This window comes from Mus caroli, unplaced genomic scaffold, assembly GCF_978045245.1.
Source record: "Mus caroli unplaced genomic scaffold, Mus_caroli_1 scaffold_5, whole genome shotgun sequence".
NCBI classification, from domain to species: Eukaryota; Metazoa; Chordata; class Mammalia; order Rodentia; family Muridae; genus Mus; species Mus caroli.
The window spans coordinates 67,798,563-68,053,775 of record NW_028227260.1 but is presented as its reverse complement, the minus strand read 5'-3'; the positions used below and the strand labels follow the sequence as shown (position 1 = coordinate 68,053,775).

The 255,213-nt window shown below is 39.0% G+C and overlaps 2 protein-coding genes, 2 non-coding genes and 4 pseudogenes across 4 annotated transcripts; 3 read left to right on the top strand and 5 right to left on the bottom strand.

Moving 5' to 3' along the window:
• Positions 1-12,126: 12,126 nt before the first annotated feature.
• Tex11 (testis expressed 11) lies at positions 12,127-221,743 on the bottom strand. The gene is made up of 29 exons (XM_021153053.2): positions 221,704-221,743; positions 212,796-212,917; positions 205,246-205,330; positions 201,051-201,130; positions 194,485-194,565; positions 194,282-194,401; positions 184,162-184,242; positions 173,938-174,023; positions 153,288-153,342; positions 148,338-148,433; positions 145,883-145,964; positions 142,753-142,831; positions 124,955-125,106; positions 121,834-121,919; positions 116,495-116,632; positions 106,366-106,468; positions 91,355-91,479; positions 80,230-80,315; positions 77,895-77,951; positions 52,015-52,055; positions 50,670-50,756; positions 48,885-48,955; positions 46,621-46,737; positions 43,213-43,285; positions 25,681-25,830; positions 24,086-24,194; positions 22,918-23,038; positions 13,105-13,269; positions 12,127-12,407 (listed from the first exon to the last, which is right to left on the bottom strand). Exons 1-29 carry the CDS (start codon positions 221,741-221,743, stop codon positions 12,252-12,254), a joined length of 2,844 nt encoding a protein of 947 aa, XP_021008712.1. The 3' UTR covers positions 12,127-12,251.
• Positions 27,660-27,879, bottom strand: LOC110286594 (small integral membrane protein 15-like; annotated as a pseudogene).
• On the bottom strand, positions 132,794-142,671 carry LOC110287021 (beta-sarcoglycan-like; annotated as a pseudogene).
• On the top strand, positions 172,071-172,132 carry LOC115030147 (U7 small nuclear RNA). The gene has a single exon (XR_003835772.1). It is a non-coding gene; the product is annotated as a U7 small nuclear RNA (small nuclear RNA).
• LOC115030146 (U7 small nuclear RNA) lies at positions 172,145-172,208 on the top strand. Its single transcript, XR_003835771.1, has one exon. It is a non-coding gene; the product is annotated as a U7 small nuclear RNA (small nuclear RNA).
• Positions 221,362-221,678, top strand: LOC110287022 (large ribosomal subunit protein eL37-like; annotated as a pseudogene).
• Positions 221,744-229,121: 7,378 nt separating the features above from the next.
• Positions 229,122-229,973, bottom strand: LOC147004635 (large ribosomal subunit protein uL29-like; annotated as a pseudogene).
• An 11,972-nt stretch (positions 229,974-241,945) lies between these two features.
• Slc7a3 (solute carrier family 7 member 3) lies at positions 241,946-248,245 on the bottom strand. Its single transcript, XM_021153417.3, has 12 exons — positions 248,098-248,245; positions 246,708-247,111; positions 246,037-246,195; positions 245,684-245,861; positions 245,427-245,539; positions 245,084-245,306; positions 244,771-244,910; positions 244,575-244,677; positions 243,392-243,558; positions 242,787-242,953; positions 242,386-242,494; positions 241,946-242,278 (listed from the first exon to the last, which is right to left on the bottom strand). The coding sequence occupies exons 2-12, from the start codon at positions 247,075-247,077 to the stop codon at positions 242,148-242,150; spliced, it is 1,860 nt and encodes a 619-aa protein (XP_021009076.1). The 5' UTR covers positions 247,078-247,111; positions 248,098-248,245; the 3' UTR covers positions 241,946-242,147.
• Positions 248,246-255,213: the final 6,968 nt, after the last annotated feature.

Below are 255,213 nucleotides of genomic sequence, written 5' to 3'. Positions count from 1 at the left end.
ACTGGGCCATTTAAAGGCTTCAGTCTGCATGCCAAGTCATGGGTTTTCCCTTCTTCTGTAATAAATGTTGGATCTAAGGGCTAGCTTGTATCACGTGTACCATACACTCTTCCTTTTTGCTATACAATTCTTCCCATGGTTCCCAAGGTTTTAGGTCACAAGGGCTCTCTAGCATAGATATAACATGGTCTCCTTCCTTGCACCTTGCCAGCTTTAAGAAACAGCAAACCAAGGTTGGGCTGGGGCTGAATATAGCTTCAACTCAGCTGGTAGAGTACCTAGTATGCACAAAGCCATGGGTCTGATCCACATTACTGCATACCGGGCTCAGTGGCACATGCCTCTAAGTCCAGTACCAGGGATATGAAGACATGAAGAGCATAAATTCAAGGCTACCCTTGGCTACATAGGGAGTTCAAGGCCAGTCTGGGCCACATGAGACCCTGTCTCAAGCAAGCAAAGAATAAAGCACAATAAGCTAGCATCTCCATGCCCTCCTTCCCTCTCCCAGTTCACAAGTCAGGATTCTTCTTGAAATTCCCCCTTACATGGTCAAGGTTTTTGTTTTTGTTTTTTCTGTGATGATAGCCATATCTCAGTTGCATGTCTTGTCACCCACCCATGCAACTGACACCCCAGCTCCTTCTAGGGACTATTATATGTTCTCTAGTTCATCAATGATTTGGGGGACATTCCATTCATCAAGTAAGCATGACACCCCACACTAAAGAGAGAGGATGGTCCCCATAGGGTTCCGACCAAGGATGCCCACCTCTCAGGTTCTCTTTGGTCGCATGTCCTATCATCCACTGTAGAAGGCATGAAATTACCACCACAGCAAGGAAGGCACATCCCCCATACCATATGGAGAAATGTAGCCATATCAGGGTGCCCCAGCGGACTCTACACTGCTACAGGGATCAGTCTCAGTTATATATCTCAGCACCTGTTCTGTTGGTTCTGTCATGTCTCTGTTGTAGGTATCAAGTGTTTGGAGAGGTTTTTCTAAGGAGATAGGAACAAATGCCTACTTCCCCTAGATAAGACACCAATCACAAGCCAAAGTACAATTTTACCAAAGTCCAGTTTGGTGAACAAGTATATTTAACATACTTATTTAGAAGCATGGGTAAGGAGTAACTGTAATGGTCTGCAAACTAGCTTTTCTTCCTCTTCACTCTCCCTTCTACAATTTACCCACTGTCGTCTAGGTTAACATTCTTAGGGGTCATTTCTGACTCTACCAATTCCCAGCTTAAACTCCTTCAGTGCTTAAGTTGGTCCTGACTCAGAAAAGCACAGCGGTTCCTGACTCTTTCCTTTGGATGCCTCTTAAAACCTAAGTCTGTTTCTTCTGATACTTTGAGCTTCCTCAGTCTTCCTCAACAGGTCCCATATTAGTTATTTCTCTGTTGCTGTGATTCAACACCATGAGCAGAACAAGGGAGAACTGGTTTAGTTTGGCTCACGGTTTCAGAGGAAGAGTCCCCAATGGTGGGGGAGACAGCAGGTGACCAGAGCAGGACGCAGAAGAAGAACAGCTCCAACTGCAAACATGGAACAGAAAAGGCAAACTGAAAGTGGGGTGGGCTGTGAGCTCTTAAAACCTGCCCCCAGTAACACACTTCCTCCAGCAAAGCTCTACCTCCTAAGGGTTTTACAACTCAAACCAAGTGGGGGCAAGTGTTTCAAATACATAAGCCTATGGTGTGGGGCATCACATTCAAAGCACTCCATTCTCTTGCTCCCGTAGCCCTGTAGCCATATCATGATGCAAAAATGCATTTAGTCCAACTTCAAAAACCCTCAGAGTCTTTCACAGTCTTGATGGTGTTTCAAAGTTCAAAGTCTCCTTTGAGACTCAAGGTACACTTTTGATTGTAACTCCCTGTAAAATAAAATAAAATAATCACCCACTTCTAGCACCTAATGGTCCCAGAATATGCACTGCCATTCGAAAAGGAAGGAATGGAGTGACAGTGAGGACATACCGGACAAAAATAATGGAACCCGTCAGGCACACACAGATCCTGCCATTCCATCTGTGGTGCCTGGGACTTCACCTCTAGAGGGCTTACATGGCCCCACTTTCCTTCTTTGTTTCCTACAACACACAACTCTTTCCTGGCCTGGTTCTACTCTCTGTATGCAGCTTTTATTGACAGGTGTCTTACAGCTCTGGCATCTCCAACATCTTGCAGTCTTCACTACAACGCAGGTCTCACCTTCACAGCTCCACACTCTCTCAGGCTCCACTTCTTGCAGTGACTCCAGCACTGCCACACTTTGCCTGCCCTCAGTGGTTCTCTGAAAACTGTAGAGGAACAGCACATGGCCCCTTCACGCTTGCTCTTTTCATGCCTCCAAAGCCTGTGGACCTTGGGATGGACCCAAGTCCCTTAAGACGTATTTGCAGTAATGATTGCATGCTGTTTTCTGGGAGCAGAAAACTCACTAGGCCTTTTCATTTCACAAATTAGAAGCTTAGCTATGTGGGAATCCTTGACCTGAGGGCCCGTTCCCATTGTTCCACGGCTTGGTGGCACTAATCTCCTTGATAATCAGTCTCTCTCAGTACATGCTGTACATTAAGCTTCTCTGTACAAACTGTATCCTTTTGATTCTCTTCTACCCCACTTGCTCTTTACATTGTCCACTCAGTCATCACGTTTTTCTTAGGTGTCTGTTACTGTGATGAAACGCTATGACCCTAAGGAACTTAGGAGGACAGGGTTTCTTTTGCTTGTGCTTCCACATTATAGTCCAGCATCCCTGGAAGTCAAGGAAGGAACTCAAGGTAGAATTCTGGAGACAGGAGCTGAAGCAGAAGCATGGAGGAGTGCTGCTTACTGGCTTGTTCTTCGTGGCCCATTCAGCTTGACTTCATATAGCACTAAGGACTACCCAAAGGTGGGCGCATATCAACGAGTAATCAAAAATAATGCATCACAGGCTTGTCTACAAGCCAATATGGTGGGGGGCTTTTTCTCAGTTTAGGTTCTTTTTCCCAAAATGACTAGCTTGTGTCAAGGTGACATACAACTAGACAGAACAATTGTCAACTTGACACACAGACATAACACTATTCAACTAGAACCATTTCTTTCTCATTTATCCCCAAGATGGCATATTTAATATTAATACCATAATGCAACAGAAATAACTAACATTTCCCAGTCTGTAAAAGTTTAAAATATCCAAAGTTTCTTTCAAAGTTTCTCTACAATATCCAAACTTTCTCTAAAATATCCAAAGTCTCTCTAAAATGTTCAAAATCTCCGTAAAATTTCAAAGTCTCTTAACTGTGGGTCCTATAAAATGAAAAAAATAAGTCTCATAGTTATTTAACTCCAGGAAGAACCAGGGCACAGGGGCGATTTGAACAAAGTAAAACTGAACTCTAACACTGGCAAAGAACCCAGTGTCTAATATGTGAACTACACTCATAATCTTCTGGGCTCCAAAGGGCTTGTGGAAACATCCACACACGGCACACTTAGCTTGTTTTGCAGGATCAGGTCAGCACCACTTCCAGGGTTTCTGTTGTCCTAGTATACTGGCATCTTTACAATGCTGACTCTCCATTGCAACTGTGGCTGCAATAGCTTCGCCAGTACCTTCACCAATAGTGTCTACTTGGCTCTCTTTAGGGATTCTAAACCTGCCTCATAGTTCAAAGCCTCAGTTTCTCTCTAACCTCCTTCCACACACGCATTGGATCTCACCAATGACCTGTCCTTGCATATCATGGTGTTAAGCCTCAGTTGTTCTTCATGACTCTGTTAGACTTTCAAAACAATACCACCTGGAAGACTCTTTTTAAAAAAGATGTATTTATTTATTTTATAAATGTGAGTACACTGTAGCTGTACAGATGGTTGTGAGCCTTCATGTGGTTGTTGGGAATTGAATTTTTAGGACCTCTGCTCGCACGGGTTGGCCCCGCTCACTCTGGCCAACCCTGCTCGCTAAGGCCCAAAGATTTATTTATTATTATACATAAGTACACTGTAGCTAATTTCAGACACCCCAGACGAGGACATCAGATCTCATTATGGATGGTTGTGAGCCATGATGTGGCTGCTGGGATTTGAACTCAGGACCTTTGGAAGAGCAGTCAGTGCTCTTATCCGCTGAGCCATCTCGCCAACCCTGGAAGACTCTTAAAACACCAAATTCAGCTACCAGCATGAGATTCAGCCTCAGACCCCTCTGGATCATAGTTTGTTTCACTTTCCAGGAAACACTTCCCAGAAGATTTCTATTGTCCCAGCTTCCACTTTAGTGGCTCTGGTTGTTTGTTAATGACAGATGACTCTTCAGCCCCCCCCCCGCCCCCATGACCAGAACCACAAATTCTTTTATTATTTATTTATTTATTTATTTATTTCACTTTATACCTCACTGACTGACCCCTCCTGGTCACCCCCTCCCACAATCTTTCCCTTTTCCCACTCCCTTTCTCCTCTGAGCGGGTGGGGGTCCCCTGGGTATCCTCCCTCCACCCTGGCACATCAAGTCTCTGCAAAGCTACACACATCCTCTCCCACTGAGACCAGACAAGGCAGCCCAGCTAAGAGAACATATCTATCCCAAGCACAGGCAACAGCTTTTGGGATGGCCACTGCTCCAGTTTGGGACTCACATGAAGACCGAGCTGTACCACAAGTTCTTAGTAAAAATATATAGAATTGCCCTTATAGTCTTCATAAACCTCCATCATCTGCATGTCTCCCAACATTCTTATTCTCCATGCTCTCACAGAACAGCCCACTGAGCTCTGAGCATTCGATGTTGATTTTTTCCAACCCAGAGGTCAGATGCCACTAAAACATTCACCTAAACATATGGTCATATCTGTCCAAGCAATACCCCATAACCTTGTACCAATTTAGGTCTTAGAATTTCAATAGCTATGATAAAATATCATGACTATAAGCAATTTGAGGAAAGAGTTTCTTTTGCTTACACTCCCACATCATAATCCATTACTAAGGGAAGGAAGTCAAGGCAGGATCCTAGAGGCAGGAACTGAGGCAGAGGTCATGGAGGAGCTCTGCTTACTGGCTTGTTTCTCCTGGTTTGCTCAGCCTGATTATAGCACCCTTGATCACCAGCCCAGGGAAGACATTATCCACCATGAGCTGGTCCCTCCCACATCAGTCATGAATCAAGAAAATGCACCACAGGCTTGCCCACAGGCCAGTCTAGGAAGGACATTTTCTCAATTGAGGTTCCCCTTTCCAAAATGACTCTAGCTTATATCGGGTTGACATAAAACTAGCCAGCACACCATGCCACAGATAGTTAAGATATCATGCAGTCTTGAGATTTCCTTTGCCAAAGAAATTAGCCCATTACTTTCTATTTCACTTCAGGTAAGTTTCCAGAACATGGGCTTAGAAAGCAGAAGGTGCCACCCATATTTAGAGTGTGTTTCCCTGCTTTAAACAATATGATCAAGAATATCCCTCACAGGAGTCCCAGCAGCTAGTGCTTTAGTTGGTTCCAGAAGCAGTCAAGTTGACAACCAAGATATAGCCACCACAGCCCCATCGCTCTGCCACATAGCTGCCTACCACCACGTGGCATGTCCATGCTTATAACTCAAATGGTGTGGCTGGTTTTCCTTGACTCTTACAATCTTATCTAGGCAGATGCTAAGATTTACAACTTGTTTGCTGGTGTCTTTTCCTTTCAATCTCTAATAAAATTATTCTTGAGCATCATAAAAATAATCCTTCAGTGGATTGTATGATAAAGTCCAAAGTCCTTAGAAAGATAGTGGGAACTCTTCACTCAACCTTTCACTCTTCTTCACCCAGCATTCCCCATTGACTCCTCCGTACAGCAAGTACACAGAGCCATTCATGGTGCCTTGTACAGAAAGACTCCACCTTTGCTCTGCGGTTTGCTCACTCCGGGTACACCCTTCTCATTTCTTATGTTCAAATCTCATGTTCGCTTTTCTTTCTTTTTGTCTTGGTCTGGTGCCTAGGATGGCCTAGCCTCCAGAGTGCATACAGCACTATAGGCATGCCCCACCATGCCAAGTTCAAATCTTATCTTTAAAGCCTACTTCAATAGTCTCCACAAAACATGTCCTGGTCTTCTACTTTGGAATCCTTGTTCTTCCTCGACTAGACACTTCCACACAACCCTTGTATTTCTAATACTGTATTGGTTCTACTCTTAATAAAATGTAAGCCCACCCTTTTCTGCTATCAGAACATAAAACTCATAGAAGGGAAGACCTTGGTCTAAACCACAACCATTTACTGGCTAGAAGAACAGACGAATGAATGGATAAATGTATGGATTGCATGAATGGGTAATCACTGATGGCTTCTCAATTAGTAGCAGGGAAAGGGGCTGTAGGGATGTGGGCTGCTACATGACTGTTGTCACTGATCATGTATTCTCATCATCATTTTCCAGGGAGCTGTCTGACACTATCAAGTCAAACAAATGCTGTTCACATTCACCTCTTCCATCTCTTATTTTAACAAGTCGCCTTCCTGTAGAGATGAACGGCCTCACAAAAGGTGAGACTCTCTCAAGGACTATGAAGTTATGGGGGGTGGGGTGGGGCAGGGTTGAGGACTTGCAAAAACCAGTTGGTTTTGCTGTTGAGGCCTAGAGACAAGGGCTCACTACGTAGTCCAGGCTGGCTCAAACTAGAGATCTCCTTCCTTGGCTTCTTAATGGTTGAGATCATCATCAGGACATGCCACGATACCTGGCTTATTTTATTTTCTTATGAAAGGAAATCAGTACTTTGGAATAGAAGAAAATACATGAAAGATGAAATGGATGCCTTGCACATAGTCAAGTGCTATACCACTGAGTTACATTCTTAGATGGAGATAGCTGTATTTTGAGATAGAATTTTAGAATAAAATGGTGTAAAATACTAGATTATTGGGCTCTTAGCTAAGGACAGAGCTCTCTGTGATAACTTGCGAAAATATTTCTCCAAGAGCTTTGATTATATGATAAAGAAAACTTGAAATTGAAAGCAGAGAGGAAAAGAAAAAAGTACTCTGATATTAAAATCAATTGCCTATAGATAATCTTAGATATGACATCAAGAACAGCTCTCAGGGAGTCACTGGAGAAGCCTAAGAAAATCTAGAAAACAAATAGAACTTACAACTTCAGACGTTTCTGTTCTAATACGCAGCAAACACGTATTTTACTATATAAAATCACCAATATTCAACTATTCTTTACCTCATTTGGTTCTACCTAACAGTAGAAAATAAAGCTGAAATGTTAACTAAAGCATACAAGATTAGGTGCCATTAAGCTTTAAGAGGGATACAACTTATAAGAGGAATCTGGCATTAGAAGGAATATTAAGCAGACATCCTTTTGAATGGGAGGTGACATTGAACTATATAAATATAAGTCTACAAAGGTGAAGGCAGAGTCCTCTACAGGGTTATAACAGTTACAAGGAGAAAGGAAGAGAACTTACAGGGTACATTACAACATTACATAACCAGGAAAACAGGCAGAAATGGATGCTCTGTATTGCTGATGGATGCAGAGCACACAAGTTTTAACATGACTAAATACAGTAGAACTGGGAGACTTGAACCAGAGTTGCTGTGTTGGACACGGTGACACACAATAACCTAGCACGTGGATGCTGGAACCTGGAAACACCAGGTCACCCTCAGCTTTACTCGGAGTTGGAGGGTAGCCTATCTCAAAACCAAAGTTACTTTAAGATTCACTCGCAAAACATTTAAAGATTTTTTTCCTGACAATATTACCAATCAGAAAGAACAACAAAATCTACAAGAAGATTCTTTGATATCCATAACTTAATTACATACCCATAATGGATTGACCCATAATAATTGGTGAAGTAGAAATCTGAAGAGTGACCATATACATCGTCCTAGAATTTGTGAGAGTTTAAGACTAGACAGTACCAAAGTGTTTTGTCTTAAAATGTCAGAAGGCAGATTTGAGAAAGTTCCCAGGAAATAAAGGTGATGTGAAGGCAAGGGGAGTAGGGGGGGTCCTATATAACTTGGGGCCTTGTGCATTCTCAGCACAAGGGCTATACCACAGAGTATCTCCTAACCCTTTTGCTTTTTATTTTGAGATGTGTTCCCACTAAGTTATCTAGGTTGGCCTCGAACCTGTGATACTCTTACTGCAGCATCAAGAGTAGGTAGGATAACAATTATACCACTAAGAGCAGCTTAGATCTGACTTTAAATCACATCCGTGTCACTGACCAGCTGTCGTACTGTGGTTTGAATGTGCAATGTCCTCTGTAGACGTGGGTATTTGAACTCTTGGTCTTCACCTGATGATGCTATTTAGAAAGGTTTGAAACCTTGGAAGGTAAAACCTTCCTGTAGGAAGTGAGTGCTCTCTGTCTCACTCTTCATTCCCTGCTTTCTAAAAGAGTGGATTCAATGTAACTATTCAGTCTATTGCTTCTGCCATTACAGCCTTCCCTGCCTACTGCCAAGTCTTCCTTGCCACAGTGAACTGTCTCCATCTGGACCTGTAAGCCAAAACAAGGCCTTTCTCCCTTAAGTTGCTTATGTCAGGGTATTTTATCACAGCATCAGAAAAGTAACTAAGACAGTTCAACTAAGTTTCTTAAACTTTCCAAGCTTCATGTTCTATAGAAGGACAAGAGGGTGAAGGGGAGCCGAGAGAAGTCTGGAATCACTGAGCTGACAGTTGTTTTGACCATTAAATGAGAGCACGTTGTTAGATTCCTCTTTAAAGCTGGACATATAAGCAGATAACTTACTAATGTCAGTATATATAGAAAAACAAGCATAGACATTTCATTTCATTCATCCTTTCAATAATACTTATAGAAAGTGCCAGCTGCTGTGCTAGTCACTGGGCTGTACAGTTGTAAGGGAAACACATTGTAGTGTCTTCCTGGGGCTTTTAAGAGATACTGCAGGATGGTGCTGAGGGTGTAGCTAAGCTGGTAGAATGCTTCCTCTATCATGCCTGAATCCCTGGGTGCAGTTCCCAGCACCTTATAAAGTGAGGGTGGCAATGCACACTTGTTATCTCTGCACTTGGAAGGTGGACTCAGGAGGATCTGGAATGAGCTTTGCAGATGAGTGGGATGGTCAGAAAGCTGGGGAAAATGGAAACACTGGAAGGGTTAGAAATAGGTAAAGGAGGGAAGAGTACAACAAATCTGAGTACCGGATTGAAGATGGAGGCATCAGTACAACCCCGTGGCTTTATACTTGTGCGTATGCATGTTGGGAATAATGTATAAGTATGTGCATACATATTCCCACATGTTTGTTTCCTAGCTCTGCTCAATCTGAAGAGTGTCACCCCAGCTAACAATGAATGTTAACTCGGACCTAGATCTTGGGACCTGTCACCATTCTCTATCCAAAAGAAGCAGATCTCTTTGAACAAATCACTTATTCCAAGATCAGGGCAGGAAATGTATGAGATGAGCCTGGAGATCTATCTCAGTGTTCCACGGGTTAAGAAGTACTTATAGAAAATGGAGACATGCCAAAAGAGCACAGAGCAGATAATGATAATGGTGAGTTATTATCCACTGAACAAGTAAGACTCTGCTAATGTATAGTAAAATGCAGGTTAAAAGGAGGAGTGGAATAAGGGATAAATAAGTGGAGATAAGCTCTGTGGCAGAGCACTTACATGGACATGGCCCTGGAGAGAATAAAAAGTGGAGAGGCAGAACATGCCTTATCTTGTTAAAGCCAACTAGGAGAGGGAACAATGGAGACAGAAAATCCAACAATTGGCAAGCCACTGCAGTAAAATGGACCCAGGTAGGACTTATCAATTGGTGCAAAAACTTGCTTGTGAATACTAATGAGGAACAGGATATTTACTTAGCCTCAAATTACCTTCCCCCAAGGACGTCATAATTACTTACTAATTACTAAGTACAAAATGTTTATCAATTAACCTTACACTGGAGAAACCTGGCAGAGACCATCTTAACTTTCAGTCCATAATAGGGCAAATTGACACTGAGTGCTTGCTGGTGGGCAACGGAAAGCAACGTGACCAGGAACACTGCTTTTGTGGCTCTGCTTGTCCAAAGTGGGTAAACAGAACCTAATCAGCAGGAAAGATCTGACCTAAACTTCGGTTCATGCTCCAAAGCCATTAGTCTGTGCTCTGAAATGTTAAGGTCATTTGCAGGAGATGAAAAGAACAAGACAACTAAGCGCAGCTTCTGATCTTGACTTTCTCAAGGACTATTAGGACTTCTGCTGTCAATGGCCCTGTGGAACACATGGCAGAACCGAACCACTGCTGGGTTTCTGATTCTGATGTTTCCACTATTGTTCTGGGTCGATTGGATTGTTTTTTAATACACTCACTCTTGTGAGTATATTAAATGGTATGTTTTGTTTCTGGCTCCCTACTCTCCGTGTCTCACCATGCACTCCTTACAATGATGTTCTAGCCACGTGACCAGAGCCAACAAGAGTTGCCCAGCAGCCACGGACTGAAACCTCTGAAAGTATGAGCCAAAATGAATCTTTCTCCCTCTAAGTTAATTTTCTTAGATATTTGTCACAATGGAAAATTGACTAAATGGCTTGTACACAGTTCATTCTGTTTAAAAATATCAGCATGCAAAGTTTGAAGTGGAGACTTCAGAAGCCTATTAAGAATCTGAGAAAGTTATACTGGCAAAGACATCATGAATAAGAAGCATTTATACTTAAGACTAAACTCAGATATCAAGTCCTGACACATGCATAAGAAACTGTGAAATCTGTCTACTTTCAAATACATCACATCTCACAAAATTCACTTTAAATATTATTATTGAGAATGTGTATAACAAAATATTAAACATAATTTTAAATATCATTGAGAATATGTATAACAAAATCTCTCTCAGGTTTTAGAACTAGGAGCAGAGTGGCCAAAACATAGCAACTAAATAAAACTGAGTGATTGAATACCATAGTTAGAAGGTTCATGGTGGCGTGTCCTCATGTCACCTGTCCAGCATGTGACATTCTTCAATTCCAGAATTGCTAGATTGTTCCTCCAATCTTTCCTCTGTGTCAATTGCACCTTCAATGTTCTCCCAATAATGCTAGATGGTTGACACACGCATTTCGGTGGTTCATGGGTTAGAAAAAGTTGAGAGGTCACTATGAATGTAATGCAGAAGAGCACTTGTTCCTGAGAGTCTGCGAGACAATCTCAAGGGACTGAAACAGCAAGCAAACAGCAATGCAGCCACATCCATTGGATGAAGGGTGCAGGTGTTTGTGCGTACCCATGACTTTTAGTACATATGCAAGGATTCCAAAACCAGTGGTTGGAGATGTTAAAAAGAGAATAGAAATCGAGAGAGAGAGAGAGAGAGAGAGAGAGAGAGAGAGAGAGAGAGAGAGAGAGAGAGAGAGAGAGAGAGAGAGAGTGCAATGTGGTACTACTGAATGTTAGTACAGGCAGAATGAGCATACTGAACCCTCTCTGAAGTGTGAGAATTGCTTCTTGGAAGGGAAAGGAAGGTGACCGGCTCATAGGAGGAATGACCGAGAGGCCAAAGGATACTGAACCCAAAGAAGACAAGGCTGGATGATGGGGTGATGATGAGTGGGCCCCTGCAATGGAAAGAGCAGACTTACTACTGGGAAACAGATTTTTGTTGAGTATAAGGCAAGAAGAAGAGTCATAGGATAGGATTCATTCGCAGTGCCCCACTCCGACAGGTTCTGACTATGGAGCACAGGATGTGTTTTAATAGACTGCTCAAAGAAAGATCTCATGAATCTGATAAATTCAGAAGCCAGTGACCACTAGGCCCTCCCAACGATGCTTATGGCTCTGTTCTCTCTCAGCCTAGGGAGGTTCGGCAGGAGTGGACTTCCATTTTGTTCACATGGGGCGTCTTGCCCTAGCATGGACTGTTTCAATATAACTCTTAGCAGTTAGGAACATTCACTTTTCTTCTAGAAATCAGCTGATCACTGGGGTGAAAGTCAAAATGCTTTTATTTGAGAAAATTTCAGTCAACAAGGCTTAAGAAAACAAAAGTTCAAGGGAATATATGACACACACTGAAATAGTCAGCAGCTCATGAATATACACCTTCAAGTTGCTGTGAGCTAGTCTGCTTTCTACAACCTCCTTCAATCATTATGACTCTCCACTGAAAAGTAAAATCACTCTTTACTTTGATCACATGTACCCACAGTGACCGGAGGAGAGTATCAGATTCCCTGGAACTGGAATTACACATGGTTTTGAGCTGCCACGTTGGTAGTGGAAACTGAACCTGGATCCTCCGGAGGAACAATAAGTGCTCTTAATCGTTCAGTCATCTCTGTAGATCTTAAATCCATCTTTTTATCCAATATGTCCATGAGGTTGGCATACAGAAGATTCACCTGAGAAAGAAAACAGCAGACAGACTTTAAGAAAAAGAAAGAAAGAAAGAAAGAAAGAAAGAAAGAAAGAAAGAAACAAAGAAAGAAAGAAAAAAAAAAAAACCAACCAGTGTGGGAAAGCTTCCCAGATCCACAGTGATGGCACAGAAGTCTGGCCCTTGAGGTCTGAGATCTGAGTTGCTATTGGGAAAAGGAATCTCAGTACAGTAGGCCTGTTTAATTAGGAACAGGCAGCTCTAGTAAGGGAGGTAATCAAAACAGAAAAAAATTGTTGTTCTTATTTGGTAACAAGGCTGTTTCCTTACCAAACCTACCCTGGTTAGCTGGTCTAGATGCTTGAAACACAATAGTCCCTGGAGAAATGCCTGTTTGACCAGCCACTGTTTGCACAGAGGCCAGCCCTTACCCACACACATTGGCACTGACAGTGATTTATCTTTCCAGAGTGCACTTCTGGCAGTCCTCATAATTAGATTCCATTCAGTATCCTTGTTTCCTCTTCCCCACCCTTCTTGGTTTCACTCTAAGAAATGACTACACAACCTCTTACCACATGAATTGCTACAGAAGCTCTGAGCTCTTCAAAGATGAAGATCTTTACCTAGTCAAGCAAGGTAGGATGTGTCCTTATGGGAGCCTGGCATGCCTTCTGTGCCCTCTAAGTTATGCCACCCACTGCGGGGGTTCTCCCTCCTACCTTTGCTTCATAGCTTGTTTTGAGGGTGCTAAGGTGGCCAAGGAACTCCAATGCCATTGTAGCCCACCTTTCTGCAGCTATATACTTGTTCTTGCTAGACATCACTATTCCAATATTCCAAGACTTGATCATTAGCCATACAATCTCCTCTTCTGGGTATCCTTCCTGAAATCCAAGAAGAGTTGGTGTTTTCAGTTATCGTTGCCACTACTGATTGTAACACTCTATCACGTCCCATTACAGTTAAGCACCAAGGAAAGATTGCTCCTGGAGAACAGGAGAGTACATTGAAGGTATGGTAGTTGTAGAATGTTCCACAGTGAAGTCTTAGGAAGTGACACAAATATAGAAAAAAAAAAAAAAAAAAAAGCTCTGAGGCCCTCCTCTACCGAGAGAAAATGAACTCAGAAAACCAGGTTTTGGTCCCCCGGAAGCAAGAAAAGTATGTATCCTGCTTGGATCTTTCATTGCTGCCATCCTCAGCCAATTATCTTCACAATCCCAAGATGGTCAAGAGATTGTTTTACTGAGTCTCCTAATTTCCTTGACCAGAATGAATTTCTATTCTTGAAACAGTAATAATATTAATCGTTAGTGTTGAGAAAATCTACTAAAGTTATGAACAAAGGTCACATTTCTGAGATGGCCCCACAACCTTGTCAATGGTTTTTAACTCCCCTAATGACAAAATTACATTAATGTCTTCATAGTATTGTGCAATGGTGGAAAGGAGTGGTGTAAGAGCAACTGTCCCTGCCCTTGTCTAGGAGATGGGAAACAGAGCGTTCATGCTGAAGCCTTCATTCACCCAGTATGTCTCAGGCTCTGGAGGGCAAAGAGGCCATAGAAGACTTCAGAAAAGCTTCTTGAGTGGCAAGGATGTCATTGGCTTTTTTATTCATTATTGTTTTGCTTAAGATAGGGACCTTCCTATTTTGCCCAGTCTGCTCTGAAATTTTTGGGTTGCTGTGATCGTCCTATCTCAGCCTCCCGATACAGAGCCATACTGCCATACCCAGCTGTCTTTCAATTGGATCTATAAAAAATACTATGTATAAGATACTATGATAATGAGGGTGTTGGAAGAGATAAGACAAAGCTCACATCTTAAAAGACACGTGGCAACTTTTGGAAACAAGGCATCTGCATATTAAAAAGACTTCATGGAGCTGAGATTATATCTCAGTAACAGAGTGCTTGTCTAGTTTGTGGGACCCTGGATTCCACCCCTAGTACCACATGGGAAAATGAGTTCCCAAGGTATTATTATGGGTTTGTTAGAGTGCCATGGACATTAGGTGCCCCAGTACAGTGATCAAAAAGAACACTAGCAGAGCTTGGTCAGAGGCAGTCTCGTTTGCCTGAGATATTAACCTTATAAACATCTACTTTTATATTTTTGGTTGTGAGCCTAGCCTTTAATGGCTGAGCCATCTCTCTCCAGCCCAAAATATAAAAAACAAAACCAAAAACAAAATAGGACAAAACAAAATATAGCATTTGAATGAAGGATCCCTTAAATATTTGTTTCTTGAATGAATGGGTATCTATTTGGTCATCTTGAATGGCTTTTCCTAAATTTATTTGTGATGTATATGTTTATATACTAACCAGTATAAACATGATTGCAGGTCACTGTAGATGTAAGGTATTTCACTTTTCTATAACTACTAAAATGTGTACAATATTGTGATTAAAAGTTAAAGTGTATATTTTTAAAAAAAAATAAACATCTACTTTTCAAATTTAGTCATTTCTTTCTCTCCATTCCTATAGCCAGCTTTACATTTCTCTAAGTTATACCACAATTTTGAAATGTTATATATTTACTTCTTCCAGTCTATTGGAATTTTTGTGGTACAGGATTTTTTGTTTCATTTTTGCATCCTTGGAGTCCAACACTATGCCTGGCAAACAAAAAAGGCACAGGTTTGCTGAATGAATGAATGACTAAACAAACGATAAAATCCTCAATTAAACATTACCATCTCAGTGAAATTTACCTTGATTGTTTACAACTTCTTGCATAAACTTTTGTTCCCTGAAATTCTGTTCATAACCCTGTAAAGCACTTCTAATATGTCACTGTTTTTCTCCTTTACCCAGCAGGGGTGACGTGTCATTACAGCAAAAGGTCATTCACCTTTGTGTATTCAAAGCCTTGCACAGTATTTGGTACATAGTAAGAAGGTGGTTATCTTAACTACATGAATGAAGTAATATTCTATGATATGGAAATGCCACAATAAGACATTTTGGTTATTTGTCTTCTTGTTGTATGAATGAGTCTGCTCTGAGCATTTGTGTATGAGTTATTATTTGTATGCATTTCTCTTGGGATGGAATTTCTGGGTCATATTGTAACTATACTAACCTCCTGAGGTGCTGTCTGGCTATTCTTTTTTTCCTCTTTTTGCAGTACTAAGAATCAAATCCAGGACCTTACATATTCAAAGCCATGTATTCTACCACTGAGCTACACTTCCACACTTCAGCTGCTTTTCAAAGCACCACTTTATGATCACAGTCTCTGTTGAGAGTACCAATCATTTGTCAAGAGTGGTTTCTCTCTGTTTGAGTATAGTCATTTTATTGGATGTAAAGGTGGCAGATTGCCTTATTATTGCATATTTTTATTTACACATTTATGATAATTATGCTGAACATCTTTTCATATGCTTACTGGTCATATGAGTATCTTCTCTGGGAAAATGCCAACCTCTATACTTTGTTCACTGGAGGAGAATGTGGCTTTCTTTATGGAGTTGTAAGATTTCTTTATTCATCCCAAAGGTGAATCTCTTCTCTCCAACATTTATTACCAAGCTTTTAGTTATCCTTTTACTTCCATAATCGTGTCTTTTATAGAAAAATGATTAATTTTTTTCTCAAAACTAATTGTTTATTTTCATTTCATTGGATATTTTTTATAATAGGATATCTAAGAATCCATTTCCCCATACAAGATCACAAAAGATTTTCTGTTTTAGAAAAAATGAGCCAGATGTGCACAGTGTACAGCAGATGCAGGAGGATCAGTTGTCCAAGATTATCCTTAGCTATGTAATGATTTGAGGACAGGCTAGGCTACACAAAACCTTGTCTTAAAAAAAAATAATAAGGGCTGGAGAGATGGCTCAGTGGTTAAAAGCACTGACTGCTCTTCCAGAGGTCCTGAGTTCAAATCCCAGAAACCACATGGTAGCTCACAACCATCTGTAATGGGATTCAATGTCCTCTTCTTGTGCGTCTAACAGTGACAGTGTGTGTGTGTGTGTGTGTGTGTGTGTGCCTATCTTTAAAAACAAAAGAAAATCTTTGAGTTAGCAATGAATGTGAATCAATGGAATAGTGGGGTACTTGTATTTCCATATCTGTGAGGCTGAGCAACTGCTAAGATGGGTAAAATTGCATAGAATAATAAATAACAATGAAATTATCAAGAAAGGAAAAACTACCCATGGCAAGACTGGTGATTAAGAAATATAAGACATAGATTTGTTCCATTTTTTTTTTTTGAGATACTCTTTATGTATCTCAGGCTCTTCTTGAACTCACTATGTAGCCAGGCTCATCTCAAACTCACAGTCTTCTTGCCTCAGTCTCTTAAGTGCTAGGATTATAAATATGTTCCACTATGCCTGGCTCTTAGACATGGGTTTTAAGCAAAGACAAGTAGCAGGAAATAGTGTGCAAATTGTACACAGCAGGAAGAGAAGGAGGTGATGGTTGATAAACAAGGCAATGTTGATTACTGTATGGAAAAGGGAACATCTTGGCTTTGAGTTGGATAAGGTTCAGAGTAAGGATTTAGAAAATATAAGAGGTTCTAGAGACTTATGGGGAAGAAAATGATCTACAAACGTTTTATTTGGGGAAGATATACTTGATAGGGAAACACAAGAAAAACAAAATAAGAGCCAAAGAGAAACTAAGAATCAAACTGTAGAAACAGAAGAAAACAAGTTTCCAAGTCTAACTCCAAGATGCCTTTGCAGAAACCACAATTCCAACACCAGGGACATATGAGATTTAGATGAAGGGAAACCCAAATATCACCGTATTGTAATGAAAGAATTCTAGATTCACTTCTTAGCTTTTCCATTATATATATTTACATGCTTAGTATAAGATGTTTAACCTTTCAATATCTCAACTGACAAAACAATGAATTCAACTTAGTGTGGATGTGCGCACCTATAACCCCAGCACACAGGAGCTGAGACAGGAGGATCAGGGGTTTGCCACCGGTCTGAGATACATACTGAGACTCTATTTAAGCCATTGAATTTGTTAACCTCAAAGGCTATTTTCAGTTATCCTAGTCATAGAATGAAAATTTATAGTCTTTTAGATCCCAACAGTGTTACCTAAACTAAGGGACTATCAAAAGCGCGAAGAAACTATTGCTAAAGGAGTTTCTAAGGTGTTAGTGTGTGTATAAGTCACTTGGGAGTATTGTTAAAATTTGTATTTTTGCTCCTCAAAGTCCTCCTCCATCTCTTAGAGACTCAATATCTTGGTGAAGACCAAGAGTCCCCTAGTTCTTTTCTGCCATCCCTGTTAGCCTTTCCTTCTAGCCTACCTCTGTCCCTTTGTGACTCCTGCCAACATGCAAAAGAACCTTCTCTAACAGGGACCCACAATGACTATGCTAGACCTGGGACTAAGGGAGCCCACAGCTAGTATATTTGACTAAGATTCAGAGTGGGTCACAGCAACTAAAGTATGAAACACACACACAATGATAAAATGAAATATATACACTTGAAATATCATAACTCCTGGTGCTTAGATTCCAGCACAAAACCACAAGCATAAACAACTAAGAAAATACATGCCTCTTCTAGAAACTAACAACCCCATTGTAATAGGCTTCAAGAAAAGCAATTTAGCTGAAGCACAACACAAAGACTTCCAAAGAGCAATTATGAATATGTTCAAAAACCTTAAAGAAGATATGAATAAGTGAAGACCATCAAAACACACATAGTTGAATAAAATAATGAAAACAAATGAAGACATGAAAGCAAAAAATTAACAAAGAAATTGAATAAGTAACATAAACAAATGGAAACAAATCTGGAAATAAAAACCTCAGGATGCCCAACAAAAGCCTCAGAAATAAGCCTCAGCAACAGATTAAAATAAAAGGGGAAGAGAAAATTTCAGGTCTTGAAGACAGGGTAGAAAAAAATGGATAGTTCAGTCAAAGAAAACGTTAAATATAAAAAACCCAAGTCGTGGGAGACGAAGTGTTTAGCCTAGCAGAGACTTGAAGTGCCAGGGTTGGGGATACCCAGGGAGGCTCCACCCTCTCAGAGGAGAAGGGAAGGATTGTGGGATGGGGTGACGTGGCGTGGGGCAGTTAGTGGGATGTAAAGTGAATTTAAAAAGACCAAGCAGAAAGCTTCCAGGAAATCTGGGGCATTGTGAAAAGACCAAACTTCTTAAGGGAAAGAAACATAGGTGAGAGGCACAGAAAATATTTTTAACAAAATCATAGAAAAACATTTTCTAAACCTAAAGAAAGAGATGCATATCAAACGAACAAATAGATAAAACATCCCATGATACATAATAATCAAAATAGTAAATGCACAGAACAAAGAACAGATATTAAAAGCCACAAGGGAAAAAGACATATAAAAGGAGGTCCATTAGAATAACATCTGACTTTTTCAGTGCAGACTCTGAAAGCCAGAGGGCTAGGATGGATGTTCTATAAGCTCTGAGAGATCACATGTGCCAGCCCAGAATACTATGCCCAGCAAAACCATCAATCACATTTGACAGAGAAAGAAAAGCATCTCATGGCAAAACCAAATTTAAGCAGTTTCTGCCTAACAATCTAGCTCTACAGAATTCACTGGAAGGAAAACTTAAGTTTGAAGAGAAGGTTAACTACTGTTTAATGGATAGAAACACTACATCATATGAGACTTGCTCTTTTTATAAGGTCATATATTTTATACTCCATTAAACTAGAAAATCTGAAAAAGAGGAATTTCTTCGTTGTTGTTATTGTTCTTGAGATAGGATTTCACTATATATCCCTGGCTGTCCTGAAACTTACTATGTAGACCAAGCTGGTCTTGAACTCAGAGATCCACCCACCTCTGCCTCCTAAGTGCTGCAGTTAAATGAAGGGGCATTTCCTAAATTCTTTTTACAAAACTACTCTGATACCAAAACCACACAAAGCCCTCCACCCCCAATTTACAAATAAACCTCACTTATGAATATAGATGCAGAAATTCTTAATATTTTCAGCCTGAATCCAAGAACATATCAAATAGAACATACACCATGATCAAATAGGCTTCATTCTGAAGATAAAGGATTGGCTCAACACATGTCAATCAATAAACATAATTCACCATATAAACTGACTGAAAGAAAAAAAAAACCACATGATCACCATAATGCAGAAAAGATTTTTGGCAAAATTCAACATCTCTTCATGATAAAAGTCCTGGAGAGTCTAAGGTACAGGGAACATACTCAGTATAATAAAGGCAATTTATGATAAGCCCACAGCCAACATCATTCTAAATGGAGAGAAACTCAAAGCAATTCCACCAAAATTAGGAAGAAGACAAGGCTGTGCACACTGTATATATCTGTTCAATGTAGTACTTGATGTCTTAGCTCGAACAATAAGACAACTGCAGAAGATCAAAATAATACAAATTGGAAAAGAAGAATTCTAAGTATCAATATTTGCTGATGATATGATCGTATACAAAAGTGACCCCGAAAATTCTACCAGAGAACTCCTACAGCTGATAAACACCTTCAGCCAAGTGGCTGGATACAAAAGTAATTTATAAAAACTGGTAGTGTTCTTATATACAAATGACAAACAGATTGAAAAAGAATTCCGTGAAACAGTACTTTTAACAATAGCCTCAAAAATATCATGGGACGACTCTAAGCAAGTAAGTGAAAGAAGCCCTGAGGGCCAGCATAAAGAATGGAAACAGGTAACCTTGGGAGGTGGGGAACCCTCTAGAATAGACTAGAGACCTGGGAGGTGAAATGCCCAACAGTGGGGAGAGGGAATTGTAGGGTCCATCTCCAGTAGAAAGACAGGTATTAAGTGGAGGGATGGGGTTGCCATCCCACAGTCAAAAACTCTGACCCAGAATTGACCCTGTCTAAAAGAACTGCAGGGACAAAAATGGAGAAGAGACTGAGGGAAAGGAGGTCCAGTGACTGGCCCACATTGGGATCCATCTCAAGGGAAGGCTCCAAGACCTGACACTATTACTGATGCTATACAGGAGCTTAGCATGGCTGCCCTTCAGGAAGCCCAAGAAGCAGCTGACTGAGACAGAAGCAGATACTTACACTCAACCAATGGACTGAAGTTAGAAACCCCTGTGGTTGAATTAGGTAAAGGCTGGAAGAAGCTAAGGAGGAGGGTGACCCCATAGCAAGACCAGTAGTCTCAACTAACCTGGACCTCTAAGATCTCTCAAGACACTGAGCCACCAACCAGGCAGAGGACTGCCTGGTCTGGCCTCAATGAGAGAAAATGCACCTAACCCTCAAGAGACTTGTGGATGGTCACAGGGAGTGGAGAGGCCTGGCCTTGTGTGTGTGTGTGTGTGTGTGTGTGTGTGTGTGTGTGTGTGTATGTGGGTGTACATCCTCTTGGAGATAGGGGAGGAGGAATGGGATGAGGATCTGTCGGAGGGCAGAATGAGAAGGGTGTAACAACTGGACTGTAAAAAAAGATTAAAGATAATTTTTAAAAAACACAAAATTTTAAGACACTGAAGGAAAAAATTGAAAACAAAATCCACCAGAAGATGGAAAGATCTCCAATGCTTATGGCTTGATAGGAGTAATATTGTGAAAAACAGACATCATACCAAAGCATTAACAGATTAATGCAATCCCTGTCAAATCTCCAATATAATCCATCATGAAAACTGAGAACAAAACCCAAAAATCCAAAAATCAAAACCTCAATTTCATATGGAAACACAATAAGCCCAGAATAGCTAAGTCCTGAATAATAAAAGAACTTCTGGAGGTATCACCACCCCAGTTTTCATGTTGTTTTACAGAGGAATAATAATAAAAAACCATCATGGCACTGATATAAAACCAGGCACACTGATAAATGGAATAGAATTCAAGATCCAGACATAATTCCACCCAGCAACAGACATTTGGTTTTTTAAAAAGAAGCCTAAAATATATCTTGGAAAAAAGACAAGCATTATCAACCAAGAGCTGGTCAAACTAGTTGGCTACATGTAGAAAAATGAAAATAGATCCGTATCTATGACTCTGCACAAAATTCAACTCCAAAGTGATCCAGAGCTTCAACATCAGACCAAGTACACCAAGTCTGATAGAAGAGAACACAGGGAATAGGCTTGAACTCAGTGACACAGAAAAGGCCTTTCTGACTGGATCCAATAGCACAGGAATTAGATTAGGATCAACAATAAAGAAATGGGACCTCATAAACATTATCATTCAAGAAACTAGCAGCCTACACAATGGGAGAAAAAAAAACTTTATCAATTATATAACTGATAGGATGTATCTAGAATATATAAAGAACTAAAAAGAAAAAAAGACCCAATTAAAAAATGTGGTATAGGGGCTGGCGAGATGACTTAGTGGGTAAGAGCACTAATTATTTTCTGTATAGAAAGCTAAGCATATTATCATGTTTCAGGTAGGGGCAATACTGGACAGGAAACTCATCGGAAAATTAAAAATCAGGAGGCTCTCTAACAGAAGAGTGATAGGGATTAGAACTGTAGTGTGATTGATAAAAATGGCAAAACTAAGTTCCTCAGAGAAGCTGTGGCCTCACAGAGACTATAGAGATTAATCAGTGTGGAGTTACAGTAAGTCTAATTTTTAGTTTGCATATAGAATACAGTTGGAAGTTCCAGATGTAGCTTCTGGCTTAGAAATGGAATTTCCCCCTTTTCCTAAAAGGTTAAAGGTTGCAAAAGAAAAACCAAATTGTTCAGTGGTGAGGATTTTCATATTTAAATTCATATAGGCCAGAATTAAGTTGTTCCAGGAAAATTCTAGATTTCATTAGTCACTGAATCAGATTGGCATCCTACTTACTATCTTATATTGTGATTTACAAATCCTGTTATATAAAAACAGCCAAGATTCTTAGATTTTGTTGTTGGTTTTTTTTACCTGGCTTGGTTTTGAGACAGAGTTTCATGATCTCAATCACTATGTAGCCAAGGATGACCATGCATTTCTGATGCTTCCAGGTACTAGATTACAGGTGTGTGCCACCACATCTGGCTATGTGATGTTGGAGACAGAACCCTCAGCAAGCACTGTACAAACTGAGCTACATCCTAAACCTATACTTAGATATCATCATGAATGTAAGTAATGGCTTTTTGCATTCTTCTCAGCAAGCCATCTTACTCTCCTGTTCTATGGCTCTCATAAACAACAGTTAACATCTTACATATCTTATTCATGAATAAGTTTATAACACAGATACTATTTATATTGACCCACACATGTGCAATGTGGTAGGCTCCAAAAATACAAAACAATTCAAGATGAATAGTAGTCTTGTTATTCTGACCCAAACCTTATACTTATACTAGTAAACTTATACTAGAAAATTCCTACAATTGACTATTTACATTTTATAAACTCAGAGATACTTTTAAGGTGATATCTATATTGTAATGTGAATTTACCATAAAAATCCTATCAGAAAGTATCATTCTGTATGAATTCAAATATACAATTCCTTACAATTACTTTTACAATTACAATTACTATTGCTCTTTGACTTACGTTTTGGCGAATGATGCTTAGAGTATTTTTAAAATGGCTCCGAACTTCTTTTAGGGGATACAGCGATATATTCCATACTTCATCTGCCACCAGAAGTTTAATCAACTTGTGCATGCATACGCTGAGAAAATAAAAAGAGAAAAGTAAGAAAATAAAAAGTAAGGAAAGAAATCACTGGCCTGGCTAAGACAGTTAACTCTGAGTCTCAGCTCACACTGAGAGCTTTGTAGCACCTCTGCTCCTTCTTTCATTTTGATCTTGCTTCTAATCTTGGAAGACAGGGTTTTGGAAATGTAAAAGGGGTTCATTAGCCCTTCCTTTGATACTTGTTGTTGGTTGTCATTTTAGTCAACTTCACTTCTCTCATAAGATAATTGTTTAACTTATTTTAATGTGTGTGTGTGTGTGAGCCCAACGCACACAAGTGTGAGCAGAAGTCAGGGGAGCACTCTCCAGAGTTGGTTCTCTGAAGACTGCACTCAGGTCATCAGATATGGCAGCAGGTACCTTCATCTAACGAACCATTTTGCCAGTGCAATTACACCATTGCCATATTTTATGAGCTGATTTAATTGATGGGCATTTAAGCAATCATGCTACCTCCTCAAGGAGACAAAGATATTAAAATTGGGCTTAAATTGACAAAAAGTGAAGATCTTACTTCTCAGAACAGAAAGACTATAATGAATTTTTCCTGAAAAAACAAAACCACATAACATTATTGATACTTAAAAGTACTAAGGAAAAAAGACAGAAGAAAATTAAGGAAAAATGTTGAAGTTGAGTGGTGGCTACCAAATTATGATCATTTGGGATATTTAGTAAATGACATGAAAGAAGGAAGATACATAGTACTATTTTATTATATGACTAGAAAAATAAAGGAAACCAGGATATACCCTTCTTTTTCTCCCCTGAGAACAGTGGATTCCTTAATCTTGCTTAATATTTTCCAGTGTCTAATGCAATTTTCACTACCGAGAAGTTGACAGGATACTTTCCCTATGATCTTCCATTTCCATGTTGGCCCCACTGATTAGAGTCCGTGACTTAGGAGACATTGACTAGAGGTTTTTGTTTGTTTTGAGTTTTCTTTTTCTTTTTTTCTTTCTTTTTTTTTTTTGGCTTCCAAAAAACTTAATTTAGCTGTTAAACTATATTTACTAACCTGTATTTCAAAACATCAACTGGCTCCTGTTTTCTGTACATCAATAAAAGTCTTTTCATTGCCTTATGTGCAATAGTAGGATAGTATGCAGGTTTATCCATAGCTAGTACTATAAGAAAAAAAAAGGAAAGGGTCTGAATGCCACGTTATCTTATTTATTACAGTTTTCATGCAGGACTATAACATGCATGCTCTAACGGAAAAAAAGATTCTCTCTCTCTCTCTCTCTCTCTCTCTCACACACACACACACACACACACACACACCCCAAATTTTATAAAATGATGGCTCTACAGACGTTTTCAGAAAGAGTCTCTTATTTCCAGGCAGAGTACCACTATAGGACTTCCAGGTTACATTCATTCGATGAGTGACCGAAAAGCTGCCGTTTCGGTAACCATGCACATAGTCCTACAGGTGATACAACTACCTTATAAACCGCAATGAAGGAAAGGCAAGCTAAGAAAGAAATAGAAGCAGATCAATAAAAGGCTGCTAGTCAAAGCCAGACAACAATCTGCAATATACTGGTTTTGTTGTTGTTACTGCTGCTGCCAGATGCGAAAAATAGAAAGGCTTTGCCATTACTGCCTTATAGAGTCTTCGAAGTCTCTTAAGACTTTCAACTTTCAGATGTGGTCAAGAAGCCTGGAGAGCGGTCTGGTTAGATAAGGAGTGGTAGTCATAGAGTATGCCTCACTGGTCCACTGCTAGAAAACCCAAGGCAACTGTTGTGTACTGGGAGGAACCTAATACCTTTACTAATCATGCTCAAGCAATTGTGGAAAGTAACAGGTAAAGGGAAGATAATCAGGGCATTTCCGGCAGAATATTCCCCAAATGGCTTTGAGGCTCATAAATCCTATAGTATAGCTTAAAAAAATTTGAAAATGACACATTTTAAAGTATTTCCAAATCTCTAGGGGCTAGTGAGGTGGCTCAGTGTGTGAAAAGATGCTTGCTACCTAGGCTGGTGATCAGAAGTCAATCCCTGGGGCCTATATGCTGCCAACACAAATTGCCTCCTGCAAGTTCTCAGCTAACCTTCACACATGTAATCACACACACACACACACACACACACACACACACACACACACACATACAGAGAGAGAGAGAGAGAGAGAGAGAGAGAGAGAGAGAGAAAACTTTCAAAAAATTCCAGATTTCTCCATACATTTTAGTAAATTACTAAGGCTGAGTCATCTTTGATCATCAAAGTAGCTATTTATCATTTTTAGCTACCTACATAAAACTAACTTTCCAAAGTTTGCGCTTCCTCTATCATGTCATTACATAATTAAATTCTACATATAGACTGCATTTGAGCACCTATTATGAGCAATGCTCTTCACTAAGATTTATTAGTATAATACATGTATATATATAATTATTCTTCATGATCCTAATGAGATTACAATCTTACAGAGTGAAAAAGATAACTATATAAATGATTTTAATTCAAAATAGTTTAAGAATGCATCAGAAAGGGAGAAACAATATACCATGAGGGAAATCATCTCAAGGTCAAAAGACAGAAAACTGTAGGCTCTAAATGGGCACTGGTCTTACACAGGCCCAAATAGAGCACTTACATGCGATTGTTTCAAGTGTTCTGCATTCTAAATCAGGCATCTTCCAAATTGAATTCACAAAGCTGCTCAGTGATGGATCATTTGTTTTGGTTTTAACTTCAAATTCATAGAGCAGAAGCAATGCCCCACAGTCATCACCTGAGAAGTCTCCTAAAGAAAAGGTGAAGTTAAACATCTTCTGTTACTTCAACATTGATACTCTCTTCAATCCTATCCTAATCTGACACGTTTTCCCATAAGGGAAAATTAATTGCACTTACAGTTTGAAGGCCATCCCAGACTCTATTGGTAGACTTTCAGCATTTTAATATCTGTAACTACATCGTTAATTTTACTACCCTGTAACAGATTTACTAGCATTTCCTACCTATTCCGAAACTTCAGCTGTGATGCTTGTAACTGGCTTGAAAAGGTTCTGGTGCTATTGCTAAGACATGCCTGCATCCTTTGAGCTGACACTCACTGTCATGGCTCAAACAGAAAACATAATGCTGCATGAACTAACAATAGTTTTATGAGCAAAAGAGTTTCCAAATTTGTTTCATTTAGTCAGTCAATAATGTATCTTGGTTCTCATCATGAAAAGAATATTATTTCAGATGCTACACACCATACTTGAGTTTTATTTGCCATTCATTGAATGACTATTTGAAGGAGCTGGATGCAGTAGCATTACATGGTGGCTGGTGCATGCTACAGTGCTCGACACCTGTAATCTTGGAAGACTTGGTTGTTCTGAGCCTCTTCAAGGCAGCTTGCTGGTCTCTGCTTCTTCCAGGCAGCTCAGCTTGAGTGTCTCTAAACAGTTCTTACTGCTTATTTATGCACGGGGAAGAAGGACCTAGTACATTTGGTCAGTTTCAGGGACTTTCTGAAGCTACCGAGTTATTTACTTCCTGAGCATAAAGAGTTTTCCTGCCCCAGGCATGTTTTACTTTCCCTTAGAACATCCTGTTGTTTGACCTCCCTACATGCTTCTTAGTGAGCCACCCGCCCAGGATATCCTGTTGTTTACTTGCCTTTGAATACATAGCCTGTCTTCAATATCTAATTGTTGCATTTCCTTTAACATCCTGTGTCTTAATGAGCTTCCTTTCAAGTAGGAAAGTTTTAATCCTAGAGGAAACGGCTTCACAATAGTGCCCCCTTTCTGTCTAGGAGCAGAAATAATCCAGTTTTCTAGATTTCTGAATACTTACATTATCTACAATGAGATATATTGAGAATTAGACAAAAATCTAAAGACAAATTCATTTATGTTCTGTTATACATTTATGCAGAACACTAAGGTAGTTTTGTATATTAGCCTTTTCTATCCTTCCCCTCCCTTCTCCTTTCTTCCTTTCCCTTCTATTTATTTGTATGCATATGTATGTGCATAGGCACTTGTGCATATGGCATTCAGAGGACAACTTCCAGGAGCTTGTTCTCTCTACCCACGTCATGGGTCCTGGGGATCAAACTTTGGGTCATAGGGATGGGCAGCAAGCCCTTTTACCTATCAAGCCATTTTGCTGGATTTTCCCTCACTTTTATTTTAGATAGGTTGCCCTTGTACTCAGTTCTCCACTCCCCACCTCTCAAGTACTGGAATTAAATATATGTGTACCAATGTACCTGGCTTTTATAATATTTTCAGGACACTTTTATTTTGACTGTGACTGGTCATATGAAGTCAAATGTGGAATTTTCCACTTGTGGCATTATGCCTGTCTTAAAATATTTTGGATTTTAGGGAATTTTTGTAATTTGGATTTTCAGATTTCAACCTGTGAAATAAATAATATTTTATAATCACTGCCAGTAGATAATCAACAAACTTCTATACCTGTTATTATCAGTGTTGAAGTTAGAACATGATTCTCCCACAGTTCTATGTTACCTCCTAAATAATATTGTCATTAAACTTTAGTGGGTCCTTCCAATTCTACATAATTTTCCAAATGACGTTTCTCTGTTTGCAGAACATTTTCATTCCTTTAATCCTTTTTCAGTTGTTTTACTTTTGCAACATTTTCTGATGTTTTTCTTTTTATTTTCTTTTTCTCCTTCCTGCCCTTCAGCCACATTTTCTAGGACAATACTTGTTAGAAACAGTGGAGTGAAGGCCAGAGTAAGAAAAACTGTTATAAGGAAGCTGTGTGGGTCCTTTGCAGTGCATTCTACAACATACTCAATTCAAGCCTTTATAGCAAACATTTTTGGAGCAGTCCTAGGAAAACTTTGTCCCAATGGTGATCTCTAACTTGACTTAGGACTGGTAGTAAGTCAATGACAAAGTCAGATGATCTTTTGTTATCTTCTTTAGTTCTCATGTATACCTCTGAAAGTTTAAGTTCTTTTATATTGTTAAAATTAGTACTTTATTCTTAAAGTATATTTTTACTTTAAAGAGTAAATTAAAAGGCACAGGTATTCAAATTTGAGTATCTGACTAAACATTTTAGCCAAAATTAATAAGAGAAAATGGTTACTTTATGAACAATGGCATTATTTTTGCCAATGTTAAAAATTGAAATTTCAAGCAAAGGCTTGAATTTAATTTTTTAAATGACCATATTGAAAGGGGCATTATTTATTTATTTATTTATTTATTTGACTTTGATTGTTAATCAAAGTCAAAATAACAAAAATTTAATTTATTTTTATTTCAAGTTCCTGGGTGCTTTGCCTGGATGTATGTCTGTGGACTATATGTGTGCCTGGTAGCTGTGGAGGCCAGACAAAGGGTTGGATCCCCTGGGAATGGAGTTATGGATGGTGAGCCACCATGTGGATGCTAGGAATTGAATCCAGATCCTCTGAAGGAGCAGTCAGTGCTTTTAACTCCTGAGTTTCTCTCCAGTCCAAATGTCTGAATTTTAAAACACTGTCTTCATCACTATGAGATGACAATTTACCAAAGAACATTTGAAACTTTTTTCTGAGATTAATTATATTAACAAACACCAATATCACTTGCTAAAATTTTAATATGTAAGAAATATAAGTATTTTATTGGATACATTAATATGCCAATGTTTGAATAATTTTCATAATTAGGGAATTAACATTTTCAAAATGACAATTTTGATTATTGATAAATCATTAGTAAAAGATCCATTTTGAGTATCAGACACTGAATTTTAGTGTTACTGCATGAAAACTACATCATATTGTTTTAATTTCCATATCACAGGCGGTTAAAATAACTATCAACTGAATTTTAGTATTGTATGAAAAATGTATATTCATATCTAAAAAGTTCCTCTCAAATATAGTTAGATAAAAGTAGCAAGTTCTAGTGTTCTACGGCACAGTGAGATAACCATAAATCATACTATCCTATATATCAATCATATATTAATAACCAGAAGAGTAGAGCCTGAAATCTCTAATCAAAGTAATAGAGATGGAAATGTTAACTGTCCTGATTTTATCAGTGAATACTGTATTGCTATATCTTATACATAAATACGGTTGAAATAAAAATATAATGAAATGGGAAAATATTCCATGTTCATGAATTAGAAGATTTAACACTGTTAAGAAGCCAATACTTACAAAATTAAAAAAAAAAAAAACCATGAGGTGGTGACACATGCCTCTAATCTTAGCTTGGCAGAGGCAGAGGGGCAGAGGGGCAGAGAGGCAGAGAGGCAGAGAGGCAGAGGCAGGTGGATCTCTGAGTTTCAGACCAGCCTGGTCTATAGGACAGCCAAGGCTACACAAAGAAACCCTGTCTCAAAACATCCTCTCCCCAAAATTCCAAACTGATTCCAAAGTTTATATGGAAAGTCAACTGGCCTAGAATACTCAAAATAATCTTGAAAGAATATAAAAATTGAGTGGCTAAAACTTTGTGATTACAAAGCTTACTAAAGGAACAAGAAGATGGATATTATGGTACTGCCATTAGGACAGACCTATCATCAATGAAATCTAACCAATAATCCAGGAATGCAGACATGTATCTATGGCAAACTAGCTTTCCACACGTGAGATAAGACTATTCATAGGGAATGACTAGTCTTTGAAATAAAACTCTTCTGTGACAAGTAGATAATTACATGTTAAAGAATGAAATTGGATTTGTACTTGATGCCATATACAAAAATTAACTCAGAATGGATCAAGCCATTTTTCAGAGAAGTGAATGAATTCTCACCCTGAAGGCTCTAGATTAGTTACTGTGTTAGTAGATTCTTATAAAATGAGGCTAACCTTCCTCTTTTGTTTCTTATTTCATATTAGCTCACCCTTTCACCTTCTGCCATGTTATACGCTCATTACATGCCTTCATTGATTTTGAATCCCCAGCCTCTGGAACTATGAGACAAATTATATAGTAGAAAATAGCCATCTGAAAAAAATGCACAGTATATTTCATGGGAAAAATTACCAGAAAAATCAAAGCAATCATAAGTCACCATAAGTATACTCACTAGGACTACTGGAATAATGATAATATTGATAATGATGATGATGATGATGATAATAATAAAATATTATTATTAAATAATACTGATGATAGTAATAATAAAAACATTGCCAAAGAGGTAAAGAAATTTGAAGCTCTATGTACTGTCAATGGGAATGTAAAATTGTTCAAATGCTTTGAAATATAGTTTGGCAGTTTCTCAAATGATTAAGCATAGTTATCATATGACTAGCAATTCCACTTCTAGGTACATACCCAAGAAAAGTAAAAGGATGTACAGACAAAATCTTCTATGCAAATGTTTATAACACAGCATTACTCATAACTATCATAAGAGAAAAACAAGCTAAATGATCAATTGATCAAAAGATGAATAAAATAGTATATTTACAAGATGGAATATTTGATTATGAGAAGTAATGAAGTGTTGATAGTCCATACAACATGGGGGAACTTTGAAAATATGAAATAGTCTAAAGTAAAAGCCAGTCACCAACTATACATATTATATGATTCGATATATATGAAACATTCAGAATATGCAAATGTATTTGAACAGAACATAAATTAGTGGTTCAGAAAATACAGGGGCTGATAAAAGGTTTGAAGTTTCTTTACGAGGTAATGGAATGTGGCCTGACTGTGGTTTCACTTAGCTGAATACAGTAAAGTCTACTGAATTATACATTTTTATGGATGAATTGCATGACATTCATTTTTCAAAGATTTAAATAAAGTAGTTTCCTTGGATGTATGTGTGTGTCTGTGCAAGTGTATGCTACATGTATGTGGGCACCTGCAGAGTGGGAAGTGGGAAGTTGATCAAATTTTCTTTTCTTTTTATTATTATTATTATAATAATACAGATTATTATATATCCCTTGGTGCTGGCTTTATGGGTGGCTATGAATTGCCAATATGGGTGCCAAGAACTGAACTTAGATCCTCTTAAAATCATCAAGTATTCTTGACTCTTTATCCATCTCTCTAACCACCTCCTAACACATTCATTTTTTCAAATTGAATTCAGTATATCCTATTGTGCTTGAATTATTTTCCTCATGAAAATGCCTGTGATTTTCATTTAGATTTTTGCATGGACCAGAGACTATTTTCTTATCTTGCTTTGCAGTATTCTACTATACAAACATTATTCAATTTATTTAATTCATCCCTCTGTTGACATAGTTGTCTCAGATTTTTAGCTTTTATAAATAGAAATACTGTGAAGATTTTTGTGCATATTAGTAATAGATACATTTATTACACTTGAATATATGCTTATGGGTGAGACTGCAAAGTCCTTGCTAAGATGTGTGTGTGTGTGTGTGTGTGTGTGTGTGTGTGAGGTTTTAGGAGATGCCACTAAACAGTTTTCCAAAGTGTTTTAACAATGACATGGGTTCTGGCTCTTATATAATTATATAATATAATAATGTAATTAGAATCATGTTGCATGTAATAATAAAGTTAATGTAAATATTCTTGTAAAAAATAGAAATAAAACAATGCACATTTTTTAACCTCACTAGAAATAAATGGAAAAAAGTTTAAAAAACAAAAAAGAAACAAACAAACAAAAAAGCAAGACATGCTTCTAAGCTGTGCTCCCCATCCTTATAACAGCTGGTATTTAAAAAACATTTTAAAATGTATTATCACACGGGTGGGGTATGCATGCCTTGGTGTGCATGTGGAGGCGAGGAGACAAATCTGTGCCTTCAGCTATCTCTCCCTTCCCACAGTTCCTGGAGACTGAATCCAGCTCACTGAATCTGCATGGTTGTGGAGCAAGTGCTTTTACCCACTGAGCCATCTTGCTGGCCCAATAATTGTTATTTTGATCTTCAATTTCTATGCAGTATGTGGTGGTTTGGATAAGATATGTCTTCCATGGGCTCATGGATTTTAGCATTTAATCCCTAGTGGTACTCTTTGGAATAGTTTATGGAACCTTTAGGAGATACAGACTTGTGGAGAATGTATTTCACTGGGGACAGACTTTGGTTGCCCGAATTCCCGCGCTTTCTCTCTGCGCTCATGTCTCTAGCTGCATATGTAGCAGAAGATGGCCTAGTCGGCCATCACTGGGAAGAGAGGCCCTTGGTATTGCAAACTTTATATGCCCCAGTACAGGGGAATGCCAGGGCCAAGAAGTGGGAGTGGGTGGGTAGGGGAGTGAGGGGGAGGGTATGGGGAATTTTGGGATAGCATTTGAAATGTATATAAAGAAAATATCAAATAATAATAATAAAAAGAAAAGAAAAGAAAATTTGATCAACTTCCCACTTCGGCTGACAGGAAATGCCCTACCTGTTGCCATGCCTTCTCCACCATGATGCACAGTATCCCTTTGGCACTGTAATCCCAGATATAGCCTTTTCTCCTCTAAGTTTCTTGTGGCCATGTCAGTATTTTAACACAACAGAGGTTTATCAATACATAGTAGATCACGTTTTACTTCTAATTGGTATTTCCTCGATGAATAAAGATATAGCACATCTTTTCTGTTACTTACTGACTACTTGGATATTTTCTTTTGTGATGCTCCCATGTTCTTTTGCCTATTTTGTATTGAGCTATAGGAATTTTTTATATAGTCTGAAATATGTCAAATTCCTGTATTTTCTTCCTATTTGTGGTTTGTACTTTTTTCAGTGGTAGCTTTTGACAACCTGAAGTTCCCTTTTTTGTTGTTATTCTGTTTTTTTTTTTTTATTGAGACAGTTTCTCTGTTTAGCCCTGGCAGCCTTGGAACTTGCTCTGTTGGCCAGGCTGGCCTCAAACTCAGAGATCTCTCTGCCTCTGCCTCCCGAGTGTTGGAATGAAAGTTTTATGTCACCACAGCCAGGTTTGACAATCTGAAGTTCTTAATTGTATCTAATTGCATTTTATTGTTATTTTCTTATATGGTTGATAATTTGCATTCCCAAGGTCTTAACGATATTCCTCTACAGTTTTCCTTAGAAATGTTATTGTTTTACACTGTGATACTTCATCTTTTGAGATAGGATCTTACCATACCACCAAGGATGGCCTTGAATTCCTGATCTTAAGTGTTAAGTGGTCTTCCTGCCTCTGCCTCTTGAGTAGCCATGATTGCAGAATATGTCAATGTGCTCAGCCTATCTCAAGTCAATGTTTATATATACAGTGTGTGTGTGTGTATGATGTAAAGGGAGATCAAGGTTAATGTTTTTCCCATATTTATATAAAATTATCCCAACATTTTAACATAAAACAAGAGCAACACAACAGCCTGTTTCCCATTGTAAAGTATTAGTCACATTGTTGCAAATCAAATCACTATTTGTGGGTTTATTTCTAGATGGGATTTAAGTCCTAGGATTCTACCTATCTTTTTCACAATTGCCATTTGTATCTCCATAAAGATTTTCATATCATCCTTCCAGTTTATGCAATTGAATCAGCTGGGATTCAACTGAATCCCATTGATATCCATCTTGGTCCATTGACTGGGAGTCTATGGACCAAATTAGAGAAAACTTTATAATACTGACCTTTCTAGCTCATAAACATTATACATTATATGTACACACACACACACACACACACACTTCATTTATTTAGGTCTTTAAATTTTTCCAGTGTTTTAAGAATGTCCATATAGAGGTCTTCTACATCTTTCCTTGTTTTATTTTTATACATTTAATGGGCTTTGATATTACTTAAAGTGATATTTTAAAAGTTTTTTTCAATCACATATTGCTAGAATAGAGTAATAGAATTAATTTTGTATAATGGCTTGTATCTACTAACCATATCGAACCACTTACTTTTTCCAACATTAATGAAAATAAAACACAGATAATGAAAACCACATTATCAGTGTGCCTGTGTGCTTATGCATATGCACACAGACATATGTATAACATATTTGAAAGTTTCAATTTGCTCTAACATGATTGGTATATCAGGGAACATTTACACACATATAATGTAAATTAAGTGTTTGCTTACTTTCCGATTTCTATGTAAAGTACTACTACTTTATGTAGAATGCAAAGAACTACACCTAGCTGTGCTATGCTGTATAGGAATACATAACACACATGGAAGTGCACAACTCAAATTTTATCAGCTACCTCACTGCACTGCATGTGTTATGATCTATATCTGTCTTTGCCTATTGCTACAACTTCCCCTCAAATCAGACACTGCTCCTTCCATTACTTCATATTTCACAAGCTGCAATCCTTTTGATATTGTCTTCCACAAGCAGCCATCAGGTCTATTTCAACACAAAATGGCATATTTATTGTAGTATTGATGTATTTCAGTCATTTAACATAACATACACCAAACTATAATTTTATTTGGTTGCTATGTGTCTTTAAGTTCTCATGTATATTCCTAACCCAATTTCCCCCACAGCTACTTAGAATTTATCACACACATTTGCATTGTAGAATCATTTTTAGTAACACATGTGCCATGCTATAGTAGAAATGACTATACATGTAAAGAATGTATATCATTGCTAACCAGTATACCAATGAAAATAATCAAAGTTCTTAACTAGAGCACAGTATTGTGCATTCTATTTTTGTCCTTGACCTTATGTCCAAGTCAAAACAGTATTTTTCAAAGTTATTTAAGTCAGCTTTCTTTCCTAAGCTCCTTTGGTATGTTTGTGCAGTTGATTTTTTATATAGTCAGATTCATTTATCACAGTGTGAATTCTATCTGTAGTTCCCTCCACTATCTTATTTTTATATTGTATACAGTGAAATTACTCTTGATGGTATATAGTTATATGGGTTTTAATAATATATTCATATGTAAACATATGTGTATACTATCACAGCTCCTTACAAACATCCCTTTGTCCTATTTTACTTCTTATACTGCCCCTTATAGTGGAGTCATCTCATTTAAAACGTCTGGCCATCGCTAAAGTTATTTTTGGTTCCTATATTTTTATTTATTCCAGGATATATAATCAGAAATGTGATTATATCCATAGAATCCATATAGATATAGTCTGGCAATTTTTAACTTAGCAAAAAATATTTAACATCAGCTTACCACTGAATACTATTTCCTTTTCATAATTGAGAACGGCAGGCATCAGAACCAGCTACCAGCCAGGGTCTACCTGTCCTGGAACATGTAACATGACACCCCATTGAGAGGGCCATAAAAACCAATCAGGTAGCATAAAAACCTAGAGATCTCTTCATGCTAATGAGGTATCTAAATAGGCCCAGAGTGTTTAGCCAATGAGCTTTCCTTCCTGGGCAACCCTTCTTGCAAAAGGTATTTAATCCCTTGTTCACCCTGAGTAAGACACATGCAGTCGCATCCACCATAACAATAAAACAGTTTGGACAAGCAAGGACCCTCTCCTTCATCAAGGATCACCACGGGTTGGGGGTGGGGGACTTTGTCATAAAGAGCCGCTTCTAAATTTCCAGGAGAATGCCTCTCTTCCAGCCCCTCCAGTCAGACCTGAGGGCCCTTGTTCCCAACTCCTTGCTGCAGGAGCCTGAGAGTCACCATTCTCAACTCCTCGAGATCCCCAGTGGCATCTGGGGACATGGGAAATTGAAAACCACGGCATCTGTCCCAGCCCCTGCTGTTTCTCACTCAGGGAAACATGGGCTGAGACATCCTATCTTGGATTGTGTCCTGCCTTCCCTGAGCAACAGACATTGCTGGTGGCACTCCACATCCCAGCAGTGAGGCAGGCATGCAGCCCAACAAGTGGATATTAGCCATAAAGTGCAAGATAACTACGCTATAATCAACAGACCCGAAGAAGCCAAATATCAAGGAGACACAAGGGAAGATGGTTGAATCTTTCTCAAAAGTGGAAACAAAATAGATATCACAGGTCAATGGAAGGAAGGAACTGGCCCAACTTGAGACTCATCCCATGGACAAGCACCAATCCCTGACACTATTAATGATGCTCTGTTATACTTGCAGACAGGAGCCTAACATGGCTGTCCTCTGAGAGGCTTCACCCAGCAGCTGACTCAGACAGATGCAGACACACACAGCCAAACAGTGGATAGAGTTTAGGGACTCTTATGGAAGAATAGGAGGAAGAATTGTTGGTCCTTAAAGGGATAGGAACTTCACAGAAAGACCAACAGAATCAATTAACCTAGACCCTTGGGGATCTCAGAACCACTAACCAAAGAGCATACACAGGCTGGACCTAGGCCTCTCCGCACATATGTAGCAGATATGCAGCTTGGTCTTCATGTGGGTCCTGAACAATTGGAGCAGGGACTATCCCAAATCTGTTGCCTGTCTGTGGGATACTGCCTGGCTTCAGTGGGAGAGGGTGTGTCTAGCCTCACAGAGACTTGATGTGCCAGGCTGGGGATACCCTTGGGAGTTCTCAGAGGAGAAGGGGTGGGAGGATGGGGTAAGGATTGTGGGAGGAGGTGACAAGGAGGGAGAAGTGAGTGGGATGTAAAGTGAATACATTTAAAAAAATTAAATAACAACAACAACAAAAAGATCAGAAGTCTGAGGCCAGCAAAAGCTACAAAGTGAGAAAAGCACAGGGTAGGGGGCTTGCAAGGATACAAGGTGTGACACACATGTTCACAGTCTCTGCTTGTCAGGTATGTCTGCGTGTTTATGGAAACTGCAGTCTTCAAATTTTCATTTGCACTTGAATTTCGGAGTAAAGGTTAAATATAAACCAAATGGTTGTTAGTTTATGCCTGTAATTCCAGCACTCAGGAAGCAAGAAGATAACAAATTGAAAGGGCAGCCTTGGGTATATATTGAGTCTATTTCAAAGAAAAAAGCAAAACAAAATAAAACGAATTGTCTCTCGCAAAATAGCAATAAACAGTTAAAATCATATTATGTACAATAATGAAAAATAAGCTGCACTTCTCTTTCTCAAGGAAATGAAGTTTGCTCCTGAGCTGGTGTGTGTAGGGACAGCATGCTAGAAAGAGGCCTATGAGTGGGGAAAGGCATATATCTATGTGGGACTTTCTTTCCTTCTTTTCTTTCCATTTCTTTTCAACTCTCTCTGTCTCATAAAGAGTTAAGGAACTCCAAGCCTCTTGACAGGCCAGTGAGAGGCCTCAGCCAAAGAGAAAAGAACCCAAGTGACTAAGTTTCTTTTTGCCTGCTACAAGAGTTAACTGCCAGAAGCCAGTTGCTTTTGGCACCCTGGAATAGCAAGAAAGAGTTAAATCGTCAGAAGTCACCAGCTTCTGGCCCCAGAGATAGAAAGAGTTAAATTGCCCAAAGTAAAGTGGTCTGGGCCCTGATTGCCAATGCTACTCTTGCTGCCTGCCTCAGTTTACCCTGTGATGTAAAGCTAGCCCCTGACAGATAACTCTAACTCGCATCGAGTTGACAATAAACTAGCTAGGATAGTCTCCCTACTTTTCCTGACAGTATAGTTACTTGCATTGTTCCGTGAGAATTTGCCTTGTTTTTCCAACTAGGATATTAATGAAAAACCTGAGTGCACAGTTAAGGCCTTGCCTAGAGAATCATAATTAAAATGATATAGATGTAATCCTACAAGATGGTTATGATAGGTTCCATTTATGGAGTATGGTAGAATTTCTGGTAACTTCATTAAGCAAGTGTCTCAGGGAATTGAGCTGACTTACAGGCTCTTAAAGAGAGAGTAAGTTTACTTTCAGAATGCTTGGTAAGTTTGTATGTTCTCAAGAAAGAGGACTTCCCCCAAATTCGTAAGCATGACAAGTGACATCTGACAATATTTCTTGGAGTTCCTTACCTAGTTTTGTAATAGCTTATAAGAGGGTGTCAGGAATCTATCCTGAGATTCCCTATTGGCTCTTGTATTCAGAAGTGGCCTTGGTAGTTGTTTAATGCTGTGTAGCTTTAAAGAGACAATGTACATTTGAGGAGTTCTATTTGTTTGTTTGTTTGTTTGTTTTTGAAACAGTGTCTCACTTTATAGCCCTGAAACTCACAGGATCAACCTGTCTCTGCCTCCAGAGTGTTTGAACTAAAGGTATGTGTTATCATGTCCAGTAAATAGGTCTGTTTGGTTAATATGCCAATTTTGTTGTGTCTATGTAAGTAATCAGTACAAAACTAGTAAAATTAGCCTGGTTTGTGATCAAGAGTACAATTTCTCTTAGATTCTCAGGACTATAGATGAGAGTAGTGAATGGGACACTAGCCAAGAAAAAGTGTGAAAGACTGTGAAGGAGGATATGTGCCTTATCTAATGTACCCTTCAGAGATATCTCTACTTACATGGATTATGAGTTATTTTTAACTCAACAAGTCATAGAAAACTTAATAATGTGAGATAATATTGCCTAAAGAATGAGGAGTGTTCTGACATGGAGAGAAAAATTGAACACCGAATAGTTTTGCATTTATTCATAACTTTATTTAAAAATAATTCAATTAATTTTGTGTGTGTTTGTCTGCTACTTGGGTGACTGATGCTTGCAGAGGCCAGAAGACAGCATTAGATCTCCTGAGATTGGAATTCCTAAGGTTGTGAGTGGCCATGTGGGGGCTGGGAATAGAACCAGAACCCACGTCCTCTGGAAGAACAGTCAGTTCTCTTAACAATGGAGCCATTTATCCAGTCTCTACTTCAGAATTCTAAATTGTGTGTTTGTTTTTGTCTAAATTGTGTGCTTGTTTTTGAGCCACATGTGAAAACTTAACAGTTCCCTCATTAATGAGATAAATAAAGTTTTGACATCTGCTCTAAAATGCCAAACACAATTGGTAGACAAAGACTTGGTCAAAGAAACCTAAAATATATCAGTTGGCATAGAAGAAAATAAAAATAGTGGAATAAAAACACATATTTAAAAACAATTATGTAAAACATTTTAGAAACAGAGTGATACTTAAATTTACACAGTGAAAACATATCACATTTTAAGGAAAAATGACTCCGAATAGAATATCGTATACTTAAGCCATTTCCTAGCAGTTTTTCAATGAGTTTTTATTTATTCATTTTTATTAGATATTTTCTTTATTTACATTTCAAATGCTATCCTGAAAGTTCCCTATACCCTCCCCCTGCCCTGCTCCCCTACCCCCCCACTCCCACTTCTTGGCCCTGGCTTTCCCCTGTACTGAGGCATATAAAGTTTGCAAGACCAATGGGCCTCTCTTCCCAATGATGGCCGACTAGGCAATCTTTTGATACATATGCAGCTAGAGACACGAGCTCTGTAGGTACTGGTTAGTTCATATTGTTGTTCTTCCTATAGGGTTGCAGACCCCTTTAGCTCCTTGGTTACTTTCTTTAGCTCCCCCATTGGGGGCACTGTGTTCCATCAAATAGATGACTGTGAACATCCACTTCTATATATTTATTCATTTTTAAGCTTATTACAGTTTATTTGTGTGTGCCACCATGCATACGTGGAGGTTAAAGAATGGCTTACGGGAGTCCGTTCTCTCCTTGCACCATATAGGATCCCAGTGATTAAACTCAGGTCTTTAGGCTTGGCAGTTGGTGCCTTTATCTGCTGAACCATCTCACTGGCTCACAATTATTTTCAAAACATCTTTAGGTTCAAAATTTAGGTTTATCAAAACTGAGAGCAAAATACAGAGGGTTCCTTTAACTCCTCCCAGACTCTCTCCACTATATCTCCACCTGTTTGTATATTAGTTGCAAATGATGAACCAGCACTGGCACATAATTTTCAACCAAAGGCCATGGCTTGCTTTAGAGTTCCCCATGTGTTATATATCTTCTGGGCTCTGGTCAATGTATGGTGACATCTATCCATGACTGTCGGATCATACAGAACATTTTTCTTTCCAGGGAAATCTCTCTCACCCACATATTCACCCTGTTTCTTAAACGCATGGACAACCTCTGATTTTTTCCTCTCTCTCCACAATTTTGCCTTTCCCAGAATCCCATGGAGTTACAACATGATTTGTATGTAGTCTTTCCAACTGGCTTCACTTAGTAAAATGCATTTAAGATTTCTCTGTATCATTTTCTGGCTTGGTATTTATCTTTTTAGTGCTTAATAATGTTCTGTATATGAAATGTACCATATTTTGTTGATCAACTCACTTATATTGAAGGATACATTAGGTGCCTTTAAGTTTGGATAATTACAAACAAAGCTTCCATAAACATGAATACAAGTTCTTGTGTAGCCATAAGTTTTTACCTCATTGGGTAAACATAAAATAGTACAATTGCTGAGTCATACTGGTAATATTATGTTTAATTTTTATAAGAGCTCCAAATTTCCAAATGACTATACCACATTTCAATCTGTAATATGTGAGGGTTCTTTTGCATTGTACTGTCAGGGGATTTGTTTTTGCCAGTGTTTTGGATTTGGTCATTTAAATGTGTCTAGAAGTATCTTAGTATGGTATTCATTTGAAATTCCCTAGTGATTGTATATGTAAGCATACACACATACAAACACATAATCAAAGAGCCATAGACCACTTAATAATGGGGAGAAAGGCAATATACTTATACAAGAGAGTTATGTCACTAGGCAACATAAGTTTATGGGGAATCACTGTTGTATACACAATCTTTTTTTTTTAATTTCTGTGTAGCCCAGGATGTCCTAGAACTTGCTCTGTAAATCAGGCTGGCCTTGATACACACATAGAGGTCCACCTGCTTGTGTCCTGCATGCTGGGATTAAATGTGTAAGCTGCTGCCATCACTACTGCCTGGCTAATTAATCCATTTTTAACTGTTACATTATTAAGCTATGTATGATGCATGATTGTATACATAAATGTTTGTAGTGTTAGGGATCAAACCCAGGGCCTCACATGGTATGTACACTCTACCCTGAGCTCTATCTTCAGTCCTTGAGAGTGTGTGCAGTGTGCATGTGTGTATGTGTGTATGAATACACACACAGTTAAGACCATACATACTTGGATCGATCTATCTATCTATCTATCTATCTATCTATCTATCTATCTATCTATCTATCTATCTTTCTTTAATCATCTATTATCTAGTTGTACTCCTGGAGAGGAGACAGGATTTTGGAGGGACAGCTAGCATTCTGGCATACTTTTATTAATTAAAATCACTGAGACTATGTATTTTGCTCTAAGCAATGCTCATGCTGTTTAGATTCTAGTATGAAGTTTTTCTTTTTTTCCTTTTTTTTCCCTCAAAATAATTGGTATCTATGGAGACCTGACTCACACATCACAGCTATCTATTCTACAGCAAGAGTCTTTTAAAAACATCTTAAATGAAAACCTAACAGTACTCACAATTTTCTTGGGGTAAAGATCCCAAGCTAAGTCATAGATTACCCACAGGGACTCAAAGGTAGATGGAAGGTCACAGGAGCTATTCTTTGGCTCTTTGGGTGGGTTAAGTGTCCTGCTTGATTTTTAAAACAATTGCTGAGAAATCCCCCAAGTACTGAGCAGTTTTTGATCTCTCATGTATTGTGAGTCTTAATCATTTTCTCCAACATCTGTTTCTTGTTGCCTCTTTTCATTTCCCTACTTTCTTTACCCCCTTCTTCAACTCCTGCATGATGTCTAAATTCTTTTTCACTGTCACCTTCATAAATAGCCTCTTTTTTGTCTATATATTCATCTTTATCCTCTCCAGAAGTTCTTCCTTACCATCCTAGTATAAGATATTTTTCAGATACCTTTTAATATTGTTTTTAAAAATACTCAAGTTTTTTTTTTTTTGTTTGTTTTTTTCTTTCGAGACAGGGTTGCTCTGTATAGCCCAGGCTGTCCTGGAACTCACTTTGTAGACCAGGCTGGCCTCGAACTCAGAAATCCGCCTGTCTCTGCCTCCCAAGTGCTGGGATTAAAGGTGTGCGTCACTACACCCAGCTAATACTCAAGTTTTTTATTCAGTTACTAACTCCTACTTTTTGCTTAATTACCAGATAATTTTATTTTCCTTATGTGTCTTAGAATATATTCAGATTTGTCTTATAATTAGTAATGTAGCTATTGAAAGAAGCACACGTAAAACAAGACATGTTTTTGTTCTTAAAGATGTAGCATGTTGGGCTGGAGTGGTTGGCTCAGTGGTTAGGAGCACTGACTGCTCTTCCAAAGGTCCCGAGTTCAATTCCCAGCAACCACATGGTGGCTCATAACCATCTGTAATGGGATCTGATGCCCTCTTCTGGTGTGTCTGAAGACAGCTACAGTGTACTCACATATAATAAATAAATAAATCTTTAAAAAAAAGATGTAGCATGTTTTCATGTATTGTAGGTTTTTATAAGATTTTCTATAGTAGATATGTTATAGACCTTTTTATTTTGACTTTTGCTGTTCTTATTTATTTAAATGGCTGGTATAGATTGAAAAACTAATTAAATCTTAGAGTTTTATGTTCACCTCTAATTACTAAAAAATGTCAAAGATATCACACATGTACAAAAATGAAACAGCAGGCCAATAATCTCTAAATCCTAAGAACATAATTCATCCACATATTAAAATAACGAAAGACCATGACCAAATAGGTTTCATTCTAGAAAAGCTACTTTGATTTAATTCTAGGAAATCTATTATTATAATTCAGTATACTCATGGTTTAAAAGAAAAGCATGATTATTTCCTTAGAGCCTGACAAAGCATATCATTCGACTCAATATCCATTGCCTTAAAAGAATTCTAAAACATGAACAAAATCTAAAAGCCAAAAATCTACTAAGGAAACAGGAAGAAGCTATTCTATTGACTTATAACAATTTTGATAATCACAAAATTTAGCAGTATATAATATTTGATTTAAAGTCTACTGGTAAATTTGATTAAAGTGAAATCTAATGATGTTAGACAATAATGGCCTGTTTTTTAGTTTAATATTATACTTTCTTAGAAACCAAGTATTATTCTCACTACAGTATGAAGTAAAAAAATCTAACATACACTATGGAAAAATTCTAAAAGAATTATTTTACTGGTTATGAAGTACAGTGCCAATTTCTGGTATCCAAAATTTCTCGTGACTTTATTATTCAGATCATAAACTCACTTCTATTTGTAGTACTGGGGATTATACCTAGGACTTCATGAACACTAGGCAAACACTGTACTACTGACCTATAGCCTCAGTAGAATTCACTTTGTAAATGTGCTAGCAAATCCATTTCCCACTGTACCTGTTTTTTTCAGGAGATTCCAAACTTTTTTGCATTTCTTTATCTGCTCAAGTGCTGTTCTTAGTAACATGTTCTATATGGAAAAAAAGAGAGTTAGTCTAAGCTAAAATAACTTTAAGCAAATTAATAGAATTTTAAATTTCATTCATTAAAATAGTTAATTGAAAAAATAAAAAAATAGTAGTTTAGCCAAACATTTTGCAATTAGTATAGAAACACTAGCTTCCAAATGTTCTCTTCCTCATTGTACCAAGAGAGTGAGAATTAATTAAAAACCTTGACCATTACCAATTTCTTTACTAATATAGAAACATATTTCCCCTGGATAGGAGTATGAGGAGCTCCATAAACTCTTCCAAACAAAACAGAAATAACTGACAAAAATTATAAGATAAAATCCTGCAGGGCTCGGGGTAAAGTAGTATACGGGAAAGCTTGCTGATGTGAGGCACTGCTCCCACGCCCAGAAACTTTCTTCTCTCTCCTCCCAATAAAAGCAAACAATCACATAAAGTCATAGAAATGTATGTATGCCTTTGCTCTCAGAGACCTACTAAGTATCAGTAAGAGCAGTGAAAGCCTATCCACATAAGCTATGGCATATTTAAATTAACACTCATGTCACTGTGGTGGAAGCACTGCTTTTATCAGATGTGGCCACGTTTATACACTGGGATTCCTAGGAGGTCCATGACTGCTGGACTTCCCCACCACTAGATCTGGATTATAAATGTTCTAATATGAACAAGCACAAGTGAGAGGCCTGGTAGTCTCCTCTACTGAGACTGTATTTATAGGATAAGGGCCAGGCAAGTTCAAAGTACCTGGTCTCAATTGTTCTAATGTCAGTTTGCTTATGAGACAGTTTCCATGCCAAGAGACACAAGGCAAAATACCAAGGACCACAAGTCTTGTTCCATCTTCTCTACTCAGAGATGAATATCTGATATAAATCAATTACTGCTATCCTTGCCCTCAGATCTAAAACAGTGGTTAGGATGAAGCCTGGTCCCCTTGAACCACACTATGGAGTGAACATACAGCCATTATACTGTGGGGGAAAGTAGAGCTCAATGGACTAGGCTAGTCAATTTACTACACATTATAAAATGCAAACAAGACAGAACAGTAGTTAAGAACATTTGCTAGTTTTTCAGAGGACCTGGGTTTGATTCCCAGCACTCATAAAGCTGCTTAGAACTGTCTGTAATTTCAGTTCCTATTTCTGGTCTCCAGTATCACTAGGCAAGGATGTCAACAAACATCCTTGCAGGCAAACATATGCATAAAAATAGAAATGATTTTGTAAAGGCTCAGATGTTAAACTTAGCAGACATACATTTCAAAACAGCTATTTTATTATATAATTAAATAACTAAATGGAGCCACATTTAAAGAAGGAATGTATAAGAATGTTCATCAAATATATCTCTATTAATAAAGTCATACAAATAAAAATTCTAGAATTAAAAATACACTGCAAGAGAAAGGAAGCAATCAGTAATAAAAGACACAGATGTCTGAGCTGGAGTGAGGACCCAGTGGCTAAGAGCACTTGGTGTTCCTGCAGAGGACCCAGGTCTGGTTCTCAGCACACATATCAGGTAGCTCATTACCATCTGTAACTAATTCCAGAAGGTCCGATGCCCTCTTTTGCACTTTGTGGATACCTGCAAACATAGTGCACATACAGATAAGCACACACACACACACACACAAATTAAGGAAAAGATATGTGAGAGCTATAGAAGACAAAAAAATAAATGGCAGTTTAACTATGAAATAATAGCAACTGTCACTGTATTAAAAACTATGCATTAAGAGACAGGGTGTCACACTAGTTTAAATTCTGTCTATAGGAGATGAGCACTAATCTAAGGATACAGACTGAAAATAAAAGGATGAAAAGGGCTATGAGTAAGATATTTCAGTACCTCTATAAACAATAAAACTAGGAAGAACAAGACACGTTTAGTCATGGGAAAACCTTGTTTCCATTTCCACCACTAATCTAGACTACATCACTCTTCCATTGTTCACCTAGAGCATTGTGAGCCAGTTCTGTAGCTATGTCCTTCTTAGAGACAGTACAAAGTTTGTATCCATTGTCTACTTCAATGAGTTTCTGACAGTCAGTGGATTCATCTTGACAGGGGCAATGGCCTAGAAGGTGTCATGAAAAAGAGCTTTTATTTCTTTCTTGGTTTCCTCAATGACTCATTCGTCATTTAGTATTATGTTGCTTCATTTCTGTGAGTTCATGAATGCTCTATAGCTCTTTTGTTGCTGATATGTAGTTTTATTTCAGTAATGAGATTTAATAGGAGAAATTATTTTAGTGGTCCTCTATTTGTCAGGATCTGTTTTTTTGTTCTCGTAGGTGTTCTACTTTAGATAATGCTCCACGATCTGCAGAGAAGAGTGTATATTCTGCAGTGTTAGGATGAAATGTGCTGTCTATTTAGCTTCCTTGGGTCTGTGGACTGGAGCATGGCTATCCTGTACTTTAAAGCTACTATCCACTTATAAGTGAGTACATTCCAGTTTTGTCTTTCTGGGTTTGTGTTACCTCACTCAAGATGATGTTTTCTAGTTCCATCCATTTGCCTGCAAACTTGCCTACAAATCATGATGTCCTTGTTTTTAATAGCTGAATAATATTCTACCATTAATTCTTTAAAATCAAACAGAAAGTGATAATCATGTGACTAGGGACAACTTTCTTTGATTTGAAGAAGAAAGATAAAAGACTTGAAAGTGTATGAGAGGTGATGATGCTACCTCCCGAAGAGGTAGGTTTAAGAAAAATAAGAGTGGAGGGAGGTGTGATGGCTAACATCTACAATCTCAGGAAGGCTGAGGCAGAAGCACTCCTATGAGTTGGAGGCCAGTATGATCTACAATTTGAAACCTTATCTCAAAAAAGCCTTAAGAAAGGAACTGAGAATGGAATTCAGGCAAAGGTCTGTCTTGTTACACACATGAGATGCTAATGTATTAAAGCAAATGTAATTGAGTAAAGAAAGCAAGCTAAGTAAATCAGTTCACCTGGCTATTAGAACTCAAGAAACAGAGAAGCCTTTCCATACCAAATATGTTAAAGAAGACAAAATTGGAGGAAACATTTTGATGGACCATATATAACCACAGAGGGACAAGATAATGAAGATAAATATTAATAATATATTAAGAAATACTAGGCCATGGTGAGGTACATCTAAAATGAAGAGGCTAAGCCAAATATAACATTTGCTTAGGAAGGAATTAACCATTATAAACCTTTGAAATCAAGATTCTTCAGGATGGCGGAAAATATTTTCTAAGGGGAATAAAAATAATGTGTCAGGGAAAAGAAATATACCAAAGAGCACATTAAGCCTCATCTGTTCTTTGAAGATTGCACATTACCTGCTCACAAGTTGTTGGAGCTTTTCTTCCTCGATCCAGATCAACTGCAGCTGCTACAAGTAAACACGTTTTCTGTGCAATCAGTAGTCCTTGATCCAAAGGACAAAAATGGGACAGCTGATAAGAAATAACCAGAACATGAATGAATAGTGAGAATGCAGTCAGGTGAACACAATCAGAATGAAAATCAGCAACATCTTGTCGGAATGAGAGAGTGCTGCTGGGAAACTGCACGGTGCCATAAAAATGACATAGACCAGCACCCTGATTTACAGTTTGAATGTTATATTACTTTTCCCTGTTTTTAAGCACCTTACTAGAGATAAAAAGCGTCTCCTCTTCAGTTTTCTTTCTCAATGACAAGTACTGGCATTTGGCCCTGAATGCCTATCTAGCAATTTACTTCTTGGGCGATGCTGTCATTTATGGGTGATTTTCCCCCTGGGAAGTAGTTTTCCCTTTATACTGAACAGAGCCCAAATCAGTACTTAAATTGTTATGCTTGAAGGGGACAATGTCAAATCCTGACAGGCATTAAGCATCATTAACCTTGCCCTCTAGGTTTAGGAAATACTCCTAGCTTTTTACTATATTAAAACTCTAAGCCACTTTGATTCCTACACGTCAGTCTTATACAAGCATTATCACAAATGTCAAAACTAAAATGGAATTATCACATCTAATTAAAACTGCATTTATACATAAACTTGCAGACATCTTATTTAACTAGTACTGGTGATTGAGCCCAGGATCTTGTGCATGCTAGATAGGTATTCCATCATTGAGTTCCATCCCAGTCCTCCAAAGACTTTCTTAATCTCCGCGGACATTTATGGATAACAATCACGACCTTCATGGAATTAATAATATTTTAAGTTGCCCAATCTCTTTAGGTCTTGGGTTACTTAAGGTTAGGAAACTGTGATCTTTAGTTCATTTGAGCTTAAAAATTCTTAACATTTAATTGGTCTCAATTTGTCAGACTGCGATACTTCCAACTGCAGCTGAGGTATATTCTGTAACCCTCTGCTTCCATTTCTCCATTGGTACTTGAACCACTTTGTAACTTTTTAAATGACTTTGGAGGCTGTTATGGTTTGTATATGCTGGGCCCAGGGAGTGGTACTATTAGAGGGTGTGGCCCTATTGGGGTAGGCGTGGCCCTATTGAGTAGGTGTGTCACTGTGGATGTGGGCTTTAAGACCCTCATCCTAGCTGTCTGGAAGTCAGTATTCTGCTAGCAGATGAAGATGTAGAACTCTTAGCTCTTTCTGCACCATGCCTGCCTGGATGCTACCATGCTCCCTCCTTAATACTAATGGACTGAACCTCTGAACATGTAAGCCAGCCCCAATTAAATATTGTCCTTATAAGAGCTGCCTTGTTCATGGTATCTGTTCATAATAGTAAAACCCTAAGACAGGGGAAAATGACTATTTTTTAAATGCTTAAAGGTGAATAATTACAAATTCACAAATTTTTACATACAGGACTTGTTCTAGGAAACTTAATAAAGGAGGCTCAAACTTATTTCCCTTTTCAATCCTTGCTGCTCACAGGTACTTATTTGAGCATTTCTACATACTTATTTGTGTGACCTTTCCAATGTGTGGTAGCTTGTAACATTGGAGCATGCCCATTCTAAAGATACTTATGTTTTAATATGGGACTCTGGAACTCCAGATCCCTTCAAAAACAAAGGAATACTTCTGTACTGGTAGAACTCTATAATTTAATGGTAGGCTCTATAATGAACTTTTTTTTTCTTTTTTAAATTATTATTTATTCACTTTACATTCTGCTCACTTCACTACGCACCTCCTGGCCACCACCTCCCACAATCCTTCATCCTATCTTCCTTCCCCTTCTTCTCTGAGAGGGTGGGATCCCAGGGTATCCCCCAACCCTGGCGCATCAAGTCTCTGCCAGATATGGCTCATCCTTTCCCACCGAGGCAAGATAAGGCAACCCAGATAGAAGAACATATCCTATGTACAGGCAACAGCTTTTGGGATAGCCCCCACTTCATTGGTTCAGGACCCACATGAAGGTCAAGCTGAACATCTACTACATATGTTGGGGGCGCGGGGGGGGCTACATTCAGCTCATGTATGCTCTTTGGTTGGTGGTTCAGTCTCTGAGATCCCCAAGGGTCCAGGTTAGTTGGCTCTGTTCATCTTCCTGTGGACTTCCTTTACCCTTCAGGACCCATGATCCCCTATTCTTCCATAGAGTAGATAATGAATATTTGTGATGAGATTTACCTTATAAGAAACCATGAAAAAGTTTTTCATTGCCTCTAGATCCTTCTCAGATTGCAGAGCTAAGTTCCAAGCTGAAAGTTAACATGAAATGGTATAATTATGAAAACTCAGCTGTTTATTAGTCTGTACCACCATAATCTCTACTGTCAACATTTTCAATTCCAATATGCTGATAAGGGAGGGGGTTCTTGGGAGTAAGTATATTTTAACTTAAAAAATGTAAAATTAACTTAAAACATAATTAATCAGGTCAATAAATTATTTTGTTTTTGAAAAAAGAAATTGATTTTACAGTTGTGGGGAAATTTTTGACAAGACATTTAGTGATTCCTAGCACTTCTGATTATCCATTTTAAGTAGATGAGGCACATGAGGCACGGTTTAATTTTTTTTAAAGATTGAGATGTACAAAAAGAATTCTCAGTACTATTTATCTATTTATCTATCCAGATGTAATGATAACAATTAAAGAAAGTGGCCATAAATTTGAAAGGGCATGAGATGTTTGTGGGTCAAGGGATAGGAGGAGCTGGAGGGAGAAAAGAGAGGGGGAAATGATGTCATTATATTTTCATTTAAAAATACAGAAAAAAAGAGAGTCACCAAGTGGCAACTGAAAGTCACCAACTCATCAACTGAAAGTGGTAAAGGAAGATAAACTTTAGGAAAGATCAGAATATACTAACATCAATAGTTAGAGTATCTCTGGAACATTTTCTATCTTCCAAATGTTAGTAGAAGTCCCAGCTAGGTAAACCAATGTGAGTGAGAAAATACCTCCATCTTTCCAAACCTTCAAAAGGTCAGAGTCATTAGATCTTTCTATATTTAAAAATGTTTATTTTCCAAATTTCTTAGAATTCACATCATTTTTCCCTTTTGCCTAGATTAAAACATCAAAAAATAATTTTAGAAAACAGGAATAGGTTCATTTAGAACCAGTCCAAACCATGATAGTGTTAATTGATAGCTCTTAACTACCTCCATAATTTTATATCATTTTTATTAATTCAGTCTTAGAAAAAGAAAATTGCACAATTCATAATTGTGTCACTTGATGAATTTTAATAAAATAAACATTTCCACAACAAGAAAGACTTCGGCCATTATCAGAAAGCTGCAAATCTCTTTCCTATCCAGGCTTTCCTCTCATGGTAAACACTACCTTAACTTCTTTCCTTAAGGTTATCTTCACACCATTTAAATGCTAAAGTCACAGCAACTTCTCCACACTTGAATATAATGCACTTGGATCACACTTACCATATCTGTTTTTCTCTCTTTCCTCTTAAACACATCACTATATTGACTTCTAACACAAAATCAAGTTTGTGTTTTTTAACCAGTGTATAAATTGAACCATGCATTATATACTCTTTAATGTCTAGCTGTTTTTGTACAACAGTATGTTTCTGAGATGTATATATAAATTGTTATGTGTAGTTTATTTTTGGTGGATTACATCAAAGAATATATTCTGCTTTCTAGAGCAGTTTTATGAAAATAATTTGTGAAACTAAAGTTATAATTCATCATTTTGTTTTTTGACCACTCTCCATAGAAAAGAAAAAGATTAAGCATAGAATACTTTGTTATGTGTGAGATACATACACTGTTTCATGTGAAATCCTTAATAAATTATCCTACATAAGAAATGTATATATTCCTAGCTTACATACAAGGAAACCAAGATTAAGCAAATTATACATATATACCATAGCATCAAAAGAAAGAGACATAATCTATTATATCAGAAAAATTTCCATGCCCACATATTTTTTTTACCTATTTTCCTGAACCAATTGGCATCATTAATCATATAATCCGAAATTGAGGGAGCTTCATTAAAATATTCAGAAAATTTCAGGAGTGCTGTATCAAATAGAAAAATAGGGTAATTATTTTATATGCTAGCAAAGTTTTAAATTATCCTTTAAAAACGGTATGAATCTAGAAAGGTTATTTCTGTGCATATGCATATGGTAGCATATCAAAATAATCCAAATGAAGAAAAAGCACTACTAAGCTCCATAAAGGTATTAACTCAAACTTTGAGGGAACAAATATATTCTTAAAAGTATAAATGTAAATATTACAATTATTCACTACTTGAGGCACATGCAAGGAGATAAAGAATGGGAATAATAATTAAAACACTAAAATAATTCTTAATATGGTTGAATTCCCCAGGGTTCAATCTCTAGCACCAAACAAAACACCCCAAAATAATCATAGTACCAGTAGACTGGCATAATATTTACTTAGCTTCCACAGTATATATAATGTAGAACCAAAACATGCCATCATCATCAGAGAGCATTTATTACTTACCACATGTTCTTCTCAGAAAAAGAATACCAACCAGCAAAGTTTTCATTTGAAAAGCTTTTGCTTTAAGCCATTTTGCTGTTTATAATCTGCATTTGAGATATGAAATTCAACTATTGCCATAACTGGGTTAAAGTTTTTAAGGTCTGGACTTTTGGGTGTTCTAAGAAATGAGAATACCTTTTGGACAAATGGGATACCATCAAAGAAAGCACAGTGCTGGTAAAAAGAATGTAATGTTGCTAGACACTAGTTTAAGGAAGTCAACAGGAAAGATGACAAGTAGACAGAGAACAGGAGAAGGCACAGACTTTTATAAATAGGTAAAATAAAAGAACAAGCAATGCAAGCTAGATGAAGTGGTCACATAAAACCAGCAGGGTTTAGAGAATTTTGTTTGTCTTGAATTAATTTTTGCATATATAATCATAGGACAGAAAATTAAAAGGGAGGGAAAGATAAAAGAAAGAGAGAAAGGATGAAGGAAAAGAAAGAAAGAGAGAAAGAAAGGAAGAGGGAGGAAAGGAGGGAGGGAAAGAGCATTAGGAAGGCAAGTATCTTTGAAACAAATTAGGACAAAAATGGAGCTGAAATCACAATTAGAAGTAGATGCTGGTGATGTCAAACACTTCCCTTCTAGTGGATGAAGAAACTAAAATAGATCTCTGTGGTAAACATTAATAAAGTGTATGAAATTGAACTAAAATATTAGATTAGAGTCAGTATGTTCAATACATTTAGAGAATTCAAGAGAGGATAGAGCCAAGATAAAGACTAAAAATAAGCAAGAACACATAATTACCTGTATTCAAGTAGTTCCAAAGCCTACCCATTTCTTTCTTTCTAAAAAATTAAAGGAAAAGAAGTTTTTAAATTGTTCTAAACATTTACTGTAAAAAAAAAATCACTGAAAAAAGCCTGTATGTATCTGAGAACTGGGCTAAAAATGTAAAACTTACAATTTCTAGTTCAGTAAGAAGTACTTAAAGAAATATTCAACATCCTTAGTCATCATGGAAATGCAAATTAAGTAAAATCTATAGATGTCTAATGTCTAAGAAAAAGCAAGGTGTGGCTCCAGTGGTAGTGCCTCACATGAGATGCTTTAGAGTCTGTCTCCAGCTTTGAAAGACAGTGGAGGTGCTTCTCAGCCATTCCGTATTCCTCAGTTGAGAATTCTTTGTTTAGCTCAGTACCCCATTTTTAATAGGGTTATTTGGTTCTCTGGAGTCTAACTTCTTGAGTTCTGTGCATATATTGGATAGTAGAGGGCTCTCCATTGGATGTAGGATTGGTAAAGCTCTTTTCCCAATCTGTTGGTTGCCATTTTGTCCTATTGTCAGTCTCCTTTGCCTTACAGAAGCTTTGTAATTTTATGAGGTCCAATTTGTCAATTATTGATCTTAGAGCATAAGCCACTGGTGTTCTGTTCAGGAATTTTTCCCCTGTGCCCATGTGTTCGGGGCTCTTCACCACTTTCTTTTCTATTAGTTTCAGTGTATCTGGTTTTATGTGGAGGTCCTTGGTCCACTTGGACTTGAGCTTTGTACAAGGAGATAAGAATGGATCGATTTGCATTCTTCCACATGCTCACTGCCAGTTGAACCAGCACCATTTGTTGAAAATGCTGTCTTTTTTCCACTGGATGGTTTTAGCTCCCTTGTCAAAGATCAAGTGGCCATAGGTATGTGGGTTCATTTCTGGATCTTCAATTCTGTTCTATTGATTTACCTGCCTGGCATTGTACCAATACCATGCAATTTTTATCACTATTGCTCTGTAGTACAGCTTGAGGTCAGGGATGCTGATTCCTACACAAGTTCTTTTATTGTTGAGAATAGTTTTTGCTACCCTAGGTTTTTTTGTTATTCCAGATGAATTTGAGCATTGCTCTTTCAAACTCAGTGAAGAACTGAGTTGGAATTTTGATGGGGATTGCATTGAATCTGTAGATTGCTTCACAAAGATGGTCATTTTGACTATAGTAATCCTGCCAATCCATGAGTATGGGAGATCTTTCCATCTTCTGAGGTCTTCTTTGATTTCTTTCTTAAAGAAATGCTCAGCATCCTTAGTCATCAGGGAAATGCAAATCAAAAGAACCCTGAGAGTCCACCTCACACCAGTCAGAATGGCTAAGATCAAAAACTCAGGTGACAGCAGATCCTGGTGAGGATGTGGAGAAAGAGGAACACTCCCCCACTGCTGGTGGGATTGCAAGCTTGTCCAATCACTCTGGAAATCAGTTTGGTGGTTCCTCAGAAAATAGGACATACTACTACTGGAGGATCCAGCAATACCTGGACTTATACCCAGAAGATGCTCCAACAGCTCCAACATGTAATAAGGACACATGCTCTACTATTTTCATAGCAGCCTTATTTTATAATAGCCAGAAGCTGGAAAGAACACAGATGTCCCTCAACAGAAGAATTGATACAGAAAATGTGGTATATTTACACAATGGAGTAATGCTCAGCTTTTAAAAACAATGACTTGAAATTCACAGGGAAGTGGATTGAACTAGAAAATATCATCCTGAGTGAGGTAACCCAATCACAAAAGAACACACATGGTACATACTCATTGATAAGTGGATATTAGCCCAGAAACTCGGAATACCCAAGATACAATTCACAGACCACATGAAGCTCAAGAAGAAGGAAGACCATAGTATGGATACTCTGATCCTCCTTAGAAAGGGGAACAAAACACCCATGGGAGGAGATACAGAGACAAAGTGTGGAGCAGAGACTGAAGGAAAGACCATGCAGACACTGTTGTGGATGCCAACAAGTGCTTCCTGACAGGACCCTGATATAACTGTCTCCTGAGAGGCTCTGAAATCTACCTCACAAATACAGAGGTAGATGCTCTCAGCCAAGCATTGAACTGAGCACAAGGTCCCTAGTAGAGGAGCTGGAGAAAGGACCCAAGGAGCTGAAGGAGGTTGCAGTTCCATAGGAGGAACAACAATATGAACCAACCAGTACCCCCAGAGCTCCCAGGAACTAAACCACCAACCAAGGAGTACACATGGAGGGACCCACAGCTCCAGCTGCATATGTAGCAGCGGATGACTTTGTTGGACATCAATGAAAGGGGAGGCCCTTGGTCCTGTGAAGGCTCTACGCTCCATTGTAGGGGAATGCCAGGGTCAGGAAGTGGGAGTGGGTGGGTTGGTGACTGGGGGGGGGGAGGGGATGCCAGGAAAGGGGATAACATTAGAAATGTAAATAAAGAAAATACCTAAGTGGGGGAACTAGAGCTATTAAAAAAGAAAAAAGAAAAAAGAAAGAAAAACAGTAGAGGTGCTCCGAGTGAAGCAAGAGTAGATGGTGGCCTGGAATCTCACCTCTAAGGAAGTGCCACATAATTTCTAGCATTCTGAGGAACACCATCTTTAAAAACACATTTATCTAATACTAACTTCTTATTTTACACTTGAAGAAACACACCTCACAGCAGTGAATGGTTTCTACAAGGTAAAGCACTTAGTGACAAAGACTAGTCTACTCTCCTGATCTTTTAATTCTCAGTCAAGTTTGTTTAAGGGGTTAACAAATTTTTAGCAAAGCTTTTGCCTTCTCATTCTACTTTTAGGAGACTGGAAGTTGACATTTTTTATATAGAGAAGAAAGTTTATTTTGCTGTTAACTTTTTTATTAGATATTTTCTATATTTACATTTCAAATTTTATCCCCTTTCCTCATTTCTCCCCCGAAAACCCCTCATCCAGTCCCCCTCCCCCTGCTCACTAACCCACCCATTCCCAATTCCCTGTCCTGGCATTCAATAAATGGAAATACATCAACATAATCCACTATATAAATAAACTCAAAGAAAAAAACCACATGATCATCTCATTGGATGCCAAGAAAGCATTTGACAAAATCCAACACCTCTTCATGATAAAAGTCTTGGAAAGATCAGGAATTCAAGGCCCATACCTAAACATAGTAAAAGTTGGATACAGCAAACCAATAGCCAACATCAAACTAAATGGAGAGAAACTTGAAGCAATACCACTAAAATCAGGGACCAAACAAGGCTGCCCACTCTCTCTCCCTATCTATTCAATATAGTTCTTGAAGTCCTAGCCAGAGCAATCAGACAACAAAAGGAGATCAAAGAGATACAAATTGGAAAGGAAGAAGTAAAAATATCACTATTTGCAGATGATATGATAGTATATTTAAGTGACCCTAAAAATTCCACCAGAGAACTCCTAAACCTGATAAACAGCTTCAGCAAAGGGGCCAGATAGAAAATTAACTCAAACAAATCAGTTGCCTTCCTATACTCAAAGAATAAGCAGGCTGAAAAAGAAATTAGAGAAACAACACCTTTCACAATAGTCACAAATAATATAAAATATCTTGGAAGTTGACATTCAGACCTAACAAGTAAAAAATCTGAACAGACTGAAAAAAGTGAACAACTCTTCTTGAATTCATAACAGTAGTGAGGGAGAAGGCCAAGCTACTGCCAAAAAGAATGAATTTATGTAGGACAGGTAAACTGAGATGTGGAGCAGAGATCTTGAGAACCAATGCCTTAGTGAGCACCTAGACTATGGCTGACAAATCACTAGATGCTTATTCTGAAAGTCTTAGAGCTAAAAACTCCAAGGTGCTCCATTCATAAGGAGGCCTCAACACTTGTACAAAATTGAGCAAGGTAGCTTAGCTAGGTGATCACAGTAGGCACTGGAAAACAGGCAGGGATGGGGGAAAGAAATTGTTTTTGAAATATTCTGTAATACTAGGTCCTTTCAAATATTTATTTTTTATTTTGTGTGAATGAATATTATGCTTACATATATGCAAATGCATCATATGTTTGCCTAGTGCTCATGGAGGGAAGATGAGAATGTGTGATCCCCTGGAACTGGCATTATGGATGGTTGCAAACCACCATGTGGGCACTGGGAACCAAATTCAGGTCCTCTAAAAGTATACCATATCTCTTAACTGGTGAGCTATTGCTCCAGTCCCATGTTATTTTTTAAATTATTTTTTATTATTATGTCTGGATATGCATGCCACATTGAATGTCTGGAAATGAGATGACAGCATTGCGGACTTAGTTCTATACTTTCCCATTAATCCAAAAATCAAACTCAGGTTGCCAGGCTTGTTAGCAAGTGCTGTTACCAACTGAACCATCTTCCCAGCTCAATATTACGTTCCTTTAAAATAAGATCTGACCTCTTTAAACAAACTACTTTACCAGAGTTCAACTTCAATTCTCTGGCTTATTGCCAGAGCCTAATTCCATGGAAATATCTGAAACCAGTTCACATAAGCCACCTTGACTGTATAAAAGGGGAGAGAAGACTAGAGCAATTTCTCTCCCACATGACTCACCATCACACAACTAAAAAGCCTATTTGTAGCACTTCTTTTAACTTGGGAAACAGGAAAAAAATCATACTAAAAGGCAAAATATAATTGGAAGAGACAGAACTAACATTAGACAGACACAGCAGAGATGATATATGATTAGATTGTGTGTGTGTGTGTGTGTAATACAAAACGAGTCAAAATAATTCTAAGGAAGAACCAAAAAGAAATGCTGGGATTTCAAAACATTAGCAGAAACATAAATTCCTGTGATAGTCTTGTTAGCAGACCAGACACAGCTAAAAGAGTTTATACCAAGAAAAAATTTCAAATATCTCAAACCAAAGAGAATAATGGCAAAAAAAATCCAAGGACTGTAGAACAACTTTAAAAAGTAAAATGTGTAATGGTAACACTGGAAAAAGAGAGATCGGACAAGAAGAAATGTGCAAAATCCTAATGGCTGAAATACAAATTAACCTTACGGACCAAACCAAAGATCAACAAACAGAATTCTTACAATCTCCTTCAAGAATACACTCCCAGTGATCAAAAGACTTCCAACTAGGCCCTGCTTCTTTAAAGTGTCACAAAATTTCTCAATACTGCTTTCCTGTGATGTGAGCCAAGCCTTGAATCATAATGGACTCTTACAAGACCTCAGCCTATGTCCAAATAGCACGGAAAACCTCAAAAAAAAAAAAAAAAGAATACAACTTGAAAAACACATGAAACTCAAGAAGAAGGAAGATCAAAGTGTGGATACTTCATCCCTCCTTAGAATGGGGAACAAAATACCCATGTAAGGAGTTACAGAGACAACATTTGGAGATGAGACAGAAAGAAGGACCATGCAGAGACTGCCCCATTCAGGGATCCATCCCATATACAACCACAAAACACAGACACTATTGCATATGCCAGCAACATTTTGCCAACAGGACCCTGATATAGCTGACTCTAGTGAGGCTATGCCAGTGCCTGGCAAATACACAAGTGGATGCTCACAGTCATCTATTGGGTGGATCACAGGGCCCCCAATGGAGGAGCTAGAGAAAGTACCCAAGGATCTGACGGGGTCTGCAACCCTATAGGTGGAACAACAATATAAATTAACCAGTATGCCCAGAGCTCGTGTCTCTAGCTGAATATGTAGCAGAAGATGGCCTAGTTGGCCATCATTGGGAAGAGAGGCCCCTTGGTCTTGCAAACTTTATATGCCCCAGAAAAGGGGAACGCCAGGGCCAAGAAGTGGGAGTGGGTGGGTAGGGGAGCAGGGCGGGCAGAAGGTATAGGGGGCTTTCGGGATAGCATTTGAAATGTAAATGAAGAAAATAACTAATAAAATTTTTTTAGAAGACTCAAATAGAAGAAAAGTCAATTAAAAGTAGGTTGAAGGAACTTCTAGACTGGCGAACACACTGAGGTACTGGGATGATGGCTAGCCTGGGGTTTTAGCTAGCTCTTCCCAAACTAATCACTTATACTAAACTGTAAACTAAGTCATGAGTACTCCAAGTCAGTCTAGCAAAATACTGAATTTGAAAAGAGGACATAGGATTTCCCCTTTTGGGCTAATCAGAAATATATGAGGCCTAGACTTGTAGGCCTATAAGGTAGGGGCAGTTTTATAGGGTCGAGCCCTTTAACCTATACGTTTGGACATTAAAGGTGTGATTATTAACACTGGAATCATGACAGGTATTTGTTAGACTGGGCTTGTTCACAGGAATATGGTTGAATAGAGAAGAGATGAAAGGGCAAGAGGCAAAGATCATGTAATCCAAGTAAGAAAGACTTTTTCTTACTGTTAAAAAACAAAAGACATGGGGCTGGAGAGATGGCTCAGTAGTTAGGAACACTGGCTGCTCTTAAAGAGATCCTGAGTTCAATTCCCAGCAACCACATGGTGGCTCATAACCACCTGTAATGGGATCTGATGCCCTCTTCTGCTGTGTCTGAAGACAGCTACAGTGTACTCACATACATAAAATAAATAAATAAATCTTAAAAAAAGACATGTAAATCTACTAATAAAGTGTTGTTAATTGGATCAGCTAAATGGGCCCTATAAGAGTGTATACTAGCTTGATAATGGAAATTAACAGAAACTATCTCATAACTGAAATATGTAAAATCTTCAAAACTGAAATACAATGTCTCAGGTGATGTTGGAAAAACATTCTAAAGGGATGGGTAGTTCTAAAGAGTTCCATAATGGAAGTGTTTTATAAAACAACAGTAACAAAAAACAAAAAGAGAATCATGCTTCCTGGAGAATGCAAAGAGGATATGCACTTGAGCAAAAACTACTTTTGTCCTAAAGACTGACTTTGGAAGTGCATTAGGAAACCTTAGACATAGTGACTTATAAGCAGTTCTCAACTGACCAGAAATGAGTCTTTTAATGCAGGAGTGGCAGTTACAAGGTTTGGAAGGTTTTCAAATAAGAGGCAACAGTTGAAAATGGCTCTGAAAACAGCTAGGAATTGGACTGATGCTGATAGTGTGTGTGTGTGGGGGGGTCTCAATGGGAATAGATATTAACTCTCAACTAAGCTTCTCTTAGCCAGTGGTGTATAAAAATGTTCACCAAGGCATGAAATAACTGGAACAGAATGTATTATGGAAGAGTGAACTGCTGAGTCACATTTCTTTAGATTTAACGAGTTAGGGAAGCAGAAACCGGCCTGAGTAGGGCCACAGGCCTCACCCGGCCGGATCAGCGCCAGGGTAGCGGGAGCGCAGGGTTGCCTGACACCCGCCAGCTACCCACGACCCCCGCCGCAGGATTTTGATACTGCTGGTGAGTGGAACACAGCTTCTGCTCCAATCCAATTGCGCGGGACCTGAGACTGCATTAGTTAGGGAAGCAGAAACCGGCCTGAGTAGGGCCACAGGCCTCACCCGGCCGGATCAGCGCCAGGGTAGCAGGAGCGCAGGGTTGCCTGACACCCGCCAGCTACCCACGACCCCCGCCGCAGGATTTTGGGACTGCTGGTGAGTGGAACACAGCTTCTGCTCCAATCCAATTGCGCGGGACCTGAGACTGCATTAGTTAGGGAAGCAGAAACCAGCCTGAGTAGGGCCACAGGCCTCACCCGGCCGGATCAGCACCAGGGTAGCGGGAGCGCAGGGTTGCCTGACACCTGCCAGCTACCCAAGACCCCCGCCGCAGGATTTTGGGACTGCTGGTGAGTGGAACACAGCTTCTGCTCCAGTCCAATCACGCGGGACCTGAGACTGCTCTGGTTGGGGAGAGAGAAATCCGGCCTACATAGGGCCACAAGCCTCTTCCGGTCAGAAAAGCACCTGGGCAGCTGGGGCGCAGGGTCTGCTGACACTCGCCAGCTACCCACAACACCCGCCACAGGATCTTAAGACTTCTGGTGAGTGGAGCACAGCTTCTGCTCCAATCCAATTGCACGCGGGACCTGAGACTGCATTAGTTAGGGAAGCAGAAACCGGCCTGAGTAGGACCACAGGCCTCACCCGGCCGGATCAGCGCCAGGGTAGCGGGAGCGCAGGGTTGCCTGACACCCGCCAGCTACCCACGACCCCCGCCGCAGGATTTTGGGACTGCGGGTGAGTGGAACACAGCTTCTGCTCCAATCCAATTGCGCGAGACCTGAGACTGCATTAGTTAGGGAAGCAGAAACCGGCCTGAGTAGGGCCACAGGCCTCACCCGGCCGGATCAGCGCCAGGGTAGCGGGAGCGCAGGGTTGCCTGACACCCGCCAGCTACCCAAGACCCCCCGCCGCAGGATTTTGGGACTGCTGGTGAGTGGAACACAGCTTCTGCTCCAGTCCAATCACGCGGGACCTGAGACTGCTCTGGTTGGGGAGAGAGAAATCCGGCCTACATAGGGCCACAAGCCTCTTCCGGTCAGAAAAGCACCTGTGCAGCTGGGGCGCAGGGTCAGCTGACACTCACCAGCTACCCACAACACCCACCACAGGATCTTAAGACTTCTGGAGAGTGGAACACAGCTTCTGCTCCAATCCAATTGCACGCGGGACCAGAGACTGCATTAGTTAGGGAAGCAGAAAAACGGCCTGAGTAGGACCATAGGCCTCTTCCGGCTGGACCAGCACCGGGGTACCGTCAGCTACCCACGACCCCCGCCGCAGGATTTAGAGACTGCTGGTGAGTGGAACACAGCTTCTGCTCCAATCGTTAAATAGTGACAACGATAACAACTAACCCCAGAGATTACCAGATGGCGAAAGGTAAACGTAATAATCTTACTAACAGGAACCAAGACCACTCACCATCATCAGAACCCAGCACCCCCACTTCGCCCAGTCCAGGGCACCCCAACACACCGGAAAAGCTAGACACGGATTTAAAAGCATATCTCCTGATGATGATAGAGGACTTCAAGAAGGACTTTAATAACACACTTAAAGAAATGCAGGAGAACACTGATAAAAAGGCAGAAGACAATAAAGAGGAAGCACAAAAATCCCTTAAAGAATTGCAGGAGAACACTGCTAAAGAGTTACAAATCCTTAAAGAAAAACATGATAACATAATCAAACAGGTAGAAGTCCTTACAGAAAAACAGGAAAACACATCCAAACAGATGATGGAAATGAACAAAACCATACTAGACCTAAAAAGGGAAGTAGACACAATAAAGAAAACCCAAAATGAGGCAACACTGGAGATAGAAACCCTAGGAAAGAAATCTGGAACCACAGATACGAGCATCAGCAACAGAATACAAGAGATGGAAGAGAGAATCTCAGGTGCAGAAGATTCCATAGAGAACATCGGCACAACAATCAAGGAAAATGTAAAATGCAAAAAGATCCTAACTCAAAACATCCAAGAAATACAGGACATAATGAGAAGACCAAACCTACGGATAATAGGAGTGGATGAGAATGAAGATTTTCAACTCAAAGGACCAGCAAACATCTTCAACAAAATTATAGAAGAAAACTTCCCAAATCTAAAGAAAGAGATGCCCATGAACATACAAGAAGCCTACAGAACTCCAAATAGACTGGACCAGAAAAGAAATACCTCCCGACACATAATAATCAGAGCAACAAATGCTCTAAATAAAGATAGAATACTAAAAGCAGTAAGAGAAAAAGGCCAAGTAACATATAAAGGCAAGCCTATCAGAATTACACCAGACTTTTCACCAGAGACTATGAAAGCCAGAAGATCCTGGACGGATGTTATACAGACACTAAAAGAACACAAATTCCAGCCCAGGCTACTATACCCAGCCAAACTCTCAATTAACATAGATGGAGAAACCAAAGTATTCCACGACAAAACCAAATTCACACATTATCTCTCCACGAATCCAGCCCTTCAAAGGATAATAACAGAAAAAAACCAATACAAGGACAGGAACCACGCCCTAGAAACAACAAGAAGGTAATCCCTCAACAAACCTAAAAGAAGACAGCCACAAGAACAAAATGCCAACTTTAACAACAAAAATAACAGGAAACAACAATTACTTTTCCTTAATATCTCTTAATATCAATGGACTCAACTCCCCGATAAAAAGACATAGACTAACAAACTGGCTACACAAACAAGACCCAACATTTTGCTGCTTACAGGAAACTCATCTCAGAGAAAAGGATAGACACTACCTCAGAATGAAAGGCTGGAAAACAATTTTCCAAGCAAATGGCATGAAGAAACAAGCTGGAGTAGCCATTCTAATATCTGATAAGATTGACTTCCAACCCAAAGTCATTAAAAAAGACAGGGAGGGACACTTCATACTCATCAAAGGTAAAATCCTCCAAGAGGAACTATCAATCCTGAATATCTATGCTCCAAATACAAAGGCAGCCACATTCATTAAAGAAACTTTAGTAAAGCTCAAAGCACACATTGCACCTCATACAATAATAGTGGGAGACTTCAACACACCACTTTCACCAATGGACAGATCATGGAAACAGAAACTAAACAGGGACACAGTGAAACTAACAGAAATTATGAATCAAATGGATCTGGCAGATATCTACAGAACATTCTATCCTAAAACAAAAGGATATACCTTCTTCTCAGCACCTCATGGTACCTTCTCCAAAATTGACCACATAATTGGTCACAAAGCAGGCCTCAACAGATATAAAAATATTGAAATTGTCCCATGCATCCTATCAGATCACCATGGACTAAGGCTGATCTTCAATAACAAAATAAATAATAGAAAGCCAATCTTCACGTGGAAACTGAACAACACTCTTCTCAATGATACCTTGGTCAAGGAAGGAATAAAGAAAGAAATTAAGGACTTTTTAGAGTTCAATGAAAATGAAGCCACAACATACCCAAACTTATGGGACGCAATGAAAGCATTTTTAAGAGGAAAACTCATAGCTCTGAGTGCCTCCAAAAGGAAACTAGAGAGAGCACACATTAGCAGCTTGACAACACACCTAAAAGCACTAGAACAAAAGGAAGCAAATTCACCCAAGAGGAGTAGACGGCAGGAAATAATCAAACTCAGGGGTGAAATCAACCAAGTGGAAACAAGAAAAACTATTCAAAGAATCAACCAATCAAGGAGCTGGTTCTTTGAGAAAATCAACAAGATAGATAAACCCTTAGCCAGACTCACTAGAGGGCACAGGGAAAGCATCCTAATTAACAAAATCAGAAATGAAAAAGGAGACATAACAACAGATCCTGAAGACATCCAAAACACCATCAGATCCTTCTACCAAAGGCTATACTCAACAAAACTGGAGAACCTGGATGAAATGGACAAGTTCCTAGACAGATACCAGGTACCAAAGCTGAATCAAGATCAGGTTAATGATCTAAACAGCCCTATATCCCCCAAAGAAATAGAAGCAGTCATTAATAGTCTCCCAACTAAAAAAAGCCCAGGACCAGATGGGTTTAGTGCAGAGTTCTATCAGACCTTCAAAGAAGATCTAATCCCAGTTCTTCACAAACTATTCCACAAAATAGAAACAGAAGGTACTCTACCCAACTCATTCTATGAAGCCACAATTACTCTGATACCTAAACCACAAAAAGACCCAACAAAGATAGAAAACTTCAGACCAATATCCCTTATGAATATTGATGCAAAAATCCTCAATAAAGTTCTTGCTAACCGAATCCAAGAACACATCAAAACAATCATCCATCCTGACCAAGTAGGTTTCATCCCAGGGATGCAGGGATGGTTCAATATACGGAAATCCATCAACGTAATCCAGTATATAAACAAACTCAAAGACAAAAACCACATGGTCATCTCCTTAGATGCGGAAAAAGCATTTGACAAGATCCAACACCCATTCATGATAAAAGTCTTGGAAAGATCAGGAATTCAAGGCCCATACCTAAACATGATAAAAGCAATCTACAGCAAACCAGTAGCCAACATCAAAGTAAATGGTCAGAAGCTTGAAGCAATCCCTCTAAAATCAGGGACTAGACAAGGCTGTCCACTTTCTCCATACCTATTCAACATTGTACTTGAAGTCCTAGCCAGAGCAATTCGACAACAAAAGGAGATCAAAGGGATACAAATTGGAAAAGATGAAGTCAAAATATCACTTTTTGCAGATGATATGATAGTATATATAAGTGACCCTAAAAATTCCACCAGAGAACTCCTAAGCCTGATAAACAGCTTCGGTGAAGTAGCTGGATATAAAATTAACTCAAACAAATCAATGGCCTTTCTCTACACAAAGAATAAACAGGCTGAGAAAGAAATTAGGGAAACAACACCCTTCTCAATAGTCACAAATAATATAAAATATCTTGGCGTGACTCTAACTAAGGAAGTGAAAGATCTGTATAATAAAAACTTCAAGTCTCTGAAGAAAGAAATTATAGAAGATCTCAGAAGATGGAAAGATCTCCCATGCTCATGGATTGGCAGGATCAACATTGTAAAAATGGCTATCTTGCCAAAAGCAATCTACAGATTCAATGCAATCCCCATCAAAATTCCAAATCAATTCTTCAACGAATTAGAAAGTGCAATCTGCAAATTCATCTGGAATAACAAAAAACCTAGGATAGCAAAAACTCTCCTCAAGGATAAAAGAACCTCTGGTGGAATCACCATGCCGGACCTAAAGCTCTACTACAGAGCAATTGTGATAAAAACTGCATGGTACTGGTATAGTGACAGACAAATAGACCAATGGAATAGAATTGAAGACCCAGAAATGAATCCACACACCTATGGTCACTTGATCTTCGACAAGGGAGCTAAAAACATCCAGTGGAAGAAAGACAGCATTTTCAACAAATGGTGCTGGCACAACTGGTTGTTAACATGTAGAAGAATGCGAATCGATCCATTCCTATCTCCTTGTACTAAGGTCAAGTCTAAGTGGATCAAGGAACTTCACATAAAACCAGAGACACTGAAACTTATAGAGGAGAAAGTGGGGAAAAGCCTTGAAGATATGGGCACAGGGGAAAAATTCCTGAATCGAACAGTAATGGCTTGTGCTGTAAGATCGAGAATTGACAAGTGGGACCTCATGAAACTACAAAGCTTCTGCAAGGCTAAAGACACCATCAATAAGACAAAAAAACCACCAACAGATTGGGAAAGGATCTTCACCTATCCTAAATCAGATAAGGGACTAATATCCAATATATATAAAGAACTCAAGAAGGTGGACTCCAGAAAGTCAAATAACCCCATTAAAAAATGGGGCTCAGAACTGAACAAAGAATTCTCACCTGAGGAATACCGAATGGCAGAGAAGCACCTGAAAAAATGTTCAACATCCTTAATCATCAGGGAAATGCAAATCAAAACAACCCTGAGATTCCACCTCACACCAGTCAGAATGGCTAAGATCAAAAATTCAGGTGACAGCAGATGCTGGCGAGGATGTGGAGAAAGTGGAACACTCCTCCATTGTTGGTGGGATTGCAAGCTTGTACAACCACTCTGGAAATCAGTCTGGCGGTTCCTCAGAAAATTGGACATAGTACTACCGGAGGATCCAGCAATACCTCTCCTGGGCATATATCCAGAAGATGTCCCAACCGGTAAAAAGGACACATGCTCCACTATGTTCATAGCAGCCCTATTTATAATAGCCAGAAGCTGGAAAGAACCCAGATGTCCCTCAACAGAGGAATGGATACAGAAATTATGGTACATTTACACAATGGAGTACTACTCAGCTATTAAAAAGAATGAATTTATGAAATTCCTAGCCAAATGGATGGACCTGGAGGGCATCATCTTGAGTGAAGTAACACAATCACAAAAGATCTCACACAATATGTATTCATTGATAAGTGGATATTAGCCCAAAACTTAGGATACCCAAGATATAAGATACAATTTGATAAACGCATGAAACTCAAGAAGAATGAAGACCAAAGTGTGGACATTGTGCACCTTCTTAGAATTGGGAACAAAACACCCAGGGAAGGAGTTACAGAGACAAAGTTCGTAGCTGTGATGAAAGGATGGACCATTTAGAGACTGCTGTATCCAGGGATCCGTCCCATAATCAGCTTCTAAACGCTGACACCATTGCATACACTAGTAAGATCTTGCTGAAAGGACCCAAATATAGCTGTCTCTTGTGAGACGATGCCGGGGCCTAGCAAACACAGGAGTGGATGTTCACAGTCAGCTATTGGATGTATCACAGGGCTCCCAATGGAGAAGCTAGAGAAAGTACCTAAGGAGCTAAAGGGATCTGCAACCCTATTGTTGGAACAACATGATGTACTAACCAGAACCCTGGAGCTCTTGTCTCTAGCTGCATATGTATCGAAAGATGGCCTAGTCGGCCATCAATGGAAAGAGAGGCCCATTGGACTTGCAAACTTTATATGCCCCAATATAGGGGAATGCCAGGGCCAAAAGAATGGGAATGGGTGGGTAGGGAAGTGGGGGGCGCTATGGGGGACTTTTGGGATAGTATTGGAAATGTAATTGAGGAAAATATGTAATAAAAATATTAAAAAAAAAAAAAGATTTAACAAAAACCCCATATTTTACACTTCTTACCAACTAACAATGGCCAAAGAGATGATGTCCTCTGAGTAATAGAGAATCTGAACAGACCATTTAAACAATGGGCTTGCAGTATAGCATGGTGGTAGGGCACCTGCCTAAAATGTGAGGTTCAGACTTTATATAAACAAGTTGTGTATCTTTTATTTAAATGATTTGTAAGAATAGATATTGTCTAAGTGGGAATGTTCCCACTCCTACTACTAAAAACAAAACCTGTCAATGAAACCAAAGATTGTTAATGATGTACTCATGGAAGCTAGACTTTCAAAGAATTAATACAAAGAATAAATAAATAATAAAGGTTAAATAAATACTGAGTGGGTTCTAGGCTGGCTTCTTCACCTTGATGACTGTACAAGATCTAGGGGAGGAGACACTAAGGGAGCGTCCTCAATAGATAAACTCTTTGGCTTCTGAGTGAACTGAGGGAAAGAGGCTGGAAAAGGATGTTGGTATAAATGCAATTCTTCCCAAAGGGATAAAATACTAGTATTAAGACTATATATTTTTCTTCTTATCTCTTTCATATCACCTCAGTTTTCTGTTTATGGCTTATTTAAGTAGCTGCAGAATCATGTCTACTACAAGTGCTAACAACAGAATCATTTCTAAGCAGGAAACTATACCTGGATTTTTATAGTCTTTATAAATGCAGGGTCTCTCTCTCTTCATAGTCCTGGCTGTCCAGGAACTCATTCTGTAGTCTAGGTTGGCCTTGAATTTACAGAGATCTACCTACCTCTGCCCACTGAAGGTGGAAATAGGAGGATCATTGTGAGTTCAAGGCCAGACTGAGCTACACAGTGAGTCCACAGCCACTCTGGGCTACAGAGTGGGACCCTGTCTCAAAAATATGTGTTGGATAAAAGCAGCCTCTTAATAAATGGTAGTAAAGAAACTGGATATCCATACATAGAAGAGCAAAACTAGAGCACTGACTCACCGAGTATAAAAACTAACTCAAATGATCAAAAGCTTTAATGTGAAACTTGAAACTATTTCAAGAAAACAGGACAAACTCTTCAAAATATTGACACAGGCAATGATTTCTTTGATAGGACTTTAGTAGCTCATTAAAAAGCAAGAATTCATAAATGAGATGGTGTTCAGTTAAAAGGCTTCTGCATAACAAAAGAAACAATCTAGTCAAAAATAGCCTACAGATAGAAGAAAAATCCATTAGCTAATCCTATGGTAAGGGACTAATATCCAGAATGTATAAATAATTTTGAAGTGACACTGGAAGAATAAATACTAGAATCAATTAAATTGGCAAATGATCTCAAAAGACACTTTCCAAATGAGTAAGTACAAATGGCCAATAAATAGAAGAAAATACATAGTATTATCAAGCCATCAAGGAAATGCAAATTATAGCTACATCAAGGTTGCATGTCTCCCCCACTAGAATGGTTTTTATAGAAATGAAACTAAAAAGCAATAACAAGTACTGCCAAGAATGTGGAGAAAAATGAACACCTACACTGCATTGGTGGGAATAAAAATTAGCTCAGCCATCTCTAAAACAGTAGAGAGGTTCTTTTAAATATTAGAAATAAAACTGCTATATGATCAAGGTATGTCATTCCTGGGTATCTGAAAGAAATAAAATTAACACACAAGGAAATATCTGCACACTCATATTTATGGCTACACTAGTCACAATAACCAAGATATAGAACCAGCCTAGATGTTCATGAACAAATGAATGGATAAAAATTGTGTCTGTCTGTCTGTCTGTCTGTCTATCTATCTATACATACATACATACATATATACACACATATACAATATTACACAAACAAACACACTCCCTATATAATAGGAGTCGATGCATTTACTAGACTAATATTGCTGTCCGAATCTGGTTCAGCAGAGTGGCTAAATCTCATGCTCATTCTTAAAAATAGATTTTTTTTGGTTAAAAATGGAGAAAAGGAGAAATAGAACATTGAGAGAGAACCCTAATGAAAACTGGGCTTAATGTGACACTGTATCGGCTTAGGTCCCTTAGTTGTAATATCTGTATTTATCTGGTAAAGTATATTGATGATGGAGGCTGATGCATGTGCACTCTCATCTGTGGTTCCTAGCTCCCAATCCTCAGTGAGAGTATAAAACAGAGGGACCACAGAAATCAGGAAAGTATAAAGAATCAATAGGTGGGAGAGAGATGCTTGAAATGGAAATACGAAGATGCAGGTGATATGAAGTGGGAAACATAAAAAAAAAAGGAGGTGGCTCCAGATCTGGAGGAAGTCAGTTAATACAGACAGAGAAGGAGGGAGAAGGGACAAATAATATGAGAGCTATGTGATAAAGCCTCAAAGAATCATATTATTTTATATTTACCTAAAATTATATATAATACATATAAGTATGTTTTTATATGTACATGTATCTAGATAGATAGATACATGTACACAGAAAAACATATATGTTATATATACATGTATATATGTCCATATGTCCTAAAGGAAGTTAAGCCATGTGGGCTACCAATGTTCCCTAAAAGAAACATAGACTAACAAAAACTCTAGTACCAGGAACGAGAAACCTTCCTTTGAATGGTTGGTCAGCATAGTCCAGGTGACTCTCAAAACTAGGCTATCCATGTAGCCCTTGGTGGCCTCTCAGCTGGATCTATCCTGAAAGCCTCTTTTCTGCACTCTAGTTCCCATGGTGACAGAAAAATATACAAGCTGCCAATAGAGGGAAGCAATTAAACAGTCCTCCCCAGGTGCAATAGCTATGAACTATGACAAGGTATTACCAGCAGGGCAAGGTGTGTGCAAAACTGCAGTAAGTGGCACTCACACATTTGAGGTAACCTACAGTTACAGCTGTGTAATTGGACTTAGAGCTCATTTGATAGGAAGAAAATCTTGCCTGGAACTTGTTTCTGGGGCCAGTGTGGTCCTGAACCTTGGAAAGAAAAAGCTTCTACTGCCACTCTGCTTGGCCAGCATAATTCCTAACTACATTATAAATCTTATCCTGATACCCACAGATGAGTGTAGCTACCATCCCTCATCAAAGAAGCCTCTCTTTATAGAAGATGGAGACCATCACAGAAGACCACAACAGGGCACAAAGCAGAAATCAATAGATCATATGATACCAAGCCCAGTGAATACGTCTATATTATAGCTTCTACATCTTGCTTAGGGAACATCAGGGAAAAGCAGGAAGATAGATTGCAAAAGAGCCACATCACCAGGAAGTCTGTCATGAAACAATCTCTCCTAGAAATGGCTACATAAACAATGACAAATATCAATGGATAGAATGATGTAATGGGGGGGAATTTTTCAGGCTCTCACCTTTAGACCAAGAACCACAGGTTCCTAATTACTGCTGGGAGGAGGAGAATTAGCTTCTAAAGTGGAAACTTAGGGGTTCTTTGGAAAGTCAGTTGGATGGTGTTTTGCTGGGGCAAACACGTGATGGAACATTTCATTAAAGTGGGCACAGGTGTAAAAGGCTAAGGCAGAGTCATGAAGGAACGTTTCGCTGAAGCAGACACAGGAGAGGATGTTCTGCTAAGGCAAGCATGTGAAAGGACACGTGATGAAGGATTCTTCGCTAACAACATGCATGTACTGTTCTGCCTCATATAGCATAGTTGAGCTACATTTATTGGGACTCCATGGAGAGAAACACACCAAAAAACTTCTGGTGGTATGCTGCAGTTTGTTGCCACTTCAGTGGACTCAAGCTGATTAGATGCATGTGCTGAGGCAAGGCACATGGAGGACACATGATATTTGGAGGGTATAAATAGGACTCCACGGAATGACAGAGACAGAGCTTAGCTTGCTGGTACAGCTAGCTGGTACACTTCAACACTTGTGGGTCTCTACTCTTCACTGATCTTTGCTCCACTGAGAAGAGGCACAGTAGAGAACTTCTCCTGGTGCTCCTCTTGGTCCCTCCTGCTGCCACAAGCTGAGGCTGAGGCCTGGCTGTCTGTACTAGGTCATGTCACCGCTGTTGCTAACCTGACTCTACCGAATTGAACTGCTGGTGTATCCCTGAAGTGTTTGCAAGTGGATTGAGCGACTGCTGCCGGCTAACCTGTAAATTGATGAACTGCTTGCTCCAAAGAACCTTTCTAAACCTTTCCACTTCCCTGTAGCCTTTCTTTCCCACTACCTCTGGTGGTTGGTAGACTAGAAGGGAAGTTAAAGTTAAGAACCATCATTAAAAATAGGACTTGAGAAAATTAAAGTTACAAGCCTCTCCCAGACCCAAAGGACATGCATAAATTACAGGGATGAAAATAGAGAGGAGCCTGAGGAAAAGAAGGTCCAGCGACAGGCCCAAAGTGGGATCCAGCTCAAGGGGAGGTCCCAAGGCCTGACAATATTACTGAGGCTATGGAGTACTCACAAAAAGGTACCTATCATGACTGCCCTCCAAAAGACCCAAGAAGCAGCTTAAAAAGTCAGATGCAGTTATTTGTATCCAAACAATAGACAGAAGCAGCTGACCCCTGTTGTGGAATTAGGGAAAGGCTGAAAGAAGCTGAGGAGGAGGGCAACCCTGTAGGAGGACTAGCAGTCTCAATTAATCTGGACCCCTGAGATCTTTCAAACACTGGACCATCAAACAGAGAGCATACACAGCTGATATGAGGCCCCCAACACAATACAGTAAAGGATTTCCAGGCCTGTGTTCATTCAGAGATGATGCACCTAACCCTCAAGAGACTGGAGGCCCCAGGGAGTTTAGAGGTCAGGTGGGGTAGGGGGTGGGGAATCCATGTGGAGTTGGGGTGGGGTGGGGAGGAAGGTGGATGGGGAGGGGTGGGAATGGAATATGGAGTGAAAAAATGAATTACAAATAAAATGAAAATTAAAAAATAGGACTTGAGAAAATTAAAGTTACAAGCCTCCCCCAGAGATAAGCATCCTTATTGGTTATCAAATGGAGTGTGGTCAGCCCTGAAAACATATACACACAAAAAATACAAGCAGACTCAGCAGATTGTACTCATACATATTTGTGCATGCTCACATACATGCATGTATGTATGTGTGTACTCAGTATAATCAAAGAAAAGGAGACTATCAACTTAGAATGGGGGAGCACAGGAGAGTTGGAAGCAGGGTACCTGGGAGGGGGTGGATGAAAGAAAAGTATGGAAGAAAAGTGATGTAATCTATTTCAATTAAGAACATATTTAAGAAAATAATTAAAAATAAACATACATGGGAAAAATGCAGTAACTGATCAGATATAGTGGTGCATGTCTTTAATCCCAGCACTCCAGAGGCATAGGCATGCAGATCTCTTTTAAAGGCTGCCTGGACTACTCAGTGAGTTCCAGGCTAGTCATGCAAGGCTACATACTGAGAACTTGTTTCAAAACTAAACAAAAACAGTTAACTATTTTCAAAGATAAAAACCCGTGGGAGTGGTATTTTAGGAGAGGGTAACAGGAGATGAAGAAAATCAAAGTATGTGATATATATGCATCATAATGTCATAATGGAACTTATTGTTTTCTGATATATATATATATATATATATATATATATATATATATATATATTCTAATGAAAAATCAATTACATTGGTTCCAACACTGGGAGTAACTGGGACCAGTGAGACCCAGGCATGCAGGAACTCCACCAGACCAATGGCATGGGTTCCTTCTGGTCTGTATGGGCCGGTTCCCTGAGCAGACCTTGGGCTCAAACTCTGCAGCCAGTCACACAACACCCAGAGGAAGCTCCACTCCCAGGTGCTCCAACACTCCCAGGATCCCAGGAGCTCTGACACACCCAGGATCTCAGGATCACAGAAACAGTTTGACTCTGAGGAGTTGTGATACAACCAGGATCACAGTAAGGACAGTGATAGTGAGATAGTGAGGCAGGTAGCACTATAGATAATCAGATGTCAGGAGGCAATCGTAAGAACATAAGCAACAGAAATCAAGGTTACTTGGCATCATCAGACCCCAATTCTCCCACCATAGCATGTCTTGGATACACCATCACACCGGAAAAGCAAGATTAAGATCTAAAATCACTTTTCATGATGATGACAGAGGACTTTAAGAAGGATATAAATAACCCCTTTAGAGAAATACAGGAGAACGCAGGTAAACAGCTAGAAGCCCTTAAAGAGGAAACACAAAAGTCCTTTAAAGAATTACAGGAAAACACAACCAAACAGATGAAGGAATTGAACAAAACCATCCAAGATCTAAAAATGGAAATAGAAACAATAAAGAAATCACAAAGGGAGACAGCCCTGGAGATAGAAAACGTGGGAAAGAGATCAGGAGTCACAGATGCAAGCATCACCAACAGAATATAAGAGACAGAAGAGATGTAGAAGATACTATAGAAAATATAGAAAATATTGACATAACAGTCAAAGAAAGTGTAAAAAGCAAAAAGCCCCTAACCCAAACCATCCAGGAAATCCAGGACAGAATGAAAAGGCCAAACCTAAGGTAATAGGTATAGAAGAGAGCGAAGATTCCCAACTTAAAGGGCCAGTAAATATCTTCAACAAAATTATAGAAGAAAACTTCCCTAACCTAAAGAAAGAGATGCCCATGAACATACAAGAAGCCTATAGAACTCCAAAGAGACTGGACTAGAAAAGAAATTCCTCCTGTCACATAATAATCAAAATGCCAAATGCACTGAATAAATTAGAAAGAATATTAAAAGCAGTAAGGAAAAAAAGTCAAGTAACATATAAAGGCAGACCTATCAGAATTACAGCAGACCTCTCACCAGAGACTATGAAAGCTAGAAGATCCTGGGCAAATGTCATATAGACCCTAAGAGAACACAAATGCCAGCCCAGGCTACTATACCCAGCAAAACTATTAATTACCATAGACATAGAAAACAAGATATTTCATGACAAAACCAAATTTACACAGTATGTTTCCACAAATCCAGCCCTACAAAGGATAGATAATAGATGGAAAACACCAACACAAGGAGGGAAACTACACCCTAGAAAAAGCAAGAAAGTAATCTTTCAACAAACCCACACAAACATAATTCCACCTCTAACAAAAATGACAGGAAGGAACAATCACTTTTCCTTAATATCTCTTAATATGAAAATTAATATTACCACCATATCCTAATCAATTGAAATTCAAAGATGAGGAATTAGATTTTTTTTGGCTGTCATCCAGCTGTCTCACTAATTTGGTAACTGGAGAAATAGGTCCAATATTGTACAGTCCATATACACTTTCTGCTTGTTTGTACGTGACAGGGTCTTGCTGTGTGCCACATAATGGTCTTGAAATCATGCTTCTCCTGTCTCAGCCTCTCTATTAGTAGGATTGTTTATTTGATGTTTTTACACTATAGTATGGTTTTCAAAACAGCTTACATATTTCAAAATTATTTATACAGTCAAAAGAAATATAGACAATTAATTTGGCAGGTGGCTTGTAAGAGAATAAAGAGTAAGGCTGAATGTTTTGCTTGATATTTATAATTATTGTATCAATTTTGAAGAAGAGGACCTTATAAATTACTCTTATTCTGAGATGAATGCTTTTCAAAATCATCACAGCCAACGTACCAGAATCTTATCCTCGCCTAACGTCACCCTCCAAGCAGAACCATTGTTCATTGAAACAGTTAATGAATGACTTCATTGGGTAGAACATCTTAAAACACACACCATTTCTTAAATGAATGTAACCTGTTCCTTGTGGGCTGAGAATGATCACAATCACTCAAGTCAAATAGCTTTGACCATAGCAGGAAATCTGTATCCAAATAATCGTGCCTACAATTCATTCCTTGGTGCAGCAGAACTGTCAACTCTTAGCTTAGCTACTATGGAGGTAAAATCCTTTGGTGATGTGAGGGACATTCAAGTACAGCCTTACTCCAATATCTAAAAGTTGTTCTTTCTTTGGGTTTGTACCACAATAAGAGCCAAGATTTTAAAGCTCTACTAAAAACAAAACAAACAAACAAACAACAAAAAGACTTTATTTATTTTCATTTACTAACATGTGCATCATTTTTGATTGGTATAAAATATATATTGTACTGAATATAATAAAAAATTAGTTCAATTAAAGAAAAGATATAAAAAAGAAATATTTCCCCAAATTTGGCATGTAGCTTTCCATTTTATTTTAGGATATGTTTTATTATAGGAGCTGTTTTGCATATGCTTTACTTTTATCACATAAAAAGGTACTGATTTAAAAAATCAATTATGTTGTTATATCAAAAGTCTGTTTTAAGCCAATAAAAGTAAAAAATAAAAACTTCAAATACAAAAGAAAAACCTAAAATGAGCATTGAACAGAATAGACAACCATTTATCTCAAACAGAGGAACAAATATGGATGAGTTCAAGCCCAGCCTAAGCAACAGAACAAGACGTCATCACACACACACACACACAGGTACACACAAACCTACACCCAAACCAGGCAATTTCAAGAAGTAGCATTATTTAATACAGCCTGTGCTTTCTTGGGGACAAATCTTAAATGTCTTATATTATCTAAAATCAATTTTTAGAAAACTTTTACCAGTTTGAATTTAAACTAAGCTAAAGTTGACTTCACTAATTTAATTCAGTGGCTATATAGAACCCAAACTGTTTTAAATAACTAAGCACACAATTTACACAGATACTGTGTGCTGGACAGTTTTATTTTAACTTGACACAAGCTAGAGTTACCTGAAAGGAGGGAACCTCTATTGAGAAAACACCTCCACAAGATCTGGTTGTAACACTTTTCCTTAATTTGTAATTAATGGGAGAAGGCCCAGACCATTGTGGGTGGTGCCATCCCTGGGCCGGTGATTCTGAGTTCTATAAGAAAGCAGGCTGAGCAAATCATGAGAAGCAAGCATCCCCACTTGGGCCTCTGCATCAGTTCCTTCAGGTTCATGACCTGCTTAAGTTCCTGTCCTGACCCCCTTCAATGATGACCAATGATATGGAAGAGTAAGTGGAATCGACCCTATCCTCCCAAAGTTGCTTTTTAGCTATGGTGTTTCATCACAGCAAGAGAAACCAAACAGGATGCACTGTTAATCTAAAACAATAGAAATATTAAAACAGAAAATAATGGAAAGCTCTGGAGTCCAGTTTTTGTGGTTTACTGAGGAGAAATATAGCTTAGAAAAATTAACTATGTTCTCATTGTCCGAGGCAAAAATCAAAATTAAGTGGAAGAACACAGTAAAATCCAATTCTCAATTAAATTAAGTGCTTTAAATTTTCTTTACTAGTTTGTTGAATTTTATCAAATGCTGACCTCTACCAGAAAAATCCTAGGTGTTTTGAATTACTGTACATATTTGGAAGTAATAATATATGGCCTACTGTGTAACGATGTATTATTCATGCAATACCCTCTCCCTTTACTTGCTTCCAAATCAGAATTAACATATGGGGTTTGATTGTGCGCTAGACTTATATGGACTATGAAGAGTTTTTAAGTCCCATGTCGAAGAGCTTGTAAAACAGTAATTATAATAACTAGAATGAAATGTCTTCCCGAAGTCTTGGACATTTGAATACTTGGTCCCAGCTGGTGGCTGTCTGGAGAATTAGGTGGTGTGGTCTTTCAGAAGGAAGCATGCCAATGGGGAGAGCGCTGAGGTTTCAAACCACTCACACCATCGTGAGTGCACTCTGCTCTCTTTCTGTGGTTTGAGATGCGAGTTCTCCGCCGCTGCTCTCACTGTCTGTTGCCTCCACTCTGCCACAATATGGTGTTTTATCCCAGTAATAGAAAATGTAAGACACAAGATACTCAGTCTCTTAAATACACTGAGTGGCAATTAGGTCAGTTGCAAAGATAAATACAAATACTCCCAGCCTTCAAGGGACTCCTACAATATGGCAGCTATTAAAGTTTAGTTCTGAAATTCCTCACTCCCTACTCCTTAGAAATAATTTTATAGGGGCTGGAGAGATGGCTCAGTGGCTCCAAGAGCACTGACTGCTCTTCCAGAGGTCCTGAGTTCAATTCCCAGCAACCACATGGTGGTTCACAACCATCTGTAGTGGGATTCAATGCCCTCTTGTGTGTCTGAAGACAGCAAGTTTACTGACATATATAGATGAATAAATCTTTAAAAAATAAAATATATTTTTATTGCTGATAATTTCAAAGATGTCCCAATGTTAAAAGACAAGTTATGTTTAGTTCCCATATGCCTATAACCCAGCTTCAACAATTATTAACTCATCCATCACTGTAAATCTGCAACTACTTCTCCAGTATTATTTTGAAGAAGTTTCCAGATATCACACCATTACACCTATACGTATTTCAAGGATGCATCTCCTGGAGATAGAGAATATTTTTTTTAGAACAATATAACCATTACCACTATCGTGCTGTCTAAAATGAATGGCAAAATTCTAAGTGGCTCTTATTCTTTAGATTGAGTTCACTTCTATTTGATTGATAAAGCCTGTGAAGAAAAAAGTGAATTTTACAATGTATATTTGAGCAAATGGTGTTATACAAAAAAGTTAGAATTCCAAGTTATCTCAATGATCAGTATTTCTCCAAACTTTAGTCAATAACATAGTGCTACCAGCTGTAAAGACTGGAAACAAAACATGCAATAGATGCCGTCTATTACAGAGCTTCTAAGCAAGCATAGAATGCAGAGTTAGATGCCATTTTCTGAAAGCTAGATTTAATCAAGAACTTGAGCAGCGTTTTCTCTCAATTCATAAGGAAGTAGTGAATTTTATGAATGAAAACTTGGTGACAAAATCCTTCTGTGTATAGTTAAGTCCTTGATATCTTATACCATAGTAACTGTGAGAAGAAGTGTGTTCCTACAGTCCTAGCTAAGATAATAGAGAAGAAGCGTCAACAACAGTTCACTACATTTTTGTTCTTTGTGAGTTTCTATTCAGTTTACCGTTAACGGGGAATAGATATAATGAAATCAGGTAATATGTAAGATTTGAGGACTTATGTATGGACTGCTAAGACTCTTACTTGGTGTATATTCACTTACAGAATGATTTCCCAGAGGGTTGCATTTTTTTTTTTACCTTTTATACATATTAATTCACAGAGTAATTACAGAAACCCCATGAGGCGTACACTGGCATTTCATTTTACAGATGAAAAAACTGAAGAAAGAAATGATAAGAAAGTTATCTAATCTACATATCCCCTAGATAATTATACCGAATATGAATCAAGGAAGAGTGGTTCAAAATCTATATTAGTTTCATCCACTACACAATGTATCTTTAAATATAAGCTTTCTATTTAAAGCTACAATAATTTTTCTAATGGTAAATACATCATTTCTCTAGAAATAACTTACTTATATTCCGAGTCTGGCATATGAAAAACTTGTGGAAGAATAATCCGCATGAGACACCTGTGTAAAAAGCAATACAGAATATGATTCTTAGGGTTGAGAACGCAGCTTACCAGTAGAGTACCTGCCAATTTGACACAAAAACTGGATCTGAAAAGAGGAACCACAATTGAGAAGATGCCTAAGATCTGGCTATAAGGCATTTTCTTAATTAGTGATTGATGGGGGAGGGACCAACCCATTGCGCATGAGGCCACCCCTGGGCTGGTGGTCCTGGGTTATATAAGAAAGCAGGCTGAGTAGACCTTGGGGATCAAGTTAGTAAGCAGCATTCGTCCATGTTCTCTGCTCGAGTGCCTGCCTTCAGATCCTGCTTACTTCCTTCAGTGATGAAGTCTGATTGGGAAGCATAAACCAAATAATCCCTTTCTTCCTCAAGTTACTTTTGGCCATGATGTTTCATCACAGCAATAGAAAGTAATCTAGGATAGAGGCCCTGGTTTCCACCCCCAGCATTGTACACAAGGAATTAAGGGATGCAAAGAGACAGGGAAGGAGGGAAGGAGAGAAAGAGGGAGAAAAGGAAGCAGGAAGGGAGAGAATAAGAGTTAAAGCAAGAGCAAGCAAGTGAAAAGGACTCTTAAGAAGAAATATGTTGAACTTATTATTCCAATTTATTAACTATGATTATCCCAAGATGCAAAAATGAGAAAAAGAGGGGAAAATTAGTCTTACTTGTAGATCTTGGTATTGCTTTAAAATTTGCAATAAAAACATAAATTTTATGATTTTGGATGTAAAATTTAATAAAACAATTTTAAAACAAAATTATTATTTATAATAAGCTATTTAACAGTTCCAAGTTCATATCAGAAGAGAAGCATTAAATATGGTATACAACTCTTTATATTTTTTGCTGCAGGAAACCTATAACTGGTTTTTTAGTCTTAAAGAACCACAAATCTTTGAAAGGATTTGGAAGCATTACTACAAAATGATATGATAAAGTAATCGATAATTTCAAACCTGAATGCGCTTTTTAATGAAATACTATCTGAGTCTGCGACAGTCGTCCACTACTACCCTGTAATCTCAGTGCTTGCGAGTCTGAGGCAAGAGGGTTTTGAGGTTAAGGTTAGTCTGGGATAGAAAGTATGATCCTGTTCATAAAATAAAACTTAAGATAATAAAACGAAATGAAGGAGCCAGAAGCTCATGTGTGGCAGTGCATGACAGTATACAGGAGAGAAAAGCATCAAGTTCAAGAGCAGTTCCAGGCTAAGCATAATTGTACTATGAGTCCTGCAGTTGTTGCTTGTCTGGCATGGACGAAGTCTCAGGTTCTATTCCCAATGGTGGGGAAAAAAATCGATGATTTGAGAAAAAGAAATGCCATGTGTTCTGAATGATTTTAGATATTTGATTGAATGCATGCTGATACCTCAATTTCTGACAGAAATAAGTCTGTCAATTCTACATCCCATTAGAAGCACTGCCTGAAGTAGGTTAATTAGCAGTACAACAGATCTTTGGGCTTCTTATTTTTCACAGTCACAACTATAGTGTCACCATGTTCCAATTTGACTCTTAGTATTACATGTGAAAGAGTCCCTTCTAACAAATGATTTTCCTTTCTACAAAGAAAGAAGGGGGAGACAAGATTCAACCACTAACCTTTGCTTTTGCTTTTTCTTTTTAAATTGTTTTATTTATTTACATCCCAGCCATTTCTCCCTCGGTCCCCCTTCTCACAGCTCCTCATCCCATTCTTCCTCCCTCTTGCCTCCAAGTGGGTGCTCTTCTCACAGGACTTCCCCTTCCCTGGGGCCTCAAGTCTCTGGAGGATTAAGCACATTGTTTCCCACTGAGGTCAGACCAGGCAATCCTCTGCAATATATGTGCCAGGGGCCACGGATCAGCCTGTGTATGCTGCCTGGTTGGTGGCTTAGTCTCTGAGAGCTCCCAGGGGTCTGGGTTAGTTGAGACTGGTCCAATTTGGGATTCATCTCATGAGCAGGCACCAAATCCTGACACTATTACTGATGCTATGATGTGCTTACAGATAAGAGCCTAGCATGACTGTGCTAAGAGGCTCTACCAGCAGCTGACTGAGACACATGCAGATACTTACACCCAATCATTGGACTGAAGTTGGGGAGCCCTATGGTTGAATTAGGGGAAGGATTGAAGAAGCTGAAGGGGAGGCCGACCTGAGAATCTTTGTTACTGGTTCTTACTTAATGGCTTTGATATCATCAGCACTATCTTGGCAGTTTGCAAAATAAGAATAAGAAGAGCAGAGAAATCTTTACATGTCCACAAATTATGAATTTCTTACTTTAAACCTCCAAGTACTTCTTTTGGGTCTTTTGAAAGTTGACATAAATATTCCAAAGCTTTTTCTGCCACAAATTGCTGTCCATTCTAAAAGGAACAAACATAATATGTTAAATGACACAAATCTATAAAGAAAGTAATGCTCAGTACAGACAGTAATGCTCTATATCCCTGCCTATTACAAAGAAATATATTCGTTTTTTAGAACTATCTAATACTGTAGAATGAAGCTATAATTCATTGACATAAAGAAACAGGTTCATTTTATCCTCAGAAACTCAACTTCTGTTTTTCTTGTGTTCATTCTTTGGCTCTTTTTATTCTGTTTCTGTTGTCCTGTCTCAATTTGTTTATTTTTGTTTTATCTTATTGTACTGTATTTTTTATTATTTTTATATGTGTTTTCTTTTTCTTTTTTTAAACATAGCTCACTATTTTAAATTTATTTTTGTTCTTTCAGTAATCCTTCACACATCCCCATGTGTCTTCTAACCATGTTTTTTGTTTGCTAGAACAAACAGCTCATACATAGATTTGGGCTCCTATAGTACTCATTTCTTCCACCCAAAATAACTGCTTTTGTTCCTTAATAATTAAAAGCATCCTGAACACTTATGCATCTGCTTCATAAAGGTGCCTTTTAATAGTATTTATCACATTTTATTTCACAAAGGCATTCTGCATTGGTAATCTCTACTTTTGGTTCAGAGACTCCTCTCATCACACCTTCTGGAAGCCCCTGCCATGTCTACAGTAGCTCTCCTCTGAGTAGGTGGGGCCCCCTGAATATCAAGCCTCTGTGAGGCTAAGCACCACCTCTTCTACTGAGGTCAGACAAGGCAGCACAGCTAGAAGAACATACCCCACAGAAAGGAGATGCCTCTTTTCTAAGGAGAGTCAAAAAGGGTGTGGATCCAGATTCGAGGGGAGTAGGGAGGAACTGGGAGAACTAGGGGGAGGGAAAATGGTGATGAGAATGAACTGTATGCAAACAATCTCTGTTCAATGAAAAAAGAAAGAAAAGGAAACTCACAGCTTCCCAGCCACAAGCACAGCCCTGCTAAGTCTCCTTAGTCTTGCTTTTTTAACAGTAACCAAAAGGACCCCAGATTGTTGAATTCCCTGATTTCCAGTATGCCAATACCTTAAAGGGCTCTGTATATTCGCCCTTTATTTTCTTTACTCATTTCTCACAGCTCCTCCAACCCTTTCATTATACACATTTAAGTTTGGTACATTATCAAAAAGGTTTTATCTCTGAGATCTCTCTCTAAAAGTTCCCTCCATGTTATTTCTGCAATGGAAATGTAGGTTTCATCCATGGATACTGCTTACATGGGAAACTTCTCAAGTGCCAATTGATTTTGCTTTCATTACCTTCTTACCTTGGAGCCAGAGTATGTGTCTTCATTTTTCAGTTCTATTTTTGTATTATTCTCACCCTTTCTTCCCTAAAAGCCACCACTTTAAATTTCTTGTCATCAGACTATATCCATTATTATCTCCATGATCTCTATATTTCTTATTGCTGCCTTGGTCCCTATAACCTTTATTGTTGCCATGGTTCCTATATCCTTTATTGTTGCCATGGTCACTATTTCCCTTGTTTCTATGGTTCCTAGGTAATTTCTTCTCATTTATTGGTGTATTCACTACTGCTAAGTTATTTTATTCAACCCCCCTTCTCCCTCATCTCTCAGCATTTTCAATGTATAGATGGATGATCTTCCTAATATTCTAGCCTTTCAATGACTTAAATTCTATTCCATTACTAATAATTACAACAATTTCATGCTGGCATAAACTGCTCTAAAGGGTTTTAAAATTTTTAAACTACAAACTGGTGAAGTCACTATGGAAATCTGTGTGATAGTTCCTCAGAAACCTAGAAACAGATTTGTTCAGCTGCACAATTTCTCAGCATACTTCCAAAAACTCCTATAGCCTACTACAGAGATACTTGCACATCTATGGTTATTGAAGCTTTATTCACAATAGCCAGGAAATGGAAACAGCCTAGATGTTCATCAACTGATCAATCAGTAATGGAATATGAGACATATACACAATGGATTCCTATTCAGCTGTAAAGAGAAATGAAATTTTCAGGTAAATAGATATAGCTGGAAAATATACTAAGTGGGGTGACTCAGATTTAGAAATACAAATGCCATATGCTCTCTCTTATTTGGGGATCTTGGGTGTGAATCTTTAGGTTTGAATGTTTAACCTGAAATAATCATAAAAGAGTGGAAAGTAGAAAGAGACCATTTGGGAAGGTCATGGTGAGAAGATACTCTCAAAAGGTGGCCAGTTGATATAGGTGCTTTGAAGAGGGTAAATGAAAAGTTGGGGGAGACTCGACTGGAGGATTAATGTAGAGGGGGAGTAAAAGGATAAATGATGTTTGAAAGAAAAAAAACATAAGAAAAGTATTTTATAGGCTTACTTAAAATTACAATTTTAATGTAATTACCTCTACATGGCAAGATAATGCTCCCACAAGAGCCAACGATTAACAAATTCCCCTAGTGCTAAGTATGGGGTACTTCCCTTCAATTGTTGGTCAAGGGGTCTAAGAGACCCCATCAAACAATGTAGGCTATTGTCTACTGCAATTGGTCTCTTGTCAGAACAAGAACATAAAGACCCCACTGATGCAGACACCACACTTTGGACCACAGGAATAGAAGAAATCAAGCTGGTACTGACCTTGAAGCTAATTGACTCAGGGCTACCACCAATATTGTTGAAAGCTACTATGCAAACTGCCAAGGAAAAAATTACCAAGAGTCTTACATAGCTATGAAGCCTAAGAATCACAGTGGGATCAGCAAGACATCTACAATGGTGCAACAGTGATACTTGTATCTTGAGGCAACAAACAACTGTCTAATTGGACCTAAAGTCCACCTCAATAGAAGGGAACTCCTACTTAGTACTGTAAACCTAGCCAAGAACCCATAGCTGGAGAGGTTATAGGCCTTCTGGTGATTTGAATAAAAAGTCACCAACATCCTTAGGCATTTGAATACTTGGTTTCCCATTGGTGATGCTGTTTGGAGATGGTTAGAAGATGTGGCCTTCCTTGGTCCTTAGAAGAGGACCAGTATACAAGAATGCCAGGGACAAGAAGCAGAAGAAGGTGGGTTGGTGAGAGGGGGAGGGGATGGGGATTTTCAGAGGGGAAACCAGGAAAGGGAATAGCATTTGAAATATAAATAAAGCCAGGCGGTGGTGGCGCACGCCTTTAATCCCAGCACTTGGGAGGCAGAGGCAGGCGGATTTCTGGGTTCGAGGCCAGCCTGGTGTACAGAGTGAGTTCCAGGACAGCCAGGGCTATACAGAGAAACCTTGTCTCAAAAAGCCAAAAAAAAAAAAAAGTAAACAAAGAAAATATCTAATTTACCCCCTCTTAGAATTGGGAACAAAACACCCATGGAAAGAGTTACAGAGATAAAGTTTGGAGCTGTGACGAAAGGATGGACCATCTAAAGACTGCCATATCCAGGGATCCATGCCATAATCAGCTTCCAAAGGCTGATTTTGCTGAAAGGATCCAGATATAGCTGTCTCTTGTGAGACTATGCCAGGGCCTAGCAAACACAGAAGTGGATGCTCACAGTCAGCTATTGAATGGATCACAGGGCCCCCAATGGAGGAGCTAGAGAAAGTACCCAAGGAGCTAAAGGGAACTGCAATCCTATAGGTGGAACAACATTATGAACTAACCAGTACCCCGGAGCTCTTGACTCTAGCTGCATATGTATCAAAAGATGGCCTAGTCGGCCATCACTGGAAAGAGAGGCCCATAGGACTTGCAAACTTTATATGCCCCAGTACAGGGGAATGCCAGGGCCAAAATGTGGGAGTGGGTGGATAGGGGAGTGGGGGGGGAGTGTATTGGGGACTTTTTGGATAGCATTGGAAATGTAAATGAGGAAAATACCTAATAAAAAATTAATTCAAAAAAAAGAAAATATCTAATTAAAAAAAAAACAGCATTGAAAAATTTAAGAAGGTCATGCCCTATAAAATCACCAGAGAATGAATTTAATTAATAACAAATCTAATAAAAAGTAGCAGACTTGCTGTGCAAACTTTAACAAGAACAATAACAACAACAATAACAACAAGATGTGGCCTTGCTAGAGGAAGTACATCACCAGAGGCAGGCTCTGACGTTTCCAAAGCCACTTGCTGCTATTATAAATGTCTATTAGTCTTTTGCTGGATATACTTTCGTTTCCAATTTTCTGTTTTTGCAGTTTTTTTCTTGTTTGTTTATTTTTCAGTTTTTCTTTTTGTTACTTGGTTTTTAAAGAGAGAAAGAAGTAAAGCACATGGATTTGGGTGGGGATGGGGAGAGTAGGATCTGGGAATAGTTGAAAGCTGGGGAAAACATGATCAGACTATATTGTATGAAAATGGTTTCAATTTTAAAAGGCAAAAAAAAAAAATAATTGTGAGCCCTCAGCCTGTTGTTCCCCACAGCATGCCTGCTGCTAGCCTTCCCTTTCATGATGGAAAATGGACTCTCATCACTCTGGGAGCCATAAGCTCGAAATAAACCCTGCCTTCTACAACTTGCCTTAGTCAAGGTATTTTATCACAGGAACAGAAAAAGAACTAATACATGTCAAAAGGAGTACTTAGTACTACCATATTACTAGAGAAACCGAGTTTCCACTGCCTTCTAAATACTAATCCTTATGACCTAAGATGAGTGAAGCTCTCACATCTCATCCAAAAAGCTTCTCTTGTGTTTTTCAGTAGATGTAGACTATTAGATCTATAGTTGGTTAAAAGGCAGAGAGGAGGTGACTATGGGGTGTTCAGCCCTAAATGGGACATTAAACATCACAACCTCTAAACCTACGGCTTGGGAAAAATTGTGGAACAGTGGGCAGAAATATTTTAAGAATCTAAGGACTGGAATGACAGCTCTATGATAGCCCAGCCCCCCCAAGGATAGAAATGTAGCTCCCATAAACAATCAACAATATGGTTGCCTGTATAAAATCACAAAGACAACACCAATTCTCCTCTCTCTCTCTCTCTCTCTCTCTCTCTCTCTCTCTCTCTCTCTCTCTCTCTCTCTCTCTCTCTGACAAAGGACCCCAATCCTAAGGATTCATCTCCAAATACTTGCAAATAAGGGCAACAGGTTTTGTACATGCATACATAGACTATACACATGACTAAGAGGTCATGAATTTAACAGGGTGTGGCTGGAGATAAGGGAGGAGTTGAAAGCAGGAAGAGGGTGAAAAGTATGAAAATATAGTGTAATCATGTATGAAATCTTAAATAACAAAAAATAAATTTATAAAAAGAGCACATGGAGTTGGGAGGAAAAAGAGGGGGAAATGGAGGGGAAGAAAGGAAGATGGATTTGATGAAAGCACATATGTATATTTCAATTCTCAAACTAAAAAATTAATAAGAAAATTTAATAAAATAAAATCATTTTGCTTAAACAAAGTGGATATTGGAGTACTTGCAACCTCAACTACAGAAATTTGTGCTAAGCAGTCCAGAATAAGATTTCCCTTATTGGGAAGTAGTGGAATATTACTTAACAACTTTTATAAAAATGGAACATCTTTTCAGTAATAAATTATCTCTTCCTCTTCCACCTCCCTGTTCATTAAGGCTCCCCTTATGTTCTTCATCCTGGAGCGAACTCACTATGTAGCTCAGACTAGTTTCAACTTTGTGATTGATCTCTTTGCAGGGATGAACATTAAAGGAAATTACAAATTCATGTAGTGACTACTTGTCAACTTCTTTTAGTGTGAATTTCAACTGAGGTATAGTTGACTGTTTCACTATTTAATTTGGTGGCCAAATAGAACAACCCAAGTGTGGTGTCTTTAGCAATGATCTAGTTCTGGCAGGCAAAAAATGATGTTGGCACTAATCTGTATTGTTCTGGGGGATTCTATAGTCTTCTTTACCAACAGCTCATAGGGAGGTATCCCAAACCTGGTACTGAGACTTTCATTTAATTTGGCTTCTTGGAGGAGCATTAGCCACCCATGCGAGATGCCTGTAGTCATTTTCATTAACTTACAAAATGGTAGGGTTTCACAGGGCTTTCTCAGCCATCTTTAGTTTTGGTTAATTCTTTCCCTGATGTCCTGTGCCCTTTCCCTCCTCTGCCTTCATATCACATGTATCCTGCTAACCTCCTTCCTTAAGGTTTCTCTTTCCTCTTCACATCTAATAGCCTCTTTCTAGCATTTTACTCCCACAGACACTCCAGTTTAAACATACCAGTGGAAGAATTCTAAGGTATGGTCTGCATAGGAGGGAGACCATGTGATTATCTATTTGGGCCTAGATATCCTAACACAGTAAAATTGTTTTCAGTTTCACTTTCCTGAAATTTCATTTTCATTTATAGTTGAATAAAAATTCCATTGTATATATGTACTACAACTTCATTATCAGTTCATTTATCGATAGACACCTAGGCTGTTTACATTTTTAGAATAATGAGAATAATTCCATTTTCTGACCACTCTCTTAACTATCTATGCATTCTCTCTACTACTGAGTACAGCAATCCTGCAGTAAAACCTCCAACACATTGATGCTTCCAACTTTTCACTGCATCTCAGTCACTTTATGTCTTCTAATACACCCACTAAAAATTCTAGGATTCATTATAATTACTCTACTTTTACTGACAGTTTTCATTCATTGTATTCATTTTATAAAGTCTAGTTAAGTCCAATTTTGCACTGACTTACTTTTGCTCTTTCATTCATTAAACAGAATTCAGAGGCTGTATAAAATTATACAATTATTTGCTTTCTTTGTGAACACCATCAAATGAGTCTTAATGCTATTGGCAAGCACATGATGCTTCCTTAGTCATTCACTTCCTGCCTTCATGAATGATTAATTTATACTTGTACTGTCTTCAAAACTCATTCTCATGTATGTGTGTGTGTGTGTGTATATATATATATATATATATATATATATATATATATCCCCTAATGTCATCACTTGACAGAAAGTCTAACAGAAAGGAAAAGACAATCCATTAAAGGAGAATGAAAGACAGTGACTGAATAAAACAGAACTAAAACCTAATTACGGTTCAAAGAATATTCAACTGTATTGATTACTGATGATAGTAAAATATGATGAGGACTAAGATTTAACCATTGTAATATACAGAACCAGGTCACCATGACCTTAAGAGGAACAACTTGGTGTGGTCTCTGAACAAAGCTTGACAGGAGAGAAAGTTTAGGAGATATGGAAGAGTAAGTATAGACATTTCAGAGGAGTTTTGTTACCAAAACCCAGAAAATAAATTAGGTAGTAGTTGGTAAGAAAATGGTAAAGACAGGTTTTTTTTTTTTATAGTTTCTGATCATTTGAATAAGATGAGAGGATATTCACAAGCTATGGAATTAATTCAGTAAAGAAAACACAATGGTACCAGGTGATTTCAGAAGCAAGTGTCTAAATTGAGAGGTTGGCTTTAGTTGAAAAGATAAAATATATACAGTGTGATCCCTGTACAGAGAGGTAGTAGTAGGAATTCATGGAAGTTCTCTTCAATAGTTCTTTGGGTTTTAGAAACTAGAATATGTACGTATTCACTGTGGAGGGTAAATTTTATGAATGGCTATAGTTGTGGTTTAAAGGTAAAATACCTCCCATAGGTTCATATGTTTGAATACTTAGTTCCCATTTGGTAGCTGTGTGGAAAAGTTAAGGAAACTCTAGAGGGTAAAGCCTTGAGAGAGGAAGCATGTCAATGGGGGCAGGCCTCCAGGCTTTTAGTCCAGCCCCAGTTCATGCTATGTCATTTCTGGATACTGACCAATGGGACTGGCTGGCCTGTGTTCCTACCACCACTCCTTCCCCAGTATGATGGACTCTGGAGTTGTAAGCCCAAGAAACTCTTTCATCCTTAAGTCACTTTTGTGCTGTATTTATCACAGCAACAGGAAATGAAAGGAATACAGATTGAGAAATAAGGTATCTTATTCTAAAAGAGAAAGTAGTGTTGTACCTCCTTAGCATCTCTTGTCTAGCCTGTAATCCTAAAATTGGATTATCATTGTCTCCCATTCTATCTCTAATTTCTCCATATTCAGCTCCCCAGAAACAGAAGTTATATTCCCAAACCATGGCTTATGATTCTGTTTCCTGTTTGGATTTTGTGTGTTTTGAGATAAAATCTGACCTAAAAATACTTACCTTCCTGTCTACAGGCTATGAACACCACTCCTGCCTTCAACATAAATTTTCTTGTTTATAAAATAAGTACTATACAATCAAGCCACAGATCCCAATTCCCTTTATCTTGTATTGCTTCTCTATAGCATTATTTGAATGTTCAAGTCACTATATTATGTACAAGATCAAGAAATAAATCTTTTATCACTCTAACCAAACTGTCTCACAAGCCAAGCCAAGCACACTATTTTCCCCCTATTTTATCTATATTATCTCACCCTTTAAAATATTTTCTTACATATCTAAATACTAGCCTTTTTTCAAAGCTCAACTTCTCCCTGTTCTAGAGATTTCCCAGTTCAATCCAGGCCTCACAGCTTGTCCTCCTGCTCTGATTTTCAGTGATTCTTAATCTACAGATTAATTATTTTGTTTTTGTTCTAAGTGCTGTTTAATAATGCCAATGAACGTTTTGTCCATTCAAACTAACTTGAGAACTCTATTTCAAGATCCTAGACCAACAACTTACCCAAAGTAGTTTCTAAACATAACTTACACCATAGACTTGGATACCGATAAACAAGGTAACAGAATCTCTAAAGGAAGAAAATTATTGGACACCAATATGGGGTATGTTTGTACAGAATGGAAAGAAACAGAAAGTGAGAGTAAAAAAAGGTCTAAAAATTTACATTTGACATAAAAAATTAAGAAGTAGTAGTAGAATCATAGAAATGAAGTTTTACGCACAACCTTGGTTTTTATCTAAGAGAAAAAAATCAGAAACTAAAGTATTTTAAATATGATCAAGAGTTATAGCCTAGGGGGCTAGAAAGATGGCTCAGCATTTAAGAACAGTGGCAGCTCTTCCAGAGGACCAGGGTTCACTTCCCAGCACCCTCATGATGGCTCACAACCATCTGTAAGTCCAGTTCCAGGGGTAACAGGCGCACACGCAGTACATGTACATATCTGCAGGCAAAACTCTCATACAAAGAAAATTTAAAAAATTAAATCTCTTTTTTTTTGGGGGGGGGTGAGACAGGGTTTCTCTGTGTAGCCTTGGCTGTCCTGGAACTCACTTTGTAGACCAGGCTGGCCTCGAACTCAGAAATCCGTCTGCCTCTGCCTCCCAAGTGCTGGGATTAAAGGCGTGCGCCACCACACCCGCCTTAAATCTCTTTTAGAAGAGTCAAAAAAGTTTATAAATCACATTTTCAGTCATTTTAGTTAATTTTTATAACATTCCCAGAAACATTATCTTTATTTGCAAGTGGTGGTGATATTAAGATTTTTAAAAGTTAGGTATTTATTAAATTTAGAGAGGGGAGGAGGTATGGGATGTGGAACATTCAGAGGGTGGACTGGGAGGGTGGAAAAAGTTTATAAAATTCATAGAAATTTCAAAAAGAAATTTAAAATTATATAAATTTAACAATTAATATTATTAAATAATAAAAATAACTCAAATAATTGAATAAATCATTAAATATAAAATAAAATAAATTTATATAAATATAATATATAAATGAATGTACAAATGAAAAGGAGAGTGTGTCTCAGAGTAAAAAGTTAAAAGAGGAATAGGGATATACTTTTGTGGTAGAGTACTTGCCTCCCATGTATGGGACCAATACTCTATATTTAGGCTAAGAGTTTCCGAGTTGCTCTTGAAGCTTTTTGAATTCTGTATGTTATTAAGACCAAAATTTTACAAGTAAAACCAGATGTATTTATTAAACTAAAATTGATGTTTTGCACCTATAAAAGAAAAGATATAAGTAAGTTGTTGGCATTTTGTCTAGGCTTCGCCCCACAGTTACCTGGCAAAAGCCAAGTGTGCCTGACTCACTATAATGGGGCTGCTCGCCCCCTCCTCACTCTCTTGCTCTTGCTCCCTTTTCCTCTCCTTGTACTCCTACTCCTTACCCCCTCTCCCTATTCCCCTCCTCTTCCCTCTCTCCATGTACTCATGGCTGGCCTCTATTCCTCTACTCTTTCTCTCTGCCTTTCTCTGCCTCTACTATCCTCTCAGTTCTCCTCCCTATGTTCTGAATAAACTCTATTCTATACTATACCATCCTGTGGCTGCTCCCTCAAAGGAAAGGGATGTCCTAGTATAAGCCCAGAGAGGCACCCCGAACCCCCACACCATACTGCACATCCACCAACCATATTCCTTCTCTCTCCTTATATTTTTTATAAAACACAAAACTAGTCATAGTAGTAACCCACATCTTTACTCCCTATGAGCTCAAAGCCAGCCTGGTCTATATAGTAAGTTCTAGACTAGCCAGAGCTGCAGAGTGAGAATACTACCACCAACCCTGGAAAAAAAAGAAAGAAAGAAAGACCACAAATGTTTAAACCATTTCATTTAGTTTAAACTATTTCATTTAAATTGATGAGAAATGTAAATTTCGAAGCAGATACATATTTATTCGCATGGTGTGATATACTACTCCATACTCTACCTTTTCAGAGTTGGGATCTAACATGGAGCCTTGTGCATGCTAGGCAAATGCTCTACTAGGAGCTATATGCTCTGCCTGGAATAACTTTAAAATCTGAAGTTTCTTTTATTTTAAAATATCATTACTATTATAATCATCATTGTCATCATTATTAGTGTGTGTGTATATGTATGTGCATGCTTGTGTATGTATGCATGTATGTTCGGTGGGAAACATATGTGGAAGTCAGAGGACAACTATGTCAAGTAAGTTCTCTCCTTCCACCTTTATGTGGGCTTAGGGAGTTAAAGGTTCAGAGACTGTGCCAATTGCCTTTATCTTAGTGGTCCTAGAGCTCCGTTTAAAAATTAGTGTTTTGCTATGTTTATTTTTGTTTATTTTAAACACAAATCTGTTTCCTCAAAAAGGGAAAGAGTATAATATAATAGTAGATGCTTTTGTTACCTCTAGAGCAAAATCTATAGATAAACTTAGGATTGTGAGAGTTGAAACTCCAGCTTCAATTAGTCCACGATCTTCTGATTCTCCATCCGTTAATGATTTCTTTAAAGCATTGACGACCTGTAAAGCTGAAACAAACAATAAAAATGTGAGACATTTTCATCAAAGATAATAGTTATGGTTATTTCACAATGAATTTTGAATCATCTTAAGAATATCTTATCATTAGAAAGATAAAATTCATTAAGTCATATGAATTAATAAACCACCAAGAAGGATATGAATAGTAGAAAAATGCCTAATTAAACATCAAAGCCAGTTCCTCCACATGGGGAGGCCAGAGTCTGAGCTTGATCGTTGCTAATTTGCAACTGAATAAAGTACCTGGACTTCCCCAAAGAAGCTATTATCCTGTTGTTTTTCAACTGTTTCTACTTTGTTTTCAAGCAGGTCAGTCTCTCCTTATAGCTTGATTTCAGCAAGCGTGCAGCCTCGCCTCCAGCAAGCGCAGGTGGCAGAAATTCATCAATATGAAGAAGCATTTTAAGTATATATTGTGGCTTTGGTCTGATTTGGGAATAAGGTGTGCTATGAGGGCTGGTCAGCCAATGATGGGCAACCAGATTTCGGAACAATATCAATCTAAGACAGAGGTATATGCCAAGAGGTTGTGGTTTGTTAATAATACACCACAGAACCATGTTTGTGTAAAATAAACACAAACAAGCTGCATATATATACTCCTTGACAGATAAGAATAGTTTGGGAAAATCTGAGATTTCTCAAGCCAGGTGTGGCCGCCAGTCACCATAACTCCCAGGCAGGACTATGGAGCATAAATAAATTTTATGTCTCAGTCCAGCTATTTTTATTATATACTCAGGGAGGAATTGTAGCCTCCCCCAGCCTGAAGCAGGCTGGTGCAGACCTTGTCGCCACTCAGGTGGGGCCACCTGCGGTGTAGCTTTCCAACTTGGCTGGCTTCTTTTGTTTGGGTCAACTGCTGCTGCTCTTCTCCGATATCCTGCTGCCTGCTGAGACACCTTTGAGACAATCCACAGCCTCTTCGGGCTGACTCCGGGCACCAAGAATGGATTGGTGGGGGATGGGCTTCCCCCTTTTATAAGCACAGTCTCTTAGTAAACTCGTGGGCTTTGATCAGAGCAATTTGTCTTGGCCTCATTTTTCTCTCCCAGTCTAAGTCTTTTTCAGCCCCAGCCTGCCTTTCAGGAGTACCCGGTTGTAGGCTGCGAGCAGCTTACAAGTACACTAAGACAAGATGCCATACAGACAAAGCTGTGCCTGAATTAGTTCTGTAGCCAAGAATGACTCGAACTTCTGATCCTCTCACCTCCACCTTCCCAGTGGTGGGATTAGAGGCATGTGCCTGATTTTACATGTTGCTAGGGATCAAATCCAGGGATTCATGCATACTAGTTGTCTTAGTCAGGGTTTCTATTCCTGCACAAACATGATGACCAAGAAGCAAGTTGGGGAGTAAAGGGTTTATTCAGCTTACTCTTCCACATTGCTGTTCATCACCAAAGGAAGTCAGGACTGGAACTCAAGCAGGTCAGGAAGCAGGAACTGAGCAGAGGCCACGGAGGGATGTTCTTTACTGGCTTACTTCCCCTGGCTTGCTCAGCCTGCTCTCTTATAGAACCCAAGACTACCAGCCCAGAGATGGTCCCACCCACAAGGGGCCTTTCCCCCTTGATCACTAATTGAGAAAATGCCTTACAGTTGGATCTCATGGAGGCATTTCCTCAACTGAAGGTCCTTTCTCTGTGATAACTCCAGCTGTGACAAGTTGACACAAAACTAACCAGTACACTAGTCAAGCACATTATTATGAATCAATCTACATCCCAGCCACAACATCACATTTTCTTTACACATACATCTGTTGTCAATACCTGTACTGGCTGAATTTATTTGTTAACCTGACACAAGCTGGAATCATCAGAGAGAAGGAAGCCTCAGGTGAGGAAATGCCTTTATAAGATCCAGCTGTAGGACATTTTCTCAATTGGTGATCAAATAGGTAAGTGATACCATCTCTGGGCTGGTGGTTCTGGATTCTATAAGAAAGCAGGCTGAGCAAGCCATGGAGAGCAAGTCAGTAAGCAGCACTCCTCCATGGCCTCTGCATCAGTTCCTGCCTCCAGGTCCCAGCCCTGCTTGAGTTCCTGTCCTGACTTTCAATGACGAATATGATCTGGAAGTGTAAGCCTAAACCCTGTCCTCTACAACTTGTTTTTCTGTCTTGGTGTTTTCTCACAGCAATAGAAACCCTAGCCAAGACAGCACCTAAGCTAATTACATACTTTGGCTGTTAATAATAAATAATAAAACACAAAGTTGGTTTAAAATGTAGGATAAAATACACTATAGTAAATATAAGTAAAGTAAGAATATCTATATTAATGATAAATACATTTCAGAAAAAAGAATAATTACCAGCTTAAGATATTTCAAAGTAATGAATATATCAATTCAACAAGGACATAAATCTAATGGTTTATAGATCTGATGACAAAATTTCATAAGATGCAAAAATGGACTAGTGAGATGGGTTAAGACACTTGTCACCAAACCTGGTGATATGAGTTTTATCGCAGGACCCACATGGTAGAAGGAGAGAACCCAATCCTGCAAGTTGTTATCTCTCTCTCTCTCTCTCTCTCTCTCTCACACACACACACACACACACACACACACACACACACAGGATGCAGACTAGCCTCATGGGTTGTAGACTTCGGGCCTACTCAAGCAGACTCAAAAGCTAAGCTCACTCTAGTAGACCTAGGTAACAGGTCCTTGCCTCCCCAGCCCCACCACACATACATGTAAGTTCCACATGTGCATCAGGTAGCCTTAATTAACTTAGTCCATCCCAGAAGATATAAACACCAGACTCATCTTCCAGTCTGGATCCTGGTATTATGAGTACTGCCACACTATCTTTAGATATATGAGCTATCCAAAAGCATGAGGATGTGGACACTGGCCTGGTGTTTGGTTCCCAGGAAACTGGAAACTGTGCCAGAACATAGATATGTGGGCTCTAGCTTGGAGATTAGGTCCATAAGGATTGATTGGACAGAGCACCAGGGCTATAAAAGGCTATTCTCAAATCTGGCTACAAAAGGTACATTCCTGGGAGTTGGTCCCTCGAGGAAAGCAGACACTTGGATGCTCAGGCTAATGGTTCATCCCAAAGCAAATGCAGCTAGCACAGACCTAAAGATACAGATATCCCTAACAGACACAGTCTCCAGGACCTGTCTCTAAGATCAAGTTGTAAATCACCTCAAAGACTCAATCATTATGTCAATGCAATGGATCTACCTTCATATTTAAACTTGTGTTTATAGGAACCAGGCACACTGAGCAATCTCAGGCCTGTCAAATGACACAAGCAACATGCTACGAATCACACCAATTATCCTGCCCAGAATCTCTAAGTGAACTGACTGATGAAAGGCCTTTCTAAACAAAGCTAATTCACAATGACCACAGTAATTCCCTTCTTCCTCAAATATGCAGACACTGATGCAAGGCCACAAAGATCAAACACAAGCATGGAAATAATACATCACCCTAATACTAATAGCCAATTGAAAGATCTGTATGACAAGAACTTCAAGTCTCTGAAGAAAGAAATCAAAGAAGATCTCAGAAGATGGAAAGATCTCCCATGCTCATGGATTGGCAGGATCAACATTGTAAAAATGGCCATCTTGCCAAAAGCAATCTACAGATTCACTGCAATCCCCATCAAAATTCCAACTCAATTCTTCAACGAATTAGAAAGAGCAATCTGCAAATTCATTTGGAATAACCAAAATCCAAGGCTAGCAAATACTATTCTCAACAATAAAAGAACTTCTGGGGGAATCACTATCCCTGATCTCAAGATGTACTACAGAGCAATAGTGATAAAAGCTGCATGGTATGGACCCCCAGGTGGGGCAGTCTCTGGATGGTCCATCCTTTCGTCTTAGCTCTAAACTTTGTCTCTGCAACTCCTTCCATGGATATTTTATTCCCTATTCTAGGGAGGAATGAAGTATCCACAAGTTGGTCTTCCTTCTTGATTTTCTTGTGTTTTAGAAGTTGTATCTTAGGTATTCTAGGTTTCTGGGCTAATAACCCAGACACTATTGCATACGCCAGCAAGATTTTGCTGAAAGGACCCTGATATAGCTATCTCCTCTGAGGCTTTGCCAGTGCCTGGCAAATACAGAAGTGGATGTTCACAGTCATCTATTGGATGGAACACAGGGCCCCCAATGGAGGAGTTAGAGAAAGTACCCAAGAGCTGAAGGGCTCTGCAACCCTATAGGTGGGACAACAATATGAACTAATCAGCACCCCCCAGAACTCGTGTCTCTTGCTGTATATGTAGCAGAAGATGGCCTAGTTGGCCATCATTGAGAAGAGAGGACTCTTGGTCTAGCAAACTTTATATGCCCCAGTACAGGGGAAAGCCAGGGCCAAGAAGTGGGAGTGAGTGGGTAGGGGAGCAGGGTGGGTGGGGGGAGAGGGTATAGGGGACTTTTGGGATAGCATTTGAAATATAAATGAAGAAAATATCCAATAAAAACAAAAAGAAAAAAACCGCATGGTATTGGTACAGAGATAGATAGGTAGATCAATGGAACAGAACTGAAGACCCAGAAATAAACCCGCACACCTATGGACACTTAGCCTTTGACAAAGAAGCCAAAACCATACAGTGGGAAAAATAAAGCATTTTTAATAAATGGTGCTAGTTTAGCTGGTGGTCTGCATGTAGAAGAATGCAAATTGATCCATACTTATCTTGTACAAAGCTCAAGTCCAAGTGGATAAACCTAGTAAAAGTCTTTAAAGAAACTAAGGATTTATACACTTGGCTGCAAGGCACAAACCTGTAGTCCTAGCATTCAGAACCTGAGGTGTGAGCATCATGCGTGCATAGGAGTTTGAAACTAGCCTGGGTAACAAAGAAATATTGCTTAAAAAGAAGGAAATAAATGTGGATTTGCAAACTGCCAGACTAATAATACAAAAAAATATTTTTTTTCAAAGAAGCTTCCTAAACATCAAGTACAAAGAGAAGCAGGGCTGGTGAGATGGCATAGCAGATAAAGGCCTTGCTGCTAAGCTTGATGACCTGAATTTGATCTCTGGAGCCCATATGAGGAAGGTGAGAACTGACCCCCACGAGTTTTTCTCTGATTTTCACACATACACTGTGGCCTATTCTCTCCCATCTTTCCCTCCACTCTCCTTCTCTATCTCAATAAACAGATAATGTTTTTTAAAAAGAAGATAAAGGGGACTGGAGAAATGGCTCAGTGGTTAACGGCATTAGAAGCTCTTTCAGGGGACCCAGGCTTAATTCCCTGCTCTCACACAGCAGCTCACCCACCTGTAACTCCAATAGTCAGGGATCTGATGTCCTTTTCTGGCCCTTGCAAGCAACAGGCATGCATGCAGGTAAAACAACCATAGGCATAAAATAAAAATTTAAAAATCATAATAAAAAAGAAAATAGAAACAGTAACAACAAAACTAAAACAGAGCTGATCATATTGATGCATGCCTATACCCACAGCACACAGATGCAGAGGCAGGAAGATCACAACACATTCCACGTCAGCCTGGCCTACACAAAGTTCCAGATCAGCCAGGGTTATATAGTCACATGTCTCACACCCAAAATACAGAAACAGAAATACAAAAAGAAATTCTAAGGCTGGGCATGGTGGTACACGCCTTTAATCCCAGCACTTGGGAGGCAGAGGCAGGTGGATTTCTGAGTTTGAGGCCAGCCTGGTGTACAGAGTGAGTTCCAGGACAGCCAGGACTACGCAGAGAAACCCTGTCTCGAAAAAAAAAATTAACAAGAAATTCTAGTATTGAAAAGTACAATAAAGAGCATCAGTGGTAGGTCTGACTGACTAGAAAAAAAAACTGAACTGAAAGACAATCTAAGAATATGTTGCCATTCTTAATAGGTAAATAGTATTCCATTGTGAAAATGAACCACATTTTCTGTATCAATTCATGGGACATCTGGGTTGTTTCCAGCTTCTGGCTATCACAAACAGGCAAATAGATGTAACTAGAAAATATCATACTGAGTGAGGTAACTCAGACCCAAAAGGACATGCATGGTATGTAATCACCAATAAGTGGATATTAGCTTTAAAAAAAAAAAGTACAGAATATCCAAGATACAGTCCACAGAACTCAAAAAGGTGAAAAAGCTGAAGTACCCAAGTGAGAATGCTTCAGTTCCACTTGGGAGGGAGAAGAAAACAATCAAAAGTGGCGAGAAAGGGAGGGACTTGAGAGGGAAAGTGGAGTGGGGAGAGGGGAACCTAGTCTGGTATTGGGTAGGGGAAAAGGGCTGAAGCCCTGAGGGCCAGCAGAAAAAAATGGAAACAGGCAACCTTGGAGGTTGGGAAACCCTCCAGAATGCACCTGGGAGGTGAAAGACTCTTAGGACTCAAAGGGAAGGACATTAGATGAAATGCCTGACAGTAGGGAGAGGAAACTTATAGAGCCCACTTCCAGCAGGAAGACAGGACACCAAGTGAGGGATGAGGTTGCCATCCCACAGTCACATCTCTGACCCATAATTGTTCCTAACTGAAAGAACTGCAGGGAGAAAATGGAGAGGAGCCTGAGGAAAAGAATGTCCAGGGACAGGCCCAAAGTAGGATCCCGATCAAGGGGAGGTCCCAAGGTCTAACACTATTACTGAGGCTATGGAGCACTCACAAAAAGGAGTCTATCATGACTGGCCTTCGAAAGACCCAACATGCAGCTGAAAGAGTCAGACACAGATATTTGCACCCAAGCAATGGACAGAAGCAGCTGACCCCTGTTGTTCAATTAGGGAAGGCTAAAAGAAGCTGAGGAGGAGGGCAACCCTGTAGGAGGACCAGCAGTCTTAATTAATCTGGACGCCCAAGTTCTTCCAAACACTGGACCACTAACCAAACAGCATACACCAGCTGATATGAGGCCCCCAACACACATACAGTAGAGGACTGCCAGGTCTGTGTTCATTCAGAGATGATGCACCTAACCCTCAAGAGACTGGAGGTTCCAGGGAGTTTAGAGGTCAGGTGGGGTAGGAGTGGGGGCATCCACGTGGAGATGGGGGAGGGGAGATAGGGAGGAGGTGTGGGATGTGCAGCATTCAGAGCATGGATTGGGGGGGGGTCGAATAAAATCTGGAGTGTAAAAATAAAGAAAGAGAAAAAAGAACATGTTGCCAAAGAAAAGTTGAGAAAAAAAATGATTAAGGAATGAACAAATGTGAAATTTATGGAACAACATCAAGAGATAAAAGAAATTGAGATACAAGGAGATAGAAAATTTATTTAAAGATAAAAATAGTAAAAAACAGTAAATCTCAAAAAAAGATGTAGGTATCCATTTAGACTCTAAATTTTAGTGGAAGGTAACAAATGTCTAAGCAGATTTAATGCAAGCACGATTCACCTGAGACATTATCAAATAATAAAAAGCTGAGAGATTGAGGGAAGATGCTGAAAGTAGCAGACGTAGAGAAGCAGCACATGTACAGGTGTGCCAATGGTCTACAGCTCTAATGTTTCTTGGCAGAATCAGCACCCCGGCCAGAAATTGAGGCAGCAAATCCAAAGTACAGGTGGAAAAAAACTTCTACATAGGAAGTCTTGACAAGGAAATGAAGGGAAAATGAAAATTCCCAGACAAGCAAACACTAAAGGAGTTCATCAACGTCAGTGATGCCTTGCTAGAAATGGAAATGGGAATTCTTTGAGCTGAAGGAAAAGTATGTCACTTAGCAGGAGTAAAAATGTAAATTTAGAAAGTACCCAGTTAAATTCAGAATAGTCTTAATAGGTGTGTAATTCATATCTTTAGAATGAAGGTTAAAGATTAAATGATTAAACTGATACCCATAATAATTTTAAAGAATACTTAATATAAAATGTAAGTTGTATCAAAAATATAAGCTATAAAGAAGCAGGTGGACTAAAAAGATTGAGTTATTTTGCTATAATCAAAGTAAAGTAATTGTCAGCTTAAAACAGCACATTATATAATGTATTAAATAAGCTTTGTGGTAACCACAGACAAACTATAATTATTACATAACATATACAGTAATGAAAGCAGATAAGTATAGAATACCACCTGATTACATAGAACAGGTGGAAACAGGTAGACAACAGGTAGAAAGGAACAAAAGTTCTATAAAAACAAAATAATGAATGGAATGGCAATAATAAATCCTTGTATATCAATAATTGCCTTGAAGAAAAATAGCTTAATTCTGTCATCGAAAGACACAGAGTATATAATGGTTTAAAACTAAGAAAAGATCGTACCTATAAAAGATTCATTTTTAGGACAGCCTTTTAGGGACACAAGGTTTGAATGTGATGAGGTAGAAAATGACATTCCACACAAATGAATGGCAAAATAGAGCAAGATCAGCTGTATTCAACCTAAGGTCTAATTGTTGATGCACAAGGTCCAAAACAAAAACACAAGCAACATGAAAAACCAAGGCATGTGGTCTCCAAAACTACCACCCCACAGAAAAGAATGACTATAAATATGTTCAAAGAAGTAAAAAAATGATGCTAATAAGCTCTAGAATGAATTCCAAGGGAATGCAAATGGATGAATGATATATGAGTCAACAAAAATATAAAAATGGAATAGAGAGATGGAAATACTGGAAAAATTATGCAGGAAATGAACAATTAAGTCAAATTAAAAAGTCACTGTGAAGCTTGCCAAGAGAAAGGATCACGAAGGCTTAAAGGTGAGGACAAAAGTACATTTTAAAACCATGAAAGGATCTCTGGGACACCGTAGAAAATAGATCGACAAATTTTGATCATAAAAAAAGAAAAATTCCATGACAAATGCATAGAAAGTATTTTGAATACAATTACAAATTGAGGGAGTGTTCCATCCAAGTATCATCCAAGTACCAGTGACATATGGAACACCGAACACACAGATCTATAAACTCACATTACATTAAAAAAAACTAAATATGTTGGAAACTATAAAAGAGAAAACAAAAACAAAACAAACAAAACTAAATATGTTGGAAACTCTAAAAGGGAAAACAAAACAAATCCAACCAAACAAATAAACAAAAACCTAGATCACATATAAAGCAAGCTCTCAGAATAACAGCTGCTTTCTCCTCAGAAACCTTAAAATCCAGAAAAGTATGGCTTTCAAGTTCTGAAATGTCACAGTTGCCAATCCAGACAATAGACCTAGGGGGGAAATATGTTATAATTCATGGAGAAAGAAAAACTTTCTGTGATAAAAGGAGAGAAAGAAATTTATGGCCAATAAGTCATCTTGTCAGAGGATACCAGAAGAAATTGTTTGAGATAAACAGAAAACACACACACACACACACACACACACACACACACACACACGGTTCCAGGGGAAACAAATTAAGAATCCTAATATAGTAGTTAAGAAGATGAGGATTAGGAAAACAACAAACACTACAAAATCAATAAAAACAGACACTTTCAATAATCAATATGAATACTAAACATCTCATTTACCCAATCAAAAGACAATGACTAATGAGTTGGATTTTTTATCACTTTTATATGACAGTCCAGTCATTACTCTCCCTCCCAGTCCCTCCCAACAATTCCTCCACCCCATCTCCAAGAGGATGTCCCACATCCCTCCCCCCACCCCTGACCCACCACCACCCACCAGGCCTCCCCATTCCCTGGGGCCTCAAAAAATCCTGCTTGTAAGAAACACACCTTGCCATAAAAACAGACACTACCTTAGCCTTAGAGAGAGAGAGAGAGAACACAGATCTAATGAACTTTGATGCAAAAATCCTTAATAAAATCCTTGCAAACTGAGTTAAAGAATACACCAGAAGACCATTCATTATGATCAGAGATGGTTCAACATATATAAACCAATAAACATAATATTTTGTATAAAGAGACTCAAACACAGAAATAACATGATAATTTCAATAGATGCAGAAAAGGCCTTTGGCAAAATTCAACATTCTTTCACAAGAAATGATTTGAAGAGACTAGGAATAGAGGAAACATACTCCAACATAGTTAGGACTATAAATGACAAACCTACAATCAACATCATACTAAATGGAAAAAAAAATAAAAGCATTTTCACTAAGATCAGGAACAAGGTAAGAGTGTTCACTGTCTACATGCCTAATAAATATGGTACTGAAAGCTTAGCTGGAGCAGCAAAGGAACAGGAAAAATAGAAGAGATACAATAGGGAAGGAAGAAAAGTATCTTTATTTGTAGATTATATAATTCTATACATAAAAGAACCTAAAGAGTCCACCAGGAAACATTTAGAACAGACAAATACTTTCAAAAAAGTACAGGATAAAAACTTTTACATCCAGAGCCAGGTGTGGTGGTGCATGCCTTTAATCCCAGCACTCGGGAGGCAGAGGCAGGAGGATTTCTGAGTTCAAGGCCAGCCTGGTCTACAAAGTGAGTTCCAGGACAGCCAGGGATACACAGAAAAACCCTATCTCGAAAAACCAAAAAACCAAAAAACCAAAAAAAAAAAAAACCAACAAAAAAAACCATCTAAAAATCAGCAGTCTTCCTATTTATAATGACAAATATACTGAGAAAGGTATTAAGGAGAGCCACTCTTGTACCAGTAGCCATAGCTTGCCCAGCAAGTTAGTGTTGTGGCATATGGGGTCTAGTGCTGGGTAAGACCACTGATGTACCTTCTTCCGACACCATGAATAACATGTTTTCTGGCATTATGAATGTTAGTCAACAAGGAGGAAGTTTTTCTGCCAGTCTAAGATTGACTTCTCTATGTCCTGAAGCTAGCATGTGTTGTGTTTTCAGCAATAGAATCTTACCATGAAGTTATTGTGGGCAAACAATGGTAATGTCAACAGCCTATGGTTCTTTGGAAATGTCCAGGCCTCCTTGACCAATAACTCATAAGAAGCTAAACCATGCCTTGTACTGTGATTTTCACTTAATCACCCATGTCTTCAGGGAACAACAGTGTTGTCAAACCATGCATAACAATTCTGCCTAAACTCCTTTTCAGTTGTATTTTGAAATTAGTTTACTACTTAGTTGATTTCCATAAAGCTTTTACATAGATTCTGAGATTTTAGTTTAACCTATCACTACCTCTTCTGTCCCGTATTTGCCCATCCCCACCCCCACTTAATCCTTTAACCTCAGTATTCCCTACTTCATCTATTTCATTTCACATGTATCCTATTATCCTTCCACCTTTTAAAGCTGGATTATGAGATAGTAGGCTTCCATATGACTTTTCATACCCCTTCTGTTGAGCTATCCCTCCTCTTCACTTCCTAATTCCTTCCATACTCCCATACCCATCCTTGCTTAAGCTTTTCTGACCCTAGTATTCCACTTCATTGCTTTTGTTTGACCCATACTATATTATTACCTTCCCCCTTCAGGAACATTCTCTGCAAGAAGGTGGTTACTGCAGAAGACCTACAAAACATCAAGCTAGTCAAAACCACACCATACCTAGGTGATCTCCAGGCACACTCCTCACTTAGGAAGTACCAGCACTGTTTAGTTGCTAGGGGAGAAAGAATTCTCTTTTGAAGATGTATGTTTCCTGTGAACTAGTGAGTGGCCTCACACCCATGCACATATGGGCAGCACTAAATGGACTTAGTGGATTATAAAAACAAAAAGAAATGAAGTTGGGAGGGGTTGGGTTGGGGAGAATATCACAGTTTCAACCATCAAATTGACACAAACACAGAGACAAACTAGAAAGAAGGAAATTCAACTGAAGAATTGTATAGATCAGGTTGGCCTTGTAGACATGTCTGCGTAGCATTTTCTTATTGTAACTGACATAGGAGGCTCCAGACCACTGTTAACAGGGCCATCCTGAGGTAATTAGGGCTGGCCTATGTAAGAAGGGTAGCTGAGCAAGTCAGAACAAAGAAGCCATTAAGTAGTGTTTCATTTTCTTAGGTCCATTTTACTGAATTGAGTTTCTCCTGCCTTAGTTTCTGTTGATAATGCACTAATAACATGAAATAAACCATTTTTTGTCCTCGAGTTGCTTTGGATCATGTTTTTTATCACCAATTCAGAAAACCAAACTAAATGAAATAAGGGGCACAGGGAAGTTGATTATCTTTCATTCCATATAGGTATAAATTTTCAAAAAATAAAGAATTTTTTAAATTCTCACAGTATTTTTCACAGAAATAGAAAACGGCACTCTTAAAATTTCCATAGAACAGAAACTCTGAACTAGACAAAGAAATACCAAGTATAAAAGAATAATGGGGAAGATATCACCATACTTGATTTCAAGTTACACTATAGAGCTGTAATAGCAAAAACAGTGTGATCATTAATGCTAACTGAGGTGGTTACATCACTCATTTGGAAAGAGATGCTGGCTTGTATAGAGTGATGAAATTGAACTGCACCCTAGCATTCATGCATTCATTGTTCTCATCTCCTCATGTGAATGTAATGTTACCAACTGATTCCATGTTCTGCTGCATTGATGTCTCCACCATGATAGACTATATCTTGAACTGTGAACTTAAGTTACTTTTGACAGGATATTTATCACAGAAACAGGAAAAAAAACTATGACAGATGGGATGGAACAAGCATAAAAACAGACAGGAAAATCAATAAAATGTTATTGAATAGAGGAGCCATGTATAAGCCCTCACAGAGTCATCTGATTTTTGACAAAGGTGTCAAAATTAAACCTTGGGGAAGAGAGTGGGAGGAGAGGGGAACCTGATCTAGTATTGGGTGAGGGAAAAGGACTGAAGCCCTGAGGGGCAGCAGAATGAATGGAAACCTGAAGCAACCTCAGGAAATAGGAGGTTGGGGGACACCCCCAGAATGCACCAGAGACCTGGGAGGTGAGAGACTCCCAGGACTCAAAGGGAGGGACCTTTGATGAATGCCCAACAGTAGGGAGAGGGAACTTATAGAGCCCACCTACAACAGGAAGAAAGGGCATCAAATGAGGGATGGGGTTGCCATCCCACAGCCACATCTGTGACCCATAATAGTTCCTGTCTGAAAGAACTGCAGGGAGAGAAATGGAGAGGAACCTGAGGAAAAGAAGGTCCAGCAACAGGTCCAAAGTGGGATCCAGATCAAGGGGAGGTCCAAAGGCCTGACACTATTACTGAGGCTATCATGGCTGCCCTCCGAAGACCCAACAAACACCCGAAAGAGTCAGATGGAGATATTTGCACCCAACTAATAGAAGCAGCTGACTCCTGTTATTGAATTAGGGAAGGCTGATAGAAGCTGAGTAGAAGGGTGATCCTGTAGGAGGACCAGCAGTCTCAATTAATCTGGGCTCCTGAGATCTCTCAGACACTGGACCACCAACCAGGCAGCATACACCAGCTGATATGAGGCCCCCAACACACATGTACAGTAGAGGACTTCTGGGTCTGTGTTCATTCAGAGATGATGCACCTAACACTCAAGTGACTGGAGACCCCAGGGAGTTTAGAGGTCAGGTGGATAGGGGAGGATGGAGGTGAGGACATCCACATGGAGAGAGTGGGCAGGGAGGAGGTATGGGATGTGGAAGAGTTGGAGGGTGGACGGGGAGGGGGGGGAGAGGGGATTGGGGGAGGTTCAATCATAACTAATGATGAATGAAAAAGCATAGAGAACTATATGATCATTAATAAGCTAATAAAAACAAAATAAATGAAAATGAATTTGAATGAATGGACTATACATGAGTGGTAAAGGTGCTTTCAGAGGTCATGGGTTATTAGATGAAAAGTTCAGACTAGGTAGGACTGTTGTGTTTTGGTCAGAGGAGCCCTGGAGGCCCCCAAAACAATACAGGCAATTACCACTGCTGTTAGTTGTCCACAGCAGTTAAAACTGGATAGATAAAATCCTATAGTTGAAAATACCATCAACCCTAGTCTCAGGATACAGAGAAATCCAGCTACAACTAGACTGGAAGCTGCCTTCTCCTTCCTGGCTAACCATCATTGTGCCATGAGGTGCTATATGGAGGCTACCCCTGGAGAATTGTCATCAACAGGCTTACTCAGCTGGAAGCAACACTGCTCACTAGCCAGGCAAGATGCTAACCTACTGATAGGGAAAAAAATCTTCACTAACCCCACAGCAGATAGAGAGCTAATATATATAAAGAACTCAAGAAGTTAATCACCAAAAAACCAAACAACTCAATCAAAAAATGGGGTATAGCACTAAACCAAGAATTCACAACTGAGGAATCTCAAATGTCTGAGAAGCACCTTAAAAATGGTTCAACATCCTTAAACATCAGGGAAATGCAAATCAAAACAACTCTGAGATTCCACCTCACACCAGTCAAAATGGCTAAGATCAAAACCTCAGGTGACATCACGTGTTGGTGAGGATGTGAAGAAAGATGAACACTCCTTCTTTGCTGGTGGGATTGCAAACTGGTACAACCACTATAGTTAATTCTTTTTTTTTTTTTTTTTTTTTTTTTGGTTTTTCGAGACAGGGTTTCTCTGTGTAGCCCTGGCTGTCCTGGAACTCACTTTGTAGCCCAGGCTGGCCTCGAACTCAGAAATCCACCTGCCTCTGCCTCCCAAGTGCTGGGATTAAAGGCGTGTGCCACCACCGCCCGGCTAGTTAATTCTTAACTGCTGTGAATTTTTATAATAATTGCCAACAACATCAGAGATTGTTGGCTCAAATGATGGTTTCCCGAATTCTTGTCCAATATTTGCCCATTTAAGATCATTTAGATAGGTGGTTGCTTTTTTTTTTAATACTTTCACATACTCTCTAGCTTTGTTGTGCATTACTGTATAATTATTATGTAAGAGTTATATCTATTCAGTCTATTATCTTGAAAACTATTTACTTATTGTGGGCTTTTTATTCTCTGAGGATTTTTTATTGTTAACATTAATGCATAAAGAACATTTATACCTCTGAAAGCATCACCCTCCATGATTGCGATCTTGAATATATAATATCGAGTGAAAACGTGTGTAGGATCCTTTTGCTCAACTTCTGCTATGGCCTCTTTAGCCTGAAAAGAAAACAAAAACTTTAAGGTTGATTTTGTAAAAGTCCTCACCATATTTTACTAATATTATTGTTAGACACAATTGTTGAGGGGTACTTACAATGATAAGAAAGGAACCTAAAAAAAATATTTTAAAAATCTATTGCCTTACAAGGTTAGAGAAATAGGTTTGCTTCTAGAAGAGTGAATAAACCATGTTAAAAGAGCTTTCCTTCTGAAAACAACCATAAATGTTGGATAATATACTTCAAATATTTTTAAACTAAGACAAAATAATAGGACACTTGGGAAAGTAGCAAAAGGTCATGAAATCACATCTAAGAAAAAGTTGAGACCCAGAAAGGTAGAGAATTAAAACGCCTTTGATGGTAGGTGTTTGTGAATATGGACAAATATTTACTGAAAATTTGACAGGCCTTGGCAAATCAGGAATTAGACATCAAATTCCACAAGATCATATGTTTAGACTAAGTCAGCAGTATACTTAATCCTACATATAACTACTCCAGAAGACCACAGACAGAGTGACTTTGACCCTGGATAAAAGGGAGTATACCACATAGGGAGAAACTGTCCCATGAGGTGTAATAAAGTCAAACCTATTTGTTTGTAAGGCCTAAATTACAGTATCTGGTGTAGAGAGGGTTTAAAAGACCTAAAGTTATGAATAATTACTCCCAAACATATGCAAGAAAAAGGGAAATCCTTTCTGGGAGAAGGAACATTCGTTTTTTGTTTCAAAATATTTCATAAATACATTTTTAAGAAAGATGAGCTGCCAACATCTGGTGTGTCTGAAGACAGCTACACTGTACTTGTATACATTAAATAAAAACATAAATAAATCTTTAAAAAAATCTACTGTGGCCCATGCTGCAACAGAGGGCTGTGTTGATGTCCACGGTCTATATTGCCACTGGAGACCATGTGGATATCTGCAGTTCTTGCTGTTGACAAAATTCACATGGAAATTCTTGATCCATGCTCTTGCTGACTGTAAAGGGCAAGGAAGCTACTTTTGCAGTGATACTGATGACTTCAGACTTAAGAGTTGGAAAAAAAAATACATGAAAGGCCTCCATGACAAACACTACCCCCAGCACATACTGCCCCCTGTACACCCAACATAACAGCCTAGACAGGAAAGCATTGAAGAGAACTCTTAAAAAGTGTGAAAAGGATGCTGAAATGTAACGCTCTACAATTGAGGGCTTCTAGTAGGAGTGCAGATGAGGAAGGAGTCAGGTTTTTTGTTTTGTTTTTTGTTTTTGTTTTTGTTTTTTGAGGAAACTGGCTACTGTGAGTTTGACCATGCTTCAGACAGTATATGAACAACACAAATTGGACTTGCGGTGTTTTTTTCTTTCTTCTTCTATTGTGGGAGAGGTCACAAGAGTAGGGGGCAGACCTGGGAGGACTGGAAATTTAATGTGACTGGGGTACATGATGGGAAATTCTCAAGTAATCAATAAAAATATTATGCTGGGAAAAATTCACATCCTGTTGCCCACAAGAAACTTAGATTTAAATGATTTAAATTGAAATGACAGAAAAAGTATTTTACTCAAATGGGATCAAGAAGAAAGCAGGCATTGGCATCCTAATATCTAACGAAATAAACATCAAACTAAATCTAATCAGAAGAAAGAATGAAGGGCACTTCATTCTAATCAAGGGATTAATCTGGGGAAATCACAATACTGAACACATGTGCACCAAAGTTTGGTGCACTCAATTTCACAAAAAGCATACTATTTGAATTAAAAACACAGATGAACACAAAACCAATAATTGTAGGTAATTTCAACACCCTATTTTATCCAATAGATAGGTCATCTGGTCAAAAACCAGAGAAACCTCAGAATTAAAGAATATCCTATATCAAATGGCCCTAACAAATATCTACAGAATAGTCCATCCAAATGACACAGAAGCACATGGAAACTTCTCCAAAGTAAAGCACATTCTGAGGCACAAAGCAAACATTAACAAACAAGGAAAACCTAAAATAATTCCATGTACCTTATCTGACTATTATGCAATAAAACTAAAAACTAACAGCAAACCAACTCCAGTAAGGATGTGAATTCATGGGGATTAAAGAAGTCATTATGAGATGGTGAATAGGTCAAAGAAAAAATCAAGAAAGAAACGAAAACATTCTGGGAATTAAATGAAAATGCACTCTGACTAAACCTCTTGCGTACATAAGAGTCAGATTTAAGAGGGAAGTTTATAGCCCTGAGTGTCTACACAAAAAGATCAGAAAAAGAACAAATTGAATGACTTCATGATGCAACTCAGGAATTTGTTCTTTTTGAACAAACCAATCCCAAACTCCACAGATAGCAAGAAATAATAAAAAATCAATGCAGAACTTAATGAAATAGAAATAAAGAAAATAATACAAAGAATGAATACCTGTAAGAGCTCGCTTCTTGGACCAACTAACAACAATAACAACAAAAAAGAGATGACCCAAATTAACAGAATTAGAAATGAACAAAGAAACATTACAACAGATACAAAAGAAATGAAGACTATTATAAGGGAATGCTTTAGGAACCTGTATTCCATTAAGTTGGAAATCTAATAGAGATTAATTTTTTGACTCATCCAAACTACCAAAGTTAAACCAAGAAGAGAACAACCCAAACATAACCATAACAAAGGCAATTGAGACTATATTCAAAAGCTTCCTTTCTCTAAAATACGAACAAACCATCAAAAACCCTTCAGGTCTGGATAGAGGCCTAGCAGAATTCTACCAGACTTTAAAAGAAAATCTATAACCAGTATTTTTCAAACTCTTCAAAAAATATAGCAACAGAGAGATCACTGGATCCAGAAATTGTTCTATGAAGCCAATATTACTCTCATAACCAAATCAGGTAAAGATGTAACAAAAACAAATCTACAAACCAATACCTGTGATGGACAAAGGTACAAAAAGATCCTCAATAAAGCACTAGCAAACCAATACATCAAGAACATCATTCACCATGATCAAGTTGGATTCCTCCTGGAAATGCAAGGCTGATACAACATAATGTAAGTCAATTCATAAAATAAATCATAACATATACTTAAAGACAAAATCATAGGAGGATGTCAATAGAAGCAGACAAATCTTTAGCAAAATCCAACATGGTTTCATGATAAAAGTCTTAGAGAAAATAGGAGTGGAAGGAACACACCTTAACATGATAAAGCCTATTATGATAAAACCCAAAGACAACTGTATTAGTCAGAACTTTCTAGAAAAACAGCACTTATAGGATGAATATATATAGTCTTTGTCAGATGAATAGTTGGAAAACAATCTTCCCATTCCGTAGGCTATCTATACACTTAACTAACTGTTTCCTTTTGTATAAGTTTTAAAATTTTACTATGCCTCATTTGTCAATTGTTGACTGATTTCCAGAGTGGCTAGAGGCCTATTCAGAAAGAGAGAGAAAAAAAAAAACTAAATTTGTACGTAAACGAAAAAGACCACAGATATCCAAAACAATCATGAGCAAAAATTAATAATGCTGGACATAATGACAAACGCAATATAGTACTTGCACAAAAACAGGCAGACCAATGGAATAATAAAACAGAAGACCTAAACATGAGCACTTAAAATTACAGCCAACTGATACTGACAAAGAGGTTAAAAAAAAAAAAAGCCCATGGGAAAAAGACAGAAACATCAACAAATGGAATGGGACTGGGGAAGCTGGATGTACATATTCAGAAGAATGAGATTAAGGCCAATAATTAGCACTCACAAAACTGAAAAACTTCTGTACAGTTAAGGAAACAATCATTTAAGCAAAGAAAGAATCTAGAGAATGGGAGTGAACTTTTGCCTGTTGGACTTCCTACCTGGACCACATCCTCTAAGCCACTCTAATTAAGTCCATTAGTATGTACATATGTACGTATTTATATTCGTATATATATGTACATGTATATATACTGGTGGGGAGTTACTAATTAAACTATATAATTATAGGCAAGCAAGATACTTCTTTACAAAATTTGTCAATTAATAACATATTTGAAGTCAACAATATTGTATTGTGCACAAAAAATTAGTTGAGAATGAATTTCATTTAAAGTTTAATAAAGTAAAAAAATAGTGTTATTTGGATTTAGGTCTTGCTTGAGGATTTTAAACTACTGAGTAAATTACATTAATAATTACGTTTGGAACTACTCATATTTTTGGTTCCTTAATTCAGTGTAGTAAATTCTATTTTTTTTCTAGGAATGTATTCATGCACAAGGGTGTCCAAATATCAATACTCTCTTGGTCTTTTTCTTTCTTTCATTTTTATTCCTTGTTTGTCTTACTAGATGTCTGCCCATTTTATTAGTTTTTTTCAAAGAACATGGTTTTAGCTTCCTGGGTCCTGTCTACTATCTGTTTGCTTAATATATGGGAAATGTCTGCAGATAAATAGTTTTATTTTAAAATGCTCTTTGGATTTATCTTGCCCTTGTTTTAGTAATTTCTAGTGACAGAATATTTGCATTTGCATTTACAGTTCTTCAAATATATTTGTGAAATATTGAATCCATCTACCACTAAATGCTACCTAAGCTCTAGCCCACAATATTTTAAGAAAAATGTTATTTGTATACAGTGTATATAAATAAAGACACACATTGTCAGTATACAACCAGTTATCACACAATGATTAAAACTATATAACCATATCAGTATCAAGAGATTTACAGTACCAACTCCCTGAATGTGTCTTGCCCAGGCATACATTTTGATATATAGTGTGATGGATAATTAATATGAAACTATAAGAACAATTTTATTCTATAGTGATATAAAACATATAATTCACTACTTGAACCTAAGAGTTGAGCTGGGGATTGATTAGAAATATTTTATCTAATGAGTTTTCTAGATATTCCAAATCCAGATTGTGATAGTGGGTACATGTGGATATATATTTCTCAGATTTACTTAATTATATAACAAAGTGGGCATATTTTAATATTTAAATTATAGTTCAATAGTTTTTTTAAAGAACTTAGCAATGATTTGAGATCTCTTTAGTTCTCAATTTTGAAAATCTACATCGTCTCCAGTCTTCTTTGACCATAATAGAATTTATTAAATTATATTATCAGAATTAAATTTATTAAATCATATTATCAAACTGAAAGTTATTAAATTATATTATAAGAATCATACAGTTGAGGGACTCCAGATGTTTGAGAATTCTTCCTATGTGTGAATATTCCCAACAACATTCAGAGGAAGCAGCCATTCTGACTTTATTTAAATACCTTCAAGAAAAGGGAGTTCGTTGTATCTCTAAAAAACACTATCTAAATTTTGGACAAGTTTATTTCTTAGCTAGGGTCTTCTTGTGATTGAAAATCTCTTTCACAGGTTTCACTCACTGATACACACGTTTTATAGACAGTAACTGGATTTCTCACTGGTAGCTATACAGATAATGGGAAATACTATATTGTATATGTCCAAAATCTTCATTTTTCAGGTTAAAACTCCATACTTTCCTTTAACCAGCTCTTGAATGCCTTCCTCTTGGTACATTAGAGCTTGTCAATATCTTTCTTCAAAATTATTCTCCCAATCCAGTGTTATGTTTCAGATCTGCTCTAACCACAGCAGAACAGAAAACGTCTTCAGTTTACCCTTTCATGCATTACAGAATCACCTCTCAGTATCTATGGAAGATTGATTCCAGGGCTCCCTGTCTCCTTTCAGATACCAAAATGTGTAGGTGCTCATGTTCCTTGCTTGTACATAACCTATAGATATCTTCCTGTTCATTTCAAATCATCTCCATACGATTTAAAATAACTAATATAATGAAACAAGCAGCTGAAAGAATCAGATGCAGTTATTTGCACTGAACCAATGGACAGAAGCAGCTGACCCCTGTTGTTGAATTAGGGAAGGCTGAAAGGAGCTGAGGAGAAGGGTGATCCTGTAGGAGGAGCAGCAGTCTCTATTAATCTGGACCCCCGCCATCTCTCAGACACTGTACCACCAAATAGACAGCATACACCAGCTGATATGAGGCCCCCAACACACATACAGCAGAGGACTTCTGGGTCTGTGTTCATTCAGAGATGATGCACCTAACCCTCAAGAGACTGGAGGCCCCAGGGAGTTTAGAGGTCAGGTGGAGTGAGGGATAGGGGCATCCACATGGAGATGGGGGTAGGGTGGGGTGGGGTGGAGGTGTGGTATGTGGTGCAGTTGGAGGGTGGATGGGAATGGGGAATGGAATATGGAGTGTAAAAAATAAAATAAAAATTAAATAAAATTTTAAGAAGTTAAAGATTCAAAAAAGAAATGCTATGTAAACAGTTACTTTACCATATTCTATAGAAAATAATGAAAAATAGTCTGTACAAGTTCAGTACAAATGCATTTTTCTGAGTGTTTTTGATCTGTACTTAGTTATATTCATTGATGGGGAATGCATGAATACAAAATGCAGTCAGTTTCTATTGATTCAATTTAAGATAAGCAAGATTTCTTAGCATTGTTTTTTGTTTGTTTGTTTGTTCAGCTCACAATCAACAAAAAGCCCCAAATGTTGCACATGTGCATCTGTAAAAACCCCATTTCATCCTTTCTGTTTTATTACAGCTGGCTTTGGGGATTCAGCACAAGATGTTTTGTTGTATCCTGTTCGTCTCCATCTTCTTAGAATGGCTTCATTATTTCACTGTATTAAGGCTCCTTTGACTATGACTGCCTTCTAACGTATCAGGTACCCTTCTGAACTTTGAGCTATATGCTGTACACCCAATGAATGTACAATGAACAAACCACTCTCATCTCATCTATTCTTATTCAAATTCCATATTATATTCCACATTATTTGACAATTTATAAATGTTTTGTTGTTTTATAATCATATTATACATGCAAATCTTATCCCTGAAATATTATTTTAAGGCATATCTACACGGAGGAGTAAGGTATATCTTAAACTTATGCTACAGTACCATTTACAGATTAAGCATTCAACAATTACTTGTTGACCTCAGACCTCAAGTTGGGTGTTTATTACAGTAAAACTTCATCAGTTGAGCCAAAATTAATCTTTACCTCACATTTCATTAAGTGCTTTATTTTATATCTGGAAGAAAAGCGATACAATCATTACAAAAACCTTCAAAAATCATTGAGCTACTTAAAGTACAAACAGAAGCCACAGTGCCATCTAGTGAATACCACTAGATTATGTGCACTGCCCACAAGCCCATTTTCAGTCCTGTAATGGGAGGGTATGATTTTTAGAGCTTTATAGAGTAGATATAAACAATATATAACCAGAACATGAAAGATAAAGTCTTATCTTTGCGGCTGTTTTAATTCCTTTTAAATTTTACTTATTTTTATTTTACATGCACTACTGCTTTGCCTGCATGTATGTCTGTGTGAGAGAGTCAGATACCCCAGAAGTGGATTTTCAGATGGTTGTGACCTGCCATGTGGGTAGGTGCTGGGAATTGAACCCAGGTCCTCTAGAAGAGCAGTCAGTGCTATTAACCACTGAACCATCTCTCTAGTCCTGGCTGCTTTAATTTTCACAGCCATCTTCTCATCATAGAGCATTGTCCCTTCCTGTTCAGGTTTTCTTCTTAGTAGATATCACTACTTAATTAGCAACAGATCAAGCAACTCCAGTCTGGCAAAATCTGACCCACGCTCTTTTTCTGCCTAGTTGTTGGTTTTCGATGGCTGAGATAAATCAAAAGACAAACATTTCATGCCGCAAGAGAATCACATGGGATTTAGTAGCCCTAAATAGAAAGGCTTTCTCAGAGCACACTGTGGGTGCTTCTTTACATATTATTTATGTCAGTATCTGATATAAGATCAGAGCTGAGTGTTACATTAGGGACCAGGTGACTTCCACATTCTTAAGTATTTTCTGTGTAGCTCTTTATACAAAAACTGATGACACCTATCTTCAAATTTTTTTGACCCCAAATTGTTCCCATCTAAAGAAATGCAGGGGGGGAAAAGGAAAGAGAGACTGAACAGTGGCAGGCTCAACTTGAGATCCATGCCATGGGTGGGCACCAATCTTTGATATTATTACTGTTGCCTGCAGACAGGAGCCTAGCATGTCTGTCCTCGGAGAGGCTCTACCAGCAGCCAACTGAGACAGATTCAGATACTTATAGACAATCATTAGACTGAGGTCAGGGACCCCTATGGAAGAGTAGGAGGAAGACTGAAGGAGCTGAAGGGGATGGCAACCCCATAGGAAGACCAAGTATATCAACTAACTAGATCCCCTAGGAGCTCCCTGGGACTAAGCCATCAATGTGATCCATGGCCCCCAGTACTTATGTCGCAGTGCTTGTCTGGCCTCAGTGGGAGAAGATGTACCTAATCCTGTAGAGACTTGATGCCCCAAGGAAGGGGAACAGAGGGGACCATGGGAGGTAGGGGTTGGAAGGTAGGGGAGGGAACTAAGAGTGTAGGGGAGCACCCCCTCAGAGACAAAGGGGAGTGAGGATGGGAAGAACTCTTGGAGGGGGACCGGGAAGGGGGGCAACATTTGGAATGTAAATAAAATGATTCAAAAGTAAAATAAAATAGTAAGCATACATTTTTTAAAAAAAATGGTTAGACAATGGCAAGATGGGGATGGCAAAGTACTGATGGCTTTCCCTCCAACCTCTACCTTTTTATATGTCCTACTGCATAGGAATTCATTCTTTACATATGCAAAGTATCCAAACAGTGGCTGCTAGGAAGTCAGAAAGGATGAAATGAGAAATATGCTAAGTAACAAACACAGTTACCATGAACATTTCAAAATAAGCTTTGGCTTCCCTACCTATATGGCATTAAATGACACAGTTGGACATGGAGTGTATGCGATTAAGACATACTGGTTTCCTGATTGCCTATTTTCTCCTTTGTGCTAACAACATTTGAACTCCAATTACAGGTTTAGTTCTGCACTGACTCTAGAACTGAGCCTGTCATTAGTCAGATATATAAGTGCTGCTTCAGGCTGGGTATGTGCTTCAGTGACAGGCCATTTTCCTAGTATGTGTATAGCTCTGAGCTCAAACTCCAGCACCACACAAAAATTTCAGTTTCTTGCAGAGCAAGATTGAACCTCATCAACTTGAGTATTGCTCTTCTGGTCATTGTCTTTTCAGATGGCTCTACGGCCTTGAGCATCAGGTTGGGAGTGCTGGGGCACCTAGCCTCATATACTGAGCAGCTGCCAGAATGTCAGCTTCCAGTATGAAGACAGCTATGGGTGAGCGTATTCATTCTATTGGTTCTGTTTTTCTAGAGAACCCTGATAATACATAGACCTTCAAAGAAAACCTACAAAATCATTCATATAATCTGCCCTAAAGCTGTCAGTAAAACTTGAAAGGCAACAAAACCCTTCATGTTCAATTGAGTGCATATGTGTCCTTCTCATTTTTTTTTGTTCATCTAAGTACCAATACCCCACATTATGTGCACACTGTATGATGTTCAAAGGATAAAAGATGTCTCATATGCTATTAGAAATATGGATGGCCCCATCATTCATAAAATCTTTTTATCATTTAGCTTCTATATTTTTTCCTAATGAAGATTCATACACTGATCTTTTCTTGAGTGGTTATAAAGGATAATACTTCATGCAAGTCAGTATCTACTGTCAATGGATACCTAATAAAAATTTAGACCATACTGGGTTAGTCTATTTTAAAGGACTATATAGCAGAGTTAGCAGCAAATAGCCTTTCAGAATATGGTAGAAGATAAAATGGTAAGGATAGAAAGTAAAAGAAATCAATAGTTTCCCAAATACTCTCTCCTTTGGGAAGCTCTGCTTTGTTTGCAAGACACACATCAAGAAGATGTCAATTTGACCTTGTTCAAATCCTGAGGCACTCACTCTCAGCCACCCTAAGTAGCTTTGAGATCAGAGTGATGCATTCACCTAAGTGCCACAGCAAAGAACATTGTCTGCCTCTGAAAATAGAATAAGTAAATGAAAGCACCTTATCAAGTTGTTTCAAAGATAAGTAACAGGAAACCATGTTCCTCTTCAGCTTGATCAAATCCAGATCTGCTTTATCACACTCATACAACTTCAGAGAATAACTGTACCAGTGTAGGGCATCAGCATATTTTTGGACCTAAAGTTAAAAAAAACAACAAAATCATAGATTTTTCCAAAATTCACTTTAAATTTTCCCAACTACTCTCTAGGGGCAAACAATTTGTTACAGATTCTACTTTTTAGACAACAAAAACAATACCTACTTACTTGAATCCTAAGTGTTTAAGTCTCTTTTTTTTTGTTTCATACACATTGCAAAGTTCAGAAGCTAGAGTTGAACTTCAGTGACAGAGTAGATGTCTAGCATACACAGGGCCCTGGGTTCAGTCCCCAGTATTGAAAGTATAAAAGTTACTTATTTCACTTAAAGGATGAAGAGTCTAAAAAGTGGTACACAAACTCTAGAAAAGCCTCTTTAAAAAGCTATCTTAAAGAACAATGATAAAAATCTTAAAGGCAGCATACATAAATCACCATGCTAATGGAGATACCTTCATTTTTCTGTATAACATTTTAACTTTATCCTTTTAGATATGTAAATTGTAGTTATGACAGCTTATATACAATTTCACATTTTATTCTTTCCATTAATCTTATGTACATATTTATCTACATCATTATAGTTTTCAATGACTACTTTTAAAGGAAAATTTTAGTCGAATTAATGCAGTATTTTCTAGGTTTCACAATTTGGTGTATTTCCAGAGTTTTCACCATTAAAATTAATGTAATTGTATTCTTGTAAAAAAATGTGTTACTGTCAGTTTTTCAATTATAAGAAACTATTAGTAGCAATCTAATAGAAATAGCCTGGTTTATTATTTAAGTCTAAGACAGATTATTTATAAATACTACATAAGGTAAATGAGTCTCCTGTACCCTGTTGAGGCTTCCTGTCTTTTAAGTAATGACTGCAGTCATTACAACTTCAAAGGAATGAAATGCCCTTTTAAAATAGATACAGCTCTGCTAGGAAGGTAAAACTTTGGCTTTGACTATTTGAACCTAAGATTATATCCTTCAGAACTGAATGTAAAATGGGAGAGGAGAAACAGAATCAAAAGGAGATGATTCAGAAGAAACTTTTTACTTTCTCAGTACAGAAATAAAGAAGGCCAGAGAGAGGGAGAGGGAGAGGGAGAGGGAGAGGGAGAGGGAGAGGGAGAGGGAGAGGGAGAGGGAGAGGGAGAGGGAGAGGGAGAGGGAGAGGGAGAGAGAGAGAGAGAGAGAGAGAGAGAGAGAGAGAGAGAGAGAGAGAGAGAGACAAGAGTGATAGTTTGAACTATAAGCCATGTATATGTCTCTATATGCTTCTCCTTTTTTGTCTTGAATCTAATTTCTTGTTTCCTACTTTTTTCTTTGATCTTCAAATCCTTTCCCTTCATCTTTAACCAATCTACAAAATCTATCCCAACATATTTTGCAACATTGTACTTGAACACTGGGACCTCATGCTTGCCAAGTAATATAGATTTTTGGTCTGGCCTCTTCAATTCAACTTAAATAGTTTCAAGATTAGTCCTCATTGCTGCACATATCAATAATTCCTTTACTGCGAAGTAATATTTCATTATATGGACATACCACAGATTGCTTATACACTCACTTATTGATGGACATTTGGGTCCATTTTCAAATATTACAAATAGTGCGAGAGTGCTTTTCTGTCAATTTAACACAGGTTAGAGTAATTCTGGAAGACAGAAATGGAGAAAATGCTTTCATTTGATTGGCCTGTGGGCAAGCATGTGATGCATTTTCCTGATTGAGGATTGATGTGGGTGGGACCATTCTATGGATGGTGCTGCCAACCCTGGATGGATGGTCATGAATGGCATAAGGTTGAACAAACCATGAGGGATAAGCCATTAAGCAGTACTCCTCCATGGCCTTGGCATCAATTCATACCCCCGGGTTCCTGCCTTCAATTCCTGCCACAACTTCCCCAGATGACAGGCTCTAAGCGACAGTATGAAAAGTAAAATAAACCTTCTCATGCTGTCTTAGCACAGCAATAGGAACCCTAACTAAGACACAAAGATGGGTAACTTCTGTGTTACACATGGATCTTTACTTTTCTCGTGAGTACATACATGGAGTTAGAATGAATTGTATGAAAGGGTGAATATTTAACAAAATTTCCAAACTACTTCCTAAACGGTTTGGATTATTTCATAGCCCAACCATAAAGGTTTCAGTTCCTTAATATTCCTAATATTTGGTGTATTTATTTTTTTAAAAAATTGCTAATTCTAAGTAGTATCTCCTTAAGATTTTAATTTGTGCTTCCCTGACAACTCGAAAATCATCTTTTTCATCAGTTATTGTATTGGAAAATATTTTTGTGTAATTTATGTTCATATCATTTAGTGTCCATTTTCAATGGTTTTGACAATTGCTCCAGTAACATTAGGGGTTTTTTTGTTTTTGTTTGTTTGTTTGTTTGTTTGTTTGTTTGTTTTTGAGACAGGGTTTCTCTGTATAGCCCTGGCTGTCCTGGAACTCATTCTGTAGACCAGGCTGGCCTCGAACCCAGAAATCCGCCTGCCTCTGCCTCCCAAGTGCTGGGATTAAAGGCGTGCGCCACCACGCCCGGCCAGTAACATTAGTTTTAAAGACTACTTTAAAGAATTACTTCTATATGTGGTAAAAACAAAACAGTTAAACTTTTGTGTAGAATTCATTTGGGGTTCTTTATTTCTACTGATCTATGTCTTTGCCTTTGACTTTAACACAGTCTATAGAGAAATGCTGTGGCTATATGACAAGCCTTGAAGTTGGTTTTAATGAGTTTTAGATTAATATTACTTCTCTAAAGAGTTTTCCTTGTCACCTACTTGAACCTTTAAGGCAGGGGAAGGTGGGATGAGATAGGGGGTTTCCGGAGGGGAGATCTGGAAAGGGGATAATACTTGAAATGTAAATAAAGAAAATGTCCAGGAGCTGGAGAGGTGACTCAGTGGTTAAGAGCACTGACTGCTCTTCCAGGGGTCCAGAGTTCAATTCCCAACAACCACATGGTGGCTCACAGCCATATGTAATGGGGTCTGATGCCCTCTTCTGGTGTGTCTGAAGACAGCAATGGTATACTCATATAAATAAAAATTCTTTTTAAAAAATCCAATAAAAGAAAAACAACAACAACAAAAATATAAACGTGGGTATGGGGCTTTTTAAAATCTAACTTGACAGTATCTACATTTTCACTGGATTAGTATGATTATTTCATTTAATATTATTTTTAATGTGCTTACATTTAAATCTATTATCTTGATATTTGTTTTTCTCTTTGAGAGAATCCCTATTATCTAGTCTAGACTGGTATAAAACTTGTGATCTCTCTGCCTCAGCTTCCTGACTGCTAGGATAACAGGCATACATGACCCCTTGCCCAGTCTCTTGCCATTTGCTTTCTTTTTGTTCCATCTAACTTTAAAATAGAGACTTTAACATTTTCATGTGTATGTGGGTTCTGTCTGCAAGTATATATGTGTACCACATGCATATCTGGTATTCACGGTGCCAGAAATGGACATTAGATTGCCTGTGAGCCACAATGTGGGTGGTTGGATCTGAGCCCAGGTCCTCTGCAAGAAGAGCAAATGTTTTTTAACCACTGAGCCATTTTCTCCAGTCTCTGTATCATCTAATGTTTATTCCCTATTTTCCTCTTTTCTTTTGGATTATATGAATACTTTTAGGATTTGTTTTTTATTCTTTTATTGACATATGAGTTAGAATGTTGTTTTACTGTGTTTGGGTATATTGTATTAATGTTTAAATTATCAATGTCTATCTTCAATTATATGGTATAAGAACTGTATACCATTAACATCATATATATGTATATTGTATATTGTATATATATATACATACACACACACAGTATAAGAACTTTATAACAAATTCTATTCTATTTCTCTCCTCTTGGCCTATGTATGTGTATATAATGTACACTTTGATACATGATACTTTTATATATACTATAAACCCCATAAAAATCTTATTTTGTTTAAACAGCCATCTTTTATTTATTTCTATTTGTATGTGAGTGTTCATGTGAGCTAGTATGTACATGTATACATGTATGTATATATGTGTAGGTCAGTGTCATTCCTTGGGAACTGTCTAGGTTTTTCTGTGAGACAGGATTTCTCCGTAGGACAGGTACTCTCAGATTAAGCTATAATGGCTGGCAGAGAGCCCTACGAATCCTCCTGTGTTATCTGCCCACCAATTACAGACCTTACTTTTTCTTTAATTGGCATAGGTCCTCGTGCTTACATTTATTATAATTATCAATTGAGCTACAGTTCTACCCCTAAAGAAATATTTATGAGAGGAAAATATCTTATATGTTTATTTATGTATTTATCATTTCTGGTATTCTTTTGTATAGATCTGTCATTTCTAGATAGTTATCAGTGTCCTGCTTGAAAGACTTATTCATAATGTGCCTCTGTGCTTGAGTTATCTTAGCTTTTGAATATTTTAAAGTCTTTATTTGGGTTACTTTTAATCATGATAAAATGGATAACATAAAATTTATCATTATAACTTTTTAAAAGAGAGAAACATGATTTTCTTATATATCCTTAGGGTGAAATGTCTACTTTTCCTCCACACAGGAAATCCGTATCTTAACTATTTTTTAACTATTCAGGTCACTAGTGTCATATATATTCACCATATTATAGAGCCAATCTTCAAAACTTAGCCATCTTTTAAAATGGGAAAATCTGAGGGCTGTAGGTATAATGCAATAGTAGAGTCCATGCCTAGCATGTACAAGGCCCAAGTTCAATAGCCAGCAAAAAATAAAATAAAATAAAACTCTAGACTCATTCTCCACATTTCTACCTCATCCCAAACCCCTGGCAACTACCACTGTAGGCCACATCTCTATGAATGTGATTACTCTACATAACTCATATAAGTGGAACTGAATACTATTTCCTTGACTAGCTTACTTCACTTAGCATAATACTCTCCATTCACTCACACTGTAATATGCATCACTTAAGCAAACAAAGAGCAAACAAAAACATAGTAATAATACTTTCATAGTCTCTATATTTAGATAGCATCTATAAATTATATATTCACAGTGCTTAAGTAGTGCTGAGTATAGAATCTAGGGTCTCACACAGGCTACACAAGTGCTTCCACTGAGCTGCACTTGCCAGATCCTGCTCTCTCTGATTTTTATAGTGAACAGTGTTTCATTTGGTGCAAAGGAGAAAGAATACAATGAGTGAAAACAGGTTATTCACAAACCTTAACACTTCTGGAAGCTCTTCCCCACAGAATGTTGTGTAACCAATTTACTAAATCTCTTGTCAGTCGACCTCTTGTTTGGTAACCTGAAAAAAAAAAAAAAAACAAGCTATAAAAAGAACCTAGATCCGTTGCATTAAACAGAATGTTAACTGTATACACTCTAGACTTAATAGCTGTACTTAATCTTTAAGTAACGTCTATAAAACAATCATATTAGACAGGTTTTCCCCTTCAATCTGGTTTCCCATCATGACTGGTTATATAATCTAATCAGCGTTTGCTAGAATCGCTGGAAGTCTCCCACCAGCCTCTGATACATTCCCAGCCTAGTCTCTTCTTAACTTACTTTTCATGTTCTAAATTAGATCATCATCTGGTGCCCTAATAAGGTTATTGTGAATGAGCAGACAGCAATGTCAGAAATCATTAATAAGAACTGCTCATACTATTATGTACTAAAAAGATCAGATCAAGCTCGCAAGAAAGGCCAATTATACCTTAAAGCTTTTAAAAAATACTTTAAGACCACACTTACAGATAAACTTTATTCGTTTAAATTGTAACGTGTGCCTGATTATTTCTGGTCTAGACATTTACAAGATACAAATATATTAGCACCTTAAGGTAAAGTTTAAACTGCAATAGAATTCTATACCCCTTTCTCATCTGCCCTTTTGGCACAAACCCTCAATTTTCGCAAATGTCTTCATTAGAACACCAATAGTCCCTGACTCATCAATGGAGTCAGCACATGTGGCTTAAAAATACTTATGTAAGAGTAACCAATTACTTAACGTCTCCTTAAAAGTTTATAATACCTTGATTATATGAATAAAACTCTGTCTAACCTCCTTGTCTGACATCAATGGGAGGGGAGACTCTTGGTCCTGTGGAGATTTGATGCCCCAGCATAGTGGGTTGAAGGAGGGATGCAGCAGGAGTGGGTGAGTGGGTGGAGGAGCACACTTAATAGAGGCAAAGGGGAGGAAGGAGAGGGAGGTTGTAGAATGGATGGCTTGTGGAAGGGTAACCAGGAAGTGTGATATCATTTGAGATGTAAACGAATGGGATGATTAATAAAAAATAAACAAATGAATTATTCTGTAAAGTCAACTTTTTAGTTAGCTAACAATTTTCTGCCCTTCAAAAAGGAAGTCGAGGACTAGGAAAATAGCTCAGTCTGTAAAGTGCTCGCTATGTAAACATGAGGATCAGAGTTTAATTTCCAGAATTCATATAAAATGTCAGGTGTGGTGGCACTTGATTGTTATGCTAGTGCTAGAGAGGGGGAGAAAGTGGAGAGGCCTGGGACTCACAGGCAGCCCAATCTAGTTTACTCACTTTACTCCTAGCTAGTGAGAGTTCCTGTCTCAAAAGGCAAGGTTGAGAGAGTCTCAGGAAAGATAACTTGAGCTTGCACTCTGGACCTATGCACATGCTTGCGCCTTTGCACACATGTGTACTTCATGTGTGTATATACACATAAGCATAACAGATAAACAAATGTCTAACTTCCTAAGTTCTATTACTTAAAATGTAACCTTTCATGGCCATTGAAGATCAACATTACCAAACAATTGCATTTTATTGCACTGGACAAAACACTTGTAATTTCAGTTAGTTGAGAGGCTGAGGAGGCAGTCACATGAGGATAGATTGAGCAACACAACAAGAAGCTGTTTCTGAAATATATAACTTGTCTAGAGCTGAAGAGATAGCCCAGTTGGTAAAGTGCTCAGCTGGTTTTGCCAGGCAAGCCTGAGGATCTGAGTTTAGACTCCACTCACATAAAAAGCCAGGTGTAGTAGCATGCACTTGTAATGTGCATGCACTGGGGAGCTAGAGAAAGAGGATCCTTGGAGTTTAGGAGTGTAATTGAACTAGCAAACCCAGGTCCTAGTGAGCCAGTCTAGCTGAATTATAAGTCCCAGGCCCCAGTGAGATCTTATCTCAAATCATAAGGAGCTTTTGAAGAATGACACCTGAGGTCATACTCTAGCCTCCAACACACACAGACAGTGAAAGAGATTTTCCCTTATATCTATCTACCTATATATTGTTTCCTAATTCTTTTATTTCTGTATCTACATAGTATTTTCAAAGAATAACCTGGAAACAAGAAAAATTGCAGCTTTTCCTGTCATATAGTCAGGTTAGCTATATATTTTCTTATGAATCTTTTCTATTTGTATTATGATATCATTAAAATGTCAAGGACCAGAAAACCGGATAACCAAGATTATCAAAAAGAGATTCAAAAAGTAAATGAATTCTTAATGAAAATCTTGAGAATGAAAATGTGGGTGTCATTAGAAAAATATAGTTCATAGGAAATAGAATTCAAAAAGCTCTTAATATTGCATGATTTCCTTTTGGGAACTATTAATGTCTGTTTTTATGAAAATATGATGCACACAATACATATTTAAGCAATGCAGTACAATATCATAGAAGCAACACACTGCCTTAAATGCCACCATTCAGAACAAATCTCCCTCTTAACATTTAGTGACTATCACTTCAGATGAGGTCAGGCAGAGAATTTTCCAAGACAGTGCTTATATTATCTGCACACTGTAAGTTATGGAGGCTGTGCAGTGAGTGGAGGATTAGGGCAATGCTGAGAAGAGGTGGTTCTACTTCTCTGCTTTAACTACCAAAAATCAAATCTGTTTTGTCTAGGGGGAGTTTATGTAAGACTGCATCACAAACTAATACTGCCACTAAACAGCTTTAAAAGCAGGAATTTGTTTCACAACTTTCACTTTACAGTTGAAAAAGCCAACATCCAAAGGTACTGACTTGCCCCAAGGCACACAGCTAGCCTGAAGTCAAATCAGAAATATGAACTTGGGGTTTATAAACCTCACAATTTTCGGCTGCAGGCGGGCTTTAAGCTCAGAGGTTTATCTGTATTTTGAAGGTGTTTTGTCATTTGTGCTTAGTTGTTCATTAGAGCACACCAACGTTTCAACTTCTAGATGGTCACAGCGTTGCTGAAAACCTTTAAGGAGAGATGGGAGAACCTGTTGGCCTGCGACTTTTGCTATTGTTCTGACATGTATCTTAAAATAATAGGTAAATTAACAACTTTCAGAAAATGCAGACTCTTACTGACCTTTAAGGACTTCTTTAATCTTCTCTTCAGCAATCACGTCTTGATCCTTTTGTAAAAGCATGTCAATGTAGAACAACAGAATTCTCTTCCTATCTTCTGGCAATTTAAAATGGTCAGAGATGATTCTCAGAAAGCAAAACCCAACAGACTCTCTGCACAGAAAGATATAATTTTAAGCAGTGTAAGTAGAACTTGGTTTTGACCAATGGGATTAAAATAATTTCAATGTGAGCCAAAACAAACTTAGGTAATGCATCAGATGCCTATTTGTCAGTGATTCATCATTTCACTATAGTAATACTGCACTCATTGTCAGTAATACATCATTTCATTATAGTAACACTGTACTCGATTTTTGCATGAGAGAGAGAGAGAGAGAGAGAGAGAGAGAGAGAGAGAGAGAGAGAGAGAGAGAGAGAGAATATGCATCCATGACAGGGAATGCATGTGGAGGTCAGAGAAGAAATTATGGGAGTAGTTTCTCTCTTTCTACCATTTAGGTCCCAGAACCGAAGCTCAGGTTCTCATGCTAGGCACAATTACCTGTTGAGACATATTGCCAGCTCAACATTTTCTTATTATTTTGTTTGTTCATTTGTCTTTGCAAGACAAGGTCTCACTCTCTGTAGCTAAAGCTTGCCCTGAACTTACTATGTAGCCAAGGCTAGTTGTAAATTCACAGGAATCCTTCTATCTTGACTTCCCAAGTTCTGGGAATACATGAGCCACTATGCCTGGCTTTCAATATTATTAAATGTCAATGCACTCAACATATTTGAAGTATTTAATGAAATACCCAGTTGAAATACTAACAGCTTTTTTTAAAAGACAGTAACTATTCATACAGCATTTCAAAGACTGATATAATCACAACAATCTTGAAAACGAAGAACAGAGGTGAAGAACCATGCTCCCTAATATCAAACTTATTACAAAGATAACGTACCCAAACTGTATGGGACCAGCATAAATACATATAGACCAATAAAATTGAAGAGAGGACACACAAATAAACTTTGGCATATATGGCCAAATGATTTTTTTATGAAGGTGCTAGAACCATTTTATGATGAAAAAAGTCTTTCAACAAATGATGATGGGGAAAAAAATAAGATTTTTTACTCTCAAAATAAACTGAACTTTTCCATTGTATCATGTACTAAAATTAAGCAGAAATAATGTAAGACATAAATGTTAATTAGAATTTCTCTGGTTGCACAATCAATTACAAGAAGCTAAATAAGTGTATGTATGTATGTATGTATGTGTATATATATATATATATATATATAATAAATTTTAAATAAGTAAAATCAGTGAAATTTTAGGATACAAAACTATCATACAAAACTCAATATTTCTTTATAACACAATAAAATATCCTGCAAGTGAAATAAATGTATTTCCCTTTTACTAAAGCATTATGTGAAATACTTAAGAATAAATTCAAAACTACCACACACCAGTCAGAATGGCTAAGATGAAAAACTCAGGTGACAGCAGATGCTGGTGAGGATGTGGAGAAAGAGGAACACTCCTCCACTGCTGGTGGGATTGCAAGCTTGTACAACCACTCTGGAAGTCAGTCTGGAGGTTCCTCAGAAAATTAGACTAGTACAACAGGAAGATCCAGCAATACCACTCCTGGCCATGTACCCAGAAGATGTTCCAACTGGTAATAAGGACACATGCTCCACTATGTTCATAGCAGCCTTATTTATAATAGCCAGAAGCTGGAAACAACAACAGAGGAATGTCCCTCAACAGAGGAATGGATACAGAAAATGTGGTACATTTACACAATGGAGTACTACTCAGCTATGAAAAACAATAACTTCATGAAATTCACAGGCAAATGGATGGAACTTGAAAATATTATCCTGAGTGAGGTAATCCAGTCACAAAAGAACAAACTCGGTATGTACTGTCTGACATGAGGATATTAGCCAAAGAGTTTGGAATGCCCAAGATTCAATTCACAGACCATATGAAGTCCAAGAAGAAGGAAGACCAAAGTATGGATGCTTCAGTGCTTCTTAGAAGGGGCAACAAAATACTCATGGGAGCAAATATGGAGACAAAGTGTGGAACAGAGACTGAAGGAAAGGCCAACCAGAGATTGTCCCACCTGGGGATCCATCCCATATACAGCCACCAAACCCAGACACTATTGTGGATGCCAAGAAGTGCTTGATGACAGGAGTCTGATATGGCTGTCTCCTGAGAGGCTCTGCCAGAGCCTGACAAACACAGAAACAGAGGTGGATGCTTGCAGCCAATCATTGGGCTAAGCGCGGGGTCCCCGATGGAGGAGTTGGAAAGGAGACTAAGAGAGCTGAGGGGATTTGCAGCCCAATGGGGGGAGCAACAGTGTCAACTGGCCAGGCCCCCCAGAGCTCACAGGGACTGGGCCACCAACCAAAGAGTACACATGGAGGGACTCATGGCTTTGGTCGCATATGTGGCAGAGGATGGCCTTGTTGGACATCAGTGGAAGGAGAGGCCCTTGGGCCTGAGGGTGTTCAACGCCCCAGTATAGGGGAATGCCAGGGTAAAAAGATGGGAGTGGGTAGGTAGGATGGAGGGAGCACCCTCATAGAGGCAGGGGGAGGGAGGATGGGATGGGGATTTCCAAAGGGGAGACCTGGAAAGGGTAAAACATTTAAAACGTAAATAAAGAAAATAACCAATTAAAAACATATAAATAAATAAAAGAATAAATCTAACTAAGATGACTAACTATAAATGATATAAATGGAAAAATATATTATCCTCGTGGATCAGAAGATTAAATGGTACAAAGATATTTATGCTTACTCACTAAAATCTACAGATTGAGAGCAATCTCTATCAAAATGTTATTATCATTATTCATAGAAGTAGAAGCAGCTATAATAAAATCTTATGAGCTAAAAATGGACCTAAGTGACCAACAAAAATTATAAAAATGAAAAGCAAGGGCTAAAAAGACAGCTCAGAAGTTAAGAGATTCATTCTCTTCCAGACGATCCAAATGATCCAAACTTGGTTCTCAGCACTCAAGTTAGGAGGCTCCCAACTCCCTGTAACTCCAGCCTCAGGGAACTGGGTGCCACCTTCTGGCTTTTGGTGGCATCTGCATACTTGTAGCATACATTCACCCAGACATCCATACACATAAAATAAAAATAAATCTTAAAAACGAAGTTAGAGGATTCATACTTCCTGATTTCAGATTACACTACAAAGGTATAGTATAGTATGATACAGAAAAATAAGCAAGATTGAAAGGCAAGGAAAAACCTCATTCTTTTCAGTAAGAGTACCCATAAAACAGCATAAAAATATTGTCTCTTTAAAAAAGGCTGTTGGGAAAATGGATATTTACACTCAAAATCATGAAACTGTACCTTTATCCTACAATATTCACAAAAATCAATGCAATATGTATTAAAGACTTAAGCACAATATCTGAAACCATAAAACACCTAAAAGAAATGAAACAAGGAACAATCTCTTTTACATTGATCTTGGCAACGACCCTGGTCAGGGAGCTGGTGGAAGGACTGGAGGAGCAGAGGGGGGATTTCAATCCCATTGGAAGAACACTTTTGGCTGGATGGACCACCCAGTGCTCCCAGTGACTAGACCACCAAGCAAGGAGTGTACAGGGCAGTAGCAGAAGATGGCTTTGTCTGACATCAATGGGAGGGGAGGCCCTTGGTCTTGTGAAGGTTTGATGCCCCAGAATTAGGGGATGCTGGAGCAGTGGGGCAGAAGAGGGTGAGTTGGTGGAGGAGCACCCTCATTGAGGCAAAGGGGAGGGAGAAAGGGCGGATGTGGGAGGGAAGGTTTGTGGAGGGGTAGCTGAGAAGTGGGATATCAGTTGAGATCTAAATGAATGGAATGATTAATTAAAAAAAGAAACAATAGACAAAAATAAACCAAACTAACCAAGTAAGACTATATAAATCTAAAATATTTCTATAAAGCAAAGGAAATATTAAGTAAAATGAAAAGGAAATACACAACGTAAGAGGAAATGTTTCATATCACAGTCCAATCTGAGGTTGCTATCTAAAATTTACACAATTTATAAAACTAACCTGAGGGGTTGGCAGAGACAGGAGGATCTTTTAGAAGTTCTGCTGGCCACTCACTGAGTCTAGCTGAAACAACCAGCCCCAGAGTAAGTGAGTGACCACGTCTTAAGACAAAACAATGGAGAGTAATAGAGGATGACACCTCTGTCTATGCTAGCTAGCCACTTGGGGAGGTAGGGAAAGAATGAGGTACTCCTGGGTAACCAGCTTTGGCTTCACATAAGATCGGAATTTCCAACAGTTTCTGAGATAGCCCTAAACAGATTGCTGATGGTTTTAATTCTGACTCAGTGCTGATGATTGTAAAATGAAAATATGGGTCAATTCTGAAAAATACCAAGGATACACTACATCATACTGTATCAAATATTCAGCCAGGAATTAGTTATTTAGAAAGAAAGAATTACATCCATCTCACTATTATTTACCTCAAGAAAATAACAGAATAAGTATGAAGCTAAATCCACTGCAGAGACAGAGACTAGGAAAATATATTGTCAGTGCTTAGAAACCTTGAAAGATTTCTGTAATTAAAAGCAAATGTAATTAGGCTGATAAAAAAAATCAAGGATGAGAATATCAAAACCAAAAAGGGACAAAAGAGAATAAATAGTTGAATAATTAGCTCACTCAACCAAAAATAAATAGCCTAGGAAAATCTATTAAGTCAGAAATTAATGGGACATAGGAACAATTGATTATGGTTATAGAAGAACTGCAAACATTAATTCCATTTTCCATTGTGTGACAAGCCATCGAGACTGCTTATAGTTAAACTCAGGTTTTTCTGTCAAACAAATTTTTTTCTTAAAATTTTCTTTATATATATATATTATTATTAGGTATTTTCCTCATTTACATTTCCAATGCTATCCCAAAAGTCCCCCATACCCTCACCCCCCACTCCCCCACCCACCCACTCCCACTTTTTGGCTCTGGCATTCCCCTGTACTGGGGCATATAAAGTTTGCGTGTCCAATGGGCCTCTCTTTCCAGTGATGGCCGACTAGGCCATCTTCTGATTCATATGCAGCTAGAGTCAAGAGTTCCGGGGTACTGGTTAGTTCATCATGTTGTTCCAACTATAGGGTTGCATATCCCTTTAGCTCCTTGGGTACTTTCTCTAGCTCCTCCATTGGGGGCTCTGTGATCCATCCAATAGCTGACTGTGAGCATCCACTTCTGTGTTTGCTAGGCCCCGGCATCGTCTCACAAGAGACAGCTATATCTGGGTCCTTTCAGCAAACTTTTGCTAGTGTATGCAATGGTGTCAGCGTTTGGAGGCTGATTATGGGATGGATCCCTGGACAAATTTTTAAGCAATATAAGGGCTCCGATTCAGCTTATATAAGAAGCGGGATGCAGACTTGGGGGAAAGAATAAGAAAGAAGGAAATCAGCACAGTGAAAATCCCTCTAATTCCCACATCAAAGTGGGGATGGGACTAGTATGTCTAGCCCACTGCAATAGCTACTTTCTAAATATATTTTCCCTGAGAATTGTGCTCCTTAGTATTCACATCCTGCTAAGGTATTTTCTCCTTGAATCTGGACTGCATTTGTGGCTTTTTATTACAAGCATATTTCTTTTAATTTTTATTTATTTACATTCCAGTCATTGTGCCCCACCCCCTCAGTCTCCTCTCCCACAGTTCCTCATCCCATTCCTCCTCCTCTTGCTTCCAGGTGCTCTCCCCACTACCAGATCTCCCCCTTCCCTGGGGGCCTCAAGACTCTCTAGGACTAAGCACATCTCTTCCCACTGAGGCCTGATCAGGCAGACCTCTGCTATATTTGTGCCACCAGCCCCTGTAAGCTCCTGGTTGGTGGCTCAGTCTCTGAGAGCTCCCTGGGGTCTGGGTAGGTTGAGACTGCATATTTTAATTTTACAAAGTAAAAGGTTTCATTATGACATTTTCAGACATTCATATACTATGATCATATTTATCACATTATTAACCCTCACTAAGGCCCGTCCCACCCTCATAAATAATAGTCCTCTTCTATTTTTATGTCTTTTTCTTTCTTTAATAGCTACACCTAGAGAAAACATATGTTGTCTTTGATTCCTAGAGAAAACATATGTTGTCTTTGATTCTGGGATATTTTGCTTAAGAGGCACTCTGTAGTTGTAACTATTTTCTTTAAAATGCCATAATTTTTGGTTTTCTTAGACCTAAGTAAGATTCATTCTATATATTTAACACACTTCTTTATCAATTCATCTACTGACCAATACCTATACTGAGTCCAAAACTCAGCAATTGTGAATAGTGCTATAATAAATATGGGTATGCAGGTATTTCTATTATAAGTGTACTTATTCTTGAGGCCTCTCCATACGAATTCCCACAGTGGCAGCATTTTAAGAGTTCCTTTTCCAAAGGGTCAATTTTCTCTGAGAATATGATAACTATTCTTCTCCTGTCGAAAGCCACACATACAAGATTATATATGCATCATGGGGATACAAAAAGGACTCAAACTTGGGTGGGAAGGGAAGGGGCTGGATATAGAAAGGATTGGTTAAAGAAAGGTGGTCAAAGAACTTATAAGAAAAAAAGTTCCTTTCCCTGCTACAACTTCACAAGTATTTCCTAGTTTGGAGGTACTTAATTGTAGCCATTCTGACCAGGGTGAGATGCAATCTCAAGGTAGTTTAAATTTACATTTCCCTGGTGACTAAATTATGTTTAATATTTTAAACTTGTTTTATTTACTGTTCATACTAGCATATACTGTGTTTTTAGAATCAAATCCACCTTAATTCCCTCCTCTCCAATTCCTCCCTTATCACCTCCACCACTTTCCCCTTCCAAGTTATGTGGTCCCATTTAAAATACCAACTGAGCTGGATGTGGATAGCTGAGACAGAGACCTGGATAAGGGAGGTGCCCAAGAATCACAGCATTGGGATTATGGAACCTGAAGAGGCCAGGCAGGAACCCCAGTGGTTCGACAGGGACACCAACCCACCCGCAAAACTTTCAATCCCCAATTATATGAAATACAGAGATGGGATGGAGTAGAGCTGAGGGAACAGCCAACCAATAACCAGCCCAACTTGAAGCCCATCCCATGGGCAAGCACCAATCCCTGACACTACTAATGATGCTCTGTTATGCTTGCAGACAGGAGCCTAGCATAACTGTCCCCTGAGAGCCTCCACCCAGCAGCTAACTAGACAGATGCAGATACCACAACTAAACACTGGATGGAGCTCAGAGACTCTTATGGAAGAGTTGGAGGAAGGACTGAGGGCCCCAAAGGGGATAGGAACTCCACAGGAAGACCAACAGAGTCAACTAACCTGGACCCTTGGAGCATTCAGAGTCTGAACCACAAACCAAAGAACATATACACAGGCTGGACCTAGGCCTCCCTGCACATATGCAGCAGATGAACAACTTGGAGAAGACTGGCTCCCTAGCAGCTAGGAGGAATGTATTAAAGTCCACACCCACAGTAACACACCTACTCCAAAAGACCACACCTACTTCATCCTCCTAAGGATGCCACATCAGGACAGAACAACAAAAACCTACAGACTGATTTCTCTGATCAACACAGATGTAAAAATTCTCAATAAAATACTAGAAAACCAAATGCAAACACATATTAAGAAGATCATCCACCATGATCAGGTAGGCTTTATCTTGGAAACGCAAAGTTAGTATAACAATACATAAGTCGATTGTTGAGGCCTGTCCCACCCCTAGCATAGCTGTATCCATTTTGTTCCATGTCCACCAGCTATTTCATATTGTTGCCAGACATTGATGCAGAAAAATAACTTGAGTCAGAGCAGGGTCAAGCTGACCACATACCCTGTTATGTTCTCTGTGAAGTTTGTTAATCTTAAGAAACTCCACAACTATAAGCTTCACGTAGAACCTATCAAATTAAAGGTCAATATGAACAGTTATATCTAAAATGGCTTGAATCAGGGCGGACCACCATGCAGCATTTCCTGCACTTGTGTATATGAGCTCATTGTGGTTTTTGCAGTTTTAGCCCTTATAAGTTGACATAGAAAAAAAGGGTTGGGGTCATAGCCTCAGCCTCCAAATTTTGAGTTATGGTCCTGATGGGTCAATCTTAGGGTATGCATTCAATAAACTATCCCTGTCTAACTGAGCTCAGTGTTGTGTGGTTTGTGGAGCAACTCCTGGAACCCCAACTAATAAATATGATAAATCATAAAAATGGACTTAGACAAAAACTTTTTATCATGAAAACATGTTGGACTTTTCAAAGGAATTTTTTCATCTTTTGAGATGATTCTGTGATTTTGTCTAAGGGCCACAGCTCAAAATTTGGAGGCTGAGGCTACAACCCCTTTTTTCAAATGGATGGTCAGGGTAATTCTAAGAGACTCCTAAAACAATACAGATTATTGATGTAACCCTTGGTTGCTTCCCAGAGTTGAAATTAAGCCCCTGTTGCTAAAGACAATACACATTTTAGACACAGGACTTAGTATGATTCCAGTTGGATCCAACCTAAAAGCCTTCTCTGTGATCTACTTTGAAGGTAATAGAAAATACTATGCAAGCTCCCAAGAAATAAAAGCAATTAGTAGTCTTACCCAGCCCAAACACATATGAACTACAACACTGACCAACATGGCAAACTATCTGTACTGGTGTAGTAAATTACAGTTTGTGCAACTAAAAGCTATCTAACTGGACTTAGGACCTACTCAAAAGAAAGAAAACCGTGTCTGGTACTAAAAATCAAGCCAACTTCTCTGAGCTAGTGAGGCTGTGGACCTTAGAAGTAAGTCTACTACCACCATTTTGTTAGATTCAGCATCATTCTTACTATATTCTAAATCTAACTCTATCCACAGGTAAGTGTAGACACCACCATCCATCAAAGAATCTTCTCTTTATAGCAGATGGAGATCGTCACAGAAAATCTGATCACAATACAGAGATCAAGGAATTGTCGGGTGTTTGGCATCAGTGCATACATCTACTTCACAGTTACTGTATCTTGGATAAAATCACAGAAGAAGTGAAAAAAATTAAGAGCCAGAGTACCAGGAAGTCCACTGAGAAAGTTTCTCCTAGAAATGACTACATAAATTAAACTGAGACAATGGCAGTATCAATAGACATACTTGCATGGGGATGGATTTTCACAGAGTCCCACCACTAAACTATAGGCAGCAACATATGAATACTGGGAGAGGGAAAATTCGCCTCTTCCAGAGATGAGGCCTGTCTTAGTTAGGGTTTCTGTTGCTGTGAAGAGACACCATGACCATAGCAACTCTTTTTTTTTTTTTTTTTTTTTTTTTTCGAGACAGGGTTTCTCTGTGTAGCCCTGGCTGTCCTGGAACTCTCTCTGTAGACCAGGCCGGCCTTGAACTCAGAAATCTGCCTGCCTCTGCTGGAATTAAAGGCATGCGCCACCACACCCGGCTGACCATGGCAACTCTTATAAAGGTAAACATTTAATTGGGGCTGGCTTATACTTTCAGAGGTGTGGTCCATTATCATCATGATGGGAAACATGGTAGCATGCAGAGGCAGACATGTTGCTGGAGAATGAGGTAAGAGTTCTACATCTTGATCCACAGGCAGCAGAAGTAGACAGTGTGCTATTTTAGGCCTAGCTTGAACATAGGAGCCCTCAAGGTCTGCCTCCACAGTAACGCACTTCCTCCATCAAGGCCATACCTCCTAATAGTAAGATTCCCTATGAGCCTATGGGAGCCATTTTCCCTCAAACCACCGTAAACCCCTTAATTGGTTATCAGCCCTTAATCCATTTTCACACAAGCAACAAAAACAGACTCAGCTGTATTTATATATTTGTACATGAATATATGTACATTTAAATGTATGCATATAACAAGAATAAAGAATAATCAAAGCTAAAGTGGCGACCAACTTGAGAGTGTGGATGGTATGAGGGTTGGGAGAAGAGTCCATGGGAGTGGACAAAAGGAGGAAAGGGAAGAATTAAAGTGATGTAATTCTATTTTAATTAAATAGGCTTTTAAAATGTCTGTATCCCAGCAAACTAAAAAGTCTAAAAGAAATTAATGAATTTCTTGGCATATATGACCTACCAAAGTTAAATCAAGATGAAATAAGTAATTTAAACAGATTCACAACCCAACTGAAATAAAAGCAATAATTAAAAATCTCCCAACCAAAGTAAGTCCAGGGCCAAATATATTCAGTTCAGAATTCCACCAGACTTTCAAAGAAGAACTAATGTCAACACTTTTCATATTATTCTGCAAATTAGAAGCTTAAGGAATATTTCCAAATTATTTTTATGAAGACAGTATCAGCTGGATACCAAACTTACACAAAGACCTCTCCCTAAAAGAAAAACTTTCAATAACATACTTGCAAATCAAATTTTAAACGATTGCAAATCAAAAAGATTATCCACCATGACCAGGTTGCTTCATCCGAGAGATGTAGAAATTGTTCAACAAATATAAATGAGTAAACACAATTTACCACACAGACTAAAAGAGAGAAAAGCACACATTTATCTTCTTAGATACATGAAAGGTCTTTGACAAAATCCAACATCCCTTCATGATAAAATTTCTAAAGACACTAGGATATGAAGGACATTTCTCAGTCTAATATAGTCGATCTATAGCAACCCAGCAGCCAACACTATTCAAAATGGTGAAAAACTCAAAAGTATTTCCATTAAATTAGGAACAAGGTAAGAATGCTCACTCTTCCCATACCCATTCAATATAGTGCTTGAAGTCTTAGCTAAAGCAATAAGACAAGTAACTGAAGGAGGCAGAGGGAAGGAGGAACCTGGATAGGAGAAGGGAGGAGAAGGGGAAGAGGGGAATGTGATCAGGTATTGGGGGGAGGACAGGAGAAAAGCCCTGAGGACCAGAAGAATGAATGGAAATATGCAACCTCGGGAAGTAGAGGGGGCCCTCTAGAGAATGTACCAAAGACCTGGGAGTTGACAGACTCTCAGGACTCAAAGGGAGGGACCTTAGATGAAATGCCCAACAGTGGGGAGGGAAAACTTGTAGAGTCCACCTCCAGTAGAAAGGGGGGCAATGACTGGATATCAAGTGGAGGGATAGAGTTGCCATCCCACAGTCAAGAAAAAACCTCTGACCCAGAATTATTCCTGTCTAAAAGAACTGCAGAGACAAAAGTGGAGAAGAGACTGAGGGAAAGGAGGTCCAGTGACCAGCCCACATTGGGATCCAGCTCAAGTGGAGGCTCCAAGGCCTGACACTATTACTGATGCTATAGTGTGCTTACAGACAGGAGCCTAACATGGCTGTTCTCCTAGAGGCCCATCAAGCAGCTGACTGACAGAAGCAGATACTTACACCCAACCACTGGACTGAAGTTGGGGACACCTGTTGTTGAATTAGAGAAATGCTGGAAAAAGCTGAGGAGGAGGGTGACCCCCTAGGAAGACCAGCAGTCTCAATTAACCTGGACTCCCTGAGATCTTTCAGACACTGAGCCACCAACCAGGCAGCCTACACCAGCTGATATGAGGCTCCCAACACACATACAGCAGAGGACTGCTGGGTTTGGCCTCATTGGGAGAAGATAGACCTACCCCTTGAGAGACTTGAGGCTCTAGGGAGTGGGGAGGCCTGGCAGGGATGGAGGGAAGGCATCCTCTTGGAGACAGAGGGGAGGAAGAATGAGATGAGAAATTGTGGGAGGGCAGACCGGGAGGGGGGCAATGACTGGACTGTAAAAAAAAATAAAATAAAAGTAATAAAAAATAAAATAGAAAAAAAATAGGAAAAGAAAATGTGAAAGTATACTTATTTACAAACAGTATGATTTTATACCTAAAAATCTCTAAAGATTCCACCAGCAAACTTCTATATCTGATAAATACTTCTGGCAATATAGGAGGATACAAAATTAACAGACAAAAATTAGTACCTTTCCTATACACAAAAGACAAATAGGCAGAAAAAGAAATCAGGGAAACAGTTCATTTTACAATAGAAAGCAAAATACCTTGAATAGTGCTAACAAAAACTTGGGAGGCAGAGGCAGGCAGATTTCTGAGTTCGAGACCAGCCTGGTCTACAGAGTGAGTTCCAGGACAGCCAGGGATACACAGAGAAACCCTGTCTCGAAAAACCAAATAGAATAGAATAAAATAAAATAAACAATTATAGGACTTCATGAGACTAAAAATCTTACAGCAAAGGATATCATTATTGGAGCAAAGCAGCAGCCTTCAGACTGGAGGGGAAAATCTTAACATCTGCTTGAGGGGTAGTATGTAGCTAACAACCTAATTTCAACTAGGGTAGAGAACTTAATAAGAAGTTCTCAGAAGATGAAATGCCAAGTGGCTAAAAACTACATTTTAATATGTGAACATCTTTTGCAATTAGAAGACTACAAAATTTTTATGAGACTTCATCTTACTCAGTCATGAATATTTGCTTATAATGATTGTGAGTTGCTGGAGCTTTCCCAGGGAACCTTCCCCTGTATAGAGAGGAGAGTCAGCGAGTCTTTGCTTGACAGGGCAGCCCTTAAAGAGCATAAGGAGTCTGCAAAGGAAGAGAGTGAGCCAGGCATGATGGTCAAGGGAATCTCCCAGCCTAACTAGCAACCAGGCTGCTTCTATGGCTCTAACTAGCAATAAGGCCATTTCTGCTGTTCTGACTAACAGCCAGGTGCTTCTTTCTTTATACAAGCTTCCCTGAACAGAGGCAGACTAATGACTAGCCAAGTGGTACAGAATGTATGTTCGACTTTTCATTACATGTCCAGGGTTGCAAGTTCAGTTACAATTAGAAAATAGAAAGAGCAGATTGTTCTTATTCTTATTAGCCCTAAAACTCCAAATTAAAGAATCTAAAGAGTGTCACCTCCAGAGCAAACACACTTATTATATGACAGCCTATTTTTAGGCTGGCTATGTCTGCAGTTTGAAAGCACTCCAAACAAACAGAAAATGTCTGAACCAGTCTTTTTATGAAAAGCAAATATTAATACCTAACTTCTTTTGCTATATGTTTCATCATCTATGCTATAAAGTAGGAAAACTTTATTTTAGTCAATATATCTTACTGAGTTTTATTCCTTCAGGAGTGTACCCTGTGTGGCCCCCTATTTTTAAACTACATTTTTAGAGACCTGAAAGCCTATAATAAAAAGAGACCTGAATCTGTAACCTATTCTTCTGGCCAGAGTTTATCAACTGTCTCTGTTTGCCCTGCATCAATTATACTGTTTGAGTTTGTTCAGGGGCAGATACCCCAAGAATATTCCTAGAGACCTGGCCTCATCTAGCTATGTTCTTATCTGTGCTTAATGATTTCCAGGACATAGGAAGACTTCCAAATAGTGGCCAGATAAACGTAAAGTTAGGATTTTCCTAAAAAGACTCAGACATAATTTTTCTCAGGAAAGAAAAAAATTAATCATAATGCAGAAAGTTCTGATGAATACAGTACACAGAGGCACAAATCCAAAAGTTATAAACAGAAGGACAGCAATTGTAGCAATCAGTTCATTTTTGCTAGAACTGCCAAGCAGTAGTGCCTGGCATCATGACTCTTGCCTTTTCCAGTGGGAATAGCTGTGCCAGTGGTTATACACCCTATGTGTATAATCACTAGGTGCTATGGTTTGCAGCCTAAATGGTTCGTTTGTTGATGGCTCAGTCCCCTGAGTAGCAGTGTTGAGAAACTGTGCTGATGAGTTTGTCAATTTGACAGAAGCTAGAGTCATTCTGGAAGAGAGAACCTTAGTTGAGAAAATGTCTGCACCAGACTGGCCAGTAGACAAGCTTGTGGTAATTTTCTTGATTGATGATCGATGTGGAAGAGCCTAGCTTACTGTGGGTGGTGCCTACACCTAGGCTATAAGAAAGCAGCCCCAGAAAGCCATGGGGACCAAACCAGTAAACAGCACTCCCCATGGCTGCTGCCTCCAGGTACCTGCCTTGACTTCCCTGGATGATGAACTACTTGCTTTACGATGACCACGGTGTTTTATCACAATGGAAACCCTAAGGAAGACACAGGATAGAACCTGTAAAAAGTAGCATCTATTGGGACATACTTAAGTCTTTTAGGGGTATACTGTTCTTTGAAGGAAATGATGTTTCCCTGAAAGGAGTTTTGAGGACAGTAATTAGGAAAGCCTAAAGTGACCCTTCAATCCCTCTCTAGATTCCTGTATTAAGAGATGAGTGCTAGCACCCACACATGCTCACATGCCACCCACCATGACGTGATACAGTCAAGAGGACCCTCCCTCACCAGAACTGAGGTGATGCCAATGCCATAATCTGATCCTGCAAAACAACCCTGAGAGTCCACCTCACAGCAGTCAGAATGGCTAGAATCAAAACCTCAGGTGACAGCAGATCCTGGTGAGAATGTGGAGAAAGAGGAACACTCCTCCATTGCTGGTGGGATTGCAAGCTGGTACAGCCACTCTGTAAATCAATCTGGAGGTTCTTCAGAAAATTGGAAGACCCAGATATACCACTCTTGGGAATATATCCAAAAGATGGCCCACCATGCCACAAAGGAACGTGTTCCACCATGTTCATAGCGGCCTTATTTGTGATAGCCAGAAGCTGGAAACAACCTAGATGGCACACGACAGAAGAATAGATACAGAAAATGTGGTTCAGTTACAAAATGGAATACTACTCAGATATTAAGAACGAGGACATCCTGACTTTTGCAGGCAAATGGATGGAACTAGAAAATACCCCGAGTGAGGTAACTCAGACACAAAATGACATGCATGGTATATATTCATTAATAAGTGGATATTAGCCCCAAAAAGTATAAAATACCCAAGCTACAGTCCACAGAATTTAAAAGGCACAACAAGCTGAAGTGCCTAAGTGAGGATGCCTCAGTCCCACTTGGGAGAGAGAAGAAAGCAACCACAAGTGGGGAGGGAAGGAGGGACCTGGGTGGGAAAGTGAATGGGCTGGGGGGGGTGCTGATCTGGTATTGGGTGAGGGAAAAGGACTGAAGCCCTGAGGGTCAGTAGAAAAAATGTAAACAGGCAACCTCAGGAAATAGATGATTCTGTTTTCAAATTTGTTATTTGAATCACTGGTAGTTCTGCCAGTCATCCTTTCAATGGCATTTTCTGAACATTCAAAGTTTTCACTCCATGTGGCAGATAAATAAACTCATTAAGTCTCAGAGTCTGTGCTGAATAAGGTCTTTTGTGTCCTTAGGTAGAAAACCTACATGAGAGAGGTTTTGTTCTTTTCTACACTCAGCTTTGTTGTCCCTTGCTTGCTGAAAAACAATGCACTGGTTGTTGCCAGTAATGACCAGGTTTTCATTCTGCCTTCCTTCTACTATGGTCTTATAAAAAGCACAAATGCTTTGATAAAGGAGCTAAGACCACCCAGTGGAAAAAACACAGCATTTCAACAAATGGTGCTGGTTCAACTGGCAATGAGTATGTAGAAGAATGCAAATTGAGCCATTCTTATCTCCTTGTAGAAAGCTCAAGTCCAAGTGGATCAAGGAACTCCACATAAAAGCAGATACACTGAAACTAACAGAAGAGAAAGTGGGGAAGAGCCTCGAACACATGGGCACAGGGGAAAATTTCCCGAACAGAACACCAGTGGCTTATGCTCTAAGATCAACAATTGACAAATAGGACCTCATAAAATTACAAAGCTTCTGTACAGCAAAGGACACTGTCAATAGGACAAAACAGCAACCAACAGATTGGGAAAAGATCTTTACCAATCCTACATCCGATATATGGCTAATATCTAATATATACAAAGAACTCAAGAAGTTAGACTCCGGAGAACCAAATAACCCTATTAAAAATGAAGAACAGAGCTAAACAAAGACTTCTCAACTGGGGAATACCAAATAGCTGAAAAGCACCTAAAGAAATGTTCAACATCCTTAGTCATCAGGGAAATGCAAATCAAAACAACCCTGAGATTTCACCTCACACCAGTCAGAATGGCTAAGATCAAAAACTCAGGTGACAGAAGATGCTGGCGAAGTTGTGGAGAAAGAGGAACACTCCTCCATTGCTGGTGGGATTGCAAGCTTGTACAACCACTCTGGAAGTCAGTCTGGTGGTTCCTCAGAAAATTGGACATAGTGCTACTGGAGGATCCAGTAATACCACTCCTGGGCAAATACCCAGAAGAAGCTCCAACATATAATAAGGACACATGCTCCACTATGTTCATAGCAGTCTTATTTATAATCGCCAGAAGCTAGAAATAGCCCAGATATCCCTCAACAGAGGAATGGATACAGAAAATGTGGTACATTTACACAATGGAGTACTACTCAGCTATTCAAAACAATGAATTTATGAAATTCTTAGGCAAATGGATGGATCTGGAGTATATCATCCTAAGTGAGGTAACACAATCACAAAAGAACACACATGATATGCACTCACTGATAAGTGGATATTAGCCCAGAATACCCAAGATGCAATTAACAAACCACATGAAACTCAAGAAGGAAGACCAAAGTGTGGATACTTCGATCCTTCTTAGAAGGGGGAACAAAATACCCATGGAAGGAGTTACAGAGACAAAGTGTGGAGCAGAGACTGAGGGAATGGACATCCAGAGACTGCCCCACCTGAGGATCCATCCCATATACAATCACCAAACCCAGACACTATTGTGGATGCCAACAAGTGCTTGCTGACAGGAGCCTGATATAGCTGTCTCCTGAGAGGCTCTGCCAGTGCCTCACAAATATCCATTTGGACTGAGCATAGGATCCCCAAAGAAGGAGCTAGAGAAAGTACCCAAGGAGCTAAAGTGGTTAGTAGCCCCATAGGAGGAACATCAATATGAACTAACCAGTACCCCCAGAGCTCCCAGGAACTAAACTACCAACCATAGAGTACACATGGTGGAACTTGTGGCTCTAGCTGCAAATGTAGCAGAGGATGGCTTAGTCGGTCATCAATGGGATGAGAGGCCCTTGGTCCTGTGAAGGCTCTATGCCCCAGTGTAGGGGAATGCCAGGACCAGGAATGGGAGTGGGTGGGTTGGTGGGCAGGAGGAGGGAGGAAGGGATAGGGGATTTTCGGAGGGGAAACCAGAAAAGGGGATAACATTTGAAATGTAAATAAAGAAAATATCTAATGAAAAAAGGACAAATGATGCCCATGTCAGACACTTGCTTGAATCACAGCAGATCACTTTCATGAAACTCAATGCTGTCAACAGACATTTGGCTCATTGTGAATCACAGCTCAGATGACAAGCGTTATGAGTAGGTTGCTGACAACCAAGATAAATAGGAGGGATAACTTGTTCTTTTTCCCTCCCAATTGGGTGTTGTGGAGAGGAACTTCATCAATAGGAATATACAGCTTTAAGGTTACCATTGTGCTCACTGTTACCATTGCTTCACTCTACAGCCACCTTCTGCATGGATTTCTTCACTGGCCCATTGTAAATTTGCTGCTCTACAGAGCTACCTCTATAGCTGCCTCTTAAACTCTTAATTCTTAGTTTACAAAACCATTGAAGGGCTTTTCTTCCTTCCTTTTAAAAAATTCATATTAACTTCAAACTGATTGTAAGATTTTTTAAGTGACTTGGAAAGCAGTGCTATACAGATCAGTACAATAATATGTTTTGTAAGAATGAACATCAATATATAAAGATTCAATGTGTTCATAAAAATCATAGAAAAAAGTTATTCATCATAGAAAGAAAAATCAATTTTCCATACCTTTTATTATCTATCAGGAATTGAATAATGCTCAGACAGAATTCCAAAGGCATAGCAAGATATAGTATTTCCTTAGCAGCTAACAAAGAGAAACATATTAATTAGTTAATCATACTAACAAAGAAAAAAAGAATGAAAATGAGTAAAACATATCAACTTTATATAAAGTTTAACTGTTTTCAATAAATTTTCTGCTCAAAATATTCATATTAAAATTTGCTATACACCGTATTTTATCTAGCACTTCACCAAAATCCTTTTAATAATGCATTAATACCCAATACTAGAAAGGGCAGTGACATGGACATCTTTATATGGACTGCAAAGTAACCGAGTGCAAACTTTGTGAAATCAACCTGGAAATGCCCTATGCTAAGAACACCTGATTAAGACTTTGGAATCTAAAGTCAGATGTAAGTAATACCAGTTGCCACCTGTATAGCCATAAGCAAGTTATTTCATTTTTAGTTTGTCACATGTCAAGTAATAACTATATTACAGATATATTTATGTTATCAAGAGGATTCCATGAGATAATATATGTAGATTACATAGCAATATATCTAGCACTCACTAAAAATTAAATAAATGACAATTCCTATTGCTGTTTTTCCCTTTCTTCAGAAATTATATTTATGAAAAGCCATCTAAAGTATGGGTAAAGTTTCTGAAAAAAAGATATTTAAAAGAGTTTCTATTATAAAATAGAAAGGAACCATTGTGAAATATCCACTATGGTGTAGCCAAAAACTATCATATAAATGTTTAAAATGTTGCTGAGTATTAAATAAGATGGAACAATGACTATAAACTAACATAAAAATAGTTAAGACTACTAGTAAGTGCAAAATTTAAAAACAAATTCATATGTAATATTAATTTTGTAAAACACACAAAATAGACTAAGAAAATAACAATACATCATCAAAGTGCTAAAAATATTATGTGTAGATTTAATGATTAATTCAGCAAATGTTTAATGAGTATATTCTCTAAGTCTGTCACTATATTTGGGAATCTAGCACTAAACAAAATACACAACAAGCCTTGCTAACAAGCTTATATTCTAGGGCAGCATTTTCTCAACCTTCCTAAACGCTGCACTCCTTTATACAGTTCCTCATCTTGTAGTGACCCCCATCCATTACTTTCATTGCTTTTTCATAACTGCAATTTTGCTACTGTCATGAACCATAATGTAAATATCTGATATGCGACCCTGTGAAAGAGTTGTTTGACCCACAGGTTAAAAACACTGTTCTAGGGGATGGTAGGACCATCCATAGCTTTAGTATCTTCCAAATTTTTCTCTGATGAGTTTGTGATATCTTTTCCTGATAAAAGTTTGTCTACTTTAATTTTTTGCCAGTTATGTTAGCACGTACCTTTAATACCAGCAGTTGGCTGAGACTAGCAGATCTGTGAGTTCAAAGCCAGCTTGGTCTTACATAGCAAGTTCCAAGACAGCCAAGGCTATAAAGTGAGACCTTGTCTCAAAAAAGGTCTTTTGAACCTTTTATGCTATAAAAATATCAGGGAAAGTCAAATGCCTCCAATTAGGCTAATCATTCGAACTGGAAAAGACTTTTGTAAAGGAATGAACAAACTACAGCTAGGGATGCAGCCAATAGGGACGTAGCTGAGTAGACTAGAGTGTGCCTAGCATGCACAGTCCCCAGCAGTGCAAAATAGAATACATTATAACATTATTTTCTCAACAGAATAAAATAAAATGGTTATTATTTTAAAAGAAAACCTTAAAATTTATGGAAATCTCATAATTTATAACAATTTCAGAAAAATAACTACTCTAATCTCTGCTTCTGATAATGCATTTAAATAAACATTGTGATGAGGAATTCTAATCCAAAACTAATCAACTTCAAACTTGGTAATTCAAGATTCTATCTTAATTTTATACATAGTGTTAGTTCAAGTAAGCATTTTGAGTTCCTTAGCTTTCTAATGTAAGGAAAGTGCACTGTTATCCTGGATCTTAACAGGTTTCATCCTGTGTATGTGAAGGGGAGATAGAATCCTCTCTATATTTCAGTTTCTGGGGTCTTTTGAGTCACTATATTGATATAGCTCACAGAAAAATTCAGCAATATTGAATTAGCACAAAACTTAGGGCTACTTCCAAATTTGATTACTGTCCTAATTATTTAAGAAGAATTTATTATATAACCAATGATTATACTAACACATAATTTTACATAGTACAAATAACTCTTAAAGATAAAACAATAGTAATAAATTAATAATTAAATAAATTAAATAATTGAAATAATAATTCTTAAAGACAACTAAAATATCCAGTCATGGTGGATCTACAGCCCCAAAATTTGGGAAATGGAAGCAAGAGAATCAAGAGTTCAAGTCCATCTTTGGCCACTTTCTAAATTCAAAGATAGCCTAAACTATACAGAATATATGTGATAAATGCTTTACATACATTTTCTCATAGGATTTTCAAACAATGTGAGTTATGTATTATTATTGTTATTATTGCATCTCTTTTGAAAATAAACTTAAACACAAAAATTAAGGCACTTGCCAAATGACACACAGCTATATATCTGTATATTTATTTCCCTGTATATTCTACGCCATTAATAATAACTGAAAAACAAGTAACAATGTTTATACAAGTAATTATTTAGAAGTGCATCATCAAACAGTTTTATTCAAAGGATAGTTTTTCTCTTTCGGCCACTGTGGAGGAGGCCAAGAATCTCAGTCGAGAACACAGATCTAATTGTTCTCCACGGTACTTCCTCAACCCCCATTCCCATCTCTGAGTCCCTCAATAAACTAACCATGCTTTCCCCACTACCCCTCCAAAACAAGAATCCTTTGTTCATGGTCATAGAACATTTCATAAAGGTTGAGCAGCTGTAATTCTCTGCTAAGCTAAAGGAAGCTGATTGCTTTGATTCAGTTTCTTTTTATAAGCACCTTTTAATTTTACCCCTATTCTTTCTTCTTTCTTTCTTCCTAGTTGATAATTCCTTTTCTATTGATCAGTTTTCTCCTCAACCACCACAAAATTATACCTATTGTGAGTAAATTACAAAATTGCTTTGTGCTGCCATTTCACAATTGTATGCTCTTTGCAGAGAGGTTATACCTTCAAGGAGTTCTTCATTACATGAGTTGCCTTTCACGAGGATCCTCATCTTTAAGAAAAGCCCAGCTGGATGTAAATGTTCCTATTTTAAACAAAGAAATCACAATGATATTATAACTCTGGAGTGTAAAATCCAATTGTTAAGTAATTGCCTGTTTTTTTCAACGTTTGCATGATGACTCAGAATCAAAGGAAATCGAAATTATAAAACATCATATAAATCATATAATATCTGCTCTATCCCCAAGGATTTTTTCTGACACTTTATTCAATCCCAATAAAACAATACAAGGAAAGAACATGCAAAACATTTCCACGGACTGGCAAACATTCATTTAATGGCAATGTAACTATTTAAGTGCCAAATCTCACACCATACTCTAAGGAAAACCTTAAACATCACTTAGATTTATTTTCTACAAAATTTCTCCCTTCTCTTTCCAAAACCTCCTATATACACCTCCTTGCTTTCTTTAAAACGTATGGCTTCTTTTTTCATTAATTGTTGTTATATAAATATATACACAATCGTATAAATGTTACCTGTATGTATGCTTAATAAACATCCTTTGGAAACAATGTTAAAAACACAAAAATTATTATCATTTCTTAGGACATAGCTTTTATGTCTACCACTAATAGCAATATTGCCTAAGTGATATTTCCAAGTTATTGTTAGCTATCCTTAAGGCAACTGTAAAGAGTGGAAGCTATTTAAAACAAAACAAAACAAAACAACAAAAACAAAACTGTGGCCTGGGTACATAGAACAGAACTCTTCCTTTGCAATGACAGTCAGCTTCTATATAAACATTGATTCCATACTCTGTAACTATCTGTAGCTAGTCATTATATGATAACTTAAGAATGAAAAATTAAGCCGGGCGTGGTGGCGCACGCCTTTGATCCCAGCACTCGGGAGGCAGAGGCAGAGGCAGAGGAGGCAGAGGCAGAGGAGGCAGAGGCAGAGGCAGAGGCAGAGGCAGAGGCAGAGGCAGAGGCAGAGGCAGAGGCAGAGGCAGAGGAGGCAGAGGCAGAGGCAGAGGCAGAGGCAGAGGCAGAGGCAGAGGAGGCAGAGGCAGAGGCAGAGGCAGAGGAGGCAGAGGCAGAGGCAGCAGAGGAGGCAGAGGCAGAGGCAGAGGCAGAGGCAGAGGCAGAGGCAGAGGCAGAGGCAGAGGCAGAGGCAGAGGCAGAGGCAGAGGCAGAGGCAGAGGCAGAGGCAGAGGCAGAGGCAGAGGCAGAGGCAGAGGCAGAGGAGGCAGAGGCAGAGGCAGAGGCAGAGGCAGAGGCAGAGGCAGAGGAGGCAGAGGCAGAGGCAGAGGCAGAGGAGGCAGAGGCAGAGGCAGCAGAGGAGGCAGAGGCAGAGGCAGAGGCAGAGGCAGAGGCAGAGGCAGAGGCAGAGGCAGAGGCAGAGGCAGAGGCAGAGGCAGAGGCAGAGGCAGAGGCAGAGGCAGGCGAATTTCTGAGTTCGAGGCCAGCCTGGTCTACAAAGTGAGTTCCAGGACAGCCAGGGCTACACAGAAAAACCCTGTCTCGAAAAAAAACCAAAAAGAATGAAAATTAAAGAAAGCAAACACCGATGTGTGTGTGATACAAATACAGAGAATAATCTAAAATAGTAAACTTTAACTCGGATTTATTACTGTGCTTAGATTTCTAGTACTGTATCTTTCCACTCTGCTTTCTTTGAAGCTCAGTCTAACTTGGGACTTTCTATGGTCACATCATCTCATTTCCCACAACTTCAAAAGTAATATAAACGTTTTTCTAGTGTGACATATACCATGTACATATACACACCCACAACCAAGTATATAAAGCATGTATGTATAGTTTCTAGTGCTATAATTTGGATCTGAAATGTCAAACAAAAACCCATGTATTAGAATGTTCCCCAGGCTACAGGGCTATTTGGAGGTGATGAGCCTTTAAGAGGAAAGGGAGGGAGCAATACTACTGAAGGACACAGTAGGACTTTGGTGCCTCTAACACATGCTCTGTCTCTCTTCTTCACCCTCTCCCTCCTTCCTCCTCTCCCTCTCCCTTCTTTGGCTTCCCAGGTGCTATTAGGTGAATAGGTCCCCTCGATCCCATGCTTCCACTCTAATGTACTACCCTGTCACAAGCCCAAAAGCAACAAGCTGAGTGCCCAGAGATGGAGACAACTCATGAAACTTGCCTCTACTTAGGTTGATTAGCTCAGGAAGGCTTGCCCAACCTAAACTTGATGGCTTACAGATAACGCACATGCGGCTGATGACAACTATGAATGCAGCTCAAAACAAAATTGTAAACTTACTTAAAATATTTTATTTTACCTTTATGTACTAGAAAGAGTGTAACAATCTGTTGTGTTTTTCTAAAGAGGCATACTAAAGAGAATGTCTAAACTGAATTTCAAACCATTAATTAAAACTTGTGAAAATTTTAATATTAAAAAGTAAAAGCCTCATACCTTGTTTGCAATAAGTATAGCAATGAAGGCCTTGTTATAATATGCTTCGCCACCACAATTCAAATAAATAGTGGCTAGTAACCGCAGCGTTTTAGCCTGTAATAAACAACAGAGAAAAGTTTCTAGCTAAGGAACAAACTACAGCACAACAGCTGGCTAGCATTTGCACAAAGATGGTATCGTCTTGGACATAAGTTACCTTTTTGTAATATACAACCACATATTCTCAAAATATGATTCATTGTGCTAGTTTATACCAAACATTATCTAAGAAATGATAATATTGTTTGTGCTTGTGCCTTGTTTAAATGTAATATAACTGTGTTAAAATAATTATTTTCCTTCTCTTTTGTGGTTTTGTTTTGGTTTTTGGTGGTAGTGGTGGCTTTTGTTTGTTTGGGGTGTTCACTTGTTTGTACGTTTAGGTTTTTTATAAAGTTTTCGGAGGCAAGGTTTCACACTGTAGTTCCTGCTGGCCTAGAACTTTCCAGGAACTTCTTGGGTGCAAATGCCACTGTGCCCAGCTTAACAAAACTTACTGTCTTTATGGCATCTTACTATTAAAGTATTTTATTACTCCCAATTTAAAATCCAAATCAGCTGCATCTTAAAATGAGTGAAGTTATCATTTAAGTAAGTCAATGTCTCCAGCCAGGACAACAATCACACAGGGAGCAAATGTAGTCGATGTGAATGTGTTTACAGATTCATGGCAAATATTGGAAGAGGGGAATAGATTGAATCCAAACACATTATATTACTATGTGAATATTAACCAAAATGTTAATAAGAAACAAATGTTAAACGTAAGAGGTTCTATATCAGTATGTGTGTCTCCCTCTAAGTATCATAGGGACTGTAGGATAAGGCAAAGATGCCCTACTGACTTTTTCTAAAATGTCAAGCATATTAGTCCCCTTCAGACCAGAGTAATGATGTCTGCATTATCATTTCTCTTTGTTTTTAAGTTAAACATTAAGATGAATCAAATAAGATACTTAAAAATTAATACCATAATTGCTGCAAAACAACTCTATAAGAGTTTGTAAGCTCCCATAGAGAAATTTTTTAGAGAAATTATGAACTCTCTAAGAGATATTGTAGTTACTGCATTATAGCCAAAGTAGTCACTTGTCAGAAACACAGGAGAATAGATAAATCTCAGAATTTATGTTTAAAAAACTGAGCCAGAAGTAGCCCATAATAATCTGTAATAAAGGTCAGAATACTGGGGTTTGCCCCCTTGAGAGGTGTGTACTAATTGGTACAGAGATAAAGATACTTTTCAGAGTGGGGGCAATTTCTGTATCTTGACCTATAAAAGACTATAAAAACATTCATCAAGCTGTGCACTTAAGTCTTGTGGAATTTACTACCATTGATTTATATATCAGGAAGGTATTCCAAGGATAAATGAAAAATTAGTTCAGAACTACCTCACCAAAATCTTTTATAGGATCATATGGGTGCTATCTTCCATCTTTCTTTCCTCACTAGCCGTCCTTTCATCTACATTCCTGGTTCAGAACCGTCTTCTTTTCACTTTGTGAATCCTATCTGCGAGGCCTATCCCCTGCCAAAATCTCTCACTACACTAGTTAACCCTGCCGCTTCTCTGTGGACCTTTCTACATACTGAAGGTATCACTTATTTACCCCAATTATTTCACTGGCACTACTGGTTTTGAATTATATCTTTTAAATTTAATTCAGGTATGATTAATATATTTGTATATAAAATATATACCAAAAGTTCAAGAACATCAAAACCATGGCTCTGTGAATTTTAACAAAGCAGTATTGGAAGTATTTTTTTAAAACATAAAATATAGCCACTAGTGTTATATTTTGGAGATGGGGTAAGAAGGTGTAGGATGTGGAACAGTCGGAAGGTAGACCAGGAGGGAGAGAAAGTCTGGACTGTAAAAAAAAGATCAAAGTATAAATAAAAGGAATTTAAAAAGTGATTACAATGATATATTCCTTTTTTAGTATAGAATTGAGTTTATTCAGGGCATGGGGAGGGGAGTTAAGAGGGTAGTAGATGCAGAGAAAGGCAGAGAGAGAGAGTGTGTGTACAGAAGTAAAGGCTGGTCACGACGGCCATGAGCATATGGAGAGAGGGGAGGAGGGAAGAGGAAGGGAAGAGTCCAAGAGGGCAAGAGGAAGCAATCGGTAAGCAAGAGTAAGAGAGCAATATATTCTTAAAAAGGAAAAAAAGTTACACAGTCTATCACATAGAATGAACTGTAAAGACAGTATGTTTAAAATGTAGGCCATTCATAAAGACAAATGACATTTGGTTGTGCTTGCATATGTTACCTAGACTAGTTAAATTCATGGAGACAGAAAATACAATAGTGGTTGTAGTAGGTAAGATCAAAGGACAATTGTTTGATGGATACCTTGTACATTTGGTATCCTAACAGATATGAATATTTAAAATTCCTCATGTAATAATCCTACCACTTGGGTAGGTTAGTGAGCAGGAGGAGGGGGAGGGGATAGGGGGGTTTTCAGAGGGGAAATGAGGAAAGGGGATAAAATTTGAAATGTAAATAGAGAAAATATATAATAAAAAGTAATTCTATCACTTGTATTTACAGCCACATTTTATTAAATGCTAAAATTAACCAGTTAACTTCTGTAGCCAAGTGCATGGTCTAAGAAATGTCCCCTATGCCAAGAATGGATTATATCTAGGTGAGTTGTTGGCCAAACGGACCACACAGAACCCCCCCCCAAACAACCCAGGCTATTGTCAAGGCTTGTTGTCAAGGTTGTTATCCACGAACTGATGATACAAGGCCCTATTGCTAACGACACTATCTACACAACTCATTGAACACGAAAAGACAAGCAGGTACTTACCCAGAGCCTTCATCCTTAATAACTACTATTCATGGTACTGGAAGGTACCTTGCATGCTACCAGAGGAGAAAGGAAAACACCAACCTGGCTACAAACTCTTCAATCTACAGTGGTGACCTGCCTACAAGATAGGCTGGTGCAATAGTGACACAAACATTGCTGGAGTAACCAACCACTATCTGATCAGATTTAAAAGCCTGTGGGAAGCCACATGTGCTGTTGCAAAGTGGCACAGGCTTCTGCTGGCCACCACGCATACATAGGCAGGAAAGTTTTTTGCCAAGATGAGGTTTTGAGAATTGACCAAAATTGACCAATCACAAGAGAGAGAAATTGACCAATCAGAAGAGAGAGAAAGTAACCAATCAGATAAGAGAGAAAGTAACCAATCAGATAAGAGAGAAAGTAACCAATCAGATAAGAGAGAAAGTAACCAATCAGATGTAGGAATGCAAATGAGGTTGTAAGCATCAACCAAACACAACACAATCCGGGTGTGAGACACGCCTCTCCTAGGCCTATATAAAGCAGCACCAGAGCTGGGCTGAGGGTCTTTTCGCCTCTGCAATCAAGCTCTCCCAATAAACGCGTGCAGAAGGATCCTGTTGCAGCGTCGTTCTTGCTGGTCGAGTCGATGCACGCAAGAAAAGCCCACTTCACAAGATGTATATAACCCAGGCTTGGTACTCCTCAGGTGGCCAGGAACTTGAAACTAGACAGGCCATGGGGCTTAAGTACTATTATTGTGCTTAGGAACATAGCAATTATCAGAGAAGCTTCCTCTTTCAGTAGATGCCAACTAATGCACAGACTCAAAACTGGACCATATGAAGAGAACGAGAGACCTTGAAATACTCAGTTCTAAATGATGTCTTCATCAACACCCTTCTCATGGCTCACGGAGCTATGAGGAACAGCCAGAGCGGATAAATGACTCCAAGGAAACTGTATCTTCCATATACAACAGGACTGATGCATATACTGACTCACAGAGACTGTGACAGCATGCGAAGTACTCTGTCCAGCTTCCCCCTTTCTTTCTCTCTCAAATAGGCAAACAAATGTCAAAAAACCCAATAGTTTGAAAAACACATACATATGTAAAAATAATAAAGTGAAAACACAAAAAATGTTCATGTGTGCGTACACGCACACACACACACACAAGCTGGACAGAGTCCCAATACTGAGATGGGGAAGTGTTCATGGGCTCTCACCCATAACCAAGATGCTATTTGCAACTGACACCCACTTGCAAAGGAAAACTAGTTTTATCAATGAAGTCTCACTGGGGATATTAACCAATTTCAGGGTGGGTCCCATTACAAGCAATACAAGCAGTAGATAGTTTACACAAAATGAACTCCATACATTTGTAATCTTTTTGTCTCTTAATGCTTTGGGCATTATTTGTTGTACTGGCCTTTTTCGTGTATACTATGTTTCCAGTTTTGTGGGCTCTGTTAGTGTGTGTATGTGTGTGCGTGTACACACACATGAACATTTTTTGTGTTTTCACTTTATTTTTATGTATGCATCTGTTTTTCAAATTATTGGGGTTTTTGACATTTGTTTGCCTATTTGAGAGAGAAAGAGGGGGGAAGGGTATGGAGTTTGAGGGGGGATCTGGAAGGAGTTGAGAGAGGGGAACCATTATCAGAATATACTGTATGAATAAATTTTAAAATAAAAATTGTCCCCTATAAGCTCACATATGTGAACATTTGGCTACTAGTTGGTGCTTTTTGGAAAGGCTATGAAATCTTCTATCTTGGTGATTTAAAGAAAACATTAAACTTTAAACTATGCAATAATAAAAGCTATGATTTACAAAGTAAAACACTATCCAAAATACTGTGTGTGTGTGTGTGTGTGTGTGTGTGTGTGTGTGTGTGTGTGTTAATTCACAAGTAGAATATGAACTTATGGGGTAAATTATATTGCTATATAAATTTTATGGAAATTAATGCACTAAAATATTAAATAATGTGCCCAATAGATAATCTATTCACTAATAAGAGTTATCTAACATAACTTTGTATTTTATTATTCTACTTCTCTAATATTAAATGATACTTACCAGCATTTGTGGTTCAACAGAACGCCTATCCATCTTCCCAATTTCATAGCTTTGGCTAGCATTAAAAAAGAAAAATATGTGAGTGAATATACATTCACACTAAGGATTATATATTGCTTAGAAGATATGATATAATCATACTTTATTTTAATTTTTTCTATTTTGCATGCGAACAGATTACTCACTAACACATAAAAGACATTTTTATAAAGCAATAGTTTCTAACTGAAGAAAATCACAATTTCCTCAGGAGATAACCAACAAATCAACATTTTCTTAGGTTTTTATATTTTTATTTGAAAGATACTTATTATCAGATGAAGTGAATGCTCTTATACACATCTAGAATGATCAAATGAACGTAATTAATACATGGATCACCTCAAATTCTTATCAGTTTAATGAGGAAAATTCAAAATCTTATTTTCTAGATGTTTTGAAATATATGAACAATTATTACTGTAGTTACCTAAATATACTATAAAACCCCAGAACTTGCTCAGACTATGTAAATATATTTTTCTACATGTTAAACAATTCCTCTGTATGTCTCTCTATCCCTGACTCTGGTAAACACTATTGTACTCTCAAATTCTATGTGACAAGTCCACATTTTAATTATAGTCATGCTCTTCTATTTAGATAAATATGTGGCCTAGTTAGTTTTCTTGTCAACTTAATACAAGTTAGTCCTTTGAAAAGAGTGAAACACAATTGAGAAAATGTCTCCCAGCAAATTGGCTATGGACAAAACTGTGAGGCATTTTCTTGATTAATGATTTATACAAGAGGGCCACTGCAGTGCGAGTGGTGTCATCCCTAGGCAGGTGGTCCTGGAATATGTAATAAAGGAGGCTGAACAAGGCATGAGGAGCAAGCCACTAAATAACATTCCTTCATGGCTTCAGCTTAAGTTCCTGCCTCCAGGTTCCTGCCTTGGCTTCCTTCAGTGATAGAGTGTGAACAAATTTTTAAGCTGCAAAAATATAAATTATATGTACATATATATTCATATTCAAGTACTATTTTACAGGAACAAATACATTAAGCGTCATACAATACCCCAGTAAACCACTATCAGTCCTTCGTGCAGCTGAGTGAACGGAAAAAAGCGGAGTAGCTTCGAATATAGCCTAGATTTATATTCAGAATGAATAAAGTGATTGGGAACAAAGAAATTCGACTTTTGGTTCTCTTTATTTCTAACAAATTATATTCCATATGGGACACTCTGATAGCCATAAATAATATTCGAATGAGCCTCAGGCTTTCAAAATGTGAAAGTCAAAAACACAAAGATTATTCACCATAAAATTTGTATTCCAAAAGGGTATGCCATATGTAAGTTCATTGCAGAAAACTGGAGATGGTCTTGAGGTTACTATTGCTGGGATGAATCACCATGACCAAAATCAATTGCAAAGGAAAGGAGTTCTTTCACTCACTGTTACATGTAATGGCTCATCACCAAAACAGTGAGGGCAGAAACTTCAAGCAGGGCAGAAATCTGAAGGTAGGAGCTGATGCAGAGGTTACAGAGGGGTGTTGCTTACTGGCTTGTTCATCATAGATTCCTCAGCCTACTTTCTTATAGAAACCAGGATCACTAGCCCAGGGAAGGCACCACGTACAATGACCTGGACCCTCTGACACAATCATTAAGAAAATGGTCTTCACTTTGGTGTTCCTTCTTCTTAATCTCCATATGGTCTGTGGATTGTATTGTGGGTGATCTGAGCTTTTGGGCTAATATCCACTTATCAGTGAGTACATATCATGTGTGTTCTTTTGTGTCTGGGTTACCTCACTCAGGGTTATATTTTCTAGTTCCATCCATTTGCCTTCAAATTTCATGAAGTCATTGTTTTGATAGCCAAAATATTCAACCAAGGGGAGATAGAAACTGTAGAGACTACGTCCAGTTGATAGGCACGGCCCCCAGTGAGGGACAGGGAAGGCCACCCACCAATCTCAAATTTTTTAACCCAGAAATGTTCCTGTCCGAAGAAAAAAACAGGGACAAAAAAGTGGAACCGAGACTGAAGGAAAGGCCATCCAGAGACCGCCCCACCTAGGGATCCATCCCATCTGCAGACACCAACCTCCCACACTCACTATTGCTGATGCCAAGCCAAAAACCATTTGCTGACAGGAGCCTGGTATGGCTGTTCCCTGAGAGGTTCTACTAGCCCCTGACCAATACAGATACTCACACCCAACCATCGGACTGAGCCCAGGGATCCCAACAGAAGAGCTAGGGAAGGACTAAAGGAGCCAAAGGGGTTTGCAACTCCATAGAAAGAACAACAATATCAACCAACCAGACCCCACCCCCAGAGCACCCAAGGACTAAACCACCAAACCAAGAGTGACCCATGGCTCCAGATATATATGTAGCAGAGAATAGCCTTATCTCAAATCAATGGGAGGAGAGTCCCTTGGTCCTGTGGAGGCTTGATCCCTGGCATAGGAGGATGCTACAGTGGTGAGGCAGGAGTGAGTGAGTGGGTGGAGGATCACCCTCATAGTGGCAAAGTGGAGAGGGGAGATGGTGGATGGGATGGGGGTTTGTGGAGGGGTAACCAGGAAGGGGGATATCATTTGAAATATAAACAAATAAAATGATTAATAAAAATAAAAGAAAAATTCAAACGGTAAAAAAAAAAAAATTGAACATGTCACCCTTGTGGTAGCTTGAATGAGAATATATCCCCCCCCCACAGACTCATATATGTTTGAAAATGTGTTCCCTTGGTGGTGGAGTTTCTCAGAAGGATTAGGAGGTGTGGCATTGTTGGAGGAAAAGTGTCACTGGGATGGGCTTGGAGTCTTCAAGAGCCCAGGCCATTCCAAGTTGGATCCCTACTTGCAAATAAAGATGTTCTCAGTTATTACTACAGCACCACACCTGCCTTCCTGATGCTGTGCCTTTTACCATGACAGCCATGGACTCTAATCCCCTGAAACTGAGAGACCTAAACTATTTCTACTATAAACTATGCGTACTATAAGTTGCCTTGATCATAGTGTCTCTTCAGAGCAACAGAAAAGTGACTAAGACAGAAGTTGGTACCAAGGAGTGGGCTATCTCTGTGATAGGCCTGATTATGGTGTTTTGTGGAGGAATGTGAAAGATTTTGAGATTTTGACCTAGGAAAATACTGTAAGCAAGGCTTAATGGCTTAATTCTGATAAGATAAAAAAAAAAAAAAAAGCTTGGCATACTGTAGGGTCGACAACAATGTGGAGTGTGGAGAACCAGCTAAAGAGTTTCCAGAGGGAAAGAATGTTAAAACTGAGCTAAATAACATTCCTGAGCTATTCTGTTATTTTCCTACATTCTTGCCAACATTTATTACCATTCCTATTGTTCACTTGCTTGATTGTTTTATGTTAGCCACTTTTACTGGGATAAGGTGGAATCTCAGAGTACTTGTAATTCTCATTTCCCTGATGGATAAGGATACTAAATACTAAGTGTTTGTTGGCTACTTGTATGTTTTTCTTTTGGAAACTCAGTTAATTTCACGGAGTTAATTTAATGGTTAGCATATTTTTATTGTTTGAATTCTTTGTGTATTCTAGATATTTATCTTTTATCAGATGAATAGCAAAGATATTTTCCTATTCTGTACTCTAAATTTTCACTCTGATGATAATTTCTTTTGTTATGAGGAATTCTTAAGTTGTAGGCAGCTTTCATATATTTGCATCCTGCCATGGCCTCCCTATATTCACTCTGCTAGTGTCTGGCTCTGAGTTAAAGCTGCTCAGTCACTTTTAATTTATTTTCTGTACTAGAAGACGGACATGGGTCTCATTTCATTCTTGTCACACAAATATGCCACACAGGTGATTAACATCTAGAATGTATAAAGAAATGCAAAATTTAAACATCAAAAAATAAATTTTAAAAATGGGCTAATGAATTGAACAAAGCATACATGAGATTTATTCAGCCATAAAGGAGAATGAAATGGCAGTTACAGGAAAATAGATGGAAATGGAAATAACCATGTTAAGTGAAACAACCCAGACTCAAGATGACAAATGTCACAGTGGACCCTAAGGGTGAGTGGAACATGAAAGGGGGGTGAAAAGGGAATGATTTCAGAAAGGGAAAAGGAAGAGAGGGGATGGGAGAGAAAACAAGGGAAGGGTTAAGGAGAGTGAATATGGTCAAAGTATATGATATAGGTGACTGGAAATATATTTGTGGAACCTATCACTATGTTAAATCAATTGTGCTAATAAAAATTGGAACATATAAAGTTTTTTTAAAAAGAATTCTCAAAATAAATACAAAGTCCAATAAATCCGTGGAAAAGTGTTTAACATCTCTAATCATGAGAGAAATTCAAATTAAAACTGTTTGAGAGCATATCTCATTTCATCCTAGTCAGTCTGGTGGTCATAAAGAAAAATATAACATAAATCGAATTAAATCCAAAGGACTGCTGGCAAGGTAGCTTAATTGGTAAAATGTTTTTCTTACAAGCCTTATGACCTGAATTTGATCCCCAAAATCCATAGTGGAAGGTGAAAACCAACTCCACAAAGTTACCTTTTACCTCCACATAAACTGTGTCATATATGCATCTTCAAACAGAACACTTACATACATAGACACATTAATTCTTAAAGACAACAAATGCTGGCAAGGATGTGAGGAAAGAGGAATCTTTATACATTATTGGTGGGAATGTAAACTCACACAGCCACTTTTGAAGTCAGTCTTAAAGTTCCTAAAAAAATAAAAAATTGGAACTACTACACAATTCAGCTAGACCACTCAGGGATATATGCCTGAAGAATTCTAAATTAACTTCCTGTGAAGATACATACACATCTATACTTACAACCGCATTAATTTCAATAAGAAAAGAAACTAATCTCAATGTCCTCCAACAGATGAATGGATAAAAAAAAATTAGGGTGTGGTCTCTCTTCCTCCACCTGCTTGAACCTGCTTGCTCAAGGGTGGAGTTTCCTGCTCATTCGTTCTGCCACGCCCACTGCTGGACCCTGTCAGCTTTGCTGCTTGGAGGCACACACGTGTTCGTCCTGCTACTGGACCCCGAGTTACTTGGCGGGAAATTGGGATCCCTCCCCCTTCCTTTATAACTGAATGTTGGAATTAGTAAAGGGGGGCCTTGAACATGGAATCGTCTTGGCCCCATTCTTTCTCCCGCCCCGTCTAGCTTCCTCTCTTTTCAGCTCGAACTGCCATTCTTAGTTGAACCATTCGCGGACTGCGGGCAGGCCGCAACATTAGGGTACATTAACACAATGGAATTTTAGTCAGTTAAAAAGAAAAAAATAAATCCATGTTATTTGTAGGAAAATGCATGGAGCTGGAGGTCACTATTGTGCTAAATAAATGATACTCAGATACCTCATGTTGTCTGTCATACACAAAATCTAGATTTAAACTTGTGTGTATGTGTGTATGCATATATACATGGATGGGAATGGGTGAAAATAAAAAAAGAGAACCATGAGAGAAGCGGGCCAGGGGAAGAATAAGAAAGAAACGGTAATGTAATGCCTTAGCATGATAGCAGGAAGGAGGACTCTCGGGAGGAGGGGCCGGCAAGAAAGCGGTTGGAGAGTTAGCTTAGTTGCTTTCCTGTCACTGTGACTCAAACACTGACAAAAAGTGACTTCAGGGTGAGTTTATCCAGCTTTCTGTTTAGGAGTACTGTCAATCATGGTGGGAGAATAAAGACATCAGGAACTTGAAGCAATTGGAAAAACTGCATTCACAATCAAGAAACAAAGGGATGCTCTTTTTCTACCATCATTCTAGGCCATCACCTTTGTGCATATGAATGTCATAGCCTGTGCTTTTATGGTGGCTTGAATGGTCCCCATAGGCACATATATTTGAATGCTTAGTCATCAGAGAGTGGCACTACTTTGAAGGGATTAAGAGGTGTGGCCTTGTTGGGGTAGGTGTGGCCTGTTGAAGCTAGTGTCATTCTGACAGGGTGAACTCTGAGGTTTCAGAAGCTCAAACCAGGCCTAGTGGTTTTTTTTACCTCCTTTCCCCTCGGGAAATCCCCTTCTATGAGGGTGCTCCCCCCATCCACTCCCCCATCCACTCCTGCCTCCCCACCCTGGCATTCCCCTACACTGGGGCATCAAACTTTCCTAGCACCAAGGGCCTCTCCTCCCATTCATGTCTGACAAAAGCATCACCTGCTACATATTCGGCTGGGGCCATGGGTTCCTCCATGTATATACTCCTTCCTTGGTGGTTTATTTCCTGGGAGCTCTGGGGAGTCTGGTTGGTTGATATTTTTGTTCTTCCTATGGAGTTACAAACCCCTTCAGCTCCTTCATTCTCTAACTTCTCCATGCTTAGTCCAATGAAATAAATGTTTAAAAAATTTTTTTAAAGCCACAATCGAGGTTAAAGACAGAGGAACTAAAGTATATTAATCTCCAGATTACTTTCTCCTTTTAATTGGACCAGGATTCCTTGCCAAGAGAGCGGTCTCACCCAAAACTAAGATGGGCCTTTCTACCTAAATTAATGTTCAAGTGTGCCCAGAGGCCCACCTCTAGGAGGTTATAGATTTTATCAAGTCAAAAATTAACACTAACCATCACAGAGAAATGGGGTAAGGGAGTGATGATGAAAAGAGATGAGTAAGGACAAAGTATAATAAAATTCATCACTCTGTATACTTATTTAAGTGAGAAATAAAAAAAACAAAAAGATAGTAAAAGAGCCAAGGAAAGAAAAGGAATCACAAGACATTAGGAAAGAACAAAGAAAACATCTACCAATACTAATAGCAATATTAAATATGCATTGATTAAATAATACAATAATATCTCACAGATGTTCATATTACATTAAAAAAACAAAATCCAACTACATGTTATCTATAACATCCACAAAAATTTCAAAGCTACAAAGAAGTTGAAAGTAAATGGATAGAACAAAATGTTCCAAAATAAAAACTATAAGAATAGTTGAGTGACTGTGGTAATATAGACTTCAAAACAAAAAAAAAATAGTCACTAGAGATAAAGAAGAATATTTTTAGACCCAGGCATGGTGGTGCACACCTGTAATTTCAACACTTGGGAGAGTGAGGCAAAAGACCAGGAGTTCAAGGCCATGCTTCACTATATAGTTTTATTGTATTATTTAATTTATTTATATTTAATGGCCACCATATACTAAATGGCACCATGTTTCAAAAAATCAAACAAAGGAGAGATATTTTATAGTAAGTACATGCCACAAAAATACCTGAAAGAAAATCTGACAAAAGGGAAGAGAAAAGTATATTACTCAATAATAATTGAGATCTTTGATAATCTTCTTTCAATAGTGGATAGAAGTATAATTTACAACATATACAGGACACTTAACAATACTATAAACCTACTAAACTCAAAAAGCCATTTATAGCACAGACTACCAATATTCTGTTCAAATGAACATAGAAGGTATGTCAGAACAGAATATATGCTGGCCAAAAAAAAAAAAAAAATCACATTAGATTTAAGAGAACTGTAACATAAAATATATAAAACATATTTTCAACATTAAGTTGAAGAGGAAATTTTGTGAATTAGTAAATGTAAAAATTAAACAATATACAAGTGAAAAACCAATGGTTCAATTAATAAAATTAGAGGATGAATTAGAAAAATACCTTGAGTTGATTAGAAAAAAAAAACATAAAAAACAACTTATGGGATAATGCCCTCAGGAAAACATATAGATAGAAACCCCTATGCTTTAAAAGAATAGAGGTATCAAATCAACACTCAAAAAAAAATCTATCCAAGGATAAGAGAGAAAGAGAAGCATCTAAAGTAAATACAGAAGAAACCATGAAGATTAGCATAGAAATGAAATAAAAACTGAAAAACAGTGGAGAATTAAGAAACCCAAAATCTGGTGTTTTCAAAAGATCAAATACATGATGCAAAGCCGTTAACATTATTGAAAAGAAAAATAAGCAGAAAGTTTTAAATTATTAAAATCAGGAATGAAGAAACAGACACTATTGACACTTGGAGAAAGATTATCCTTAGAAAATTAAAGCTCTAACACCTGAGATGTGCACCCTAGAACAAATATCTTACTCTGGGAACATTTCTATTTCCTGATCTATGCAGAACTGAAGTTATCTAGATCGTTCATTTTCAAACATTTTATAAGCAAGCAAAGAATTTTTCAAAAAGTCTTACAAGAAAATACTAAGTACGAAAATTATTTAAAGTATAACTTAGAGAATGCACTTTTCAGGCAGGATTCAAGAGCTCTACATAAAATGGTTTCTAAATTCCTAAACTAGACAATTCATAAGATTGTCTCTAGCTCTAAATTAATGTTTATTAAATTATATTCTACATTTAAATTATTATTGCACAATTTGTGTTTCCACTAGATGGTGCTAATATGTTTCATTTCCATTAAAATCAGTTTATATAATTATTTTTAAATAATTCATCATAGCAATAGACAAATCTTTAATATTTTCAACATATTTCTCATTTTTTCTTTGAGAATTCATACATGCATACAATATACTTTGATCATAATCACCCCTCACCTTTTCCCAGATACTTCTCCCATATCTCTTCCCAAACTTCACAGTTTCTCCTTTTTGTGTGTGTGTGTGTGTGTGTGTGTGTGTGTGTGTGTGTGTGTGCATATAAAATGTTAGGTTTCAGATTTTTACTTTGCAACCATCCTTAGTGGCAGTTATTTTGCCACCATCCCAGCCCTTCCTCTGCCCTATGCTTCAACTTCTTCCCCACTTAAAATCTCCACACCATTATTCCCCTTCCTCTCTTCATATAACTCATGTTCTACTATGTCCCTTCCCAAATTATACTGAATGAGATAACAAACACCCAGAAAGGTGCACACTGCATGATGTTTCCCATAGCATCAAATCTTTAGATTTGTGTATTTAATGTAGAGTACCAGTAATAAGCCAGAAAATTAAAAAGGTACCACTAGGGGGAGGGTTAACTTGTAAAACTACTTTTGGATACTTATGTAATCCTCACTACACACATATGATATAGATGATATTGTACTTATTTTTTTTCAAGCTAAGACATTGTGACACATAATAATAGGATGAGTCAAAGTCAGCTGACAATTAGGATTTTTTTCTGACATCTTTGCAATTTCTCCCAGCTCACACTACATTGACATATGTGTGTGTGTGTAATTATTTTTAAAGCCAAATTGTCAGTAACTTAGTTGAAAACAGTAAAATTTTTAAATAACATTAATAAGCACTTAAAACTCACATATATTTTATTTAAGCTCATATTACTGGACCACTAATTTTGTGCATATAACACATTTGTATTTTGTATTTTACTTACTTTTTTATAATAAGGACTCTAGTATCTCTGGTGGTATACATTTCAATTTTTTCCAGAAATGCTGAAACTCAAATTCAGGGCCTTAGGCATGCATGGCAAGCCACATACCCAGCCCTTCTAGCATATGTAGCAACAGTAAAGAACAAGTGGTGATAAATAAAAACACCTCAAAGAATGTACATATAAGAGCTATTTTTAAAACCATTATGGAAATTACATAATTTTGGTTCACTAAACCTGAATACTATAAATTTTTAAATCAGCAATATAATTCTTGTTATTTTGTTTTTAAGTAATTTTATAGAAACTGGTCTTAATTTTTTGCAATCTTTTTTAATTTCCACAAGCAAAATTATTTTATTTATTTACTTATTCACTCATTCATTCATTTAACTAGTATTTGAGAAAGATCATATACCGTACCACAACTGAGGTGGCATGGAACTCATTATGTAGCCCAGGCTTGCCTCAAACTTATGTCAGTTCCCTTGCCTCAGCCTTCCAAATCCTGGTATCAGAAGTATAAGATACCATGCATGACTTACAAAAAGCTTTTTTTTTAAAGTTATGTTTATTACAGACTGGAGAGTAGACTCAGTAGCACTCACTATTAACATTTTTTATATTCCATTGCAGTTTCCCAAAAATAGTTATTTAAGCATCTTTTGCATTTATTTGTGTGCATGTGGTGTGTGTGTGTGTGTGTGTGTGTGTGTGTGTGTATGTGTGTGTGTGTGTAAGACATCAAAAGCAACAATGCATATATGGAGGTCATAGAACAACTGGTAGGCTTTTGTTCTCTCCTTCTACCATGTAGGTTCCAGAGATGGAACTCAAGTTATCAGGCTTGGTGGCAAGTGCCTTTACCCACTGAGCCATATAATTGCTTGTCCCCCAGATAGCTTAAGTATGCCTATTAATATACATATACAAATAAATGTAAAAGATGCTTAAATAACTATTCTTGGAAAGCTGCCAAAAGAATATAAGTAAAATGTTAATAGTCAGTACCTATGGTACTGTAGTGTAGAAAATTAGCTTTCCATATTATGTATATTATGTAATTATATATATATATATATATATATATAATTGCTATAATGCAAAAGTAACTTATTTAACAAAGCAAAAAATATGTCAACTTTATTTGACTATACCAGAAGAAATAGTAATTAGTATAGTAAAAATAAAATCCTCTCCCAGATTTTATTTGCCATAATTAGAAAACTGAAGGTCTTTCCTGAGTCCAAAACTATAGACCCACACTAGAAGTCTGTCCCACTGTGAGCATGTACCCACTTCTCCAGAAATTGCCTAGTGACAGCCAAATCTCTGAGGTAAAGACTTATATCCTGCTCTTACAGCCTCAGGCTGCAGACATATCCTATGATGATGCTGGCTCCTGTAAGCCTGGGTTGCAGGAAATCCAGTATCATACCAAGCATATTAAGCAACTTTCTATTAACTTAAACTCTAGACATATCCTAGCAGGCTATCCCATATTCAGACTTCAAGCCTGCTCCAGGTCCAAGTTGACCCTCATGATATGAGGTTCCAGGGAATTCAATATGTAAATCTACTTCATTAGAACCTAATACTGTAAGATCTCACACACAAAAACAAGCAGTATTCTGGTCTCCACAGAAAAGATATTGAATGCTCACATAGCAAAGCATGGTTATAAGAACAAAGGATAATGAAAGAAACATGGAACAAATTAAAGCACTAGTCACCAACACTAAATAAATGGAAATTTACCAAAAAATTTCTAACTATTTGCTTTTTAAAAGTCTCAGTGATGGGGCTGGAGAGATGGCTCAGGGGTTAAGCACACTGGCAGCACTTCCAGAAGTCTTGAGCTCAATTCCCAGCAACCACATGGTGGCTCACAACCATCTGTAATGAGATCTGACGCCCTCTTCTGGCATGCAAATATACATGCAGATACAGCACTCATATAAAATAAATAGAAAGAAAAAAATGTGAAAAAAAGTCTCAGTGAACTAAAATGAAAAAAGACAACTAAAGAAAATTAAGAAACAATACATGAACAAAATGAGTTCAACAAATCCAAATCATAGCAAAGAAAAATAAAGCAAATCTGAAACTGGAGGACATAATGATGAAACTGAAAAAAAAATCCATGGGAAGTTTAACTGCATTATTTTAAAATTTTTATTTTAAAAACTTTATTATTAAAAAACTTGAAAATAGGTACTGGAGAGGTGGCTCAGTGGTTAAGGGCACTCACTGCTCTTCCATAAGTTCTGAGTTCAATTCCCAGCAACCACCTGGTTGCTCACAACCATCTGTAATGGGATCTGATGCCCTCTTCTGCTGTGTCTGAAGACAGCTACAGCGTACTCACATAAATTAATAAATAAAGCTGTTTTAAAAAAATGGAGATGAGGCTGAGAAAAAGGTGGTCCAGTGACTGGCCCAACTTGGGATCCATCTCAAGGGGAGGCTCCAAGGCCTGACATTATTACTGATGCTATAGTGTGCTTACAGACAGGAGCCTAGCATGGCTGCCCTCTAAGAGGCCTAACAAGCAGCTGACCAAATCATATGCAGATATTTACACCCAATCATTGGACAGAAGCCTGAATCCCTGTAGTGGAATTAGGGAAAAGCTGGAAGAAGCAGAGGAGGACAGCAACCCATAGGAAGACCAGCAGTCTCAACTAACCTGGACCCCTGAGATCTCTCAGACACTGAGCCACCAACCAGGCAGCATACACCAGCTGATATGAGGCCCCCAACACATGTACATCAGAGGACTGCCTGGTCTACCCTCACTGAGAGAAGGTGCACCTAACCCTCAAAAGATTTGAGGCCCCAGGGAATGGGGAGGTCTGGTGGGGTGAGGTGGGGGTGGAACATCCTCTTGGAGATGGGGGAGGAGGTATGGGATGAGGAACAGTCAGAGGGTAGACCTGGAGCAGGATAATGACTGGACTGTAAAAAAAAAAAAAATACAAAAAGAATTTTTTTTAAAATCTCAGCATTGTCAACCCCACACCCCACAACCCAAAAACATTAGAGTGCTTGAGAGTATTTATCTCAGTATTCTTATGACATTATATTAACTGTCAAATTTTGATTTTATTCTATAAAGTTTGTTTAAAATGTTTAGCATTTTGTATCCTAAATTTTCTTCAATGAAGATGCATTTTCTTTAGTAAAGTGTTTAAATCTTAAATAAATTAAAGTATTCCATTATATGATAAAGACATTAGAAAGTTCTCATCCCAGCAATTTGAAAGTACACCTGAAAAAGAAAGAAAGAAAGAAAGAAAGAAAGAAAGAAAGAAAGAAAGAAAGAAAGAAAGAAAGAAAGAAAGACAGTACACCTGAAAGCTCTAGGAAAAAAGGAGCAAACACACTGAAGAGGAGCAGGAGGCTGGAAATAATCAAACTCAGGGCTGATATCAATCAATTACAAAGAAAACAATACAAACAAAAAAAACAATACAAAAAAGAAAACATTCCAAAGAGCTGGTCCTTTTGAGAAAAATCAATAAGATAAACAACCCCTTAGCCAAACTAACCAAAAGACAGAGACACAGTTTCAAAATTGACAAAATCAGAAATGAATAGGGAGAGATAACTAATGGACATTGAGGGAATTCAAAGAATCATTCATTAAGCCTTACTTCAAAAGTCTCCAGAAAATTAGAAAATCTAAATGAAATGGACAATTTTCCAGACAGATAACACTTATCAATGTTAAATCAAGATCAGTTAAACTATTTAACCAGTACTATAACTCCTAAGGAAACAAAAGGAGTCATTAGAAGTCTCCCAACCAAAAAAAGAAAAAGAAAAAAAAGGTAGCCCAGGACCAGATGGTTTTAGCACAGAATTCTACCACACTTTCAAAGAGCTAATACCGATATTCCTCAAACTATTCTACAAAATGGAAGCAGAAAGAACACTACAAGACTCATTCTACAAGGCCACAGTCACTCTGATACCTAAAATACATAAAGACTCAAAAAGAGAAAATTTCAGACCAATTTCCTTTATGTATATTGATGCAAAAATACTCAGTAAAGTACTTGCAAACTGAATCCAAAAACAGATAAAACAGATTAAAAACAAAACAAAACAAAACAAAACATCATCCACCATGATCAAGCAGGCAGGGATAGTTCAATACACAAAAATCCATCAATGTAATTGTCTTTGAGTTTCCATTGCTGGCTTATATGTTCAGAGGTTCAGTCCATTATCACCAAGGCAGGAGCATGGCAGCATCTAGGCAGGTATGTCGCTGGAGGAGTTGAGAGTTCTACATCTTGTTCCAAAGGCAAACAGGAGAAAACTAGATTCCTCAAGGCAAGGGAAGAGGGTCTCAAATCCCACCCTCACAGTGACACACCTCCAACAAGGCCAAACCCACTCCAACAAGGCAACACCTCCTAACAGTGCCACTTACTGGGCCAAGCATATTACCACAGTAATTGACCATATAAACAAACTGAATGGAAAAAAACACACAAGATCATCTCACTAGAGGCTGGGAAAACCTTTGACAAAATCCAACACCCCTTCATATTAAAGGTCTTAGAGAGATCAGGGAAACAAGGCACATACCTAAACATGGTAAAAACAATATATAGCAATCCAATACCCAACATCAAATTAAATGGAGAGAAACTTAAAGCAAGCCCACTAAAATCAGGGACAAGACTAAGCTGCCCACTCTCTCCCTACCTATTCAATATAGTACTTGAAGTTCTAGCTAGAGCAATAACACAACTAAAGGAAATCAAAGGGATACAAGTTGGAAAGAAGTCAAAGTATCGCCATTTACAGATGATATGATAGTAGTCATAAGCCACCCCCAAAATTCTACCAGAGAACTTCTACAGCTGATAAACACATTCAGCAAACTGGCTGGATACAAAATTAACTCAAACAAATCAGTAGCCTTCCTTTGTACAAATGATAAACAGGTTGAGAATGAAATTAGGGAAGCAACACCCTTCCCAATGGCCACAAAAAATATAAAATATTTTGGTGTAACTCTAACAAAAAAAAAAAAAAAAGGAAGATCTACATGACAAGAATGCCGAGTCTCTGAAGAAAAAAATTAAAGAAATATCAGAAGATGGAAAGATCTCCCATGTTCATGGGTTGGCAGAATTAAAATATTCCTGTGGTTTTCCCTCTCAATAAATCTCTTGTGTGAGGTTTGTTGTGAAGTATGACTTTGTGGTATTCCCTGGCTTCTAACTGCCAGGATACCTTTCCATCTGAGCTGTAATAGGTAGCACAGATGGAAAGATTAGCATGTGCATACCTTCCTTCCCTTCTTTCTGATTTGGCTACTGCCAAGATACACCTCTCATATCAGACTCCAGCCTCTTCAGCCATCCAGCATGCACTCAATAGCTGCAACACTAGGGAGCTTTCACGTTTCCATCCACAGATTGGGACTGTGAAGGCATTCAGTTTATTGGACTCACAGTTACTGGGATCTCTCTCTCTCTCCAGTATGCAGACTGCTACTGTTTGACTGCACAGCCCCTATCTTTTAAGCTAACCTAATGCATTCACTTTAATAATATATAACATTCTATTGATTCTGTTCTTTTACAGAACTCTGCCTGATAAACGTTTTATTATTAAGAGTGGTTACTAGGAAACAGAACTGTTAAGAATAAATTTCTCTAAAGGGTTTAGTGGTTTCTACAGATGGCTTTCTAATTCTGATAAACTAAATGTTGATAAAGACTTTGCTGATAATTTGAAGAGTATGGAGTTTGGAGTAAACTGTTGAAAGATCTATGCATTTTAAAAACATTTGCTACCCTATTTATTACTTATGAGGAGCAAGAGATTTATTGTCTCTGCATGTCTCTACATGCAAGACTTTCAAACATTTCAAGCAATACACAGATTTTGCTTGGAAGGAAAAATGGCCACATGTGTGGTTACATACTCATTCTTTGGCAGAAAAAAAAATCTTTTGTTGGATAATTGGGGACTTAGATGGTAAATTATTTTAAAATGAGTAAGAAAATATTTGGGGAATGTGTGTGTGTGTTTACTTTTCCAAATAGACAAAAGATCTAGAAAAGTGTGTATGCCATTTAAATGCTCACCAAATGGTGGCTGCAGCAGAGGAATAATCAAGTAGACAAGATGACCCAACCTGTAGACAGCAGTCAATCTCTTTGCCTGCAATTCTTGGCACTGTTCAACGTGCCCATGAACAAAGTGACAACTGCAGCATGAATGATGATTATGCACAGGCTTGACAACAGGTACTTCTTACTAAGGCTGGTCTGTCTATAGCTGAAGCTGAATACTAAATCTGCTAACAGCAGTGACAAAGACAAAGCCTCCATTTAACAATTCTCCAGAAAGACCAAGCGATGATTTGATGGTTGGTTGATGACAGTTGATGGTAGGACAACTTCCATCATAGAAAGGGCAGCACTTCAGCACTTTGTCTTTTCTGGAATAGATTCTTATTCTAGTTATGAATTGGGCTTTCCTGAATATAATGCTATAGGCAGACTATACTGGCTAGTTTTGTGTCAACTTGACACAGGCTGGAGTTATCACAGAGAAAGGAGCTTCAGTTGGGGAGGTGCCTCCATGAGATCCAGCTGTGGGGCATTTTCTCAATTAGTGAGCAAGGGGGAAAGGCCCCTTGTGGGTGGGACCATCTCTGGGCTGGTAGTCTTGGTTCTATAAGAGAGCAGGCTGAGCAAGCCAGGGGAAGGAAGCCAGTAAGTAACATCCCTCCATAGCCTCTGCATCAGCTCCTGCTTCCTGCTTGAGTTCCAGTCCTGACTTCCTTTGGTGATGAACAGCAGTATGGAAGAGAAAGCTGAATAAACCCTTTCCTTCCCAACTTGCTTCTTGGTCATGATGTTTGTGCAGGAATAGAAACCCTGACTACGACACAGACTTTTGCTACTTTGTGAATTCCTTTTCTTCTTCCTATATGTTATTTCAAAAAACGTTGGAAGGAAAAAAAAAAGAAGAAGAAGAAAACACAGAAAATCCCCTCTGGAGCAAAGCAGGGAATAACCCAGCAGAAGCAGCCCCAATAAATTTTTTGCTGGTGTGCTGAAACAAAATATCCATTAGTATTTCTGTGTTTATTAATGAAACCAAGGTTACCAGTACATAATGCTTCAGCAATACCACCGCTTATAGACTTATCCACCATCACAGTATTTCACACAGCATTGGCTCTAATCAAGGAATTCACTTTACGGCCAAAGAATGCTCATGGAATTCATAGGTTTTACCATGTTCCTAACCATACTGAGGCACATAGATTGAAGAAAAAAAACAGTAGAATGGCACATACACAATGCAAACTAGATAGCAACAGCCAATAAGATTGGGGGATGTTTCTCTAGAGGACTGTATATATTCTGATTCTTTATCTAACATATAGTTCTGTTCCTCTCATGACTAATTTTTGCCCAGAAATCAATGGATGGGTGGGAATGGTATTATTCACTGTCAACACTAGTGACTCATTAGTAAAATTTTACACTCCTACTCTTACAACCTTATGTTTTGCTGGCCTAAGTCTTTGTTGTAAAGCAAGGAGTGGTTTGACAATGAGACAAAACAATCATTCCACTGAACTAGGAACGAAGATTTCCCCAGGGTCACTTTGTGGCCCTGATGCCTTTGAGTCAACTGGCTTAAAAAAGAGTTACAGTGTCAGCAGAGGCGATTGACCTGGAGTACCACAAAAGAGATAAAAGAGAGCATGTCTGACCCTCCAGAAATCCTCAAGGCATCTCTTGGTGTTCTATGGTTATATTTTGTGATTGTATGCAACAGGAAAATGTTTAATAACCCAACTGAAGCAGGAGAATAAATGGTCGAGATTCTTCAGGAATATAAGTGTATGTCACTTTTCCAGCCAACAAACCAAGTGAAAACTACTAAGAAAAGAGAATGGGTAGTAGAAAGTAGATATAAATATCAGATAAAGCTATGTGGCCAGTTACCAAATGAGGATTGTAATAACCATAAGCATTTCATCTTATTTTGTTAAAAATAGTTCTGTGCATATATACATATATATTAAGCATATATTTGTGTTTTCCTTCCTCTCCTTTTAAAGTCAAGTTGGCATTTCTTATTTAATAATCGTTTTATTGTTCATTTTGAGATTATAATTTAATTAAATCATTTATCCTACCCTTTCCTCCTTCTAAAAACCCCCATATACTCCTCCCCACTCTCCTTCAAATTCATGGCCTCTTTTTCCACTGTTTGTGTGTGTGTGTGTGTGTGTGTGTGTGTGTGTGTGTGTGTAAATCTGTTCCATTTGTATATTGTTACTTGTATGTACATTTTCAGAGCTGGCCCTTTGGCATCTTTACCATTTGTCCTAGTTACTTTTCCATTGCTTTGATGAAACACCATAACCAAGACAACTTATAAATGAAAGCATTTAATTTGGAATATGGTTTCATGCCAAGTCCTGCATGGCTATGTGGAAGGGATGATGTGACACAGTTCCCACCCCTGGAGCAGAGCTAGCAAGATGTAGGTCTGCACAAGTGTTGATGATTGCTCTAGGCATGGGGCTTGTTTGTATAATAATGTATACAATTTACTTTACGTTCCTCCTTTAGGAAATGTTCTCCCTGCCAAGGTTGTCAGGGGCTTGTTAAGGTTAATGACTCCATTATAACTAGAAACAGCATGAATCCAGGAGGCAACAATGTGTTCCTCAGCAAAATGGTAAATGCTGTGACTGGAAAGAGTCCTTAAGGCTGTAGGAAAAAACTCTGAAAAAAAAATGAGTTCAAGAACATATAATTTCTCGCCAGGCGGTGGTAGTGCACGCCTTTAATCCCAGCGCTTGGGAGGCAGAGGCAGAGGATTTCTGAGTTTGAGGCCAGCCTGGTCTACAGAGTGAGTTCCAGGATAGCCAGGGCTACACAGAGAATCCCTGTCTCGGAAAAAAAAAAAAAAAAGCTAAAAGAAAGAGAACATATAATTTCTCAACTATGCAAGGGCAGACAGGTTCCTGAGTTCAAGATCAGCCTGGGACAGAGTTTAGGTCCAGGTGTGATAGGAATGGTAATCTCAGGTCTAGATCTCACCCAGCTAAACTTATTGTGCTTACAAAAGGCAAGCAGATCTCTGAATTCATTTGCTACGTTTATTTTTTTAATGTACTTGCTGTCCTTTTCTAAGAACCAAAGGGCTAAGGTTATAAAATGCTAATTTGTGGGATAATCAAAAAGAAACATGGAGTAAATGACTGAATTGATATGTAAATAAAAGACTAGCCTTTGGTCTGTGTGTCTGTAAGAGAGAGAGAGAGAGAGAGAGAGAGAGAGAGAGAGAGAGAGAGAGAGAGAGAGAGAGAGAGAGAGAGAGAAAGAGCTACCCAGAGAAAACTGCTTGGAGAACAAACATAGCTCTTTTAGAATTTTTCTACCAGGGTTTCTGACTTTGGCTGGAAAACCAAAGAGCTATCCAGAAAGTTATTAATGTTCTTTTAGAGATTTTTCTAGCAGGATTTCTGATTTTGGTCAGAAAACCCAAGAACTATCTCAAGCAAAGAGAGCCATTTTAAGCAGAGAGAGCTGTTTCGAGTACAGAGCTGTCTCAGACACACGACAGAGCTAAGAGCTATGTACAGAATTGCCTAGGGAGTCATCTTGAGCAGACTACAGAGTTGTTAGCTTGTACCCACAATCGACTTCGAGTTGTTCTTCCACCTCTCCCAAACACCCCTTCCTCAGGAATTCCTCTCCAAGCTGAGGATGGACCTTGGCAGTTTCATAAGGTTAGTGTCCCAGGTAGCAGAGAAAAGGAAGAAATAAAACCTCACAGTTGATCCACAAATACAAGTTAGAGAGAGCATACTTGGAATCTCATGAGTGTTTTAAAACCTCAAACCCTGCCCTCAGTGACACCTCCTCCAACAAGGCCACATCTCCTAGCCTTTCCCCAAAACTTGCACAAACTAGAGATTAAGTATTAAAATATAAGACCCTGTGGGGGGATGTATTGGTTTAAATGAGAATAGTTTCTATAGGCTCATATACTTGAATGTTTGGTTCCCAGTTAGTGGACTGCTTAGGAAGGATTAGTAACTGTGGCCTTGTTGGAGGAGGTATGTCAACTGGGGGTTGGCTTTGAGATTTCAATGGCCCATGCCAGGCCCAGTGTCACTCTATGTATGTATGTATGTATGTATGTATGTATGTATGCATGTATGTATGTATCTTCTGCTTGTAGATCAGGATGTAAGCCCACAGCTACTCTGTGCCTGTCTCCCTGTGGCCATGCTCCTCATCATGGTGATCATGGACTAACACTCTAAAATTCTAAGCCAGCCCATTTTTGTCTTGGTTATGGTGTCTCTTCACAGCAACAGAACAGTAAGACAGGGTTGTTTTCATTCAAACTACGACACCATGTAACATAACATCAATAACATCAGTAGTTAAGTGTTGTTAAATCTGTATTGTCATGTTTAAGTTATAGAATATTAAGGAACTGGTTATCCTTCAAGGGAATTTTGTGCTTTCACTTATATGTAGGATAATTCTATCATATTAGGCAGAATTCCCAGCATGCTATAGATTTCATTTGGAAATCAAGCATTACATAAAAATATATGGTTGGGTGTCAAGTTGACAAGAGGTGGACTTGTGACTGTTAATCTTGGTTTTTAACTTGACTGGATCTGTCCCTATTTGGAAATGTGCAAGCATTTCCAGGAAGGATTAACTGAAGGAAGAACATTTATCCTGAGAGTGGCCTGCACTGGCTAAAACTCAGATAGTGATGAAGTCTTGGCAAAAAGCACTGCTGCTTGCCTCCTTGCCTTTGCTTCTTGCTAGTGAGTTCATCTAACTCTATTGCTGCAACCATTCTTTGCTAATATCATAATCCACCTTCATTAGGTTCTAATCTGTACTGAAGACTAGTGACTCCAATGGGAATCTTCAATGCCTCTGGCACCAGATTGAAAATGCTGAGGCATCTAGCTTCATGGACTGAACAGCAACCAGGCTCTCTGCCTCTCCAATGTGCAAAGAGCCAAGATTAGTTATAAGTCATTATAATGAATTCCCTTTATAACATATATACTTCCTATCAGTTCTATTACTCTAGAGAATTCTGAATAACACGTTAAGGAAGCAAATAAATTTGACATGCTGCCTTTTGAAGTCATAAAAGATTTAAATGGCCAAAGTAGTACACAGTAAATATGAACTCATCTCTATCATAATATTTCTAAATTTTCATTTTTTTACTTTACCCAAGCCAGAATGAACTCTCTCTGTATTTATTCCGTTTGCTTGTTTCTACTCCAAGGTTGTAACAGAGTACATGAAGATATTTTATCTGTAATAAAAAACATAAATAAGTAAATAAATAAAGATTCATTATTTTCTTCAAGTTAAAAAATATCAGTAACTATTCAATCTTAAAAAAAAAAAACAGCCCAGAAATGGTAGTACACAGCTTTGACAAATTCAGACAGATCTCTATGAGTTTGAGGACTTCCTGGTCTCCATATGAATTCCAGGCCAGCCAGGGCTACTTAAATAACCATCCATATAAAAACTTCTCAAGTTATATAAAAGAGAGATACAAAACATTCAAGTTGGGACTTGAATTATATATGGAAAATAAGAGATTATTGACTGAAGTTGAAAGTTCCTTTGTAACTGGTAGTAAATATGATACCAGAAAATAATAAGATTTCTTATGTTTGTGGACTTATAAAATTAATATTGTAAAAATAACCATCCTACCAAATTAATATTCAGCTTAATCCCATCAAAATTCTAACACAATTCTTCATAGAAATTTTAAAAAACAATTGTAAATGTCATACAGAAGCACAAAAATAAACCAGAATAAAAAAAATCAATCCTGATCAATGAAAGAACTGCTGGAGGAATCATCATCCATGGTTTAAGTTATACTACAGAGTAATAGTAAGTTAAAATTTAAAAAGAGCATGATATTAACATAAAAAGAATCACACTGATCAATGGAATAGAACCTGGATACAAGTCCATGCATACACAGCCACCTGGTTTTTAACAAAGAGGCCAAAGATACACTGTGCAGAAAAGACAACGCCTTCAACAAATAGTGATGGTCAAACTCAATAGCTTTGTGTAGAAGAATGAAACTAGATCCTTATTGTTCAACGTGCATAAAACTTAACTCCAAAATGGATCAAATACCTCAATATAAGCCTGATACCCTAAATCTACTAAAAGAGGAAGTAGGGAATATGTTTCAATTTCTACATATAGAGAAGGATTTTCTCAACAGGACCTAATAGTACAGGTACTGAACCCAACAACTTACAAATGGAACATCATGAAACCCAAACCCTTCTGTATAGCGAGGGACATTATCATGAGTTAAGAGGAAGCCTACAGAGTTAAAAAAAAATGTCTTTACTAACTATACATCTGACAAAGGGTTAATGTCTAGAATAAAGAACTAAAAAACAACAACAACAACAACAAAAAAACCAACAACAACAAAAAAAACCTTAGCATCAAGAAAACAAACAACCCAGTTAAAACTTAGGTCAAAGAACTAAGAGAAAATTCTCAAAATTTGAAATGCTAAATGGCCAAGAAATACATTTTTTGAATGTTCAACATCCTTAATTATCAGAAAAATGCAAATCAACATTATTTTGAAATTTTTATCTCACCTTAGTCAAAATGACTAAGAAACAATAAATGCTGGTATGGATGTGAGGAAAGGGAAACATTTATTATACTGATGGTGGGTACATAAACTGGTTGCAGCTACTATAGGAATCAGTGCTGTAGTTGTTCAAAAGGCTAGAAATAGATCTACTGTATGACCTAGCAGTACTCTCTCAGACATATACCTAAAGGACTCTATATCCTACTATAGAGATACTTGCTTAAGTATCTCTATTCACAATAACCAAGAAATGGGAACACCCTGATACCTATGAATTAGTGAGTTGAAAATTAAAATATGATATGGCTAATGAAAATATAATACATTTACACAAATGGAATATGACTCAGTTGTTAAGAAAAGTAAAATTTTATTTGCAGTTAAATAGTTGTAACTGGAAACAATCAACCAGGGTGAAGTAACCCAGAACAAAAAAGACAAACATTATGTTTTCTCTCATATGTGGATACCAGCTTTGAATATTTAGATATATGTTTGATTTGGAATACCTATAGAGGTCAAGGAACTTGTAAGGGACCATAGAATTGGAGAGAGCTTTGAAAGAAAGAGATGTAGAGTGCAGTTACATATGGGGGAAAGGGGAGTAATTGAATAGGAAGGGATAAATGAGGTGGGAGATATAAGGACAGGAAAAAGGAGGGAATATGGGGAGGAACAACTAACTTTAAAGGCCTTTTCAAAAATTCGTATGGAAACCTACTACTATAAAAGCTTCAGCCGGGCGTGGTGGTGCACGCCTTTAATCCCAGCACTAGGGAGGCAGAGGCAGGTGGATTTCTGAGTTCAAGGCCAGCCTGGTCTACAAAGTGAGTTCCAGGACAGCCAGGGCTATACAGAGAAACCCTGTCTTGAAAACCACCCCCCAAAAAAAGTTTTTATACACACACACACACACATATATATATGTATGTATGTGTATATATGTATGTATATATATATATGTATATATACATACATATACACACACACACACACATATATACACACACACAAACACACACGAAGTTATCCTTTAATGGTGTTACAGCTCAGATGAAAAGGTATCCTAGAAGTTTTGAGCCAAGGAATAATACCACAAAGTCATACAAACATGCTTACTGGCTTCCTTTCCCCCTGCACTCTCCTAGCTGTCTCTGACTCCAGCCTTCACTCCCTCTTGGAACTTATAGGAACATACTCTCACAGCATTCCATTCTGTGTCTGACTGAATGACTCTCTCTCTCTCTCTCTCTCTCTCTCTCTCTCTCTCTCTCTCTCTCTCTCTCTCTCTCTCTCTTTCTCCTCTCTCTCTCTCTCTCTCTCTCTCTCTCTCTCTCTCTCTCTCTCTCTCTCTCTCTCTCTCTCTCTCTCTCTCTCTCTCTCTCCTTCCCCCACTCCCCCCTCTTCCTCCATGGACTCAGATTTTATTACTACAGCTTGGCCTCAGTACTGATCAATGCTCTAAAACACAGCACACTTAATTTCCAAATTCTCACAGACTGTAACAACTACACAAACAAATGATCTCCAAATCTCTTACAAGTAAACTTACTTACTCTGCTCTACATTTACAAAGTCTCTTATTTAAGGTTCTACTTCCCACCAAAAATTATTTTCTCTCTATTATTTCTTTGAACTCTTCTCTCAAAAAAAATCTCTTAAACCGGGCAGTGGTGGCACACACCTTTAGTCCCAGCACTTGGGAGGCAGAGGCAGGCGGATTTCTGAGTTCGAGGCCAGCCTGGTCTACAGAGCGAGTTCCAGGACAGCCAGGGCTATATAGAGAAACCCTGTCTCAAAAAATACATACATACATACATACATACATACATACATACATACATACATACATAAATATAAAATCTCTTAAAATTATACTATAAACTCTTAAATCAGGATTTGTAAGTTGCTCACAGGGTACAGTTAAAAAAATTATAGGAGAAGAACTTCTATTATGTTGCTAAAAGAACACAGGATTAGACTGACTCCTAATGACTTACTGTATACCCATAGGTTAGTGCATTTCTCAACCCTTGTCAGAGTTTATTCTTGTAGTGAATGATAATTAGCACGAAGATGCACAATTGGTCAACTTGAAGAAAATAAGAGGTGTTGGAGTACTCAGCTTCCACTGGATATCTATATTACACCCCTTCCACAGAGGCTCAGGGACCTTTATGGGAAAGGAGTGTAGAAAAACAACAGAGGTATTGGATGAATACAACAGGGCAGCCATAACAGCTGTGCTCTCAAGGTGAACTCACAGCAGTTGGAGAAAATATACAGGACTTATCCAAGTTCAAGACAGATAAAAATGTCAGAACAGAGCAGAGGATGGGAGGGTGAGCATGAGCTATTGGTAAGTAACCATAGCTGCTGGGAGACAGAGTCAGTTTTCTTTAAGGGTGTGACTCCTGGCAGATCCACCAGGCTCCAAGGCCCCATACCCAAGAGTATTTGGGTAACACAAATTGGACTTGATGAGATTTTTTTTAAGTGGTTAAAAGCACTGGCTGCTCTTCTAAAGGAACCAGATTTGATTCCCAGCACCTACATGGTAACTAACAACTTCTTTAACTCTAGTACTAGAGGATCTAACACCCTTTCTGGTTTCTGTGGGTACTGGCACAGGAGGTGTCCATACACGCAAGCAGACACCCATATACATAATATTGGGGGGCAGGTTCTTATGATGTAGCTCTGGCTATCCTGGAACTCACTATGTAGATCAGGCTGGCATCAAACTCACAAAGATCCACCTGCCTCTGAATCCCAAGTGCTGGGGTTAAGACATGCACCAGTACATCTGGCTCATATAAAAATAATTTTAAAAAATTTTAAAGATACAAAGTTGGGTAGGTACGGAGGTGGAAGTAGATCTGGGAGGAGTTAGGGAAATAATATGATCAAAATACATTGTATGAAATTCTCAAAAAATTAATATTTTAAAAAAGAAATCTGATCACTTGACTAACAAAATGATGAACAACAATATTTGGGTTGTTACATCAAGTAAAAGTATTACAGTAGAAAATGTACTCAAAGACAAAATAAAATTCTCAAAATTTCTAAATTTTGGAAAATATCCAAAGAACTATCCAGCTAAAAAGCTTTTTTAGAAATAGTTTAATGGTTCCTTTAAATTTCCTTCACATAAATTATAAAGACAAAAGCAGGAACAAGTATATGAATTTACCATAGGAAAATAGTTATGGGTAAATCAATGAAATAGATCAATAGCATGCTTGTATAGAATTTTCAACTCTCAAAATATTAGAAAACGACATGTAAAGCTGTTTTATAATTCTAATAATTTATCTTAATGCCCCTGAGTACTTAAAGAAATCACCTACATAGAAGTCTAGCCATAAAAATGGAATTCTTTATAAATTTTACCAGAGCAAGACTAAAAAGCAGAACCTCAATTAAGAATGTAAGATCTGAGGCAAGTTATTCACGAGTAATGTATAAAGCCTTGGCTTTCTTTATAAAAAAATTTCCCTTTGAATGAGACTACATTCAAAAAGTATAAATTCAATATGCATGACTGAGCATATCAGATCTACTGTATATCTGAATCTAAAATAAAGAAGTCTTGTTAATCTTGCCAATATGTGTTTGCAAAGCATCCATTGGTATTTAAATGTACTCCTGACATTGTAGCAGAAACAGCTTAACTCATTACATGCTCCAGATCCCACAGGTTCACACAAGGCCATCCCAATTATGTAGCCGGAGTGATGTTCTCACCAACTTACTGCACAGTCGCCTACAACTGAACTGGTGTAGAGGAAAAGGTAAATCAAAATTCTGATGAATAATTATGTATACTAAGCCTTTATCCAGTTTCTTTGTATTTTCTGTTTGTGCTCTCACCATTCTTACAAATCTATTTACACTAAATGCTACTTCTTAGAGGGAAAAAATATAACAAAATACTAAACATAACAACAAAGGTATAAAAGGCTAAAAATCTGTAAAGGTATTTGTAGCATGTTTTTAAATGAAATGATCGAAAATTACCAACTCTGCTTCATTGACTTGTTCATTTATATATTCAATGACAATGATTTGCTAAGCATAGTAGACATCATTCTAGGAATTAAGTATACATCCCTGAACAAAATAGACAGAAATTCCTGTATTCATAAAAATTTTTAATGTAATGTGAAATAAGAAGATTCATAAAAAACAAATAACTGTTTAAAGGAGTGTGCCATGCCCTGGACCCTAGCGTTGATTCATAGCACTGGAAAACATATGGGGCAGAAGGAAAGAGAAAAGACAAGCAAGAAATATTTTCTTTGCTTTACATGGGATGCTAAAATATATGAACTGAGGTTTCCTAGAAATAAAAGCCACATCTATATTAAAGATTGTACAACATTAAACTGGGTTAGACTAAGGATTGTAGCTCGCCTATCATGTACAAGGCCCTATGTTAAGCCCTGCACTCCATAAACTGCATGTGCTGTTGATGTATGACTGTAATCCCAGAACTTGAGAGAGGAGGCAGGAAGATCCAAAGCACAGGCTCTGCAGAACTAGTCCCAAACTCAAAAGTGGAATGTAACCTATAACAAGGAATACTGGCCATGTTAACAGAAATATAATCTAAGGGCAACTTCTAAGTGCAGAGGTTAGGGTTAATGATCTATAGAAATTCTCAAATATGGAGAATAATAGATGAAACATGGAAACAAAGACATTGTATCTTAAGAGCCCAAGTTTCCTGATTAAGTAATTCACGGGAAGTAAACAGACAATATTATAAAATTCTCTTATTTACTTCTCACTTCCCTAATTATAAAATAAGTAATAACATTTGGTTGTATTCACAAAATCTATAAAAATCCAAATCTCTCATAAATTTGACCTCTTGTCTTTACCTCTGTCACTAAAACATTTGGTACATGGAGAAAGAAGTATTTTGTTGAGAAGGATTCCAAAATGATACTGTATGGTTATTATGATTTCCTGTGTTTTATGTTATATTTACTTCTCCAAACTGAAATCTGGTCTAATACCAAGACAGCAAAACAATCAGATAAGTATTAACACATAAGAGTTATAAAGAAGCCGGCGGTGGTGGCACACACCTTTAATCCCAGTACTTGGGAGGCAGAGGCAGAGGCAGGCAGATTTCTGAGTTCGAGGCCAGCCTGGTCTACAGAGTGAGTTCCAGGGCAGCCAGAGATACACAGAGAAACCTTGTCTTGAAAAAACCAAACCAAAACAAAAAAAAAAAGAAAAGAGTTATAAAGAAGTACATATTAAGTACCAATCTTTCCTAGTATTAAAACAATCCATTTCACATGAAGTTAAAACTATGGAATAAAACTGGCCAAAAGAAAACCTATCATTAAAAGTAATGAGAGCCAGGCGTGGTGGCACACGCCTTTAATCCCAGCACTCGGGAGGCAGAGGCAGGCAGATTTCTGAGTTCAAGGCCAGCCTGGTCTACAAAGTGAGTTCCAGGACAGCCAGAGCTATACAGAGAAACCCTGTCTCGGAAAAAAAAAAAAAAAAGTAATGAAAAACCTAAGCTGGGTATAGTAGTACATGCCTTAAATCCCAGCACTTAGAAGGCAGAGGCAGCTGTATTTCTGTGAGTTCGAGGTCAACCTGGTCTATATAGTGAGTTACAGGACAGCCAGAGCTACACAGAGAAACCCTATCTTGAAACACACACATGGAAAATAGGTATGTAAATGTACAACATACTAATCATAAAAAAGGAACTACTCTAGCCACTGCTATATTGACTGACCTGGAAATAATAATTTCATACTAATACTTATTCTACAATTCTAAGATGAGACTATATAGATAATAGGCCCAATTTAGTATTATTAATTAAAATTTATCTTGTCTACCAACCTTTGAGTTTGGTATGAGGACTTCTATGTTAATTATATAAATAACTTTGTCACATTTTGCCTTCCCTTTCTTGCCTTATCATATGTGTATGTGTGTACATGTACTGTGGTATATGTATTCATGCCCAGGCATGCATATGGTGGCCAGAGCCTAATATTGAATATCTTCATCACTTGCTTTTTCCATCTTGTTATTTTGAGACAGTCTTTCACTGAATCTGGAGTTCACTAATTTGCTAGACTAACTGGCAGTGAGCTCCAAAAATCTGCTAGTCTCTGAGGATCCATCTGTGTCAACAACTTTAGAACATCCCCAAGTCAGGAGTACAAATGTATGCCCTGAAACTGGGCCTTTATGTTAGTGATGGGAATACAAAATCAAGGTCTCCATTTCTATGCAAGCACTTTAACCACTGAACCATTACCCCAGGCGAGGATGTGGAGAAAGAGGAACACTCCTCAATTGCTGGTGGGATTGCAAACTGGTACATCCACTCTGGAAATCAGTCTGGTGGTTCCTCAGAAAATTGGACATCCTACTACCAGAGGATCCAGGTATATCTGGGCATATACCCAGAAGATGCTCCAACATGTAATAAGGACACATGCTCCACTATGTTCATAGCAGCCTTATTTATAATAACCAGAAGCTGGAAAGAACCCAGATGTCCCTCAACAGAGGAATGGATACAGAAAATGTGGTATATTTACACAATGGAGTACTACTCAGCTATTAAAAACAATGACTTCATGAAATTCACAGAGAAGTGGATGGAACTAGAAAATATCATCCTGAGTGAGGTAACCCAATCACAAAAGAACACACATGGTATGTACTCACTGGTAAGTGGATATTAGCCCAGAAGCTTGGAATACCCAACATACAATTCACAGACCAAATGAAGCTCAAGAAAAAGGAAGCCTCTCTCTCAAGGATTGGTACTACAGGTAGGTGCCAACATACAAACTGGCTGGCTTTGACCCCTTGTTTTTCTGAATTCTATTACAGCTAGCTTTTCATGATTGGTGAAAAAACTACAAGGTTATTGATTGAAGCAACACTTACAGATTTACTATTTTTATGAACATATATATTATATGCAGAGGACCAGAGTTTGGCTCCTAGCACACATGTTGAGTTGTTCACAACTGCTGGTAAGTCCAGCTCCATGAAATCAGTTGCCCTCTTCTGGCCTAAGCAACCTGCATTCACATGCATACAAACACACACGTTAAAACAAATCTTATGCCTCAGATAAATATTATACTGAATAAGGTGACAGTCAAAGCGTCTCCACTAATAGCAAGAGGAGACAAGTGGCCACTGTACCTACTCTTACTTGATACAGTGCTTGGTGTATTAACTAGAGCATTAAGACAAGATTAAGAAAAGAGATGAAAATAAGAAAGGGAAAGCTCACACTAGCCTACTATACCTAAGAGGCTCTAGACACCACTAGAAAACTTCTAAAACTAAGAAGTACTTTTAGCAAAGGGGCACAATAGACACATCAGTAGCCTTCCTGTACACAAATAACAAATATACTGAGGAAGAAATCAGGAAAAGAGCCTCACTCACAATTGCCTCAAAAAATAAAGTAAAATGATATCCAAACAAGGAAGTGAAAGACCTTCACAATGACTTTGAAACACTGAAGAAAGAAATCGAAGAAGATAATAGAAATGGAAAATTCCCCATGCTAATGAATCAGAAGAGTCAATAATGTGAAAATGGCTATGCTGCCGAAAGTTACGACATGCAGATTCAATGCAATGCCAACATCAAGATTCCATTGCTACTCACAGATAGAGTCCACTTTCATCTCATTTCACAGAAACAGAAAAGAGAACCTTAGAATCCATATTGAAACACAATATACATAGTATACCCACAAAGAGTAATACCAGAGCTATCAACATACCTGATCAAAATTAGTACAAGCAAAACTATGATAAACCAATCTTGTATGCCAATCAATATGAAAACATGAACATGGGGCCTCTTCTCTGAGTAACTGACACCAAATTCAAGACTAAGTCACATCCTAAAAACTGTCAAGGTCATAAGTGTCAAAGCAAGATGAAGAAATATTCCAGACCAATATAATAATCATAGATTAAATCTTCATTCTATATAGGTCACAGCTGGAAAAATTGTATCTCAACTCTCTGGATAAAAGATATGTAAATTATTACACTATATTTGTAACTTTTTGTAAACATGAAAAAGTTTAATATTTAAAACTTAATAGAGTACCTAGGACATTATAAACAGTATAGAAATATATAAATTCAGTTCTGCATTAAACAAAATATTTTAGGGAAATTAACAATCTCACAAGTATAATTTATAAAACTTCTGACACATTCTCTCTAATATCCAACTGTATCTCTGTCATTAATCCCTCTGTAAGAGTAAAGCCTAAAACAAACATAAACACTGAAGAAAAAACTGGCCAGTGGGGAAAAGGGGTCAGGAAAGGGGAAAAAGAAAAGCCAAAGGCTTTATCTACAAATTCTGATGAGACCCAGTGAAGAAAGCAGAGTTTATCCTATTGAATCTCTCATACCTCCAAATCCCAGTATAGAAAAATACTAGGACAGTGACATTAACTGCATTCAACCTCGCCAGCAGGGAAATAAACTCATTTTTCTTCTGTGATTATGCAGCATGAAATCTTAGCAAAATATATGACAATAAAGGGATGAACAAAGAAATTTAAGAAGTAACCAGCTTCACCTTTTGAATGCCCTTTCTGATAAAGAACAAGGGAAGTCAGTCATTTTAAAGATCAGCTAAAAAAGTAGAACTGATCTCAAATAGAACCTCCAAAAGGCTCCACACAGCAGTGATAACTCTTCATCGACTTAATACAGCATATTGAAACTCTTGGAGGAATAAGTACAGAAATTGCACTCACCATTTTAGGGAGCCTCATCAGCATTTCTTTGCAACGAAAGATGCACATAGATGCTTTCTTGAAATCCCCTTGAGCAACAGCCTAAAAAAGAGGATGTCAAAAATTGGTTAAAATGAAATAACAACATAATTGTCTCACAGTCTTATTTATTTCATCTATTTACTTGTGAGTGTGTGTGTGTGTGTGTGTGTGTGCATACACATGTGGAACTTACTATGTAGCCCAGACTGGCTTCTAATTCACACTGATCCTCCTGCATGAGCCTCCCCAAATACTGGGATTATACATGTGAGTCACTACATAAGGCTTTTTTTTCAACAAAATAATGTTATAAATTACTTTCTAAGGGAGAAAAATACTACGTTTGCTGTTTTCTTCTCTTTATGTAAATTGAGTGAATACTCAAGAATTTGTGCTTTGATTTGGGGAGATTTAACTCAGTGCTAGAGCATAAGATAATATATAGGTTCCATTTCCAACACCAAAAAGATGTAAACTGCCCAGTTCACTCTAGTTTTCTTCTCCATTCACCTGACATGCATAAACCTTGACACTTTTCGTAATAAACACTCTTGCTAGGATTTTTAATAGAAGAAGGTTTCAAAATGAAAATAAATTAAGACAAGATATCAATAAATCAAATCTCACACATGGAGATTAAAAATAATATTTCCATCGCTACTGTAATGATTGAGTGAATACAAGGAAATTGTATGGCTAAAGAGAAAGTCTTCATAATTGGATGTTACTTTATATTCTTATAACATAAAACAATATGAGAATAATGCTTTAATAAACTATAAATCTTTATAATTACACAGATTTTACTCTATAGAAATTAAAGCTATAGTAGTACATGTTATTATAGTTTTAATAGAAATATGAATGCAATTGCTTAGTAATAAATGTGTAGTTAACTATGTTATGACAAGACTGTAGAGAAACTGGCTGCTTAGCTCAGTGATAGTGTTGCCCAGTATGCATGATAAACTTTTCATCCTTTGCTTACATTATATCCCTAGGTCTATTTACATTGTGATTCACTCTTTAAACAATATGTGCATTCAGAAAAAAAATTAAATGGTAATTTAAAAATATTTGCTGCCCGGCAGTGGTGGTGCATTCCTTTAATTCCAGCACTTAGGAGGCAGAGGCAGGCAGATTTCTGAGTTTGAGGCCAGCCTGGTCTATAGAGTGAGTTCCAGAACAGGCAGGGCTACACAGAGAAACCGTGTCTCAAAAGCAACAACAACAAAAAATTCTGTTATGAAACAATCAAAAGAAGGCTTGTTGAGATGGCTCAGTGGGGAAACAACTTACCTTGCAAGCCTAAGAACTTGAGTTTAATCCCAGAAACCATGGTGGAAGTAGAAAACTGATTCCCAAAAGTTGTTCTCTGACCTCTGCACATACACAGTTGCACACACACACACACACACACACACACACACACACACACACTAATAATAATAATAATAATCTTAATCAAAAGGGAAAATAGTGAGTTAAAGATAGTTTGCATCTCCACAAATTTGAAGCAAAGCATTAGATGTATGTGGGTTAAACGTGTGTGGCTATAGGAAAGATGAGGGGTATGGACAGAAGAGCAACAATTTAGACTAGACCATAGCCTGGAAAATCGACTTTTATATCTGAAACAAAAACATAAAAGCACTTGACAATACAGTAAGGAAGTGGGCTTTCTAACAAAGACAAATAGGGGATCCTTGAGGAGCTCCACAGGCACACACTCTGGCAACCTGCAAAATGACAGCTTGTTTTAGTCAGGGTTTCTATTCCTGCACAAACATCATGACCAAGAAGCAAGTTGGGGAGGAAAGGGTTTATTCGGCTTACACTTCCATACTGCTGTTCATCACCAAAGGAAGTCAGGACTGGAACTCAAGCAGGTCAGGAAGCAGGAGCTGATGCAGAGGCCATGGAGGGATGTTCTTTACTGGCTTGCCTCCCCTGGCTTGCTCAGCCTACTCTCTTATAGAACCCAAGACTACCAGCCCTGAGATGACACCACCCACAAGGGGCCTTTCCTCCTTGATCACTAATTGAGAAAATGCCTTACAGTTGGATCTCATGGAGGCATTTCCTCAACTGAAGCTCCTTTCTCTGTGATAACTCCAGCTATGTCAAGTTGACACAAAAATAGCCAGTACACAGCTCAAGATAAATGATCTGGAATCAGGCAGCTGGCAAAATGGCAAGAGGGTGCTTGTAGTTTCTAGCACACTGATGCTGCAGGAGGGAAATTATTTAAGAGAAGTCTCTGATTTTCTTTCTTTATTTGTTCCCTGACCACGTTATCATTGAGCAGAGAGTTGATTAGTATCCAAGAGTATGAAGGTTTTTTGTTTATTTGTTGTTATTAAAGTCTAGCCTTAGTCCATGGAGATTTGATAGGATGCATATATGTTGAGGCCTGTTTTGTGACCAATTATATGGTCAATTTTGGCAAAGGTACCATGAGGTTCTGAGAAGAAGGTATACTCTTTTGTTTTAGGGTGAAGTATTCTATAGATCTATGTTAAATCCATTTGTTTCATAACTTCTGCTAGTTTCACTGTGTTTCCATTTTGTGTTTCAATGACCTGTCCGTTGGTGAGAGTGAGGTATTGAAGTCTCCCACTAATACTGTGTGACGTACAATGTTGTGTTTTACAACCTACAGACTGGGAAAAACCTTCACTAACCCTACATCCAAAAGAGGGCTACTATCCAAAATATATAAAGAACTCAAGAAGCTAACCTCCAAAACACCAAATAGTCCAATTTAAAAATTGGGTAGAGTTCCCTGACAGAGGAGAGGTGTCCGCCCCGCCTGGGAGGGCTTCACCACAGCATCTGAGAGAACCATCTTGGGTTCCCGGATTCCCCCAAGACTGGTCTGAACCAAATTCACACATTATCTTTCCACGAATCTAGCCCTTCAAAGGATAATAACAGAAAGAAAAAAAAAAAAACAATACAAGGACGGAAACCACATCCTAGAAAAAGCAAAAAAGTAATCCTTCAACAAACCTAAAAGAAGACAGCCACAAGAACAGGATGCCAACTCTAACAACAAAAATAATAGGAAGCAACAATTACTTTTCCTTAATATCTCTTAATATCAATGGACTCAATTCCCCAATAAAAAGACATAGACTAACAGACTGGCTACACAAACAGGACCCAACATTTTGCTGCTTACAGGAAAACCATCTCATGGAAAAAGACAGACACTACCTCAGAGTGAAAGGCTGGAAAACAATTTTCCAAGCAAATGGTCTGAAGAAACAAGCTGGAGTAGCCATTCTAATATCGAATGAAATCGACTTCCAACCCAAAGTTATCAAAAAAGACAAGGAGGGACACTTCATACTCATCAAAGGTAAAATCCTCCAAGAGGAACTCTCAATTCATTGGTCTTGCAAACTTTATATGCCTTAGTACAGGGGAACACCAGGGCCAAGAAGTGGGAGTGGGGGGGGGACTTATGGGATAGCATTGGAAATGTAAATGAAGAAAATACCTAATTAATAAAAAAAAAGTGATGGCATAGACCTAAATAAAAATTTCAAAAGAAGGAAAAAAAATTGGGTAGAGAGCTAAACAGAATTTACAACAGAAGAATCTTGAATGGCCAAGAAGCACTTAAAGAAATATTCAAAGTCCTTAGTGATCAGGGAAATGCAAATCAAAACAACCCTTAGATTCCATCTTACACCAATCAGAATGGCTAAGATCAAAAACTCAGGTGACAGCACATGCTGGCGAAGATGTGGAAAAAAAAGGAACACTACTCCGTTGCTGGTGGGATTGCAAACTGGTACAACCAGTCTGCAATTTAATCTGGCAGTTCCTCAGAAAATTGGAACTAGTTCTACCTGAAGACCCAGCTATTCCACTCCTTGGAATGTATCCAAACGATGCCCCACCACACCACAAGGACACTTGCTCCACTATATTAGTAGCAGCCTTATATAGCCAAAAGCTGGAAACAACCCAGATGTCCCCCAACTTGGGATCCATCTCCTGGGGGATGGGCATCAAGGCCTGACAATATTACTGATGCTATGATGTGCTTACAGACAGGAACCTGACATGGATGTCCTAAGAGGTCCTACCAGTAGCTGACTGAGACAGAAGCAGATACTTATATCCAACCACTGAACTGAAGTCAGAGACCCCTGTGACTGAATTGGGGTAAGAATTGAAGAAGGTGAAAGAGAGAGCGATCCATATAGGATCTCAACAGACCCAGACCTCAGGAAGCTCCCAGAGACTGAGCCACCAACCAAGAGCATACACGGGCTGGTCTGAGAACCCTGGCACATAAAGAGCAGCGGTCTGCCTGGTCTGGCCTCAGTGGGATAAGGTGAACTTCTTCAAGAGACTTGAGACCCCAGAAAAGGGGAAGGTCTGGTCGGGGGGAGCACCCTCTCAGAGGCAAGGAGGAGAAGGAATACGATGAGGAACTGTGGGAGGAGGTGCAGGGGGGAACAACAACTGATGAATGTAAGTAAAAAAATAATTAAAATTACAAAAACAGAGATGTCTCAGTCAAATCTCTCTACAAGAAAAACAGAATCCCCTATATTTCTATATTTCCTACCTCCAAATATGTTCTGCTTTCCACTGGGTGAGCGAGTAACCACCTAGAGAAGTAGTGTGGACCCAGAAAACAAGTTGTAACTTAGATGAAGTTAGTTGGGTTGAGGAGTGCTCAGATCTACTTAGATAGGAGTATAGGCTATCAAGTCTAAGTGGATCAAGTACCGCCACATAAAACCAGATACAGTGAAACTTATAGAGGAAAAAGTGGGGAAGAGCATTGAACACATGGGCACAGGAGAAAAGTTCCCGACAGAACACCAGTGGCTTATGCTCTAAGATGAAGTACCGACAAATGGGACCTCATAAAATTGCAAAGCTTCTGTAAGGCAAAGGACACTGTCAATAAGACAAAAAGGCCACCAACAGATTGGGAAAAGATCTTTACCAATCCTACATCTGATAGATAGCTAATACTCAAAATATACAAAGAACTCAAGAAGTTAAGACTCCAGAGGACCAAATAACACTATTAAAAATGAGGTACAGATCTAAACAAAGAATTTTCAACTGAGGAATATCAAATGGCCAAGAAGCACCTAAAGAAATGTTCAACATCCTTAGTCAACAGGGAAATGCAAATCAAAACAACCCTGAGATTCCACCTCACACCAGTCAGAATGGCTAAAATCAAAAAGTCAAGAGACAGCAGATGCTGGCGAGGATGTGGAGAAAGAGGAACACTCCTCCATTGCTGGTGGGATTGCAAGCTGGTACAACCACACTGGAAATCAGTCTGGCAGTTCCTCAGAAAACTGGACATAGTATTAAATGAGGACCCAGCTATGCCACTCCTGGGCATATACCCAAAAGATGCTCCAATATATAACAAGGACACATTCTCCACTATGTTCATAGCAGCCTTATTTATAATAGCCAGGAGCTGGAAAGAACCCAGATGTCCTTCAACAGAGGAATGGATACAGATAATGTGGTATATTTACACAATGGCATAATACACAGCTATTAAAAACAATGAATTCATGAAATTCTTAGGCAAATGTATAGAACTAGAAAATATCATCCTGAGCTGGGCGGTGGTGGCGCACGCCTTAGTTCCAGGACAGCCAGGGCTACACAGAGAAACCCTGTCTCGAAAAAAGAAAAAAGAAAAAGAAAAAGAAAAGAAAAGAAAGAAAAAATATCATCCTGAGTGAGGTAACCCAATCACAAACGATCACACATGGTATACACTCACTGATTAGTGGATATGAGCTCAAAAGCTCCAAATAACCAGGATACAATTCACGGACCACATGCAGCTCAAGAAGAGGAAAACCAAAGTGTGGATACTTCGGTCTTTCTTAGATGGAGGGAAAAAATACTCATGAGAGCAAATACAGAGACAAAGTTTGGAGCAGAGACTGAAGGAAAGGCCACCCAGAGAATGTCCCACTTGGGAATTCATCCCATATACAATTACCAAAAGCAGACACTATTGTGGATGCCAAGAAATGCATGCTTAAAGGAGCCTGATACGGCTATCTCCTGAGAGGTCCTGCCAGAGCCTTACAAACACAGAGGTGGATGTTAGCAGCCAACCATTGGACTGAGCATAGGGTCCCCAATGGAGGAGTTAGAGAAAGGACTGAAGGAACCAAAGCAGTTTGCAGCCTTATAGGAAGAACAAAATATCAACCGAACAGACTCTCCATAGCTCCCAAGGACTAAACCATCAGCCATGGTACACATGAAGAGACCCATGGCTCCAGCCACATATGTAGCAGAGGATGGCTTGTCATGCATCAATGGTTGATCCTGTGAAGGCTTGATGCCCCAATACTGGGGCAGGGACCTGGAGTGAGTGGGGGGGAAGCACCCTCATAAGAGCAGGTGAAAGTGGGATGGGATATGGGTTTTCTGGAGGGGAAACCTGGAAAGGGGATAATATTTGATTTTTTTTTTTTTTTTTTTTTGGTTTTTCGAGACAGGGTTTCTCTGTGTAGCCCTGGCTGTCCTGGCACTCACTTTGTAGACCAGGCTGGCCTCGAACTCAGAAATCCGCCTGCCTCTGCCTCCCGAGTGCTGGGATTAAAGGCGTGCGCCACCACGCCCGGCAGGGATAATATTTGAAATGTAAATAAAGAAAATATCTAATAAAGGAAAAGAAAAAATAACATCTAGGTGGGTAGTTTGTATTAATTAGCTATGTTTTGTGTATTGTGATTACTTTTAGGAAATGTACTTTAAATATAATTGTATTCGTGTAGAGAATATGCCATGTGAAAAAAATTTGGAGACGTTAATGATGTCTCTGTTGAAAAAACACTGACAGTAGGAATGACAGCCCTTCTCTGAATGCTTTTAGGACTTAGTACTAAAATTTTAAAGAGCAATCAAACTCCACAGAACAGAATTAAGACAGATGGGTCAAACCTATAGGAAGAAAATTTTCAGATCAATATAAGCAGTAACCATTTATTAGATAATAACCCTATAAACCTGACAGCTTTAGTGAAGGATATCTAATTCTCTTGTCACTAGAAGACTGTAAGCATTGGTGTGAACATAATATAATTATGTATTCTGGAAAGGCTTCCTTCATTAGATAGAAAGTGAGATTTCTGTGACTCACAGCTTTCTTAATGCTATGTCTTAGTCAGGGTTTCTATTCCTGCACAAAACATCATTATCAAGAAGCTAGTTGGGAAGGAAAGGGTTTATTCAGCTTACAAATCCACATTACTGTTCATCACCAAAGGAAGTCAGGACAGGAAGTCAGAAAGGGTGGGAACTTAGGAGGCAGGAGCTGATGCAGAGGCCATGGAGGGATGTTACTTACTGGATTACTTCCCCTGGTTTGCTCAGCTTGCTTTCTTACAAAACCCAGGACTAGCAGCCTAGGTATGGCACTATATCCACAATGGGCCCTCCCACCCTTGATCTCTAATTGAGAAAATGCCTTACAACTGGATCTCATGGAGGCATTTCCACAGGGGAAGCTCCTTTCTCTGTGATAACTCCAGCTTCTGTCAAGCTGACACACAAAACCAGCCAGTACATGCTAAGATTCTAGAAATACTTATAACATTTCTTCAGTGTTATAGATGCTGATTTTAAAATGGCAATTTTAGCAAGCTGAAAACTATGTGACTTGTGATAACATCTTTAAGAAATTATAGCACAGGGAATTGAACCTAGGGTCTTGGGGATGGTAGGCAATAATCTCCAAGCTTCCTTTTTTTAAAATTTTTGAAGCAAGGGCTCACTATTGTAGCACTGGCTCTTCTGAAACTCACTTTGTAGACTAGGCTGATCTGGAATTCACAGAGATCCACCTGCCTCTGCTTTCAAAGTACTAGTATTAAATTACCACAGTCAGTTTCCAAATCCCTTTTTAAATTGATTTTTTATTCTGATATATGGTCAAATCTCAGAAACACTTTGGGCTTTTGGACACTTTGCCCCTTCTTAGAATTGGGAACAAAACACCCATGGAAGGAGTTACAGAGACAAAGTTTGGAGCTGAGACGAAAGGATGGACCATCTAGAGACTGCCATACCCGGGGATCCATCCCATAATCAGCCCCCAAACGCTGACACCATTGCACACACTAGCAAGATTTTGCTGAAAGGACCCTGATATAGCTGTCTCTTGTGAGACTATGCCGAGGCCTAGCAAACACGGGAGTGGATGCTCACAGTCAGCTATTGGATGGATCACAGGGCCCCCAATGGAGGATCTAGAGAAAGTACCCAAGGAGCTGGGGGGGATCTGCAACCCTATAGGTGGTACAACATTATGAACTAACCAGTACCTCCCGGAGCTCGTGTCTCTAGCAGCATATGTATCAGAAGATGGCCTAGTCGGCCATCAGTGGAAAGAGAGGCCCATTGGACTTGCAAACTTTATATGCCCCAGTACAGGGGAATGCCAGGGCCAAGAAGTGGGAGTGGGTGGGTAGGGGAGTGGGGGCAGGGTATGGGGAACTTTTGGGGTAGCATTGGAAATGTAAATGAAGAAAATACCTAATTAAAATAAAATAAAATAAAATAAAATAAAAAGAAAGCAGTAAGGGAAAAGGGTCAAGTAACATCTGAAGGGAGACCCTCTCCAAACTGCTGTTCTGCCTAGAACTCTGTGAGTAGACTATTGTTTGGTAGTTTTCATGAGCCATGCTGGGGTAGGTTTCGATGCTGCAGCTGTCTCCGAATCATTTAGCTCCTGTGATTACATCTAATGAAGCATACTGGTTTACTTAGTTGCACTTTAGTGGTATCTTGGATTCCCTACCTGAAGTGAGTAGACATTTGTTCATGTCTCATAGGGTCTCGCCCGGCAGTGGTGGCACACGCCTTTAATCCCAACACTTGGAAGACAGAGGCAGGCGGATGTCTGAGTTCGGGGCCAGCCTGGTCTACAGAGTGAGTTCCAGGACAGCCAGGGCTACACAGAGAAACCCTGTCTCGTAAAAAAAAGATAGGGTTTCTATGTAACCCCGGCTGTCCTAGAACTCAGTATGTACTGATATCAGTCTGGCTTTGAACTCAGAGGTTTACCGGCCTCTACCTGCCAAGTGCTGGAATAGGTATTTTTATGGTATATAAATTATATATCAATAAAGATATTAAAATAAGATTATAAGCCGGGTGTGGTGGCGCACGCCTTTAATCCCAGCACTCGGGAGGCAGAGGCAGGCGGATTTCTGAGTTTGAGGCCAGCCTGGTCTACAAAGTGAGTTCCAGGACAGCCAGGGCTATACAGAGAAACCCTGTCTTGAAAAACCAAAAAAAAAATAAATAAATAAATAAATAAATAAATAAATAAAGGCAAACCAAAGCATCATTAGCCAAGGAGCTGGGGGCCATTTACTTTAAAAAAAAATAATAATAAGATTATATTTTAAGGCACCTTTCATTTCTAGAATTACCATAGGTAAATTCATCATAGTTTACATCTTGCCAACTGAAAATACAAAATGAGAAGGCATCGTTGAGGCCAACTATTTAAAGAACATTGTGAATATGAAGAGAATCTCGAGGTTAGGTAGATGGCTCAGTAAGGAAGCGCAACAGCTCTCCAAGCATAAGATCTAAGTTCAGATCCCCAGCCTAACCCAAACAGCAAGCTTCTTGTCCAGTGAGGGACCCTGCTTCAAGGGACTAAGGCAGAGAATTATAGAGGAAGACACTTGATGTCTTGCTCAGGCCTCCACATCTACATACACACCCTTCCCACATGCTTGCATGCATGCACCAGCATGCACCATATAGATCACAAATCCATATGTTTGAAAAAAGAGTAGTTTAAAATGAGTCTCTCAGAGACAATATTTCAAAAAAACAGTTCTTGCCATAAAAAAAAAACAGAGATGTTAAATGAAGTGGTTAAAAATTATGCTTAGCTATTCTCTTTTTTTCACCCTCATTCACGCTACACAGATTACAGTCACCACTAGTAATATCAACTATCATAATAGAAAAGAATACAATAGAAAACCAAGAACACATTTTACCACTGTTACATTTAAAAAATGTCCTGTGGTAAGCCCACAGTGCGTATGATACCTACTGACTCAGCTTGGTAAGAAAGCACATGGAAGATGCCTTTCTCAACAATCATCTTGTACACACGCACGTTGGCCTCGGTGTAGCAGCTCTGCATTAGTCTGACATATAATCTCTCCAGATCCTGGAAAAGAAAACAGCACAAGCATGAGACCTGCCACAGATGTTACTAAGAAATTCCACTGCTCAAAGTCAGTAGCAACTTACAATCATGGCAGCTCGAAAAAAGTCATCAGCAATCTGAGCATTTCCAATATGCAACCACTCTTTTCCTGTTTTCATATTCATCTAGAAAACAGAAGTTAGGAAATTATTTTAAAATTTCACACCTCTCCCTCATTGGTTGAAAGATATTGGAGAAAATAATTTATCTATATATAGAGAGAGGATATCCAGGGATAAAAAATAGCAACCAGCACTTCCTAGAGTTCTGCGCTCTGCTTTGACTTTCAACTTAAGAAAAGTGGTCTTGCTGGGCGGTGGTGGCGCACGCCTTTAATCCCAGAACTCGGAAGGCAGAGGCAGGCGGATTTCTGAGTTTGAGGACAGCCTGGTCTACAGAGTGAGTTCCAGGAAAGCCAGGGCTACACAGAGAAACCCTGTCTCAAAAAAATAAATAAATAAAAAATAAAAAAAAGAAAGAAAGAAAGGAAGGAAGAAAGGAAGAAAGGATGGAAGGAAGAAAGAAAGAAAAGTGGTCTTGAGAAAAGCAATTAACAAAAAAAAATTATATTTGTGCTGGTTAGTTTTAAATGTCAACTTGCCACAGCCTAGAATCACCTGAGAAGAGAGTCTTAATGAGAAATTATCAAGGCTAAACTGGCCTGACTATATATTGTTAAGATAGTCTCTTGATTGTTAGCTGATGCAGGAGGACCCAGCAGTTTGGGTGCTGCCATTCCCTAGGAAGGAGATTTTGTACTAGATAAAGCAGGAGAAAACCAGATGAGAGCAAGCAAGCAAGGATGTGTATATTCTCTTTGATCTTGACTGGAGACACAATGCTTGAATTCTTGCCTTGCCTTGCCTTGCCTTGCCTTGCCTTGCCTTGCCTTGCCTTGCCTTGCCTTGCCTTGCCTTGCCTTGCCTTGCCTTGCCTTCAACAATGGACTGTGACCTGGAACTGTAAGCTAAATCCTTCGTCTTCTACACTGATTTTTGTTTGCCTATTTCATCACAGCAACAAAAACAGAACTAGAATGCCTTGAAAACACATCTTCTGAGAAAATATTTTTAATATTTTAATCATGCATGAAGTTCTCAAATTTTCCATTTATAATTATTATCCCAATATTTTTAAGAATTTCTTTTTTGTTTTTAACATTTATTTATTACATTACAGTGTTATGTACTGCATGTATGCCTGCAGATCTCACTACAGATGATTAAGAGCCACCATGTAGTTGCTGGGAATTGAATTCAGGACCTCTGGAAAAACAGCCAGTGCTCTTGACCTCTGAGCCAGTTCTCCAGCCCTATCCCAATATTTTTAAGTTATAATATAGAGAGAAAAAAGGTTCTAAAAATTCAATGTTTCACATAAGTGAAGAAATTTATAGGATGAACACTGGACTATGAGCCAGCACACCTAAATTCCAGTTTTTAATTCCATCTTTAGTATAGCGTTGAAGAACTGAATGATTGAATTATTATTAAATAGTCTTTCCTGTCACAACCTGAAAATGCTCTCAATACTATAACTGATAGGTAAGCAATAGCTGATATGTAATAAACATAAACACAAACAAGGTCTGAATTGAGGTGAAAAAACAAGCACATGTCAGGCATGGTGGCGCACGCCTTTAATCCCAGCACTCGGGAGGCAGAGGCAGGTGGAGTTCTGAGTTCGAGGCCAGCCTGGTCTACAGAGTGAGTTCCAGGACAGCCAGAGCTACACAGAGAAACCCTGTCTCGAAAAACCAAAGACAGAGAGAGAGAGAGAGAGAGAGAGAGAGAGAGAGAGAGAGAGAGAGAGAGAGAGAGAGAGCAAGCATATGGTACAGCCACATCTTCTAGTATAGATCCCCAGAAGTGATAATAAAAAAGTATGCTTCTAATTCAGTAAGAGCCCTAGAAACTAAGAGGCATTTTCAATGAACCAGAAATTTCAATGAACCAGAAATTAAGAAGAATCTCTAAAAACAGAAAAACAAATGAGACGAAAACTTTCATCAGAAATGCACAAATATGGAAAATGTAGAAACAAAGAAGAGCATATATGGAATCCAGTAAAATATAAGGGTGTACACCAGTAATCCTAGCACTTTGAAGACTCATGCAGAAGGATTACAAAGCCCAGGCTGGTCTACATAGTAAATTTTTATCAAAAACAAGGGATATGTGTGATTCTTTTCTATTTTTTTTAGCTATATCCCTACCCCATTAAAACAATACTTTGACCAGTGGCACATGCCTACACTCCCAATACTTGGGAAGCAGTAACAGGAAGATCACTGCAAATTTAAGATCAGAGCCTACATTAATGAGTTTCAAGCCATCCAGGGCTACACAGCAAGACATTATCTTTCAAGACTGGAAAAAAACAAACAAACACAAAAACAAACAGGACTGGATATGAAGGTACTTGAGATCCTAACATTCTAGAAGCCAATAAAAGATAGGATAGATGGGTGGCCCCATCTCTCAACCCGGGGCCTTGCCTAACCTCTGGATATGGTCTCTACCGGTTCTCCCTCCCCTTTGTTGGGTATTTCAGCTGATGTCCTCCCCATTGTATCCTAGGAGCCTCTTGCTTTCCTGGCATCTGGGACTTCCTAGTGGCTATCCTCAGTTAACAAATTCTAGCAAGAATGTGGGGGATAAGAAACCTGTATTTGAGCCGGGCGTGGTGGCGCACGTCTTTAATCCCAGCACTCGGGAGGCAGAGGCAGGCGGATTTCTGAGTTTGAGGCCAGCCTGGTCTACAAAGTGAGTTCCAGGATAGCCAGGGCTATACAGAGAAAACCAAAAACAAGACAAAACAAAACAAAAACAAAACAAAACAAAAAACAAAGAAACCTGTATTTGCTAGCTGTTGGAATTATAAACTTGTATAGCTACCAAGGGAATATGGAGATTTTTTGGGGAAAAAATATAAAAGGGGATGTATCATACAACCTAGCTATACTCCTCCTACATTCTCTTAAGTTTGTCTGTTGCTGTGATTTAAAACACCCTGAGCAAAGCGACTTATAAAAGGAAGCATTTAACTGAGCTTATGGTTTCAGAAGCTTAGAGTCAGTGATGGACAAATGCATGATGGCAGGAACAGATGAGACCTCGTATCTTGATCCACCAGCAAGACACACTGGAAATGGTGTGAGCTTCTGAAACCTCAAAGCTGCCTCCTAGTGACACACCTCCTCTCACAAGGCACACCACAGAAATAAAGGGCATCTATGTTTGTTTACTGCAGCACTAGCCACAACCACCAAGATACAGAATAAGCATACATTCATCAGCAGATGAATAATAAAGTGTGGCAAATATACATGATGGAGTTTTAGTCGCTCATAAGGAAGAACAAAATAATATAATTTGCAGGAAAAAAAAAGAAAATAAACTGACCAGTGAACTAACAAAAAAAGTGGATGGTATTATAAATTATAAACCATCATGTTAAAAGGAGATAAACCATACTCAGAAATATTACATGCTTCCTTAGGTATGTAAAAATATCTCTCTCTCTCTCTCTCTCTCTTTCTCTTCACACACACACACACACACACACACACACACACAACATAGAACTAGAAAGGAGACCATCTTGGAGAGGAAAGAAATAAAGGGAGAGGGGGAAGATGTCAGAAGAGGGTAATAGGGAGGTTAATATAAGCAAAGTACAATTATACACATTTATCAAATGGACATAATGAAACCTATATATAGAGAGAGATATACATATATACCTACATGTACATATACACACACTAACAGAAAAAATAATAAAAGTTATTAAAATTAAAAAGAAACAGTAGCCATGGATTGATTCTTCTATTTAGTGATAAATAAATGGAGGAATTGTGGTACTATCGTCACTGATTTTTCTTTATGCTTAATCTTTATTGGTTTAGCATTTTAATCTTTGGCTGGATCCAAACCTCTATAGGTGGGCTATGCCAAACTACTATGCTATTTTTAATTATTAATAACTAAAGAAGATGACTTTCTATTCCACCCATGAGTGGATAGTTTGAGTCAAATCAGTCTTCCCACTGAAAATAGCATTTTGTAAAGGCTGAGCAAAGCACTTGGGTGACTTCAGTCTTTGAAAGAAGAGAAATACAAAAGGAAGTCCCACATTCCACACAGTTTTACCCCATCATATATGACAGATGTGTATTTACATACTATTAGCATACTTATCTATTTGTACTCATTTATAGTTCACAAAGCATAAAATGATAATTTTAACCCTATGGCACTGCACAACGAATATTATTCTCCTCATTTTACAAATGAGAAAACTAACCTTTCAAGGTAACATAGCTAGTAAGTCACAGAGCTAGAAACCATACCTCGTTCTTCACACTCTACATGCCATATGCTTGTTGGATATATAAGCCCACAGTCCCAGCTACTTACGAGACTGGCACAACAGGATCACTTGAGACGAGTAGTTTAAAATTAAACTCGGTAATAAGAGTTATTACCTATTAGAATTACCTTGTTACCTACTAGAATTAGAATTACCTATTAGAATTTCCCTTTAGCAAAATTAGAATTTTGAGACTCTTGCCTCAAAAGTAAATAAACAGTCAGGCATGGGGACACACTCCTTTAACCCCAGTAACAGGGAGGTAGAGGTAAAGGCAGGAAGAGTATGTCTCTGGATTCAAGGTCAGTTTGGTCTACATGACAAATTCCAGGACAACCAGGGCTGCATAGTGAGACCCTGTCTCAAAAACTGTAGGGCTGAAGAGATGCTCAGTGGTTAAGATCACTTGCTGCTCTTCCAGAGGACCCAGGTTTTATTCCCAGCACCCACAAAGTGATTCAAAACCATCTGTGACTCTGGATCCAAGGAATATGATGTCCTCTTCTGGCCTACAAGGGCACTAGTCACACAAATGGTGCAGGTAAAACACCCAAACATATAAGGAAATAAATAATAAATAGGTAAATAAATAAGCAAGTAAGCCAAGCCTGATGGCATACATATGTAATCTCAGCACATTAGGATGCTGAGGCAGGAGGATCATAAGTTCCAACTAAGGCTGGAGGCTATGGTTTGAATATGAAATGTCTCTCAGAGGCTCATGTGCCTGAGAATTAGTCTTCAGTTGGTGGTGCTATTGGAAATTTCAGTGAGTCAGAACTGGCTGAAAGAAGTCAGGCACTGAGAACAGGTCCTTAGGGCTACCTTGTCTCTGATCATTTCCATTTTGAAAGGAAAATATTGGGACACTGTCTTGATATATAGCCCTCCTTGATCAACTTGGTATTGAAATGGCCTCTAACTTTCCTCAACCCTCCTGCCTCAGCCCTCCAATCAATACTGAGATTACAGACATGTGCCACTATGCCTGGCTTCCTTCATGCTTTTTCTTTGCTTTCTGGCTAGCATGATGTGAAATGCTCTGCTTTACCACATGCATTATGACATGACAGATTGATACCTCTGAAACCATGAGCCAAAATATACCCTTCCTTCATGTTGTTATATCATAGTATTTTTAAGTTACATTTTTGTTAGATATTTTCTTTATATTTCAAATGCTATCCCGAAAGTTCCCTATACCCTCCCCCCGCCCTGCTCCCCTACCCACCCACTCCTGCTTCTTGGCCCTGGCATTCCCCTGTACTGGGACATATAAAGTTTGCAAGACCAAGGGGCCCCTCTTCCCAGTGATGGCCAACTAGGCCATCTTCTGCTACATATGCAGCTAGAGACATGAGCTCTGTGGGTACTGGTTTATCACAGCAATTAGAAAGTCAGCTAAGGGTTGGAGAGATGGCTTAGTGGTTAAGAACACTGACTGCTCTTTCAGAGGTTCTGAGTTCAATTCCCAGCAACTACATGGTGACTCACAACCATTTGTAATGGGATCTGATGCCCTCTTCTGGTGTGTCTGAAGACAGCTAGTGTACTCATCATATATATATGTATGTGTGTTTATATATGTGTATATATATGTATATGTATGTATATACATATATACATATATATACACATACATACATATATATACATATGTGTGTGTGTGTGTATATACACACACACATACATATAATTAAATAATACCTTAAAAACAAAACAAAAAAAAAGCCAGCTAAAATGCTGGGCTACAAAACGCTGTCTCAAATAATCAAAACAAACCAATCAACTAATCTTGAACTCCTCTCATTGCTGAATAGTTCAATTTTTTCATGAAAAAAAAAAACTTTTTTGTTTTCTGAGACAGACTGATGTAAAAATCTGTATGTATCCCAGGCTGACTTCAAATTTGAAAGCCTCCTGCCTTAGCTTCCTAAGTACTGCAATTACAACTATGTGCTATCATACCTGGCCTAGAAAAAATATCCATCAAATTGGAGGTGATAAATGAAATAATTTATAAATATAGGATTACATTTCAATATTTTCTTCATTGAAGCATTGTATTAAATACAGTACTTATGAGAACAACTATACTACCTATACTAATAAAAAAGAAACATGGATAACACTAAAGGTTCTTCCAGTTTTATACTAAGTTCAATTATTTCCATAGAAGTAAATAACTACTGTGTCATTTAATCTTGTTTCATTTCTTCAATGGATCAGGGCTTACCAAAATCTGTCTTTGAATAGCTTCTTCTGAAGAGACTGAGACTCCATGCGTAGATACCAGCTTGCAAGCAATATAACACACTGCAAAAAAAAGTCATTAGATAGCCATGAAACAGAAAGCACAAATTTTCTTTTTATATATTAAAAAAATAAATGATTAAAATGAAGCCAGCTTTATTGTTTATAAAAAGAAGTTGTGGGGTTTTTATTTGTCTTTTGCAAAGTTTTGCTGTGGGTTTTGTTTAGTCTGGCTTTTGTTGTTGTTTGAGTCAGGATCTCATGTGGGCCACACTGGCCTAAAATTTACTATGTAGCTGAGTGTAGCTTTGAACTCCTGAACCTCTAGCCTTCAACTCCTCAGTGATGGGATTAGGACATGGACCACCACATCCAGAATAGTTTTTCTTTAAATTTTTTTTCATACAATGTATTTTGACCATGTTCCTTCTCCCCAATTCCTCCCAGATTATTCCCACCTCCCTACCCACCCAACTTCATGTTCATTCTCATTCATTCTCTCTCTCTCTCTCTCTCTCTCTCTCTCTCTCTCTCTCTCTCTCTCTCTCTCTCTCTCTCTCTTTCTCTCAAAAAAAAAACCAGAAAATCAAAACAAACTAACAAGAACCCCATTAAGACGAAAAATATAAAACAAAACAAAAAGCATAGAAAAACACATGGAATTCATTTTGTGTTATATCCAGCATATTCTTTTAATCTTTTCTTTTTCTTTTTCCTGTGCTAAGGTTCAAACAACTCACATAGTGAGTGAATGCTCTAGCACAGAGCTAACCTCGTAGGCCTCAAACAAGAATTTCAAAAGACCATATAAATAATCAGTTTTCCAAAAGTAAAAAAACCTGGTTTATCAAATGAATTGCTTGCTTACTAATTCTAGTCAAATATATTTAGCGATATATTATAATATTTATAATTCTAACATTTTAATATCTGTAGGAGTTAAATCTCCACTGAGGACATCTGATCCCACATAATGCTCCTGAATCATGCTGACAACATAATTCTCATGAGAGCTACAGCCTATAGTTTATTCATCATCTAACAAATTTCTGGATTTCAGGTAGTTTTATGTTTTCTTCTAAAATCTGAAACTTTCTAAATATTTCCTTAGATGACATAAAAGTTCTTGAAGTATAATATATAAAATTCAGGTGCCTTTATTGTATGTACAGTTGACTGTCACTGAAAATAGGAAAGTCTGCATAACTGTAATTGTTCACATCTGTACTCTGCCTTCTTGTAATACATATGCAAGGTTTTAAAAACGAGTTTACTGCACTAGTTACCTTTTTCTTTTGAGGCAGTCTCATACAGCCCAGACTGGCCTCCAACTCATAGGGACTCAGTGCCCTTGAACTTCTGATCTTCCTGAGTACTCAGATTACAGGCATGCACCATGCCTAATTTTGTAGTGCTAGAAATGGAACCCAGGATTTCACACATTCTGAACAAGGATTCTTCCAGCTGAACTCCATACCCAGTCAACTTTATGCTAGATGTAAGTAATCATTCTACCCATGCTGGGACCAGTTCTTTTTTTTTTTTTTTTTTTTTTTTTTTGAGACAGGGTTTCTCTGTTTCTCTGTATAGCCCTGGCTGTCCTGGAACTCACTTTGTAGACCAGGCTGGCCTCAAACTCAGAAATCCACCTGCCTCTGCCTCCCAAGTGCTGGGATTAAAGGCGTGCACCACCATGCCCGGCTACTGGGACCATTTCTAATAAATGTTCCACCATAAAAGAAATATTTCCCAGATAAAACTTAGGATGATTGAAGTGGTCAGATTTTTATTGCTTATCGTGAAATGTAAAAAAATCTATTTATCTGTTAACAAAGTTATTTTTCTGACATGTACTTTGGCAAAATAATTTCTAATTATATGTTTACATTGATTTGAATTTCCATTTTCGAACTGTTTCCTTTCTTTTTGTTAATGTTTATTGTTTAGTTATTTTCAAGAGCCCTGATGAAATTACTCCCCCTCTTAAAGTTATGTTCAGTCCCAACTCCAAATTTTCTTCCATTCTACCTTCAAACATTAAAAACCAGCCGGTGGCACATGCCTTTAGTCCCAGCACTCAGGAAATAGAGGGAAGTGGATCTCTGAGTTTGAGGCCAGCCTGGTCTACAGAGTGAGTTCCAGGACAGCCAGGGCTACACAGAGAAACCCTGTCTCGAAAAAACAAAAAACAAACAAAAAAAATCAAAAAAAAAAAAAAAAAAGAGTGCTCACTTACTATGCATGAGGCCTTCAGTTCCCAACACACACACACACAAATAAAATTTACAAGCCTATCCTCTATTTTAGGCTTTCCCATTTCTGTTCATTATTCCATAATTCTTTCAAATTATAAAAAACTATAAAAGTCTTGGTAACATTTTTCCATCATTAACATAAGCCAGGCACACTGAATTTTGTTTATAAAGAGACAACTTTCTAATCCACATAGTTGTAGAACAAATCTCTTAAATCTTCCCGTAACATAACAAATTCTTTACGAGGTCAAAGTATAACCCAAGTATCTAATTAATAACTGATATATGGCTGGGCAGTGGTGGTGCATGCCTTTAATCTCAACACTTGGGAAGCAGACGCAGGTGGATCTCTATATGTTGGAGGCCAACCTGGACTACAGAGACAGTTCTAGGATAGCCAGGGCTATTATACAAAGAAACCCTATCTCAAAAAAACAAAACAAAATAATATTTAAGCAAGATGAGGTAGGGCACACTGTAATCCCAGTACTTGGGAGGCTGAAGCAGAAGGATTGTTAAGTTCAAAGGCAGCCTGTGATACAAACCAAGTTTGAGGCTAGCCTAGGCTATATAACAAGCCCCTACCTAAAAATAACTACAAAAACTAACAACAACAACAACAACAAAATAAGAACTGATAAATTCAGTAGGTTGAAAGAAATCCTAGGGCTGAAGACCTTCTTCATCTACTATATTCCTCTTATTTAAGAATTAATGCATTTATTATCACAGAATTCACTTGTGTAGTGCTTCTCTGATAAATTCTTATTCTTCCTTTTCTCAGAGCTGTAGAAGTTAAGGCATCTGCAAGCAATAATACCCGTACTTATCTTGAAGGGAGAGAACTATTCTCTAAACAAAATAATGAAGGGGTAAACTCATAAATAAGGATATTCTTAATTATTTCAACTACCTTATCTGAAACTGTATAATTTCATTTATATTCACAAACATAAACACTTAGTAAATTCTGCTTGCTGTATACAGAAAAAAGTAATTCACCTTTACATAGTCAGAGTTCTTTACTTCACTGTGTCCTTTATAATTAAATGGTAACTCTCATGAATGCATTTTCCATCACTATCCTTGTTAAAAACCAGTAACTGTCAGCACATTAGGCCTTAAACATTTTAGCTAAAGCCACCAAAGCTTTACCAAACACTAAAGCATACAGAAAGATGCTTGTCTTGTGTTTTCTCTGTTTGTTTTACTGTTCTCATTTTTCATTCTTACAAGTAGAAATAAATTCTATAGTTTTTCTTGGTAATTTACCACTATGTTTATTGGATTACCACAGGAAGAGATGATTCTTTAAAAAAAAATTTTTTTTTAAAAAATCAGGAGGCTAAAGAGATGGCTTCGTAGTTAGAAATACTGACTGCTTTTCCAGAGGACCTGAGTTCAATTCCCAGCACCCACATGGTGGCTTACAACCAACTGTAACTTATGTATGTGGTATGCAGGTATATATATGCAAAACACCAATACACAACATAGAATAAAAATGTAAAAATCTAAATGCCTCACACGGCAATGTATTTCATTCTAATATTAGCAGAGAGAGGAAGTAAGTCCTTAGGAATTTGGACAATTTGAAAGTCCTTAGGAATCTGGACAATTTTGACCATGTCCTCCCAGCGACCCATGTTCTTTCACACTTTCTTCAGGTTTTATTTTCCCATCTTTTGGATAGCTTTGTTCATCTGCAGACTATCTTGCAGTAGTACCTTAAAGCTTGTATTAACAAAGGGATACCTCTAAAAAAAATCATGAATACTGGAAAACTATTAGCTTAGGAACCTTTGGTTGTCACTTAATGAATTAATCCCTATGTAAGAACAGTCAAAACAGTCAAACTTGAGGAGTATTACCCAATGTCTAGTAAGACTATTTTTCATAGTGGGTCAGAAAATGTATACGTACGTTTAGCTGCCTGGTTTTTCCTCACAGACAGTTCTATTCTCTTAGTAACTGCCCAGTTCCACAGGTTCACTGCAATTTCTTCAATCTAGACAAAGGGAAAATTTATTTAGCCAGTTAAGATACTCTACACCTTCAATTATTTATATATAAATGTATATATACATATACATTCATTCTAGTATGTTGTATGCTTATATTGGTATTGTGGGTCATTTCCTGAACCTCCAAATAGAACCTTAATCCACTTCTCCTCACAGAAATCTTAGCATGTCTTAAGAGCTTTGCAGCCTGAGCATAATTTGTGTATCCCCATTTACTTATCTTTATTCATCTGGTTCACTTTAACCTGAATTATACCTCTTTCCTTTGTCTTACTGTAAATAAAATCTATGTTAGTCTTACTAGCAACATCCACAAAACTTTTAGCAATTAGTACAGTTGGCTGACATCTCTCTTTTCCTCACAGCTTTGGCAGTTCAAGGAGATCCAACTCAAGGTTACATGAATGTTAAACAAGAACTCCACCACTAAACCACCCTCGACTCTTTCTTCTTTGAATTTTTATATTCACTGTCACACAATTTAGCAATTAACTACAAATCTCTCAAATCATTTACTCTGACTTGGTTTAGCTTCGTTTGAGGGGTTTGAGGGACGGGGCAGAAGAGTAAAGTCTCTCTATGTAGCCTAGCTGGCCTGGCACTCTGATAAGGATCAGTTTGGCTTAGAATTTATAGCAATTCACCTGTCTCTGGCTCTTGAGTGATGGAAGAAGAACAGGTGTCCAACATCAACCCTGACATGTTGATGTTTCTTGCCCTGCATTGAACCCAGGACCTCTCCCACACAGGCAAGCTGCTAAAACTAAACTACAACCAAAGCTTATTTTTAAGTAATTTTAGTTCTTATCCTTGTTTCCCAAATGAGCTTCTAGGTTGAAAATATCATGTCTTATAGAGCATATTTAACATAGTACATGCAAAAATATTAAACAAATAATATAAACTTAAATAATAGGATTCATCATTTTATTGTGTTTCATTCTGGGAACCAAGGGACAAAGTTTCTAAATGCTCCTCTAGGGTTTTTCTTTGTATAAAGCAGAACCTAGTTAACTGAATAAAATGTTAACTAAGCCTACCGTGTCTCAAGGAAAAACTGAAAACTGAAGATAATATGTACAAATGGCAGTTGGAGAGATGGCATAGCAGTTAAGACCACTGTCTGTTCTTCCAAAGGACCCAGGTTCAATTCCTAGCTCATAACTGCCTGTAACTCCAGTTCCATTGTCACACACAAAAGCAAAATATCAATGTACATAAATTAAATTAAATCATTTTTTAAATACTTGGAATTAGGTTGAGGGAGTGCTATAACTTAATAGTAGAATGCTTCCCTAAATTCAATCCCAAGTTCTGATCCCCAATTCTGAAAAGGTGGGGGGAAAAACTTTGATTTGGTTTCTTGCAAATAACCTTTGAAAGCAGTAAGTGAACCTGGCTGGAACTACTGCCTGAGTGCAATATAACATAGCCTTGATTTAAATCTCCTAAGGTGTGTTGGTGAATAATGATAGACTCTACATATCACTACCTTATGACAAATATATTGATAGTAACTGACTAAAGGCAGTAAGTAAAATATATCCACTATAAATCACACTGACGGTGGAAGTTTTTATTCCATACTATGGATGGAAGCCAGGGTCTTGTATATACTAGATAACAGTATACTAGACAAAATATATACCACAGAACAAAATCCCCAGGTCTATTTTTTACTAAGTCTTTTTTTCTCCAATGCCTTCTCTCTCATCTACACCTCCACCTTTTTTTTCTGATGTTTGAGATTCCATTTATACAGTCAGATAATTTAGCATAGATGTCATTTCACTTTCCTATTCTGGGGCAAATTCTCATGCCCACCTCCATCCCTCTCACATACTATAATTGCTGACTGAATGATGATTTTTCACATAAATTATATCTGATTTATATCACCAACAACATGTGAAGTTAATATTTGACTCCAAATTTAAAGAGGAAAAATGAACATTCACATCAAAACATCTTTCTTCTTTTTTTATTCTTCTCTCAGATATTACATCCTGAATGCAGCTTCCTGTCCCTCCTCACCTCCCAGTCCCTCCCCCCCAACACCTCTCCTCTTCCCCAGATCCACTCTTCCACTCCTCCATCTTTCCCTTCAGAAAAGATCAGGCGTCCCAGAGATCTCAACCAAACAAGTTATGCTAAGACTGGACACAAACCCCTATATTAAGGCTTAACTAGGCAACCCAGGAGGAGGAAAGGGTCCCTAAAGCAGCCAAAAGAGTCAGCGACAGCCCCAGCTCCCACTTTTAGAGTTTCCACAAGAAGACCAAGCTACAAAACCACAACATATATACAGAGGACCTAGGTTAGACCCATGCAGGCTCCCTGATTGTCAGTTCAGTCCCTAAGAGCTCCCAGGGGCCCAGATTAGTTGATTCTGTGGATTTTCTTATGCTATCTTTAACTCCTTTGGCTCCTACAATCCTTCTTCCAAAGGATTCCCCAAGCTCCATCTAATGTTTAACTGTGGGTCTCTGCATTTGAAGCCTCTCTGATGACCATTATGCTAGGCTCCTTAAAGACCTATCTTTTGGCATTTTGGAAAGCAATTTGGCAATACGTAAAATTAGCGAAAATTGTTCATATATTTTGCCCTAGTAATTGCTCTTCTAAGAGTCTATTGTAAGAAAATAATACAAGTGCGAAATAATCTTTGCACTTAATAATGTTCCTTTTATTACCTATGATAGAGGAAGATGCAGAACAATATAGTCAACAATAAAGAAATGCATAAATAAATTATAATAAATCCCCTTGAAGGGATATGATTCTGCCATTTTAAAACAGTAGTCACAGCAGTTGAGATGGCTCAGTAGGTAAAGGTAAAGGAACGTCTCACATAATCCAATCCCTGGAACTCTCATTAGTGGGGGGGGGGGGCACATATGCCATGCCATGTGGAGAGCAGATGACAATTTTGTGAAGCCACACACAACACATGATAAATTTAAAAAAAAATAGTGGCCCCTAACGTGGTGGTGCATGCTTTTAATCCCAGCAGCTGGAAGGTAAAGGCAGGTAATCTCTCTGAATTTGAATCCCAGGTCAGCCATAGTGAGCCATCTCGAAATAACAAAATAAAGGGGGGGGGGGGGGGAAGAAAGCCTTAACATGGGAAATGTTCTTATATCTAGTGAAAAGATAAGATACAAAATTATATAAAAAAATGCTGTACTAATATAAATTTACCTCCAAAAGAGCTTTAATAAAATCATGGATATTGTCGCCGGGCAGTGGTGGAGCACGCCTTTAATCCCAACACTTGGGAGGCAGAGGCAGGCGGATTTCTGAGTTTGAGGCCAGTCTGGTCTACAGAGTGATTTCCAGGACAGCCAGGGCTACACAGAGAAACCCTGTCTCAAAAAACCAAAAAAAAAAAAAAAAAAAAAAAAAAAAAAGAAAGAAAGAAAGAAAGAAAAAAAAGAAAAGAAAAGAAAATCATGGATCTTGATGAAGTGAGTGCCAAAATATTAGCTGTGGTGATCAACAAATGGTGAACAATGGGGCTGGTGAGATGGCTCAGCGGTTAAGAGCACTGACTGCTCTTCTGAAGGTCCTGAGTTCAATTCCCAGCAACCACATGGTGGCTCACAACCATCTATAACAAGATCTGGTGCCCTCTTCTGGAGTGTCTGAAGACAGCTACTCACATATAATAAATAAATAAATCTAAAAAAACAAAAAACAAAAAACAAAAACAAATGGTGAACAAATGCAGATGGTAAACGAATGGTGAGCAGAGACAGTAACTAGAGCTCAGAAGAAGAGCACTTGTTTAGCGTGAGTGAGGCCGAGTTCAATCCCCTGTGCTGGAAAATAAAAGGAAGGAAAGGAAGGAGGAAATGTAGCTGTAGAATCTAAATGACTGCTAAAGAAGTCTCCACTGTAATTTGCGAAGGGCTCAGTGCATGGGATCAAATCCTGGACTTCACAAATGCTAACCAAACCCTATCCCAGCCCCCAACTTTTCTTTCTGAAAAATATTTTAATAAAATGGTGGGAAAAAAGAATAAATTGTTTTTCAATAAAAAACTTTACATGTGCATTATACTTATTGCTATGTAAAATTTTAATGTAATAATTACTAGAGGAAATATATAAAATCATAGTAGTTATGTTACAATTATATGAGTATAGGTGATAATTTCTCCTTACTCAAAATTCCCAGTTATACTACTCCATGATATTTAGATAAATTTGTATCTTTTCATATTTTATTAGAAGGTACAAAGTAAATTATAATTATAAATACTTGAAAGTCACAATATGCATAAATTTTAGCAAATGTATTTACTGCCTAATGTTTGTCTGATTTTCTGTTAGGTCTGCATAAGTTTATAATACTAAACATAGCTATGGCTAGAGAGATGGCTCAGAGGTTAAAAGCACTTATTCTTGCAGAGGAGCCACATTCAGTTCCAAGCACCCACATGATGGAGTATACCTATCCAAGATGCCAGTGCCAGTGGATCTAGCATTTCTCCTGGCCTCTAGAGGTACCAGGCACACATGCAGGCAAAATACTCATACATAAAAAATAAATCTTTAAAAAATAATAAACACATCCAGTATTTGAACACTATAAAGATTAAGCTTTCTAGAAATAAAATTTAAGGTATTTCTAAAACCAAATGAACTTTCTTAGAAAATAAAACCAGACTATTTAAATGTTTATTATATTTATGTGTTTGTTTATATATTTATTTATATATGTATGATGGATGGGAGAGCATGTGTGTGGCAATCAGAAGATAACTTGTGGGTCCCAGGGATCAAACTCGGGTCATCAGGCTCCATGGCTTTAACTACTGAGCCATGTCGCTATCCCAAGATATTGAACCTTATAGTAACTTTTTTTTAAAAGATTTATTTATTTATTACATGTAAGTACACTGTAGCTGTCTTCAGACACTCCAGAAGAGGACGCCAGATCTCATTACGGATGGTTGTGAGCCACCATGTGGTTGCTGGGATTTGAACTCTGGACCTTCGGAAGAGCAGTCGGGTGCTCTTACCCACTGAGCCATCTCACCAGCCCTATAATAACTTTTTATGAACAATTAAATACAAGTAAATGTTATAATTTAAAAAGACTTACAGACTAAGTAATCTGCTAAAAGACATTATAACTAATCAACAAATTCAGCAAAGGTACAAGAAGATCAATAAATAAAATGTAATGAATGGTAGTCTGAGACTCAGCTCACTGACAGGCTGCTTGCCTAGCATGCACAAGACCCAGATTCAATCCCCAGCCAAAACACACACACACACACACACACACACACACACACACACACACACGGAATAAAAGAAAAAAATCTCAACTGAATTTCTATGTAACAATTAACAGTCTAAAATTTAAATTGCTCTATTTCCAAAAACATTATCAAGGCTAAAGTATTCAGGAATAAAATTATCAAAATAAGTTCAAAATTAAAACTAAAGAAATGAAACTAAGAAATGAAAAATGGCCTAATGAATAGGAAACTACCATTTCATAGGTCAAAAAACTTAATATTTGCTAAACTGACCTATAAATTTGTTTATGAAATATATATATTTATACACATATATTTCATATGAATGTTTTCTCTGCATATACACCAGAAGAGGGCAATAGATTCCATTATAGAACAGTTGTAAGCTACCATGTGGAAATTTAACTCAGGACCTCTAGAAGAACAGAGGAGACATCTGTACAGCCCCTGACCTATAAATTCAACTGCAGACTTGATCAAAGTTCTATCTGCCATCTTTGCATTAACTGATGAGATAAATACAGAATTTATATGAAAATTCACCAAGAACATTTAAAATCAGTCTTGAAAACAAAGAGCAAACAGAGAATTAACATTTTCTAATTTCAAAATTGACTGCAAAGCTACACTGTAGTAATGACATAGGGAAAGATAGTGGAAGAGAATCAAGTCCAGAAATAAACCTTTACAATATGGTTAACAGACTTTAAACTGAGACAAATCCAACAGAGAAAGGGTCTTCTACAAATGATGCTAAACAACTTGCTACGCCACATGCAAAAGAATAAAGTTGAACTCCTTTTTCACACCACATACAAACAAACTGAAGGGGCTGGAGAGATGGATTCAGAGTACTTGCTGCTCTTGCAGAAGATACAGGTTCAGTTCCCAGCACACACGAGGTGGCTTACAATTGTTTAAGTCCAGCTCAAGAGGATCTGATGCCCTCTTCTAACCTCTGCAACCACCAGGCATACATGTGGCATACATACTTATATGAAGGCAAACATTCATACACAAAAATCTTTTTTCAAGAACAGGCCCAAAATTATCATAGACACAAATATAAGAAAATTTTTTAATGTCAGGGACTGGAGCTGTTGCTCAATGGAATTACCTACTATTCTTCCAGAGGACCAAAATTTATTCCCAGCAGGACAAATTCACAACTACCTGTAACTCCAGTTCCTAGAACATCCAATGGCTCTGGCCTCCATAGGCACCTGCCCTCACTTGCACATACCCACAGAGATACATGAATACACATATATCCATAATAAAAAATGTAAAAAGCTAAGTCCATCAAGGCCAGCCCTTTTCTAAAGAGAAACAGAGTGGGAGTAGATGGGGGACAGGGGAGGGACTAGGAGAAGAGGAGGGAAGGGAAACTGCAGTTGGGATGTAAAATAAATAAAATTAAAAGATATATATATATGTATATATATATATGAACATTAAAAATAAATCTTAAATTTCAATTACATTTTTACTTATTTTGTGTGGAAGGAAACACATATGCAGATTAGAAGACAATTATGAAAATTGATTTTCTCCTTCTACCATGTGTATCTTAGGAATCACACTTGGGTTAGGCTCAGCAAGAGGTACCTTTCTTTTTCTGCTGAGCCATCTCACCCTAAAACCCTTACAGGAAAATACAGCAACAGGTGCTAAAAAAATTGTACATCCATGAGGACCTGAGCTTGGACCCTCAAATACCCACATGTCAAATCCCTACAGACACTGTTAGGATATAAGTTGTACATTGCAGCAGCTTCATATGACTAACTGTAGAAAAGGAAAATGTACATCACTTCATATGGTTAGGTCGGTATATTTTTATATCTAGCAGACTGACATATCTGCACACACTGAGAAGGCAAAAACAGAAGGTTCAGTATGGCTTGCAGGCCAGGCAGTGAGCTCTAGGTTCAGTGTGAGACCCTGTCTGGAAAAATAAGGTGAGGGGTTGGAGAGATGTTCAGTGGTTAAGAGCAAATCTTGCAGGGGACCTGAGTACAGCCCCAGGGGATCTGGAACCTCTGGCCTCTATACGCACGCACCTGTATTCACATGCCAAACCCACATGCAGACACATACCTGTACATACTTAAAAACAAATCTTTAAAACAAACATCACCCAAATTATCATGAGCAAAATTATATTTTTACTAACCTGAATATTCTGTATTTCAGTCAGAGACTCTCTGTTGAAATTTGATATGTTTGTGAAGAATCTGTCAATCATTTCTTGTAGTCTCCATGAATTACCAGTTATGATCAGGGTTTTAACCGTTTCTGAAATAACAATAAATAATAAGTGTGCTATGAACTTATCACAATTGGTTAGTTAGCAAAGCATTGTCAAATTTGTTCCTAGATGTTTAGCCAAATAAAGACAGCATTAAGTAAAAACTGAAAATAAAATTTCTTTTAGCTAAAGATAGGGAACAATTACCACTGGGATTAACTTAAACTTGGTGATCATTCTCAGAAAGTAAAATGTATTGACTCCACAAAGACTAATGTTATAATAGATAAAGTTAAAGCTAGTACAAACCATTAGCAATGCCTTCTAACTTTAAAGAATGAGAGAATTAAGGAGAGTAGATATATATCCTGTAAAACTGAAATAGTATTACTTGCAAACATTAGTCAAACACTAATTTATGCTGGTTCTGAAGTATTGGCCTTGCTTTGTAAGGAAAAGAAATGACATGTCCAATTAGAGACAACATTGCCCAGTTATTGAATCTGTATAAATGATGTCACTATTTTCTAAGCAATCTGAGCACCAGATCCTCCACATAGCCAAATCCTACTAGGCCATGGAATTCATTAAAGGAAAAAAACATGGAGACTCAAACTGATACCTTGCATATTCTTAAAATTGAGAAAAATTTTCCAACCTAGTGTAACACAGTTTCAATAAGGTACATCTTTTCCTTTCCTTCTGACTATCATACAAAATGCAAAGCGTTATTATAGTATTCATAAGAATACTATAAAAGCATCTCCTAACTGTGCTAAAAAGCTGTATGTCTGTAAGGGTATGTGTGCAGGTGAGATTCAGAGACTTGTACTTGTTACACAAGTGCTAGAACACTAAACTATCCTTCAACTTCAACAAACACATCTTTAATCAGCTACAATTATCATTTTTCACCTAAATGTTAGAAAACAGATTCAAATAAAAACCTCACAAAGCAAATTATGTTCAAATATTTTTATAGCACATGGAAACTATATCTGCTTTTGTGATGGCTAGTTTTATGTCAACTTGAAACACACTAATTACCTGAAAAGAAGGAACCTCAGTTGAAAAAAAAGCCTCTGCAAGATCTAGCTGTAGGGCATTTTCTTAATTAGTGATTGATGGAGGAGGGCCCAGCTCATTGTGGGTGGTGCCATCATCCCTTGGCTGGTGGGCCTGGGTTCTCTAAGAAAGCAGGCTGAGCCAACCACAAGGAGTAAGCTGGTAAGTGGCACCCCTCCATGGCTTCTGCATCAGCTCCTGCCTCTGGGTACCTGCACTGTTTGACTTCCTGTCCTGACTTCATTTGATGATCAGAGATAAGGAAATGTAAGCCTAATAAACCCCTTCCTCCCCAACTTGATTTTGGTCATGATGTTTCATCACAGTAATATTAACTAGGAAACCACTGGAGAAGCAGAAAAATTACAGAAAATATATATACACACTATAGGTGATAAGATATATTTGAAAAACTAAATCTCTATCTTTTCTTCTTCCCATAACTTACTTAATGTAAAGATTCATATGAAATAACTTTTCATATGAAAATAATAATTTCAAAATAGTTCTGATCCTTTCAAAATACATTTTCAGTGTCAAGCAGTTCAACAACTTGATTGACACCAGCAGAAGCAATGGCATACTGTAGTCCTTTAGTATAAAATGCAGTCAGAAAAGCTGGGTAGGGAGTAGAGATCACATAGCTGAATAAGGGTTACACTAGAAAGGAGAAATTTACTATTAAAAGCAGCTCACAGAAGAGCTTCTAAATGCAATCTTCCTAAGATGTGAAGCTAGCATGTCACATTAAGGTCATATCAAGCAAAATCATACACTGGAAACAAAAACAATGATTAAACAAAGCTATCAGAATGAAGTATAATTTATGGCATGATTTCAGTCTATCTAATTTAAAAAGATTCCTGCTAGCTAAAGCTCTGGCATGATTCTCTTGTGGTGGCCCTGTTAACTAGCATCAATTAATGCTAATTAGACAAACAAGATTCTACATACAGTGTAATAGATAATAAACATTTTCCCTGTCATTGAAGGAGATTTCTATTACGACATAGAAAAGTCTAAAAAAAGGCCTGTCTGTGTGCCCCTCCCCAGGCAACTTCAGTGACCTCCACTGGCTCAACCAGTCAGTCAAAAGCCAAAGCTGCTCAAAGGTCTATCAGGGTCAATTCAAGATTCTATTTCATGGCACAATGATTACATTAGAAAAGAACAAAAAATGAGATGTGATGGCTCACACCTGTAATCTAAGTACTTGAGAAGCCAGCCTATACTATAGAGTGACACCCCCATCTCAGAAAAGATGGCAGTAGGGGTCAGGGGGTGGAATGAGCATGTGTATGGTGCTTCAGAATCAAGGATTTTATCAGATGCATTCTCATTGAATTTTTTTAATCTACTCTATACAGGGAACATTTTGTAAAATAGGTTCAACTTCTAGAACTGAAAAAAACTGGAAACAGTGTACAATAGTAATAAACGCCTCAGTAATAGAGCACTTAACCCAGTAAGAACAAAGGGACTTCAAAAAATGAAGTCACTTCTTAGGTGACATAAATAGAAAATAACTGTGGGACAAGTGACAAAGAAAACTATAGGGAAAAAATACACATGAAGAAGGGAAACATACACACTACCAACGCCAGAAACAACAACAAAATAACAGGAATCAACAGTCATTGGTCATTAATATCTCTCAACATCAATGGACTCAATTTCCCAATTAAAAGACACAGGCTAGGGGCTGGAGAGATGGCCTAGCGGTTAAGACCACTGACCGCTCTTCCTGATTTCAAATCCTAGCAACCACATGATGGCTCACAACCATCCGTATCAAGATCTGACTCTCTCTTCTCGAGTGACTGAAGACAACTACAGTGTACTTACACATAATAGATAAATAAATATTTTTAAAAAGGCACAGGCTAACAGCTGGAGAGTGAACAGGATTCATATTTTTGCTGAATACAAAAAATACACCTCAGCAACAAAGGTGTTACCTTAGAATAAAGGGCTGGGGGAAAAGGTTTCCAAGCAAACAGGCCCAAGAACAACAAATTTACAAAGCACCCACAGAAAATACTTTTGGGTGCTCAAATCCAGGGTCTTGCGATAGCTAGTCAAACAAACTACAACTGCAGCCTGATGGTACTCTTTTGTTGTTATTATTATTATAACCCCTTTCCTTCTGTTATCCCTTATAGCTAAGCCTCTTCCCTCCTTCCTTCCTTCCTTCCTTCCTTCCTTCCTTCCTTCCTTCCTTCCTTCCTTCCTTTCTTTCTTTCTTTCTTTCTTTCTTTCTTTCTTTCTTTTGTTCTTTCTTTCTTTCTAAGGTAAATTGTGTTATATTGTGTTATATTGGGGTTTTGTTGTTGTTTTTCCTGTCTCTTTTTTCCCCCAAGATGGAGGGGGGTGGGAAGTCTGTTAAACAGGTGTAACTGACTGTCCTGGAACTTGCTCTGTAGACCAGGCTGGCCTCAAACACAATGTTCTGCCTGCCTTTGCCTCCTGAGTGCTGGGATTAAATAAAGGTCCATGCCACCACTGCTCAGCTAGTTCTTCTCTCTCTTTTTTGTAATTAAAAACTTTTTTTCATATAATATATTTTGATCATATTATTTTTTGTCTCAACTCCTCCCAGATCCTAACAACCTTCCTACCTACCCAACTTCATGGCCAGATAGATAAATAGATAGGCAGATAGACAGATATATAGATATAGAGAGATGGATATATATACACACATATATATAAACAAACAAAAAATCAATAAGACAAAAATCAAACAAGAAAAAACCCCTCCCCCCCAAAAAAAAAACCCACAGTCTGTTTTGTACTGACCGACCAACTACTCCTACGCACGGTGCATGTCATAGAGTGTTATTGATATCCACTTACACTCCATTAGAGAAAACTGATTTTTCCCCCCTTTTCTAGCAGGCATCAATGGCAAATAGCTTCTTGATTAGAAGTGGGACTCTGCCCTCCTTTGTACAGTGCTGGGACTTTGTTCTTGTGCCTGCTGTCACAGCATGTGAATATAAGTCCTGTTATATCTGGATCACATTGTTTTCACTGACCCTTACAGTCTCTCTGCCACCTCTTCCACATAAGTCATGCTCTACTTGACAAAGAATACTCAGCTTAAAATCTCTTTTGTTGTGGTTATTGTGGCTACCAAAGGCTATGTATATCTGCTTAAACAACTGTAATTCAGTTAATAAATGAATTTCTGCTTGCTGAGAACAATATATTAGGCACTGTGATTGCCTATCTATAAACAATGTAAACTGCACAAAATATAGCCAGCTTTAAAGTATTTGTAAAAGACCAGGTGCAGTAAAACAGGCCTGTATGAAGCAGGAGAAGCCCTTGAGGCCTGGACTTCCAGATCATCCTGAACAACAGGAAGCTGTGTCATTCGTCAGAATATGAATGCAACTAGAGTTCAGCACATTAAGCAAATTAAGTCAGTTTCAAAAGACATATATTGTATAGCAGTGGTGGCTCACAACTTTAGCTGCAGCTCTTGAGAAGCAGAGGCAAGCAGATCTCTGTGAGTTCTAAGGTCAGCCTGGTCTACATAGAGAGTAGTTCCAGGACAGTCAGGGCTACACAGAGAGATCCTGTCTCAAAAACCAAACATGTTTCCTGTCATTAATGGGCCTTAAGACTTTATAGATACATAAAATCATCTATGTACTGATGACATGAAAGTAGAAACAAGCCTGGCAGTTTGGCACACGCCTTTAATTCCAGCACTCTGGAGGCAGAGGCAGGCAGACCTCTGTGAGTTCGAGGCCCACAGAGTGAGTTCTGGGACAGCCAAAGCTACACAGAGACCCCATGTCTTATTAATTAATTAATTAATTAAACAAACTACAAACAGGAAAAACAAAATGTACAGGAGGACATTCATAGATCATACAAACTCTGAAATTTTATATAAAGAACTTGAGCGGTGGAGAATTAGGAGAATCTGGGAAGCAATTCTCCATATACACCAAAGTTGCTTACAAAAGAGATCAATCAAAAGGTTAATAAAATCAAAAGATAGATAATTAAGTCTCCACACAAGGTATTTTTAATTTTCTATTCCTAACAGAATTCACTAGCTATTTAGAGAATTAGTAAACAAAATCTCACTAATAATTGTGCATTATGGTATTTTCTTTTTTTTTATAAGATTTATTTATTTATTTTTTATTATATGTAAGTACATTGTAGCTGTCTTCAGACACACCAGAAGAGGGCATCAGATCTCATTACGGGTGGTTATGAGGCACCATGTGGTTGCTGGGATTTGAACTTAGGACCTTCGGAAGAGCAGTCGGGTGCTCTTACCCACTGAGCCATCTCACCAGCCCCCTGGTATTTTCATAGTAACAGAAAAACAAGAGGCTTATCTGAATTCTCACATGAATTTTCAAATCAGCAACAAAAATCAACATCAAGTGTTTCTAAGGGACCAGAGGCATATAGCTCAGTGGCAGAGTATATGCTTAGCATGCCTGAAGCCCTGGGTTTTATCTTTAACACACACACACATACACACACACACACACACACACACACACACGCACACACACACAAACCAATCATGATCAATTTAAAAATTAAGGACATAACTGATAATACTGTTGCTATCTTTGTATACAATATGAATGAAACACACAAGTTATCAGGTTTTGATAAATTCATTCAAAAAACATTTAACAATAGCTAACAGGACATACTCCCTCCCTTAAGGAACTTACAGTCATTTTCACACATGGTATATGTTGATACACATCTTTCAATCAACCAAGTTTTCAAAGTTATGTCATCTTAAAATGACAGTAACATACTCTAATTTTACAATTGATTGAAATACGCCATAAAGAAGTTAACTTGTCTAATACCAACATCATTAAAAGCAAAGCCTTGAGCCCTATCAAGGCAACTACACTTCAACTGGCATCCAAGCATCCAGAAAAAAATAAAACCACAGCAGCAGTGGGGGTGCTGTTTGTTTGTTTCTGAGACAGGGTCTCTCACTATGTAGCTTTGGCTAGCCTAGGACTTGCTATATAGACCCACTAGTCTCACAGAGATCTGCCTGCCTCTGCCACCCAAGCGCTGCGATTAACCATTTGTTGCAGAAAATCTGACATCTTCTTTTGACCTCTGCAGGCACCAGGCACACAGATAATGCACAGATGGACATGCAGTCAAAATACCCTTACATATAAAATAAAAAAGTGAATCATTTTTTAAATTAATTTCATCTATTTATTTATACTGTTTAATGTGTCTACTAGAATATTTTAAATTAGTCAGGCAGTGATGGCGCATGCCTTTAGTCCCAGCACTTGAGAGGCAGAGGCAGGCAGATTTCTGAGTTTGAGGCCAGCCTGGTCTACAGAGTGAGTTCCAGGACAGCCAGGGCTACACAGAGAAACCCTGTCTCGAAAAACCATTAAAAAAAAGAATATTTTAAATTAAATATGTAGCTCATTAATTTCTACTAGACAGGGCTGGTACTGCATACAACTATATTCAAGGTTTTTTAAATACATTTTTGGCAGTTTCATTTTATATCCTAAGGGGGCCTCAAATTCACTATGTAGTTCAGGATACCCTTAAACTCACAATCCTCCTGTGTTAGCGTCTGGGAGTGATGAGATTACAGGTATACACCACCACACCCAGCTCGATTTTCTGAAGACTTTATGGAATGAACAATCATAAATACATCAGTAAAAGAAAAGATAAACTTGGATATTATAATAATAAATCACAAGGGCATCTATATAACAACAAACTAAAGAAGCTAAAAGTCCAAAGGAAGGAAAATAAGAATTTGTCTCCAAACCAACCATAAGAAAAGGTATATGTGAAGCTTACTCAAGGCATGGTCTCATTATGCTGCCTAGGATGGCCTCAAACTAGCCTCCTCTCTTGCAGGAATTGCTTGTGTGTGTGTGTGTGTGTGTGTGTGTGTGTGTGTGTGTGTGTGTGTATGTGTGTGTGTATGTGTGTGTGTGTGTGTGTATGTGTGTGTGTATGTGTGTGTGTGTGTGTATGTGTGTGTGTGTATGTTTGTGTGTTTCCGCACACGTGTGCACTTGTAAGTACACATGTGTAACATGTCACCAGTATAGAGGTCAGAATTTCTTCTCTCCATGCACCATGTGGATCCCAGGGATCAACTCGGGTCACCAGGCTTGGTGGCCAGCATCTTTACTGGCTAAGTCATCTCACCTGCCCTTATAGTTAGTTTTTTTTTTTTAACAGTAAATAAAATTTAAATTTCTTAAAGATAAACTTCTTTATAGCCCTGAGGTTGAATGGCTTGTGGATGGCAGCATTTTTTTTCTGAAAAAAATCATTTTACAAGCAGAACATACAATACCCTTGATACTATAGAAGCAAATATGCTCGTTCCTCAAACCCCTGCCCTAGAGGCAAGCTAACTGCCCTTATTCAGGCCTTACAATTAGGACAAGATACGATCTTAACAGCCACATCATCTCCAAGAATAAGTTTAAGTTTATATTGTTAGCTGCCCATCTGCTTGCAACAACTTCCTAAATGTCCTTTTTTTTTTTTTTTTTTGGTTTTTCAAGACAGGGTTTCTCTGTGCAGTCCTGGCTGTCCTGGAACTCACTCTGTAGACCAGGCTGGCCTTGAACTCAGAAATCCACCTGCCTCTGCCTCCTAAGTGCTGGGATTACAGACATGTGCCACCATTGCCCGACTTAAATGTACTTTTTACACAGTATTTTTTCAGGTTAAACAGTATGATTCCACATCTCCTGAAATTCCTGGGAAAAGCTATAGATTATGACCAGAAAATAAGCTATGGATTGTCAATTTTGTTTCCTTACACTAGTTCATAAAAGGTTCCAAATATTGATTATTTCTGGTACATACATGAGGAAAACTGGCGCACTGAGTACTGTGAAAAGACAAATTTATGAGACAAACTGCACTGCTGGGCCTCCACTCCAGAGCTTTGCATGTGAAAGGCAAACATTGCCACAGAGCTCTCTCCCAGCTTGCTTTCATTTTGTTTGGTTTTGTTTTGGGAAACAATATTTGAGGTGTTTGTTGCTCCAGCCTCAGTCTTACAAATGCTGGGATTATAGGCCAGGTGTGGTGTTTGACACCTGCATTCTGGAAGCTTAGGTACGAAGATTGCAAGTTTGAGGATAGCCTGGGCTACATAAAGTTCTAGGTCAACCTGAGACATAGAGTTAAAACTCTGTCTCAAGAAGCCAAAGAGGAAGCCAGGCGGTGGTGGCACATGCCTTTAATCCCAGCACTTGGAAGGCAGAGGCAGGCGGATTTCTGAGTTCCAGGACAGCCTGGTCTACAGAGTGAGTTCCAGGACAGCCAGGGCTACACAGAGAAACCCTGTCTTGAAAAAAAAAAAAAGCCAAAAAGGGGCTCTTCCAGTCTCTTTGGCCTTGGAGGTAGAAGCAACATGACAAAAGGAACGGCATCCTTTGGAAAGCATCCCAATAACAGGCACACATTGATTGTACCGTCGGTCTCCGTGGTTCTAAGGACGACCACTATCAGAAATCTATCCGTGGCAAACCTGCCAAGCGCAAGAAAAAGTCTAACTGCAGTGCCAAGGCTAAGAGATGAAGTACCGCTGAGACTGGGCGGATGAGATACCTTAAAATTGTCTATGGGAGATTCAGACATGGATTTCGTAAAGGAACAACACCGAAACCCAAAAGGGCAGCCGTTGCAGCAACCAGTTCATCTCGAGGATTTCAATCAGTCATAAAATAAATGTTATCATACAAAGCTTGCTTACCTCTAAAGTCCATGAAGTAAAGGTCAGTAACGCGGTCCATTTTTTAAATGTCTGGCTCCAGCCTATGAAACACGAATATATTTTAATATTCTGTCCTCGTCTCTAATTTCTCAAAAAGACACTTCTGCCAGAAAACTATACCCATTACTTATTACCTGAAGGTGCAGGGCCGTTGAGGAAGCTGCAAATCCAGGAGAAAGTTGTTAAAGAGGGAGGCGTCTGCTCTCCCACACGCGAAACGCTTGCTAGCGTCTCGCGTCTCCGACTCCGTCTCCGTCTCCGGTGGCCCGAAGCCAAGGCCGGAAGGAGAGATTCACGCTTTACCAGAGAGTCACGCTCTGTGATTGGTCTGTCTGTCACTCAGTGCCCCGCCCTCGTTGTGAAGACGGAATGAGTCACGCTCTGTGATTGGTCTGATTCAGTGTTCAAAAACTCTCGTGCGCATCCCATCGGCCCCTCGTTCTTGGCTGCGGTTTTTTTGGCGCCTTTTTTCCCGCTCTTGAACGCCTTTCCGCTAACGGTCACTGAATTGGCGCTGAGCTTCCCGCCGTCCGTACCCCCCCACCACCACCACCCATCATTTAAATGATCAACTTCCGCTGCCCACAAACCTCTCGTTCCAAAGATATTGCCTCAAAGCATCTCTAAGAAGTGGCTCACGCCTTTAATTCCAGCACTTGGGAGGCAGAGGCAGGTGGATTTCTGAGTTTGAGGCCAGCCTGGTCTACAGAAGTGAGTTCCAGGACAGCCAGGGCTACACAGAGAAACCCTGTCTCGAAAAACCAGAAAAAAAAAAAAAAAGTATCTTCAAATGTCTGTTTCTTCTTGCTAGTTCTAAAACCTGGGCTGCAGATGTGGGGTCCTGAGTTCAATAACACACACACTTGAAACCCTGATGTCATAACACACACACACATATACAAGATGAACAAAACCACCTGACAAGACTTGCTATCCACTAAAAAGCTCCCCACCTCCGCTTCTTGTCAAAAGCCGCTCCCGGTTGGCCTTTACGGTATATTGATCCTCCGCCTTGGAATCCTGTCTAGATTCTCTATATTGGATAAAACCAGAACGAGAATATCAGGACAAGTTCTATGATGTAAAACCAAAAGTGCACTGCCCTTCAAGGAAAGGACAGATGGCCAGGATTACAGAAAGAAAAGAACAAGAATTCACACACATGCACACTACAAAGACGGCGGAGGAATAGTAGACAGCGCTGCTCCGTGTTTCAAACTGGCAAGGTATCCCAACACAGCAGCACAGGCTTGTAAAGTCTCAGCAGTCAGAGGCTAAAGCAAGAGAATCCCTTGAAGCCGGGCGGTGGTGGCGCACGCCTTTAATCCCAGCACTTAGGAGGCAGAAGCAGGCAGATTTCTGAGTTCGAGGCCAGCCTGGTCTACAAAGTGAGTTCCAGGACAGCCAGGGCTATACAGAGAAACCCTGTCTCGAAAAACCAAAAAAAAAAAAAAAAGAGAGAGAGAGAATCCCTTGAGCCCGGGCATTCTGGATCACCTGGGAAGCATAGCAAAACCCCAGCAAAGAAGTAAGTAAGTTGTGTCAAAATTCAGAAAAATAAGAAATTGTGCACCCTGAGCCGGGCGTGGTGGCGCACGCCTTTAATCCCAGCACTTGGGAGGCAGAAGCAGGCAGATTTCTGAGTTCGAGGCCAGCCTGGTTTACAGAGTGAGTTCCAGGACAGTCGGGGCTACACAGAGAAACCCTGTCTCGAAAAAAACAAAACCCAAAAAAAAAAAAAAAGAAAGAAAGAAAAACAAAGAAAAGAAAGAAAGAAATTGTGCACTCGCCAGGCAGTGGTGGCGCACGCCTTTAATCCCAGCACTTGGGAGGCAGAGGCAGGTGGATTTCTGAGTTCGAGGCCAGTCTGGTCTAAAAAGTGAGTTCCAGGACAGCCAGGGCTACACAGAGAAACCCTGTCTCGGAAAAAAAAAAAAGAAAGAAAGAAAGAAAAGAAAAGAAAAAGGAAAGAAAAAAGAAAAAAGAAATTGTGCACTCCAGTCACGGAGGCATGGAGGATACCTGCCGACCTTCACATCTTCCTCAGACCACTTGCTGCCCTCTCCCATTTCCAAAGGGACTAAGCAAAAAAAAAACCCGTGGAAAACCGTACTTTCATTCCTCCTGTGGCCAGCTTCACCCCGCCCTCCTAGCCCATCCCCATTCCTAAATGTCAGCTCCTAATACCTAGAAAAAACGTTTTACCCAGAATCCCCAGTGGACATGCCTATCAGGATCCCAGAATTTCCTATGAGGCAGCACACAACGATCACACTCTCCTAAGAACCTGAGAGGGCAACAGAAACCAAAAAACAAAACACCCAACCAACAAAGACCAGAGATCAGCACATATGTAGCTGCTTGTATTACTGAGAAGGCTAGGATGATTCCACGACAGGCTCTTACCCTGGAATTCTCCTAATGTGCTTTAATCAGGCTTGCATGCTTACTTCAAGGTCTCTCTATGTTGGTAATGGAAGACTCCAGCATGCTGGAGTAAACATTCTTTGTGTTTACGTACTATTTGAGTCTGGGGTATCATTCTTCAGTGAATCATGGATCCTTACATTACGAATGCTAATTGTGTTCCCCAAAAAACTGTTTGCACAAGAGGGTCTGCACATAACTTCTGGGAAACTGCTCCCCTCCACCCCAAGCTGGTTATAACTGGTAAATAAAGATGCCAGCAGCTAGTAGCTGGAGAGGGCAGACAGAGGTGGGATTTTAGGATTTTCCTGGCTTGGGGCTGGGAGGAGAAGAGAGAGAGATCCGCCCTGCTTTAGAAAAGTGTGGAGACACAGCCATTGCAGTTCATTGAGCTCCATAGAGACAGCACCGGGGCAAGGGAGAGCCGGACGGGCACTGGGCGACTTTGTGCCTCGCGGAGGAAAATCAACTAAACATGGCCAAAGCAGATCCTAAGAAGCCGAGAGGCAAAATGTTCTCATATGCATTCTTTGTGCAAACCTGGCGGGAGGAGCACAAGAAGAAGCACCCGGATGCTTCTGTCAACTTCTCAGAGTTCTCCAAGAAGTGCTCAGAGAGGTGGAAGACCATGTCTGCTAAAGAAAGGGGGAAATTTGAAGATATGGCAAAGGCTGACAAGGCTCGTTATGAAAGAGAAATGAAAACCTACATCCCCCCGCCCAAAGGGAGACCAAAAAGAAGTTTAAGGACCCCAATGCACCCAAGAGGCCTCCTTCGGCCTTCTTCTTGTTCTGTTCTGAGTATCGCCCCAAAATCAAAGGCGAACATCCTGGCTTATCCATTGGTGATGTTGCAAAGAAACTAGGAAAGATGTGGAACAACACTGCAGCGGATGACAAGCAGCTCTATGAGAAGAAGGCTGCCAAGCTGAAGGAGAAGTACGAGAAGGATATTGCTGCCTACCGACCGAGCTAAAGGAAAACCTGATGCAGCAAAAGAGGGGGTGGTCAAGGCTGAAAAGAGCAAGAAAAAGAAGGAAGAGGAAGATGAGGAGGAGGACGAAGAGGAGGAAGATGAAGATGAAGAAGATGATAATGAATAAGTTGGTTCTAGCGCAGTGTTTTTTTTCTTGTCTAAAAAGCATTTAACCCCCCTGTACACAACTCACTCCTTTTAAAGAAAAAAATTGAAATGTAAGGCTGTGTAAGATTTGTTTTTAAACTGTACAATGTCTTTTTTTTGTATAGTTAACACACTACAGAATGTGTCTTTAGATAGCCCTGTCCTGGTGGTATTTTCAATAGCCACTAACCTTGCCTGGTACAGTCTGGGGTTGTAAATTGGCATGGAAATTTAAAGCAGGTTCTTGTTGGTGCACAGCACAAATTAGTTATATATGGGGACAGTAGTTTGGTTTTTGTATTTTTTTTCTTTTGGTTTTATTTTGGGTTTTTTTTTCATCTTCAGTTGTCTCTGATGCAGCTTATGCAAAGATAAGTGTTGTTCTGTTAACTGAATACCACTCTCTAATTGCAAAAAAAAAAAAAAGTGGCTGTTTTGTTGACATTCTGAATGCTTCTAAGTAAATACATTTTTTTTAATTAAAAAAAAAGAAAGAAAGAAAAGTGTGGAGAGAGGAGAGACAGAGTCTGCCATGGAGTACATAGACAAGGAGAGCACCCTGGATCTGGGCCAAGAAAACGTGGCCCAGATGGCTGACTAATGGGAGTTAAGAGCAGCCAAGATGGAACATAGGAATTAGTAAGTAGTAACTCGGAATTATTGGCAGAGGTAGATTCTAGCAGCATGGAGGCTAGGCAGTCACCCAGCTATTGTGCTGCTTAAGGCATGTTAAATTATAAAGGCTCTGTGTGGGGTGGGGGAGTTCATTCAAGAGCATAAACCACTAAGGCCAGTAGCCTCTGAGTGTGAAAACCAGTAGGTCTCTGGTTTTTGTTTTTGGTTTTGGTTTTTGGTTTATGAAGACAGGGTTTCTCTGTGAGGCCTTTGGATGTCCTGGAACTCACCCTGTGGACCAGGCTGGCCTCAAACTCACAGCGATCCTCCTGCCTGTGCCTCCCACGTGCTAGAATCAAAGGGATGTGCCACCACTGCCCAGCTATTTTATTTTCTTCTTTAAGGCAAGAATTTGAAAAGACTGAAAATGCTTTAGTTCCAGGATAGCTTAGCCCAGCAGTTTAAGAGCACCAGCTACTCTTCAGAGAACCTAGATAGCTCACCTCTAACTCTAACTCCAGTTCCAGGGCATCAAAGTCCATATTCTGGCCTCCACAAGCATTATACCCACATGGTATACATGCATGTAGACAAAGCACTCACACACATAAAATAGCAATAATATTTCAATTCATAAATTTGTAGTTCCAAGGCATGTTTCTGTTTCTTTTGCTCTTATCAAATCTGATGTTTTAAACCTGACTTTAATGTAATCCAGGTACTCTAGAATAGGCCAACACCCTACCCTCTGACCTACATCTTCAATACCTCCTACCAAGTCAAAACTACCTATTACCTGTCTAGCAGACTCACAGAAAGTTTATATATTCTATTGTGGTAGTTTGAATATGCTTGGCCCATGGGAAGTGGCACTATTAGAATGTGTGGCCTTTTTGGAGGAAGTATGTCACTGTGGGGGTGGGCTTTGAGACCTCCTAGATTCCTGGAAAACAGTCTTCTCCTGGTTCCCTTTGGAACAAGATGCAGAACTCTTTTTTTTTTTTTTTTTTTTTTTTTTTTTTTTGGTTTTTTGAGACAGGGTTTCTCTGTTTCTCTGTATAGCTCTGGCTGTCCTGGAACTCACTCTGTAGACCAGGCTGGCCTCGAACTCAGAAATCCGCCTGCCTCTGCCTCCGGAGTGCTGGGATTAAAGGTGTGCGCCATCACACCCGGCAAGATTCAGAACTCTTAGCTCCTTCTTTAGCATTATGTCTACCTGGATGCTGCCATATTCCTGCCATAATGATAATGGACTGAACCTCTGAACCTGAAGCCAGTCCCAATTAAATGTTGTCCTTTATAAGAATTGCCTTGATCTTGGTGTCTCTTTACAGCAAAGAGACTCTAAGACACCCATCAAGCTTCAAATGGTTTTAGGTGGCATAGAATACATAAATGAACTTGCTTCCGGGAATGGCGAGATGGCTCAGCGGGTAAGAGCACTGACTGCTCTTCTGATCAGCAGTATCGTTACCATGCCTTCTGAAGGTCCTGAGTTCAAATCCCAGCAACCACATGGTAGCTCACAACCACCATAATGAGATCTGACGCCCTCTTCTGGCGTGTCTAAAGACAGCTACAGTGTACTTATGTATAATAATAAATCTTTAAATAAATAAATAAACAAACTTGCTTCCACCTTATACATATGCAATGCCTGCAAGTTAAAAAAAAAAAAAGACTGAAATCTCCATTAAGACACCACACACACAGCCTCCAGATTTGCAGACAAACCAAATATCAACACATTAGTAAGCATGTGGCAGATCCTGGCTTCTATCCCAAGTTCCCAAAAACAATTTTTTTTTAAGTCATTAGCAAGGCTCTGAGTTTCTCATCATGTGATAGAGCCTTATGTGGCATTTTTTTAAGCCCTGTGCATCTCAATCAGCTTTGGGGTGGAGGATCATAAGCAGAGACCTAGGCTCCTATTATAAAAACATTAACAAAGTTCCCTCGTAACTCTGACAGTACCAGAATCCATCATTATATATTGGGGGGGGGGGGAATAGGATATCTAAACTACTTTGTTTACCTTCTTCAAATGTCTCTGCATCTAGCCATGCATGAAAGCCCAGTACTCAGAAGGCAAAGACAGACAGATCTCTGTGAGTTTGAAGTCAGAATGAGACTTGGGGCTTTAGGTTTTATGGGGGTTTGTTTGTTTGTGGTTTTGGTTTTTGTTTTATTTTGGTTTGGTTTCTACATCTAGAGAACACAAAACAGTGAAGAAAGGGAAGACAGAAAACAGCAATCCTGCCTTTGCCTGCTGTTTTGCTTCCAAAAATGGTCAATTATAATCTAAAATATAGCATTGGAAACTTCTTAAATAATTTATAGTTTTTGGTTGCTTTTATTAAAGAAGTTTATAATAAATATTGCAATAATTCTTCTAGATTCTTGTGCATAATTTATAAATTATCTTTATCATAGATGTGAATATAGAAAAAATACATAGTGTGTAGGGTCCAGAACTGCCCACAGTTTTAATTATCCATTGGAGGCTTCGGAATGTAGTCTCTGCGGATAAGGGGACTATAGTACTGTGATTAATGACCCAGCTTCTATATCATGCTAGAGTTAACTAAATCCTTGTGTATCACGTAATGATAAGAGCCTTGTGCTCTTAGAGTTCAGTTGTTTCAATCCAACCTAATTTCATCATCCACAAAATGGGAATAAGAGTAGTTCTAGACTTCTGCTTCAATGAATAATGTACATTTAGAATGTAGAATCGGGGTGTAAATAGAATAGAGTAAATAACAGCTGTCAGCTCCCATTATCGTTTCCCATCTCCTGGTTGGTGAATTAAAGGCTTCCTAATGCCATCACCACATCTAGATTTCTTTTTTTTCTTTTTCTTTTCCTTTTCCTTTTCCTTTTCCTTTTCCTTTTTCTTTTTCTTTTTCTTTTTCTTTTTCTTTCTTTTTGATTTTTTGAGACAGGGTTTCTCTGTGTAGCCCTGGCTGTCCTGGAACTCACTTTGTAGACCAGGCTGGCCTCGAACTCAGAAATCCACCTGCCTCTACCTCCCAAGTGCTGGGATTAAAGGCTTGGGTCATCACCGCCCGTCTCACATCTAGATTTCTAATTCAACTGTAGCTTCTTTATTAATAGATAAGCAGGTAAATAATGCATCTTAGAGGTATTTTGGTTTTTTTCATTGTTTGTTTGTTTGTTTGTTTGTTTGTTTGTTTTGCCAGTCATTCTTGCACTTTATTGTGGTTGCATTCTCAGGCCTTGACTGCATACTTACACAGTGGGTACAGCAGCTCCTTCTGCTGCTGCTTCTTGGTCTTCAGTTTCTTCTCATGTTTGGTGAGCCAGCGGCACATGGCTCTAGTCTTCTTGGGTCACAGGTCCAGGAGCTTGTACTTCTAGCTCTTGTAGAATTTCCTGAGGTTTTCTTTTATTATTATTATTATTAATTTTCTTTATTTACACTTCCAATGTTATGTCCTTTCCTAGTTTCCCCTCCGAAAATCTCCTATTCTCTCCCCCCTCTCCCTGCTCCCCAACCCACCCACTCCTGCTTCCTGCCCTGGCATTCCCCTACACTGGGTCACAGAACCTTCAGAGGACCAAGGGCTTCTCTTTCCACCGATGCCCACCAAGGCCATCCTTTACTACATATGCAGCTGGAGCCAAGGGTCCCTCTTTGGTTGATGGTTTAGTCCCTGGGAGCTCTGGGGGTTAGTTCATATTGTTGTTCCTCCTAGGGGGCTTGCAAACCCCTTCAGCTCCTTGGGTACTTTCTCTAGCTCCTTCATTGGGGACTCTGTGCTCTGTCCAATGGTTGGCTGTGAGCATCCACTTGTGTATTTGTCAGGCACTGGCAGAACCTCTCAGGAGACAGCTATATCAGGCTCCTGTCAGCAAGCTCTTGTTGGCATCTGCCATAGTGTCTGGGTTTTCTTTTTGAGTCTGGTTAATGACTCAGGCAATGGATTTGCATACGACTCCTATCTTGGAGAGCTTGGATGGGGCACTGCTGTCGGTCACTTTGGCGACGCGAAGCTGGGGCAATCCACCTTCAGATCTGTCCACTTGTTGCCGTGCAGGTCCTGAGCCTTAATCTTGGCCATTTCTGCGTTGTTCACGGCTGAGGCCGCCTGGTTCAAGAGCCGTCTTAGAGCTCTTAACTCAGTAATTATTTAATGCTAGGAAGGGTATAGAGGGGGCTGGAGAGATGGCTCAGAGCCATCACTCAGAGGGTGGAGAGGTGGCTGGTTAAGAGCACTGGCTGCTCTTTCAGAGGATCCAGGTTCAATTCCACATGGACGCTCACAACTGTCTGTAACTTCACTTCCAGAGGATTTAACACCCACACACAAACATTCATGCCAACAAAACTCCAATGCATACAAAATAAATAAAAAGTCTTTTTTGTTGTTGCTGTTGTTGTTTTCGAGACAGGGTTTCTCTGTATAGCCCTGGCTGTCCTGGAACTCACTCTGTAGACCAGGCTGGCCTCGAAGTCTGCGTCCCAAGTGCTGGGATTAAAGGCGTGCACCACCACCACCCGCTTTTTTTTTTTTTTTTTTTGAGACAGAGTTTCTCTGTGTAGCCTTGACTATCCTGACTCTGTAGACCAGGTGGGCCTCAAACTCACAGATCCACCTGCCTCTGCCTCCCAAGTGCTGGGATTAATAAGTCTTTTTTTAAAGACATACAGAAATCATGGAACTATTGGTTAATATTAATTGTAAACAGGACTGCTATAATGTCAGAGATCACACTGCACTCTGGAAGGATCAGTGAATAAAAGGAAATGCACAAAAAAGATAGAAATTTGTATATTGCTTGAGTATCTCCAATTTTTTTTTTTTACTTAATATGACCTCTTTAGATGCTACACTAAGTATGCCATAGATTTTTTCCTTGTCCTATTCTAGAACAAGGAAATTCTATAATTTATCTGTCCTATCATTTAACAAAATGTGGAAATAGTGAAATAGATAGTACCACAAATGAGTGAACATCTTGAACTCTAAAATGAGAGCATGAAAAAGATTCTCATTAACTGAATGGATTCAAAGAGAGAAAGTGAGCAAGAATGCCAACCAATTCACAAGGTCTCATGACCCCCTGTTAACAGAGTAAAAAGATTCTCAGAATAAGCATGCAATGATAGTCAGAAAATTTCTAAAAGCAAATTATCAACAGTATGAGAAAGGCCAGTTTGTTCTTCCAGATAATAAAACTGCTGTGAATTAAATTACATGATAATAGTGTAAATAGATAAAAGAACAGAATAGAAAGCTAGGTGTGATGGTGCACACCTTTCATCCCAGCACTGGGGAAGCAGAGGCTGGTGGATTTCTGAGTTTGAGGCCAGCCTGGTCTACATATTGAGTTCCAGGACAGCCAGGGCTACACAGAGAAATCCTGTCTTAAAACAAAACAAAACAAAACAAAAACAAACAAAAAAAAAAAAGGAAGGAAGGAAGGAAGGAAGGAAGGAAGGAAGGAAGGAAGAAAGAAAGAAAGGAAGGAAGGAAAAACAGAAAAGAAAAATAGTCTATAAATAAACAAACTCAAATATATACAGTATAGAAACTATTTAAATCCATAGGGTAAAGAATCATTCAGAAAAAAAAAAGTTGAAACAACTGGATAGCCATTTCTTTTCTTTCTTTCTTTCTTTCTTTTTTTCTTTCTTTCTTTATTTATTTATTTTGGTTTTTTGAGACAGGGTTTCTCTGTATAGCCCTGGCCTGGAACTTACTTTGTAGACCAGGCTGGCCTCAAACTCAGAAATCCACCTGCCTCTGCCTCCCAAGTGCTGGGATTAAAGGCATGCGCCACCATACCCGACCTTCTTTTCTTTTTTTTTTTAAGGCAAAATAAAACAACATCAATCAAGATCCTTACTATTAATCAGTCTGGTGGTTCCTCAAAAAATTGGACATAGTACCACCGGAGGATCCCGCAATACCTTTCCTGGGCATAATCCAGATGTTCCAACCGGTAAGAAGGATACATGCTCCACTATGTCCATAGTAGCCTTATTTATAATAGCCAGAAGCTGGAAAGAACCCAGATGTCCCTCAACAGAGGAATGGATACAGAAAATGTGGTACATTTACACAATGGAATACTACTCAGCTATTAAAAAGAATGAATTTATGAAATTCCTAGGCAAATGGATGGACCTGGAGGGCATCATCCTGAGTGAGGTAACCCAATCACAAAAGAACTCACATGATATGTACTCACTGATAAGTGGATATTAGCCCAGAAACTTAGAATACCCAAGATATAAGATACAATTTGCGAAACACATGAAACTCAAGAAAAGCGAAGGCCAAAGTGTGGATACTTTGCCCCTTCTTAGAATTGGGAACAAAACACCCATGGAAGGAGTTACAGAGACACAGTTTGGAGCTGAGACGAAGGGATGGACCATCTAGAGACTGCCATACCCGGGGATCCATCCCATAATCAGCCTCCAAACGCTGACACCATTGCATACACTAGCAAGATTTTGCTGAAAGGACCCTGATATAGCTGCCTCTTGTGAGACTATGCCAGGGCCTAGCAAACACAGAAGTGGATGCTCACAGTCATCTATAAGATGGAACACAGGGCCCCCAATGGAGGAGCTAGAGAAAGTACCCAAGGAGCTGGGGAGATCTGCAACCCTATAGGTGGAACAACAATATGAACTAACCAGTACCCCCCAAAGCTCATGTCTCTAGCTGCATATGTATCAGAAGATGACCTAGTGGAAAGAGAGGCCCATTGGTCGTGCAAACTTTATTTGCCTCAGTACAGGGGAACGCCAGGGCCAAGAAGTGGGAGTGGGTGTGGGAGGGTGTGGGGGACTTTTGGGATAGCATTGGAAATGTAAATGAAATAAATACCTAATTTAAAAAAAAGATCCTTACTATTTAACAAACCAAACTAAATTCTAGAGCATTATCTAGAGCCAGAATCACAAAGGAAAATAATAGGGGATGTTTTTTGGGGGTGGGAGGCATATTTGGGATGAAATTGTCTTGTTGTGGTTTTGTTTGTTTGTTTCTTTTGTTTTTCAACCATGAGGATTAAACCTAGGGCTTCACACATGCTAGACAACTGCTCTAGGCTCAGCCCTAATAGACTGATTGCTGTCCTTTCTATTTCTGAGATAAACTCTCACTATATAGCCATCTCTGGAATTCATTATTATTATTATTATTATTATATTTTTATTATTAGACTAGGCTTGCCTCAAATTCACAAAGATTTGCCTGCTGGGGTTAAAGGCATGTGCCCAGCATGTCTTGGCCCCAAATAAGTTTCAAAAATACTAAAAATAAATCCTTACAAATGGCAAATACACAAAGGGGAAAGAAAAAAAAAGACTAGAAAAGATTTTACAATATATATGTGTATAAAAGAACTTTTATTCACATGAAGTAATTGTCATTTCCAAGGCTTACTGCCACTGTCTGCTAACCGCCATACAATCTAATCTAGGCCTAGTATGTTTTCAGCTTCTGAGACTTGCTGCTCAATAAGCTCACCCTTTCTAGCTCTATTTGCAAACTCTGGATTTGACTGAGAAACCCTGCCTCAAAACAATAAGGTGGCAGGGCTATCGAGCATGATTTCTGACATCAACTTTGGGCCTTTGCATGTATGCATGCCTACATATATTTGCACCCACACATGTGTGTATATCTATACATATGCACAACATGCATGTACAAATGCACATGAGAAAAGAAAAAATAGGAAATAATTTTAAAAATGTAAAGAAGTATAAAAAGGCTAACAAGATAGCTCAGCTGGGGCTGGAAAGATGGCTCAGCGGCTAAGAGCACTGGCTGCTCTTCCAGAGGTCCTGAGTTCAAATCCCAGCAACTACTTGGTGGCTCACAACCATCTGTAATGAGATCCTATGCCCTTTTCTGGAGTGTCTGAAGACAGCTACAGTGTACTCACATATAATAAATAATCTTAAAAACAACAACAAAAAAAAGATAGCTCAGCTGGTTAAAGTGCTTGTCCTGCAAGCCCAGAAACCTGAGTTCAATCCCTAGACCTCACATAAATGTGGAAGGAGAGAACCAACTCCACAAACTGCTTCCTTGCTCCCACAGACATGCTTGTGGCATGAAGGCTCACACACATATCGTGCACATACAGACAACAATAATAAATAAAATGTTAGATTTTAAAAACAAAATTTTATCGAGAAGATAAGCACTTAGCTAAAACTACATTCATGTTGGAATCATGTCTTGAAGAGTAGTACTGGAGGCTGGTGAGATGGCTCAGTGGGTAAGAGCACCCGACTGCTCTTCCGAAGGTCTAGAGTTCAAATCCCAGCAATCACATGGTGGCTCACAACCACCCGAAATGAGGTCTGACACCCTCTTCTGGTGAGTCTGAAGACAGCTACAGTGTACTTACCTATAATAAATAAATAAATCTTAAAAAAAAAAAAGATAAGAAAAAAAAAGAGTAGTACTGAAGTGCCCATGTATCTACCTTTGAGGCGTGGAATTTAGGAGAATTCGCTCCTTTTCAACTACTGAGAATCAGACCTAGGGGTTCATGTATGACAGGCAAAGCACTGCCACTGAGTATACCCTTCGCCTACCTTTTCTTTATATTTTTCTGTATCCTTAGTCTCTGTACAATGAACCTCTGGGGATTTGTTTGTTTGTTTTATGTATATGAGTGCACTGTCATTGTCTTCAGACACACCAGAAGAGGGCACTAGAGCTCATTATAAATGGGCCACCATGTGGTTGCTGGGAACTGAATTTAGGACCTCTGGAAAAATAGCCAGTGCTCTTAACCACTGAGCCATCTCTCCAGCCGCCATGAACACTTGTTTTTATCATTTAAAGAAAAAAAAGTTAAGTTAATGTTCACAAGGAAAAAAAACACACACACAGAAAGATGAAGTTTTTATTTGATTGGCTTATGTTTTCCCCAACCAAATAGGCGGCAAACTTAAGAATGAGAGTAGGAGGGAATGATGTGACAAATACAAATGAGGTAAGAACAAGCAGTTTAAAAGAGCAAGACGAGAGCATTTTCAACCACATACATGTGTGACCATCATTAATGTGCCCAGTCATGTCCTCAACAATACTGGTTTGCACAGGTTAAAGTGCAGCTATGAATATTTTCCAGCAGGGGTTGGAAGGGAATCTGGAGTTTTGACTGGCAAGTTGGAAGCATTTGCAAAATAGTGATACTAACAATATAAATGCAGGAATTTAGGTGGGTAAGAAAGCAAGCAAAGTCTGAAAGAGAATGATGAAAAGAGAAGGTATTGTGGGAGGTCTCCGTAATGTTTATGGAGGCATCACCTGATGTCAAAGGACTGTAGTGGGGTTATTTGAACACGTGAGCGGGGGAAGCACAGCAAGTTGTAGGTGAAGAACCTGTTTGAATTAGTGATTTCAGAAGCCTCAATTCTGGCAAGCTCTATTGTCTGGCTACATGAGTGACACATAATTTTAAAGATGTATTTATTTATTTTATGTATATGAGTACACCATTGCTCTCTTCAGACTCACCAGAAGAGGGCATCAGATCTCATTACAGATGGTTGTGAGCCACCATGTGGTTGCTGGGAATTGAACTCAGGACGTCTGGAAGAGCAGTCGGTGCTCTTAACTGCTGAGCCATCTCTCCAGCCCGACTCATAATTATATACATTTATAAGGTATAGGATAATCCTTCAATACACAGTGTATACAATATATAATGATCAAATCAGGGTTATTAGCACCTCCAGCTGCTCAAACATGTGCCACGTCTCTTTGCTTTGTTTTTTTTATTTGGAGGGGGGTGGGCAAGGCTAGCCTTAAACTAGTGATATTCCTGCCTTTGTTTCCTGATGCTAAGATGCTAGAAATGTACCACCATGCCCACATAGTCTCTCTCAGATCTCTCCCTCTCCCTCAATCTTTTTGTTTTTGTTTTTGTTTTTCGAGACAGGCTTTCTCTGTGTAGCCCTGGCTGTCCTGGAACTCACTTCTGTACACCAGGCTGGCCTCGAACTCAGAAATCCTCCTGCCTCTGCCTCCCAAGTGCTGGGATTAAAGGCGTGCGCCACCACACCCAGCTTTCCCTCAATCTTTTATCCCCCTCTCTGTTAGTTTTCAGAGATAGAATCCCAGGATATTGATTGGTATGCTAGGCCAGAGCTCTACCACTATACCAATACCACAATGTACATATTAATTGGGTGCCATGTGGTAATATGATACAGGTGTATCTGCTATAATGTTCAAAGTATGGTAAATGAGTCTTAGATGTATACCCAAAGGGCAATGGAGTTGGTAGACTGGTGTCCTAGAAGGCACAAAACCAGGTACCATAACACATGCCTATAAATCCTAGCACTCAGGAAGTGGAAGTGAGAAGATCAGTTCAAAGTCATCCTTAGCTACATGTAATAGCAAGATCAAGGGTAGCCTGTCTAAAAAATAAGTACTTAAAAAAAAAAAGAAAGAAAGAAACTCCAACCAAGGCTCGGGGGAAAGAGAGAGCAGCAGAAAGAGAAAGCATGGGCCATCTGATGGGGGAGATGCTGTGAAATGCTGTCTTATGGTCATCATACTGATGAATTCACAGAAACCATGTTTACCTGCAGAAGATCAAGCCCACAAGATCAAATGACATTCCAGCAGGCAGCACTAATTGAACTCAGTGAATCACAAAGAAAGGAGAAGACAAAAACAAACAAACAAAGGAAGTGCCTAACCTTGTAGAGACTGGATATGGAGGGATACCCAGGGGGCCCCAGCCTAGAGGGGAGAAGGGTAGGCAAGAGGGGAGAAGGATTGTAAGAAGGGGTGACAGGGGGCGGGGCAGTGATTGGGAGTGAATAAATAAAAATAAACAAACAAACGAAGCAAACAAGAAGATATGAAGGTGAGAGAGCTATGGGGGGGCAGTACAAGAGAGACAAATTGGGGATCGGTAGTTTCAAGATACATTCCACACAAGCATTAAATTATCAAAGAATAAACAAAAGCTTTTTTAAGGGCTTTTTTGTTTTGGGGTTTTGTTTTGGTTTGGTTGGTTGGTTTTGGTTTTGAGATGGGGGTCTTACTTTTGTAGCTCAGGCTGGTCTGAAACTGGCTCTGTAGACCAAGCTGGCCTCCAACTCATACAGCACTAAACTCTTTTTTTTTTTTTTTTTTTTTTCGAGACAGGGTTTCTCTGTATAGCTCTGGCTGTCCTGGAACTCACTTTGTAGACCAGGCTGGCCTCGAACTCAGAAATCCGCCTGCCTCTGCCTCCCGAGTGCTGGGATTAGCACTAAACTCTTAAGCACTGAATTCAAGGCAATATCACCACACCCAGCTAAATCTAAATTAGTTTATATGTTAACTTTAAAAGAATTAATTAGGGGCTGGAGAAATGGATCAGTCATTGAGAGCAAATACAGCTAGCTCTTCCTGAGGACCCGAATTCAATTCTCAGCCCCCACATTAGGTGGCTAACAACTGCCTGTAACCCCAGGTCTGGGGGGGGGGGGGTTCTCACGTCTCTGACCTCTATGGGCACTTGCATTCATCCACAGGTACTCTCCCCCACCCCCGCCGCCCACACACACATAGACATAATTAAAATAATAAAAATCCTTTCAAAAGGGAATTAATTAAAAAATAAAACAGAGTAAAGTATCTATTGTAATGGTTTAAATTTCATTGTCAATTTGACTGGGTTTGGAATCACCCAGGTGATGTACTTTTGAGCGTGTCTTTGAGGGAGTTTCCAGAGAGATTAACTGAGGATGAAAAACCCTCCCTTCATATGGACAGCACCATCACCTGGGCTGGGGTCTCAGGCGGAATTAGAAGGGAAAATAGAGAAATCTAGCTGAGCATTATCTTTCTGGTTGGCACCACAGACCAAGCTGCTCTTTTCACCATGCATTCTCTTCACGATGAGCTACATCTCTGCAAACTTCGAGAAAAGGAAAAAGAAACTCCTTATTAAGTTGTCTCTTTTTTTGTCCAATATTTGTTCATAGAAATGAGAAAATGATAAAAACATCCAAAATCCTTTCTTCTATCTTTTTGAAATATGTAGTATATTATCATTACCTATATTCATCCTACTGGGTAATAGCATATCATTTCTAGGTTTTGAATTCCTCTCTCTAGTTCTTTGAGGTGTTGGAAAATACGGTTAAACTAAAGTGCTACCGAACAAGCAGTAGGACTCATTCTTCCTATCTAACTGTGTGTGGGGTATCGTTATCTAGCTCCATCTGCCCAGCCCAGCACTCACCTGCTGCCACACTCCCCACAGGGCTTTGCCTTAATGGAATCTGCTCTTCCTTACGTTTTTCACTTTACTCATTCAAAAAATCCTGGGCTGTGGACAAACTGAACATTAAGCTTTCCCATCTTGTTGCTTTTATGCACAAATTTCCCTCCCAATTTCCAAATTGACACGTTTTTACCCCTTTTGATTGTTTTAAGAAGTGTCTCGGGCTGGTGAGATGGCTCAGTGGGTAAGAGCACCCGACTGCTCTTCCGAAGGTCCAGAGTTCAAATCCCAGCAACCACATGGTGGCTCACAACCATCCGCAACGAGATCTGGCACCCTCTTCTGGGGTGTCTGAAGACAGCTACAGTGTACTTACATATAATAAATAAATAAATCTTTAAAAAAAAAAAAAAAGAAGAAGTGTCTCTTATTGCCCAGGCTGACCTCAAACTCACTAGCCAAAAATGACCCAGAACTCCTACCCTTCCTGCCCCCACCCCCTAAATGTTGAGCTGGCACACCTATACTACCACATTTGGCTCATTTTACAGGTCGTTTGGTTTTTTAAAGATTTATTTATTATTATATATAAGTACACTGTAGCTGTCTTCAGACACACCAGAAGAGGGCATCAGATTTCATTACACATGGTTGTGAGCCACCATGTGGTTGCTGGGATTTGAACTCAGGACCTTTGGAGGAGCAGTCAGTGCTTTTAACCGCTGAGCCATCTCTCCAGCCCCTTACAGGTCATTTTTAAACCGCAGAAAAAGCCTTAACTTCAACAAAGACTTCCTCAAACCACCTGAGACTTAACGTGAAATTTCATGGTAATTCATGCACACCTGTCTGGGGAGACTTCTGACTTCCTACTTTCTGTCTTTTTGTTTATTTAGGTCAGCTTTATCTGTCATCTCAAGAAAATCAAGATTAGAGCATTCCTAAAACAATTTTCCATGTCATCTTCAAGAGCTTATTCACTATGTTAGCTATATGAATGTTTCCAGTATATGATAGGTGATTATTTTAGGTCCTGCACAGTCAAACATTTTTAAATAGTTGAATAACTATTTTAGTGTATATTAGGAAAGTACTCCCTTTTCCATTTTAGATATTAGTAAAAATATTTTCTTTTGAAAATAAGCATATTTGCCAGGCAGTGGTGAATACCTCTAATTCCAGCACTCAGGAGGCAGAGGCAGGCAGATCTCTGAGTTTGAGGCCAGTCTCAGGCATCTAAAGAGTAAATTCAAGGACAGCCAGGACTACCCAGAGAAACCTTGTCTCAAAAATAAATAAATAAATAAATAAATAAGCCAGACCTTTAATCCCAGCACTTGGGAGGCAGAGGCAGGCAGATTTCTGAGTTCAAGAACAGCCTGATCTACAAAGTGAGTTCCAGGACAGCCAAGGCTACACAGAAAAAACCCTGTCTGAAAAACAAAAATAAAAAAATAAAATAAAATAGGTATATTTAGCTAAGGGATGTGGTTCAGCTAATAATCCACTTGCCTAACATACATGAAGCCCATAAGCTTTAATAAGAGAGATTATATGTGTGTGAGTGTTTTGCCTGGTTGCATTTCTGTGCATCATGTGCATGCCTGGTGCCTGAAAAGGCCAGAAGAGGGCGTAGGATCGATCACCCAGAACTGGAGATATGTTTGTGGGCCACTATGTGGGTGCTGGGAATTGAACTTAGGTTCCCTGGAAGAGCAACTGAGAGGTCAAATCTTTTTTTTTTTTTTTTTTCAAGACAGGGTTTCTCTGTGTAGCCCTGGCTGTCCTGGAACTCACTTCTGTACACCAGACTGGCCTCAAACTCAGAAATCCGCCTGCCTCTGCCTTCCAAGTGCTGCGATTTAAAGGTGTGTAGCACCACTACCCGGCGAGGCCAAATCTTTTAAGTTCAGACTCTATTTTAAAGAACCTGATCTAAGTTGGAACTCAGATAAACTAACAGGCTGGTACCTAGCATTAGTTTTCAGGTTGGCCCCCAACAAAACCTGACCTTAGCTCCAGTCTGTGGGCTAGTCTTGAACAAGACCTGTGTCTTCAGGTTATTCCCCCAACTTCAGGCTTATACCCCCAGGTTACAAGCCCACCCTCTGCCTAATGACCACTAATGGTGAGAAAAACAAAAATTAAGTTTATGATATGACTCCCCACACCAGCTATTATGTTAAAGGCAACAATAGCTTTCCAATCAGATGCTTACACACACACACCAGCCCCCACCGCAGCCCGCTTGCTGCTTACTAGACATTCACATTCAGGGCTCCTCCATGAACAAAACAGTCCTGCATGACAGCGGTGCACTGGGGTGGGGGTGGGGGCTAGTTCAAATAAAATAAAGAGCCTACTGTGAATTATATCAGCTTGGCTACTCTGTTTTGGGAAACATCACAAACATTTCCCTGGCGCTACACAACCTGTGCTCCTAACCACTGAACCATCAATCCAGCCTCATATTTACTTCAAATGCTTTTATTTGGAATAGATTTTTATTTTTTTTATTGAGACTTGTATCACTCTCCTCCTCCCCCTTAGCCATCCTACCACTTCATACTCTCAAGTTGATAGCCACTTTTTGTTTTTAATAAGTAAGGTTAAGGATCTTGTATTTGTCATCTGTTTTCTGGAAATGACGTTAACTAGTACTCAGTTTTCTACCAGGATATTTATCTTTCTACTGACTCGTAACAGCTCCTTATGTATAAAGGAAATTATAGAACTTCTGCTACATTTTTCTGTTTTATCCTGAGACAAATCTTTAGTTCCGCAAAGCTTCTATCACATATGACCTGTGTAGATGACTTTTAAATCTGTAACCCTAGAAACTCTAGCTCTAGCTGCTGACTATCTTTACCTCTGTGATACTCAACTCACACACAGCTTTCTAAACACATTAGTCCTGTGACTGAATTTCCTTCCGACCTCAGTCTCTTGAACTTATGTTACTAGGGCACACTGGCCTAAATCCTGTCCTTTCATCTGTAAAATACAATTAGATCTACTTCACAGGCTAATAACAAAATGAGATTCATAAATCTGGCATAAATACTCAATAAATGGTAGCATTAGCTCCCTGCTCTAGCTTCCCAGCTACTGCCAAGCTCCTGTTGCTGCCAAACTAAAAATTCATCACCCTGCTAGGAAATTGTGACTATCTCTTACACACACACACACACACACACACACACACACACACTCACAATTCGTTACTATGTTATTCCCATGTTACTTCCAGCTACACTACAACTGCAGTCAGGTCACAGAGAATCTGTTTTATCCTAATTCGGTTGTTTCCTGTACTGTTCCCTGGCAATCATACCCTCCCTTCAGTCTACTGCTTAAGCACTCAGGTCAAATGTGGTCCTTTGTGCTTCCTCATCTCTCATCCTGCCCTGAATCAACTCATCATTTTATATTCGTGTTTACCTGTTTGTTCCCCTCACTAGACTGTGAGACTAGAGCAAAGGTTTACTGTTTGTGTCACTGGCTCTCAGCACAAGGTCTAAAATTTTACATATTTGTTAAATAAATAGGTAAATGAATAGTTTTTAAAGGTGTTTGTACCTAGGCAGTCTTTACTATCCTCTCCAAACCCTGGTCCAGAAGGCATATACCCAGGAACAGCAGAAAATTTTGTGACAGCTAGAGAAAAAGACACAAGACACTTCTCTGAATCTTTCCCAGTCTTAAAGCTAAGCTTTATATCATCTCTAATAAGCAAAGAACAGGACAGGTATTTTGGTTTGTTTTTTTTTTTTTTTTTACAATTTTCTTTTAATAACATTTTTTTTCAAAGCCAGGAAACAACTACAGAGACTATTTCACAGTATCCAAGTTAAAAACAAATGAGAAACAGCAAAGACATAGCCATCATTTCACAAGAAATACAGAGCATTATTTCATATCCATCACTAACAGCACATGAGAGGCCCAGCTCTTCGTGGGATCAAGAGTACTCTCCATTATTGTGTAGGAGGAGAACTAGACAACAATTAGGTATGGTTAGGTCAAATGCTGTGAACACAGGAAGTTGTGAGATCAAGGTCTATAGTTTGGGCCCTTGTTTTGGGTAGAGTTTGATGATTCTTAACTTCTTCCACACTGTGTTGGATCCCATAGCCAAAGTAGATAGCAAATCCTAGTAGGGATAGACAACTGTAAGGTGAGGTTTCCAACTGGAGATCCAGAGGGAGAGGAGTAAGGATAGGTCACCTAAGAGGCTTACTCTTCAAAGCAGACACCTACCAATCAGCATCCAGATCCCAAATCGGGCCCAAGTGCCAGCTGACATTTGCATCATCAGGTAAACATTCACAAAGATGCTCACCAGTGGGAGTAGAGGAACAGCAGGCACCTGCAAAACAAAGATAAATCTTCATACAACTCAATGACCTACAAAGAGATCCTTACCCTACTGGGGGCAGAACAGGTCAAGTTCAAGCCCTACTCACGCTCTGGATTTCGGCAGCCACTCATTTATCTCTTATATTATTAGACTCTTCAAATCCAGAATGTGAGAGAATATCAGCAAGGAGTCTGGCCTAACCAGCTCTGACATTACCTTCTTGTGTCCAATTAAAGAACATAAGCTACAAGCCCTAATTGTCCCAAGATGAATTGGTGAGGGGGTAAGAAACATCATTTACCTTAAAGTGAAGGGGAGTGCAGTTCTGTGGCTGTCTCCAGATGACCCCAGAAATTGCAAGAATGAGCCCCAGGATCAGCACAACCACTGTGACCCACACTGGGTCTCCAGAACGAAGTGGAGTTGTCCACCAGGTCAGCACCAGGCAAAGAACAGTTAGTAGTACGGCTTCAAAAGTCAAGTTGAGAGGCATCAAAACCAACTCTTGAAATCAATATGCTAAGATGTAAGGCATCCCATTCCAAGGAGGGTTACCCTCTTGCTAGACCTCACCAAATGCCACCAGACAATATCTACCCTACCTTACTGATCTCATCAAATCATCCCAAAGAAAAAGGCCACACTTGGAACTAGAGAGATGGCTCAACAGTTAAGAACACTTGCTGCTCTTGCAGAAGACTTGTTCCCAGCACTCCTATGGCAACTTACAACCATCTATAACTCCATTTCCAAAGGATCAGAAGCCTTTTTCTGACCTATGTAGTTACCAGGCATGCACACAGTACATATACATTCATTCAGGCAAAATATTCACACATATAAAAAAAAAAAATCAATAAATCCTAAACAAAAAAGAAAAAGAAAAGAAAAAAATCCACTGCTCACCAAGCAGTGAGGAGCAAACATAGACAACTCGGCCAGAAAGGAGTGTGGGGATGGAGTTGACGGGACAAAACAGAGCCTGGACAGTCAGCTTCTCTGCTTCAAGTGTCTCCTCCTCTTGCAATTCCATTTCCTTTTCAACACTCCTCATTTCCTGGTCAGGCTGATATCTGTGGCAAGAGTAAGGAAACAATTTTAAGAATAATTCTTTACCATCCACTACTTTCTTTTTAGGTAGCTTCTTTATCACCATTAAAGGTACAAGCTTAGGCTGGAGAGATGGCTTAGCCTATAAAAGCATCTGCCAGCGGGCTTCAGAGACAGCTTAGCAGTTAAAAGTTTTGACTTTTCTTGAAGAGGACCTGCGTTCAGTTCCTAGCACCTACATTGGCTAGCTCACAACCACCCATAACTAGCTTCAGGGGATTCAATGTCTTCTTCTGACCTCCAAGGGTACACATAGACAGACAGATACACACACACACACAAAGAGAGAGAGACGGAGAGGAGGAGGGGGAGGGGGAGGGGGAGGGAGAGGGAGAGGGAGAGGGAGAGGGAGAGGGAGAGGGAGAGGGGGAGGGGGAGGGGGAGGGAGAGGGAGAGGGAGAGGGAGAGGGAGAGGGAGAGGGAGAGGGAGAGGGAGAGGGAGAGGGAGAGGGAGAGGGAGAGGGAGAGGGAGAGGGAGAGGGAGAGGGAGAGGGAGGGAGAGGGAGAGGGAGAGAGAGAGAGAGAGGGAGAGAGAGAGAGAGAGAGAGAGAGAGAGAGGTTTTAATATTCAAGTGTTTACCACACAAACAGACTTGAGTTCAGATCTCCAACATTCATATAAAACCCAGGTGTCTTGTAGCCCCAGTGCTAGTGAGTTGGAGCTAGGTAGGATTGTAGAATTTACTAGCCAGCCAACCTAGGCAACCAGTGAGTTCCAGATTCACTGAGAGATGCCATCTCAAAAATAAGGTGGAGAGGGATGTAGGCAGACACCTAACTCTGACCTCTGGCCTCCACACACACACACACACACACATGTACATGCATCTACATGGATATGCAAAAAAACACAGGCGATGGAGGGGTGCTCTTTTGGATAGAGCCAAATGGCCAAATTACTCAAGGAGAGTCAGGATGACAGAAGGAGGGAGTGGACATAATATCCTGCCTCACCGAGACATACAAACACAAGTCTTACCTGAGGATGAGAACACAAATGGACACCAGGGAGTAAGCAAGCAGAGTCCCGATTGACATGAGGTCCACGAGATCAGTGAGTTCAAAGAGGAATGCCATGAACGCTAAAATCAGCAGGCAGAAGCAAGTGAGTGAAGGGTGAAGTTAACGGAGTTGGGGAACAACAAAAAGGGGTGGGTTTGATTTGGCTTTGTTACCTGCAATAACACCAGATACCAAGGTGGCCACAATGGGTGTATGTGTGACACTGTGAACCTTAGCAAGGACACGGAACAGGAGGCCATCTTCTGCCATTGAATAGATCACCCGAGGCATAGGAAACATAGAGCCCAAAAGGCTGAAAAAAGACAATATCCAAGAGGAATGAGTTCATCAGCGTATCTGCTCCAAGCCTGTGTGTTTATAGCATTTCCACCTCCCTTTCCTAGCCTTTCTAAGGAACATTCTCTGGCACAAAATGGACATAGCTGGAAACTACAGCCACGGGGCAAAGAAATATTTAACACTGACCTAGTAGAAAGTGCACAGAGGGAACCAATAGCCACCAAGTAGCGGGCAGGCTCCCAGCCAACATAGGAAAATGCTTCAGGCAGAGGGCTCTCAGGCTGAAGCTTGTAGTAAGGCATCATGAGGGTAAGTGCTGAAGACACACCAAAGTAAGCCAGAAAGCAGATGGACAGCGAGATCACAATACCCATGGGGATGGAACGCTGGGGATTCTGAGCCTCTTCCCCTGTAAGAAAACACAAGGCACAGAGTTCTAAACCAGGGAAGTAGGCTTCCTCCTCTGCCACCCCCAATCTGTAAGTTCACACATTGCACCCAAGACCAGCCAAGATTGTGTTACTGTTACCGGTGGTTGCAATACAGTCAAAACCAACGAAGGCATAGAAACAGGTAGCAGCGCCACGGAGAATCCCTTCAAAGCCAAAAGGCATGAAACCTCCAGAGCCCATAGAGTCCAAGCTAGAGTGCAAGAAAGAAGAGAATCAGTAAGAGTGTTCAGCTAAGTGCATCCCTTTTCTGATGCCCAGCTGTTCATTGTCTCCCATTCCCATTCTGGATTCCTCCTCCTCCCCCATTATGGTCCCAGCTTTGTGGCTCTCTTACCTACAAGTGTCATTGGATTCACTCATGGTCAAGCAATAGTCCTCTTTCGTGAGCTTCCAGTTTCTCTGTTCTCCCTTAATGAAGCCAGAGATGATGACAAAGCCAAGAACCAAAAGGTTCATCCCTGTGAACACTTTGGTAACCAGGGCTGATTCACTCGCCCCTAAAACCAGCAATCCTGTGGGAGAAAATTGTTCAGGATCCTGAGGACAAAATCCTTCCTCCAAGCTTGCTTTCCCTTTTTTCTGCCTCTGTGTGACAGACTCTTCCCAGCTTCCTTTCCTCCCCTCATTACCCTTGAGCGCTTCCCAAGCCCAACCCCTCCCATCATTCAACCCTGCCCCTTGCCTCACCAGTGAGCAGCAACACAAGGGCCAAGGCAAAGAAATCTGGATATTCTGCAAGAACATGAGGCATGTTCAGCAAGATGGTCCCCTTCAGAGTCCGAGAGATGTGGTTTCCAATCAGGTTGTCAAAAGCAGAGCTCCAAGCCCGGGCCACACTGGCTGTACCTGGTATAGCAATTGTATTTTCTACCTTAACCTCAATACTCAGGAATATTATAAGATCAAATTCCCTCCCTCCTATATATCTGCCTCACAGATTTCTGCCACAATTACCCACCTTACTGTGTGTGTGTTTGACAGTTCTCTCTATGTAGCTCAGGCTTAGCCTGGCCTCAGACTTAACAAACTCTTCATCCTCCTACCTCAGCCTCTGAGTGCTGGAATTATAGGTGTACAACTCTAGACCCAGCTCCTGTTATTAATTTTAAAGACCCTAACTAGCATCTTAATGAATGAACACCAGACGGAGGTGAACAATTGTTCTGTACCTTCAAACCCTCCCTATACCCCTACCCAAAATAAACAAACAAACAAACATCTAGAAGTATTGAGATATTAGGAAAAATAAAGACAATTTAGACTTCACTGAAATTCCACTCAGATTTCTGGATTCATAATCCCTCTGCTATTTGTGTAATCATCCATCCCTCCCATCCTACCCCAAGCATCTATCTCACCAATGACGTAGGAGAGAATGAGATTCCAGCCGGTGGTGAAGGCCCAGAGTTCACCTACGGTGACATAACTGTAGAGATATGCAGAACCAGAGCCGGGGACCCGGGCACCAAATTCAGCATAACACAGTCCAGTCAACACAGAGGACAGAGCAGCCACCAAAAAGCAGATCACAATGGATGGTCCTGCTTTATCTTTGGCCACCTCTCCAGCCAGGACATACACACCTGCACCTAATGTGCTGCCCACACCCAGGGCCACTAAGTCGAGGGTGCTCAGGCATCTGGCAAGGCGTGTCTCACCCATACCCAGCTCCAACACACGTCTCCGCACCAGCTTTTGACCAAATCTTCGAAGTGCCTGCCACAGCATTCTAGTTGGAATTGAAGAGGATGCTAGCTAGGTTCTGGTGAAAAACAAGACAAAAGCCCTTCAATGGGTCTCATTGTCCCCCCAAGCTCCAAAAGTGAATTACAAAACCTACTCCCTCCACCAGGTGAATGAGTTACAGGGACAAAGGGGTTTGGGCAGAGGAGGAGAAAGCAAGCCACTTCACCTCTAATTACCATTTCTTCATATGCAAGTAGGAATTACAATAATAATGCAAGTGGGGATTACAGTATCTCCCAGGCAGGTGGAAGGACCCATTTCAGAAAAAGCTAGAGAAAGCTCTTTATAGCACAGTGGTTGGCCTCTAGTAAGTGCTAGGACATTAGGTTTCTTCTTTTCCTGCCCAAGAACCTATGGGATTTACCCTAGAGCCCAGCCCAGCAGCCTTGAAACCTAACATTTCTGTTTCCCTGGCCTGTGGCTCCTGGTGAATCAAGCGGAACTCAACTCGGGGCAACTCTGAAAGAACCTTTTTTTTTTTTTTTTACACTTATTACCCACATCCCTTTTAGTGAGCGCCCAGAGAGCTTCAAAGAGACATGGCTACGCCTGGAAGAGGGGACTGACCTCAATCTTATCCCTTCTCACCAAGCCCCGGCGATCCACCCTCGGGAGAAAGCAAATGTTCCCCCACCTCCTCCGGCTAGGCTAAGCTGACCAGTGAGCACCAGCAGTGAGGCGGGGCTTCGGTCTCTGAAATTGGGAGATGCGCCTGGGGGGTGGGGGGCAAAACCAGCCCGACATCGCTAGCACTTCCCTCTCGGCCGATTAGGGGTCCCGCCCGGTGGCCCTAGACTCAGCATCTAGATTTTTTGGCTCCATGAAGAAACAGTCTGGGACTGCGCTGGAGCTAGGGAGCCCTGGCTCCTGGGCTAGGGTCTTACCAGCAACAGGTCACAGTTGCGCTGATGCAACTGCAAGCCCTGGTTGCCTGAAAAGCCTAGGTAAAAGAGGAGCCTCCCTCTCCCCACTCTGACACACGTGCCAGCCCCAAAGGCTTACCGGAGAGCCGTGGCAAGCCCAGAGAGCAAAAATTCTCAGATCCGGTTCTGTGAGGCTGACTTCAGTCGAGTTGGGTTGGGTGTGCAGACTTAGGCTCCTTGGGCTTCAATGCCGCAGCTCAGGGTCCTTGCAAGCCAAGCGCCCCTTATATTCACCGGGAGGAGGAGCCAGTAACGTCATGGGATCCCAGCCCCAAGCCCTCTCCCTACACATGACACACAACACAATATACATACCAACGCACTCTCGCTTGTGTATACACGGACACACACACACACACACACACACACACACACACCGTCAGTCACATGGCTTTGCAACATTGGTTGCTTTTGGCCTGAGACTGCTTCCCAACCAAAAAGAAGAAGCAGGGCATGGCCGGGAGTGAGAAAGGAGGGATAGCCTTTAACCATTTGCCTCTCTGGTGGTCAAAGACAAAAAAAAAAAAGCTTCCTGACCACAGATCCCATGGGTATTTTCTACCTTTATGCGAGATTAGTCAGAATCAGCAAACATTCGCAGCACTGGGGAGGGGAGTGAATAAAGAGAATTGGGTTTGTGTGAAGGATGGAGGGGCAAATAGCACCAAGTCTCGATCTCACTGTGTCTTCTCCCTGAGCACGTTTGTCTGCATGAAATCCTTCAGAACCGTGCAAGACTATCATCAGCCCCGACTGCTGCCTCTGCTCTCACTCTCTAATACAGACAGCAAGAGAATGGAAGACAGTTTCAAACCACCTGTACACCGATCATTAACCCCGCGTAGATTCCTAGGCCACAATGTATTTGTAGCATCTCCCCACCTGCCCATTAATATTAAATATGAAATTATGAATATTTAAATATTGAAGGAGCGAAACTTTTTAAGATTTATAGTGATGGGGATCAATCCTGTAGGTCTCCCCAGTGCCAAGATTATACCAATGAGCTGCAGCCCCACCCTTTTAATTCCATTTTGCTGATGACTAAGCTGAAGTTTGGAGCATCAGACTTAGCGTTGAGTCACCATTCATTCTGATAAAACCTGGCCTGTTGTTTTAAGGTCTGACCTCCCATAGGTACTATACTTCATTCAAATGCACAAGAAAGAGGAAGTGTGAAGCTCATGCAAGAAGTAGGTCCTTTTTAGGCTAGGAATTACTAGGAAACCGCAGAAGATTGTAGAAACTTAAGAAAAGAATGCACTTGTTAAAGAGCTGCTATAACAACTACCAAAGAAACACGAGTAAAATCCTCGGACGGATGAAGGTCTGGCTTAGCGGTTGAGTGTGCTTTCTTAGAACCTGATTTCAATGCCTCAGAGGTGGGGGTGGGAGCCAACACATTTACTCCTAGTCTTTAATGGTCTAATCTGAGAAAGAAACCCTCCACAGCACAATTAGAACAGTATTAAGAGAAACCAAGGGTGCAGTATATGAAATTACAACTAAGTCAAATTCCCAGCTCAGCCAGCCACTGTGGCCTTGCATAAATTACCTATCATTTGTAGATATAATAAGTGTGTTTTAAAGAGTTGGTGGGATGCTAAAGTAGCAGTATGAAGTCAAGTCTTCCTATCTGGCACAGATTCAAAGTAATATATTAGTGTCTACAACAACAGTTCGGCTGCTTAAACTCAGTGATTGCTTAGGTTGTGAGATTCATTGGCAAACTGATAGATAGTCAGACAAGTAGTACAGACTGGGATGACAAGGGAGGCTTCATTTGTAAGGCATTTGGGAGAAAGAATCGCAAGGGCTGAAGCAGAGCCTTGAGGAATGAGGAGGGATAGCAGAGCTGTGGGCCTCCAAAGATGCATGAGGTCAGGGGAGTGTAAAGATCTAGCAAGTGCAATGTTTGGAAGCACTGGAAAATAAGGCTTGTTAATAATAGATGTCCCCCTCCAGGCTTATCAAGTATCTTAAATGTACTAGACGGTAAACAAATAATTCCTGAAACCCTTTAAATCACAAGTTGGTTCCCCTGGCAACCAACCCCCCATCTGGAAGCTATCCTGGAACCCCCAGCCAGCTGTCATCATTAGCATACAAAAAGATACTTATCATTTCTGACATTCCAAGGACTTTAGGAACTGAGTACCTGGAATTTGGGCTGAATAATAATAAAAAAAATGTGTATAACTTATTGCAAATGATGAAATTATAGAGAGAATGTCTATGTCGAAGTTCATCCTTTTTTGAGACAGTCTCATGTAACCCAAACTGTATATAACTCTTGATCACCCTGCCTCCATCTTCCAAGTATCAAGATCACAAGTGTGCACCATTGTGACCACCAAAATCCATGCTTTTATTTTTATTTTATTTTTGTTTTATTGCGACAGGGTTTTGCATAGCCCAGGCTAGCCTAGAATTCTCTATGTAGCTCAGGATAATCTTGAACTCCTCCTCCTCCTGCTGCCTTGTTTTACCGTGTTCAGACTTGGGGAAAAAAATCACCCTTTTAAAGAATACAACTCAGTATGTTTTAATATATAGTCAAAGAATTATGCATTGTAAGGGTCCGAAAACTGCTGAAAGAAGACCCCAGACTCAGTATGCAAAAACAAAGAGCATTTATTCTGCAGAAGCAACCAACATGTGGGGATCAACTGAAAGTCCCCCGAAGGGAGACCCTCACTCAAGTCTCGGGAACGTGGCGCACCCAGTGGGACACTGAGACTGGATTTGCTGTAACCACAAGAGCTCAGGTCAGCATGCTGGGGTCGAGACTCATACACCACGCAGGGAGTAGGGGAGTTTCGACCCCGGACTGAAATTTTACAGAGCTTATAAAGGCAAAAACCACAAACCAGAGGGAGGAAGAGGGAGGAAATAGGGGAAGTCTAAAACCATAAATTTGCTGAACAGTTAGGTCATATGCTACACTAAGCAACACACCCAGGGCACTGTGACATTCCATAGAGGGTGTTGGAACTTTCTTCTGTTGTTCCAGGAACTGTTTAAGAATGTTCTGGGAGGGGCTGGTGAGATGGCTCAGTGGGTAAGAGCACCCGACTGCTCTTCCGAAGGTCCAGAGTTCAAATCCCAGCAACCACATGGTGGCTCACAACCATCCGTAACGAGATCTGGCTCCCTCTTCTGGAGTGTCTGAAGACAGCTACAGTGTACTTACATACAATAAATAATAAAAAAAAAAAAAAAAAAAAAAAAGAATGTTCTGGGAGTAGCTGACGTCCGAGGATCAAGTGTTTACAACTCAAGTGTTTATGACTCTATCAGGCTGCTAGTAATTCTTTACTCTTCACAACCATTCTTTGAAATGGCAACCCCAGACAAAGGCATGCAGGCCTTCTTATAGTGAACCAGGGGAACTATCTAGAAGGATAGATAATTGAAAATTTCATTGGTGGGTGCTGGGGGGGGGGTGCGGTCACAGATGGTCAGTGGTCTGTATTCCTATGTCACAAACATTCAACCATGCAATGAAATACAGCTTCCCAGCACAGATAGCCCATTCTGAGATAAGATATTTCCCAATTTTTTTGTGGTTATTGAAGAAGTATTAAAAAAGTATAGCAAACTAAAAACAAAATTCGAGGCTTTTGGGCCCAGGCTTGGGAGTGTAGCCTTTGTGGCTTAGTGCTCCAGGTACTGGTCATAAAACAGATAGCGACATTCCTCCACCTACCTGCTTCCTGGGTTCAATTCAAAGAATGGCACCCTGACCATTACTGGAACCTGCAATGCAAATGTGCTATCTTTAGGGGCTCTTAGATTGTTAGGGGCTCTTAGAAACTGTCTTGAGAGATAACCTGACACTTGTGACTTTATGCTTCCTTGTGACTCTTAACTGGTATTTTTGGTATTTTCCAACAACGCCCTCCCCACCTCCATGAGTTGTGGTTTCTTCCTTTAAATACCCCCTTACTCAACTACTCGGGGCGCCATGGTCCTCTACCCCTGCGTGGTGTATGACCATGGGCCCGAGAACGCTCTCGAATAAAAATCCTCTTGCAGTTGCAGCAAGATCGTTTCTTGTGGGTGATTTTGGGGTGTCGCCTCTCCTGAGTCAGAACGTGAGGGAGTCCTCACGTTGTGGGTCTTTCAGTTATCCCCAGGCTGTTCTTTTTGGGGGGGGTGGTTATGATTTCATTCTGGATTTTATGTCAGTTCCTAGAGCTAGTATCTTACGGCCTAGTTTCTGGGACTTACGGTCTATTCCTGGAGCTGCTGCTGCCTTACAGTCATTCTTGAAATCTGGCCTGGTCCTTAAATGGAGACAAATGGGGTTTATGTTGTCCTTTCACCATCAATTTAAGAACATTTTCATCACCAAAAGAAACCGTGTGCCCATTCCTAGTAACTACTCATTTCTCCCAACACTCACTCCAGTGTTGGCAACAATGAACCATTAACAGAGATTTTAAGGCCAAAGCCTAGAGAATCCTGGCATCCACAACAAGCTTTTTAATGAAAGGTAAAGAGACAATTAATAGTGGGAAACAGAGGAAAGGGATTTATTCGATGTGCTACATTGGGGAGAAGAGCAATTATGTCCTGAGTCAGCCCTCCCCCACCCCCATCTTCTGAGCATTCTCAAGAGTTTTACTTAAGCTTAAGTAGACATCAAGAAGTATATATTAGCAGTCCTGGTCAAGGTGGGGGCTCAGGCTCAGTCTTTCCTGAAAAGTGGTCTGACAAGTTGTGTCAAATTTCTTCCAGAAAGACAAAGTCCCCTCTGGCTGTCCCCAGCGTGAGATTCCTGGGGGGAAATTCCATTCCTTGGAATTCATTGTCTCAATAGTCTGACAGCCAAAGGAAGGAGCACAGGTGTCCTTTAGAATACCTTCTCTCCTGCCAGGATGACTGCAAAGCTTTCAGTGTTATCTGAAGCTGCAAAGGTTCAGTTATATGAGATGGATACCTATACAGGCTTAAAGCACAGCATGGTGAGGACAGGTGAGGGCACTGTATCATATTTAAAACAGTAACACAGCTGGGCGTGGTGGCACACTCCGGAGGCATAGGCAGGCGGATTTCTGAGTTCCAGGCCAGCCTGGTCTACAGAGTGAGTTCCAGGACAGCCAGGACTACACAGAGAAACCCTGTCTCGAAAAGCAAAAAACAAAAAGAAAACAAATAAAACAGTAACACTTGTTGGAGGCCTTGAAAAAGGAACGTGGACCACCAGGTTAGCATAACCCTGGACAGGCAGAGGCCCAAGGACTAAGGGACCTAAGGACTTCATGTGATCGTGAAGTTTTGCCCTCCAGTCCCTCCTAATCTATGAGTTGTATGAAAACTCAAAGGGGGCTTCCAACCTCTCACTGGCACTTACAATTATAGTGCTTGATCTTCTTCAAACATCGCTGTAGGAGCAGATTAATGACTCAGTCACCACCCTGGCAAAGAACTTAGAGATGGAGAGTGTTAGTAACAACCACCAACCTTAGAGAGAATTTAGAGATGTAAACTGTTAGGTTAAGATGCATTTGTTAAAATGCTCTTGAGGAACAATTTAAAGTTCACAAAGATACACTCTTAATAGTTGAGGTCAGGAAACAAGAACAATGGCAGCCAGACTAGTACTGGCTGAATTGCTGGACTGGTGATTTTGCCCTCAGCTTCCTAAAACTGTTAATGAGTAGGTGTGCACTTTGAAGACTTAAAGTAGTAACGACTCTGTGTGTGTGTGTGTGTGTTTAGGTTTGTGGTTTTTAAAGATTTTTTTTATAAGATTACAGTTTTCCATTATTTTATTTATCTATTCACTTTACATCGGAATATTTGCCCCCTCCCAGTCCCTCAGTCACACAGCTTCTCTTCCCATCCCCCCTTTCCTTCTCCTCTGAGAAGAGGAGTTGCCCTGGATCTCACCCCACCCTGTACATCAAGTCACTGCAGGACTAGGCGCATCCTCTCCCACTGAGACCAGACAAGTTAAGGGAATGGGATCCACAGGCAGGCAACATATTCAGGGACAGACCCCACTCCAGTTCTTGGGGGACCTGCATGAAGACCAAGCTGCACATCTGCTAAGTATGTTCAGGAGGCCTAGGTCCACCCATACTCTCTCTTTGGTTGGTGGCTCAGTCTCTGGGAGCCCTGAAGGGTCTAGGTTAGTTGACTCTGTTGGTCTTCCTGTGGAGTTCCTGTCCCCTTTGGGGCCCTCAATCTCTCTCAAACGCTTCCTTACAAGTCCCCAAGCTCAGGGCTAGAGAGATGGCTCAGTGGTTAAGAGCACTGACTGCTCTGCCAGAGGTCCTGAGTTCAATTCCCAGCAACCACATGGTGGCTCACAAGCATCTGTAATGAGATCTGACGCCCTCTTCTGGTGTGTGTGTATCTGAAGATAGCTGAACTGCACTCAGTCTCTGCTCCATCCCTGCATTTTTTTGTTATTGTTTTTTTTTTGAGACAGGGTTTCTCTGTGTTAGCCCTGGCTGTCCTGGAACTCACTCTGTAGACCAGGCTGGCCTCGAACTCAGAAATCTGCCTGCCTCTGCCTCCCGAGTGCTGGGATTAAAGGCATGCGCCACTATGCCCAGCCTGCTTTTCTTGCAAACAGGATAAAATTGGGGTTGAAAGTTTTGTGGGTGGGTTAGTGTCCCTATTGCTCCACTGGGAGTTGTTCCTGGCTACAGGAGGTGGCCACTTCAGGTGCCATATCCCCCACTATTAGGAGTCTCAGCAGAGTCACCCCCATAGACTTCCTAGGGCCTCGCTACCCCACACCCTATCTCAGGTCTGTGGCGAGTCCTAAGAGATGCTCACAATGCCCACCACTAATTTCTGTTCTCTCTCCCCTGCTCTCCCTACAGGTACCTACAAACACACAAACACACACACACACACATCCCTCTCACACCCAGTTCCCTCCCTCTATCAATTGTTTTATTTCCCCTTCTGAGAAAGATTCAAGCATCTTCCTTTGGGCCTTCCTTGTTGTTTGGATTCTTTGGGTCTGTGGATTGTAACGTGGAGTTCTGTACTTCATGCTAATATCCATTTATCAGTAAGTGCATTCTCACATGCATGTCCTTTGGATCTGGTTACCTCACTCAGGATGATATTTTCTAATTCCATCCATTTGCCTGGAAAATTCATGATACCCTTGTTTTTAATAGCTGAATAGTAGTATTTCATTGTGTAAATGAAGGTTTTGGGTTAATGT

Coding starts and splice junctions, on each gene's coding strand:
- Slc7a3 (XM_021153417.3), bottom strand. CDS start 247,077: ATGCTGTGGCAGGCACTTCGAAGATTTGGTCAAAAGCTGGTGCGGAGA. Junction 245,540..245,683: donor GAATCCAATGACACTTGTAG/GTAAGAGAGCCA, acceptor CTTGCACTCTAG/CTTGGACTCTATGGGCTCTG. Junction 242,495..242,786: donor GCACTCCCCTTCACTTTAAG/GTAAATGATGTT, acceptor TTTGTTTTGCAG/GTGCCTGCTGTTCCTCTACT.
- Tex11 (XM_021153053.2), bottom strand. CDS start 221,743: ATGGACCGCGTTACTGACCTTTACTTCATGGACTTTAGAG. Junction 212,918..221,703: donor TTACTTCATGGACTTTAGAG/GTAAGCAAGCTT, acceptor TTGTTATTTCAG/AAACGGTTAAAACCCTGATC. Junction 205,331..212,795: donor CTGAAATACAGAATATTCAG/GTTAGTAAAAAT, acceptor CCCTTTGTCTAG/ATTGAAGAAATTGCAGTGAA.